General features: G+C 38.0%; 1 protein-coding gene across 10 annotated transcripts; it reads left to right on the top strand.

Moving 5' to 3' along the window:
* Positions 1 to 115,159: 115,159 nt before the first annotated feature.
* Positions 115,160 to 278,463, top strand: ELAVL2 (ELAV like RNA binding protein 2). 10 transcript variants are annotated; one of them, XM_078061316.1, is made up of 8 exons: positions 115,160 to 115,180; positions 208,887 to 208,977; positions 211,809 to 212,052; positions 238,267 to 238,370; positions 263,554 to 263,707; positions 267,188 to 267,413; positions 275,031 to 275,069; positions 275,686 to 278,463. In XM_078061316.1, exons 2-8 carry the CDS (start codon positions 208,906 to 208,908, stop codon positions 276,014 to 276,016), a joined length of 1,170 nt encoding a protein of 389 aa, XP_077917442.1. In that variant the 5' UTR covers positions 115,160 to 115,180; positions 208,887 to 208,905; the 3' UTR covers positions 276,017 to 278,463. The 10 variants fall into 10 exon arrangements, with proteins under 10 accessions (XP_077917442.1, XP_035938566.1, XP_035938574.1 ...); XM_036082673.2 differs by lacking the exon at positions 115,160 to 115,180 and adding an exon at positions 139,720 to 140,261; XM_036082676.2 differs by lacking the exon at positions 115,160 to 115,180 and adding an exon at positions 143,325 to 143,418.
* The last annotated feature ends 9,895 nt before the right edge of the window (positions 278,464 to 288,358 follow it).

Below are 288,358 nucleotides of genomic sequence, written 5' to 3'. Positions count from 1 at the left end.
TCATGAATATAGGCACACCCAACATTTTCTGTTTTTTATGAATGGATATTTATCTCAAAATGGGAATTTTCACAAATAATCAAATGCATTATTTATTAAGTCTCTACAAGATTTGAGGGGTTTTGAACACAGTTTACTGACACTATCTCTAATGTTCACAACTGACCTGTATAACAGAATAATGTAGGCATTATTATTATTACCAGTTTGTGGAGAAGGAAACTGAGGCCCAGAGAGGTTGTGACTCTCTCAGGCTTCTTCGGATATCAAGCACTCCAGGTGCATTTTAAAGTGTATTTCCATCTACACAAACAAATATTAAGACACCCGTCTATTTCATAAAGCAAGGTATACCTATAAAACCATACATGCTGTTTGGTAGACCACAAGGTTTTTTAACAGCATCCCATATTTCTGTTTTGAGTCTCTTGCCACTTGGGTAAACATTGTACTTTTCATTGGATATACTGTAAGTCATTAAAGTCAGTAAATAGCAGAAATGAATAAAACAGCAACTTAGATATTTTTAACACCTCTGAGTTAAAACCACTTTGCAGTGGGGAAGAAGAACAGATGCCCGATTCTAAATGTGAGAGCCACCAACTGGGAATTTGCTAGTTGTAACTGCTGCCATCTGTTTTCCACTGTTCTTTTTACCTGCCTCTCTTAGATTTAGTATTTGAATTCTGGGCCATGGATTCTCGGCGTAAGCAGGGGAGGAGTGGGAGGGACTCCAATTTGAAATTTTCCCAGGTGCTCTCTCCTGCATTAAATCAAAGGTAACTTCTCAGGGAAAAAAAATATCATGAGGGCGATTATTTAACAACTGCATTTTTATTGTTCTACGCATACTTTGTACTCCTATTTCCATGTGCATTTTTTTCTATTTAATCAACTTCCTGCTTTTCCTAAGGGGATTGCGGAAATGCTTCTCTGATACCAATTAGGGCACTGCTGTGTGAATTAGTTTCTTCCCTGACTGAATAAATAATTTTAGTCAAGCCATACATACATTCGGAACTCACTTAATCAGCACTTAACTAGCAGTCGGCACTAGCAGAGTGGGCTTTTCTCCCTAAAGTCAACATGTTGAGGGAGATACTATTTGTGCCAAAGGGAAGCAGATGAAATAGACAGGTTAATAGGACTATAAAGGATAATAAGAGATTGTTCCAGTTCATCCCTCTGCCTTCAAGCTGAATTGCTTCTAAACCATACTAGAAAGAGAAAATTTGCTCTTTTCTTTTAGGAACATCTTTGGGGGGGGTTTCTCAACATTTGATTATAATTCTGAATGACATATGTGCATGTGCATATAACTTCTGGCTAAAGGCCAACAAAGAACAGAAATAATCATCCAACCTGTAAATGAGCTTTCTCTTTAACTCCACACCATAAATGTGTACTTCCCGTCTCTACAGAAGAGAAATAGGTTCAGAGAAGTTATGTGTATTGGTCGGAGTAACACAGCTACTTAGTGACATAACAAGATTTAGTGCCAACTCTGCCTAATTCTTTCACCCAAAATAAGAGAGGAATGCATCAGAAGGCAGGGCCATAACATCAATTAGGATTTTCTTCTCCTACTTTCTTTTTATACCCTCAGTTTATTTGGAATTGTGGAGGAAATAGAGAAGGTGGAAGGATCTCTCAAGCTATATGCTCAATGGAAATAACATGTCAAAGGTCAGGCCTAACCAAGCCTCTCCAAACCAAAACAGGATACTAATCCCCATACTCCAGTATTATAGACAGAGAACCTATTTAGGACAAGCCACTTGTTTTAAATAGCAAACAGTCAAAAACACAACTTTGGTTTATTTGGAACATTCTTCAACAACTGTGCAATATGTGCATCAAAATACCTGTAGAAAAATAAGGGATATCAACAGTGATAAAAGGTCAGAGATCATTACCTGCTCGAGATAGTTTGGGGTTTACTGGGATGGGCCACCTGGTTCCCAAAACAGTCCAGTTAAGTTCATGTCTTAATACTGAGGATCTTCATTTAAGGTACAAGTATCACTGGGAAACGTAGGTAGGTGGCTCAGAGTAATTGTTTTCAACAAATGCTCATCGTTTTATGTGTTTGTGCTAATGTGATCTATTACGCACCACAGCATCTGTGTTACCATTCAGGACTGGATTGTCAAATCGGGCCCATACACATCAGAGATCTCACCCAGAATCAAGCTAGTAAAGCTTGATTTCAGGATACAGGACTGGATTGTCAAATCGGGCCCATACACATCAGAGATCTCACCCAGAATCAAGCTAGTAAAGCTTGATTTCAGGATACAGGACTGGATTGTCAAATTGGGCCCATGCACATCAGAGATCTCACTCAGAATCAAGCTTTACGAATGATTTCAGGATACAGATAGCCAAGGGGAGACAAAGCAGTGAAAGATCTGGGACTTTAAGGATGGTTCCTCAGGCCCTTCCTCCTTCCTTGACACGGACCTCTGCTGAGAAACAATGGTTGAGTTCTCTAAATGAGGCTTGAGGCTCGCTGATTTTCCCCACACACCAGGGAGCATTTAAGTTTGGAAGCATCTCTGTTTTATACCCTAGATCAGAGGCTGGCAAACTACAACCCGCAAGTCAGCCATCTGTTTTATAGAGTTTCACTAAGACCCTGCCAGGCCTACTTGTTACACGTTGTCTATGGCTACTTTCCCACTACAAAGCAGAACTAAGTAGTTATAACAAAGACCATGTAGCCCCCATGACTAAAATATTTACTATCTGACCCTTTAAGAAAAAGTTCATCAACCCCTGCCCTAGATTATTGTATAGCCCATGTGACATTCTCCAGGGAGCTAAGCCTCATATTTCCTGGGTTCTATATATTATAAGTAATCCTTGGACAGAGACATTCTACTGCAGGCATTCTGCAAATAATGTCTCTTCCTCCCAGAAAGTATTCTCCTATTTACCTGGAGGTCCAGTTATCAAGGAGACTAGCCCAAGATAACTGCCTTCTTTTCTTTCCCCTGAGGGCACACTCTCACCCCCTGGTAAAGGGAGTAAATGGATCTCAAGCCAGATGCTACAACTCCTTTCCCCCCATCCCTCAGTCCTGAAATGTCAATAAAACCAGGTGTGCCCTCAAGGAAAGGAAGAATAGAAACAGACAAACTACAAATGATAATAACATGAAGTAAATAACACATAAGTACTAAATATATGAAAACAAAGAAGGAATTTATCATTCTAAGTTGGGAGAGGGAAAATAATAGAGAAAGAGGAAGTAGGGATTTGGAGAGTAAAAGTAAGCTTAAAGAATAAGTAAAATTTGACAAGTAATCTAAGAAAGGAACAGCAGAGGGAAGAGCATGGGTTTAATAAAAATTTTTTTTTTCAAGGAGTGCATTTGATGGGTAAGGAGGAGAGAGTGAATCTGAAAAGCCATTTGTAGAACACAAAGTCCCTGGGCTCTGAAGTTTGGGGAGAGGGACCAAAAAGGCAAAGATAAAGAGGCAGCTGAAGTCATGAGTTCTAAGTGGAGAAGAAAATTTCCTGACTGCAAACTTAATTTGAGGAGTTTTTGCCTAAAAAAAAAAAAAAGAAAAAAGTTTCTTGCCTTACATTTACTTACTATTGGTCACTGCATGACTCCAGTGAAAACTGACATAATACTTAAAGGTTAAGCACCACAAACAAATTTGCCTCATGATGGGAGAAATGTCAGGAAAAGGAATTAATTAAAAGAGAAAATGATGTCCCTCAGTAACCAAAGTTCCCATCTGCAGTTAAATCAAGATCTTACCATTCTAAAATGTCAAATTTATCTCTTCTGACTCACTCCATGTTTTTAAAGAAAGAGTTATTACCTCAACATAAATTAATAACAAAATTTCTGTGAGAAATCATCTTTACTTTTTAAGTAAAGGATTTCTATCACCAGCTGAATATCACAGGAAATAGTTGGATTCCTTTATTTACACATATATTTATGCACATATAAAGCAAAAAATTAAACTACCAAGCCTTGTGTCTGTGAACAGAAACCAAACAACATTCATTTATTTTTTTATTCTATTTAGTTCTATAGCATCTTTCAAGAACAAAGATTTTTTTTTTTTTAAGTCCAAATTTGAAAAAAAGATTTTTTTAAGTCCAAATTCAGTTAGCATTTCTGGTGTAAAAATGACCTGCTGTGTGTCACTGAGTTCTAAAAGAATTTTTTTTCTTAATCCAAAATCATTTTTTACTCTAAGGTAGCAAAAAGTACAGTCGAGTAGTTCAATCAACAGAGAATGTATGCCAAGGACACAGACTCTATTGTCAGAAATAACTCACCAGAGGGAGATACAATGAAGTTTTGAGGCCTGTTAAGGGATTCCCTTTCTAACAAACATCATGTCCCTCTCATGAAGGTCACATGGACCCAAGTATCTGGTCTCCTCTCTATCCATCATGACTACTAGACGCCTCAGGGAGTCTCTCCTTATTCTCTACTTCCAAGAGGATCTTTGTTAGCTTTTATTTTTTTATTTTTTTAAAAGATTTTATTTATTTATTTGACAGAGAGAGACACAGCGAGAGAGAGAGCACAAGCAGGGGGAGTGGGAGAGGGAGAAGCAGGCTTCCCGCAGAGCAGGGAGCCCGATGCGGGGCTCGATCCCAGGACCCTGGGATCATGACCTGAGCCGAAGGCAGATGCTCGACAACTGAGCCACCCAGGCACCCCTCTGTTAGCTTTTATCACAGAGTTTGTTAATCCAGTCTCCTGGATCCTTATTTCAATGAGAACAGGTTGTCAAAGGCCAAAAACAAACCAACAATCTCCCTTAAGATTTTAGGACAACCATTTCAATACACATCGAACAGATACCACATGTAAGGGGGAAACCTTTTGTTGATAAGAGCAAATTATAGGACATGTTACTTCCTTTATAGTGCATGTTCTTTGGAACCCTGTGACCTAAATGACCTCTGCCCTGTCCACTAAAATGCCAGCTGGATGCAAAGGTCCAAGATGACCACATCAGAAGTAATCAAATTTCTGTGATATTTTATACGATGGCCAGGAAACCATAGAGAAGTCCTGGATAAATTCCTCCTAAACTTACAGAAAAATGGATTTCCAGATCTTCATACCGAAACAACTATAGGAGAAGGGATAGCATAGTTTCTGCAAATGGTTTTTCTCCATCCAAAGGGGAACTAAAGCAAACTTTATTTGTAATGAAAGATAGTTTAGCTGTAAGAACGAAGTCAGTAAATATAGGGTCTCCAGATAGATCATTTAGGGCCCAAGAAATGCTATCTTTGGCATAAATATTACAGGTCTGTCATTTTTCTCCTTGGCAGCAAGATTTTCTGTAGGTGGCAGGAAGTTGTTCTTGCTCACTGATTTGGAAGGTCTCTGTGTTAATCTTTTCAAGGCAAAAGATTCTTATATAACCCCAAAAGGCTTTAATAAATTGATAGAGATATTTTTATAAAACACAGAAAATCAATATTTACTAGAATAATTTGACTCTGGAAAAAGATTACATCAATGTAACATGACATCTATTTTTTTCGTGAGGCATTCTCCCTGACTTGCTCTTCTGTTACTGTTGTTATTACTGTTTGCTGGGTCGGGGAGGGTTGTTTGTTTTCCCTTGCATGGTTCTTTTATCCAGAAATAGTCATGATAAATATGACAGTACCACTTCCACCACATTCCCTTTATGAACAAAGCTCTAAAAGGGGAGTTCCAAGACCTTAAGGTAAGTGGGTAAGAAGACATTGAAGGAGCCCAAGTTTCATACCTCTGATGATACCTTCTAGCACTAAATTTACTCACCACTCTAGTAATGGCTTCATTTTCAAGACCAAGTGTACAACTTATTCTGCAGTAAGACCCAATTAGGACTCCTTTTTTTAACTTCTTTTTCTATATTTAAGTAATTATTTATTCACTCACCAAATATTGGGTTCCTCCTCTATGCCAGGCAACATGTTAAACAATGGGACCTCACAGTGATAAAAGACAAAGATTCTGCCACCAGAAGTTCATAGATGACTAGCCCCTGAGATGACCAACTTCCCTCCTATGACTCCTACTCCTTTTAGATTAGAATTGTGACATTTTAACAGACTCTTCTACTTTCTCTTTAAATTGCTACTGGGAGGGGCACGTGGCTGGATCAGTCAGTTGAGTGTCCAACTTTTGATTTCGCTCAGATCATGATCTCAGGGTGTCCTGAGATCAAGCCCTGTGTCAAGCTCTATGCTGTGTGGAATCTGCTTGAGATTCTGTCTCCCTCTGCCCCTCCCACTCTTGTGCTTTCTATCTCTCCCTCTCAAAAAAAAAAAAAAAAAAAAATTTAAATTGCTCCTAAGATGAGACTTGATCCAGAAGCTGGAAAAGAGCTGAGTTTCTTGGACATCAAGTGGTCCTCATTAAAAACAGAGCAGAGGTACAAATGGCAGCATCAGATGGATCACTGTATGTGGAAGTCACCCCAGATGCTGCCCACTGTGACCCCTGGTTTCCAAGTCATCCAGGTTCCTTCCAATTCCACTTCCCTTATGAACTCAGGTCTCTGACAGCATGAAACATTTCTGAAAAAGAAAACTAGTGAAAGGATGTGGAGAATTATGTTTTCAAAAGTCCTACTTGCTGGTTCCGAGGTCGAGGCAGGCTTACTTATAAAGCCCAGATAGCTAATGCAATCCTGACCTCCAAAGCTCCCAGCAGCACCCGGGTGGCACAAAAGTCCAGCCTAGTAGCAGCCGCTGAGGTCATGGAATATGATTTGAAAGGAGAACCTGGGAAATGAAATAAATTGAGTGCTATAAGGAACTTAGAGGAATATAGAAGTGATTGCTTTTAGTATTTAGTGGAAAACCAAATTAGAAAGATCAACTCATTTTAGTAAATCAGCCTCAAATGCCAAAAGTTTTTTTTAATTGAAAAAATTTGAATGTGTATGGGTGCATGCATTATATGAAATAATTATGTAAAGGAAAGGTGTGACCAGGATCTGAAACAAGTAAAATCACAGCTCATTTGTTCACATAGCATAACAAGTATAGAATCCCCTAAAAAAATATACCATTATTTCAAAATATTTACAATACTTCAAAATACCTAAAAAGAGGGCACACGGGTGGCTCAGTCAGTTGAGCAGCCGACTCTTGATTTTGGCTCAGGTCATGATCTCAGGGTCCTAGGATCAAGCCCAGCCTTTGGCTCCACGCTCAGCAGGGAGTCTGCTTGAGATTCTTTCTCTGCCTCTCCCTCTGCCCCTACCCCCAAACCCCACTTAAACACATGCTCTCTCTCTTTCTCTAAAATGAATAAATAAATCTCTTAAAAAAAAACCTAAAAAGTACTTTTAAATTGTTTTAAGATTTGAAATTAAAATAATTAGCAAGTCAATTCTGAAACAATCAATAAATGCATCAGAATTAGAAAGTTTTCTCTAAAATACTATTGTGTAAAAAACTTGCCCTCTATAATATAAAATGTGCCAACTCCTGATCTGTGAATGGAAGGGGCCCGAGAAGATAAAAGATTTTCCCATGGTTAATCCTCCTACCCCATCTATGCCTACTGCCAGACCCATCTCCAAAGGCGATTTTTAACAGTTCCTTTCTTTCATTCATCAGTGGTTTCTTCCATAGATGACTACTTATAATAAAAAATAAGGAATGCATCATGTTTGCACTATCTCCCTAACTCCAGAAGCAACCTTTGTTCTTATCATCTGGAGACTATCACTCCAGAAATCACCCCCGTGCAAATGCACAGACAGAAACACAGATATGCTGAGAGAGTCAGACAGAAAGAATAGCAGTCCAAATGAGATCATACTTTCTAATATCAAATTACTTCAATCTACTTGAATTTAACATAAGAGAATAAAATAAAACTAAAGAAACTATAGTTTAGACACTTGTTATTTGTCAGCATATAATTTTGGTTCCAAAAGGATTCCTTTGAAGTTATGGAAAAAAAATCATTATTTCAGGAAGAAAAACAAAACCTCATGATTTAAATTTAGGCCTGACCTCTACCATAAAACATGAGAAAAATCAGCATAAAAATACTAACTCCTATCTCTTCTCTCCCCACCTTGTAATACTTACTTGTTTGGTTTTTTTTGTTTGTTCTGTTTTTTAAAGATTTTATTTATTTATTTGACAGAGAGAGAGCACAAGTAGGCAGAGTGACAGGCAGATGGAGAGGGAGAAACAGGCTCTCCGCTGAGCAGGGAGCCGGATGTGGGGCTCGATCCCAAGACCCCAGGATCATGACCTGAGCCGAAAGCAGCCACTTAACGGACTGAGCCACCCAGGCGCCCCCTTTTTTTTTTCTTACTTGTTAATTAAAAGGTTTATGACACTTGTATTATGTTATTCTGAAAAAAACCCCACAGTTATTTAATATTATATAATTATAATATGCTTTACTATAATTATGTTTCAGTACATTCAATATATAAATAATTATATCTCAGTATATTCAATGCCAAGCATGGGTCTGCCATCCTGAGTTTTTAAATTTGCTCCATATCATTTTCACCGGGATATCACTGTCCAGTTTTTATATTTTTTCCAACCAAGATTCATGAGTACAGTATTGCTTGACTTCTTATTTACTTGAGAATGTCTGTCCATTGCTCTCATACATAAAAGAAATTTTGGTTGGGTGTTAAAATTACTGGGACATAATATCTTCCCTCAGAGTTCTGTAGACAGTAATCCTCTGTCTTCTCACTAAGACTTATGGAAAAATCTGAGGCCAACATTACTTTTCATCCATATAGGTGACTTGTGTTCTTTGCTTGGACATCCATAAATTTTTTATCTTGATGTTTGGTATCTTCATGACAGTACATCTTATTGATGCTTTACTTAAGTTTCCCCTGGGATATGACGTGCATTTTACTGGCTGTAGAACACACATTCCTTGAGAACAGTTACCTTTTCTAACTTTTCCAATACTTTGTTCCCAGTGCCTAGGATGGTACCTGACAAAAACTAGTCATTTAATGAATATTTTTTAATAAAACAATAATACAAGTATTTACTTCAGAAAAGTTTTCTTCTAGTATATCTTTAATTATTTTTAATATTTCATTTACCCTTTTTTTCTTTAGGACCAGGAATTATGCATACATATAAACTCCCTAGTATATTTTCCATATTTATCAACCTTATTATAATTTTAATATTTGCACTTATATTTTATATATTCTTATCTACCACAACCCTGATTGTATATATTTTTCAGTTCTATCTTTCTGTGTTGCTTTTAATGTAGTTCCCAACTTGAAGTATTTCAGGGATTTTTTTTTTCTTCTATATCTTTCCTGTTTAACTGCCTATTCAATCATTCCACCTAGATATCAGAAAGGAACTTAAAATTCCACATGCCCCAAACCTAGTTTATTTATAATCTTCTCCAGAATCCTAGATCTTCTCCAGTGCCCCTTTCTCAGTAAATAATACCCTCTATCCAATTTTACTAGGCTTAAACTTTCAAAGTATTTTAGGATAATCTTCTTTTATCACCCCATCTCAATCATCAGGCTAACACCTAATCCAGTAAATCCTTCCTATAAAACATGTCTTCAATTTTTCTACTTCTCTCCATCTTTCTGCCACCAAATAATCTTCACCATCAATATCTCTTCCTTGGATGTGGGAAGCAACCAGATGGTACAGAGTCTTGTGGACACTATACTACAGGGTTTACATTTCATCAAAATAAAAAATTGGGAATATCAGTGACTAAGCATTTAACAAACTTTATCTCTTTATTCCTTCCAAGCCTCTGAGGCAAGCAGGGTAAACCCATTTTGTACATGGATAAACTGAGAAGTTTCTCAAAGTCACAGAGCTAATAAATGATGGAGCTTGGATTCAAAAAGAATTGAGTTTGAGGCTAAGGTTTTAAGCTTATAAGAGGTACCTGGGTGGCTCAGTCAGTTAAGCAGCTGAGTCTTGATTTCAGTTCAGATCATGATCTCAGGGTTGTGAGAGTAGGCCCCACACTGGGCTCCGCACTGGGTTCAGAGCCCACTTAAGATTCTCCCTCTCCCTCTGCCCTGAATCCCCATCTCTCCCTCCATACCTCCCTCTCTAAAAAAAAAAAAAAATCTGTATTATGTTGCCTCTCATATAAGTGGAGTTGATCAATGAAACCATAAATACTCCTGATGAACCCAATATGCAGAAAGAAGAGGTGAAAGTCAAGGATGTTCCTTTGGTGAACAACTGTATTTGAAGGATAGGAAAAGGATTCAATGAAGTTAACAAAGGGGTGAAAAGAATCACTTTCATGATTCAGTATTTCAGTATTCAGAAAAGAGGAATGTTTCTTGAAACACATAATATGCTTAGGAAAGATGGTAAACAATGACGTCTGAAACCTATGATCTGTGATCATGCCACTGGATGTTGTATAAGGAGGACTTCTGGTGATCTGTGATAGTGCCATTCTTTCGTAGTGATAAGAATAGACTTCAGTTTGCAAAGCATTCAGGAATGGTGGATGCATAATATGAAAGCAAATATAGCACATGTATGTTCCTTTTTTCAAGAAATTTGCCCATGAAAGGATGAACATTACATCACAAATGAGGGCAAAAAAGAAGGAATTGCTAAGAGAGGAGAGACATTTATGTGTTCATGTCAGTGTAGAAAAGACTATAGGTCAGATTAACTCCTACCTCAGCCATCTCAACAAATCACTGAGTCTAAGTTCTGTTGACCTGTCTAGAAAATGACATTGAAAACACCCACCCCAACTATCTCACAATTATGATAAGAATGATGTGGATAGTATTTGTGAAAACTCAGAAGTGCTATACAAATATAAAGTATTTTTATTACAAAGCATATATAAATATCAGTATCAATAAAAGGAGCAACTTAATCTACAGGCTTCTGTGCAAGTTCTCTGTGCAAGTTCTCTGATAAGACTATGATATGTATGTGCCTATTGAAGAAAAGGGTCTTCAGTTGAATTTCTAAAGTAAATAAAGTTGATTTCTACATAGTAGACTAAATCAGTTGTGTCATGTAGCCAGTTTAATTTGGTTGGAAATACATTTAAAACCAGCAAGCAATCTGTATTTTGGTCATGTATTTTTTTTTTTGTCATAGTTATTGATGGAATGCCAGTTAATGTCTACAATGGGGACAAACAATTGACAAATTCATTAATCAGAATTCCATTAGCACATCAGTGGTTGATTCCAACAAAAAAACAGCCTTTATTAGTATCAGTCAGCAAGTAGGCTTGAATTTCCTCACATGTAATTAATTTTAACATTCATTAGTTTTGCATCAGCGATGAAACATCAGTTGTACCCAACATCTAAATATAGTATTGTGTTTTAACTTTAAAATGATGATGACTATTTTTACCTAGAAAAAAAAAGTCATTTTACCAAAAATGATGTGTCCTTACAATATAAATATGGAGCAGAATATGATTTTCAGAATCTAGTCATTAGCCTTCACAGCCACAATCCTTAAATAGTTCTCTATCTAGATATGCCCTTTTAGATATTCCATATATGTCCTAGATATTCAAGAAGTAAAATAATTGAGTCATTAAAAGTATAATCTCTGGAATACAGCAGTCATAGTTTCAAATCCTGGCTCTACCACCTAGTAGCTGTAAGACTTGGGAAAATTATGTAATTCCTCTAAGGTGAGTTTCCTCATTTATAAATAAAAATGATGATGATGATAATGATGATGATGATGATGATAATTACCACCTCATATTGTTGTGAGGATTAGGTGATTTGTTGAAACTGAAGTTCTTAGCATAATGCCTGGGAAGTAGTAAGATTTGTTTAAATATTAGCTATTTTTTTCTCTTTATTTCATAGTTACACAGTAAAATGGAACTCTGGGGGTAAGGATTATTGGTCAAGATTGGTCAAGATTAGGTAGGCAGGAATTTTATCAAAGAGTCTCTTGGGAACAATGCCTGGGGGGAACAAAGGAAGCAAGCAGCAGAAGGAGAAATTGAGCTGCGGTCACAACAAAGGCACCCCAAAGACCAAGATTTTCTACCTCCACTAGAGCAGATACTGGGTTCAGACTGCCCACAAAACTGGCATGTGATCTTAGTCACATCTTAGATATGAGTTTCTTTAGTTGAGGGCAATTCTTAGAGAGGGATATATCTGAGACCTTTCAGTCACCAATATTTCTAACAGCTTGGGAATGAGTGCCTTGGTCCTAAAGAGAAACCTGGGAGGTGCACCCCAGCATCCACTATTGTAAATTACCTAAACTTCTCACTAGTAAATAAGCTGTAGTAGAGTAAAGCACTATTCAGGTCAAGGGAAGATCATTTTAAATTATAGAACATATGCTGAAATATTCTTAAATATATTTGATTATTTGAACAGATTCTCATTTAAGGTAGAAATAAGAGTTCACAATCTTAAAGACTTTTTCAAAATTAAGGAAGTGTGGAGTATGTGTGTGTGTGTATGTTTATCTGAATATATATATACATATATATCTCCTGCAATCTTTTTTTTTTTTTTTTAAGATTTTATTTATTTATTTGACAGGATAGATAGAGGGAAAGCACATGCAGGTGGAGTGGCAGGCAGAGGGAGAGGGAGAAGCAGGCTCCCTACTGAGCAAGGAGCCCGACAGGTGGCTCAATCCCAGGACCCTGGGATCATGACCCAAGCCGAATGTAGCCACTTAACTGACTGAGCCACCCAGGCGCCCCTATCTCTTGCAATCTTAATGACTCTTATTTTCCTGGTAGATTTCTTTTTAGAGATAGCATTTACAAACTTCAGCCCAGTGCAAGTAAAATTATTATAAACTCAGCCTTACTGGAGACTATTTCAATGAAGTTCCATTGTTTTTCATTATAGACAAAGTACAAGTACTTTGCCTGCAATGAGAGAAAGAGAACATTTCCTCCCTAGCTAGTAGGAGAAACTTCCTGGAGAAGGTTACATTTCAGCAATGGGAAAAGTGGAACTTGCAGAGGTGCAAAAGTCCTTAACACAGATGTAAATTGAGTGAATTTCAAAAATTCTGAGATGGATAATCAGGCACATGGGAGAATGAGTCAGTATGCCTCAGTGGCTATTTTGGGAAAGCCTGATTAAGAGATTTAAACCAAGAGTTTGTTCTTATGCCTAAGGTAATTAGAGTTTTCAAAAGGAATGTAAAAAAATGTTATGGGGAAAGAAATGTTCAGACAAAAGAAATGTGACGATACGTTCAATATTGATAAGAGAGTACGCTGGGGCTTGGAATCTTGATGAGAGTGAGGATAGAAGCATTCCATTAAAAATGACCAATTCACAAGCTATGGATATACCCTATGAAAATCAAGAAAGACAAGATATATAAGATATAAGAAAGTGTTCTATATTTAAATTCAGGCTCACTATGAAGGATATTAAATTAAGAGAAGTCAAAATTGTTTAACTTTTCTCTGAAAAAAAAAATGTAGTTGAGAATGAAACATTCCCAAATCAAAAGTGAAATAAAGTTGAGAGAAAAGATTAGAGGAAGAAAAGCTCTCACTTTTTTTTTTTTTTTTGTCTAAATAACTGCTTTTATTTTTGCATTGAATGGAGAAGGAAAAAAACTAGGAGCCATAATTGCAGTTCAAATACTAAAAACTCTAGCAATTCAGAAGAATACACAGAATCTTAAGTCATAAAATTTTAAAACATGAAATGACTTTAAATCCATGTAGAAAAAAGGATTCTAAACTCCTTTTTTTTTTTAAAGGTTTTATTTATTTATTTATTTATCTGAGAGAGAGAGAGAGAGAGCACACGAGCAGGGAGGGAGAGAGAGAATCTCAAGCAGGTTCCACGCTGAGCTGCAACTGAGCCTAAACTACTTTTAATTGCGTAACGTTTTTTGGAAAAATGAATGAGCTCTTTTTCAGCATGTGTGTGTGTGTGTGTGTGTGTGTGTGTATAATAAATGCACAGTTATCTTGCTTGAAGTAATGAATAATGGCAGGGATTCCAAAGAACTACCAATCAGGTTTATCTTCTTATTCTTGGAATAAAATTTAATAACCCCTGTTCTAGTTCAATAGTCTACAATTTATGTATAAAGAGAGAACTAAGAAAATCACCTAACTTATCTAAAGTCGAAAAGAAAATGTATGGCAGAGCCAGGACTAGGACCAGCTATTAAACTCCTTCATACAAAATGTTCTTGCCTACATACAACTTGCCTTCATACAAAATGTTCCATATAGACAAGATTTACTGTCATTGAAGGGGAAATATTAACCATATAGAATATAATATAACATAATTTTAAAATGGTAAATATTAGTAAAATACAAAAGTCTAGAAACATTGTTTATATTTTCTAATAACATTTAAATTTGTCAGAAAATATCTACCAAAAACTTTCAAAATGCCTTTCACACAGCAATTCTTTTAGAAATGTATCCTACAAGTTTATAGTTATAAAAGTTCATAGAAATTCAAGTACAATGATGCTCACTGCATGTCATGTAAAATAGCTAATGACTAGGAATACTCTTTATGCCTCTAAGTAGGTGTATGAATTTAAAATATATTACATCCTTAAAATCGAATACTGTGTAAACACTGGAAAAATGGAGGTACATCTATGTGAGTGAATATAAAAAGATTATAAAATATATTATTGAAGACTTCTGTTCTTTGAGATTGGATGGGCTAAATATTCTGAAAGTTCCCCATGTTACCAAGAGACTAGATGTTGCATAAAACATACTGCATTGATAGACTCCCAAGATGTAAGAAATTTCCAAGGAGAAGAAATAATCCTATGAGCTGAAAACTGATGAGTGATTGGGACACAAAAGACAAGCATACCAGATGGATATATGTTATTAATACCACAATCAAGAGGCAAATGCTTAGCCTGAAGGTCATGAGTATAAATCTGAGACTGTTGGATTAAACTGGAGATCCTAGAAGGGGGTAAAGTAGAACCAGGTTAGGAATAGTTCTTGGCTTCTGAAAGAAGCAAATGCAAACCATTTATGAAGGATAAAATTTCTAAATTCAACCTTTACATTTTCCACCAATTAAAAGCAATAAAATATGGTATCACAAACATCACAAGTATATAATTTTTTAAATGTATTATAAATAACTATCAGGAAGATTTGAATAAGAAAAGAATTGAACATATTTTATAAAAGTTCTACTCATATCCTGTCTCTCAACAATTGGGTGAAGGATAGAAAAACATCCTAGACCCCACCACACCCAATTAGTTTAAGGTTGAATTATATCTAGTGTTGTGGGCTGAATTTTTGTTCCCCTCTCCCCCCACATTCATATGTTGAAGCCCTAACCTAACCCCTGTACCTCAGATATGACTATATTTAGAAATAGGGGCTTTAAAGAGATGATTATGTTACAATAATAAAGTTGTTAGTGTGGGCCCTAATTCAATCTGATGGGTGTCCTTGTACAAAGAAAAGATTAGGATATACCAAAAAAACACCAGGGATGTGTGTACCCAGAGGGACAACCAAGTGAGGGAGCAGCAATAGGGTAGCCATCTGGAAGCCAAGGAGAGAGGCATCATAAGAAACCAATCCTATTAACACCTTGACCTTGGACTTCTAGCCTCCAGAACTATGAGAAAAAGAAAACAAAACATTTTGTTGTTTAAGTCCCCCAGTCTGTGGTGTTTTGTTATAACAGCCCTAGCAAACTAACATCCCCCCCACCCCCCACAAATATATGTTGAAGTCCTAATTCCTGGTACCTGTGAATGTGACCTTATTTGGAACTAGGATCTTAGCAGATATAATCAATTTAAGATAAGGTGATCCTGGATTAAGATAGGTACTAAATCCAATCCCTGGTGTCCCTGTAAGAAGTCCATATAAAGAAACAGAAACACAAATAGAAGAATGCCATGTGAAGATGGGTGTAGAGACTGGAGTGATTAATCTATAAGCTAAAGAAGGCCAAGGATTCCTGGCTACCACCAGAAGCTAGGAGAAAGACATAGACCAGATTCTCCACTAGAGTCTCCAAAAGGAATCAAACCTGCTAACACCTTGATTTCCAATTTCTAGTGTCCAGAGCTATGAGAGAATAAATTTCTATTGTTCAAAGCAATCCGGGAGCCCTAGGAAAGTATGACACTCCCCTACAGCTGGAGGAGGATCACTGAGAAGACCATAATCAAGACCTAATAACACAACACAGGGCTATGACTGAGGCTGAAACAGACCCTGAGAAAGCACTCCATCACATCCCCCCCCCACAAACACAACTGGAAAAGCAAGAACCAAGTAAAAAATAACAGTAGTCTATTGCTGGAGGAGAGGCAAGAGCATAAACTCTCTTAGGTACAATTTTGACAGAGAATGTCAAAAGCTGAATGTAGAACAAATACATTGAGAAAAATCCTCCATCAACTCAATCCCCACCCTAAGCACAAAGTAATACAAGAAAAATTTGAAAACTTTGGAACACTATGGAAATTATATCAAGAAGAAAATGCAAACCTACCTCAACTCCTAAATAGGCTTACAAGGTCTAGCAAAAAGAAGCAGCAGAACCATTTACAAAGATTAATACTATTAACCTCAATCTCTAGTACCCTACACAATATGTCCAGTTTCAACCAAAATTACAAGACACACAAAGAAGAAGAAAAAATAAGATATACAATGTCAAGAGTAAAAACATTTAACAGTACCAGATTCAGACGTGACAGATGTTGGAACTATCAGACAGGATTTGATGTAACTATGATTAATATGTTGACCCTAAAAAAAAAGCTAGTTATTTTACCAGCAAAATAAGTTTATTCAGGAATAGGAGAATTCCCACTGGGGACAAGCAAACTATTGTGAACCATAGGCAAATCCAGAGAACAGAGGAGAGGGGTTTGCTTTTGTAGGGGAAAGAAAGACACTGAGAAGGACTCTTTTGCTGAGCTCTCATTGACTGGGCTGTTGCTGGGCAAGGAGAAATTCTTTCTTCCTCCTGCTTGGGTATGTAAAATAAGCTTCCTCCTATTGGGGAATACAAGTTATGTGCCTTACAGCAAGTGATAGGGCATGAGACCTCCTCCTTCAGGGCTTCCTGAATCCATTTTAAATAAGGTTTCCTTCATTTATTTTCACAAATATTTTAAAGATTCTGTGGAAAAAGTGGACAATTTGCATAAACAGAGAAGTTCAGCAGAGAGATGAAAACTATAAGAAAAATATCAAATTGATGGAAATGAAAAAGATAGTAATAGAAATTAATGTTTTTGACAGGCTCATAAACAGGTTTGAAGAAGCTAAGGAATTAATTGATGAATAAAAGTCAATAGAAAGTACCCAAGTTGAATAAAAAAAAAAAAGAAAGAAAGAAAGAAGAAAAGGAAGAATAGATGTAGGAAAACAAATCATTCAAGAACTATATGACAACAAAAAATGATCTAGCATGTGTATAATTGAATACAAGAAGGAAAAATGAGGAAAAAATGGGCAGAAGAAAATTGAAGAGATAATGACCAAAAAAATTCTAAAATTAATGAAGGCCAAGAAACTCAGAGAACACCAAGGAGAATACTAAATAAAATCACACCCATATCATATCCAATTCAAAGTTGAAAACCAAGATAAAGAGAAAATTTTTATTTTTTTAAAAGATGTTATTTATTTATTTATTTATTTATTTATCAGAGAGAGAGAGAGAGCACAAGCAGGGGGAGCAGCTGAGGGAGAAGCAGGCTTCCCGCTGAGCAATGAGACCGGCGCGGGACTCGATCCCAGGACCCTGGGATCATGACCTGAGCCAAAGGTAGACATTTAACTGACTGAGCCACCCTGGCATCCCGAAGAGAAAATTTTTAAAGAAACGAGGGAAAGAATACAAGTTACACACAGAGAAACAAAAGATTTAAATGTGATAACAGCCTTTTGTCAGAAATTATGCAAGCCAGGAGACAATGGAATAGTATCTTTAACTTACTCAAAAAAAGTAAACCCAGAATTATACACCTAGTAAAAAAATCTTTCCAAAATGAAGTTTTTCAAAAGTCTCATATTTTCAAAAATATAGACTTTTTCAGACAAAAGCTGAGAAAATTCATTACCAGCACTCTTGCACTACAAGAAATATCAAAGGAAGTTCCTCAGTTAGAAGAAATATAACACCAGACAGAAACATGGATCTACACAAAGAAATGAATAGTTTTGGAAATAACATTAATGAATGTAAATAAATTTTGTAATTGATCTAAAACATAGTGGACTGTCAGAGCAAAACACAGCAGTAATTTATTGTGTGTGTGTTTATAGCATATGTGAAGTTAAAATTATAACAACATCCCAAAGAATGGAAGGGAAGAAGTGGTAGAATAACATTATAAAGTCCTTGTACTACATGTGAAGCAGTATAATATGTGAACATAGAATATGATTAATTAAAGATGGAAACCCCAGGACAACTATGAAAAAATATTTTAAGAAGTAAAAAATAATAAGCCAATAGTGTAGATAAGTGGAATCATCCTACAAATAAACACACACGAAAGAAAGCAAGAGGAGAGTCAAAAACAAATGGAATAATAAAAAATAACTAGCAAGATGGTATGTTAATCCAAAAATATCTATTGCTACAGAGAATACCAAAACACACACCAATTTAAAGACTAAGATTGTCAGATTAATTTAAAAAGCAACACTCAACTGTATTGTCTATAAGAAACTTACATTAAACATAAATACATAAGTAAGTTAAAAATAATTGATGAGAAAAATAATTGATGTATATACTACACAAACACTAATCAAAAAAAAAGCTGCAGTGGCTATATAAATAGCAGAAACAGTAGACTCTAGAAAAACAAATACTATCAAAATGAAGAGGAACAACCCACTAGGAAAACTCAAGTTTGGATGTTATTTTATATGCATTTAATAATAGATTATGAAAATATATGAATCAAAAACAGAAATGAAGGGACAAATGGACAAACCCAATTATTGTTGGAGATGTTACTGTCAGGAATCCATAAAACAAGTGAACAGAAACTCAGAAACAATATAGACTTTAGGGGAACCTGGGTGGCTCAGTGGGTTAGGCGTCTGCCTTTGGCTCAGGTCATGATCCCAGGATCCTGGGATCGAGCCCTGCATCGGGCTCCCTGTGCCTGCTTCTCCTCTGCCACTCCCCCTGCTTGAGCTCTCTCTATCTGTCAAATAAATAAATAGAATCTTAAAAAAAAAAAAAAAAGAATATAGACTTTAAAAATACGATCAATCAAATTAGCTTAATTGACATTTATAAAACACGCCATCTAACAATGACAGACTACACATTCTTTTCAAGTGCATATGGAACATACACTATCAGATCGTAAAACAAAACATTAACAAATTTAAAACAATTGAAATCATACAAAGGATGTTCTCTAGCCATATTGGATATAAACTAGAAATCAATAACAGAAAGATATCTGGAAATTCCAAAATATTTAGCTAACAGCAATATACTTCTCAATAACCAAAGGTAAAAGAGGAAGTCACAAAGGAAATTAGAAAATATTTTTTTAAAGATTTTATTTCTTTATTTGAGAGAGAGAGAGCGAGCATGCAGGAGAGAAAGCATGAGCAGTGAGGGAGGGGGGTTGCGCAGAGGGAGAGGGAGAAGCAGGCTCCTCACTGAGCAGGGATCCTAACTCAGGGTTCAATCCCAGAACCCGGGGATCACCACCTGAGCTGAAGGTAGACACTCAACCAACTGAGCCACCCAGGCACCTCAATTAGAAAATATTTTTAATTTAAGGAAATTGGAAAAAACACCCTGTCAAAATTTAAGATGCACCTAAAGCAATATTTAAAGGGATACTTATTGCATTAAAATGCTTATTTTGGAAAAGAAGTTTCAAATAAATGATTCAAGAATACACCTTAAGAAAGTAGCAAAAGAAGGACAAATTATACCTAAAGCAAGCAGAAGGAGTAAAATAATAAAGACAAGAGCAGAAATCAATTAAACTGAGAACAAAAACCAACAGAGAAAAATCAATGAAACTGTAACTGTGTCTTTAGGGGAAAAAAAAGATAGTCTTTTAGCCAAATTGATCAACAAAGTAAGAGAGAAGACACAAATTACAAATATCAAGACTTCAAAAGAGGACGTGTCACGATAGATACTACAGACATTTAAAGACACAAACTGAAAACTCACTCAAGTAACAGATACTCTGAATAATCTTATATATGTTAATTAAAGTGTATTACTAGTTTACAAGTTTCCAACAAAGAACAGTCCATGCCTATATGGATACATGGGCAAATTCTCCCAAACATTTAAGAAATAATACAAATTTGCACAATCTTTTTCAGAACAAAAGAGAAGAGAGAATAGTTCCCAACTTATTTCATGAGGTCAGAAATACCCTAATATCAAAACCAGAAAAAGACAACATAAGGAGGGGGGCAGAGGCTATAGGGCAACATTCCTGTGGACAAAAATCCTCAACAAAATACCAGTAAATTGAATCAAGCAATATGTAAAAAACAAACAAAAAAAAGCATCATGACCAAGTGCAGTTTATTCAAAGAATGCCGGAGTTGTTCATCATTTAAAAAACACTCAAAGTATTCACTATATCAATGGAATAATGAAGAAAAAAAACACGTGTACATCTCAATAGATGCAGAAAAATTTGGCAGAATTCAACACTGATTCATAATTCTTAAAAACGTCCAGCAAACTACAAATAGAAGAGCATCTACAAAAAAATCTATAGCTAACATCATACTTGTTAATGAAAAACTGTAAGTTTTTTTCCCTAAGATCAGAACAAGGCAAGAATGTCAGCTTTCCTATTCATCATCCTACCAAACACTGTGTCCAAGACAGTGCAATAATGCAATTATAATAAATAAAATGAATACAGATTGGAAAGGAAGAAATAGAATTGTCTCTAGTCATAGAAAATAAGACTGCACAGATTTAAAAAAAAAAAAAACCAAATCTATTTTTAAAAAAGCTACTAAAACATATAAGTGACTTAAGGTTTCATATACAAAATCTATATACAAAATCAATAGTATTTCTATATACTAGCAATGAACAGTTGGAAATTGAAATTTCAAAAGTACCATTTATAATAGCATTAAATATTATTAAATACTTAGTTTTAAGTCTAACAAAATATGTGCAAGATCCGTATGCTGAAAACTACATAACACTAATGAAAGAAATTTAAAAAGATGTAAATAAATGAATAAATAAGCCACTTTTAATGGACTGTATGGAAGACTCCATATGGTTAACATGACATTTCTCACCATATTACTCTACAGATTCAATTTAATTTCAATCAACATCCCAACAAGTTTCTTATAGAAACAGACAAGCTAATTATATAATTTATATGGAAAGACAAAGAACTGAATAGCCAAGGTAATTTTTTAAGTGAACTACCTGATTGCACATTACCTGATTTCAAGACTCATTTTAAAGCTACAGAATGAAGACAATATGGTATTAGTAAAAGGGTAGACATGTAAATTAATGTGTTTTTTTTCTTAAATAGAGAATCCAGAAGTAGATCACATATATGTGTTCACTTGATTTCCAACAAAGATGCAAAGGCAATTCAATTGAGAAACAATAGTCTTTTCAACAAAGGTTGATGCAACAATTGGTTATCCATTGGCAAAAAATGTGAATTCTGATCCCTACCTCACACAATATAATAAAATTAATTGAAAATGGATGACTGACCTCATCGTAAAGTCTGCAACTATAAAACTCCTAGAAAAAAATGATCAAGAATCTTTGTGACTCTGGATTAGACATTAATTAGTTAGTTAGTTAATTAATTAAATTGTCAGATAAAAACCCAAAGCACGAACCATAAAAGAAAAAATTGATACAGGTCACTAGCAAAATTAAGAACTTCTGCTCTTTGAAAGGCACTATTAAGAGAATGAAAAGGTAAGTTACAGACCAAAAGAAAGTATTTACAAATTACAAATTAAAGGACTTGCATCTGTGCATAAAAATTCTCAAAGCTCAATAAGAAAATAAACAACTCATTTTTCAAAAGGGCAAAACATTCAGACACTTCACCAAAGATAGATATCTATATGACATATATATATGTGTATGTATATATATATATGTGTGTATATATATACATATATATATATGTATGTATATGGCAAATAAGCACAGGAAAGAGACTCAACATCATTCATCATTCAGGAAATGTAAAATAAAACCCAATGCAACACCACTAAGAAAAGAATGGCTAAATTTGAAAAAAATAAAAATAAATAACTGACAATATTAAGTGCTAAGGAAGATGCAGAGAATTGATAAATTCCCTGTGGAAACGCAAAATGATACAACCCCTTTTGAAATACTGGCTTAATACAAAATTTCTTACAAAGTTAAACATACACTTGCCATATGACCCAGAAATCTCAATTGTAGGTATTTACTTAGGTGAAATAAAAATCTATGTTCACGGGCGCCTGGGTGACTCAGTCAGTAAAGTGTCTGCCTTTGGCTCAGGTCATGATCCCAGGGTCCTGGGATCAAGTCCCGCTTCGGGTTCCCTGCTCGATGGGGAGTCTGCTTCTCCCTCTGCCTCTCCCCTTGGCTTGTGCTCTCTCACTCACTCACTCTCTCTCTCCCAAATAAATAAATAAAATCTTTAAAAAAATGTATGTACACACAAAAACTTTTATATACAAAGGTTTATACTTGATACATTTGTAATTGCCAAAAACGAACCATCCAAAAATGTTCTTCAGCTGGTGAATCAATAAACTATAGTAAGTACATAGCTATAATATAATGTTATTGAATCATAAGAAATGAACTACTGATACACACAAAAACGTGTATGAATCTCAAATGCATTATGTAGAGTGAAAGAAAAACTCAAAAGACCACATAATGTGTGATTCCACTTATCTGACATTCTGGAAAGGGCAAAACTATTGAGACAGAAAGCAGGTAAGTGGTTGCCAAGCGCTGGGGGTGTGGGAGAGGGATTGACTACAAAGGGGCATTTCAGCAGTGACAGAACTGTTCTATATCTTGATTGTGAGGGCATAACCGTTTGTCAAAACCCACAGAATTGTACACAACAATGGATGAAATTGACTGTATGTAAATTACACTCAATTTTGAAAAAAAAATAAAAAGAATATACACTTAGATGATTTAAAACATTTAGAAAAGGAAATGATAAAATCCAGGTTACTGGGTATCTGTAAGTGGGAGAAAATGAATAAGATAAGAAAGAAACATAATCATATAAGTAATGGTTTAGGCTTAATTGAATGGTAGATTCCCTAGTGTTCAGTTATTGCTACGCTGCCTTATTTCCATACTGGTAATACACATATTCTTTTATATTTGTCAAATGTTACATAATTTTAATAAAGAACAAAAGGACTGAAATGACAAACAACAAAAAAAGATACATTATTTGAGAAAATGAGGTGGGCATCACCCATTCCTTGATGACAAAATAGTAGGTCGAAGGGTGTGCACGTTTTAAATGTTTGGGATATACATTAGCAGATTCAGTTTATCTAACCAGTTTCTTTTCTAAAAACTTAATACATTTATGCATTTTTAAAAATGACTTAATACTTTATTCTAACTCACGAATTTAGAAAGCTTTAATTTCTGAAAACAAAATATTCTTCCCCATATCTTTATGGTTTCATCACTTCCATTTCGAATTTCAACAAATCCAGCGCAATTTCAATATCGTGTACTACTAAAGCATTCCTAAAACTTGAGTCTCCCTCTGAGGTATGTACGAGAATGGCTTATGTAACGTCGGTATCTTTACACAGTCACACCAACTCAAGAATTATGATCATTCACTCATCACATATGTATTTTAAAAGAGGAACCCTGCTCAATCATGGAAGAATTCATGGTGGGATCTCTAAACCCTCCAAGTCTCTGAGACTAAATATTTCATATACTCTTTAGTAAGGGTGATACAAATGTGAATCACTTTCTCCTTAATTGTCCATATATGACTGCTAAAGATATACATGCAATTGACATACTCCTTTGCTACTTGCTGCTCAGAGGGTTGGAAATGCAGCTGTCACCCTGATCCTAGTGAACAAATCACCCCAGCTGCAAGTTTTCCCTTAGTTCTCAGGAGCTGCCATCAGCGACACTCCACTGTGGAGTCTCATGGGACGTGCTGGTCCACAGCTTTCATCTACAGACATTAAATCAAGCAGTTGTGTTTGGTTTGGTTTTTTAAGTCTTTGCACATCTTCCCTCCCTCCCCTTCCCAACCCTCTATCCCTAATGTGACTTATTTATATTTTTAAAAGCTTTGCAGGCAGACTTTCCAGTTTTTATCATGGACTAAAAAATCCATCTGAGTTAAAATCGTTCAAGACTTTATGCACAATGGGGGGAAAGGGACTGTGCAAATTAATGTATTCATTCCAGATTGTATTTAGCTAACATCTTTCTTCACTTGAGCCTAACAGCTCAAGGGATTGCAAAATTATTGCATCAGCTTGACTGTGAAGCTTTGTTCATTTAAAAAAAATAAATCTTTACACTCCGGTATCACCCTACTTTAAAATACTATTACAGTCTCCTAGTGGCTACATAGTCAAAGGGACTGTGTAGTTTCATTTAATCTCTTTGACTCTTCAGAGATCTGCATACCCTACCCGTCTCCATTACCTCAGGAATTATGATTGGATTTAACCTTCTGCTCATTGAATTAGTGTCAGCTATCATTCTTAGTGTACATTTGTTAAATTCAATCTCTCCTATAGGGGAATGCCAGGCAGAGAAACGATAAGTGCATTAAATAGTCAGAGAGGGAAGACTGCAGAAATTGGGACTTAGAATCACTGTGCAGATAAAGAGAAGTAAGTTCATGTTGCTGCTTCGTTTCTTTCAAGGAGGATACAATCGCAGCAGGAAGTGTAAGCCTTTATAGTCAGCCTTCCAGAGTGTAAGGAATACTAAGTGACTCAGGACTTTCTTTTCCCTAAAGTGAAGAGGTGTTTTTTTTTTCAAGTCAATGTTAGTGCAACTGGGAAAGCAACCATATGGAAAACCCTAAAAATTCAGGTATTCTGTTAATCCTCAAAAAAAAAAAAAAAAATTACAACACAGGCAGTCACTGTGAACACTTCCCTCCAGCAAAGCTCAGCATCTTTGACTGCTGGGTCAGAAATGAGGCAATTATATCCTGCTTAGCCACATGGCTCACAATATGGAACCACCCTGATCTGCAAAGGTCCACAATGCAGGTTAGAGTGTGTATTCATCCTGCTTTCATAGGAAATCCCTATGTCTGTTCCAGGGCTGCACAGAAAATAAATAAATAAACAAAACACTTTAAAAATATAGCAAAACAATCCAAGCACTAATGAATCATCAAAACTTTAAAAATTGATCAACAGAAGTAAGATATCATATTATTAAAGTCAAAAAGGAGAAAGCTAAATAAGGTTTAATAGAGAAAAAATCTAAACCAACACACCTGCTAAAAAAATACCCTGTTCAACATAGCAACCCTCCCAACCATCTGACTTAACAGAAACATCCATAAGGCCCAAAGATAGGATGAAATATGAAGGAGTGACCAAACACACAGAAATGTTATCCTGCATGCCTAGGGCCTAAAAGGAATCAAGGGGCCCAGAACATAAATTAAACAATAGGCCTAAATGAAATTTAATGTAGGCTGCCTTTCATTTCATTTCCCTTTTAGCTTGGTTTTCTAAAAAATGGGTTCCTCAGGGTGAAACTGTATGTGTTTTAGCTTCAGGGAGAAAAAGAGATCTTGGCATCCTAATACAATGTTTCTCTAACATTTTCTCCCCAGCTTTCCTTAATACAGTAAAACAGCCTGAACCTTTCAAAAATAAAACAAAATAAAATTAATTAAAAAAAAAAAAAAAAACCTGGGAAGGGTTTTGAGATCAGACTGCTAGAGAAATGTAGAACCACACTGTCAACATGTAAATGTAGAAAATAAGTATCTAGAGACCACGGGGAGAATAAGAAAGGAAAGAAGCATCAGAGGTTTTATGAGGGGGAATAAGCAAAGGACAGAGGCAGGAATAAGCCAGTTCTGCTCATACCACAATGGCAAGAAGTCAATTTTTTTTTTTTTCTGACTAATTTTTATGAGGGAAGGCTGGTTAGAAAAATGAGGACATCAGTGGCGCCTGGTGGCTCAATTAGTTGAGTGACAACTCTTGATTTCGGCTCAGGTCATGCTCTCAGGGTCATGGGATCCAGGCCCAGGCCCCAAGTTGTGCTCAGAGCTCAGTGGGGAGTCTGTTTGAGATTCTCTCCCTCTACCCCTCCCCCCACTCGCTCACGCTCTCTCTCTCTCTCTCAAATATATAAATAAATCTTAAAACAAAAGGAGAGAGAGAGAGAAATGAGGACATCACAAATAATACAAGCTCTATAAAAATTTTTCAGTGTTTTTTTTCTCTTACTCTCTTGCTAGGAGGTCATGAGTATAAGAATCAGTGTCTATCAAAGGACCTGAAGGAGATACTGTATTTCATGATGGAAAAATTAGAGTTAGAAAAAAAAAAAAAAAAAAAGAAATACATATATTAAATATATATAAATACATACATAATGTATATATTAAACTAAAATATATTAAATATAAAATATATATAATACATACATTAAAAACAAAATATATTCTAACTCTATTAGTATATTTATTAAATTATATATTAATTATATATCCATCATCACTAATAAAAATAGTCTATATTTAACAAACTGCCATCGCTTTTCATTTATCAAAATAGCAAAGATTACTACAAAGAGACTGGCATTGTGATAAATCCCTGGAAGGAATAAAAACTGGTATGACTCCTTTGGAAAGTGATTTGTCAATAAGTATCAAAAGACTTAAAATGTGTGTGAGGCTCTAACCCAGTGAAGTTTTTCTGGGAATCCATCCTAAAGTCATAACCTTGAAAAACAGAAAAAGCCTTATTCAAAAAGATGTTCAGCACAGTATTTACTATGAATGAAATTGTGTCAGAAAATAAAGAAATCATGAAATAAATCCATGTTGTAGTATATTCTTCAGTTATGAAAATATTCAAGTGTTCATGCAGATTGTAATATAAAAAAGTTTACAATATAACATTTTATTAAAAAAAGCAGGATATAAAATTTTATATATGGTAGTATCCCAATGGTATTTTTACCTTCCTACATTAAGGAAAGACCAGAAGAGGAAAACACAAACTATTTACATGGATTACCTTCTATGTACACAAGTCTTTCTTTGTTCTCTTTTCTGTATTTTAAATTTTCTCTAAAAAATATAAATTTTATAATAAAAAACAATGAGCTACAAAGTAATGCAAGAGTAAAAGCTTAATTAAGATGCAGAATAAGCAGTAGTTATAAATGTAAGCTATACCAATTATATTTTTCTGCCTGATTTTTAAAATATTTACACAGCTGATGCATAAAATTTGATGGCAGATAAAGGTAAAGCTGTTTTTTTATGTCAGCATTTTACTGTGAAGCAAGCGGGCAGGCATCTGCCTTTCTACACAAAATCCACTAGCACACCTGTAATGGAAACCTTTAGGATGGGTAAGAACATATTAAGTTAAGTAAGTAAGATTAAATAATAATTACGGGAAAAATAAACTTTTGAAATTCACATAAAGATTGAGTGCCAACTGTGGCACAAATTAGGGACTTATTTCCTACATTAATTTACACTCAGAAAAGATTTAGTAGAGCACATGTACCAAAACTACTGGTAAGGCAATTTTATTATCTCATTAAATTATATCTGCAAGATAGGCCTTGTCCCCTTTTAACAGATGAGAAAACTAAGAGTCAGACAGATAAAAGAATTTGTCAAAGGTCACAATGAATTAATGGGTTAGAGAACTCTTGTCATTTTTCTCTGAATCAAAGCCCAAGAGACCAGGGGAGAGGAGTAGGGCCTGAAGGCCATCTCTCGTACCTGAGTCCAAAGTTGAAAACAGGACGACAAACTCTTAACAACCCCTCAAGCCTCAAATTAGACAAAAGCTGAAAATATTTTTGAACTCTTGCATGCAAGAGACAAGAGCCCAACACACATATGGAGGATATCCTATAACTTAAAAAACAAAAACAAAACACATGAAATTCAGTATGTACCTTAAGCCCGAACCTGAAAATTATGCTACATAGCTGCATATTTAAATACTGGAGTTTTAGAAGTAATCTTTTATCTTGGGAATTCCTTTCCCAGCCTAGCCAAGGAAGTTCTTCCTTCTCGGCTACAGACCTAAAACGAACTCAGAATCTTGCAGGATCATGTGATCAGCTATCTTTTGTGTTTTGTGTCCGGCAGAGGGGATCACAGGTATGAGCATGACAGGCAGAGAAAGTGTATGATGATCCTACCCCAGGCCCAGGTTCATGGGTGTACAGAGCTTGGTTTAATGCTCTTCTTAAGATTCTTCAGAATATAATCTTTTAAATCGTATATTGTAAGTGAAGTCCACTTACCAACAAGTATGTGCCTGAAGAGAAGAGACAAGTGTCATCTGGGTGTCTGCCATTCCTTGGCACCCCATTGACCTATGGAGTTCAGATGCCCCATGAACACAGAAATCAGGCGGATCCACAACGCATGAGAGTTCATCAAGACACAAAGTGAGTACTGAGTCTTACATCTATGACTGAGTAAGCACAGGCAGTAACAGCCTCCAGAGGCCATGCTCTCCATTCAAATCAGAACTTGATTGAAGTGCAGAGACAAGGCAAAAGTAGGCAATTGTTCTAAAAAGTATAAATGACCCAGGAACCCTATTTACCCTGTCTTGCTAGTGTTACTTCCCCATATTAGCCAGCCTTTTACATTGAAAATGATGACATAGAAGGAAAGGAAAAGTAGGGCAACCCACAATTCCTTTTCCTTTCAGTCCTTCCTGACTCATCTGTAAGGCCAAGGTTGAGAGTATTGGCAGAATGTGTGTTTATCAAGAAGTAAAATACAGAGTTAGTTTCATGCAGGGTTTCCACACTTCTTGTAAGAAAGAAATACATACGTATGTATGAGCTACAAAATACAAACTGTACAATTTGCGTTATTTCACATATGAGTTAAATGTTCTCAAATCGCATTTATTTTTTCAAGATTTATTTATTTATTTGAGAGAGAGAGAGAGAGTGTGTGTGTGAATGCAGAGGGGAGGGGCAGAGGGAGAGGGAGAGAGAGTTAAACAGACTCCACACTGAGCACAGGCCCAACATGGGGCTTGATCTCAGAACCCTGAGACTACAACCTGAGCCAAAACCGAGAGGCGGACACTCACTGACTGCACCACCCAGGTGCCCCTCAAATCGCATTTAAAACCAGTATTATGCAACATAAAGATGAACGATAAAATTTATGCCAATAATTAAAATTTTCTATTTTTCTTTTCTTAGAATGACATCAAATAGCAAATAAAAAACCACTGTGACAAATCAAGAAAGAAACCATGGGAGAATGAAAAAGCTTTACATCTTAGTACCTTTAATGGCATTTTTGTTCCTGCTTAATGAATAAAGGGCTCCACGTTTTCTTTTTTCATTTGACCTCAAAAATTATGTGACTGGCCCTTCCTTACTCCAACACAGCTTTGCCTTGAAATTCCAGTAAAGAGACACATGTAAGAAAAGAAAAAACCATTTGGGGGTGCACCTGTAAGAAATGACTGGGTCTATATAAAACAAAACTATTCCAAGTCCTGATATTCTGTGCATTAGCAAACAGGATATGCAGATTCACAGTAGCAAGATTTCACTTATTTGTTTTCTTAGACAAATAGCCTTTGAGATTTTGAATGCAAAGGACAAGTGCTTTATCATGGCAAAGATCATTTAAAATTCATACCCTGCACTACAATGTGCAAGTCACCCCTCACAGCCTAATGTCTTTCCTAAAGTTAATTAACGGGCCTGCTACTTCTCTTGCATTATCTTGGCCATTGATGAAGATGTTAAATAGATTGGTTCTTGGACTGACCCCTTGAAGATGAGTACCAGTGATGTCAACCCAAGCTAATGCAGCTTAGAAGTCCTTTTTAAGCACAACTCTAATAATCTGAGCAATTACTTAACAGGAGTGTCTCTCCATTTGTAGACAGCATGTCATGCAAAAAGGAAAAGTCTTCCTAAGTCAAGATAAATTACAACTGATGCCTTCCCTGTTACCATTCCTCCTCTTCACCCACCCCCACACTATCTATTAAGCCCACCTGCCTTGTCTCAGAATGAAATTAGATCCATTTGCCTTAGCTCAGAAAGAAAACACATGAGTCTCAATGGTCTGACTTGTTTCAGTCTTGATTATAATTTGAAAAATAAAGCCGAGGCAAGACAATATTTACTTTTACAGAAGGGAGAGTGTTAAGGAAGAGAGAGAAAGCTACATCCCTATTTCTGCACTTTTAATCCATGCTCATGCCCCTTGGATTCTTTATAGTTTCCCTATAGGGTTCTTCTGTTCTTATTCTTTATTCACATGTCCTCACCCACAGAAAGTTTAAACATTTGCATTGGCACCTAGGATAAAGGATTCTATTTCCAAGATAGTTTGGAATATCATTAGCCTTTATTCATATAAGAAAATACTCATTCTAGGACATGGTTTAAAGTATCAGGCACCTAGAACAAGGGAAATAATATATTCAGTTTCCCTTAGCTCACTTTGATTTATTTTTTATGGAAAATTAACTTTTTCAGGCAAACGTGAATTTATTGTAACTAGCATAGAACAGAATTCTCTAGAAGAAAGTAAAAGAATTCCTTTGTCCATACTCCTATAAATATGGCTGCCAATATTTATACAGCAATATCATCCTTTAACTCTTTGTAAAATCTTCCTGCTCCCTTAACACCACCCTTCCCTCCAAGCATTGTATTTTAAATAGATCTGACTTGCATTGAAAAAATTACCTAGGAAATAAAACAAGGAACTGTTGTTTAATTATAAAATTGACAGGCAAGAACAACATGGACCCACTGCTTGTTGAATTATTTTAAAATGTTTTATTTTTTCATATCAGTCATAGATGATCTTGGGTATACAGTAACAATAACTAGCCATTTCTAGACCTGACAGATGAACTACTGGACAAAAATTTAATAAAGACTTGGTTTCTGCCTTCCAAAGATTTTCAGTATAAACACAGAGATACGATCTTTCCACTGACTTATGAATAAGCTGAGAAAATGGCAGATTACTAAGATAGTTTCCACATATTCCCTGTGATAATGGCTCAAAATGAAATTAAACCTGTCAACAGTTTCAGCATACAGTGGCCCCTTTCCCATCTGCCAAAATCCCTAAACTTTTTCTTTAGTTAGGTCATCATTAATGGAACAATGTACAGGACAATAATTCAAGCTGACAAATTACACGATATGAATATCCTCTCTCTGTTCCAATATTCTGATGTGATAGTGGATTTCCCTTCTGAGATATTAAAGAGGTATTTGTATGTCCTCATCTTCTAAATAGTGTTATGGCTTTTGTGCTTGTGCAGGCATGTACAATTGCTGATTAAAAAAAAAAAGGCTGAGTGATCCCAGAACCTCATAATTGATATTTATGCCTCTTCCTATAAACTAGGATTTAAGGCATAAAAAACACCACCAAATTACCAATATCAACTTCTTTACAAAAAAATATTTTTAAAGCCATCAATTTCTTTTAACTCTTGAAAATCTAAATTCTTCAAGTATCTTAAATTGTAGAAAAGTAAAATGGATAGATTAAATACAGTAACTAATGGGAGGATTTATGGCTCAAGCCTTATAATAAGCTTATAACTCTAATGCATTTGATTTTTGTTTTTTCTTTTTCCTTAGGGTTCACTATTACTTCCTAATTATTTCTTTTCATTTTTATTACCATAGAAAAATATATTTAATATAAAAATATTAAAGTTAGGGATGAAAATGTGGCCTAAACAACCACCATTCCAATAGAGCTTTCTGCAATGGTAGAAATGTTCTATATAAGTGCTGCCCAGTGAAGTAGCCAAGGTCCACCTGTGGCTATTGAACAATTGAAATGTGGCTGGTACAGCTCAGGAACTGAATTTCTCATTTTATTTCATTTCAATTAATTTGAATTTAAATAGCCTCATGTGGCTAGGGGCTACCTAGCTAGCACAGATCTAGACCAGTCAACCTTCAGATGGTTGGGACCACTCTGCAAAATCCCTCCTAAGCTTCTGTCTCCATATGACCACTAATAACTATTCTGAATTTTATTTTGAATTTTATTATATAATTCTGCAACAAAATAAAGCCCAGATTTAATTATGCTAAAATGTCAATGGCGTGCACATGCACACGTATGTGTGTGTGTGTGTGTGTTGAAAGTTTTCTATTTGCTCAGATTTGTATTTCATGTAATGGGGGCTATAAGAAGAATAAGCAATGCCTAATCCTTGTCAAACAGTTTGAGACAAACACATACAAAAACAACCCCCCAAAAAAGCAATGTGTTATTGTGTATCTACCTCTGTAAATGCTACAAGATTCAGGAGTAAGATTGGGAAGACTTTTCTCACTAACTCCAAAATGGCTTCCTAAAGAGAATGAGACACTTAAGTTACACTATGGGTAAAATTAGTCATCTAATCTCTGAATAGGGGCTGGTTTTCATTAAAAGAATAATTGCATGGCCATTTTAACAGCAATATATTATCAAGAAAAATTATACCAATAACCAGGCAGTTAATTAACAGCAAATCATTAACTTCTGAATATAGCATTTCAAATGTTTATTGGTTAAATGGTTATAACAGTGTCATCTTTTTAATTTAACTTCAAGTATTACCATAAGGGTAAAAACATCTGAAAATGCTTTTGAAAGTAAATGTGTAATATAAGTACAATGCATTGCTTCAGAGATTGAGACCCAGCAAGAAAATGGTAAAACATACTACAAATTAAAAATATTTGTCCACTGGCTAAATTTCCAGAATTCTAGAGGAAAATAAATATAACTCAAAATAAAAAATATTTAAAGTTACCTTAGACAAGAGAGTACACAACACTTTGTATGATCTACCAGACAAACACCACTTCCTCCAAACAATAAAAAAGCAGCCCAGGTATTAATGAAGATCTGGCAACTTGTCTGCACAAGCTACTCAAAGGCAGACAACCTTCAGAAAGAAGATATAAGCTGTCAGGTTCATCCAGCTATAACTGGAGTATATATTGACTTTGGTCAGTTAGCAAAGAGAATATCAACTTACAAAGTGCTAGCTATGATGGAGATGTGATAACTGAAGATCATTGTTAAGATGTCTGCCACTTTCAGAAAGATTTGTCTTCAGAAGTTAATAAGAATTTTAAAGTGCTGCAACAATTGCATGTCAACATGAGCTATTTCTTGACTATTACACATAAATTTATAATATATTAATTTGTTTGAGCATATTCTTTCTGTCATTGAATTCAATTAAAATTGAATAATTGTAAACATATAAATCACTAGAGCCTAAAATAACTGATTTTCAAGTAAAAATAAACAGAAGATAAGAAATTATCCACATTCAATCACATTTTGCTATCAAGCTTATTTTTCTGATGAAATATTTTCAACAAATAAAAACTCAAAATGGGGTGCTGTAATAGAATCATTCATAGATCCTTAACTCCATATAAAAAGATTAACGCTTCTATTATGTATATTATATATTGTTTGGGTTAAATATATCATTGTATTCAATTGGTTTGCTTTCTCTTAAATTAAAGCAAATCGTTTCACAAAGAAATATATATTTCAGAGGTATATAGGACCATAAGTAATGGACATATTTGGAAGCATGAAACTGATAATACCTTGGTTTGATAGACCCCAAAACTGAAACAAATTATAGTCAGTCTGGATAACCTACCTATTGTTTTATATAGTTTTGTTTCAAGCTTAAAAATTAAGAGAAAGAAAAAAAACTAATAAAATTATTTTTACTGAAGCCACAAAATTTTGCACCATAACCTGAAATCTGACCTGAAATCTTGATCAGACTCACTTAGCTGAAAGAGTAATTAGACCACTAACTTTGTAACAGGAAAACTAGGTTTAAAGACTATGTTCCTTATTCTCATTGAAATACAAATAGGATTTTTTTTAAAGATATATTTATTTATTTGAGAAAGAGAGAGAGCTCATGCTGCCCATGAGGCACAGGGGGAAAGGAGCAGAGAGAGAGGGAGAGACAGCATCTCTGGGAGACTCCCCACTGAGCATGGAGCCAGAAGTGGAGACAGGGCTCAATCTTACCAAGATCATGACCTGAGCCCAAACAAGAGTCAGGGGCTTAACCAACTGAGCCACCCCAGGTGTCCCTAAATTCAAATATGATTTTTAAAAAGTAACTCAGAAAAAGGTAAAGGAAGCTCAGTTGTCCTGATCACATGAGCAAAACTATCTTTAGTCCAGCATTTAGAACCATCACTTTCCTCTCAATCTACTTTCTAGTTTACAAAATGACATTTTATATACCAGAATAAATGAGAAAATCCATTTCTGCCATACTGAATTGGACTATTGACCTCACTAGGATTTCATGAAACAATTTCAACATAATGCAATTACAATAAAATTTTTTGAATTACATTACCATGATCACCTTAGCCTCACATAGAAAATATTGAGAATGTTTACATTTTTTTTTTTAATTTTAGGCATTTTAGCTTTGTAAATCCTATCATGTTTGCCATTAAAATACTACTAATGCTAAAAGGTGCACAATACTTCTTCACTTTAGGCTCCATGTGACTAGAGACTTGGCACTTGATGGCTCCAGGGGAATCACTAATGAGCTACACAGCCTTTACACCTCTGGGTCAGGAGTTTGGATTAGACCTAGGTTGGGAGTGACAGAAAGTCGTTACCATCTCATGATAGTTCAATGGTTTATGTGAAGGGAATTCATTGTTTCAGGCCACTTTCTAATGAATAAGCATCCACCTCACAAAAAGTCACCACAGCTTTTGACAGTAACTGACAGAGACCCGGAGAATGAAAAATTCAACCAAGAATTGTGTTCCCTCCATGCTATGACGACCATATCCAAGATAGGAATCCTTTTAATGGAAAAAGACACGATGCTCTCTGCAAGTATGTCTGAAAAGTGTGTTTGGGAGAGAAAGAGTGAAGGAGAAAAACTGAAGGGAAAAGAGAGCCGTTCAGAAGAAGGGAGTAAATCAAAATGCAGTAACACCCATCATCAAAAGCTTTACCTAGTACTTATACAACAAAGGTATTTAATTCAGAAAAGACATACATCTGTTCATCTGTTTCCATCCTGGTAAGAAGGCAATAATATGTAAAAATGTTTCCTGAGGCCTCCTGATTAGGGAATCAAAAAGATGATAAAAGCCTTGAAATAGCGTTCCCTTAGCAGAAAGTTGTCACTACACTGTACTGCTCTCCTCTTTAGGAAGCCATATTGATTAGAGTTAGTGAAAGAAGCCAGGTCAATCTTTCTCCTTCTAAGTCTTTTAGCACTCACAGACATAGCTACACAATCACAATACTGTTCTGTACTGTTCAGAATTGTTTTTGTATGGGTTTGTCTCAAGCTTTGTGGCAAGGAATAGGCACATGCTTATTCTTCTTATGGTCCCCATTATGTGAAATATAAATATACATAAAATATATATAAAATTTTCCATAAACACATACACACATGCACACACACACGTGTAATCAAATCTGAGCTTTGTTTTGTTTGAGAATTATATAATAATTATATAATAAAATTCAAAATAAAATTCAGAATAGTTATTAGTGGTCATATGGAGACAGAAGCTTAGGAGGGATTTTGCAGAGTGGTCCCAACCATCTGAAGGTTGACTGGTCTAGATCTGTGCTAGCTAGGTAGCCCCTAGCCACATGAGGCTATTTAAATTCAAATTAATTGAAATGAAATAAAATGAGAAATTCAGTTCCTGAGCTGTACCAGCCACATTTCAATTGTTCAATAGCCACAGGTGGACCTTGGCTACTTCACTGGGCAGCACTTATATAGAACATTTCTACCATTGCAGAAAGCTCTATTGGATGGTGCTAGTCTAGATCACATTTTCGTCCTGAGGGAAAACATTAATTTGTAAATAGTATATCACTTTAAGATGCTTTCAGATGCACGTAACGCAAAATCTTACTCAAACAAACTTACACAATAAGGTTGACTCCCATAAGTGCAGGTCTAGAGGTAGGCTGGACTTCAGGATAGCCTTAATCTAGTATTTAAGTTCTATTTCTCTGAGTTCTCCCCTTTTCTCTTCCTTCCAGTGAATTGGTTTCATGTTCAACATACTTCCTTCATGCCAGAAAAATGGCTGTGGCAATTCCTATCTTCATATTCACACATCCTGAAATCTAAAGGAAGAGAGATCTCTCTGATCTCTTCTGGGTCAGAAAACTTTGCTCTTTGAATCTCCAAACAACCCTGTCTCCTTACATTTTATTGACCTTCCTGTGCCTTCCTGAACAAGACACTGATTTAGGCTATCTGGCTTAGGCCTAATTCCTGAACAGTGACTGCGAAAAAACGTAAGATTGATGAATTTAGACCAACCAGGACCTACTCCATGGAGTCAGGGTGTAGTCACCTGCCCCTGAAGCATTTGGACAACATGGCAGGAAATTTGAGGGTACCCTTATGAGAAAGGTAGGGTGATAATGAATGCTGGGTAGGCAAACAAGAGTGCCCACTAAAGGCAGACAAAAATGTTTGTCTGGTATTACAATTTTTATACATTTCCTAAGACTTCCTTTGAAATGTGACAATTTAGGAGTCTATATTCCCACCCACTTGCCCCAAAACACCTAGCATAAAAATAAACAGCAGAAACATCTCTATTTTTAAATTATATGAGGCTCTGACATATGAGTGGGTAGAAGGAAGTAAAGCAAGTGACAAGGGTTGTGCTACCATGGGAGACAATTAAAATATATTATAAAAAGAAAGATCTAATGTGGGGGAGAGGCTAGAAAGAAGAATCCAGATTAACATATCTAAGAAAAGTGCTCTGGCCTAAGGCAGATCTTTATCAATTTTCCCAACCATAATCTAATTTTTGTGCTCTAGGGAGTTAAAAAAGAGAAAGAGAGAGAGATTAAGCAAGTCCTTGAGATGGTCAGTGACAGAGCCAGAACTCAAAACAGATCTAACTCTAAAGCTCATTCTAGATCCCTTCACCAAAAGCCAGTGTATCTGAGGCAAAGCCTATATGCCACATATTTTCCATTAAATCCCCACGTCAAGATGTACTGAGGAGCAAGTCATAGTGAGCAAAGCACTGTGCTGGTGCTGGTCAGAGAGACAAAAGTTTAAAATATATACATCAAAGCATGAAAGCATATGCTAAGTGCTCAATCAGTAATTCAGACAAAGAACTCCACCAGAGTACAGAGATGGGGATAAAGGAAGAGGAGAAACCAGTAACTATGGTCCCAAAAATAAACTAAAGGAAAGGACATTAGACATTATGGATCCATGAGCATAGTGAAAGCTTCAGCCATATGAATCTGAGGAGGGGCAACATGAAAAGTTTTCAGAAGAAGAATCCTAATTTTTCATTTGTAAAATACCTTGTAAATTTTAAAATACTTTCACATCCATAAATTCCAATGATTCTACCATGTAATACATCAGGTATTCTACATGTACTATCTCAATCCTAGTAGCTGGTATAGACAGGTCATATGACTTCACGACAGTCACACAGTGAAAGAGCAGAGAGGGAACTCAAACCCAGATCTATTTGACTGTAAACACTGTTGTTCTCATACTTTGTGATTTCTCAATTATTTTACTTTACTTTCAAATTGATATTTAAAGATAGACAGGATGTGAAATTTTATATTTCAACTGAGTTGGATTAAGAGTCATACGAGAGAGATGGATAATTGGAGAGAACATAGTCAAAAAAATTTATATGTAGGAAATGAAAAAAAAATATTTTTATTTTTGTAACTCACAGGCAGCCAAGGTAGACTGTTATGTTCCTCGGTGATGAAGATGCCAAAAAATCAACACGGATCCCCAGTGGGAATTCTAGAATCCCTTCTGGAGTGAATGGACGACATATGTTTATGATTGCTTATGATTGATTTTCCCCCACCCGATGTGCGATTCATCCATATGAGTGGATACACTACCCAATAAGAAAACATAGATTAACAAGTTTGGAATTTTACTAGGATTCCAGAGGCACAGAATTGAATCTTAAAAGTTAGGAGAAGAAAGAGGAAGAAAATATTCAGAGACATAGAGTGCATGTGTAAGTCTGAGGTCATCTAAGATAGCCTATCAACTCTTAGTGATGGACAGAAAGCAAAGGTTTGAGTGGAGAAAGAGACTTGCCGTAAACACCAGAACTTTCTCCACTGAGATGTAGTAGCATACATCAGCCCTAGTATTGTGGCTTGCATTTCTCCTATATATGTGCCCTGATGCAAGAGGTTCTAGCAAATATGAATAAAACTAAAGGAAGACACTAATAGCAAACCCCTTTTGAACAGAGTTTTGTTGGTTATACTATCACAGTTGATGGTTCTCCCTACCCTTAAGCCCAAACGATGTACATCAATGCATGTGGGAAGGAAGTTGAAGGGAAGAAACCCAAAGAGAGGGTCAAGCTAGAATCACCACTTCAAAGAAAAGAGTAAACAAACCAAAATCTCCACAAGTAAACATGCTAATACCAAAGTCCAGCAGAGTATTATTTTAAGTATTACTTTAAATACCTTTATTGCTTCTGTTATTACAATTATTTTGCTCATAAAATCAGAAAATACACAAGAATACATAAATTACATGTATCTTATATACATATACATACATATGCATAAATATATAAAATATGATGTATGTATAATATATATGCTCATAAAATATATATACATAAAGATAACCATTGTTAATATTTTTACTGCATATGCTTCCAGAATATTTGGAAAATTCTGAGAATATATATGTGTATATATAAAATTATAGATTTGTATCATAATTTAAAATGACTGACCAAAAAAAGCTCCCCTCCTTAAATATAAGTTTGGGAATCACTGCAGTAAGTTGTCTTAACTAAAATAAAAGTCAGGGGGCACCTGGGTGGCTCAGTTGTTAAGCGTCCGCCTTTGGCTCAGGTCATGATCCCACTGTCCTGGGATCAGGTCCCAGGTTGGGGCTCGGCCAGAAGCCTGCTTCTCCCTCTCCCACTCCCCCTGCTTGTGTTCCTGCCCTCGTTATGTCTCTCTCTGTCAAATAAATAAATAAAATCTTTAAAAAATAAATAAATAAATAAAAATCAGGTACAAGTTCCATTTGTCATAAACGTTAAAAAAATTCTATATGAATGTTAGGAAAATGTAAAGGAAGAAATGGATGACAGAAAGGGCAAAAATCAAAGATCTACTAGAAAAAAGAATATAGTGAAAATGCCTTTGTATTTACAAACTAAATCTTAAAATTTTTATCACTAATCTGATTAATATATTTTTAATCTCATGACAAATCTAAAGCCTTGTAAGATAATATTCTAATTTTCAAGATTTTGTATTCAAGAACACTAATAAAATCAATTTTCTTTTAAAATGGAAAGTATAGTCCTATCTTAGCGCTGTGAGATCAAACATAAATGCTGAATAATACTTTCTCTCTTCTAGAATCCTGTGTGCTTATTTTATTTTCTATCTGGCTAGTTTTCACTTAATCACTGCGAACAATGTATCTTCAATGTCTGAATTGAAATTTTAATAAAAGTTAAATAACCACATTGTATTGAAAATATAAAACAGTACTGCTTTCTCCAAAATCCTTTTGCTTCATCTCCTCAATATATTTGCAAAGTTTTTAAAGGCATCGACATTTCTCATCCTATGTACCCAATTAGGTAAAATAAACCCAGAAAGAAGATGTCTGGGTGGCTCAGTCAGTTAAGCATCTGATTTTGGCTCAGGTCATGATCTCGGGGTCCTGGGATCAAGCTCAATGAAGGGCTCCCTGCAGGGAGTCTGCTTCTCCCTCTCTCTCTGCCCCTCCAACCCCAGCTTATTTGCTTTCTCTCTCAAGTAAATAAGTAAAATCTTAAAAAAAAAAAAACAGAAAGGACACATAGTCTCTAGCATGTACACAAGGCCATGTCATATTGTTCATCTTTCTTGTCAATTTTACTCAAAAGACTTTGGGGACCAGATAAGCATTCCTTACCTTGAATACTAGTAAGAATTTTAAAATGTATCTATATTGTTTAAAATCCAATGAAAAAAATCACATATAAAATTCTTAAAACAGAAAAACATCTTAAAAGAAATGTGCCAGGGGTACTTGGGTGGCTCAGTTGGTTAAGCAGCTGCCTTCCACTCAGGTCACGATCCCAGCATTGGGCTCCCTGCTCAGTGGGGAGACTGCTTCTCCCTCTCCGTCTGCCCCTCCCCCCACTCGTGCTCTCTCTGTCTCTCAAAAAAATAGAAACGTGCCAGTGGTTTGTTTGTGGCTGTTTCCCTAGAACCCTGAGAATAAGAGGTTTCATACTCTGCATTTGGGATTTTTGGCAGAAAGGTTTGAGAAGCAATGTCTCACCATTGGCACAATGTGTCTTGCACACAATGGAAGTTCGGCAAATAATTTTGTTGATTTGAGTTGCCATCAGATGTAACTTGGAAATATTAGAAAATTTACTTTTGACACATTAGACAACATATAAGAGGGAAGAGAGAGGAGAAAATAGAAAAATAATAATAAATTCTATTAAATAACTTCTCTGAGAAACACTGAATTCTCCAATGGCTGTGTTAATACTAACTGATCTCTCAACTGCCTATGGAATAAAATCCAAATTCCTTAGCCTGTCATGCATCCAGAATCTCACCACATCCTGAGAGTCCCACTTTGTTTCCATTTTACTACTCTGTTTCAAGCCAAACTGCAGTACTCCCAGTTTTCCATACACATCCAAAATTTTCCTATGTTTCAGCCAATCTATTCCCTCTAACTTGAATGCCTTTCCCTATCCCGCCATTATCATTTGTTGATCATGGTCCAAATGCCACCCTCTTCCAGAAAGCCTTCCATGATCTTTTACCCTGAGAAGTATGGTTCCTTGTGATCTGAATAAGAAATTTATACATGCTTCTTTCATTGAATTTATTTTCTGCCTTATGTTAGATGCACATATATGTCTTACTTTCCCTATTATAAACTCTTTAAGGAAAGGTAAAATGTGTGTGTAAATGCCTAATAAGTAAGTAATAATTAATATATTCAAATCCTTCCAAAAGCCAGGAATATCATTAATTTAGCTTATTTTAATTTTATTCAACAAACATATTTAAGGATCAATTTCCATTATCTCCTTCAACAATTGTTTCATTGACTGGAGAAAGCAGAAAGGGAGGGAAACACCCTTTAATAAAATCTGCAAAGATCCTATCTGTTCAAGTCTGTACTAGGAATACACTGCCAAGTTCCTTTTGGATTCTGTCAGCAGGATTTCAACCATTTTAATTTAAATGAATCATCCAAAAAATCTCTGGCATTTAATACACCCACTTCTCAGAGATATGAAATTCAGTTTTTCTTTATGTCATTTGATTGATGGTGACAGATAATGTCAAAAGCTTACTGATTAATAGCTGTTTTTGATTTGGTGGAAATAACCAAAACAAAAGTTGGATAAATTATTTTTTACGGAGATATTTGGTCTAAGTACAGAACCAGACTCAGTAGCTATTAGTTACATGCCCTTCTCAGGATTGCCTATAGCTATCATAGACTTTAAAATGCACTTTGAACTGGTTTAAGTGAGGGCATGATTACAGCAAAATACGCATTAGTAATTCTCTCAATCGTACACAAACATAAAAACATGTTTGTTGTTTCAAAAAGGATTGGAGGCATCTGAGAAAACAACATAAAAATAAAAAATAGCAATAACGCCACAGGACATCTTTTGAACAGAGAGATTGCCAATAGGAAAATCTTACAGGAAAAAGGTAGTTCAACTTAAGCTTTAGAAACTAACTGAATACTGAGAAATCTGGAGAACTTATGTTATGAAACCTTTTTCTTCTCTCCATTGAAGTGGGTATAATATACTATAAAAACAAATGGACCTGAATATGTGTCATTTCAATAGCTTTCTTTTTATTCTCTGCTTTACTGAGATATAACCAAGGAGCTCCTTTTGGAGTTCGAGCTCTTTGAGGTAACTCTAAAAGGAACATCTTAGTCTGATTGGTTTAGATTTACACAAAACCAGTTTTTGTGGGAGGTAGCTCTTTAAATTGCTTGTTTTCCTTAATTAGAAATCATCATTTTCAAGCACCCTTGATTCTAGTCTTTCCTTCTCTCTCAGAATTTCTCAGCTCCTTCATCCTTATCCACTATTCATGATATGCACAATTATTTCTGTTGCACAAGAGCAAATAAGTAAGATTCTTTAGCAAAAGAAATACATTCTATTAGCTTACTCTACTTTTCCAAAAACATCCAATTCAGAAGTATAAATAATCTTATATCTTTTAGAGATGGAAATTCTAAATAAGGTGAATTACACTGAAATATGCCCAATATCAAAATATACTATTAACAACTTCAGAGAGTAATTGAATATCCATCTATTATCAAGAAGTAGCTTTTGCTAAATTCTTTTTTTTCTTAAAGTCAACTTTATTGAGATATAATTATATTCAATAAAACTTACTCTTTTTATTTTTTTTAAAGATTTTATTTATTTATTTGAAAGAAAGAGACAGAGATAGCTACAGAGAGCACGAGCCAGGAGGAGATGGAGAAGCAGACTCCCTGCTGAGCAGGCAGCCCGATGTGGGGCTCAATCCCAGGACCCTGGAATCATGACCTGAGCCAAAGGCAGATGTTTAACCAATTGAGCCACCCAGGCACCCCAAAACTCACTCTTTTTAAACAGTTTGATGAGTTTTGACGAATGCACATAGTCATGTAAACACCACCACAATCAATAATCAGAATATTTCCATCATCTAGAAAAGTTCGTTTATTTCCCTTTGGGGTTGATGACCCCCATGGTCCCCAGCCCCAAGAAACCACTGATTTGTTTTCTGTCCCTAGAGGTCTGCTCTTTCTAGTATATCATATAAATGGAATCCTGTAAGTATGTGGTCATTTGTCTCTGACTTTATTTACATAGTACAATACTTTTGAGATTCATCCATGAGGTCCCAGGTATTTGTAGCTCATTCCTTTTTCCTTCTAAATAGCATTCCATTATATGAATATAACACTATTTATTTACATATTCGTCATTTGATGGACATTAGGCTTATTTTCATTTCAAAGTTATAATGAACAAAGCTTCTATGAACATTTGAGTACACATAGGCCTTTGTGTGGACTTGTTTGTATTTTTGTTGTTGTTGTTGTTGTTAAACACCTAGAAGTGGGATTGCTAAATCATATGATGCATGTTTATCTTTATTTAAAAAACTGTCAAAACTATTTTCCATAGTGGTTATATTATTTTGTATTCCTATCAGCAGTGTATGAGGATTTCCAGTTGTACCACAACCCCTTTATCACTTGTTACTGTCAATCTTTTTAATTTTTGTCATAATAGTGGGTCTATAGTGGTATCCCAATATGATTTTAACTTGTATTTCCCTACTAACTAATGATGTTGAGCATTTTTTCATATGTCTAACTGGTGAAATGTCTATTTAAAACTTCTGTCCATTTTTAAAATTGGATTGTTTGTCTTCTTATTATAAAAGTTCTTTATAGGGGAGCCTGGGTGGCTCAGTTGGTTGAGCGACTGCCTTCGGCTCAGGTCATGATCTCAGGGTCCTGGGATAGAGCCCCACATTGGGCTCCCTGCCCAGCGGGAGGCCTGCTTCTCCCTCTCCCACTCCCCCTGCTTGTGTTCCCTCTCTCGCTGTCTCTCTCTGTCAAATAAATAAATTTAAAAAAAATCTTATAGAAGTTCTTTATAAACTCTGGCTCAAGTCTTTTATCAGATATGGGTTATGACTTTGCTGAGTATTGTAGTACATATCCCATTGAACACTCATCCAATGACTATACAGATCAAATTAGATAAGGACTGTATCACCTAAAAACAAATTCCCTAGGAACTGCACCACCCAAAGGTCAATTTCCTCTAAGACTGTGTCACCCAGTGGTCAACTTCCAAAAGACTGTATCATGCAAAAGTCAAATTGCATGAAGGCATTCCATGAGAACTATACTATTCAATGTCTTCAGGACAGAGTAGCTTTCACTTATCATATTCTGAAACCTGCTTTGTGTTTATATCAAAAATGATCTAATTCTGTCATTCTCATCAGGTCATGTCTTGAGACCACTGGCTTTGAGAACAAAATTGCTTAAGATTTACACTGAGGGCAATTTTTAAAAATATTTAGCTTTACTCTACCAAACTTATACTTTTAAAGATTGAATGAACCTCACTAACCCCACTTTCTCTTTTCCATGCCCGCATCAGGCCACTTGACAATATTAATTTTCATTTGTATATTTCATTGCATAAGTTCTAATGTAATTTTTTTCTGCTTGTTAGTAGTGTCTCTTCCCTAAATTAAGAATCATTCTCTGTTCTGTCCAGAGTACATTGCTCAGTATTTAGCTATGTTTCAGTCAGACTCCCAGGAGGAAACAGATTTCACACTCAAAGGTTATAATAAAGGGTCTATTTACAAAACTGTAGGCAGGCATAAGGGAAACCAGCAAGCCATAGGTGTTATTACTTCGAGGTCTGAAGAAAAATGTAGAGGGAGAAGTTGTTCCAACCTAAATAGAGTAACTACAGCTACAGGAGCAATAATAGTCTGTTGTGGATGGATCCCAGCAACCTTATGGCAATATGGCAGGAAAGAAATCAGGAAGAAAAAATACCCCAGTCTTATTCTCCTTCAGCTGTCCAATCTCCTGATGGTGACTGCAACTGGGAAACCCCAACAGGAAGCCAGAAAGCAGGAGATCATGTTGATGCACTTCATAAAGGTCAGCCTCCCAGCACACAGAACAAGAAACAGAAGAGTGGAGGGTGGATCTGAATGGGCCACAGAAATTATTAAACATAGAAGGTAATAAATGTGTTCTACTCATTGAATAGTTACTCCAAGTAGTACTCTGGATATATATGGGAAATAAAATATAAAATAATGAGAATTATTAGTGTCCCCATGAAGAAATAAATGACTCTTATTAATTCAGATGTTCAACAGGTTCTTTATGTTTGGACACACAGCCATTCTGTGTGGCAGAAATAGGACATATATATAGGTTTTTTGTTTTGTTTTATAATCAACTAAAATATTAAATTAAGTTCACAAATTGGGGGAGTTTGGGGGAAAAAGGATGAGGGAAAGTAACATGGTCTGATTTTTTTGCCTTACCTATCAACATCTAGGAAAGATACTACTGCTACCATTCTTGAACCACCTATACTATCCTAAAAATATAATAATAATATATAATATTTTTAATTTCATAAAAATATTAGTTTACCTTTTAATCTGAGCATGACTCTTTATATGACTCTTGGAAAAGTATACTGGAAATGGCATGGAATTAGGTATTGGTAGATCTAGGTTGATATCATGGCCCTATCTCTACTAGTGGTATGACCTATGGCAAAATTATTTAACTTCTTTAAGCAAAAATTTCATCTTAAAAAAAAAGGAAGGAAAGAAATAGCAATGACTATTCATCACACTGGGTAGACTTTAAGTAAGGTGTGAAGAATTTCTCATCACTGTATCTGGAACATCACAGACCCTCTATAAATATTAGCTTTCCTCTAATTTTTACTTGGGGACAAAATCTCTGGATCCTAAAGAAAGCACTACAGATGCTGCTTACCAAATAATTCTAGACCTATTTTACCCATAAAGAAAAGGACAGCCAAATGATACAGATGACTATGAGAACACTGTGGCCTATGAAGTTTGAATTCGGTACTCTATTCCAATTATCTTTTTTCTACACATATTCTGGGTTCACATTCTACCTTTTTCAGCCTTGGGGGAAAAAAGTAACATGTTGCATTTCACAAAACTCTTCAAATCACCTATAACATGTGAGAAAATAACTACTTCCTTAAATCTCTAACTGAATGGACATGGGAAGTAAACAAAGAACACAGAGAAATCGATAATTTATGAAAATGGTCATTGAACTCAGTAAGCAAGTCACACACATGAATAGCATAGATGATCATCACCAACACCCAGCAAGAAGTACAGGACTAGACTAAGGAGATGTCCTGATGCTTGGGAAGAACAATCACATTTGGACTGACAAAATTCACACTTCCTAAAGCAACTGATATCCCCTATGTATCTACTTCCAATAAACTTCATAAAAGGGCAACTCAAAGTTACACTTAGTAACAAAAATTATAATTTTACATCAGCTTACCAAAATACTTGGACAATTATAGCTTACCAAAATACTTGGACAATTATTTATTGTGAGCCCCAAAAGCAAGATCATGTGGAACATTTTTTGTTCTATTTGAGAAAACTATTTAAATAAATGTTTGCATATACATTGACTTAATTTAAATTTGTTATTTCTGTGAGTACTAAAGAATTTAACTTTTGTTATTTATTATTTGTGCAAATAGTACTGAAAATTATAAAAGTGATATCCTTTTCATGTTATCTCACATATATTTAGTACCTACTACTGGGTAACTGCATTATCTGATATTGAAAATACAAAAGCAAGTAATATTTTGACACTTGGATGCTACTACTATCTAGAACAGGTTATATATACTTAACTAGAAAAGATAGAGAACATTCCGTGAAACATCAGTGTTTACTATTAACATGCTAGTTATATACTTAAAATTGTTATGGTACCTGGGGCGCCTGGGTGGCTCAGTTGGTTAAGCGACTGCCTTTGGCTCAGGTCATGATCCTGGAGTCCTGGGATCGAGTCCCGCATCGGGCTCCCTGCTCGGCAGGGAGTCTGCTTCTCCCTCTGACCCTCCTCCCTCTCATGCTCTCTGTCTCTCATTCTCTCTCTCTCTCTCAAATAAATAAATAAAATCTTTAAAAATAAATAAATAAATAAAATTGTTATGGTACCTGAAGTGTTAAGCCTAGGGACTGTTCAACCTACTGCTCAGTCAGGATGAAAAGTAGCCTCTGCTAGGTTTCCTGGCCCTAGGAAGGAAGCAGATCAGTGCAATTTGTGGGGACACTATCAGAGGAAGGACTCTCTGCTGTGCTTTGGAACTGAAATATATAAATAAATGATACCAAAAAATCACAGCAGAAAAATTACTATGGAAATTTCAAAGTAACCAAACGAAAGAGGTGGGAGGATGTTACATTTCCGACAATGAATAAACCACCCCACTTGTTAATTTCCCCAAATGAAATTATAACTAAATCACCAGTTTCAATTTTAAATAGTAGTAGGTGCCATTTATTGAGGAAAAAGCTTTATATACATTGTGTCATTCAATCTCCAACATAACTCTATGAGGTATATATTATGATTTCTATTTTATAAATGAAATGATTGAAAGTCAGAGACATTAACAATATTTCTAAAGCCATACACGTATAAGAAAAAAAGATTAAGCCCATGTTTTTCATAAAACAAAGCCTGCACTCCTAGCCATGAATCCAGATTGTCAATTACTTTGAGTGCTTCTTAAGGTAGAAAACTCCATAGGACAGAAACAGTCAAATAATCAAACCATGGCAATTTTGTATTATTGATAAATTCCAAAAACGTACAACACTGATAAAAAGATTATGAGAGCTAGGTATATTGTTGTCTTTTATGTTTCTTTATGGCAATCTTTGTATTACTCTGTATTTTAAATTGTTTTCAAAATTAAGAGTAAAACAAAAACACCAAATTAGAAAATAGATCCACATTCAACACATCAGAGAACTTCCAGAATGTCAGTTAGAACCTCTGAAAATCTGCCTCTCTATAAAAGCAATGAGAAAGAACACTAGCAAAAATGATAAGAATCAACTTTTTCAGAACTCTGAAATTAAAACTTGCAATAGTCCAATGAGTGTTTATTCAAGAAAAACAGCTGAAACTTGCTAAGAAAAGCAAATTTTGTGGCATTTAAATTTGCCCTCAACACACTTCCTCTTCCCAGGCTTGCAGTAGCCTTGAAAACCAAAAGCTCCACAATGATGGTAACTGTAACCGTGAAGCCTTGGAGCCTAGCAACACTGGAGAAGGCAAAATGGGTTTGGAACTTAGCCCCAAAAGCCCAGACAATGTTACTATTTGACCTGTTTAATAGCAACCTGAAAAGCACCATTCTCTAGATTTGTTTTTATTTAACCTAATGCAGAGGGCACTCTGTGCAAATTGACCTATCCCCAGGGCATTTGTTGAAAATAATCAACAATGTTTAATGTCAATTCATGTGGCAATTGTTTAATGTAGTAGTTTCCTGAGGCAGTATCAGCTAGGGATAATAAGAGGATGACCAAAAAAGTTTAAAATGAAAAAACGGTGAATGAAATGTTCAAAAGGGGCTTTGAAAAACTCTGATATATTATTGGAATCTAGAATGCCACATGCATGTGCAGGGTTGTGTGCATATTGAGGAAGACCTAAAAACATACTAATCTTACCTCTGGCTGATCTTGAGGTCATCTAAGGCAGAGTTATAAGCTGCCTACAGGAGCATTCAAGACATGCTCGAACATACAAGACATGTTCTCAGCAAAGGCTGGGAGATATATCCATATAAAGCATTTAAGGAAATCTCTGTCCAATCATGAGCTGACCACTAGGCTAACCAAGTGGAGTCATCAGTGGTCAGATACAACAAAGAACACAAACTTTACATAATTATTCCAGGAAAGTCACAAACAAACAAAAAATGGCAACAAATAGCAACAACAAGAAACCCTGAAGGTAGGGGGAATCTAATATCCAAAATTACCACTTTGTATTATTTTAAATGTCTACTTTTCAACAAAAAAGCATACGACGCTCAAAGAAACGGAAATATAGCCAACACACATTGGGGAAAAGCAATCAATAGAAACTGTCCCTGGGAAGCTGTATTATGAACTTATTAGATACAGAATTTAAATTGGCTATTAAAACTATGTTAAAAGAATTTTTAACCATATCCAAAGAATTAAAGAAAATTATTAGCCCCTACCTCACACTACATACAAAAATTAACTCAATATAGATCACAGGCCGAAATTCAAGAATTAAAACTATAAAACTCTTAGAAAAAAATGCTTAGGAGTAAATCTTTGTGATCCTGAACCAGACAATTTTTTCTTAGATATGATATCAAAAACATAAGAAACCAAAGAAAAATAGATAAGTAGACCTCATGAATATTAAAAATGCTTTGCTCAAAAGAAGACATCAAGAAGGTGAAAAGACAACCCATAGAATGGGAGAAATATTTGCAAATCATAAATAGGGGATTTCTATCTAGAATATATAAAAAACACAACTCAATGATAAAAAGACAAATACCTGATTTAAAAATGGGCAAGGATCTAGATAGACATTTCTTCAAAGGAGATATATAAATGTCCAACAGGCACATGAAAAGATATTCAATAAAATCAGTTATCAGATAAATGCAAATTAAAACCACAATGAGGCACTGCTTCATATCCACTAGAATGGCTATAATCAAAATGATGTATAATAACAAGCATCGGCAAGCATGTGTTGAAATTGGAAGCCACATGCATACCTAGTAGGAATGCATAATTGTGTAGCTACTTTGTAAAACAGTTTGGTAGTTCCTCAAAAATTAAACATAGAGTTATCCATATGAACAAACAATTCCTCTCCTAGGTATGTCACCAAGAGAATTGAAAACAGATATTATGTCCACACAATAACTTGTATATGAATATTTATAGCAACACTATTCAAGATAGTCAAAAGGTTGAAACAACTCAAATATCCATTAATTGATGAATGGATAAACAAACATGGTATACCCAGGTAACTGAATATTATTCAACCATAAAAGGAATGAAGTACTGATACATGGCACAACACAGAAGAGTCTTGAAAACATTATAGTAAGCATAAGAAGCCAGACATAAAAGACTATCTACTGTATGATTCCTTTTATATGAAATTTTCAAAATAGATTAATCTATCAAACAGAAAGTAAATTAGTTGTTGCCAGAGGCTGAGGGGAGGGAGGAATGGAAAGTGATTGCCAATATATGGGGTTTCTTTTTGAGATGATAAAATATGAAAACTCTTCTGGAGTTAAGACAGTGATGATTGTTGCACAACTTTTTGAGTATATTAAAAATCACTGAATTGTAGTTTAAATGGGTGAGTGGTGTGCTATATGAATGATATTTCCAAAACGTTTCTATTTTTTTAAGTATAAAATGCATTCTGGTTGCTGAGGCCTTGAACCCCGGCAGAAGTCAGATTGGAGCCCCAGGGTTCCAAGCCAGAAGCCGGCCTGGCCCTGGGCCCTTTGGGCTCCAAGAAGGCTATAGTTTTGGGGCCCACCTATGTGCAGTTCACCCTGGTGCACAGCATTTGGGCCAGAGCACGTTCCCCGCACCTGGCCAGGCTGCTGGAGTGAGATGCCTTTGCCCTGTGACTGACAGAGAGGGTCAAGGAGTCCAGAGAATTGGGGATTGCGTGATGTGAGCCAAACTCCTTATGGGCGCTTCTGGAAGGAAGAGCCTTTGGCACAGAGGCACCAGGTGTTTCTCATCCCGTGACTCCCCTACTGCCCTGTAGATCTCCCGAGATTCCTCCAAGGGGCTTCCTCTGGGAAGTGTGGTTGTGGCTGCCTCCCCTCCAGCCAGATTCTGCTGTTTTTTGAGCCACCCTTGACACTCAGCACATGCCAGGCCATCCTTTCCCTGCCCTCCGCCAGGACCTGCCCTTACTCCCCCACACATCCGAAGTCACATACCACACCCTGTGGGCTCCAACTGCACCCTGTTTGCCTTCCTCGGAAACCCTAGACTCCACCCACCATGACTTGGCCCCAGCCCTTCCCTGAACATCGTACACAGTGTGCAAAAGAGAGATTATTTCCTGATTGGGTAGGGAGGGGGCGGTGGGGGCGGGGCTTGGGCTCCCGAGCCAGCTCCCGGTTCCCAGGTCACAGGGTGCTGATAGACGGGTCAGAAACAGTAATTCCCTGAGGCTACTCTCCAAGGCAAATGCTGGTGGACAGAGATGGTCTCCTGGGATGAACTGCAGACTCCTCCCAGCGGCCAGGAGAAACATCTAGCCCTGAGGATGTGCGTGAGTACCTAGGGGTTTTTGTATATTTCTGTGAGAGTACGTGTGTTTCTTTCATTCCCCCTACTGCCGTGAAGTGCACTGATCTGACTGAGCATCTTGCTCTTTCTCCAGAGCAGTGCCCAGATGGGGTGCCCGAGGCGCCTGAGGACCCGCTGTAGACTGTGTGCTCGTTCGTATCGCTTGGGTTCAGGGCGTAAGGGCTGTTTTTTTCTCTTGGGTTCAACTGTGCTCAGAAGGCTTCAGTGGGATTCCATTTCATTCACTGCGGTAGCCGCCTGGGTCTAGTTGTGAGAATGTCTACTCTGCCGTATTTCGGGCATTAAGGGGTAGTGTTGGAAGGCTGGCGCGTGTCACTGAGATGTCTTTCGGCGCCCGCGAATTGCGGAGGCGTGGGGGTGGTGGGCCGCCAATGCCCTCTGGCCCTCAATCTGCGCATGCCCGGCCCATCCCAGAGCTGGGGTGCCCAGCTCCTTTAGCTATCAGAGGCCCTAGGCTGGTGCGGGTGACATGGCCTGTGGTTTGCACAGAGGTAGAGGCAAGTGGTCTTTAGACCGAACTGTACTCACATCTGCAGGAAGAGGAGAAAGAGGTAGCCAAAGCTGACAGCAGGTGGGCTCCCATTCAGGTCCTCTGCCGGCCTGACACACCTTATTTTCTGATTTCGGAATGGAATGGTGCGTTCAGGTTGCTGCGCCCTGGGATTTTAGCAGACATCAGGTGGGGGGACGGCCCCAGGGCTTCACGCCGGAAACCCCGTGGCTGCTCAGGGCGGGCACCGCTCTGGAAAGGCTAGAGATTTGCGGCTCGCGCATGCGCAGTTCATTCTCCCCGCTTAGGGCGGTTCCTCCCAAACACAGCGTTTGGGCCAGAGCCGCTGAGTGAGTGTGGGTGTGAGTGAGTGAGCGAGCAAGTGTGTGTGTGTGTGTGTGTCAAAATCCAACAGAGATAAGAAACCAAGAACCTCAAAAGGAACCAAAAATCGTATGAAAGAGTAGACCCCAAAAAGTGAGGTTTTCCTTAGAAACCCAAAACAACTTCATGATCACAGTGAGAGCTGAGAGAAAAAGTGGACCTTGGAAAGGAGGCAGATTCATTCTTTACCTAGTTCTACGCCAGGAAGAAAACAGACTAAGTCCCAAGACAAGTGAAATAAGACATTGGCCCACGTAACTTACAGCCATCACAAGGACAAAGAGCATCCTCATAAAAAAGAAAAAGAAAAATCCATCCAACAAAATGCCGACAAAATGACATCCAGTCATAAGACTCAATCCCTATTTCCACAAAACCATAAAAGTTCTAATGCCTGTTATAGAAACATGCAGTCACTGTCCTAAGACTGGAGATTCTCGGGCTAGAGACTGTAATGACAGCTACTAATTAGATTTTTATAGACCCTAACTTATAAATAGAAATGGGCGATCAAAATCACCAACAAATAAGATGGACAATGTATAAGAAAGAAAAATAAGAGAGGAATAGAACTCAGATATAAAACTAATTGCCAAAGATCAGAATTAATACAGGAAAAAGTAAAAGTTTTTAAATAACATTTAAAAATACTCTCAGGAAGTTTTGAAAATACTACCTCTATATTTAAAAAGTAAAAGAAAATAAATGATAAGCAACAATAAAAAAAGAATAATTGAAACATTCAAAATATATTTGCTAAAATAAATATGTAGTAGGGGCGCCTGAGTGGCTCAGTCGTTAAGCGTCTGCCTTTGGCTCAGGTCATGATCCCAGGCTCCTGGGATCGATCGGGACCCTCCATCAGGCTCCCTGCTCTGCGGAAAGCTTGCTTCTCCCTCTCCCACTCCCCCTGCTTGTGTTCACTCTCTCGCTGTGTCTCTCTCTGTCAAATAAATGCAGTAAAATGGCTGAATAACAGAATATTAGTGTACTTAATTATAAATATTTAAAATATAAATTACAAATTCTATTAGAAATTTGAGAAGGTAGTTTCTAGTTCAGGGACTATGAAGCAACAGATATCTTGAAGGACTTCTCACCACAAAACATTTAGATCCAGAGTAAATATTTTTTAATATTTTGTTGATCTTTCAGGAAATTAAGGAAAAAAGAAAAAGAAAGCTGTAACTGAAAAAGAAACAATAAGTTCTAGGAAAATATGAATGGTAGGAGTGCCTGGGATGAGTTTGCAGCTTGAGCTAAGCCACCAAGGTGACCACATTCCTGGTTTAAAGTCACTAGTACCCTCTAGTGACTAGTCTCTAGAAGAAGCAATAGTAAATATGTTCTAGGGAAAAGCATCATCAATTTTGGCCCCCAAGATTTCCACAAATTCAGATCAAACATAAATGAGCCTCCAGTCAAGGGAATGTAAACACTGAAGGAAAAAGGTTTCTATAAATGAAACTCAGAGTCAATAATAAATACAAATTTAAATACCCAACAACTTCATGTATTAAAATTATCAGATACACAATATAAAAGAACTTGTATAAGATAGGTTTTTTTAAATTTTTTTAATGGAAATACCAAAATGAGCAAGCAAGAGACTATCCAGAGTAACCAGATTTTAAATTAAGCAAATAGAATTTTGGAAATGTAAAATAAAATTTTTGAAATTAATGAATCCATGGATAAAGCCGTATATTAGACCTTGATAAACACAGTTAATAGAATAGAGAATAGAAAATATTAAAACGGAATCAAGAGACCCATAAAATGAGTTAAAGATCTAACATGAGATAAAATGAGAAGGTCTAACATGAACAAGTCAAATTCCCAGGAAAGAATAAAGAAAATAGAAGACAGGAACTATCTGAGGAAACAATGACAGAATTTTCTAGAACTGATGAAAGATAATGAACCCATAAAAACAAGAAACACAATGTATTCCAAACGGGATCAAAAGAAATTCACACCTTGAAAGTTATAATGCATCTGTAGTTATACCAAAGACAAAGAAAAAAGAAACTGGGGGCGCCTGGCTGGCTTGATCTGTCGGTCTGTCAGTTAAGTGTCTGCCTCCGGCTCAGGTCATGATCTCAGGGTCCTGGGGGCGGGGGTCTCTGCTCAGCGGGGAGTCTGCTTCTTCCTCTCACTCTCCCTCTCTGCTCTCCTTCTCTCTCTCTCAAATAAATAAATAAAATCTTAAAAAAAAAAAAAGAAAAAAGAAACTGACAGGTAGGTAAATCTAAAGTAGTCTATATTAAATAATATAACAAATATAATAATGATGATGCCTAATTTTTTTTAAAGATTTTATTTATTTATTTGACAGAGAGAGATATAGTGAGAGAGGGAACACAAGCAGGGGAAGTGAGAGAGGGAGAAGCAGGCTTCTCTACAAGCAGGGAGCCAGATGCCCGGCTCGATCCCAGGACCCTGGGATCATGACCTGAGCCAGAGGCAGACGACCAGTGACTGAGCCACCCAGGCACCCATGATGATGCCTAATTTTTAAGATTAAACAAAGTCAGAAGGTCAAGAGTACTAAGTTGTACAGGAAGGGTGTTTATATATGAACGTTAGATTTTTGCTTAAATATACATGGTAAAAAATATCATGGATAAATATTAAAAGAATAGAAATAAAGAATATAACTTCAAAGCACTAGAGAAAAAGTGAAATAAGATAAAAGAACTATAGCAAACTGAAAAAGTAATGAAAAGAGAAAGACGAAAGCATATGTAAGGGGGAATGAATGGAAAACAAATAGTAAAAAAAAAAGAGTAATGATATAAAAGATTTGAATGTTTAAGTTTGATTTAATAAATCTGCATAGCAATATATCATTTAATACCAAATAAACAGTAAATATGTATTATTTTCAAATAAAAATGGAACATTTAGATGTATTTGGGTATCAATCAGGGCCCAATCAAGAGATACAACCACACTAGCATTCTAGTCCTCAAGAGAAATATTAACAGAATTTAAAAATAAGATCTTAGACCACATTTCCTTTTTTTTTTTTTTTTAGATTTTATTTATTTGTCAGAGAGAGAGAGAGCACACAAGCAGGGGGAGCGGCAGGCAGACGAAGAACCAGGATCCCCACTGAGAAAGGAGCCCGATGGATCGTGACCTGGGCTGAAGGCAGACATTTAACCAACTGAGCCACCAATGCGTCCCTAGACCACATTTCCTAATCATGATTTACTAACACTATAAATAAAAAAACAAAATATTTGACCTTACTACTAATGTTGGAAGGAAAATACAAGCATTAGTATATTCATTTTTTATTTCTGCTATAACAAATTATCACAACTTAGTAGCTTAAAACAACATAAATTTATTATCTTAGTTCTATAGATTTTATAGAAACCTTTATAGAAACAATTATTGAAACATGAATCTCACAGGTTAAAATCAAGGTAATGGTGTATAACTTTCGTATCTAGAAGCTCTGTGGAACCATGTGTTCTGTTTATTCAGGTTGTTTACAGAATTCACATCTTTGTGATTATAGGACTAAGGTCCTGGTTTTCTTTCTGACTACTGAAGGTCTTCCCCACCTTCTGGAAGCTACCACATTCCTTAGCTCATGGTTTCCTACTTCCACCTTTAAAGCCAGCGACAGTGATTCAAGTCCTCATGTTGTATTTCTCTGACTCCCTCCCCGCCTTCCTCTTCCACTCTCAAGATACTGTGCAATATATTGGGCCCACCCAGATGGGATAATGAAGATAATCTCCCCATCTCAAGATCCATAACCTTAATCACATTTGCAAAGTACAACTTGCCAGGTTGTCAGAATCAGGACACGGGCATCTTTGGGGACCATTACTCTTACTAAAATCATATTGGCACCAAATATATATATTGACATCTACTGATGGTGAGGATGAAGGAAAACAGCATTACTGTGCATGTTTATTAATGAAGTTTTTTAGAGCCCAAATGGAAGATATCTATCTAATTTAAAATATAAGTTTTGGCTCTCTGATTCCAATTCTAGGATGCTCTCCTGAAGAAATACTTGCACATATGCACAGAGATACAGGATGTTTTTGTAGTACTCTTTGCAAGAGCAAAAATTCTAAAGAATCTACATTTCCACCTATATGGTAATGGTTAAATAAAGTGTGATACATCCATAAAACATAATACAGTGCAACTTTTAGGAAAATTAGACAGAACTTATTAAATGTACTGACTTGGGAGAAAGGTAGAAATTTATTATGAATCAAAAAGCAAGTTGCTTAATATGTGAGATGAAAAACAGCTAAAATAAAATCTATGTCTTTGAAATTTAAAAATACCCACCTAAATTACTTATATTAAAAAGGAAATAAAAAATGAATTTAGAGACCTTTAAGAAATTGCTGACAAAATCTATGTGATGAGCAAAGAAGCACTTAGCAAAAAAATCATAGACTTAAATGCATCTATTGGCTGTCAAGAAAGAATGGAAAATAAATGAACAAAGCATTTAATACAGGAAGCCAAATTAGAATAACAAAATCAACTTATAATAAGCAGTTGATATTTATAAAGATAATAGAATAACTAATGAGTTAAAAATAGAAAAAAAGCAGAAAGAAAAATGAGTTCTTCAGAAACCAAAACTTTAGAAAATCTTTTTTAAAAAAGATACTGATAAATAAAATCAGGAAAAAGAAAAGGAACATTGGGAGATACTTTTTAAAATAAAGCCAATAACATAAAGATTGATTCCAATAGGTTGACATTAGGGGGGAATTAGATGAAATGGACAATTACAGAAAATTTCCCAGAAAGGCTTAAGCTACCGAATTTGTATTTTAAAAGAGATAAGAAACTTAAACAATAATGAAAAAAATGTATTGAAAGCATAGTCAATACCTACCCTTCCCCCAAAATGCACAAGACCCAGTTTTACTGGTCAATTATACCAAATCTAGAAAGAATAGATAAGACCTAGGTTATTTAAATTTATTCAGAGCATAGGAATAAAGATGAAAAGCTTATACAACACTATCAAAATCATCATTGTTTACAAAGAAACTATAGATACCTTTTACTCATGAATAGAAATTTTTATGACAAGTATTGGCAAATCAGGCATAGGATTCTAACACATTAGGGTTTTTCACAAGAAAGAAAAGTTCTACATTAAAATATCTATTAATATAATTCAAATCATTAACAGATTGTCTTTAAAAAATGCCAATCTTGATAAATGCTAAAACATTTTATGTAATTTCCCCGCCTGGTAGTTCCAGTCTGAGCCGCCATCTGTCCCCACAGAGTTCAGGATGGATTCCACAGTGTCACACAACATGGGTTAAGGAATGCACTTGTGGGGAGAAGGGGGAAACAGTTATTCCAGTAGTTAGCAAGAGAAGAGATGGCATAGACAGACACCCCTAATCCTGCCAACATGTCACCAAGCCAGGGCACTGCTGACCCAGAGGATCTGTGGGCTATCCTAGCAGAGGCACCTTAACCCCCACCCCTGTACCACCCCCACATCCTCATTTCTTCCTTATAATTCAAGCAGGAGAGTCAAACTTGTGGGTGGAGAGAACACTCAGGCTACTTAGCATCAGGTTCTCTGGATTTAGAGTGAAAGCAATTTATAGGAATTACCTGGGAAGGTCAGCCCTCTGTCTTACAGAAGACTTTGGGGCAGTAGGATGCTGCAGTTCCTCTTGTGAAGCTGGGGTGGCAAGGGGGTAGAAGCTGCATTTCTTTTTTTTTTTTTTTAAGATTTTATTTACTTATTTGACAGAGAGTGAGACACAGTGAGAGAGGGAGCACAAGCAGGGGGAGTGGGAGAGGGAGAAGCAGGCTTCCTGCTGAGCAGGGATCCTGATGTGGGGCTCGATCCCAGGACCCTGGGACCATGATCTGAGCCGAAGGCAGATGCTTAACTGACTGAGCCACCCAGGCGCCCCTGGAAGCTGCATTTCAGTGAGTTTTCTCCTCCTGAAGTAGAAGCATCCTTGTCCCAACTAGTCTGATGTCCAAGCAAGCCAGGCTGAACAACGTCAGCTGTGGACGTCAGTGAACATCTGCCTGTTGCCTCACAAAAATTTAATTCCTATGTATGTCTTTTCAAATCTTCATAAACATGGAATAGAAATAAGTCTGTTACTTTATTGGGGAGAATCTACCAAGAACCTGAAGTAAGCCTCACATTAAATAATAAAAGATCAAAGGCATTCCTTATTTAAAACAGGAAAAAGATGAAGAGGTCCTTGCTTTTAACATTTCTGGAGACCTTAATACAGTAGGAGCAAAAGAAAGATGTATTTTTAAAAGACATGGTTGTCAATATTTGAAGATATGATTGACTACCTAGAAAACAGAGGTTTCTGAAACAGTGATAATTTTATTTTCTGACCTAGCTCATGGTTATATGGTGTAAGCTTTATGAAAGTCATCAAGGGACACCTGTGTGGCTCAGTAGGTTCAGCATCAGACTCTTGGTTTTAGCTCAGGTCATGATCTCAGGGTCGTGGGATCTAGCCCAGCATCAGGCTCTGTGCTCAGCGTGTAGTCCGCTGGAGATTCTCCCTCTCCCTCTGCCCATCCCTCCTCCTCTCCACACCCGCCCTCTCTCTATCAAAATAAATAAATCTTTTAAAAAAATAAAAGTCATCGGGGCACCTGGGTGGCTCAGTCGTTAAGCGTCTGCCTTCGGCCAGGTCATGATTCCAGGTCCTGGGATCGAGCCCCGCATCGAGCCCCGCATCGGGCTCCCTGCTCCGCAGGAAGCCTGCTTCTCCCTCTCCTACTCCCCCTGCTTGTGTTCCCTCTCTCGCTGTGTCTCTCTCTGTGTCAAATAAATAAATAAAATCTTTAAAAATAAAAAATTAAAAAAAATAAAAGTCATCAAGCTTTTCATTTACAATTTGTGTACTTTTTGTATAAATCCTATTCTTCAATTTTGCTTCAAAGAGAAAGAATTAAAAATCAAGAAATAACCATGCATATATATGGATATTTAGGATAAGGTAAAATTAACATTTCTAGTTAGTGGTAGAAAATTGACTACTCAGTAAATAATGTTGAGATAGATGGCTATCTACTAAGGGAAAATTTAATCTAGATCACTTATAGTTAGATAAAATTATAGATGGATGAATGATCTGAACATTAAAAATCTATAGAACTACTGGAAGAAACTAGAGGGAAATATTTTTATAATTTTTGACTGGAGAAGTTCTTCATTGACAAAACAAAATCTAAGAGCCACAAAGAAAAAATTAATAGATTTGGCTATCAGATACCACAAGCAAAGTAAAAAGATAAGTGACAAGTTGGAAATACTTACAAAATATATAAGAAGAAAAGGAATAATTTCAGAATTTTTTAAATAGTTCACAAGAATCAAAAAGAAAAAGACCATTCAATTTTTTTAAAAAGCAATGATATGAACTGGCAATTTAGAAAAACCGTACAAATGACTGATACATATAAGTAAATATGTTCAGTCTCATATTTTGAACGAAAAAATTGGAAAGGGTAATGTAATACTGTGTTTCACATATCAGACTGACCTAAATGAAAAATTCGATAATATCCAGTTAGTTAAGATATAGGGAAACGGAAAAAAAAAAAAAAAAAGATACAGGGAAACAAATTGGTATGCTATTAAGAAGCATACCAATTTGCACAACTCTTTAGCAAGCAATTTGGCAATATCTGTCAGATTTAAAACAGGCATACTTTTTGAGACAACATTCACACTTAATACTATTCTGCAGAAATACCTGCACAAATGAACAAAAGAACAAAATGTTTATTGCATCATTGCAATAATAAAATATTAGAAACATCCATCCCAATGGTAATAGTTAAATAATACATGAGTTATTAAAAGAATAAGGGTGGGGTGTCTGGGTGGCTCAGACGGTTAAGCGTCTGCCTTCTGCTCGAGTCATGATCTCAGGGTCTTGGGATGGAATCCCACATCCAGCTCCTTGCTCGGTGGGGAGCCTGCTTCTCCCTCTGCCTGCCGCTCACTCTGGTTGTGCTCTCTCTCTCTCTCTCTCTCTGTCAAATAAATAAACAAATAAAATCTTAAAAAAAAAAAATAAGTGAGCCAATATGTATAAGCAAGGTAGGATGAAGAGAAAAAGAAGGTCAACTAAGATATATAGAGTATTGTCTTCTCTTCAGGGAAAAAAAGAACTCTGTATATGTTGAAACTATATATGTTGCTAGGGATTTTGAGCAGAGTCCATCAAACCACCTCTTACCCATTTAGAATACATTACAAATTGAGAGATAGAACAGCAAATCCATGTAGATAAATATTATTTTTATACTCTATCACAAGATATCAGATCGAGATTATACTCCAAAACAGTATTCAGTCGAGTGGGAAAGAAACTGATAATAAACAGGTATAAAATAAACAAACAAGATACTTTCAGATGCTGCTGAGTACTTTTAGAAAAATAAAATATAGTAATAGAGAAGTTAAGGGGTGGGTTTGGGATGGGAGAAACTACTTTAGACTGGGTGGTAGGAAAGATCTCTTTGCAGAGTTGAAAATACAAGGGTTTAGCCTTGCAAGATTTGGGAGATAAATGCAAAGGACTTAAGGCACAACGGAGCTTTGATAAGTTGAAGGAACAAAACTAAGACAGTACACCTAAAACAAAGTGAATAAAGGGGAGAAAATCAAGAGATGAAATTTTTTAAAAACTAGGTGGGAAGCACTCTATAAGACATTTAGGCCTAGATAGGTATTTGGATTTTATTCTAAGTACAGTGATAGGGTTTTAAACTCAGGCTTGAGATGATCAGATTTAACTTTTCAAAAGGACCATTTGACTGCTGGGTGCAAAGTATAAGGTGGCAAGAAAGAAAGCCAAAGGACCAGGGACAAAAAAGCCCTTTTTACTAGCTTCTATAGTGTGGCTTCTGTATTGTTCTAAAACTGACCAAGTGAGTAAAGTAAAGGCTACCGCCTCAGAGCTTGCTGTAACAAGGGAATCAGCCATCATCACTTTCATTCTGGCAGAGACTTGAAGGCAGACAGAGGGTTAGGAAAGCTTTATTTATAACGGGGTGGGGGGAGGCCTCAGGTATGCTTTGATTGAAAGCTGTTGGCATGGGGAAGCTACGGGCAGGCTAGGGAGAAACAAGTCATCCTGTGTGATTGGTGTGTATTTGGCATTCCTGATTAGTCCTACAATGAAATCAGAAACAAAAATTAGGGAAGCTCTCAGTTGTCAACAAAGTCCTGGCCATTTGGGGCTCATTGTTACAGAAGTTATTGCTTATCTTCCGGGATTGTTTCCAGCGATAGCAATCTGGCTTCCTGCAAGACTAACTTGTAGCAGGCTATCTTCCTGGGCTGTTGATTGTACGTAAGGGGGTAAGTTCCCAGGCAGGTTGCTTTAGGTTGTAGGTCAGAGTTCTAATTTTATATGTGGTCTGACCATTGTCTGTTTGTATATTCAGTCTCTCAAGTGGTAATGGTTAAAGAGAGGAATGACTGGATTCATGACATTATCTGGCCATGGACCTGACAAAATTTGTTAGTAGGTTGGAAGTAGGAAGGTTAGCGAAAAAGAAGAATGTGGAATGATTCCTAGTCTGGAGCCCTAACAATCAGATGTGATAGCTAGTGGTTTCTAGTATCAAAAAGTTGAAATGTAGCTTGGGCCATAAAGCTGAGCACTTTTATTTGGAGCAGGGGTCAGCAAGTTTTTCTGTAAAAGGCCAGACTATAAATTTTCAGGTATGCAGGCCATATGGTCTCTGTTATAACTCCTCAACTCTGCTGTTGCAGCATGAACAGACACAGACCAAATATCAACGAATGAGAATGGTCGTGTTCCAATAAAACTTTATCTATAAGCAATAACATTTGAATTTCATATAATGCTCTTTTGATATTTTTCAACCATTTAAAACGTAACCTCCCTCCAAAAAATAAAATTAAAATAAATAATATGTAAAACCCATTCTTGGTGCATATGCCTTACAAAAATAGGCAGTAGATAAGATTTGGCCTGAGGATCATGGTTTGCTGACCGCGGATCTAGGGTCAAGGATTGTTAGGTGCCTGTGCCAAACCTTGTGTTAAGACTTAATACGGATGGGGTAACTGAGTGATGGACATTAAGGAGGGCACGTGATATAATGAGCACTGGGTATTATATAAGACTGATGAATCACTGAACTCTACCTCTGAAACTAACAATACACTATATGTTAATTAATTGAATTTAAATTTTTTAAAAAGACAATACAATTATTTTATAATTCTCACAACTCTATGAGGTCACAGCTATTATTATACCCATTTTAATTATTAGGTAACTGAGTCTTAGAGAAGATAAGTAACTTTTGCAAGGTCACTTGCCTGATAAGCACCAATAACATTTGTTACTGAAGTAACAGTATTTGACTTGGATTCAGTGTTAACACCTCATTTTACTAGACAGGTAAACAACTCACTTGGCCTCTCTCGACTTTAGTCACCACAAGATTAAGAATGCAAATAAAACATCTCTATCTTGCTTTGGTTTTTGTAGGACTCAGATAAAATAATCATAGCTTAAATTTCACCCCATGAAAGAGGTTTATTCTGACCATCCTAAGATAGCATGTCTGTGCTATGATGCTTTTTCTTCATAACACTTTTCACACTTTGATACATTATAGATTTATTTATTTGATTATTGTCTGTCTTCCAACATGAGAATACTACAGGAAGCACCATTAGAAAAACTGCTGCTTGTTTAAGCCCCTGCTTTATCCCCAAGGCCATGAACAGTGTCAGGAAGAAATAGATACTTAATAAATAATTATTGAAAAAATGAATATATACATATAAGGTATAACTTCCATGTAATATTTTTCTCTTTTTATTTTAGTAAAAACTTTTAGTAGAAAATTGATCTCACTGCACACATTCTTTTAAAAAAAAGTAGACGCGGGGCGCCTGGGTGGCTCAGTCGTTGACATCTTGTCAATTATTAATGTCACGTACCTTTTTGGTTTGACTTTCTGATCCTAATCCCTTCAAGTCACGCTACTTTGGTAAAATTCTTAGACATAACCAGTTTTTCAGGGTTTTAAAATTTTTATTCAACTAGCACTAGCTCTCCAATGTCTTCTATGAAACTTCATATATTTGTGTATGTGAGTGATTTTCCAGATATTCCTGGAAACTCTTTTTCACTCTGTTACTTCCTATTTGCTGATTTATATTTTATTAAAATTTGGTTTCATTATTTTGTTAGCTATTCTTTCACGCCTTAGAATTCTAAATTACATTTAGTTATTATACCCATTAATATTTTTAAAAATTTTGGGGCGCCTGGGTGGCTCAGTCATTAAGTGTCTGCCTTCGGCTCAGGTCATGATCCCAGGGTCCTGGGATCGAGCCCCACATCAGGATCCCTGCTCAGCAGGAAGCCTGCTTCTCCCTCTCCCACTCCCCCTGCTTGTGTTCCCGCTCTCACTGTGTCTCTCTCTGTCAAATAAATAAATAAAATCTTATATATATATATTTTTTAAATTTTACATTTTAGTGATGAAGACAGTCTTATTCATATTTTCTTGAGATAAAGATTATTAAAAAAAAAAAACTCCTAAAGATGCTTTCTCTTAGTTTAGTTACTTTTTCCTTTCAATCATACCCGAGATTCATTACATAATAATTTCTACTTTAATGTACCTGGAAGAATTTATTGTTTGAATTTATATAAATATATAATATAAATATATGAATATATACTTAGATATCTAAGAACAGAACTTATAAATGAGTGCTGTCTAAAGGAGAAACTGAATAACAGCAAATTTATCACTGTCCTGTTTGAAATTCTTGAATGGGTAATGCTATATTTTGAAATATTACTTGAGAAGCTGCATTCTGTGAAAATATTAACCAAGTTAGAACATTACTTATAAACATAATGCTCAAAGTTAAAAATGCATGAAAAACCATAACAGCTATAATAACTTTAAGAAAATCCGCTCTAATTATGGAAATAAAGAGTAACAGAAGTGTAAATATAACTCAGATTAGTAATTTTTATTTTCCTAATATCCTTTCCTTGAATATGTAAATCATCCCAAGCCATCTTTTGTGCTTCTATGTGCACTCATTTTTAAATGACAGCCACAGGGGCAAATGGGTGGCTCAGTCAGTTGAGCCTCCGACTCTTGATTTCGGCTCAGGTCATGATCTCAGGGTTGTGAGATCGAGCCCCATATTGGCCCCCCATCAGGTGTGGAGACTGCTTAAGATTCTCTCTGTCTCCCTTTGCCCCACCCCCACCTTTCTAAAAAAATAATTAAAAATTAAAAAATAAAAAATAAAATGACAGCTACAAAATGAACAGATTCCAATAGCTTCACAATTAAAGAAATTTAGCAAATGTATTAACCTTAGCCCTGTTTATAGAGTTATGTTGGGAAAGAATAATAATTTATTGACTTTAGCAAAGTCTTATGCTTGTTATCAAAATGGGACAATAGGGACACCTGGGTGGCTCAGTCAGTTGAGTGTCTGACTTCAGCTCAGGTAATGATCTCAGGGTCTTGGGATTGAGCCCCACATCAGGCTCCCTGCTCGGCAGGGTGCCTGCTTCTCCCTCTCCTGCTCTCCCTGCTTGTGCACATGTGTGCTCTCTCTCTGACAAATAAACACATAAAATCTTTAAAAAAAACCCAAAAAACTAGAACAATAATGGCAAACAAGGGATGCTTGCCCAAAATTCAAGTTTTGTTATTTTAAACATTTTATCATTTGCTGATAGACATGAAAAAGACATGAATTTCAACAGCATGCTACAGGACATAGGCAGATTAACATTTGTTTCCTGACCACTTTGTGATGCTTCTAGGGCAAAGTGAAAACTTGTAGCTTCATAATACTTGCCTTTAGGTTGACCACATTCAGTGAACTGAGACTACCATTGACCAGTATCTATCTTTAAAAAAAAATAAAGAGAAAATTAGAGGATTCTGGTTGTTTCAGCAACAGCTCACATGTGTCAGTACTTATTTTTTGTCTTATGAGCTTAGATTTTTAATTTTCAGTTCTTGCTTATGTAGTTGTATGGCTGCTTTTTGTGATCCAATTAAAATTATTCATTCACTCAGATATTCATTCAGAAAACATTTATTGAGAGGGTTTGCTAGGTCCTAAAAATATATAGATGAATTTAACTGTTCCTGCTCACAAGAATGTACAGTGAGAGTTACAACTGTGTGTGTTTGTATGTGTGTTACAATAGTAATACAGTATGGTAAATGCCATAGTAGCAGTAGGAAACAAAAGATGTTTCTAGCTCCCTTGGCAGAATTGGGGAAGGTCCTTCACAGAGAAGGTCACATTTCATATTGCCAGACAAGTAACATTTTGGAAGTTGCAGGGGAGGAAAGAAGTCCGTACAGCAGAAACAGCATGGTCAGAGGCACAGAAATGTGTAGGCAACAAAAAGAAATTCAATGAGTTTCATGGTTGGGGATGGCAGAAAATGTGACTGGTAACAAAGAGATTAAATGACCATTCATCAAGAAAGTTCAATAAAGGATTCAAAATAGGGAAGGAGGTTGAATTCTAAGATCACTTCCTACTCTGTAATTACCAGTCCATATTTATGATATTCTTGCCCCTTTGAGCTATTTATAGAGTGAGTAATCAACTTCTAATTTACTTGTTAGCAATTCATAAGTTCACATAGAATCTGCTAACAATTTAAGTGTCCCTATACTCACAATAATCATTGAAAACCTAACACTAGCTATTGATTAATCATTCTGATAAACCGTTTACCACACAACTTGGTTAACATGTGCCTTAACAAAGTGTCTCATGGGTAAATGGGCTGAAAGGTTCTACAATGACTATACTGAATACATAAAAACGGTTGACTTTATTGTTATAATCAAATAAGTGATTCAAGATAGTATTAATAGCAGATTTCTCTAGAAAAAAAGAAGTGTAATCATGATTACAAGAAGCCCAGATATTTTATGTGGACACTTCAATTTTAAATTATTTATACACAAAACCAAGTGTCCATGTGAAACCTAAATTTTCATAAACACATTGCTTAATGGTATCACAGAATTCAACATCTCTAGTTTTAAGACTTAGTGTTTGTAATATTCACCAACTATTTTTTGAAAATGATTTCATTGTATTCTGCTCAGTTCACACAAAAATTAAATTTATGACATTACGTATTTTGTTGGCAAATTGAATAGCTCAGCATTTGATCCGAATATCTTGGAAAATAAACTCTTTGTAAGTAATAGTGGTCCTGCCAGAGTTTTCCCCATCTAACCATATCTCCAAGATCTGCCAAGTTCTAAGTGTAGTAGAATAAACACAGACACACTTTCATGGAGAGAATGTGCCAGTTTTTAATCATCCCTTTAATCACCTCCAACATCTGCCAGCTTTTCTCTTTCTGAAAAGTGCTGCCACTTTGAGCATGACCCCCAAGAGGCAGGTGCAATATACAAAAAGCATGGTGTGGTGCTTTCCAACTGAGTCCCTCTTGGCTTTCAATTGAATGATGTCCCAGCCTCGTTTGGCTGAGATCAGATGGGTAACTCCCCTCCTCCACCACTCAATATGACAACACCACAGGAGTACTAAGTCCTGGGGCTTTTCTAGCAGTCCCTGAAATAAAATAGCATAAAGAAAAAGAAGTCTGAAGAGGAGGTTCAGAATTCAAAAGGATAAAAATAGTGTGAAGTAGGTAGACACTAATATATACATGAGCAAAAAAAAAAAAACAAAAAACAAACCCAAATTGCAGGAACTATGTAAGATTCATCAACAAATCAGATACCTACATTTCAAATAGCAATTCTGATTGCAAATTAACTGCGTAGGATGAAGTATTGGAGACAGTTTACAAATCAGATAGATTCAAAGAGTGCTCCTACTGGGGCTTGGCTTAGAATAAATCCTGCCTGAGTACCCTGAAATTCTGAGTTTAAATAATCAATTGCTATTGATTTTTCACTTTTGTTCTGCCAACATTTGGTTATTCCTTGGGTCACGTAGCCTTGCCATTTGAGCCAAAGTCAATAAAGAATTTATTCATTCATTCGAATCCATAGAGGTAGAATGTAATGCTGAAAAATTACATTTAAGATTTTCTACAGTAAATATCCAACATTTTGTGTGGGATTTTAATGTCCATGACAAATCTGTAGATTAAAGGATGCCAGCAAGATAAACTCATGCCTTGTGAGGGACTGGTTTTGATGACTTAAAATGCATTGCTAGAGGAGAAAAGTAACTTTAAAAGAATCTAACAATAATTCCTTGGACTTTGTAGCAGGAATATGAATATTAATTTGCTCAAAATATTAATCATGAAGTACTTGTACTATTTTCTTTATATTTCTTGGAAGCACCAGATACAAATAGAGTGTTATGGTCAGATCTCTATTGGCCAATTTCATTCCAATGGTAAGTTGTTGGTAAATGCACAGAAATAAAGGTTTATGTAGCAATATCAAAATATAATAGCTCCCAGTTTGTCTAATCATTACAACTAGTGCTTGTGAAAACATCTCAATTAACTAGAAAAAGTTTATTCAGTTCTCACTTATTACATTGACTCCAAGTATTCTCTTTAATTTTTATGCAAAGACACCAAAATGCCTTGCAATGCTTTTCAGTAAGCAGAAAGTTCTAACTCTATCCATCACTCCCAGCGATAATATCAAATTGGCTTTTTAAGTATATAAAAATAGTAACTGTTGCTCAAAATATTTTGAAAAATTAATAAGGGTCTATTTCATCATATTATTTAGCAATTATTTCTAAGATATTATAAGATATTATTTAGAACTATTGGCTTATTTTCACCTGGAAACCTCTTTGAAGGTAACCACTGGTATACAGTCTTAAGCATATTTCTACTTCTTTCCATGATTGAGTATGCAAAGCTCTCATATTTATGATTATGGAACCTTCCTGGATCTTCTATAGCTTTTCTAATATTGTGTAGCCTTTGTGTAGTGCTTTTACAATTACAGACATTTTCTCATCAGTTTTCCATTCTATCCTCAGATGAAGTATTTCCTCTCTTTTACTTCTAAGGAAACAGGTACAAAAAGATTAAGTGAAACCAAGATGTAAAAACATTACTTGGTTCAGATTAGAACTGATCACTTTGTCCACCACCTAATAGTCTCCATTTGTCCTGCTCAAATTAAACTTTAAGGATAACTGCTTCTACAAACTCATTCTTTTCAAACAGTGTTCCATAAATTCAGTGATGTTTTAGCTACACAGTCTCAACCTGGGACAATGAAGGTAAGTGCCACTATCTTTTAAAAATTAACTTATTAATTTATAAAATTAACAAAATGCTAGATCATATGAACAAGATTTCCTTCTCCCAAGTAAACTAATATATTAATGTAAAATTTGATATTCCAAAAATGACTGTCTCTCTTACATTTCCACCATAAGTTTTTATTTTATTTTATTTTTTTTTTTAAGATTTTATTTATATATTTGAGAGAGAGAATGAGAGACAGAGAGCACGAGAGGGAAGAGGGTCAGAGGGAGAAGCAGACCCCCCGCTGAGCAGGGAGCCCGATGTGGGACTCGATCCCGGGACTCCAGGATCATGACCTGAGCCAAAGGCAGTCGCTTAACCAACTGAGCCACCCAGGCGCCCATCCACCATAAGTTTTTAAAAGAATGGTAAGTGTAGGGAGGAAGGTTAAGCCTTGAAGAAAATATATAAAGCAAATATTTGCCTTAAGTTTCTTCTTATTAGCAACCATTAGAAACCCACAGGGAGACTTTCCAAATCCCGATCCCATCATCCAAAGTACATATTTTAAACAATTCTTTAGATTCTCATGGATTTTTGTTCTTTTTCATATCAAGTAATTCATTCCTATATTAAGACTGACATTTTGAATCATAAGATATTTTTACCAAATAAAAATTAAATGATTGACTATCTCAACATTTTCATTTTACAAATATAAAATGTAGATTTCAAAGATAGATTCAACAGTGGGTTTTGTGACTCTAAATGATATTTTCTTTCTGCTTTTTCAAAACAGGAAAAAAAATTAAGTGAGGGTTTGTATGGCACACAAGTGAACACAATTAAGGAAACCCTCATTGTTGTCTTCTGAATAGACTTGTCACATTACTATTCACAGCGTTGTCTAGTGACAGTGGAATATCAAAAAGATACTGAATAATATAGCAAAAATCTATTGTGCCACTGAGATCTAATCTTTGTCTGAATGTAATTGCCTTATTAAAAGATTTGCAAGCTTACTCTTTCTGTGATTCTAAAATAAGCCAAGAAAAACCATGCTGTAAAACTGCAACTGTAGTCTCTATGATATGACAACAGCATGTAAGTCAAACTGAACATTAAAACCCCATTCCATGGTTCCCTGGCAATGGCATGGATGCTTCTAGTCCTGCAATTATCCCTGGTGGTATGAATGGCATTTGGAAGACTTTCTTCCCATGAACTTAGCTAAGAGTGCCTGAGGAACTGCTTATGTAAATACGACTATCTCATTTAGATTGTAATTTATGTTCCGGGCAGTGTCTGCTTCTTAGTACCTGTTCATTATAACTAATAGATTCAGGATAAGCTCCTTTGTCTTTTTTCCCCACCCCCTTCCCCAAACACCTTGCTCTAAGCCTTCCTAGGGGAAGAACAGTTTTACTGTTCAGTGGAAATAGTTAAGTAATTGCACATACTGATGCCAATACCCTTACAAATTGTCAGCTTTAGTAAATAGTGTAAGTGGATGAATCTTCTTTTTTTTTTTTTTTTTTTTGCCCTTCAGCCTATTCCTTTTTTATATATTGTAATGTTATACTTTTATGATTTCGTGAAAGGCATTGCTTCCCACGCCCCTCACTCCCTTCACTCACATATAATAAGACATAATACAAGCTCCACGGTAATAACAGCATTAATTCACTTCGATTATGGCCTCAAGTCCTTATTCTTAATAGAGAACTGAACAACAACCAATTTCATTCTTCTATAATATAACTATCTCATTTAGGAAACAGTAGCCACTTTAACACAACCCTTTCAGTAAGAGTGGATTGGGGCAGGGAAAGGGGACAAAGGCTGTTGATAGATTCGTGTGTATTTTAGCAATGTGTAAGTCAGAAGAATCTGTTATTCATACAGCCTTAATGGGGTTTTGGTATATATTCAATACGTATAGAATATGACATCTGTAAATTAGACAGAGTTTTTCTTCAGTATTCTCTTTGCACTTCAATAGAATGGGAGTCTATTCACATAATCGTGAACTTACAACCACTTGTTTGCCAAAATGAAAGTATGAAGTTAAGTTTATTCAGAAACTATGACTCATCACTGTGACCACCCTGAAACATCAATTTAATGCCAAAAATTACATTTGAGCTCATCTTTAAAACACAAATACTTGACATAACTACATAAAATAGAATTTGTTCAGTGACAGTATTAACAAAATTCCAAGAATGGAAGCTTATTTATAATAGTAAGCTTCTCCTTACAAAATCAAAATTTTGGTTAGTTATTGTGGAAATTAGGACTACATAACTATTATTAAAAGAACACCTTTCGGGCACCTGGGTGGCTCAATTAGTTAAGCAACATGTAGATTTTTTTATTATTATTTCTTAAAAAATAAACTGCTAACTTATAAGTCCAAAAAATAGTGTATTCTTCTTTGAAATTCCTGAGATGTAATTTTTATACCACATTTGTACAATTCACAATTATATATCATATTATATATAACTTATATAATTCACATTTACTTTTTATCAGAAACAAATTTTTTAAATTATATGCTTATATTGTCTACAATACAGTAGAGATACAATCAGAGAAAACCAATATTTAACTTTAAGCTTACCTTAAGCATTAAATATTCTCTGACAGATGTTGTAATGTATGTTGGTGTTGTCATAAAAATATCTAATAACTCTTGTCTTAAGAAATCAATTTGGATTAAATATGAACATCATGTACACATTTCTTAATTAACCTCCTGACACTTTCAACAATATTTTCACCTTTATGGTATTTTAAATGAAAACTATCTAGACTTCTGCTAAAATAATTTTTACTATAACTTTTTCTTTTATTTTTTCTCATATTTTATTACAAAATTAACACATAACTATTACCTACAATTTGAAAAATAGAGCAAAATAAAAGGAACAAAGTACATCCATTATCTCAACATCTAAAGACAGTTCGTATTACCCTTTTGGTAATTTTCCTTATGGACTTTATTCCATAGAATTTTTTTTTTTTTTTTAATTTTATTTATTTGACAGAGAGAGAGATAGTGAGAGCAGGACACAAGCAGGGGGAGTGGGAGAGGGAGAAGCAGGCTCCCTGCTGAGCAAGGAGACCGATGTGGGGCTCGATCCCAGGATCCTGGGATCATGACCTGAGCCGAAGGCAGACACTTAACGATTGAGCCACCCAGGTGCCCCCAGAGAATTATTTTTTAAGTTGTTTCTAACTGTGTATCCTGAATTGTACATTTAACATCATATAATGTTTCTTATAGTAGTATAAACTATTCATGAATGTCAATTTGAAGGACATTGTGACAATTACAGGAGATAAGGCATAGAAAAGATTTAGTAGAGCTCACGATACACAGTAACTATATGTCAGCATATGTAAGCTACCATCTTCATCATTATATTTATTATCGTATAATATCCAACCATAAGGCTTTACTGTAATATATGTGACCATCTAATTTTTAAAAGATGTTTAGACTCCTTATACTTTTTAGCCTTATGAATAATGCTGGATTGGACATATTTTGTACAAAAAGCTGTTTCCACATTTTATATTATTTTCTTAGGAGAGATTTTCAGAATGGAAATTACTGAATAAAATGGGATGCCCATTGTCAAAGTCTTTTAATATAAATCACCAGATGTTTCAGAGGGTTTCCCCAACTTCTACTCCCTCTAGCAATGTGTAAGATTGGCCCTTTGGTGGCACCCTCGCTGACATTCAATATTCTTTATTTTTTTTCGTGGCACACATTCATCTACTTTAATCATCTCCATAGCTCTATCTGTCTATAATGGCATATCACGTTTTTTTTTTAATTTTTGAGAAATGACATAATTTAAGAATAACAGAAAAAACAGGGTGCCTGGGTGGCTCAGTTGGTTGGGCATATGCCTTCCGCTCGGGTGGTGATCCTGGAGTCCTGGGATCGAGTTCCCCATCGGGCTCCCTGCTCAGCAGGAAGTCTGCTTCTCCCTCTGCCCCTCCCCCTGCTCGTGATCTCTCTCTCTCTCTGCCATGTTCTCTCTCTCTCAAATAAATAAATAAAATCTTAAAAAGAGTAAGAGAAAAAACAATAATAATACAAAGAATTCTCCAATACCAGATTGGTATTTACCAGATTCCCTAAATGTTAGCATTTTATCACTTTTGCTTTATTCTTATTTCTTTCTCTATCTATAGATATTGATGGAATTATTTTCTGAAATGTGTAAGAATTAGTTGCATAAATGACGCCTATTTACCTTTAAATACTTATTTTACATGAGTACAGTACAATGATCAATATCAGTAGATTAACAAGGATACAATAATGTTGTCTAATCAACAGATTAAACTTGTAACTAAAGCATTTGTACTATCTCAGGATTGGTTTCTTTTTTCTGCATTTTTTTTTTCCTGGACTATAGGTCATATTTTCCTGTTTTTTGCACAGCTAGAAAAATCATATACTAGACATTGTGGATAACACATTGTGGACACTGACTTCTGTCATCTTCATTTGAGAAGATATTTGATTTTGTTCTAGCGTAAAAGTTAACTTGGTGGGACTCAAATTCCAAATTCTTCCTTGTGGTGAGCAGCAGCTGAAATCTCTGCTCATCTACTTAGCTTTTCAGGCTTGATATCCAACAGGCTGCTTAGAGTCTTCCTCGTGCATGCCTCGTTCAGGGATTAACCAAAGATTGGAGGAGAGATTATATACAGACTTAGGTTATATATAGACTACACACTGTGGAGTACTCTTTCAATTTTGAGCTACTTGGAGGGCCCAAACTCCATACTGTGACACCACAAGCCGATACTTCTGTGTCTGTTTATTCAAGCTACTCAGCACTGTCTAGTCTAGGAAGGGTCCTCTGGGAAAAGTCTATATCAATGTGGAATCTCACTCAGTGCAGTTCTCTTCTTTCAAGGATCAAGTTGCTTTTAGTATGTTTTCCTGCCTTTGGTGAAACCTCATGCCTTCTTTTTTTTTTTTTTTTTTTTTAAACTTAATCCACAGTTTACAATTGTTACAAGCAGGATGATTATTCCAATACCAGATCCTTGGCTATTACTGGAACCAGAATTTAATCATTTTTGTAGCCTATATCAGAATCCAACAGATTTAGGGGTGCCTGGGTGGCTCAGTCCATTAAGCGTCAGGTCATGATCCCAGGGTCCTGGGATCGAGTCCCACATCAGGCTCTTTGCTCAGTGGGGAGCCTGTTTCTCCCTCTGCCTGCCATTTCCCCTGCTTGTGTTCTCTCTCTGTCTCTTTGACAAATAAATAAATAAAATCTTTAAAAAAAAAAAAGAAAAAAAAGAATCCAACAGATTTAAAACATTTCCCAAAGGGTGTTCTGTGGAACACAATAATTCCTTGATGAACAATCAAGAGAGGAGGTTGTAAATACTAAATACTTAGGAACCCTGCCTAGTCTTTCACCCTCTATGCCTCTTAGAGATTTACAATTGCATAAGCATATTGAGGGATAGTCCAAGTCCTCAAGAGTATAAAACTATTGAACATTAACACAGGTTTCATTGGTTTAATAAATATTAAGTGACATTTTAGTGGGGGGTTTTTTTCAGACATATTTCATTGCAAAACTTTTTTTTTTTTTTTTCCCAAAACTATCCCATAACCTAGGGCTCTATGTAACAAACTTTAAAAATGCCACATTAAAAGTATGGTCTTCACCTAGAATTTTAATTTTTCTCTCTTAGAACTTCATTTCAAAAATTTTCTATTCTAGAAAACCGGTGTATTACTCCATAAACACATCTCAATTGTCTTCTACCTGCATGATTTTATTTAGGGCAATTATTTTATCAATATATTTCCTCCCTAACTAGTAAATGTATATTTCTCAATTATTTTACTATGAAGGTCGATACAGTTTTACTGCTTTATTCAAACCAGTTTTTATTCAAACCAGAATGTCACTACAGACCTAGGACAGTCCATAAAATTTCTCTCAAAGATGCAGCACATATCAGAGAATGCAGATTAAAAATGACAACAGAATTACGACACATAAAGCAAAATGTCTTTTGTTGTTTGGTTATCTATTACTGTGAAACAAACTACCCCCAAAACTTAGTGCCTAAACAGTAACCATTTTATTATATCTCACAATTTAGTGGGTCAGAAATTCAGGCAGGATTTGGCTGGCACCCTCTTCTTCTCCACGTGGAATCAGCAAGAATTACTCAGAGACATTCAGTGAGCTTCTAGGCTGCTTGGTAAGTTTTAGATGGCTTCACTCATTTCCCTAGCACTTTGATGGGGATGGCTGGAAGGCTGGGCTCAACGGAAACCTTCTGCATCTCTCATACCCTCAGAGCCTCTCCATGTGATGTCTTCTGATGAGGAGTCAGATTTTTTTCTACAGTGGCTCAGGGTAGAAACTATAATTCCTTTTAAAAGCAAGGCCCAGAACTGGCCAAAGGACCCCTTCTCTCATATCTTACATACTTTTTGTTGATGTTATCATTGGCCATCCCAGATTCAAAGCAAAGAGAACTAGACCCCACTCTTGATAGGAGGGATTTCAGTGAATTTGTGTTCATCTTTATTTAATCCACCATGGTATTCTCATGGTAAAAGGCAGTAGACATTTTACAGAAAGTGATATGAAAGAAAGGGAATTCTGTTCTATTCAAGAATTATATCTTAGATAGGGACAATAAGCTAGTAGAAATTGCTGGTGTTAAGATACATAACAGGAAATTATCAGGGACACTGCAGACCTCAAAAATATACAAGTACATCATGAACAACCTCATGCCAAAACATTTGAAAATCTAGACAAAAATAAAAAAATTTCTAGAAAAATATAACTTATAAAACTGATTTAGGCAGAAATAGAATTATCTCAATAGTCATCTACTATTGAAGAAATTGAATCCAAATCAAAAATCTTGCCACATTGAAAACCCCAAGCCCAAATGATATCACTAATGAAGACTTCCAAACATTCAAGGAATAAATGTTCCAATAATACTCAGGTCTTCCAAAGAATAGGAATACAGGTTATAATCCCTAAATCATTTTATGAGCTAGCATAATCTCATGTATGATATGTTTATTAGGAAGATCAGCCTATAATTGCCTTTTCTTGTGCTGTCCTTCCTAGCATGTCAGTGACTCTAGTTTGTCATTATGTAAATGTGTAAAACATGTAAAATATAGCTCACAGTATACATTCAGTATTAACTTACATTATCAAAAATTAAACATTAACATGTGTTAATGGATGATGATCAGTCCCTCTCAAGAAAAGAGACACAGAAGATTGGATTCTACAGGGTCTTTTTTTGTTTCTTTCAGATTTCCTGGATATAGTAGGGGAAAAAAGGTTTCTAATGTTAGTTTTCTGTTTTCCTCTCTTTTTCCCTATCGCTACTAAAGACAAATTTGTCACTGCCCATTTAGTTTCTCTTCCTTCCTACTTTCTGATGAGATCCCTTTCTTTGTCAGACCTGTTCTTTTGTGATGCAAAAATATAAGAATGAGAATGGGAGAGGGAAGGAGAGTCCTTAGCTACATTTATTCATATAACAAAGAACTGGGAGAGAGGGGACAAAGGGATTAAAAGACCTGGATATCTGGGGGAGCTTAGGGGAGGTTCCTAGGTAAGATCCCTCAAAGAAATTACAGGATGAGTAAGGTGTATTTTAGACAGCATAGTTTGGGAATATAAATTTGATCCCCTTTTTTGTTCTACAGGTGCAAGTAAAGATTGAAATTACTTTTTCACTAAAAAGTAACTGACATGACAGTGTTAGTCTTTGCATACATATGACCCCCTTCAAAGAATAAGCAATGTAGAACACTACAGTGAACATCTTCCATTTTTCCAAAAAATAGGAAAAGAAAAAATTACTCATTTAACCCAGATATCAGCTAGGGATTTCCCATGCTTTTTACCTGAGCAAACTTTGTCTTGATCTGGTTTACAAAACATAAAACTTCCAGAAATTCCAACAAATTGGTGAGGGGCTCAGGTTCTCAGAATCTTTGCCACCTTGGTTCTTGCTGTCATGTATACTATCTCTATAATGCATAACTTTAACCAGGACATAAAACTCTACCCCATCTCCGATGTACACACACACTAATGGTGTGGCAGATTCGTGACTTTAGTAGACTTTACTGACTTTGAAAAGGAGGAAGGGAAATAGGCTTATATCTCAGCAATTCAAATAATTTCCTGTGGAATATTATTTTTTTAAAAGATTTCTGTAAATTTATTTATTTGAGAGAGAGAGCAGAGAGAGCGGGAGAGAACGTGAGTGGGGGTGAGGGGAAGAGGGAGAGGGAGAAGTAGACGCCACGCTGAACAGGAAGCCCAATGTGGGGCTCCATCTCACTGAGATCATGACCTGAGCCAGAGGCAGATGCTTAACCAACTGAGCCACCCAGGCGCCCCAATTTCCTATGGAATATTAAATCGGAACTATTTTTAAATGCCTTTCTGCCCTCTTACTGTTGTAATACAGTCCCAGGTTTGCCCCAACTTTCTTGAGCCCCTGCCCTCCTCTCCCTTTCTCTTTCTCCATGTCCCATGCAGGGGAGCTTTCCCTCTTCTGACAATGAAAATAGTAACAGCTAACATTTATTGAGGACTTCATATATTTCAGACACTGTGCAATGTGTTTTACATGTATTACTACAGTTATTCCTCACAAAAATCCTAGGAAGTAACTATTAATATCATCATCCTTTTTATAGATGAGGAACCAAAAGGTATAGTAATTTTTCCAATTGCGCACAGCTAATAAGTAGTAGGGCTGATACAGTCTGATTCTAGAACCTCTCCACTATAGCATACTACCTCCAACTCTAATACATGGCCTTGGCAACTGCCACACTCTTGCAACAAAAAAAATTTATTGCATGCGAGCTTTTTACTCAAAAACCCTTCTCACCATGAGAGAAATTCTGAGGCTAATTGCTAAGATGGTAAAATGTTTTCTCATCTCCTTACATTTACACTTTTCAAGCTTGACACAAAAATTTGGCAGAGAGCAAGATAACAAAGCATTATTTTTGTGACACGCTAATGATATTTATGTTGCCAAATCGATATGTAGACACAAGGCATGATGATCTGCTTGGACAATTAGGAAAAGGCAAGAGGAAAGGGCAGAGGGACAAAGAGGATCCAAAATGATACCTATACTCTAAAACAAGTTGGGTCCTAGGGACACTGCTCTGATTGCAAAGACAGGGCCATGTAAATAATGCTGTATCCTACATGTATAGCTTTGGTATTCATAGTCCACTAAATGGAGTTCAGAATCAGGAAATGCAAGAAGCAAACAATAATTAGGAATTCGATGAGCTGAATGGTAGAGAAGTAGGATTTAGTTGTTCAGTATAAGGCCTTATCCTAGAGACCAGGTATGGAGAGGCAACCAGTAACATAAGATGGAAGACAGACGTTAGTACTATTGACTACATAAACACACAGTGGGGGAGCTACTAAGGACGTCCTGAGAATGTTAGCCCCTGAACGTGAGAGTCACGTAGCATCTGGAGCTACTTGTACCTGTCTGGGTTCTTTAAAGAAACAGAACTGAGGGCGCCTGGGTGGCTCAGATGGTTAAGCGTCTGCCTTCGGCTCAGGTCATGATCCCAGAGTCCTGGGATCGAGTCCCACATCGGGCTCCCTGCTCGGAAGGGAGCCTGCTTCTCCCTCTGCCTCTGCGTCTGTCTCTCTCTCTCTGACTCTCATGAATAAATAAATAAAACATTAAAAAAAAAAAAAAAAAGAAACAGAACTGATAAGAGAGGATGATAGATAGATGATAGATAGATAGATAGATAGATATTAATAGAGATTATTTATAGACTTTATAGAAGGAGATTTTAAGGGATTGCCTTACACATTTGTGAGAGTTAGCTACTCTGAAATTTGAAATCTGAAGGACAGACCAGCAGGCTGGAAACTCAGGTAAGATTTCTATATCATAGTCTTGCAACAGAATTCCTTCTTCCCTGGGAAATGTCAGTTTGGGGTTTTAAGGCAGCTGACTGGAGGAAGTCCACTCACATTATCAAGAGCAATCTCCTTTACTTAAAGTCAATGATTATAGATGTTAATTACATCTACAAAATACCTTCAGAGCAACATCTAGACTAATGTTTAACCAAACAACTGGGCACCATAGCCTAGCCAAATCAATATATAAAATTTAGCCACCACAGTATTCTTTTGAGATGTTTGGTTTCTACATCTGGTTACGAGGGGAAAAATTCATGGATCAACAAGGGAATTTGCCTCAGTTTGAGAAAGACTCATGGATCAACAAGGGAATTTGCCTCAGTTTGAGAAAGACTCAGGACTCAGAGAAGGGACCCAGACTGGTGTAAGAATGGTGCCCTTCTCTTTGAGAAGCTAGTGAAACGGGAGAGGCAATACAGAATAACTCAGATGATCATGATTTTTAAATGTTAGGTTAAATAAGAATCACCCATTTGTTTGGAAATGTGTTTAAAATTCAGATCCCTATGTTTTTGATTGGGTAAATTTGTGCTAGAATCTAATAATCATCCCAAGTGATGCTGATGCAAGTCACACACAGATAACACTCGAGGAAGTATTGAAGTGAATAACAATATTCATCCCATGGCTAAAGAGAAAGTGAATTCCTAAACATAATACAATCTCAGTGAGGACAAGCTTCACCCACTGAAATGATAGAGTGACCAGCTAGACCTGAATCCTATCATCCCAAAGAATGAAGATAGCTCCATGAAACAAAAGCAAATGATAGCCTAGATATGCCAAGCAAATTTAATTTCAAAATAGCCATTTTTGAATGTACAAATGGAATCAGAACAAGTCACAATTGAAAGCCAGTTCAGAATATGGCCTGTACCCTACTTCGCATCTCTACGCCTTTCATTTGTTTGTGGTAATAAAATTAGAGCATATCACAGAGGAAAAGAACAAAGTAACTGCAATGCTAAGTGAACAGTTTGTTCTCTACCCAGTTTTCCAAACTGCTGTTTATGAAAAAAACAACTGCATTCTTTTTGCCAAATGAGATGCTCACCAGTTTGAATGACTTACATAGGGTATATCAGAATGCAAGCATACCAAAGACAAAGCTTCTGACAGAAGATGAGCTTGAAATAAAAATTTAATTGAATTATTGTTGGTAATAGAGAACGAAAAGTGGAGTCAAACTTTCATCTTTTAAGACAAAGCACTATTATTATCATGTGTTTGAAACTGTTCTTGTAGCCATGCAAATAGAAAAACAGAAACCTCTCCTCCTTTGAACTTGATCTAATTCATAATTGCCATCCAAAGACCTCTAACCAGTTTCCTATCATTTAGAATTATGGATTTCTAGAATCTTTGATGTACAAGTGGACCTGATATTAGATCCAAATATCCAAACCCCCTACACTACATATTGGCCAAACAGCATTATCTCTGAAGTAATACCCCTCTATACTCAGCAACCTTAATTTTAAAATTTCTCTTTGATGTGTTCTCTTTTCCTCTTCCTACTTTCCTGCATCACCCCTTACCCCTCTCTGTCTTACTTCTTACCTCCCTGCAAACAGAAATAGTCACACACACACACACACACACACACACGCACATATATATATCTATATCAATCACTCTAATCCCCTGGGACCTTTAAAAAAAGGTTTTTACATTTCAAGGTCCTTTCCCTCCTGTTGGCTCATTTTAATCTCATGCAAAGGTAGGAGGCTTGTGAGTCCGGCATCATCAGGCCCGCTGCATAGCTAAGTCAGCAGGCCAGCATAGAAGAAGCAGGAGGCTGAGCTTCTGAAAATCCCAGTTCACATCTAGCTTTACCTCTTCCCATTGGAAAGCCTTGGGCAAGTCACTCTTCTTCAAACCACCATCATCTCATCTAAAAAAAAGTGGGGGCGCCTGGGTGGCTCAGTCGTTAAGCGTCTGCCTTCTGCTCAGGTCATGATCCCAGGGTCCTGGGATCGAGCCCCGCATCGGGCTCCCTGCTCAGCGGGAAGCCTGCTTCTCCCTCTCCCACTCCCCCTGCTTGTGTTCCCTCTCTCGCTGTGTCTTTCTCTGTCAAATAAATAAATAAAATCATAAATAAATAAAAATAAAAATAAAAAAAAGTGGATAATAAGTCTGTCTTTGGGGCAGCTCTAGGCATTTAGGGAGTGCGACTGCCCGGATGAGGTACTCAGTAAATGATACTGTGCCCATCATCATCATTATTATTAGGAGACTGCATCCCATAAAAGTGACTGAAACTCCTAAGGTCACACATCTGACTTTCGCAGGACAAAAACCCAGGCACATGTCCTACCTCCCATTCTAGTGTTGTCTCCCCTGGAACAGATTGTCCCAGTGCCTCAGTGACTGACCCAGTTATGCCTGGCACTCTCAGCCAACTATGATCCTTTATGGGGCAAGTGACTTCATTTAAGGGCTCAAAAGTCTGTAGCTCATTAGAAAAAAGTGCTGATGGCAGACAACAAAAAGCTGTGACTCATAAGGGATATGGAATGTATCACGTGACAAGACTAGGTTCCTCATATCGGCACGCAGGCTAGCTTCAGAGGGTCAGATGCGGGGGGGATGCTCCCCAGCTTAACCAATCTCTGCAACTCTGGAAGGCTCCACAGCATCCAGTCTGGGCTCCATGCTTAGGAAGAGGGCTTCTCCACTGGCGTTGATGGCACGACCAGAAGGCCTCACCGCCACGGAGAGCTGGTGCATTCCAACAGGTAGCAGGTCTGTCTGACTGACCACGTTCGTTTGGTTTGAGAAAAGAACTTTGCAAATCGTGTTGTTCACCATAACCTCCAGGGCCTGGGGGTCACCAGAGAAACTAGTTCTGAAAATATAAACTAGTAGGTCGATGTCACTATCTTAAAGGAGGAAAAAAAAAATAAAAGAACAAAGTCATCTCTCAGTGATATAGCTCCATTTAAGAGAACTCTGTCTGACATCAAATGTTCATTCCCTCTCACCTTCCCCTCCCAAAATTCAAGGAGTGGAATGCTGACTCAAATATTGGACATCTGTACTCATTATGGCAGTACACAGCCCCCATCTGAAGTTTTCTCAAGCTAGGAATAAGAGATCACTAGTCAACTTTAAAAAAATGAAAAAAAAAAAAAATCAAAACAAACGTTTCAGAAAAGAGAAAAGAGAATAAACATTTTAGGTCATCAAAACTCCACCTGTCTCAGGGCACCTGGGTGGCTCAGTTGGTTAAGTGTCTGACTCTTGGTTCTGGCTCAGGTCATGATCTCAAGGTTGTGAGATTGAGTCCCGCATCGGGCTCCACACTCAGCGTGGAGCCTGCTTGGGATTCTCTCTCTTCCTCTCCCTCTGCCCTTCCCCGCTCAGGTGTGCACTCTCTCTGTCTCTCTCTCTTTCTCTCTCTCTCTCAAAAAACAAAAAACAAAAAAACAAAAAAAACCCTCCACCTGTCTCCATTTCAAACCATAACCATATCATTTAGATTGAACAAAAAATACACTTTCTGCTGCATCACTTAACATCCACACCATGAATTGATGCACCTTCTGTCCACCCACCACCAGGTACATGGCCTCTAACAAATCACTCTGACTATCTCAATGCCAACTCACAAATCATACCAAGGGAATACCACACAGAGTTGACCTGGGGAGTTGACCCTTCAAGGTACTGGAACGAACAGGAACCTGAGCAATGGGCTGGTATGTCATTCACTTGCACAACCACCTGAAAAAAGGGTAGAAGAATTAAAGGCAGATGTATGCATTTCATAGCTTAACCAAGAGAGCCACCCGGGCACCCCCCAAAATTCATTATATTGAAGGCTTCTAAGACAGTGGGAAGGATGAAATATAATTTGAAATTAGACTGACAAGGATGTAGATAAATAATTAGGAATGTGATTTCTTTTTTTTTTTTTTAAGATTTTATTTATTTATTTGACAGAGAGAGAGATAGCGAGAGAGGGAACACAAGCAGGGGGAGTGGGAGAGGGAGAAGCAGGCTTTCTGGCAAGCAGGGATCCTGATGTGGGGCTTGATCCCAGGACCCTGGGACCATGACCTGAGCCAAAGGCAGTCACTTAACGACTGAGCCACCCAGGCGCCCCGTAATTAAGAATGTGATTTCTGAATAGCCACATTACATGGCTCCTTATTACTGAAGAGAATATTTTGCAACAGAACTTTTGCAAGCAGGGGGAGTGGCAGAGGGAGAAGCAGGCTTCCCGCGGAGCAGGGAGCCCGATGCAGGGCTCGATGCCAGGACGTTGGGATCATGACCTGAGCCGAAGGCAGACGCTTAACGACGGAGCCACCCAGGCGCCCCTGCAACAGAACTTTTAATGATACTTTTTAAGGAGGGCACTTGATGTGATGAGCACTGGGGGTTATATGCAACTGATGAATCACTAGATTCTACCCCTGAAACTAATAATACACTATTTTTAACTAAATTGAATTTAAATTAAAAAATAATAAATAAATAAATAAAGTGAATGCTTAGATCCTGTACATTGTTAGTCCCACAAAACACAATGTGGCCTGGCAGTTAGTCAAGGTGCTTAGTGCCTTCTGTGCATCCAGTTAATGTCTTAACACATCACAATAGATGAGTAAATGTTAGGTAAGATTTAATTAATTATTTTAAAAATTTCATATCTATATTTAAAAGTTACCAACTTGTAAAAATGAGTTTCCAAGATATGCTAATTTTGTATATAATATGGAAAATTCACTACATTGTTTAAGGCTCTATTTACAAACATTAAAGGAAAGAATATTAATATTTAATTTTTTTACAACCTGACACCCCATGAGATTGGTAAAATAGCATTATTTACTGACATTTCTTTAGAAATTTACTGAAAGTAAACATAACTACATGATAGTGCTCACAATTCCATTTGTACAGATGCCATTGCAGAGTAAAGTGACTTTACATTGTATAAAGGAAATCTTAACCCAACCGAAGAAAAGAAAAATGAGTTGGAATTCTGTCTCTACTACTTACCAGCTCTGCGGCAATGAAAAACTTATTTAACTTCTCTGAACATCAATCTCTTCATTTGCAAAACAGGCATAAATTATTGTTATTTGTATTAAACTATCTTACAGCATTGTTGTAAAGATTACAAACATTTTATGTGAAATAATAAACACAGTACTTGGTACATAGTAAGGCTCAGTAAATCATAGCTGTTGTCTGATATTGTTGCTTTTACTGTTTTAGGTGACCAAAAGTCAAAGATAAACAAGATTCAAAACAAAAGCAGAAAGCTTAAATCATATTTTGTTTATGCCAGTCTTTCGATTTTAGAACTTATAACTATTGAAATAGCATATTAATATAAGAATATTTATATATAGTGTGAGTTTCTAAAAGAATCTTCATGATAAACATTATAATTATTTTTTGTGTGTGTTCATATGATTTATTGAGGAATGTTCTTACAGAAAAATCTGTAAGAGAATTATAGACAAAAACATTGCTCCCCAAAGATGGCAATGTTAACATGTGACTGAAGGCCTATGGGTCAGCAGGCATTTCACAGATGAGAACACAAAAGGTAGCTGACAGTGATCTTAATGAAACATAGATACTTTCAATGAATTTCTTTTTTTTATAAGCAAAATAACGTTTTATTTTTATTATTCTTTCTCCAACCCTCTTTATTTATGTAGATCTCTCTTTAAATAGAACTTTTTTTTAATGTAGAACTTCTTTCAACATCTCTTTCGCAGTTGGTCTGTTGGAGATGAATTCCCTCAGTTCTTATTTTTCTGAGAAATTATTCCTCTTTCAATTCTGAAGGATGATTTTGCTAGACAGAATTCTAGACTGGTGATGTTTTTTTCTTTCAACACTCAAAATATTTAGCTCCACTCTCCTCTTTCATGCATGGTTTCTGATCTTATAAGCAGTCTGCTGCAATCCTTACCCTTGTTCCTCTTCAGGTTAGCTGTTTTATTCTTTAGCATCTTTCAAGATTTTGTCTTCTGTTTCTCTAGTTTGAATATAATGTCTTTGAGAGTGTGTGTGTGTATATTGGCATTTTTCCTGCTTGGTGTTCTCTGGGCTTTTAGAGAAATGTGAAACACAAAGAGGTAGGAATTACCACCATATGATTTAGACAAGAAAACTGGACCTCAGAGAAGTCATTGCTTGATCAGGATCACACAGCTAATGCATTGGAAAATCAGAATTTGAGGCAAGCTCTGAAACAAGTTTTAATGTTTGGAGTGATAAAATAATAAGGAAAATCAGAGCAAAAAAAATTCATCTATAAAATAGGAGTGGTCCAACCTGAAAACATGAACCAAGATTATATAAATAAAGGTATTCCAAATTATTTGATCATTATCATATATCCCAAGTGAAAAAGATCACCTCTTTCCATGACATTATGTTCATAAAATAATGAAATCAGATGTAGGAAATGTTTGTTAAGATATCTCTTTGAGGGGTGCCTGGGTGGCTTAGTCAGTTAAATGTCTGCCTTTGGCTTAGGTCATGATCTCAGGGTTCTGGGATCGATCCCTGAGTTGGGCTCTGTGCTCAGCTGGGAGTCTGCTTGTCCCTCTCCCTCTGCTCCTCCCCACCACTCATGATCTCTCTCTCTCTCTCTCTCAAAAAAAAAAAAAAAAAGTATCTCTTTGAATATCTTAATTAAGTACTGATTATTTTAACTCTAATAATTATATATTAATATAATTTTAATTAATATATAATACTATCTATTCTTAAATATATTTATATAATATACACAACATCATGTATTTTCTATAAAATATTATATATTATTATTATGGTATATATAATTTATTGATTACTATTCTAATTATTCTAAACATTTGTTAGAAATCCTGTAGAAGTAACATTTACTACACTTGGAAAAAGTCACTTAAGTCAGTATTCATTAAAGTATGCTCCCCAGTCCATTTTGTTTGTGAGTTGAACTGTTATTTTATGATACCTAATGTAAACAGTTCCATTGCTAGCAATTTATCAAAAGGAATTATTTTCTCCCCTTAAATTCCAGTCAGTAAGTGAGTGTACGAATGAGAATACTGCCAAACAGACGAGTTAGATGATCCAGCAAAAAGGAGTTTAATAAATGCTTGTTGGTTATTTGATCTGTCCATCAAAACTAAAGAAAACTACTATCAACTTTAGTATATTTCAACTTCAATATTTTCATCTCATTATCTTCCAAAGCTATCCTGAAAAAAGGGATTTCTCATTTTAAAATGTACTGAAAATGCATTTTAATTAGTAAAGGGCAAGGCATCAGTATGCTGAAATATGTAAAGGTGAAATGACAATTTCTGAGATTTGCTTATAATACTTCGGCACATGTATACATAAAAGAAATGCATGCATATATTCAGCAAAAGGCACATTAAAGAATTTTAATGGTAGCACTATTTTTAATGCCAAAGACTAGAAACAATCCAAATGTTCAATAGTAAAATGGGTAAATAATGGCCTATCCATACAACTTAATATCATACAATGACAAGAATAGGCCAACCCCAACAAGCTGCTACAGCATGGGTGAATCTCATAAAAATAATATTGAGCACATAAAGACAGACATAAAAGAGTCCATACTATATTATTTCATTTATATAAAATTTCAAGAATAGGCAAAACTAATCTATGATGATAGAAGTCCTAATACCGGTTTCCCTTGAAGTTGAGAGTAGCGATTGGAAGGGGGCAGAAGAAGACTTTCGGGGTTCTGTTGTTCTGCTTCTTGATACGGATGCTCATAGGGTTATGTTCTTATGGTTTGTGTACTTTTCTGTAGTTTGTTATTCTTCAAAAAAAAAGTTTATATAAAACACTCCTGCAAAGTAAAAATTATGAAGCCATCATGGTAGTCTTGATAACTGTTGAATTTGGATGATTCATACACAGAGATTCATTTTACTTTTCTTCCTACTTTTGTGTCTGTTTGAAAATTTGTATTTTAAAAATTAAATGTAATCTAAAAAAAAACACTATATCATTGGGGGCACCTGAGAATTAAAAATTTATGAACCGTTCAACAATGCAGATTCAAGAAGAATTTGGTTTATACATATATAGTACATTGAATCTTGTGTGAAAACTGATCAAGATTCTGCCCAAAATGTCCTTCCCCATACACATAACAGCTTATTGTTGAATTAAATTGTCACCCACCCCAGAGAAATTACCTAGCTAATACAAGAATAATCACATTGGACATCAACGTTTATTTAATTAAAGAGCCTGAAGAAATTAAACCAATTGGCAACCCTAAGAAAGATGGACATCTTTCCTAATATCCAAAGAAAATAGCTATGGTTAAGTGATTCTTATTAATGTTTATTATATATATTCTAAAGACTAGTTCTAAAAGATTTGGAGAGAAGATTTGAAAGGGAAATAAAAAGAAAGGGTGAGTACCTTGAGAGCAGTATGCCTACAGTTTTCAGCAAAGCAACTTCAAATTTAGATGCAGTCAGAGTTGGACAAAATATTATTAGGCTATTGATTTAAGGAGGTAAAGAAAAATTTAGCCTACAAGGAATAGTACAATATTTCATTATGTCAACATGAAACCTCAGGAGTTTGCTGAATAGAACCTACTGGGTATGCATGGCCAATACTTTGTGTTTCAAATTAGGCCATTTTTATACCCACTATGAAGAGTGCTCTTTCTGAGTGTGTTATTAGTTAAGCTTTGCAAGCCTAAAAAGGTATTCTCATGGTATATGAAAAAATAATTGATTTCCCCTCTTCTTTGTTTTCCTTCTATGAATATGCTTTTTATATTATATAATCAGAAAACTTGATGTCTGAGGTGAGGCTGGAAATTAACAATTCTAAGTATTGATTGATTTGTTTTTCATTTTGTAACCATTTGCTAAATAATTTCTACTTTTTTTTTTTTAACCTAACTTGGAAAAGTGTTTTACAGCAGCCAGTTACAACAGAAGTCAGTTTCTTTTCAAGCAAACTAGCACTGCTTGTTGCTTTTTTATGTTAAAGCTCAAAAGAATTCACACCTAGTCACAGGGTATATGAATTGTACTTAATAAACCATTACTCTCTGTGAACATTATGATTCTGGATTCCTACTATTATATATTCCTTGAATTAAAATTTTAAAAAATCTCTCTCCATTCAGTACAAGTAAAATAGGCTTAATAGTAAGTAATTGCTGATCATTTTTGCCAGATACTTTTATTAGAATTGCATGGTAACCATTAAAATGGGTTTGCATTTTCTTCAGGAACATTAATTTTCGGATTAAATAAAATACATGGTCTTATTTTAAAGCAGGCTCATTTTATACAATAGAACAATTTTTTTAAATGAGCTACCCTACACTTAATGTCATTAGTAAACAATGCATTTAGTCACACAGGAATACCAGGCTCATACATTTAAAACACTTCAGCATCTTGTTATGCCAGCTGAACCCCTACACAGTGATATAACCTAACAATAGCTACTTACATAACCAAATGAATATAGAAGGCCAGATTTTCTAGCACAGGTGCTGCTTCTTATCTACCCTCTCTAGGACAATGTCAAAATAGTGATCATTATCTCTATATGTTGACTCTCTATGTGGTATTTTTCTGAGATGAATGAGAAGTTGATTGTTATTCATATTCTTTCATAGAATCCCACGGAACATCTACCAACTGAGATTTTCCAGATTGTTCTGAGATCTAGGGCTTACTATGGTATGTCATAGGAGTTACCTTAGGTTATATCTATTATGCATGGGGGCAACAGTCTATAATGTTAACATCATTCTATCATTAATAGCTAATGATTATTAAGCATTTGCAAGGCCATGTGCTAAATCCTTCACATGCTTAATCTCATTAAATACTCACAAAAGCCCTATGCTAGATGCTATTTCCACCTTTTTATTTCCCCATTTTATAGGTAAAGAAACTAAGGCTCCGAAGGGATAAACAATGTGCTAACCATTAATACAGCTAGAAAATGTCAAATTCAGGATTCAAATTAAGTCCATGTGACTCTAGACAGAAAATCACCTCAGCCAACTTTATAGCTTTTTAAAATAGTGACTTCTATTTTTTTCTTACTTTATGCCTCCTATTTTTCTCTAAAACTAAAGCCCCAGGATTTGCAGATAAACTGTAATTTTGGCACTGACTAACACAATTCAAGCATTTATACAAGTTATTTGCAAATAAATTATTTTCTCTATTTGAAACAATCATCAAATTGGGAGGTTTCTCCAAGAGGTAAAGTAATAAGTAAAAATTTGTAATACTCAAACATTTTGTAAAATTCAAGTTTTTCATTGCTGTTAACATAAGGATAACAGTTCAGATTTTAAAAATAATGACATAGAGATATCATAGGCTTATAAATAAGGAAGGAATTGTATAATATTTGAATCACAGATATTCTATGGGATAAAAATCTGCAGGAATCACTTGGTCTCCTTCTGCCACATCATCCCCAGTTCCAGTACACTGTCCATAACATATACACACAAACACACATACCCATCAAATGCTTTAGTACCCTCAAATAGCATTACTATAATTGGAGATCGCACCTCTGCTTAACTCCCAACAATGATGAGAAACTCTCTATTTTATGAGGAAACTGATTCCATTTTTCAAGTAGTTCCAGTTGCTGAAGTTCTTCCAAAAATAGTGCTTGCCCCCCAGTCTCACTAAGTTAGGTAACTGAATTCAAAATAATTCGTCAGAATAACAATTGCAACATTAACAAAAGTTGCCACTCTTTTCATTCTATTTGTCCTTGTGAATTATATCTCTAGCTCCTTGACTGTGGTTTTAATGTCATTTTAGGGGAGAATACAGACAAATACATCTTTTCAATGAGTATATTTAAGTGGAAGCTCTTTAAAATTTTTCACCTCTATAGTGGTCTCAAGAAAGGTTTCTTGTGATTTATCCACTCTCAGAATTTTTTTTTTTTTTTTTTAAGAGAGAGTGTGCATGCTTGCGCATGACAGCCTGTGGGGATAGGGGGCAGAGAGAGAGGGAGAGAGAAAATCTTAAGCAGGCTCCACGCTCCGCACAGAGCCTAATATGGGGCTTGATCTCATGACCCCGGGATGATGACCTGAGCCCTGAAATCAAGAGTCGGAGGCTTAACCGACTGAGCCACCGAGGCAGCCCCAGAACTCTCATTTTTAAAGCAAAAGTGAGCAATACTTAGTTGAATCAGGAGGTCAATAAAGATGCTTGTTATGGATAATATAACCTTAATATTTAAATTTAGATTAACACTTTGAATTATTCTTGCTGTTAAAAGATAGCAATATCAAAATTTGTCAAAAAATTTAAGAGAATACTTGAAGTAAATGCCAGTCATATGGAAATCAAAGTATTTTAAATTACTTATTTTTAGTTTGAGTTTCAATGAAAAGATAATGTGAGATACCCCCCTAAGGGAATAATTTAATTTATGTGAATCATGTATTTAAATATCTAAATATATTTATGTACATGAAATACATTTATTTTCTAAGTTGCTTTAATTCTGTTACATTATCAGAAATAATTTTTTAAAATATCAGAACTTTGAAGAATTAAGCTAAAAAGAACTAATCCATGTCTCTTAAACATAAACTCATAGAAAAAGAAACATCAGGGGCGCGCCTGGGTGGCTCAGTCATTAGGCATCTGCCTTCAGCTCAGGTCATGATCCCAGGGTCCTGGGATCGAGCCCCACATCGGGCTCCCTGCTCTGCAGGAAGCCTGCTTCTCCCTCTCCCCCTGCTTGTGTTCCCTCTCTCACTGTGTCTCTCTCTGTCAAATAAATAAATAAATAAAATCTTTAAAAAAAAAAAAATAATTCCAAATCCAAGGTATTTTTGTGAAGAGTATATTTTCAACAAATTAAAAAATTAAAATTCCCAGTTCATTTGTATAGTGCTTTTAGCTTGTTATTGCTGTATTTTTTTCTTTATCACAATATTCTGCATTAGATGGTCAGGGAAAGGGGGAGGCGAGAGTGGGCTCCTGGAGGGGAAAAAAAATGGAACAAGGACATTGTGATTAAGAGCAGAAAGGCTAAGGAAAAATAGAGGCCTTGGAAAATCAAGAAGAAAAGGAAAATAAGAGGCAGTAATTGTGTTTAGTGATGGAAAAGGAGCCAGAAAACTCTCTATGGGGAAGGAAAAAAGGAGCAAACAGCATATTACAATTATCCCTGTTTGGGGTGCAGGGAGAGGGGATTAGGCACTCTAGAAGTAGTGGGGCACTGGGGTGGCTCAGTTGGTTAAGGAAGGGACTTTTGATTTCAGCTCAGGTCATGATCTTAGGGTTGTAAGATGGAGCTCCATGTCAGGCTTTACATTCAGTGGGGAGTATGCTTGTCCCTCTTCCTCTGCTCCCCCAACCCACTCTCAAATAAATAAATAAAATTTTTTCAAGAAAAAGGAATTCTGGAAGTAGTAGTGTATTCCCACAATGAACTATCGTAATACAACAATAAAAATGGACAGACTGCATCTATAAGTAACAACATGGATACATTTTATAATGCTGAACAAAAGAATACAGGCAGAAGAATACTTATTGTATGATTTCATTCATATAAATAAAAAGCATACAGAACTATAGTACTACAAGTCAGAGCAGGGCCAATAGTGATTGAGAGAGGGGTATAATCCATACTTCTGGAGTTTGGGCAATGTTCCATTTTTTGACCTAGATAGTGCTTTCAGGGGTTTAACTTTGTGTGAAGTCATTGAGCTATCCATTTGTATTTTGTGCACTTCTCTGTGAAGGTGTTACATTCAAAGTGGAACAAAACAAAAAAGTATTGAGAAAAAGAAAAAAGCAATGAGATGGTGACAAGACACAAAGCCAGACACTAAACTTCAGTCATACAATTTTTGAGGCTCAAATGCTAATACTATTCCATCCACTGAGGCCTAACTGCCTCTCCAAAAAATAATTAAAATAAATTAAACCAGTGAACTAAACATTTTTTTTAAAGTTCAATTTTTAAAAATCCTTTTATTAAGTTAAACAAGACAGATTTTGGGGTCCCTGCCTGACTCAGTCAGTAAAGCATGAGACTCTTGATCTTGGGGTTGTAAATTCAAGCCCCATGTTGGGAGTAGAGATTACTCAAAATCAAATCTTTTTAAAATAAATAAAAATAAATAAGGCAGATTTTATATAAACTTCAAATACCAATTACACAGCATTGGGCTTAATGGGGAAACCATCAAAGCATTCCCATTAACTCAGAGATAAATAAAAGATATTCTTAGATAGTCTAGGCAGCCAGGGTAAATCTTTGTACAGAAGAGCTGAATACCCTGCCTTCATAGAGATTACAGTATTAGGGAAAAAACAATAAATAAGCAAACAAATATCATAGAGGGATAAGTGCCATGGACAAAGACCAAAGCAGGGTAAGAGAGACAGTGAGGTAAATTGTAATGATGGGTGAGGCATTGCTATTTTTTTTTTAAGGTTTTATTTATTTATTTGACAGAGAGAGAGAAGGAGGGAGTGAGAGTGCACACACAAGCAGGGGGAGCAGCAGAGGGAGAGGAAGAAGCAGGCTCCCCACTGAGCAGGGAGCCCAATGCTAACCGGAGCCAAAGGCAGATGCCTAACCAACTGAGACACGCAGGTGCTCCGGAATTGCTATTTTACATAGAGTGGTCAGGGACATCTTCTCTGTTAAGATGACATTTGAGCAGAGGAAGGAAGTGAGAGCAAATCATGACAACATGCAGAGGGGAATCATTGTTGTGGAGGCATTAGTCAATGCAAGTAGATATCAGAAAGAGTAAGAGGTATAAAAATTGAAATGGAAGAAGTGAATTATCATTATTACTAGGGTAGTAAAATCATGTACCTAGAAAACCCAAGAGAATGAGCTAAAAGCCTCTCCCAAATATCAGTAAGATGAGCAGGTAAAATATTAACATTTAATCAATAGCCTTCATACATTCAAACAACAACTTAGAAGATATAATGAAGAAAAAGATCCAAATAAAAATAGCAACAAAAAAGATAAAACACCAGGAATAAAATTAACAAGTAATGTATTAGCTCTATATGAGAAAAATATTAAAATGCCACTAATGGATGCAAAAGAGGAGGTAAATATATAGAAAGGCATACCATGTTCTGAGTAAAACTGAAGTTCATAAATACTTTAATACCCTTTAATTTAATTTTTAAGCTTTAATTTTATCCCAATAAAAATAGTTAGACAATATTTTTGGAACTTGACACGCTGCTTCTAAAGCTCATATGGAAAATAATCAAGCAAGAACTGCTAGAAAATTCTGAAAAATAAAGGTACTGAAGACTTCTACTCACTTCAAGTACTAAGGTGTATGAGGTAAAGAGCCTAGGTATTAAGAGCCCTAGGTATTAAGACAGGTATTGAAAAACTACATTAATTAAAAGATTATAGGGGCACCTGGGTGTCTCAGTAGGTTAAGCGGCTGCCTTTGGCTCAGGTCATATGATCCTGGGGTCCTGGGATTGCCCCACATCTGGCTCCTTTTCGGCAGGGAGCCTGCTTCTCCCTCCCTCCTGTCTGCCTCTACCTTACTCATGTCCTCTCTCTCTCTCTCTCTCCCTCTTTCTCTCTCTCTCTCTCATATAAGTAAAATCTTTAAAAAAAAGATTATAGAATGAATATGTGTGTGTGTGGGGGTGTGTGTGTCATGAAACAATAATAGACCCAAATACATATGGAAATATAATAAATGATAAAGGAGGCAACATAGGTGAGAATAAAGATTGGATTATACAGGAAATAGTGTGGAAATAAATACCTGGGAAACACAACATTGGATCCGTACTACAAAGGTAAATTTGAGGTGCATCAAAAAGTACTGTGAAAAAGGAAGCCATAAAAGTTCTGAGTGAAAAAAACCTTTTAAAGAATGAGTTTTTTAAAAAGGTACATAAAAATGTAAATTAACTATATATATATATATATATATATATATATATATATATATATATTCTATTTTTGCATACTAAAAGATATCATAAACCAAGTCTAAGAGATGCAAATTCAGGAAAAATATTTGCCACTCATATTACATACAATCATTTGATTTCTTTAATACATTGATTTAAAATGCTAAGAATCTTTAATTCCTATCATTTAATTAAAAAAAAAGCCAGTCTCCCAAATTGTGCAAAAGACCTAGATATTTCACAGAAAAGGAAAAACAAATGGCCCTTAAATTATAAAATTATTTTACTTTTCCTTATAGTAAAATACATGCAAATTAAAATGACAATAATATACTTTTTTTCTTTATTAGATTGACAAACCAGGAAATTTGATTACACACTGTGTTGTATTGTCCTGTGTGTCAGAAAATAAATACTTTCATAAGTTGCTGGTAGGAGTATAAATTGATATGTTATCAAAAAGTTTAAATCATTTTTTCCACAATTCTACTTCTAGACATTTTCACTACAGATATTCTTAAACAAATGAAAGATGGCACATGTAAAAAGAAGTACAGAATTGTTGGTAGTAAAATATTGGAAAAAATCTTAAATGTTCATTGATAATGAGCCAGCCAAATAAATATTATAGGATGTGAAAATTGAAGTTTCCCCCAAGACATATATGAAGTTGCAAACACAGAGTGTTACATGTAGGATTTATGAAGCGCATTTTTTTTTAAGATTTTTAAGATTTATTTATTTGACAGAGAGATAGAGAGAGAGCACAAGTAGGCAGAGAAACAGGCAGAGGGAGAGGGAGAAGCAGACTCCCCACCGAGCAGGGAGCCCGACGCAGTGCTCGATCTCAGGACCCTGAGATCATGACCCAAGCCGAAGGCAGCCGCCTAACCGACTGAGCCACCCAGGCGCCCCAATGAAGCGCATTAAAAAAAAAAAAAAATCACTGTGTCAAACTGAAAAAGTTCTGTTAATCAAGAATAGAGAGCCCAGAAATGGACCCTCAACTCTATGGTCAACTAATCTTTGACAAAGCAGGAAAGAATGTCCAATGGAAAAAAGACAGTCTCTTCAACAAATGGTGTTGGGAAAATTGGACAGCCACATGCAGAAGAATGAAACTGGACCATTTCCTTACACCACACACAAAAATAGACTCCAAATGGTTGAAAGACCTCAATGTGAGACAGGAGTCCATCAAAATCCTAAAGGAGAACACAGGCAGCAACCTCTTCGACCTCAGCCGCAGCAACTTCTTCCTAGAAACATCGCCAAAGGCAAGGGAAGCAAGGGCAAAAATGAACTATTGGGACTTCATCAAGATAAAAAGCTTTTGCACAGCAAAAGAAACAGTCAACAAAACCAAAAGACAACCGACAGAATGGGAGAAGATATTTGCAAATGACATATCAGATAAATGGCTAGTATCCAAAATCTATAAAGAACTTATCAAACTCAACACCCAAAGAACAAAGAATCCAATCAAGAAATGGGCAGGAGACATAACAGACATTTTTCCAAAGAAGACATCCAAATGGCCAACAGACACATGAAAAAGTGTTCAATATCGCTCGGCATCAGGGAAATCCAAATCAAAACCTCAATGAGATACCACCTCACGCCAGTCAGAATGGCTAAAATTAACGAGTCAGGAAACAACAGATGTTGGCGGGGATGCAGAGAAAGGGGAACCCTCCTACACTGTTGGTGGGAATGCAAGTACAATCACTCTGGAAAACAGTATGGAAGTTCCTCAAAAAGTTGAAAATAGAGCTACCATACAATCCAGCAATTGCACTCCTGGGTATTTACCCCAAAGATACAAATGTAGGGATCCAAAGGGGTATGTGCACCCTGATGTTTATAGCAGCAATGTCCACAATAGCCAAACTGTGGAAAGAGCCAAGATGTCCATCGACAGATGAATGGATAAAGAAGAGGTGGTATATATATACAATGGAATATTATGCAGCCATCAAAAGGAATGAGATCTTGCCATTTGCAATGACGTGGATGGAACTCGAGGGTGTTATGCTGAGCGAAATAAGTCAATCAGAGAAAGACATGTATCATATGATCTCACTGATATGAGGAATTCTTAATCTCAAGAAACAAACTGAGGGTTGGAGTGGGGGGTGGGGTGGGAAGGATGGGGTGGCTGGGTGATAGACACTGGGGAGGGTATGTGCTATGGTGAGCGCTGGGAATTGTGCAAGACTGTTGAATCACAGATCTGTACCTCTGAAACAAATAATGCAATATATGTTAAGAAAAAAAAAAAGAAAAGAAGATAGCAGGAGGGGAAGAATGAAGGGGGGGAAATCGGAGGGGGAGACGAACCATGAGAGACAATGGACTCTGAAAAACAAACTGAGGGTTCTAGAGGGGAGGGGGGTGGGAGGATGGGTTAGCCTGGTGATGGGTATTAAAGAGGGCACGTTCTGCATGGAGCACTGGGTGTTATGCACAAACAATGAATCATGGAACACTACATCAAAAACTAATGATGTAATGTATGGTGATTATTAACAATAAAAATTTTTTTAAAAAGTTCTGTTAATCAAAAAACACAATCAACATGGCAAAAAAGCTACTTACAGAACAAGAGGTAATATTTGCAAATGATCAGAAAAGGGGTAAATATCCAGAATATATGAATAACTCCTAAAACCCAGCAACAAAAAAAATCAAATAACCCAATTAAAAAATTGGCAAAGGACTTGAATAGACATTTCCCTAAAGATGATATACAAATGGACAACAGCCATATGAAAAGATGTTCAACATCAATAATCATCAGAGAAAGGCAAATCAAAACCACAATAAGATATCTCACACTCATTAGGAAAAACAGACAATAGCAAGTATGGTGGAGATTTGGAGATGTTGGAGCCCTTATGCTCTGTTGTTGGGATTGTGAAACAGTACGAGTATGAAAAACTGTGGGGGTTCCTCAAAAAATTAAAAATAGAACTACCTTATGATCCAGCATTTTCACGTCTGAGTATATAGCCAAAAGAATTGGAAGCAGGGTCTCAGACAGATATCTGCACCCTCATGTTTATAGCAGCACTACTCACAATAATAGCCAAGTGATGGAAGCAACCCAAAGGTCCCACAATGGGTGAATGGATAAACAAAATGTGCTTTACATATACAGTGGAAACTATGCACCCTTAAAAAGGAAGGGATTCCTGTCACATGCTACAACATGGATGAGCCCTGAGGATATTATGCTAAGTGAAATAAACCAATACCCAAATAATAAATACTGTATGATTCCAGTTCTATGAGATATCTAAAGTAGTCAAATAGTAGACTGATGGTTATTAAGGATTAGTGGCAGGAGGCAAAGGACAGTTGTTTAGTAGGTACAGAGTTTCAGTTCTGCAAGGTGAAAAAGTTCTGGAGATCTGTTCCACAACAATGTAAATAAACACTGAACTGTACACTTAAAAATAGTTGAGATGCTAAATTTTATGGTTTTTGTCACAATAAAATTTTTTAAAATAACCACTGACATTTAATTTTTTTAATGTTTGGCATTCCTATAAGTACTTTATAGGAATTGATTCACTTAAACCTTACAGGAACTCCATGAAGAACATAATGCTATTATCTCAATTTTATAGATGAGGAAATTGAAGTTCAGAGAGTTTAAGTAATTCCCTTGTCATTGGCAAGGGCAAGATGTGAACCCAACTGTCTCGTTTATGGAATCTATTTCTCAAAGTGCTAACCATACTACTTCTTCATTACCTACTCAGAGACTATTTCAAGACCAGTGGATGTCTCAGCTGGATCAAGCTATAAAAATAACTCAAAGTATGGAAATAGGATTTTGTGAAGCAATTTTCTTGGAAAGAAGTATTGTACTGATGTGAAAAGGAAAGAAGAAGGAGGGATTTTCCCTCTTTTAGCTCAAAGAGGGAACAAGGCCAAATACAAAACTTGAGGGAGCTATCTTTTAGATAGTATGAATAATGCTGCAGTGAACATTTTTTGGTGGACATATGTTTTCATTTCTCTTGGATATATCAATAGAGACAGAAAATAGATTACTGGCTGCCTACGGCTGGGGAGAAATGGAGGATGACTGCTAATGTTTTGTTGTTGTTGTTGTTGTTTTCCAGGGAACTAATTAAAATGTTCTAAAATAGTCATGGTTGAAAACTGAGAATATACTAAAAACTAATTGTATACTTTAAATATACAAATTCTATAATATGTGAATTATATCTCAATAAAACTGTTATTAAAAAAAGTTAAGGGGATGCCAAAAACACAGTCATCAAGATAAATAATTGTTTAATACAAGATTGTTTAAAATAAAAATTAATGCAAAACCAATCCACATTGAACAAAGTAACAAAATTCTAAATTAAGATAGGCTGTGGTTTGTTTTATGACTTTGCATTATTGTACAACAGAAGAGTCATTTGGGCAGCACAGATATCGTGTCCTCCCAACTGGGCATGTTCATGTGGGTTGACAAAACATGTGCAGACACACTGGACAGCAGTGAGGCTTTCTATGTATAGTAGTCACTGGGTGGGTGGCAAGGGGAAAGAGTTTTTAACTTCCTTCCACTTGGCTCAAAATATGGGAAGGTATTTTGATCAAGGATATAGGGGTACACATTTTCTTTTTGCCTCTGATGTCATTGTAGCTCAGCAGAGTACTAGAAAGGAGCTTTCATGGGCCCAATGAGAAAGCTTGAGGTGTGTTCCCTGCAGGGCACCCCACAGGAGTTAGCAGTTCAAAGGGTAAATAAAAGGTTAACTAACCACTGATGGTAAAGCCAAGAAAGTTCTGCTGTGTTAAGAGTAACCCACGGTCCTACGATTGTCAGGGGGAAAAGATGTGATTCCCTATTGACAGGCTATGGACAGAAGAGAAGGAGCCAGGCTGGGGCCATCTTTAGTTTGGCCTAAGAGGACTTCTGGAAACTGGCAGAGGTGAGAGGACCTGTCATTGAATGACTATGGAGGGTGAACTACCAGAAAAATGTAAGTTGAGGCAGGATAGGAAGGGGCCTTCTGAAGGGAAAAGGTACCTACCCCATGTCAAAAGGATCTCATATTTGGTGGGACCCAGCAGAGAACCTCTGAAAAGCCTACCAGGGGTGGTCGACTTTACATGTATGCCCAGTCTAGAGGACATGAATAAATGCAGCTTAAAAGGGATGAAACTAAACTTCTTGCCCTTCCCCATCCTCCCAGAAGATTTGAATAATCTCTGAGACAATGCCTTCCATGTTTGTAGCAAAGGAAACTATCGTTTTCTAAGAGGGAGCAAAACTCCTGGGAATCTGCCCACATTTCCACCGGGGTGGAGGGTGGTTGGTTACACTTACTAAATAAATTTTAAAGGAACTGACGGTGAAACAAAAGCTTTCTGTTATTACATCTCATGAGTCTGAGTTACATAATTATGTATGGATACAAAATTAAATATTATGCACAATTAAAAATAATGCAGCAGTTGTATATTTTTATATGGAACTACCTTCAAGATATAATGTTTTTTAAAAGTATAAAGTTGCATATGCTGTATGATATTACTTTTATTAAAAAACTAAAAAGTATACACAAATATCACTTTTGGAGAGTTACACTAGAAATTGATGACAGTGATTTCCCCTGGGGAAAGGATCTACACAGATAGGAGTAGGAATAGGTAGGATACTTACTTTACACTGTACGCACATTTGTGTCTTTTGCATTTTGTACTGTATGTTGCCTATTCAAAAAAGTAATTAAATTAATTAAAAGGAAAAAATGACTTCAAACTTACACATAAAGATGACAAAATGAAAGTGAATTACAGAATAATAGTAGTAAAATTGAGCCCCACCCCCAAAAAATCACATATACAAAGGAAGGGATATAACCCAAGATCATTAAAAACAGTGGGGTGGCAAATGAAGTAAGTATAGGATTCTGGAAAACAACATGCATGATGAGTCTGCCAACATCAATTTCTAACCTGCCCCACCCCCACCCAGGCTGAACTGTTGAGGTCTCTGAGGGGGCCTTTCTGGCCTATCTGTGTTCTGAAGGGGAAAAAATCAGAACACAAGGTATTGGCAGAAGGGAGACATATATATTATATTTATAATACAAAGAGGCTAAGTTGATCACATAGCTTAGGGTAAGAGCAAAATGCACAACCAGCCAACACCCAGAATTAGATAGATTTATCCACCAAATCAGAGACATCATTACCTATCAGAGAAGTCATTCCATCTCCTTTGGCACTCCTTTGATTAAGGAAAGACCAGAATACAGTGCTAATGGATCTTGTCCAACAGGAAAAATACCATCAGGAGTAGGCAACTTTATTTTTTTCTTCTTCTGACTTGGGAGTAGTTAGAAATGATCGCCAAGGAGGAGATGAAACAAGGAAGTGAACAATGGTGTGGGCTCTCTCTTTGAAAGAAGTGAGGTCTACACTCAGAATTAAGGGACCCAACCAAAATCCAAGTATATTCTTCAATGAAAATAAGATATCTCACCACTCCCAAGTAGAAACAGTGAACCCTGGTAGAAGACCTTTCACAATGTGTGCAAAGTAGTAACGGAGCCCAGATGTTCATACAATCTTGAGTTGTCCCCCTTTGCCTTCATGGTCCGGGGAGCCGGGGGGAGAATCTAGAACAATAAATGCTCAGCCATCAAACTATAAGAGGAGAAAACAAACTGGTCTTAGTTAAGGTGACATTGTTGTCAAAACATTCCTTTAATTATAAGAAAAGAAATGCGGGTCTGGATAGATCCGCATGAACATGCACCATGAAAAGAAATAGCAAGGCAACAGTGCAAACAAATTAGGAAGGCAGGAAGAATGTATGAAAGACCAATATTGAACCAAGCCTAGAAAAAACATGATGCAAGAAAATGAATTAATTCTCCGCAAGTGCTTTGCTATTTATAATAACTTCAGAAGAATAAAACAAAAATTCAAAAATGAGTTTAAAAACAGCAGAATGAAGAAAAGAGGGATTGCAAACCTAAGGAAATACAGAAGACTGAAACAGAATCATTAAATAACAACAAATTTCTTTTTTTTTTTTTTTAATATTTGTTTGAAAGAGAGGGGCACGAGCAGGAGGGGCAGGGGAGCAGGAGAGAGAATCCCAAGCAGACTCCATGCTGAGTACGGAGCCCGATACCTGGCTCAACCTCATGACCCTGATATCACAACTTGAGGCAAAACCAAGAGTCTGACACCCAACCAACTGCGCCACCGAGGCGCCCCAATAATAATAAATGTCAAAAGCAAGAAGGAAAGACCTGAGATGATCATAGTAAATACAGATAAAAGAAGAAGAAATTAAGGAATTAGAACGAAGCTCATCGAAGTGGAGGACAGACAAATTCTGTGCAACGCTCCTATGTCTCTTAGGTAGAAAACCCAGAGGAACACAGCAATAATGTACCCAGAGATACCATTTTTTAAATGAAGAAGGAACTTCTCTGAAATGAAGCAACAGTTTGATCTACAGGTTGAAAAGTAACATATTCCAAGGTAATTTGGGAACACTCGTCACTAAAGCATGAAATGCTCTTAGCACTCCAAAAAGCAAAGCAAATCACTATCAAAGGAAAATATGCACGCTGGTCTCATGATTTCACAGTAACATTCACTGGAAGAAGTCACTGGAAGATATATAAGAAATTTGGAAGGAAAGAAATAGAATCAAACAATAATATAAACATCCAAGATATACGAAGTATACTTCCACTTGGTATACAACAGCAGTAGGTAGAACAGACAGATGTTTTCAAACATGAAAGAAGTCTGAGGAATAGAACACCCATGCACCCTTCACCAAAATGAAAACAAAACCCAAAAAACACGGGGCACCTGGGTGGCTCAGTTGTTAAGCATCTGCCTTCGGCTCAGGTCATGATCCCAGAGTCCTGGGATCCAGCCCCGCATCGGGCTCCCAGCTCTGCGGGAGGCCTGCTTCTCCCTCTCCCACTCCCCCTGCTTGTGTTCCCTCTCCCGCTGTGTCTCTCTCTGTCAAATAAATAAATAAAATCTTTAAAAACAAAAACAAAAAACACAAACATGTTACTTGATAATAAAATCCAGCTACTTACACGTGGACTAAAAAATAAAGAGGAAAGGATAAAAGGTCCTGGGTGAGCGTAGAAACAATTTAAAATATATCTAAATCATTTAAGAATACAGTGCAAATATATAAACCTTGGCAATGTATACATAATAATATAAATAACAAGATCAAGGAGTGGGAGAAGGGAAAAGAAGCTAATGTCTTCATCCTTCAGAGCAGGGAAACAATTGATGCCATTTACAGTTGAAATGTGCAGGCTTTAAAGCTATCATTTCAACATTTTAGTGTTTTTGATAATTTCTTCGTAACTTTAGAGGGATCTCTTAAGAATTAACATGGGCTGTACTGGATACAACATTTATTTGAAGTTTAGCAATCCATTCTAATTCATTTCAACTTCATTCCAATTCTACTTACAAAAATAGCAAGTATTATATTTTAATAATGGTAAAAAGGGATTTGGGGTGATTTTTTAAAAACCTCTCTACTTTTCTGCTTAACTTGAACTCATTATAATGAGCAAGTGTTACATTTACAAAATCAATAATTTTTCTTTTAAAAATGAACAGGAAAGATAAAAACAGAGAAACATTTAATTTTTTTTAACAAACTGATGTTGAACTCAATAAAAACAGTGTTGTAATTTAGTTATTTCTCAGATTTAAGATTTTCTGTGCACTTGGATAGACGTCATCTCCAAATTCCAGATAAGCACTTCCATTTGAAAATCTTTTGATTCTGTAAACAGAATTTAGCATGCAGAATAAGTCCTAGCACTTAAATCACTGACTTGGCTGCTAAATCAACAGCATAGATGGCATCCAGGGTTGGAGCCAAAGGAAATGATGAAGGTTTGAGGCTGCAATTATTACATTATAATAAGAATGCAAAAAATTGCTTCTACTTTTACAAAGCCATCATTTGTTCTATTCCTTCTGCTTATACCTGTACCTATTTCAGTTGAATTGATCTCCATTACTTTGGTGGGGGTTTGGGTTTTACAAATGTTTTCCTTATGTACATAGGTGTGATGCTTTCAGGTTAAAAACAATACTTACGGGGGCTCTTGGGTGGCACAGTGGGTTAAGCGTCTGCCTTGGGTTCAGGTCATGATCCCAGGGTCCTGGGATGGAGCCCCATGTCTGGCTCCCTGTTCAGCAGGGAGCCTGCTTCTCCCTCTGCCCCTCCCCCTGCTCACTCTCTCTCCCCCTCTCTCTCTCATAAATAAATAAATAAATAAATAAATAAATAAATAAACAATACTTAACAGAAGATGAACTATAGAACCAGATATGCTTTTAAAAAGATACATTCAGGGATGCCTGGGTGGTTCAGTCAGTTAAGCATTCAACTCTTGGTTTCAGCTCCCTTCATGATCTCAGGGTCATGAGATCGAGCCCCCTGTCGGGAGTCTGCTTGAGATTCTCTCTCTCCCTCTCCATCTCCTTCTGCCCCCCCTCAAATAAATAAATCTTTTTTAAAAAATTAAAAAATAAAAAGATACATTCATACAGGTTACTGTATAACAATTTTCTTCTCAATCTCCTTAGAAGTTTCAGTACATTACATAAATTCCCTAAGGTCAAAGACCCCGGCACAATTTTTTTTTGCATTTTGTCTTTATGAATCCTAGAGAATAGATGTCATTAGATACTTGTTTGCCATGAGAAACTTTTTTCTTCACTATGTAGACATGGTAGTCAGAATAATGCTCCCCCACCCAAGATATCGATGACCTAACTCCCAGGATTTGTAAATATATGCCAAAGGGGAATTAAGGTTACAGATGGAATTGAGGTTGCTAATCAGATGATCTCGAGATAGGGAGAGGGTCCTGAACTATCCAGGTGGGCCCAATGTAATCATAACAATCCTTATAAGTGAAAGAAGGAGCCAGGAGAGTCAGTGTCATAGTGATATAATATGAGAAGGACTTCACTCATCGTGGCGGGCTTTGAAGATGGAAAGGGGTCATCAGCCAAGGAAATAAGTTTTTCCCTAGAGCCTCCAGAAGGAACACAGCCCTCCCAACACCGTGATTTTAGTCCAGTGAGACCCACTTCAGACTTGTGACCCGCAAAGTTTTGTGTTGTTGTAAGGCACTAAGTTAGTGATAATTTGTTACAAAAGCAATACATGATTAACACAGTAAATAAAAGGTAAAAACATGGCATAACTTTTCTTCCTGCACCATGTTTCTGAATGTCCATGGATACTGGGCTGTCCTTAGACAAATAAAGCAGTTGTTTTAGGCAATGTGCTCCATGTCAGCATCTTTTTTTTTATTGTTATGTTAATCACCATACATTACATCATCAGTTTTTGATGTAGTGTTCCATGATTCATTGTTTGTTTGTGCATAACACCCAGTGCTCCATGCAGAACGTGCCCTCTTTAATACCCATCAGCAGGCTGACCCATCCTCCCACCCCCCTCCCCTCTGGAACCCTCAGTTTGTTTTTCAGAGTCCATGTCAGCATCTTACTGCTCCTTTTGGGTAACTGTGCCTCATAGAAACCATAGAATTTTAAAAATGGAAAAACTTGGGGGCACCTGGGTAGCTCAGTCGTTTAGGCGTCCGTCTCTTGATTTGCGCTCAGGTTATGATCTCAGGGTCAAGAGATTGAACCCCATTCAGGCTCCTCCCTACTTGGGAGTCTGCTTGAGGTTCTCTCTCTCTCCCTCTCTCCTGCATGCTCTTAATTTCTCTCTAAAATAATAAATAAATCTGTAAAAATGAAAAACTCACTGTCCTCTGGAGGCCTATCCTACACTGCCTTTCCAGGACCCGGCAAGTAACTCCTGTTTCACCTTCTTCCTCCTGCAGTCCATTTCTAAGACCTGGGACACTGCTGCAGTTGACAGGACCTATAGTACATCTCTAAAAAAATAGACTGGGTGTCCGAATGTAGAAACAAGGCAAGAGGTTCCTTTTCCTAGCATAGGCATTTCATCCATGTCTTGGAGAGAATGTAAGGGGGTAAAGGGACAGAGCAGAGAGGACACAAGCACAGTTTGCAGAAAATCCTGTAGCAAATAAACGAACAGATACCCAGGCAGGTAGATGGTGGTTTCAGGGAAGTTGAAAGGCAGGTAGCGAGCGCTAGGACAGGTGATGAACAAGACCTGTGAAAAGGGCATGCCAGCCAGTTAATCGTATAAGGATCTAATAATACCCTTGACAAAGAAAATGGAGAAGCAGATTTGTTAACTAGAAAATTATAGTCAAAGTAGTAAAACCTTTAGACTGAGTCTAAACACTTCAAACATAGAGATCCATATATTGCTCTTACCCTGAGGTTAGTGTCACCTGAATGTGGGGTTGAAGTTAATGCCCCCATCAGGGAATGGTATAAAACTATAGGAGCAGGACCCAAGCTTGCCATTATATACTTACTGTGTTCAAAATATAATACTTCTGGTGTTATACGCAAAATATAGATAGATAGATAATACTTCTGGTTCCCATTCTCACTGAAGCCTTTATTCATTAGATTTTTTTTTTAAAGATTTTATTTATTTATTTGACAGAGAGGGACACAGCGAGAGAGGGAACACAAGCAGGGGGAGTGGGAGAGAGAGAAGCAGGCTTTCTGCGGAGCAGGGAGCCTGATGCGGGGCTCGATCCCAGGATCCTGGGATCATGACTGGAGCCGAAGGCAGACGCCCAACGACTGAGCCACCCAGGTGCCCCTATTCATTAAATTTCATTGTGTGGGAGTAAATTTAACCCTATATAATAATTGAGGCAGCATAACCCAGTACAGTGGAACTTCTCAACCTTTATTGTTATTGTTAACCCCCATACACCTGGGGGCAGGAGAAGATAACATAAATCCACCGATAACAATAATTTACTATAGCAAGCTTTCCCATTTGGGGAGAGGGAGAGAGGACTTGTTTGACCTTGAAGGGGTGGTCTGAAAAAGCCCCGTAGGGTGATTCTGTTATATACCACCTCCTGCCCACCCTGCAACACCAGGCGGAATCCTTCTCCCTACTCTCTTGAAAATCACTGGTGTGGTTTAAAACTGACCTTACTGGGAATCACACCAGGATTTGAGTCCTGGCTCCATGACTAATTTGACTCAGCCTTTCTCAAACAATGCACGGCCCACTTACAGATTCGCCTATTCAGCTCATTTAAAAATGATGCCTCTGCCCAGGTCAAAACAACTCTGAGGTTGTTGCTTAGTGTCACCATTTTTGCAATCAGGGGTGAATATTTGGCATCATAAAGATTGAAAGGTTTATATTGTGAATCACTTTAGCCAAGGGATTGCACTTCTTTAGTTTTTTTTACCTGCAAAATAAGAGGTTTGGCCTGGAAGGTATTTATAGTCCTTCCAGTTCCTACAGTGTGCCAGAGTGGAGAGATAGGGTCTTTGGTGCTAAAAAGACATGAGCCCCAGTATCAACTCCACCACTTACTGTGTGACAGTGAATTATTCAATCCGTATTCTCAATTTCTTCATCGGCAAAATGGGATTAATAATAATACCGACTTTAGCAATGGTATACATAAATTACTTGGCAATCTTTAAAATGATCTTTATAAATATCACCTCACAAATAACAGGATGCCTTAACCTCATTAAAATGTTATCATTGAAAGGTTCTCAAGGAAGGACTGGAAAAGTATGTATTTTACACAATTGGTAGGATGTATCAATTCACAGACTGCTGCATAACAAAGCACCTAAAAACTCAGCAGCTTAAGACAATAAGCATTTATTATTGCTCATGGGTCTCTGGTTCAGCTGGGCAGTTCTTCCACTCTTGACTGGCATTACTCACGCATCAGCTGTGGGTCCTGGAGGCAGTTCTCCTGATTTTGGCCAGGCTCTCTGACGTGTCTAATTGCTGATGACTGCAGGCTGGTCTGGATGGCCTCAGCTGGGACACCTGGGCTCTCCTCCATGTGCTCTCTCATGTTTTAATAGGCTACTTTGCTACTGTTTACATGGCAGTGCCCGGGTATCAGGAAAAGTGCGAGGATTCTTGAGGCCAAGGTACAGAATCAGTACAGTATCACAGCCGCCACATTCTGTTGGTCAAAGCACTTCTCAAAACTAACCCAGATTCCAAGGATGTGGACAGAGACTCCTCTTGATAGGGGGACTGCAAAGTCATGTCACAAAGGACATATTCCTTTGCTTGAGCCTATAGCTGTGGTTGCCAAATTTTAGCATGCATCAGAATCTCGTGGAAGCCTTGTGAAAACAAACTCCTAGGTCCCCCTGAGTTTCTGATTCAGTAGGTCTGGATGAGGCCCAATAATTTGCTTTTTTTTTTTAAGATTTTATTTATTTATTTGATAGAGAGAGACAGCGAGAGAGGGAACACAAGCAGGGGGAGTGGGAGAGGGAGAAGCAGGCTTCCTGCTAAGCAGGGAACCCCGATGCGGGGCTCGATCCCAGGACCCTGGGATCATAACCTGAACCGAAGGCAGAGGCTTAACGACTGAGCCACCCAGGTGCCCCTAATTTGCATTTCTAACAATTTCCCAGGTGATGATGATGATGATGCTGTCGGAAGATCACACCGTGAGAACCATTGGTTTACAGTGGAGTCTTTTCTGTTAGAGAAAACCTAAAATTTTACATGTCTAATTTTATTTTTAAATAAACAATTTTCTGCATAGCATAACATATTATTCATGATTTATTTCTCTTCCCATAAAATATGAAATTTTTTAAACCTAAGTACTTTTTTAGACGACTTTGATTTTTCCCTTTTCTCTGAAAAATATAATTTCCTTTTTGAGATTGTATCCTAACATAATAAGCTGTAGTCAGTCAAAACCTACTGAAAGATTTCCAGGGCTCCTGGGTGGCTCAATTGGTTGGGCGTCCGACTCTTGGTTTCAGCTCGGGTCATGATAACCAGGGTCCTGGTATCCAGTCCCGCACCCCCCGCATCAGGCCCTGGGTAGGGTTCCCTGCTGGGCAGGGAGTGGCTTGAGGATTCTCTCTCTCCCTCTCCCTCTGGCCTGCACATGTGCATGCTCTCTATCTCCAAAATAAATAAATCTTAAAAAAACACTATTGAAAGATTTTATTTCATCTCTCCCCTTGTATCTATTTACCCCTTCTACATTCTGTCCTCCTCCATGCCAAATGCAATTAGGTCAGTGGGGGGAAAGTCTTGTTTAGTCAGACAATTGTATTTTATATTTTGTTAAAATTAGCTACAAGCAAATAATTGAATAACTGAAAAGTACATTCAAATTCCACTTTCTCATTTAATAGTTGAAGGACAGACAGAGGAGTTGACTGACTTGCACCCAGACACCAATTTTTGTTTAGTCACCTGGCTTGATATGTCATAAACACACATGATCTAAATCAATAGTCATCTGCCTTCTACTGTCATCTTATTTCTCTGAGTAATGAAATGCCTCTGGAGATCTTATAAACTCCAAGTTAATTGTGCTTTCCTGGTTCTTAGAAAATGCATCCAGTTTTTTATTCTTTATTAAGGGGGAAAGAAGTATTTACCAGATTCTTACCTATTTTTGAGAACATTTCCCTGGGAAGACAGGCATTAGCTATATTACACTGAGAAAAATGAGACTTAGGTAGGTTAAAAGATTTATCTAGAATCATATACGGGAGCCAGGACTGGTTTGTTTCTACTGCATCAGATGTCTTTCCACTGCCTCAAACAAAATAAGTATCCAGATTATTCCATGTTAACTATCCATGATTAACTCATAATTCACTCAAAATAAATTCATTGTTCATTTCTTTTGTTTTTCAAAGTGTTATGGAAAACACCTTTATTCCATTAGCTGCATTCCCATTCCTTACATTTTTCCTCTCCTAATAGATATAATTCTAGGTTGGGGAGGAGAAAGGGAGATCAGAGAAAAGTGAACTTAATAAAATGTATATTTTCCAGAATTCCTTCAAAATTGTTGAAAAGTAGAGTTGCGGTTCTTGGTAGCAACTCCCACAGACACCCTGATATTCTTTACATTTTAAGTATTTCAAAGGCTTCACTATTTGCCTAACATGGTATTATCCTAAATGATACTTGTTAATCACTCTCTATATGGCAAACATTACATGCAAAACCCATATTTATTATCCTATTTAATCTTCACAACACCTAAGACAGGTACTATTTTTATCTTCATTTTACAGATTAAAAAAATGGGCCTAAATGATTAAATAATCACTCAAATCACGCAACTAGTAAGTAGTAAGGTTGGAGCTCAAATGAAATTCTGTTGGATTTGCAATCTTACTCCTTATTGGTGACACTATTTTGTCTTGCAACTTGTACTTTAAAAAAAAAAATCAACTATAGTTAAGTGATAGTACTACAAAAAAAAATGCTTTGAATCAATTGAACAGTGAGTGTTTCAGAATAAGAAATTTATGACAGAATGGAAGGGGAAAGGTGAAAAGGAAACATCTGGTTTATTCAAAGAAATTGCAACTGAACATAGCTATGAGATTGACAAGTTTAGCTAACACATGTGACCAAGTGTGTGGATCTCCAAAAGAGTCACCTTGGGAAAACATGTTTATTTAAACAATGTCATCATTGCTACAACCCATTTTTAGGCCCATTTTAGGTCTGATTATTTTGTATACACACCTGTTTTTTAACAATAACAACAAAAATATGTATTATCCAGTTTGTAAGTGATTGCATACTTAATTTATCAGATTTGATTGTGAACAACTTTTTGGATATTTTCCTTTTTTTTTGACAACACAGAAAGCTTTATTCATCCACACCATTCCAGAGAAAGGCAGGCTCACTTTAGTATGCTGTCATCTTGGGGTTAGTCACCATACAGTACTTCATTAGTTTTTTGTTTTTTTTTTCAATTTTTTAAAAATTTTATTATGTTATAGTACTTCATTAGTTTTTGATGTAGTGTTCCACGATTCGTTGTTTTTGTATAACACCCAGTGCTCCATGCAATACATGCCCTCCTTAATACCCATCACAGGGCTCACCCATCCCCCCACCCCCCTCCCCTCTAAAACCCTCAGTTTGTTTCCCGGAGTCAAGTCTCTCATGGTTCATCTCCCCCTCTGATTTCCCCCCCTTCATTTTTCCCTTCCTTCTCCTAATGTCCTCCATGCTATTCCTTATGTTCCACATATCAAATCCAATCTTTAGAGGAAAAAAATTGTCAACATTGCTGACATTCCCTAAAACTGTGATTCAGATTCTGAACATAATTCCTAAATAAAGGCATCTAAATTTTTTTGGCTATGGCAGCAAACTAGGATCATCAATTACAAATAAGTGTTTATAGTATTCCAAGGTGAATATTCTAAATAGTTCAATATTGATACATTCCAAGGTGACTATGCCTATATGTTTGTTTGAAAACAACAGCAAAAAAAAAAAAAATCATAAAAGAAAAGAGGAAAGATGTTTGGACTAGATAAACTTTAAGTTCAACCTATTATAGCTCAATTATGCAGCTTCTTCAAACAGAATTTTAGTGTGAAACTTCCTCAAATCAGTGATTCTTACAAACCCACTCCTTGTTCAATAATTTGAGCAGATTATCCCATCCAATACCAGTGACCTGGTTACAGGTGGAGTCTCAGAAACCTTTTACCTGGAACTCAAAATGACTGTCATGCAGGGTCATAAGAATCAAGGCAGATTGAGTTTAGAAGCAGGAAACCACAACAGGAGCCAATATATCAGCTGGGAAAGCTTCAAGATACAGAATATTCAGTGACAGACAGCTTACATAGAGCTTTTTTCCATATAAAATGAGAAGTCTAAAAGTAGCCAGTCCAGGACTAATTGAACAGCTCAAGCATGTCATCAGGAACCCAGGTTTTCCCATCTTTCTTCACCAGGTTTCAGGGATTGGCCTTCAACTTACTGCTTCATAATTGCAAGATGGTTGCTTTACCTCCAGACAACATACAATATCCAGGTAAGAAGAAGGCAGTGGGGCAATGGGCAAAAGGTGGTAGCAGCTGTGTCTAGTCCTCTGTCATCAAGAAAGCAAAAGTTTTTCCAGGCAATCCTTCAGTAAATATGTATTTATATTAAATTTGCCAGAACTGTGTAACAGCCACTAATAGTTGTGAGGGAAATTGGGAAATCAAATATTCATATTTTCAGGCTCTAAATTAAAGACAAGGAGGGAGGAGGTTGGGAATTTGTGTTGAGTGAGCCCCATTACATTATCTGTTTCAATAGGGCTTACATTTTACTAGGCAGTGTGTTTTCACACTTTGTATCATTAAATCAGCACAACAGTAGGAGCTGGTCCTTGTTCTTATAATTTTACTAAAGAGGGAAGTGTGGCCTACAGTGGTTAAGAGAATTGCCCAAGTTATCCAGCTTATAAGCACTGGAACCAATTTCTTTTTTTTTTTTTTTAAGATTTTATTTATTTATTTGACAGAACGAGAGAGCAGGAGAGCACTAGCAGTGGAAGGGGCAGAGGGAGAGGGAGAAGAAGGCCCCCTGCCGAGCAGGGAGCCCGATGTGGGGCTCCATCCCAGGACTCTGGGATCATGACCTGAGCTGAAGGCAGACGCTTAACCAACTGAGCCACCCAGGCGCCCCTGGAACCAATATCGATATGACTCCAGAAATCCTGCTGACATGGGCAAAGACATCATAAGAGCACAACAACAATGCTTTCCCAAAGACTGAACCTCCTCTTAAAAGGTAGCATGAAGGAGAATCTTTAGAATCCATACTGGATTCTTACACAGTGATCTTGTTTTTACTTGTCACAAAACTTGTTGAGAAGTTCCTAAAAGGAGAAAGTCAAGGTCATTTAGGATTAAGCACTGTATTCCATTAGTCACTGAAGCCTTTAGCATGACTCAACATTCACCCACTGGTGGGAGATTTACAGGTGGTGAATTGCTTATTTAATACCTCGCTTATATATTTTCCAGACTTAGTTTGCTTTTATTGATTATAATGTATTCCTTGATGTATGCCAAAGAAACTGTTTTGTCCTCTATTTTCTCCTGCCACATAGAGCAGGGCCTGAAATAAATCAAGCCTATAATCGTATTAATAAAAATAGAAAATAGAACATATTACCTTTGTCAGGTATTAATCTCTTTTCAGAATGTACTAATACTATCATATAGGTTATTGTGGAATGTGCTAGGAAATTTTGGTAGGATAAATATTTTGCAGGATGGTAGATTTAAAAAAATATATATCTACACTTTTTCTTTGGGCTTGATATATCCTTCCCTCCTAGAAAAATTTCAGTTTACATTTAGGTATATGACTCTTGCCAATTTGGTACAACTGTGTTCCACACGAGGCTCAAGTTCTCATTAATGCTGAGTGCGTTGATGTGTCTTAATAATCTCCAACTGTGCTAACTTCTCCCAGGTGCAATCTTATGTTTCACAGGGTTAATACGTTTAATGTACACACTTACTGGAGCTGTTTTTATCCCATCTTAAAAGTTTCATTTAGTAAAAGACCCACTTTCCAAATTTATCGTTCATTTCTTTTGTCTACTTTTCAAAGTGTCAAGGAAAACACCTTTATTCCATGAGTTAGCATTCCCATCCCTTCCGTTATTCCTCTCCTAATGATGTAGTTCTAGGTTGGAGAAGAAAAGTGAATTTAGTAAAGTGTGTATTTTCCAGAATGCCTTCAAAACTCTTGAAAAGTTCATGAGGATAGAGAGGGAAATTACCCAGCCAGCTAATGAGCTATTATTTAAAAAAAGGTCATAGTTTTCAATCAGGATAATATGTTCAGAGGAAAGTATTTAGTATCTTGCCCATCTAGGTCTTGAGGAATGGAGAGCTTTAATAGCAACATAAACTTTTATTGTTTATTATTATACTTACAATTGATAACTTACTACAAAACCATTTGCTATCTTCACTATTTTTAGCTATTACATTATGCAAATTATTAGTAAAACAATGTAAGTGCAACTGTTTTAAGTTTTCATGCTCAAATGAGGTATTTATGTAGAAACAATTATTTTGTTTATTATATATAATTCTTATTCTTCCTCATTAAGGTATATCTCTAGGGATTTCTTCTAAGCATGCTTTATTAAATCAGTATTGCTGTCAGTCAATATATTACTTAATAAGTCAATTTATTTAGATTTTTCACTAATTCTAACTGTTCTTCCTTCCTCCCCAATCTTCCCCCTTTACTTAATTATGGAAAAAACGTGAACATAAATCTGGTACTACCTTCAAATCATAGAATTGTAAAAAGTTGTGAAAAGTTACTGGTTAAAAAATGAGGACGTTTTCTGTGACATTGAAGGTTTATAAAACCTGAGGGAACCCTGCAAAATCAACACCACACCCTTCTTTTCCTATGCTCAAAGTCTTCTGACAAGATCTTTCCTTCCCATCTACTCCGAGTGGTTTCTTATTAGAAGCAATTAAGAGCCTCCGATTCTTTTACCTTCCCCAGATAGCAGAAGCTTTTTGAGGAGGGTCATAAAAGTCTTTCTGAAGGAACTCCCATAGCCTAGAACAGGCTGCACAACCTATATACACAAATTTTAAGTGATTAATAAATAATTTATTTAATTTAATAAATAGCTGACATAAAAAGAGATGTTTCATTAGACATAAATGTCCTGTTTTTTCTCTGCTTATTGCTTCTTCTAGCTGCTAAAAGGCATCAGTGATGAAAAGAGAGTAGTTGATTACATAGTGTCAGAGACATGGTGCTCCCTAAACTCTAATCAACGTAAATAAATATCCACGCGGTTCTGGAGACATCGCTCACGTTGTTTGGAACAGGTGCTTTGTAGGCACATCAAGAGTATACAGCCTCACAGTAAGTTTGGAAATAGAAAGTTGACTTGTAAAATAATAGCCTATTTGTCCACGTAGGGAAATTAAAGCCCTGTGAGACTTTCCTGTACTTGAAAAATCAGTGCCCGTGAACTGGATTCTTCTGACCATTAACAAAATTGAAAGGAAAAAAAAGAAAGGTATCCGTGGATGTTTTCAAAAGGACAAGAGGGAGTCAGGGAAGCAAAGATCCAAGACTCCACAAAGTGGGCAAAAGGAGAGTCATTTTTAGTGCTTTCTGCCTTCCCGGGGGGAGGGGGGGGGCAGCCGGGGCGAGACGGAGAAAGGAGTGAGGCGGAAAGGGGTGTCAGGTCTGTAGGCGGGCGTGAGGAAGAAGTCGGGGGTCGAGTCCCGGAGACAGTGACTTCGCTGCGCACCTGCAGGGCGGTGCTCCCCGGCACAGGAGGAGCCCGGACCTGTGAAGGGGAAGGGGGGTCGTTGGCTCTAGGAATACCCACCAGCCCGGGACAGAACCCCTCGCCCGACCCGGCCGTGTCGGACCCCGCAATTCATTCCAGCACCCTGGCAGCCCCTCCCCGTCCGGCTGGGCTTTCGGTCTGGGTGCCGGATTCTTCCCCCACAGGCTGCGCGCGGTCAGAGTGCAAGACCCTTCCTGCAGTCTCCTCCCCAGCCCGGGGGCCTCTCGGGTTGGTTTTATTTCCCTCTCCTCGCCCTGCTGCCCGCCCCCTAGACAGTCCCTGGCCTCGAGAGCAACGCGGTGCGCGCGGAAGCGCTGTCCCGCGCCGCCCGGAGCCGGGCGGAGTTGGTGCGAGTTGACTCAGTTACAAACTATCCGCCAGTTAATATCCCGCTCGCTCCCGCACCCACGCCGCCCGCTCTTCTCGTCCTTCTCGCACCCGTATTCTCGACTTTAGGATCTTCTGTTTCCTTTAAGTGTTTGGATAAAATCGCTGTCACCAAGATAGAAATGACCCGATGGTTTTCATACTTTTTTTGAACGCTGACTGCAGAAAATGCTATAGGGAGGTGGGGAAAGAGGAAGGGGAGAGAGAGAGAGAGAGAGAGAGAGAGAGACCTAGGGGGGAGGGCAGGGGGCTTCCCTCTCCTGGAGGACAGACAGAATGATACATACTGTCATTAACAGTTTTGACCCACCCAGACCCCACCCTTCGGTTGCATCCATCACACAGTCATTACAAAGGGGCAGCGCTGTCACACGGCTTGCCCTGCTCCTGGGGCTCTCGGGCTGGCTTAATGAGGTGCACCCAGCCGGGACTATTGTGCAGCGCGAATGAGGCAGGAACGCGACGGCAACGATCCTAGCAGCTGCTCTCAGCAACCCCGCAGCAGCAGCCAAACCCAGACCTCAAGTGGATGGATGCCTCTGGAAGTGTTCTCCTGAACGAACCCATCAGGCAGTGGAAGACTGTGACAGGGCTAGTGAACTTAGATGGGGCATTCCTCTCCTGCACTTGAGCTGGCTGGAGGCAAGTCCAAGTCACTCGGGTAATCGCTGGGGTGCTGGGAGCGGGGGGTGATGGTGGTGGTGGTTTTAAGCCAGTCCTTACTCCAAAGACGGCTTGGATCAATTTGCCCTCCAACCACTCAACTCTCCCCCTTACCTTTTGTTTTGTTAGCTTGGCTTTGCCCACCCCCACCTTCTCCCTCCTGTGGTGTGAACCGTGCGTCTTGCTCTGAGGTTTGTGCATTTAAATGTCATTCTGATTGGTGAATGTTCTCTCCTTTTTGTTGTGATTACTAGAGATACTTTAGTCCTGCCTTCCCAGTTCTGCGCCCTGCACAAGCAGTTTTGAAAAATTAAGTGCAAAAAGCATGACAAAGCAATATGAGGTTGCCGTGGTAAGTGAACTTTTAAACCAAAAATTACCATTTCTTCTCGTATGCTCGGTCTGTGGGTGGTTTGAAAGGGAATCATCACACACAAAGGGCTGGGGGCTGGGAAGAAGGGGCGGTGAAACAAACAAAAAACAGTAGTTCTAATTTTGTTTTTCTTTTAACTGTGGTCAGTAGACATGTTCCGCATTTATCTGGTTGATACTCTTGGGATGGTAATGGGCTTGATGCATTTAAAGTGGGTGAGAGTTGGCAGTCTGCAGGGTCGAGGTGCAGGAGAGGGAGGCAAGGGAACAAGGTTATTGTCTGGTTTCTAAAAGAACCTGCAGCTCTGATTTCCTGAACTCAGCACAGTAGCCGGGTCATTACTGATCCAAATCCTTAAGGAGAAAAAGAACAATGGGGTTATCCTCAGTCACTACAACTATCTCTGTGCCCTCACCTGTACTGATAGACCTCCTCCTTTGATCCTCACACTTGTCAGGTAGCAACATTAGAAGCCATTATTCTTAGACAAATTCTAAATACTTACAGATGACAATACATTCGGAAAGTTGTAGTCTTAAAAAGAGGTTTGAGGCTGGAGAAAAGAATTGCTTACCACCCTACTTCCCACTTCTACCTTCTCTTCTCCTTGCTCTCTCTCCTTTTAAAGACTACAGATTTATTTAAGGGTCCTTCCCCAACCTCCTCTCCTAATCCCTTTTTCTTGTTTTAAAATGGGAAGTGTGTTCCAGAGAAGGATTTCTGAGTTTTGCCCCTTTATCTCATTCACTTTCTGAGAATAGCTATCCAACTTAATATTTGTGGTATACTTAACCATTTCAAGTTTGGTAAAAGATTCAACCTTTCCTCTGGAAAACTCTATAAATTGTTTGGCCAGCTCTGACTTAAACCAACAAATAAAAAAACATTAACAGTGCTCGGTACTCTTGACTTTTTCTGTTTGTGAATCTGGTTCCCTTCTAATTTGTCAAGGGCTGTTGTCATGGAGATGACTGGGATGCCCTATATTGGAATGGACCTGAACATTCTCTGGTGAGGCAAGGCCATCTAAGTTTTCTCATTTGAAGGATGGAATGGAAACAAAAATGCCCCTTGAGAGGAACTGTATTCATGTTTTGTTGAAACCGTTCTTAATTATCATTATTTTTGATAATTATGTGTGCAGATATAATTGCATATGCTTACAGTTTTCAAGACCTATTCTAAAATATCTTTAAGTTATTAGAAACTTCCTCTGATCATAAAAAAACACAGGAAATAACTTTTTAAACTGATTACATTGCAATAAAATTCATGAATTTTACTGGGCATATAGTTTAATAACTTATTTTAACAACTGACTTATTTTTGGTCTCTTCTTCATGAAGTTGATGTAATTTACCAGTAACTATCAAAGGAAAGTGACACCTTATGCAGTTGGCTTCCCAAATCACCACTGTTGCTTTTAGTCTTGCTATTTGTGATCACCTTCTTTAAAACAGTTTTCTGTTTGAGAGTTTAAACACCAAATGGCTAACTAAACTACTCATCTGTTGGTACAAGCAGAATCAATTCAGTGAAACTTTGAAAAAAATGTTAGAAGAGTTTAAATTAGAATATAGTATTTTATATATTTGTAGTAGCAAGAGTTTCAATTGGGAAGTTTTCTTTTGTACTGATATTCTTGGACTATAGATAGTCAACCAACAATATTTCTAACTCTATAATTTATTTTGGATCATTCTACTCAACTGTCATACCTATTTAATTTTGTAATTAATCTTGATCTATACTGGTACTGCCTGGGTTTTTGTTTTTGTTTTTTTTTTTTTAATGAACATCTAAAACTGTATTTATGTAAGGAATATAAACAAAGTAAGAATTCACTACTACTGCTGTACAGATATTTGCAGGTAAGTTTATGGCCTGTATATATGCAAAGTTAGATTACTTGGATACTTGGGGAAAAACACCTTTAATCGGAATTATTTTATAATACTCATAATCTCAACTAAGCCCTCAACTTTACTATAACTTTCTATCTACATATTGAAAATACTGTTTCATTTGAAGACATTCATAAAAATTATTATTTAAAATAAGTTGGGTAATTTAAAGTTGTCTAAGTGATAATAATGGTGCATATCTTATAAACTTAGATTTTATATCTTATAAACTTAGATTACTTAATGTTTAATATCTTATAAACTTAGATTATTTAATGCCATATATTCCTGGCACTTTCCCTCACTAATACCACAATTCTGTGGCCATTTTAGATTTACTAAATTTTCTCAATATGGAAATTTCTTTATATCAGAATGTAATACTATAATCATTTCTTTCCTCCATGTTCTAATTATATGTCATTAGCACATTGGAAATACAGTGGCCATGTTCTGATATTTTCCCTAAACCTCAGTTCATTAGAATAAATTTTACAAAAACAGAAAGCTTGTAATGTTCATAAGAACAAAATTCTAAGTGTTTTCAACTAAGCGATATTCTCATAGAAATATCCATCACTTCCCGTAACATTGACTCACTTTATGTAAATAGGTGTCATACATAAAGGAGCAAAATAGATGAGATAGATGTAGGGAGTGCAGGTGGGTGGCAGCCAGGGTCATCTAATGTTATATTGAACATTTTACCCCTTGTACCATATTTAGGACATGAAATGTGCTTGCAAGCAAACAAGCAAAAGACGAATTGCTGAAGTGATATTATGATTTTAACAATTCAAAAATAACCTTCATTTCTTACTTCTGATTAGTATTAAACGTAATATATATTTTTTTATCAAGTACACAATCTAAAACAGCTAAGAAGTTAACTTTAATAGTTAACATATGTTGTCTACCTGCCATGATCCAGGCATGAATCCACTCGTATGTGAGTGCTTTCCATATATTATCTCAGTTAATCTTCAAAACACTCTAGGAGGTAGGTTTTATTATGCTAGCAACTAAGTAGAGTAAGGTTAGACAGCTTAATGAGCATTTGCATCAGATCTATCGAAACTTGATCTAAAATCAAACAAAATGAAAATCAAATAATAGAAAATGTGAGATAGTTTTCCAAATTTAAAGAGACCCTCCATGTAAAACCCACATGACCTCACAAATTCCCAAGATAGGAATGATTACCCTGAATCTTGGCACTTTCTTTGATAAAACATTTTTGAAGAAATAAAGCTTAGTGAAATATTCCTAATTATAACTCCCAAATTGGGCTTAGATACATTAGGCTAATCTTGCTGGTTGTTTCTCTCTTGGGACAGTAATTATGGAGAATTTACTGCATTCTCCATCCCATCCCAAAAACAAACAAAAGGAGAGGAAGATTAAATCAATTATAATGACAAAAATATTTTCAAATAAGTACCAACAATGCCTACTTACTAAAAGGAAAACCTAACTGCAAACCTAGTTTTCCTTAAAAGGGGACTTAAAATCAAATAAGCAGAGTGATTTTTTTTTAATTTTATCAACTTAAAATGCTATTTAATTTTTCATTTTAAAGACTTTAAAATTTTGATTATAATGATATTTGCCTAAGTAGTGAAATGTTATATGATTTGATAGGTGACAAATCATTTAATGATTTTTTGCCATACTATGTATTTTTTAAGTTAGTTTACCTTGATATACCTATAATCAATTAACTTCCACTGTAATTATTTTGTGAATTTTTAAACTGCCCTCATTTAGTTAACTAAAGAGACATAGAGAAAGTGATGTAGAAAATAGAATTTTCAAATGAGATCCCATTATTTGATTCCTTTTTAAATATGGAAGATTTTAGACTCTCAAATATTAGAAAAAGATTCCATCCCTTTAAAAAGCTCTAATTGTGCTCTTTTTTTATTTATGAAATCCTTGAACCTGAGAGATTGGGACAACATGGATATTGCATCTGCTCTGGTTTGCTTATTTATTAACTTGAATCTGCAAAAATGGAGATGTTAAGATTTTATGGAGATAATCCATTCAGGTTCCCTTAAGTACCAATGAAAAAATGTTTAAGGACATCATTTCCATTCAACAGAAAATTGCTCGATTTTTCACTTTCACCTGAGAAGAAATGAAGGCACTCAGAATAATTCTGTCTGCATGTTATGCAATAAATGGTCTCCTGAGTTGTTTTGTGTAAACATTTTTTTTAATTGGGTTACTTTTTTAAAATGCACAGAGCTCACATGTTAAAAGAGCATTTGAATTTATGTTCTTGTCAAGTGCAGAACTTTTTAGAAATTGATCTGTTTTGTGTCAGCTTTTTATAAAATGAAATCATCCAGATCTGTTTATTTTTATTTTCATTAAAGATTTTAGTTTTAAGTAATCTCCGCACCCAATATGGGACTCAAACTCACAACTCCGAGATCAAGAGTAACATACCCTATTGACTGAGCTTGCCGGGCACCCCATAGATCTATCATGTTTAAACCCCAATTACTATGAGAGTGCCAGTAGCTTTTTTAAAAGTCTGATAACTTTCGATTTTTAAGAACCATGTTACAATCAGAGAACTGTGGGGCTTGAGTGTTTCAACCTGGCAATATTCTAGCTGTTGGTCACATATAACTCAGCTCAACTTCACTTTGACCTTGGAGACCACGCCTTGACAGACTCTTGGATTTTCACCCTCTAAAAACTAATTCTGGTTACTTGCCTCATTTTAAAATAAAATTCAATCTCAGTTTTTATCATAGTTAATAAAATATTTGTATAACTTTGTTTTATCCTTGATTTGAAAATTTACATTACATTACTATGTACTAAAATCATAGAACTGATCAAGACAATTTTCTTTCCCTTCAAATTCATCAAAGTACATAGGTCTATATATAAATAGTAAATAAGTGTAAATATACACATGTGCTTTTGTTAGTATGAAGCAAAAGAGAAAACTTATTAAAGCAGTTTTTCAGTTTTAAACTTATGGGATAATAAATGCCACAAAACTGACTTTTATCTAATGAAGGGTACATTAACTATATTTATTATTAACTAAAAATCTAAGAGTATTTTAGGATAGACCTGTGGAGTCTGTTCTCTTCTATATCTCCACTATTACTTTCCCATAACTTCATACAAAATGTTAATTTCACTTGAAAAATTAGGAGGTGTGGACTATGTTTAAATTAGGAAAAGAATGGAAGTACCTTAAGATTGTTCCTACATAGATTCTGGAATCCTTCAAGCTTTGTACCTCAATAATCCCTTTAAATTCTTTTAAACATGAAATTATTACATTTTGTGTTTAAAGTAAAGTTGTATGTTATGGGTTTTCAAAGCCTCTCAGAGCATGAAGGGTTTACAGGAAAGGGCAAAATAATACAAGCTAGATACAACCACACCTGACAGACACTGACAGAGGTTGAGAAGACAGTGTTTTAATGGATTTTTTTTTAAAATAGAAATATACAGTTAATGAAATCTGAGGTCATTACTGTTAAGAACTGAGAACTCAGCTTTTTGAGTGTTTCCAATAAAAATAATTAACCACGGGACACATTATAAATATTTAATAAAATCTAAAAAATCACCACTCTCCTTTGTTAAGGATAATGAGAGCGAAGATTGCTATAGAAATCTAGACTTCTGATTTTCTAATTTCTCAGTGCTTAATTTATCACTGTTAAATTTGGTGTTATGGCAGAGATGGTATTTAATATGTTTAGTTCTTATCATAGACACCATAACATTTTGGTGTGTCTTAGAATACAAATTAGTGGTATATATTACTCAACAAACATTATCGCATGCTTACTAGGTTTTAGGCAGAGTGCTGGAGCCGGGGAATACCCCACTGGGAGAGATGGCTTTGCTCTCAAGCAATGCACAGCCAGTGTCGGAGACAGACATGTCAACAAATGATTATAATGGAGTGAGATCATTGCTATCCGAGCTATGTACAAAGTGCTTTTAGCAGTGCAGAGGAAACTAGCACCAATTTGCCTGCAGTTGGCTTTAGGGAGGGTATTCAGGAAGTGCTTCTCAATGGAGGTGAAGTTTGCACACTGACTTTTTTTTTTTTCATTAAAAAAATGAAATACTGGACCTCCAAATAGTATAAAGAAAGATGCAGTATATATTTTTCTAGATTTTACATTTTGATATGTACTTAAGGGAGAGCAAGTTTTCTGTGTAGGATGCTGAATTTTTTAAGATTCATTAGTGTAATTTCTCAGATACACTGCCTTTGACAAATGTGCACAGCCAGGCAAGCCTTTAATATATTGATTATGTTAGTGTTTTGTTGCTAGTAGCATAATGGATAAAGCACAGGCTCCATTTTTATTCTTCTATGCTCTACCAAAGCGGGGGGAAAAAAGAAGTATATTGCAAACCGTGAAAGGCACACAAAAGCAAAAGTAATTAAATAACATAAATGGTGAGGGAGATTGCCTGTGATCTGGGCTAGAATTAGAAAAGGAGGTGTAAGAAAGAGGTTATTTGAGAGGAAATGATATGAAAATGTTTTAAAATAGAAAAAAGAGTTCTGCTTTGTAACAATAGGGCATCAACTTAAGCGATTTCACTTTTCTTTGCTTTCACATTTACAACAGAGGAGGGAAGTACTATTAATCTGAAATTTTCTTAGGATTAAGTTTCATCATTGATCAGACTGAAACCACCCTATTTTTCTTTCTTAAACTCCCAATTGCATGAAAAATCTTCACTTCAGAGTGATTAGTACTTCATGTGAATATCATTATGCATTTTGCTTTCTGATATCTTGACAATGCAGTTTATCCCACTCTCGCTGGGATTCTCTCCTGGCAACAATTTATTTCCTTGTGTTCATTTTTAGGAAAATCCTCTCAACATTGTTATATGTATTATTTTATAGGAAGGAAGCATGTAAAATACTCTTGAACTCATTTTACTTGTGAGTTTGAATAGCATTCAGATTAGAACGATTTCCCCAGAATTTTATAGGCTTGCCCAATCCAGCTGTATATTTTATATGCTAATGTAAATTCTATTTTTGTTCCCCTTGGGGGTTTAAGTGATTATAATTGTTGCTCTTCAAAAGCCAAACAGATGATGATTGCTGCTTCAGGAGTATACCAAAAGAAACTGGCTTTCATTAAACCTGCTCATCCACTTCATAATTATCTCCATTTTATCTAGCTAAGAAGCAGGAAAAAATGGCAAGTACAGTTCACTGAAGCCAGTTCAGTTATTTAAACATCACTTTATTGAACTAGCAGGAGGTGTAAAGTAGGGGGAATGTTTTCATTCTAACACTGATATGTAGCCAGTGGCCCAACTCAAGAGTTAGTTGAGCATCAAATGCCAGAGGCCACAGGGAATGAGAGGGGAGATATTTTGAGCCATTCTGAGAGGAGTCCTCTAGTGGATACAATAAATAGTACCGCAGTGACAGCTATGCTGAATTATCTTTTTGCTTGTTCTTCCTGTAAGTTAAAAATGAAGTTAGCTGTGTAGCTTTCTACTAAGAAAGACTCAGAAATGCATCCAAAATGAAAGCGAAATTTCCTATATAATGTAAAAAAAAAAAGGGAGGGGGGATATTGATAAGTTCTAAATACCAAATCCTGAGACTGACATCAGAAGTCCTTCAAAGAATCCTTATGGTCATATAAGCCTTGTGATCTGATCACGGGTCAGAAAGCAGATTCTTATGAAGGCTGATTTTCCTCAACAGATAGAGTATCTTCCCATTCAGGTGACATGGGGCTCTGAGTTATCTGTTCCCTAGTCTTAGCGGGTATGTGGAGGGGTGGTTTTGAAATTGACTTGTATTGGAACATGTTCCTGACCACATACATGCTGGCTGTCCTGATGGCACAGTGAGGGTCCTTGAACTGTTACCCAGGGGAATAGAAAAGTATCCAGAGTCACCAGCTGTTTAAGCTTCCAGCTGTGAGAAAGCAGTTCTCTGCTGGTTAAATGAAAAATTCTGAAAGAGCTCTTTCCTCTAGAGTTTTAGAAACCAATTGTCTAAGGGTAGACTTAGATAAAACATTATTTTCATAAATAAAATGGAAGGTTTTATTTTTATTTTTATTTTTTATAGATTTTCATTTTCATGTTCCATAATAGTTCTGCAAGTTTCAGGCAATTTCACTTCTTGAAGTTTTAACATAGAGTTGTTATTTTACAACCTGATTTTGAAACTTTGTGGAATCATATTGAAAAAAGGGGGAAAGGGGCACCTGGGTGGCTCAGTCACTGGGCGGCTGCCTTCGGCTCAGGTCATGATCCCGGGGTCCTGGGATCAAGCCCCACATCGGGCTCCCTGCTCAGCGGGGAGTCTGCTTCTCCCTCTCCCACTCCCCCTGCTTGTGTTCCCTCTCTCGCTGTCTCTCTCTCTCTGTCAAATAAATAAATAAAATCTTTAAAAAAAGAAAAAGAAAAAGGGGGGAAAACAGTTTCCTTAATAAGAAAAAGGAAATATGTTCCTTAAAGGATTTCCAATAATTTGCTAGAAAGTTCTATACATTAATATTTTCTTCTCAATTCTTATGCCTTAACAATAAAAAATGTTCCAGTTTTCATTTATGTAATTTTATTTTGGCTTCACAATAACCTCATAAAGGAAGAATACTAAAAAGTATCATTTCATTTTATATAGAGAAACAGAGATTCATAGTTTTAAAACTGGAATCTGGGGTATACCAACTCCTTGATCAATACTTTAACACCTGGATCTACCAATAGCTTGCCAATACATGATGTTGGAATTACATCTAGACTGTAAGAGTCCCTTCTAAACCCTGGGGTTGGGCTAAAAATGTTCCCAGAGAATGAGTATTTTCTCAATCTTAGGTCAACTATGCAATTTGCATTCTTAGATCCAGGGAGAGGGTATATCAATGGCATCCTCTCAAAAAACTCTCTAAATTAAAAACTCTATCTGGTAGTGGGACAGTATTAGAATTTTCTTGGATTCCTGTGTAGAAATATGCCAGGGTTTACATAACTCTGATTTCCTACCAACAAGGCCTATAAAAGCCGTAAGTCTGAGAATATACCAGCTGCACCTAGAGCTGCTCTAGGCAAAAATGGTGAAAACTCTGTGATTGGTTTCTCACCTCTCCATCACCTTCTCGTGATACCTCTAGGACCTGGCCATCCTTTGTTTCCCTAGGGTTGTGCTGTCCCTTTACTCATATTGTTAAAACCCAGGGTCTTCTAGGACAATATCTCTTTCCCTTCCAAGGTGACCAGTTGTTAATCTAATAAATTATTCTTCACTAATGGGAAAATATTAAGGAGAGTCCCTTTTTTTTGCCCCCAGTTAATATTTAAAAGTCACTCCCAGGGAAAATGTCCTCATTTTTGTTAAACAATCATGGTGAATAACTTGTAGGGTGGTCATGTCAGGCCAATATGAATATTTTTCTGGTAGCTGCTTTTCTTAACCGTGTGGCGCTCCTTGATCTCTATCACTGAGGAAACTGCTTACTTATCTTGAAATAGGACAGTTAGAAATGAACTCACTCAATGGGAAAATATAACTGGAAAAAAAAAAAAAAACCCTGCCTTATCTCTCTCTGTTTATTAAATAGAAGTAAAAGCTACAAGCTATAGTAAACACTAAAAACATACCCCTACCAATGGAATGCCTGTAATTTCCCAGGGCCATCTTACACGTCTGTTCTTCAATATGACAGGAAATTGCGGAAAATCATGCTTACTCTGTGACCTCACAGACATATGAATGTAAATCAAATCTTTTAAAAGTCTCCCAGTTAAATCTCTTCCAGCATAACACAAAGTACAAATTTGGCAATTATTCTAATTAATCTGCTCAACAGAGAGCCACACTAAAATAGTTTAAGCCACACTTTAACTCCAAGTTAACTGAGCAACTAAAAAATTTGTACTATTTTTTTGTTTTGTTTTGTTTTAAATCACTGGTTCATCAGAATCATCCGTGGTGGTTTTTATAAATATCTAGGCTTAGACTTCACCTCAGAATTACTGAGCAGATGTCCTGGGATGCAGACCAGGCCTCTGTACTTTAAAAGAAAAAGGCCTCCCCGGTAGGTTGAGGCTTTGATCTACAGCTATGTGAGGCTTTCCTCTCACCCGTTCTAAGGATCGCTGAAGATTCACTCTGTGTCAGGCATTCTCCTAAGCCCTTGACAAATACTTTTTCACTTAGTGCTTACAATAACCCTAAAAGGTGGCTCTTATTCATATAGTACTCATTTTACCAATGAGAAATCTGAGGCTTGGAGAGGTCGGGGGAATGTGCCTAAAGTCATATCCCAAGGATATGGGAGAGACAGAACCAAAATCCACATCTGCTTGAATACTATGAACCGCTACAACCCTGAGAAGGCCTTTTAACTATACAGATTGAAAATGCATGGATGTATTTTATAGCTGTAATTTCCAACCTAGAAGCTCCCATTTTGCTGCTTTGATTATCCTAAGATTATCCAGAGTGTACAGGGATTGTTTCATTTTATGGCCTTAAAAGAGAGCTACTATATTCATGCGAGAGGAGACATGGTCTAATAGGTAAAAGATTCTTTAAAATTATAGGTGAACTGTTTTGCTTTCTTTGTATAAAAGTCACAGACGATTGTCTACTTTAGGTCTTTTTTTTTTAAGGTTTTATTTATTTATTTATTTGACAGAGAGAGGGAACACAAGCAGGGGGAGCGGGAGAGGGAGAAGCAGGCTTCCCGCTGAGCAGGGAGCCCGATGCGGGGCTCGATCCCAGGACCCTGGGACCATGACCCGAGCCGAAGGCAGACGCTTAATGACTGAGCCACCCAGGCGCCCCTACTTTAGGTCTTAATTCAGAAACTCAGGAGCTGCTGTAAACTACCTTTTAATTTCATGGCTAAAAAATATTCAGAAATGACACAATGTTAGAAGAGCATACTTTTTCCTTCCAGGTTAATTTCTTATTAAAAAATATTAAAAATTATATAAAACCATTGCTGAGAAATGCGGTTTCCAGTGTGGAATATGCAATTTTAGGATTTGTTCTTTCTGATTTGGGACTGACACCATTATTTAGAATAGTGATGACTCATGTCTAGGACTGAAATCTGTTTTTCATGGGTTTATACATTTTCCCCTTGAATTGCACCAAAAATGGTTTTTTAATTGGCTTTAACTCATGCCCAATAAATTGGATGAAAATTGATTGCCGCAGTCATGTTTGGTTTAAAATTATTCAAGACTGCGCCATGAGTCAAATGAGTGCATGATCGAGGGCAGCAGTGCTTTATGTCCTCTGTTTATGACAAATAATGCTTTTTCAAAATGGTCATAATTCATATCTAAAAGTTAATATATGTTTACAACTTATAAAGCTTAAAAGACAGTAGCAGAGCCACGTTAAAAAAGAAATTTCTCTTATTTTCATATTATTTCTTAATATATTCTTTTTCTAGTTCTCCCAAGACTACAGGTTTGGTCATTATATTCCTTTAAAATTAAATAATTCTGCATGTAGTTCTTGATAGATTCTTGGTCATGATATTAGAATATTTTTCAATGCAAAATTAAATAAATGAGAATATTCAGACTGTACCATCCTATAGAGTTGAGACTGGGAGCCAGTTTCCCATTCTCTGCAGAGTGATTTTAAAGACAAATATTAAACAATATGAAAATTGAATTAACTCAGGTGACTGTTTAGGGCATTGAAATAGCAATTCACTAAATGGTACCTGTCAGGAAGCCAGTTTTTGTTCAATCTCATTATAATTATTTACTGTGTTATGGTTTTCATTTATGTATATGCCATAGAAATATAAGCAAATCACTTTAAGGGCTTTGCTAGTTGGGAATAAAGGTGCATTTTATGAGATTCTCTAGCAACTGCAGGAAAGGGTATAATAGGGTAAAAGAAACGATTAATTAAATGAAAAGAACATCGCTTGGCCATAATATAGATAGGCATTAAGTGAAGGAAATAGTTGATGTTGTTGAGTATAGTGAATATTAGGCAATTCTAAATGGGCAGGATAGTTATTATCTTATATTGTATTCTTCTAAGAAACTGGTGGAGCAATTTCTGAAAATTTTGTCAATTTGCTCTATTATAAATGTATTTTTCATATGTGTTAAATCTCAAGATTTGTTTTTGTAAGTCAATATTATTTTGTTTATGAACTCCAGGGCTGTTCATCTGTCCTCTCTATGAATCTAAGTTGTCTTTTAAGCAGTCCCTGGTCCTCACCATGCAGTATCTATCACCAGCTTCCACCTGCTGACTACAGGGCTGAAGCTTGAGCTCTTCAGCCATAGTTTTTGTGTGTTTTTTTGACCCGAAACACAAAACTACCTGTTTTTTGGATTTATAAAAAAGAATGCATGCTCAGAATTTTTACAAACCCACTAATGCAGAAAACAAAGAAAAAAGGACTTAAAGGTCCAATTCCTATTACTCAAAATAGCCACTGTTTAATGTTCTAATGACTATTCTTTATGCAATGTTGAATACTCTCAACAATATTTCATGGAAATCACTAAATTACAAACATATACTCTTCTTTTCAGTGGCTTATAACTGTTTACTATGGTTATAGAGTAAACTTCTAAAAATTAAAATCTACAAAAACTAAATAATGAAAATTTCCTCAAAACCTAATATGACTGGTGGCTTGGACCTCCTAGGACATCATATATTATGTTTCTCAAAATCCTGTTGATTTGACCTGAATCATTTTATTTTATTTTATTTTATTTTATTTTGTTTATTTATTTGACAGAGAGAGACACAGCAAGAGAGGGAACACAAGCAGGGGGAGTGGGAGAGGGAGAAGCAGACCTCCCGCCGAGCAGGGAGCCCGATGAGGAGGCTTGATCCCAGGACCCCGGGATCACGACCTGAGCCGAAGGCAGATGCTTAACGACTGAGCCATCCAGGCGCCCCAGACCTGAATCATTTTATTTATTTACTTCATTTATTTATTTATTTAAAGATTTTATTTATTTGACAGAGAGAGATAGTGAGAGCAGGAACACAAGCAGGGGGAGGAGGAGAGGGAGAAGCAGGCCTCCCGCTGAGCAGGGAGCCCGCTGCGGGGCTCGATCCTAGGACCCTGGGATCATGACCTGAGCTGAAGGCAGACGCTTAACGACTGAGCCACCCAGGCGCCCCCCGAATCATTTTAAAGAAGTAAATCATCTAAGTATCTTTTATTTCTCTTCCATTTGTCAGCAATAGATGGCATGTCAAGACTTGAGTATGATTATTTCCATTTTAAAAAATAGAGTTTTGTCTGTTTGTGGTAATTGTAATCTCTGTTTTCCCTGTACTCTTGTTTTCTTGCAAGTGTTACGTCATTTTTAATTTCTGCTATATATTTTTTAAAATTTCTGCTATACTTCTTTGGAACTACTAGATTTTACACCTGGACAGTACCACAGAGTTCATCTGATAAGTGGTTGGTAAGGACTTAGGCCATACAAATGAACTACTTGGGGTCAAATCACACCTCTGTCAGTTTCTAGTTGTGTGATCTTGGGCAGATTACTCAACTTCTTCAGTCTCCTAGTCTTTAAAATGATAGGGTTATTGTGAGGATTAAATGATTTAATGCGTGTAGAACATTAGAATGCTGTCTGGCCTGTAGCACATACTCAACACTTGTTACCCGTGATCATTATTTTCACTAATCCAATCTTCTGGGAATCGTGGCATTCAGTCAGAGTGCCTTGCTGATAGGGAATCAGCTAGTCAGTGGGGGAAATAATACTCAGACTCATGTCTCCTTTCTCCAAGCCTAGGAATCTGAGCTCAATGCATCCTTCCTAGTAGTGTTTTTAAAGCCCCCTCTGGGGCACAGAGGTGTCTTAGAGGCATGCATAGCTAATCAGGATGCAGGGCTCTGCTGCCTGGTTTCTCACCTTCATAGCTGTCTTGGGCTTTTTGGCACAAAAGTATTATTTGTTAAGAACCCTATCACTTTCCCAGGGCCTTCTATAAATATTTTGGCCATCAAAACATTTTCATTATTATCAGTGAGCCCCTCTTCTATACCTATCAGTCTTCCCCCATCTCTTTATCCCCTGACCTTGCCACCTCATTCCAAGGGGTTTTAGGTTTTTTTGTTTTTGTTTTGTTTTGTTTTAACTTTTTAGCTTCTTAACCCTCCTTCTGTCTTGATTCTGATTCCTATACATTTGAATCTCTTCCCGCTTGGCAGGTCCAAAATTTACACTTATCAATAGATATATCCTATATCCAGTAGTTTTATGTCAGAATCACTTCTCGGTCGTTTGGCTAAGATCAAGTGTGGTAGTTCTTTGTCAGTATTTTCCTCTGCTGGCTTTCAAATCCTTCCATGATGTGACCCTGGAAGACCTAACCAACCTGATATCTTTGCTCTCCAGCCCACTTCCTCCCCTAGAGTCAGCCTGGTCTCCTCTACCCAAGTCTTGCAGTTTTTTCCTCTGAACCTCATATCATTTGCTCCAAACATACACATACACACGCACACACGCACACACACACACACACACACACACACACACCCCAGTAAAGTAGATTTATATAAATATCTCTTAAAACTCAGGACTAAAACACCACAACATATATTTATATTTTCCTCTTTTATAACACCTTGTAAAGAGGCTCAAATCTTCATGTCTCCTTTTGATGTGGCTAATATGGAAACATACCTCTCGTTTAGCATTCATTTCATATCTAGGAAAATATTAGTATTCTAGAAAACATCAGTGCCGTATGAGTTAAATAATGAGCACCGACATAAAAGAAAGGCCTTTCTTTTTATTGTCTTGCACAAGGAATCTAGAAACATCAGCAAAAGAAAGAAAAAGAAATTTCACAGTAAACTGTGTCAAAATAATTCAAGGAAATGTCTATTTGTTACTCAAACAGCTTAAACAGTCTGTAACACCGTTCATCTACATTACATCCTCCAACACATGTTGACAAAAACTGACATTTCAAACAACCATATTCTCTAATTTCTTATACCAGAATGACAGTGACCAAAGGAAGAGAACATCATTTTTTTTACAATAGTATTCTCAGTATTCCCTTAAAATGCACATACATATGCTCAGTCGGAGAAATAGATTTCCCATTTAGCCACATCAACATGAAGGATTAAAAGGGGTTGGTGTGATGGCCGTAAAGAGCAGTTCTGGCTGTTCTGTGTGTTTCTTCTCTGTGCTAATTACACTTCCTCATCGAAGCCTGGCAGTCTTATGACTGGACTGGACTTTGTGTGATTCAATCTTATCAAATTATAAAGTGCATTTAGGACACAGAGAGATGCTCATTGAAGTTTAAAATGAAAATACCACCTGCTTTTTTTTTTTCATTGTAATCTATGAACTTAGAAAGTTTAAGATTCATTCTTTGATCAGGCTGCAAAGTTTTGTTTCCTTCCATTCTACTTATTCACTGAAAGTCCACATCCGCAGCTGCATCTCCATCAATCCACGGCAATGCTAGCCCAGAAGGGAACTGTGAAAGTATAAACCATAAGCAAATTTTAGTATTCTTTTGATATTATATGTTTTCGAATGTCAAGTGGACATTATTTCCCCATTTTGTTTCATTCAAAGCAAACAAAATCTAGTATGAAAAGCATATTCTCTTGTGCCCTTTATACACTTTACCTCCATATTCCTTTGGATATTTATTTTGATAAATTTATCAAGCACAGACAACCTAAGAAATAGAAAACTAGAGCAGAACATACTGTTAGCCTATGTAAATGGAATAAATATAATAGCCCATAAAAATGTGGAGAGAGGGAATGAGCCTAGGGAAAGGCCAGTGATAAGGAGATTGAAACTGATTTCTTCCAAGGCCATAAATGACTAGTAACTTTTAAATTCTTGCCTTAGAGTTAACACAGAATGGTAAATAAGAATGGATAATATATGCATATATATAATTGAATAATAAAAGTATCTCGGCATAAAATAAAAATATTTTAATTTGATTAGACTGTGATATGTATTTCATTCAACTTGATTTCAGTGAGTAATTAACTGAATTATAACTTATAGTTAATACCAAACACCAACATTTTGAACCTAATTTAAGTAACAATGGTCATAGTTAATGCCAAAGAGAGTAACACAATGTAGAAAGACTGACATCCAGGAAAGCTGCTCCTTATTCCTATTAATCTTAAAAATGTAACCCGTATTCCTAATGCCTCTGTTATGCTCCTGAAAATGAGAAATAATTTATGTCCTTCCCTACCTTCTGGGTTACAATGATAAATATGTAAAAATGCATTGAGCTTTTTGTGATAAAAGGTACTATGAAAATCTAAGGTGTTTTTATTATTATATCAATCAAATGGGATCTCAGACTAAGTTCCTTTTTGAAGACCCACAACTTTTTATGGGCAAATCATGAAATTGTATTGGGAAATATATTGAAGCCACATAAGAGGGCAGGCAGAAGATTTTATGCCTTTTGAGGCCTTTTAAACTTGGTTACAATTAGAAATGGGAGAAGATATTTATCATAGGATATATCAGTTGGGATATTAATTGAGAGCAAATGACTATATTTAAGAGACACTATGTAAAAGCAGGAACTCTAATTCTTGCTTCATCAAATAAATGTGCTAAGTCACCGTTTTTTGTTTCCATCATCATAGTTACTGTGTATCAACTGTTTCCTCTGTTCCAGGAAGTTTGAATATTTTACACTGATGGTTACATTTAACCTCACAGGAATCCTACATTAAGCATTATTATCACCATTGTATAGATCAGGAAATCAAGGTTTAGAAGAGATTAAGTAACTTGTCCAAGGCCCCACAGTGATGGAGTCAGGTTCAGATCAGGATATGCCTGAAGTATAAACCCAAACTCTTAACAATTTGCAAAATTATAGCTCATGGTAGAGTAACATTATAATATCTATTTAAAGGACTAGTTTTTGACAAGCTATACTATTAAAAACTTATGAGGAGATATTGTACAAATATAGGCACTCAAAAGATGCTTGAATCAAACTGAAATGAGTCTTTTGTCATAGATCAGGAATAAATACTTAGAAATAGGAACTGATTATCGGTCATTTGACCTTCACCTGAAGATACGTATTATAAGGACACTATCAGTTGTCTGATTTTTTTCCTTGGTAATAGATTTATAATCAGTTTTAAACAAAAATATTACAAAATTAGGTATTTCTAAAGCTCCTGATATTTTTGCCTTTATACATCATAGAATGTTTTCCTTAAAAATCTATTACCCATTTCCCACAGAAAGGAGTTAATAATGGGGAATCCCCCTAAAAATAAAATTGGACTTTTTGGATTTTTATTTTTCATCATTCATAATGCCATACATATCATTTATTTGTGACAGAAATTAGGAGTGGTTTTTATAATTCATGCTAAAACATTTTTCTGTTCAATAGTGTAATTTTCTCTTTTAAAAATTATCTTTTAGTTTTGAAACATTATAATGTACATTTATACAATATCTTTTTCTCACATTTCAGACTTGGTGAGAGTACATCTTTTAACCCTTATGTAAATTCTCATCTTTTAAAAAGTCCTACCTGTCTTGGCAAAGAATAGTTTAAGCTGTCCATTGTATGCATATTTTCAATTTAATTAAGAAAAACAAAAATAAACATGGCCTAAAGCTGGCAGTTCAAACTTAAGAGTATTTGTAACTAGCAGAAAAATATCTTATTGTCTGATAATTTGAAGAAAGGCTGGAATTTAAAAGAATACTTCTTAAAATGCTTATATAGCAGCCATTATTTAAACCAATATAACATTATGGAAAATGGTGATATGGAAGGGAAAAGCTTGCACAAACATAAATTTCTCTCTCGTTTAAGAATACATACAGCACTCATTCATCCATACACTTGAAATAAAAAAAAAAAGACTCACCTGTTTTCTGGGTTAGAAGATATGAAGGATTTTTGCATAAAGAATTGAAAAGAAATGTGTTTGAGATTCCTTGACTTGTATTTATTGACTCATCTCCCTATGAGTAATCAGATAAGTGCAAAGTTTAAAATAATAGTTTTTAAATGTATCTGAATAGTTTAGTAAATACTAAAATGTATACCTGCACCTTAAATTTTTTCTCACTACTTTTCCTGACAAATTCATTTTTAATTCTTCCACTCCCCACTGTGATTTAAGCAGCCTTAATAGTATCAATTAAGTGTACCCTGGTGTTGATCAAAGTTTTGGGGTTAACGTAAAAACTGATTTTCTAAAGCTGCATTAACTATGTGTTATCACCAGAAGGTATCTTTTTAGAAATGTTGCTAAAACTTAAGATATAATATGCTGTTGTGGAAAATGAAATGCATCCTGTCATGCACTCTCATAAATGCACACCAGTGAATTTACAATCCACTCAATGACAAAAAGAACAAGGTACAGTGCAAAGTCATTAGTGAATCAAGGCACCAAGGTCACTGGTTATATTCTGGTCATTATACATTTTAAACTTTTGTGAAACACTTAGTCAAATAATGCATAGAATTTCACGCTTCCTATCCATAAAAGCAGACCTAAGAGTATAGATATAAAGTGTGCTGTAAGAACCATGTGGTGTCAAAATACACACATGGAATTTTTTTAGTTCCCTGAATTACCCCCTAGTAATTATCGGGGTAAAGAGGAAGGGGGGTGAAATATAACTCTTATTCCTGGAAGTAGGTAAGCTGATTCTCTTCTGTGGTCCATAATTTCTTAGGCTATTCTAAAAATTACCCTAGAATCTCTGGTGGCTCTATCACATCAACAAAAAGGTCAAGTTAACCTCAGTTTATGGTAACTCCTCTGTATCCAGTTGATCTGCTTTTCTCACAATAAAAGGAAAACTTTAGATTGCATTTAAAATCAGTTTCTAATGCTGTAGCCAGAAAACTTCCTTTGCCCCGTGTTCTGATAAAGACAGAATTTTATTTTTCATCAGATTGCTTTAAATTGTTCCTTACTCTTTATTTCACCAAACTTCCCACAACTTTATACTTTTCAGATTGTTTATGCAGGGTAGCTACGACTAGGAATCATGATCAAGATGCTGTGTCCCTTTGCTAGTCCTCCTCAGTTTATCCTCCCCAGATAATTTTTAAAACTAGTGGGCTTATTCTCTCATGGCTCCCATCCCCCCCCCCCTTAAAAAATAAAACAAAACTATCCCATTCCAGGCGCCCCCTCTCTGCCTGCCGCAAGCATTTTAATGACAGTTTACTTTAGCGGTCTATCAGCAGACTGCTGCCTCTGCCACCTGAATTTCAATTTCTTAATTTACAGCTCAGATAAAACAGAATGGAGCAGGATCCGGGCTGCTCTCTACATTGGGTTGGCCTTATCAAGCGTGAAGTTTGGCGCATTGCAAACCTATTCAAGTGATTATCTGTTGAGGACCTCTCGAGCCATCTCCATCTCTGCAGCGGGCTGATAAGACAGCTGTTTCTCTAGCCGCCGTGTCTCCCCGGGCCTCAGTCTTCTTCTGATACAAACTCCGCCTTTGTCACTGTGCCCCGGTGCGGTCACTTGCTCTATGGGGCAAGGGTTTGATCTGAACACACGTGGGGGGAAAGTGCGACTGTGTGAGAGAGCAGAGGAGGGAGGAAAAAGGAGGGGGAGGGTAGGAGGGGAGGAAGTAAGGGAGGGAAAGAGGGTTAGAGACCGGTGGGTGGTGGGGGCAGGGCTGCCTACCGTGAGCAGTTGATAGCTCTGATTGACTGGTCGCTCAGCCCGGCTTTATTATTTCAAATTAGACGTGCATCGCACACAAGTGGAAACATAAATCTTCAATATAAGGAAGAGCCTCCGAGCATCGGAAGCAGAAAAACCGTTTCTTCCCAGGTCCCGGTAAAGGGGCCGGCCAAAAGACTGATTGCCACCAGCTGAGACAGATGGTTTCCTTTAACTTTGGAAACTGCTATTTTTAATTACTTGTATTAATTTTGCATGAGATGTATCGGCTCCAGGAGGAAGCTTAAGAAAGCTATTAGCATCCCTGAAAGAAACGGACACAAAGCTCTGATTTGCCTTTTCTCACCTCCAGTTTTTCTTACTTCACCCTTGCCTGGTCGCCTAGACCTCCCTTTGCATGCTCAGCAAAGACATGAGTTTATCCTGCTAAAAGTTGCTACTGTGTAAAAGAGGGGAGGAAAAGAAATCTGAGGACATTTGTGGGAAGCTTTACATAAATGATCGTCGATCCGAAGCTGCAAATATATTTTCCGAGACACTCTGGGGCACGTGCAACAGATCTTAGTCTGAATCTGAATATCTGCAGTCAAATCACTTAAAGGAGAATGAACTTCATACAAATTTTGCTCGGGGAGGGGGGAAGGTGGGGGTAGGGGAAGAACACTCTAAGCTGGTCTCAAAAGATTTACCACGACACTAGATTACATTTAAAAAATGTTAAACACTTAAATAAACAATTCACATGGCTTTAAGTGTGAGCAGTAACCTAAGGTTTTAGGGGAATTCTCCCTGAGTCTACTCTCTTTACAGTTTTTTTTTTTCTCTCGAACAGGAGTTTAAAGACAAAATATAAAGAGAAAGTGAAGGATGTTTGTGATCCTGCTCACTGCTGCTTCTGGCACTGTCCCTGATGGAAAGTGTTTGCAATATAAAGGGTCCTTTGCAAAATAGTCTAGGAGGTAACTTATCTTCGGATAAAAGACTTTGCCCCTTTGCCAGAGGTGGATGGAGCTGGGGAGGAACTGGGGTTGGGGGAAGCGAGGGGGACTGGGTAAGCGTTTTTTGTTGTTGTTGCGATTCCCGCTGGGAATTTTGAGGATTAAGAACTCTGGAGTAGGTTTAGCAGACTTTCCGATACTACCTGGATTTGCATTTATTTTGCATGAACACTTTGATGAAAGGCAGGCTCACCAGGGCAAGGGAGTGTGTGAAAAGAGAAGTTCAGTGGAGGGTGCACCCAGAGTTCGGGGCTCTAACCCTCCTGACGGTTTGTCACCAAGGCCGAGTCCTAGCAAAAGCCAGCCTAATTCAAAATAAACGTGTTTCTGTGAAGTAGGACAGCCTTTTCCTTAAAGTCTGTGGAATGAAACGTTCCCAAGAATTGCAGTTTCCGTGTCTTACTTGGGAGGGACAGAAAACAACTGTGAGGCTTTGCAAACCTTTATCGGCTCGTCTCTGTCCATGGTGCTAATTCCTGCCTCATTCTCTTGCCCGGTTGCCTCGCTCTAAACTTAACCTTGGTGTCAATTTTCTCGACAACTTTTTTTCTGTTTTCTAAACTGTAGAAGGAAAGTTGACATGCTCCTTTAGGTAGAACAAATAAAAGAGTAATCATCAAGCTATATAATATCTATATTTCTCATGTAGGCATTAAACTGTCACATTTCCAACATTTTGAACGACAGACTCCACCCCCACCCCAAACTGCCCAACAAACTAACACAGAATATTTTTATTCTTCTGAGAGGGTATAATGTTTGGAACTATTGCCCTAAGCCACACATTGTAAACTCACCTAAATAGCTTAACTACTTTACTTTTTTTAAAAAAAGTCACAATAGTAGTTTATAGCATCCTTTATCATAAAATGCTAAAATCATACCCCCCTCAACTAGTGTAAGGGAGTTATTTATCCTAAAAGATATTGCCCACAATTGCTTATGAGTATTCCTGTGAATGAGTGTTGTTCCTTTATAAACTTTAGCAAAATAATCTATTGAATTCATTATTTTTCAGCTTTGAGAACTATTCTTTTTGCAACTTTCTCCACATCAAACTTTTTCTCCAAACTTTCAGTGAGTGACCCCCCCAAATCTATCCATTCTCTGCTGCAGTTTAAAATAATGATAAGGACTTTGAAAATATATCAGAGCTAAGATGACAGTCATAACTCAGATGTCTTTTAAATGCTTTTCTAATGCAAGTTCAAATGCTGTGGATAATTCTTAACCTAACTATGGATGAAGAGGGGTTGATTACAGTTCCTTAATGTGGAGTGTGATGTTTACATATAGTCTTTATTAATTGCAAGATAGAATATGTTAGTATTTCAGGCTATGACAACATGAATTTCAAAGTGAAATCTATATCCAGATATCACTTATTTTAAATAGGCTGTATTCAGATTTATTTTTAAAAGTTGGGAAAATACATGTTACTTAAGGTATACGTATCCATTTAAATGTTTTTAAATTTAGAAACATCTGTTTTATTGAGGAAGGGAACTAGTATTTTAAGATATTTTCAATATCTTAAATAATTTAACTCCATTTTACCTATATAGAAAAAACAACATGTTGAAGATGACAACATTTTGAAAAACATTTGCTTCTCTGCCCAAACTAAAGAAAGCATATATACCCAATCCACAGAATTTAGCGTTTTGCATTTGAATGGACAAGTTTACTATTTTCCAAGTAATTTCTTTAACTACATAACACACAAGCTAGATTTTCATCACTCCATACCACACCCAGCTTTCTTTATCCACCTTCCCCCTTTTGGAAAATATACCACCTTAATCTGCAAATTCTTGTGGAAACAAACACACATCAAAAAATAAAATGAAGTATTATTTTCCATCCAGTTAGAAGATACTTATATAATTGTAAGTTAATGGTAAAGATTTTCTACAGAGTGCTGAGAATATTATATGAATACATGCAACTAATTCAATATTATGAGCATGTTAACAAGGAGAAAAGACAATTCACTTCATAAATAAGTCTGCATAAACAGTATTATATTTTTATTTAAGTTGTATTTATTACTTTAAGAGTTACTTCTTTGTACTGACCTGGGGGTGAGGGGAGGGGTTGAAGGAAGATGATAACAAACACAGTCTTCCAACTGTTTATTCATACAGTGTTTAATCTATTTTAGGTGAAGTGGAGTCTTTCTGTCTTTTCCCTTGACTTGTCCTTCCCTCAGCCCCTTCACTCCATTTCCTCAAACTGCTTTTCTTTCTTCCCATGAGTTCCACCCAGGTCTAGAGAATAGCTTTAAGTTGAAATTAGGACCCCAGTCTTGTTATATAAAAAGTGTGGCTCGGGATTAGGACATGGTAATTATAAATGATAAGATAACAATGCTAATTATAAGCTAACATATAGATTCAGGCCTCCTTTTCCAACCCCCTGTTATTGTCATGCAAAGTAATAGAACTTAAACATATTATATGGGCTATACGGGGAGATAAACAGGTCTTCTGTTCTTTGTCATTAATCATTTATCCACACTCAAGGACATTCTCAAGGAACTCTGAATTACTTCACCCCTCACTTTGTAGTCACTTTGCTTTGTGACTATCTGTCCCTTTCCTTCCATCCCATTCTGACCTCCTCCAATCTCTAACTCTTAACCTGTGCCTCCTTTTTCTGAATTTTCAAAGATAGCCACTAGTAGTAAACAGGTAAAGGAATTCCTTTTAGAAAGGCATGAGCATCTAGAGAAGATATGTTACACTGTGTAAGAAACATAAGTACTATCTAGGAAGTTGGCACTGTCAAGATTAAAAGAAGAAATTCAGGCTGAAAAAGAACCTAGGTCAAGCTGATTGTCTCTATTTATACATCAAGTCGATCCTGAGGACCCCGCTCTCACTTGGAGGAAGAAATAAATACCATGCACAAAACTATACTTCAGTCTCTTGAATGTTATTAAAATATGGTATTTAATAAAGTAGTCTTCATCTATAAAGCAGAAGCATTGACAGCACTTGGTCTTCTGGTTAAACTTTCTAAATCCTCAGAGAAAGAACCCAGATAAAGGTTCGACTGATCTTTACTGTCAGCAATACATGTGTGGTCCAAGAACTGTACCGCCAGCAAATACAGAGGAGTGGCTTGTTCTAATTTTATATACAGATGCTCTTTTTGAGTCACCATATACCTCAAAGTGAAGGACCTTAGCTCTGTGCAGTACCTCCTTTCCTGACAGGATGTTTATCCTACACTTTTCTAATATGAAATGAAAGCTAATTCAAACCGTGCAGCTTTATTTGAAAGCATTTCTGAATTCATTCTTATCCTAAAAGGATGCTTTAAAAAATAAACAAGAGAGCTGCAATATGCATATATTAAAATAGAGAAAGACATAAAATTGCTTAATATCTAATACAGAATACTGGAACACAAATCGAAAAAGGCATGCGGGCAAGTAATGGATGTACATTCATCCCTTTCACTCAGATCAAAGAGAGGGAGCTCTCAATGACTCATACATACCGGACAGAGTTTAATGTTATAAAGAAACGTGCCTTAGATGCGGCAGTGATGGCAAGGAAAATGAATCTTTCGGAAGCAGAAAGATTTAAAAGGAAAGAAGATCATGCCATATCGCAAACTCTGATACTACAGTTCCAACCCTCCCACGTTGCTCTTTCCATCTCTTTTTGCTTCTTGCATTTCCCTTCGCCGCCTGTGTTAAGTGTGTACCTCCCCGCACAACTTACCTTGAAACGGGACTCCATTGAGCTCTTGAGAGTGACACAAGCATCTAGCCAATCGTATCAAGCGTGCTCGCCCGGGCGGCCTCAATGGAAGCATCTAGACCAATCCGGGTCCCGGGGAGATGAGCATGTTACGTTGTGGCGCCACTCGGCGTATACTTCCGCGCGTGCTGCCCGGGATAGGAGCCTGGCAGAGCAGCTGCACACACGGCAGTGCGGAGGCAGAGAAGGGGTTGGTGATACGGTGCTATAAATCTGTGGTCCAGTCCACCTCCCTTTTAAGACGTCCTCCCCCCCTTATTTCTGTTCTCAGTTAGAGATGCAGCAGCTTACTCCTGTAGCGACCTACTAAAAAGCAACAAGGAGAAAGACATCGTCTTTTTGAAAAAACGTTCTTTCGTCTCTTTTCTTTGTTCCTTCGTTTGTTTTTCTTGCCCCTTTTTGTTTAGTTGAACGGCAATAGGAGGGTAGTCTCTCCGTCTTTTTAAACTCTCTTTTTTAAGTTCCCCCTCCCCTTTCATATTTTTTTTTTTCGCCATTTCTTTTAGCGTTGGACTTTGGGGTCGAAAACATTTCTTTTTATTTGCTTCTTTTAAGCCGAGCACAGTTTAGGTTTCGTGTTGTCTTAAGAGAACTATCCAGCAGCTTCTTGCTCATCCTTATTGGGAGAACTGCACCGTTACTTTAAAAACACACATACACAAAAACCTTAAGGGAGAAAGGTAAGTTTCGGTTTGGTTTCTTTAATCATTAGTTGCAGCGATGCGCTGGCAAACCCAGAAAACCTGTAAGTGAGCGGAATACAGAATATGAAGTTAATTGCACATGTTTGTCTCATTTCAAAGCTACTGCTCTGCTTTTTAATTCTAGAGAGCTAGACTAAAAGACAGTGGACGCATGCTTGTCGTACTCAATTTTCGCAAATGTCAATGGCAGAAACTTAAGTGGTAAATGTGGCTAGAGTAGAGCAGGGGTACAATGGGAGTCTAGGTGTTGAGTGAGCTACGGGATTGAGGTTGGAAGTTCATTTCGTGGGAAGAGAGGGATAACTTGGGTTTTGGGGGATGCATGCCTCTACTTTCGCACAGTAACCAAAGGATTGGAGAGGCTTTAATACCACTGAGGAGAATCAGAAGCCTGGACTTGGAGATTAGACCAGCGAAAACCCCACACTTAATTGCATTAACCAGATAACATGTGCTGGGGAGATGGGATTGCCAGATGGAATTTAGATGCTGCACCAGGCTGCTAGTTGTAGTTGACTGAAAAAGTACATGCCGCCTGAGGGCTAGGGCTGGGCTGGGGCTAGGGTGGGTAGAAGCTGTCAAAACTCATCATTGCTAGGTGTGCGGGCTCTAATTCATGGGCGCCAATTACCGTGATTCTTTTTTAAAAGAAGGTAGCCAATTTAGGGCCGAATTCTTAAGCCTGTACCGGATATGAGATTCCCTTTGTTCAGAAAAGCGTAAATAAGATCCTTGGAGCTGTGTCTGTGGAGTGGCGGCTGCCTGGGAGCCTTGCTGTGCTGGGCGCTGGGAAGTGGATTGCAAGCCCTGTCCTTGGTCCTACGCGGCTGACTTCGCCTTCGGGGCGAGGGGGAACCCCTTCGCAGCCGTGAGGATTCACAGCCACCCCAAGGAGCCAACTCCGCTACGTTGCCCTCACCCCTTTTCTTACCCCCCCCCCGAATAGCTATTGTTAAACTGACGCCGGGAGAAAGATGGTTGGGGGTGAGACGCTGGGCAGACACATGCTTCATTTTAACTTTTGTGATTTCTCGGGGTTTGGGAGAAACCAGCTGGCTTTCTGCTGCGGAAAAAGAGAAATCAGGGTAGATATGGGAAAGGGGGGAGGATGTTCGCTGGGCGGGGAGGACTGAGAGGGTGGTGGTGGCGGTGAACGAGGTGCTGCCTTTGCCTAAGAGAAGTTTAAATTATTGGCACGAGGGGGTGTGGGTGAGTGTGCGTGAGAGCGCCGGTGTGGTGCTTGACACGGAGAGAATGGGGAAAAGGTACAAAACCGGCCGGGGGTTGTTAATTTCACCCTGCTCTCCACCCCACCCACCCTCCCCGGTCTAAAAGCCAACTTGCGGCCAGCCTCCAGACTCGACTCTGCCATCTCTGGGGCGGTGGGGTCTGGGGATAGCAAGGTGGCAGTGCCCTGTACGGGAGCTCCGCGGCGAATAGGACCTCGCGTGGCCATTGTTGCTTAATTTATGCCCAGCACGTTGCTACGTACCCACCTATTTCACGTCTCTAAAGAATTAATATGAGAGCTATACAACTGTGGCAAATTGGAGGTTGGATACGTTCCCCGTTTGCCATTTTCAAGTACGGGTTAGCGAAACTGATGTCGAGACTGGGTATTTTCTCTTGTAATTGCCAGCTGCAGATCTGGCTTTATTGTGGCCAGAGTGAGAGCAATAGTCAACCATTTAGTATTTACTTTTAACACTCTTGGGATGGGATGAATGTCTCTTACTTCCTCCCCGAAATGCACGGGTTCTTTCCCCGCCCCCACTCATAAACACTCTTGTTGGTTAAGAGTGTTTATTGGTTAAGATTTTAAACCTTTAGCCCTTCCCCACATCTCTATTTATATATATACATATACATGTCGAGACTGGGTATTTTCTTTATACATGTATATATACATATACATGTATATATGTATATGTATATATATAAATACCCATCCTCTGGATGTTGGGAATAGGAGGGAGATGGAGATGGTTTATTTCTTAGGCCTACACTGCAACCTATAAAATGCAAGCTTAAAGTTAGGGGGGGGGAGTAGAGTACAGAGCAGACAATAGTAACCGAATAAATTATTTTCCTAATTGGAAATAAGTTCCTAAAGGTCAAGAAAAAAGTGCATGTTTTAGGGGTGGTAGAGTAGAAAAGCTGTTTGGGCCTGTAAGACTTCCTTCGTAAAATGGCTTCTTAAATGGGACATCTGAAAGGTTGGTCAGAATCTGAACAAATAAGTCTGCAAACCCAGAAAATGTTGACTGTTTAAAAGTCGCTTTTTGGAGGATTTAAAAAAGTAACTATCTCTCAGTTATTATTGTCATTCCCTGAGTCTGTCTGTCTTACACCAATCACTCCTGGGTTCTTCTTCCCTCTTTTAACCAAGTGCTTAGGCACCCCATTTTAACCTGTTCTGGAGTTCTCCAAGAAAAACTACGTTTGCAGGTCGAAGTGGATTGGAAGACTTGGGGAACTCTGTAGAGAGGTCTCCCGTAACTTGAAGAAGTCAGCTTCAGGAAGTAGGGCGTAGGGCATTCTAGGAGTTTTAGGCTTGGATTGGCAAATGTGGTAGGCCCATTTTTGCCTAACGTTTGGAAACAGGCATTTTTAGCAATCCCGCCTGCCTGGGATGGGAATATTATAATTAACTGTTTAGAGGGAGTTCAGAGAGGCGCAGGCGCTTTGAGCAGTTTTCCCAGTAACCCCGTACAAAGTCAATTAAGGTCATTTAATTGCTAATCGGATTTGGGGTGACAACAGAAATGCTGATATAGAATCAATTAGCTATTTCTGGTGTCCCCAGTCTGGGTCCCCCAAATTGAGGGGCGGATTGTCTCCATTTCGATTATGGTTAAACCGCTTACTTTACCACGCCTGATTTGACTTCGCCCAAGAGGGCAATTTTGCCTCCTCCACCCCCGCCCTGGGGTAAAGGAGTCCTTCCTCCATTCTCTCCTCACCCCAACCCCGCCCCGCCTATCGCGTGGGGGCGGGGAGCGCTGGGCGCCCTTAGCGGACCTTGCTGCATCAAACCCGCATCATGCCCTTGAAGCTGTAACCTCGGTCACGTTTTTGCGGCGACTCAGTCGCCCACTGCTCAGTTCCTTTCTCTTACCTCCTGCGATTTCAGGTAGGTATGACAGGTGATATTTTAAGTGCAGTTTTTAAGGGGGAAGGGTTAAAACAGAAGCCTTTGCAATGAAAACAACCACAACAACACGACAGGTGCTCTCGTAATTAAGCGGCTGAGCAGGTGTAAAAACGTGCTCCCACCGCGTGGCTCGGGGTCGATTTTGACTCCCAGTCGCGGGGCTGAGTCTGAGGACAGGCACAGGTTTTTCTGGGGAAAGGCGATTGAGCTGGGCGTGGGGGCGGGCCAAGGCTAAGCAGCGATGTGACGCCCCCCTCGGTGAAGAGTTGGCCATTTCGGGGCTAACGTGGGGGGCGTTGGAGGGGATGCGGCGAGCGGCAGGCTCTTGTATAGTCGAGTGCAGGATTTCCTACTTTGCGTTTGAAGCAGAGTATAGCACCCCGCACAGGTACTCGGGCTTATTTGAACGTCAGATTCCATCGAGAGAGGCAGAGAGGGGCAGCCAGGGCTAAGCCTTTAGTTTTCCGCCAAGGGACAGGACCCTTCGGCTGTGAAGTAGGGGGGAAAAGAGCCTTTTAACTGCTTGCAATATATATGTATGTACGTATGTGTATATATTTGATACACATATACATCAAAGTAACCCCGGCGCGAGTCGCTCTGGCTCCCAGTTAGCGCCCGGAACCTCGGGCTTTGCAAACTTGCACCTGGAATCTACCGCCTCTGGGCGCGCGACGCTCTCCGCACTGCCAGGGGATCCTGGTCCCAGAGCTTGCTCGGAATCGGAAGACGGGAGGGACCGAGCCGAGCGGCCGCAGCCAGACGTCCTCTCGCAGGCACCGACCCGCGGGCGGCCGGGCAGGGCACGCGCCGGCGGCAGCAGTCGCGGCGCCGCTAACTCGCCGCCGGCCCCGCCTCCTGGCGCTCTTCCAAGCAAGCCCCTCCTCCCCGCCCCGCTACAAACGGCGGGACCGCGGCGCCTGGGCGTCACTGAGGCAGCTGCCGGCCGGGTGAGGAGGCCGGTCGCCGGCGCGACGCGGGTAAGGCGGGGGTTTCGCCGGGTTCCAGTCCGCCTTCCCGCCTCCGGCAGGACTGGGAACGCCGCCGCCGCCACCGCCTCTACGCGGAGCCCGCCCGGAGCGACTCCTCCGCGGCCGTGCTGACGGCTGGCGGCGCGAGCCGTAGTAGCTGCAGCTCCGAGTCGTAGCAGGCAAGTGCGGGGGGTGTGGGAGTGGGGGCGGGGAGGGCGGGCACGCGGCGCCTGGCCTCGGGTCTGTTTTGGACGCCGAGGTGAGGGTTGTGCGCGGCGCCGCGGCGCCGAGCGGAGTCCGGCCTCCGCTCGGTGGGAGCCCTAGTCCGGCCTCGGGCGGGAACGCCGGTGGGGGTGGCGGAGGTTGTGCACGCGAAGTTCCTAGAGCTCGGCCCCTTGCGGCGGGAGTAGAGGGAATTGGGCGCCTCGGGAGGTGGCACCGCCCCTCCTGTGGGCACAAGCTGGTTGGGGGCGGCGGGAGCCGAGCGGGGCCAGTCGCGCCAGGCAGCGTGCTCAGGCCTGGACGTGCCCGGGTACGGCCGCGTGAAGCGCGAGAACTGCGCCGAGACGCAGGTGAGTGCTTTGAAGGGAAAGTGGGGGGAGGGGGTTTTTCTAGAAAAAGGGCAGGATTCTTGTGGCGGACTGGCAACCCCGCCTGTGGGAGGCTGTGTGCACTGGGTTCTCCAGTCGGATGGTGTCTGGTGGCGTGCCCACTTGGTAAGGCGCCGCCTCGCGCGTGGTCCTTGGAGCTCCTGGGGCGTCTGGAGACTTGGAGCGGCCACGCAGCGTGCGGAGGTGGCATGGGACTGGGAGCGGCCAGGGCAGAGCAAAGAGGATCCCCGGGGCCGCTCGCTCTCTTGCGCGGTATTAGGTGAGGCCGGGCGCAGCCGCGCGAGGTCGCAGCTCGCGGTGGCATCCTGGGTTTGCGCGCGAGCAGTGCGCTGGGCGGGAATCGCCGGGCGGGCCGGGCCGCCGGGCGAGGCGGACTCGGGGCTTTTGGCTTGCTCCGGTAGGTTGCGGCAGCTGCGCCTCCAGCTCGGCCGGGAGGGCCGGCCAGTTGCGGCCCCCGTGCACGGACGAGTGTGCGTGCACTGGTGCGATTGGTGGTCTCGCGGGGACCAACATCGGTTCACCAGCAGGTGCTCCTCCAGTGGTCTTGACAATGACCAGCAGGCAGTCTTTCCACAGCGTTGCCTTAAAAGCCTACTTGTTATCCTGGAGGGCCAGGGTGCAAAACCTTGTCTCTAGATGTGAGCTATGAGCAAGGAGTTGTAGCTGTCCAGATGGTCATTTAAAATAGTGTGCATTTAAAAAGATCATCTTTATGATAAAAATTTCATCTCCTGTCTTTATATTTTCTGAGAATGTGAGAAAGGAGGACTTGTTCCCGGATATCTCTTCTCTTTCATTCCCTCCCCAAAGAATGGTGCTTAGCAATGCTACATGAATATACCCCCGTCAAGGACAGAGTTTTTTGAAACTTAATTTTTTGGTGGATCCACCCATAATAATTCTGTCTTCATTAAAATGTCCCTCAGCCCCAAACTTAGGACAAGTAAGTCCATTTAAAACCACTCGAATACCAGTTGGGGTGTAATTTTTCCTTAAAAAATCAGTTTGAATTACTGGTTAGTTGCCCTTGAAGAGAATCTTCTCAAAAACGGTTTCCCCGGAGTCCTTTGAATTTTTCATTTGTGCTAAGCTCGCTCGCTCTTTGGAAGCTGACCTGGAGTCTCCATTTTGGTGAGCGGGTAGAAAAGCTTTCCTGGATCTACTTTCTCATCTAGATCTTTGGGTCTAGAAATGGTGACTGCTTGGCTGGATGGACTGGAACATCACTGCATTTGTTTTTGGGTTATTCTTTATGAGAGGTTTGTAGGAATATTGATTTAATATTGCTCAGGTGGGGTGTGTGTGCATACTTAGAGAAAGTTCCTTTGGAAATGGGGGAGGAAAGGGAAAGAAGGGACAAGAAGAAAACTTGTGTCTGGAAAGTAATGGCTGGGGTGAGGTAGGAAAAATTATGAAGAAACATTACATCCAATTTGATGTGATTCTTCTGCTCCCCCCCCCCCCCCCTTGAGAGAATGTTTTTGTGTTTGTGTGATCAAACTGGCCCCTTATTGCCTATTTGGGTAACTTGGTGCTGCCACCTTTCGGGGAATTAGGTTTTTTATTTACCCTTCAAAGACAGCCTGAGGCATTTAAGGCCCCCCATTTTCTCTGTCTTTAAGTGTTTCCTTCACTGTATAGCATTTGCTCTTAGGAATCAGGTCAGCTCTTTTAAGCTGTAGACACTGTTCCTATGGATGAAGAGAATTTTAGTTATAGGGTATGCGCCTGGAATAGCACAGGTAACCCCAAACTGGTAAGTGTAGGCCAGGCCTGTTATTTACTACTGAACCTTATTTTCTAGGCTAAGAATGCATGAGTTGTTAAGAGTTCCTTTTTTGGTTTTTGTTTTTTTGGGGGTTGGTTGGTTCTGGTTAATGCGTCTTCACCGGAGAAGCAAGGTCCTTCTTTGCCTGGGTTTTGCACTTTTAGTTACGACCTATCTCCTGGTGAGATATGGAACAACAAGGCTCTAAGTGACGTTTCTACTACCCCATTTCTTAATTCACCCTTTTGGATCTTTGTATACAGACAGATATTCCTGGCTGAATCCTTGTTACCGCTTCCAGCCCTTCTAGCCTTCTATGCTTTTCTGGTTGACTATAATTTTTAAAAATATTGCTTTTCATCCCCCCCCCCTTTTATTCTAGAAGCAAGTCCCAAGTTTTCTTTAAGGATACAACAAAGCCACCCAGAATACCCCGACTTCTAAACTGGGATCAACCTTTCTTTGATGGGGGGAAATGTTTTTTAAACCTGGGATACTTTTCAGACGGTAGCATGGCGCAAGAACACCACAGTGGCACATTACTCTTCGTGTTTTTTTTTTTCCCAAAGGACTGGATATTCCAAAATAGCATCTTAAGACTGACTTTACTGTTAACCTTTTTGATAGATTGGTCTGCATGGTTGGGTCAGTTCTTTTGCTCTCATTTGAAGTCTTACTAAAGCTACCATAACACATTCTTTTAATCACCTTTGTCACCAATAATGTTTGGAAATAAGGGAGACTAGAGACCCGTGGTACTTAGCCTGGTCAGGTTGTTGTTATTTTTTTGATGGCGTTGGGAAGGCTGTGTAGATGAGGTGGTATGGGGCCTGGGTGGTATGCCACCCTGTGGAAAACCAGCCCATAGCTGTCTACTGCAGCTCTTTCTTATTGTTTGGATATTCAGCTGGAAGGCCAATAATCACAGTAAGCTACCACATTTAAAGTTCAGTTTTGTTTTTAAGCATGAATACTTGGTTGGAAGCAGAACTGCTTTATGGGCATATAACCTATGCAGTCTTAACCGCTCCCCCTTGAAATTCTTAAATTTTTGAACAAGGAGACCCTCTACTTTCATTTTGCACCGGGATCCACAGATTATGTAATTTATCCTGGTTAGAGTCTTAATCGTTTGTTAATATTTTTAACTGCCAGTACTGCTGTTTTATGCTAATATATTGTAGAACCGTTTGAAGGCCTCATGCACTGGTGATGCCACACCCAACTCTTGAATTAACTCTATAGAGAACATTAGCCACACAGAATGTTCACTTGCTTTGGCCAGTTTTATTTTACAGATGTGGAAGTTTTCACTGGTTCTGGTTACTCACCGAACGCACGTGTTGTGTACTTTAATGCCAAACTCATTGTTTTATATGTTTCTAATTTGGTAAGAACATTTAAGTTCTATTTGATTTTTAGATACTAATTGGTTTGCAATCTTAGTTGATTTTTCTTCTTGATTTTAAGTAATATAAATCTGCTAAGCAGAAACAGAAGGTGCTTAAGCTTGAAAGGCAATACTTTAAGGCTTTTGTGTAATTAAAAGATACACAACATTTTATTATGGTTTAAATAGCGTTGGTAACTTTTGGAATCTGAACTAAAAATAGGAATTAGTATAGTAAAATCCTATGGCAGTTTTATGGAATATGTAGGGAACTTTTCACTAACAAGAAATAAACAGGTTTGGCTTTCAGCATGCATGATGCCTATCATAGTTTTAATTTTAGTAAGATCACAGGAGAATATTTTTTAAGAGAATATGACTTTCTATATCTCTAGCCTTCTATTTTGTATAAGACAAAAATGAAAGGCGACTCTTCCGTAACACTGTAGAAGGTGCATTCCTATAGACATCTTCCCCTTTAATACCAGTGCTACCTGTCCAGAGATTGGACTACATTAAAATACCTATTTCTGGTAAAGGTATTATTTTCTCACAGTTATAGGTTAGGTTTTGAATGCATCAATTTCATTGATACTCTTAACTGTATATTTCCCCTTTGAGTGTTGCTGAGTAGTTTTGAGTGATGACATACGGGTTTTCCTTGTAATAAATCTTCATACAGAAAAGGATGGGTACTTCGGGAAGGAGTGGGATAGGTAAAATAACCAAGGTCATAGGAATAGGTGGCAGGAGATTAAAACTGAACCAATTTGGAGGTTGCATTATTAATTGCAAGTAACTTTTTTTCTTTTTTTGAACTTGGACTTTTATAGAATTTGTGTGTTATTTCCATATCTGATTTCCACTATGTCGGTTTGACTGAAAATGTATGGCAAATAAGGTTTGACAGGCAAGACCCCCTTTCCTACTTTCAGAGATCATTTATTTGGGAAAAAAAAAAAAATTGACAGTTTTTCTCAATAGGCTTATTTATTGTGAGACAGTAAAATGATAGTTTTTGTTTTGTTTTAACATGTTGAGGGTTTTGCTTTAGATCAGATAAGTTTTGAACTCCTGGGTTGAGTATCTGTGTATTTTTTACCTTGTCTGTCTAATAGTGATAGATTCATAACACCTTTTCCTTTGATTTAAAGGAGTCAGTCTCCTAAAAAAGAAACGTATATTCTACATGACTAACTTTTCTTTTCCTACAGAATTTTTGTTGTAGGCTCTTCATTACCGGAGATGATTTCAGCAACTTTAAAGGTTGCATTAATAGAATATCACAAAAATCTGTATTTTCATAAATATCAAGCAGGTTAACATTTCAGTATGGGTTTTTATTTTATTTTGCTTTTAGTTAGCAGTAGTCGAACTCACTTCAAGCTTTATTAGACATTTTCTTGACTAGTTTTATTTCTTTGTGAGAATAGGGATTCTCAGCTTTCCTGTATCTTTGTTACGGAATTCCTGTAAAATTGAATATTCTTGTTAATATCAAGTTCTGAGTCTCTTTGAGCATCTGAAGAAAGCTGTGGGCCCTCTCTCCCTAGAGAAATGTACGTACACCGAAATTTCCATAGTTTACCATCTAGCCCTCAGGTTTCAAGAGGGTTAAAATAAGGTTCTGTTTGGGAAATAGGACTTCGAGTATTGGAGTTGTCCTCTATACTGGTGAGGGCAGGGGGAAGTCATTCAGATCAGTTCTTGTCTGCAGTAGCCTTAGCAATGTGGGCTTTTCATCGAAGGCAGACTCTAAGCTTCCTTGTCTCAGTTTGTTTTAAAATCCATTCTGATTTTGTAAACAAATATTACACATGTAAGGTCTTGTGAACACAGTGCTGCCAGTTTAGCTACTGAGTTGTCTTGCTTCGGTAAGTTTTGTCACTTTAGTTGAAATTCTTAATTTAGCAGAGCCAGGTGGAATATGCTATAGGCTGGAAGCCTGAAGTTTCCATTGTCTGGTCTTTGACTCAATTACTTATGTCCTTGGTTTCTTTTTTTTTTTTTTTTTTTAAGATTTTATTTATTTGACAGGGAGAGACACAGCGAGAGAGGGAACACAGCAGAGGGAGTGGGAGAGGGAGAAGCAGGCTTCCCGCCGAGCAGGGAGCCCGATGCGGAGCTCGATCCCAGGATCCTGGGAGACACTTAACGACTGAGCCACCCAGGCGCCCCTGTCCTTGGTTTCTTAACCTTTTTGAGTATAAAACCTTACCCTCCATATCTCAAGGATGAGGAGACGATGAGCATACTGAAGTATGAGATTTTTTTGGCAGTGGATTGACAATGTGTACTGAATTGGAAAAGTGGTAATCGGTGGTTCCCATTGATTAGTTTTATATATTTGGCCTTCATTGCGTTATTATGAACCATAATTTTTAGTGATTCTTTATAACATACCATCATATGCATATTTCTGCCATGGAGAAAGCGAAAATTCCCAAACTGCAGGGAGGTTTTGAGAGAATTGTGCCTTTGAACATTTCAGTATGGAAATAGGTATAAATATATCTATGATGGTGGGATTTGGAAGGGAAGTTTAAAATGCATTTTTTTCTGGAAAATATAAATAATGTTAAAAAATTACATGTGAAATTACGAGACTTTAGTCAGCTAACATTCCAGGAATATAAATGTCTTAATTTAAATATTCCATCTTTTTTTCAATGAGAAATCAGATTTTTAAATTTAAGCATTTAAATTAAAATAATCAGTCCGTATTTTCCTGATTTGAATTTTGTTTAATTTCTTATCAAGAATCTATTCCTGTACATCACAAGATGGAGTTTATATAGAAATACATTTTTTTTTCCTGCTTGTTTCAATACCCTCTCACCACCCTAAGTGAAAAGTTATTGATGGATGCCCTGTCAAGTAAGTTATTGGAAATTGTTCACTTGTTCAATATTTAAAGGATGTTTAACACTTTTTTATTCTTTGGGCGTTACGTGTGTATCAGAAGTACACGAGGTATTTCTCAAAGCAAATAAATCACCGTGTATTTGAAAATAAATTCAGTGAATTGGGTAAGGTTAGGAAAATATTCCTGGAACTGACTATACTTGGTCTTGAGTTCACTCTGAGCTACTTTTGAAAGTCAGTTTTTAAAAATCTCACAGATGTTGCTTCCCTACTGGAGGCACCTCTGGTGATAGGAGGATGGCCCACCATTATTGCAGAGCTAGCTAAGCTGTTTTACGTATACAAAGTTTATTATAGAGTGAGCAAGTTTTTATAACCCATCCCCGGGTAAGGTCTGTTTCCGTAGGAGTTTACTGAACACCGCTTTCTTTCCCTGAGGTGCTACTTACTGGTTGCTGGCTTATTTTGTTTAAACCCCTGGGGCCCTTTGTGGCCTATGGCTGTGGATGACTCATGGACCTTTCCCAAATACTAGGTCATCAGTGCTTTTGACTTTCATCATTCCCCACCATTGTCTCTGCAAGGAACTTGATCTACCCACAGCCTTCATCTTTTCTCTTCGACACCTCTGCGCTAGCCCTCTGTCCTTTAGTCAGCTGTCTATGCTTCTGAGCCCTGCAGTAGTTCTACCCCTAGCCTGGCGGTTCTGGGTCAGGTGCAGCCTAGGCACTTGTCCCTTCATTTTTTCATTTGGCTTGCACCTTTTCATTGGCTCTTAAGCATTTTGTTACATTTTACTCACTGAAGAATATCTTCTCATGCTGCTATTAGAGGGCAAAAAGGAGAAATGGGTATCCATGGACAAATAGTTTCTGCCGTTGGTCCCAAATGATGGCCAGAGGTTGCATATGGTCTGTAGTTGTTTCATTTGGCCTGAACCACTTTTTTTTTTTTTAAAGAATTTATTTGAGAGAGAGTGTGCGTGGGGGGGGGGTGGGGGCAAAGGGAGAGAATCTCCAGCTGACTCTGTGCTGAGCATAGAGCCTGACATGGGCCCAGTCCCACAACCCTGAGATCATGACCCCAGCAGAAAGCAATAGGCAGACGCCCAACCGACTGAGCCACCAGGTGCCACTGGCCTAAAACATATTTTTTTTAAAAAGTAGTGAAGTGTTGATTTAGGTGCTGGGAAATATCATATAAAGATCTAGAACCATATTTCATGGCTCTTGAAAAGTTGGAAGGGTGGAGCAACACGGGGCCCATATCTGTCAACTGCATCCTTCATATGGAGCGTGATTTGTTTCACTTCTGAATAAATTACTGCCTGGCCTTTGTTGGGTATTCGAGTTATGACTTTGTGACGGTTCCTAAGGCTATGGGAATTAAAAAGTTTACTCAAATATAAAGACAAAGGCAGGAGGGCTTAAGATTTCATATTCTTTTATGATTGTGTTTGTAAATATTTGAATTATGTTAGATCACTCCATATAATTTTAGATTTCTGTGGTCTCCTTTACCTCATTTAGAGAAGTCTCCTTTAATCTCTGGTCTAAAGAGACTTTATCCTTCCTTTACAAGATGTACTTCTAGCAGTTTATCTTACCTTTTCCCTCTCTTCCTGGGATTTTAGACCTGCCCCTACTGGGAGTGGGAATTTCTTCCTGCTGGTCACCTGCTTGTATTCATTCACATGCTTCGGGGTCAGCAGAAGTTGCCTTGGTACTGTGAAAACTAATAGGATGTTATGAGCTGTTTAAAAGAGGCCTGCGGCCCACCTGCTAACTGCATTGCTGATGGTGTCAGCTTAGAAAAGACATTCTCCCTTCAGATTGCTGGAAAAAAGAGCTGATAGTAGAGGTTACCAGGTGTGAGGTTTATGTGTGTTTGTCTCTCCTCTTTCCCCTGTTATTTTTTTCAGCCTTCAGCCTTTTCTGCCCTTCTCTAGAAACAGCAGGACAGCTTCAGCAAAGCTTTCTCCCATGTGTGCAGTACAGCAAGCTAATGCACCAGCAGAAGTGGAAAGAGGCTCCACGTATCATGTTTGGACCAATGCTGTAATTTTTTTTTTTTTTTTTTTTTAAACAATGAGGAAGGTGGATATTATTAATCTACTCCTGAGCATAATAGCACAACTTGAATAGCAGAGAGCAGCTTTAGCGTGTGTTAATGTCTAGTGAGATGAATGCAGATGAATGATAAGTAGGTAGAAAATGTCAGTGTAGAGCCTTCCTTTTGGTGACTTGATGCACTTAAATTTCTAGTTAACTTTTTGTTCAGCCTGGCAAACAGATACAAAGATCTGTTTGATCAACCTAGCACTGATGTGGCATGTGAGGAAAGAACAATGCCTATAAAGCCCTGCTTTCCTGGCAGCCACTTGAGGTAGGCCAGTCATAACGAGGAATTAGAATATGTCCCTGTATTGAACATCTTAGCAAAACCCTTCTGAAAAATAGGAGTGTAATGCTGGCAGTTTTAAAAATTGGTGCAGTCTCCAGCCCAGCCACTTTTTTTTTTTTCTATACTTGGGATGTGAGTAAAAGTATATGCTTATTTTAAAAACCTAATTTTGAAATAACTGTGTATATTGTTTTGAAAAAATTATAGGTGTATTCTGAACTTTTGTTTTTAAATGTCTTTTTTTTTTTCTTTTAAAGATTTTATTTATTTATTTGAGGGAGGGAGAGAGAGTGCGGGAGAGGGAGCTCGGGCAGGGGGAGGGGCAAAGGGAGAGGGAGAAGCAGACTCCCCGCTGAGCAGGGAGCACAATGTGGGGGTGGGAGGGATGTTCAATCCTGGGACCCTGGGATCATGACCTGAGCCAAAGGCAGACGCTTAACCGACTGAGCCACCCAAGCGCCCCTCTGAACTTATCTTTGAGAAGCACTTAAAGAGAAATCTTGGTACCAAGATTACCAGTCCTCTTCCTTGATTATATGATTCCTTTTAGATGAATATGTTGCTTATTTTAATGTGCCCTGGATCATCTAGTTGAGGGGCTCTTAGGGTGTCTTGGTTGTTGGTTTGGGTGAGGAATTAAGAATTGGGGGGAAAAAAGTATGTTTTATCTCCCTAAAGGTTGAAAATCATTGCGATGGAGCTTACTCCTATTTGGTAAGAAAGGCTTTGGTATAGGTGGGCTGTGGTTGACTTGGCATCTAGATTTTATCCAAATTCATCTAAAGTTTTTTTTACTTAAAGGATTTTAAAAAGTTTTCAAGTTTTTTGTGTTGGGACTGTGTTCAGAAGCCAGGAAGTTGTATAGTATTTATTATTTTGTCACATGTTATTACTAAGTGCTAGATACTGAGAGGGCTTTAGAGAAGGTTTATAAAGCATCCTTGTTCTCATATTTGGTCTGTCTGCTTAAGGAGTTGAGGCAGAAAATGATAGAAAATGGTAATTTAAAAGATCCCCCCCCCCCCCCCAGCAGTTTAATAGTGTTTGAGAGATTGAGAAAAGGGACAGATCTCTGTAGTCTGGGCATTCGGGATATGGCCAGGTTGCTGCATATTGCTTTGGGGACAGGAAATGTGTAGCTTTTCTTGGTCTGTTTTGTGTGTATATTCATTTACTTAGTTTTGGATCTCCCTCTTCTCCCCACTTCCTCCCATGTCATTTTTGTTTCTTTTGATTCTCTTTTGTGGTATGAGTATTTCCTGGCTTGCCAGGAGCCCAGTCACTGGTGAAGAATATTTATGCACTGCAGAACCTGCCAAGTTTTAGGTTGTGGCTGGACAGAGATGCTGCGGTGACTATCTTAATTCTGCTATTGTCCCAGAAGAACAATCCCAGGCACATGTGTGTGTGGGGGGGCGCTACATGAAGCCCCCAACCTGTCCCCCCATAGTCTTCTCTCCACAGCATGATGTGCCAACATCAAAAAAAACACGTTTTTTTTTTTGAAAACACCTAGGAAAAATTCATAAGGTTAAGATGTTTCTTTGACTCTTTCCTCTTAGTATAGTTCCAGTAGTAGAAAGCAAGTAATAGGTCAGAAGCTGAAATGCTTTTAGCCACACTGATCTGCACCTTTTCCTTGAGTCTTCCTCATGCCTAAGACCATATCTGCTGGGATCATGGGTTCTCAGGACTACTGATTGTAGCTTTCTCTTGCCAGTTCTTGGTATTCCCAGGTCTCTCTGTTGCTTTTCTGCATTAGTGGCATTTATGTTACTTTTTTTCTTCTGAAAGGTGTCTGAACAGCCTTTTACGTGGTGCTTCATCTCCTTGGTTTTCTGGAGAGGTTCAGTCCCTCAGTTGGAACTAGCTGTTTGGGTATAATACGTATTATTCCTTCTTGGACTTTAAAAAAAATAGAGTGGCTAACTTATGGGTATTATTTTGTGGACAGTAGGGGGCAAAGTTTGATTTGAGGGTGAACAACATAGTTTATGATCTCCAGAAAAATGGCAAGGTGTTTTCCCCCTTTTGTACAACTTCTTCTTTTTTTTCTTTTTTTTTTTTAAGTAGGCTCCAAGCCCAGTATGGAGCCCAGTATGGGGCTTGAACTCTGACGCCGAGATCAAGACCTGAGCTGAGATCAAGAATGGGACACTTAACTCACTGGGCCACCCAGGCATCCCCACCCGCTTTTGTACAACTTCTAAAGTAACTTCTAAATTATTGCTTCTTAAGAATGCAATTAGAGTAAGCAGCCTTGTATTAGACAGTCAATTTGGCAGTGTATTGGGAGGGGGCAGCAGGAGCTGCCTGCTTTTAGTTGCTGACAGACCTATTAGGACAGAAAAACAGTAATTGAATGTGGTGCACCATCCAAAATGATGGAACCAGGAGATGAGAGCATTTCCTCTAGTAACAGTGACGGTGCCCAACCTGTCTGTTCTTCCAGAACCTTACCATAGCTCCCTGGGGATATTCAGTTTGTAGATGAAGAAAATGAGGCTCAGAGGTTAGGTGGTTTGCCTAAGGACTCAACCTACCCAGGGGGGGAAGTAGAACCTAGGTCTGTGACTCTTAGTTTGGTACCTTTTCCATAAACTCCAAAATGTTTTTTCTACCTTTCAGAGTTCTGCTGGTTGTAGCTTAAGATGGCTGCGGCCAGGGAGTCAGATCCAAGAGGCAGCTCAGTGACTGTATCTCATCTCCAGGCTTTATTGTGTTTAGTTCCTTAATAGCGGAGCTGTTACCTCTTTTTGTTTTAACAGCTTCACTCTGGTCCCTGTAGCACTCCCAGCAAAATGCCCACCCTTATTTCCCCAGAGCCAGGTTTCTGACCTTGCATTATTTTAGGTCTGTGGCTAGGTGACTTTTGGAAGGATTCCATCACAGGCTGGTGTCTTCCTGATGCCAGCTGGCAGTCTTGACTTGGAGGATTACTTTTTGGAAGCGTATGAGGTATGGATTGGTTATTTTCTATAAGCAAGGGAATGAAGACACTGTCTCCAACTTATTTTTGGATGCTGCTAAAATCAAGAAAAAAGATTGAAATACTGTATGTTTTATTCCCAGTGAAAGTGACATTCATATAACCCTGGCTCATTGTAGTAGAGAATCTGTAAGGACTGTTCCTTAAACTTGTTAAGTTTCTGAAACTAATACTTTCCAAGTCTGGTGGCTTTTAGAAACACCACTATTTTTGTTCTGAGAGAAATAGTTGAAGGTCAGGTGTTCAATAGGATGTTTAATGTCCAAACTTGAATCAAGAAAATATCCACCCAGTAAAGATTGCTCTTGATTCACCTTGTTTCTCCAACTTAACTGTCGGAAAAATTGGTTGGAGGGAGGATGGGGAAGAATATAGGTTCAAGATAATCCTTTTGGTCTTCCCTGGAAAAGGGATTATTTTATTTTATTTTTACTTTATTTCTTGCATCACGTGTGCTACTTGTTTGTAGTAGAAAATTAGCAAACATTTGTTTAATTCACTTGAATTCAAAGTTTGGAATAGAGAAGATAATTTACAATAAAAGTGAGATAATACAGTACTTGAAACTTACTGTCAATTGAGAAAATCTTATTTGAATCTCTAGCTAAGCCTCAAATGACAGGTGATCTTATTAAAGTTTTTTTTTTTAATTTTTTTTTTTTTTTATTCATGTGACAGAGAGAGAGAGAGAATATGAGCAGGGGAGAGAGGCAGAGGGAGAGGGAGAAGCAAACTCCTCACTGAACCAGGAGCCTGATATGGGGTTCGATCCCAGGACCCTGAGATCATGCCCTGAGCTGAAGGCAGACGCTTAACCATCCGAGCCACCCAGGCACCTCTAAAGTTTTAATTACTACAAGAAAATATTAGTAAAAACTATCGCTTTAACAAATGCCATATTTCTTCAAATCTTAGATGTAAAGTTTTTTTACACTGTTTTTGAGTGTCAAATATCTGCTTAACGTAGTGGGTTTTATTTCTCTCAAAGCTGTGAAGTTAGTGGTGCATCTTTCTATGATGTCTTAGAATTGAGAAGCTGATGTAGCTGCGCGTTAACATGTTCTTTGGTTTCTTGTCCCTGTGCGTATTTTAGTCCTTGTAGATTATAAGTATTTGTGCCCTGTGAAGCTGGTGTAAGCCTAAAACAATAAAATAATCAAATTGTCTCTGCATTACAAGCAGGTGTCTCTGGTGTAAAATTGGCTTAATAGGCAATAGACACAGCAAAGAGTAGAAAGTGCAGTCCTGCCAAGGATGCTTCTTACTGTTGAGCCAGATTTAGGGCATCACAATATGAAACGAATTAAGATAAGTCTTGAGAATTCAAAGCTGAATAGCTTTTTACATCATTTTAACTTATAGGACACTACAGTCTTAAACTATGACTTTGATGAATATGTACCACTTCTCTTTAATTTCTGTGGGTTATTTTTTTTTTTTTCTCTTGGCCTAGACTATCAAAGATTTTGAGTAAGATATTTCTGTAGTTCCCCAGTTCTCTAAGAAATTCAGAAACCTACAGAGATCCAGGGACTTGTTGTCAAGTCTTGGGTGTCCTATTTTATTTCAGTTTCCCTAAGGACTTTTGTGGAGATTTCTCCATAGGAATTTTTCATTATCCTTTCTTTCTCTTTTCCATTCTCCATAATTACTTCCTGTGTTACTGTCTAACAAAAGAAGCAAATTTGGTGATGGTTTCTTAAATAGCTCAGGAATATTTGAAAATGTTCACTATATTTTTGCAAAATCTAGTTTTTATTAGTGGCTTCTTTAAAACTTAACTTTTCTCTAGACCTACACTTTCACAGGATTTACATTTTTATAATTGTATTTTGCCTAGCCTCCTGATCTTAATGGTATTTTGCTGTTTTTGATTGCTCACCCATTCACTTTTTTGAATGTTGATCAACCTTTTCTGCCCTGCAGTAGTTTAAAAACAATTATTTTTCTTTTTTTTTTTTTTTTTTTTTTAAAGATTTTATTTATTTATTTGACAGAGAGAGAGATAGCGAGAGCAGGAACACAAGCAGGGGGAGTGGGAGAGGGAGAAGCAGGCTTCCTGCCGAGCAGGGAGCCCGATGTGGGACTCGATCCCAGGACCCTGGGATCATGACTTGAGCCGAAGGCAGACGCTTAACAACTGAGCCACCCAGGCGCCCCAAAAAACAATTATTTTTCTAGCCTATGTATGTGAACATTTATTGGTTTCTATGCAAAAATTCATTTTAGTGTTTGTATTTATACTGCTCATCACACGCTTACATAGTGAGATACAGTGGTAAACATGATATAGTCCTTGTTGACATGAAACTTAGCGTTTATTCAAGGGGACACATGTTAAAGTTCTAGAAGTTACTGTTTGTAATTGTGATTTGTTCTATGAAGGAAAAGTCTCTGGGGCTCCTTAGTGTGGAGTAGTCAGGGAAGTTCATTTGTCATTTTATCTTTCCTCCTGTCTACCATCTCCTTGCGTTACTCTCACAAAGGTAGGCTTTTTAGTTTTTAATTTTATAGACCCTAGTATAGTCTAGTATATTAGTATTGTATAGTATATTAGTATAGACATTTAATTTTATAGACATTAATTTTATAGACATTAGTATATTAGAAAAGGGTTTTAAAGTTGAATCCTCTTTTCCCTGATCAATTCATGGTCAACTTTGGATCCCGGATCTGGGCCCTTCTGCCTCGCTTGTATTCCACTATAGATCTGGCAATTTTTTTTTTTTTTTTTTAACAGCTGAGACACATTTTAATGTTCTCTTTAGGACAGTAATAATTAGGCAGCTTTCACACTAAAAACTATACCATGAATGCCAGTTCCAGCAGTGAGATCTGCGTTGTCTGTATCCTTTATTTTCTTCACTCATGGCTTTGAAAAAAATGCTCTCTGATTTTTGAAGTATAATTTATCAGTATTTTTTTGGTAGTGTTTTCCCAGTATATTCATTGAGGTGGTAAAAACTAAAGAGGAATGTCCGTTAAGCTTTTTGCTTGCCTTAATGTACTGTACTAACTCAAAATTGTAGCTTGTCATTGATTTAATTGTTTGGTTAGTTTATGAATAAACTTTATAGATTCCTTCTCTGCCAGATCTTGAACTCCCCCCCCACTTTCTTCACAAAAGTGTGTTCCTCCCTGTATTCATTTATATTTAAACTAAAAACAAATGCCATAATAATTTGGAGTTGTCTTTAAAACATTTGTTGGGATGGCAGAGGCTTAGGCAGTTGCCTTCAGTGTTTCTCCAAAGAAATTTATTGAAAAACACTTTTTTGGAAATGACCTTGAGTGGCTTTTGGGCAGTCCCTTAATCTTAAAGGACTCTGTATGTAAGAGATTGGTAGAGTCTGGGAGATTGCCCTAAGCATTCAAAAAAGGACAAGGAAAAAAGAGAAAATGAAGAGGAAGTAAATTCTCCACGTGGCTCAGTTTCTCATCCGCACACAGATCAGAACGGAGCAGTACAGTGATTTATGACATGGTATTTTAAAATAGTATCTTATTAGTTTATTACCCTTATAAAATATATATTTATAACTCCTTAGTTCCTCAGAAAGGTGGACTCTGATGGCTAAAACAACTGTTTCCCCTTGTTTTTAATATTACATGATTGGAAGGCAATCAAAACTTTAAGTCCCTGGTGGTTGGTATCTTCTAGAATTGTGTAATTTGGCTCCTATAGCATTTTTTTCCTATTGAATCTTATTTTATCAAAGCTTTTAGATTTTAGTCTCTTTTTCCTGAGGTGCAGAATGAAGCCATTGAAAATAGGCACAAAAGCCTCCATCCTTGATGGAGGGAACTTGGAGAGAAGTAAAACAGTTTTAGTTCAGGAGAGGAGGATTCTAATGCTACTTGTGGTATTACTCGGATAGCCGGGTTGAGAGTTAAGGGAAGGGGGGGGTGGTTGGGGTGACAAACTCCCCTACTGCCTTGGGTGTCTGGTCTGTTCTTAATGGCTCCTTAAATTAGTTTACACACACACAAAAAGAGTTTGTACTTTTGGGACACTTCTTAAATGTTGTTTTCAACTACATTGGCAGCTCCTTGATGTCAGTGATCCTGTCTTATAACTGTATTCCTTGGCTGTAGTAGGTCCTATTCTATTAATATCAAGATTAAAATGATAGAATTACACATGTTGAAGGTAAACACTGTATACAAGATTTTGTGTGTGTGTGTGTTTTAATGGTATATTCTGCTTGGTACCCTGACTACTGTGAAGGTGCCATCTATTACATACATACTTTACCAACTGGAGTTAATAAAAATTTTTAATGTTTAAACTGAGCGTTTTGATGTTTTTACGTGAATATTATTTATTACTATACAATAGTAATTAAGTGCTAGATAATAGATAATTTAATATTTTAAGATGATTTTGGTATTAACAGCGCTGTTCCTCTTCATCCATCCCCATGATTAAGATTTCACTGTATCTATTTTCAGTCTCTGAGCCGGTGACTTTAACAGTTTACTTGGACCACACAGGAAAAGGTCTAGTGTGATGCTTCTTTAACCACGCTGGCTAGGCTGAGACTGTGCCTTCTACATGTATTTATGACCTGTTTTATACGGCTTCAAAGCATGCTATATTAAAAAGCTAGCACTGGGGCGCCTGGGTGGCTCAGTCGTTGAGCGTCTGCCTTCGGCTCAGGTCATGATCCCAGGGTCCTGGGATCGAGCCCCACATTGGGCTCCCTGCTCGGCGGGAAGCCTGCTTCTCCCTCTTCCACTCCCCCTGCTTGTGTTCCCTCTCTTGCTGTCTCTGTCAAATAAATAAATAAAATCTTAAAAAAAAAAAAAAAAAGCTAGCACTGCTTCAGGACTGGACCGAGAGGGTGTGTTTGCCAGGATCAAGGAGGCAGGCTCTAGGGATGACCGCTGGGCCCATCATTTAATAGCAGTGTGAAACCTCTGGCTCTCAGGAAGAATGGCTGCTTTCTGCTCAACACCGAGTCTTTCTGGAAGCAGACGGAGAAGTTGAGTGTAAGGTGGATGCTTTCATTGTGGAAGGCTAACCTTAAGAAGGGTTATTGCACTGGATATTTCTGTGGTTTACCCTGGCCCCTGCACACATGCACACACGGTCCAGGGTACAGCAGCTTGTACTGTTCTGTTTTAAAGCAACTCCTTTTAAAGCTGCAGTATGTTAAATGGGCAGCCCTTCGTTGAAGGCCTCCAGTGTGTTGGCAGCTTAGCAGCAGCAGGGTTGTGATCCTGTCACTTTTTGCTAATGAAGGCTTTTATTCAGCTTAGCAAATCCTGTCTCCCGTTATCATCCATTTTTTTCAGATGGTAAACTTGAAAGGGATGTTTGTGACTTTTTATTAATTAGTAGCCATCAGGTTGCTTTGGTCCTTGCTTGTAATAGCCATTTAGCTATATTTCTTCTACTGAGACACAGCTTGTCCTAAACTAGGAAAACCCTGAAATGATTAGAATCCTCTTTTTGGGGACGCCTGGGTGGCTCAGTTGGTTAAGCGGCTGCCTTCGGCCCAGGTCATGATCCCAGGGTCCTGGGATCGAGTCCCACATCGGGCTCCTTGCTCAGCGGGGAGCCTGCTTCTCCCTCTCTCTCCCTCTGCTTGTGCTCTCTCTGTCAAATAAATAAAATCTTTAAAAAAAAAAAAAAAAAAAAAGTTTAAAAAAAAAAAAAAAAAGAATCCTCTTTTTGTTTGTTGTTTTTGAAATGGTTATCTTTCCTCTCAGGTAGCCATTTCCTCCAGTCTCCATTTCAGTTCCATTTTTAAATTCCTAGCAGGGGTTTTATCAGAGCATTTACTTTCCCAGTGCGGCAGTTTGACTTCCCAGCACTTGTTTGTTTAGTTCTGGGCTGCACCAGAGAAGAAGGATTTTGTCTTCGTATTTAATGTTTCTTGTATATAGCAAATTCAAGGACGCCAGAGAATGTTAGAGCTGGAGGGGCCCTTACGCACAATAGCGACTGATACCCTGATTTTATACAAGCGGAGCTAATGCTAAAGATGCGTTCCTTAATGTCTTATGAACAGTGACAGTGGTTGGAGGCTCTGGACCCATGGCTGGTTCTTGGCTTTTCTTTCCTTCTCCCAACCCCTTTCTTCTACATTGCTACATTATTTCGGTTTCATTTTTAAAATGCAGGCGATGCCTTGGAGGGATTACAAATTGATTAAGTTTTTAGAGGGCTTTTTGGCAGCAATTAGTATAATTAAAAATGCAAATAGACTGTGAACCAGCAATTGCTATCTTTAAATTTATATTTTTGCTCTCTCGTATAAGTTATTTGTTGCAAGCATTGTTTGAAATCGCACAACCCTGGAATGTTTATCAGTAGGGAATTGGTTAAATTAAAACCATTAATTGGTTAATTAAATAACAGGTTTCTGTTAATAGTCATCTATGAAGAAAGAATTCTCTATGTGCTGGTATTTAAGTGTAAAAAGCAAGGTGCAAAGAATGCTCTATCTCTATGTATTAGAGTATCTGCTTTCCTTGTCTGTGCTGGTATACATTTGTTTTCATTTTGACAGTGTTCAAATTGCTAATAAACTGTTAATCTCTGGGGTATGGGTTGCAAGAATTAAAGACTTCTTTCATTTTATATGGTTTAGCCATTATGATCTTTTTGCATCACCCATATATTTTTTAATTCGTAAAAATATTGACACATAATTACTAATTCAAAAGATAACCCCCTTGTATTTTTCAGAGCATTTTAATAAATTTTTAATATCTACATCTAAACTGTTGAGCAGTGTTCAGTGCCTGTGTTGTGCCAGGACTCTGGGAGTTCAGAAGTAGTAGGATATGAATGCTGTCCTCCAGTTGTTTAAGTCTGGCTGACAGCCCCCAGGCAGGAAACGTTGAGGCGTTGAGTATGTAAATGTGGGTTTGGTGAGGGCTGCTGCCGGAGGTAGTTGGGAAAGTAGGTAAATGTCAGTGGCACTTGAAGGGAGATTTTATACAGGAGAAAGAAGACTTTTTCTAGGATGAAAAGAGGGGGTTACCCATGATGTACTCCTAGCATACTGAGGAGATCGTTTTTTGACTGTTGGAGGATGGTTGGGTTTTCTAGAGGGTCTTGAAACCCAGGCCAAAACGTTTCCATTTGTATGGTGAAGGGCATTATGAAACCTTCGTAGTAAGGGGGTGGTAGAGAGAAGCCTTGAGAGAAATCAGACTGGGGACAATTTTGTAGGATTGGCTTGGTGAGAGGAAAGCTGAAGTAAAGGACAGGGGCCGACAGGATGGAAGCAGGAGGAAAAGAGAACATGGTTTTCTGCCTTGTGATGGAATTGACCAAATGAAAAACCACTTCTTAGCATCCTAGGTACTCTTTTTTAGGAGATCATCATTAACATTCACAAGCATTTTCTAAACCAACCTAAGTAGGCAACACTTAACATCATCTATGTTGCTTTATAAAGAGTCTTTCCTGAGAACCGGAATATAAAGGTATATTCATGGCTTCTGTATTGTGGGTTTATAAAAATTCCCTATCAAAGGAAGTTGATGTGATTTAAAAAAGTACTGGGCATAAGAAGTAGTTTATGTCGCCCCAGGGCCGGAGGAACATCCCTTTGAAGGTGGGAAGAGGAATAGGAAGCTTTTCTGAAGTTCATCCATACATGCTAAAGGAATTCACTATAAATTCCTTTAAAAAAAGAAAGCTTATTTAGCAGTGAGTTAGACCAGTGTTTCTCAAACTTTCTTGTCTTAGGACTCCTTTATAGACTAAATTATTGGGAACTCAAAAGACCTTTTGTTTGTTTAGGTTATGTCTGTCAATATTTGTTAGAAACTGAGAAGGTTTAAAACCATCTTTTAGTTCAAAAAATAATAAACCTATAACATATTAACAAAAATAACCTTTTAAAGGAACTCCTGGGTGGTGTACTCTGTGAGTATCTGACTTTTGGCATCTGACTTTTGGTTTCAGCTCCAGTCTGATCTCTGTGTTGTGGGATTAAGCCCTGCATTAGGCTCCATGCTCAGCATGGCTTGGGATTCTCTCTCTCTCCCTCCACCCCTCTCACTCTTTCTCTCTCTCTCTCAAATAAATAAATCTTTAAAAAAATAATGTTTTAAAGATGAAGGATATGTATATTTTTCTAAAAAAAATAGTGGTAAGAGTGGCATGGTTTTACATTCTTTCGTCTCTAATGTGTGGCTTAGTAGAAGTTAGCTGTCTTGTCATATTGCACCAGACTGAATCAGAAGCAGATGCCACACATCATATATAACCTTTGGAAAGCTCTATTGTACGTTTATGAGAGAATGAGAAAAAGGTATTGTTTTCTCCTCCTGGATCTGTGAAAAGGTCTTAGGGACCCTTAGGGTTCCCAGGCCACAATTTGAGAACCACTGGGTTGTATTAATGGCCTGCCTGGAAGAAATAGGGCAAGGCTCATTTGAGCCCTAAAGGACAATTTAGAATCTGTATTATAGGGAGGAAGTAGACAGTCATCTTTCCAGGGGAAGTGTAAATTTAAGAATAAAGGCATGGAATTAGAGAATAATTAAATTTGAGATTTTGCTGAGATTGAAGACCTCAGTGTTGTGAAGTTTTAAAAACTTGGTCCAAGTCTTGGTTCTTATTTTCCTTACCTAAAAATTGAGGCGTGGACTAGTTGTTAGAAGTCCCCTTGCAGGACTAACATTTTATGATTTAGTCATGTGTTGCCTTTGTTGTTGTTTTTATAGTGCTCTCAACACTTTTTATAAATATGCACATGCCAACACATCTGTGTAACTCACAATTTGGAGCACTTTGGAAGGTCACATGAGCTGAAAATGCACCTTAGAGTAGTTCACCTAAGGCATCTTCTTTTTCGTACATTGGAATCATTGTCCCAGTTTGTTTGTTAAATAGAAATTGACTAAATGGTACCGTGGGTGTATATAGAATCTTAACCTCTTTTGTCAGCTGTTGAATACACCTGCACTATTTTTTTTTTAAACCTTCCACTGCATTTATCCCACCCCCCCCAAAAAAAATTAAGCCCCCAAGTAGTCATAGGATTAGATGGGTAAGGAGGAGGCAGGGGTCCGTTCCAGGTTGCTGGAATGCCCCAGGAATCCTTTCCCTCTTAAATTGCAAAATGGGGTTGTTGGTGAGGAGGTGCCCGTTCATTTTTCTGTGTATGATTCCACATTTGTTTAATATTCCGATAGCACTAACTTCTAAGTTTCAAATTGGCCTGTTTAGTCCTTTTCTGCATTTTAATTTGGATAACAAATTCCCGAACATTATGTTGTCAACTATTGAGACCTTTATAGCGCCGTACCTAATCAAGAAATACTCAAAGCAGTGGCATCTAGCATTCTTAATGATGTTGATTTCTATTTAAAACAAATGTTTCTTCGTTAGGATACCTCTGCTGGGTGGTGGTGAGAATTCTTGGTATTTTGGAGTTTCAGGTTGTAAGAAATTTATTTCTGTGGAAACTCTGAAGTCTTTGATGACAAAGAAGACACTTTTATATTCTTTTGTTTAAAAGATTTTATTTATTTATTTGACAGAGAGAGACACAGGGAGAGAGGGAACACAAGCAGGGGGAGTGGGAGAGGGAGAAGCAGGCTCCCCGCCGAGCAGGGAGCCCGATGCGGGGCTCGATCCCAGGACCCTGGGATCATGACCTGAGCCGAAGGCAGACGCTTAACGACTGAGCCACCCAGGCGCCTCTAAGACACGTTTATATTCTGATAGTTCCTTGTACACAGAATTTAATATTGAATGACAGTAAAACTTTTATTTCCTTTGAACACAAAATTCAAGATTAAGAACATTAATCACTTTTTTCATTTTGGAAATCACTTGTGGCTGTAAAAAATGAAATCTTCGATCTGAGAAAATTTCTGCCTAGTTTAAAAGAAATAAGGCAGCAGTCAGTTAAAAAATAAACAAATAAAATTTGAGCCTCTTTCCACTAGTGCTTCTTTTATATCTCTTTTGGGCTTTTATACTTTATACTTTGAAGTGTCTCTGGGTAAAGGTGTCTCTAAAGGCAAAGGGCTGTTTTGAGATATAAAGTCTGTAGGGCAACTGCATCAGTGTTATACAGCTCCAAACCGAAGTGGAAAGTAAAAATGGAAGGAAGAAAAGATTGCTATACAGTTCACAATATTTAGGCTTGAAACTGGGTCCAGCTGTAAGGTTTGTTGGTATGTAATGCGTTATTGATCTGAAAAGCCCAAATGAGGTGTTCTTGTTTTAGAAGAGCAGGAGGAAGAGGATGTTAATGCCAGTTTTCCTGTGGCTTCTGTTTAATAAATGAGGATGAGATCCTCTGAGGAGATTTAAAAAGCATATTCCTTGTCCTTGAAGGCACCCATATTGAGAGAAGATAGATCTAAATTAGTATTTGAATAAGAATGTCAAACATCATATGCTTCGCAAACTAAATTTTAAAATTTAGTTTTAAATTTTTACGGTAACTTATTTTAAATAAGTTTGAGTTTTTCTAATTTTGTAGGATCATTTGCTGGGAGGGATTCTGTACTGATTCTGCACTCAGAGAAAGCAGTACGGAATCTCAAGTGGCTTTCCACTCTCACACTACTTAGACTACCAGTTAACATTAGTAAAGATTACATCCTTTGAACAGCTCTTAAAATTTCATTTTAGTTTTTTAAGAAAGCCTATGAGGCTGCAGTCTACTTCACTTTTCCTTGGATGAAAGGAGAGGCAGGGGGAGAACTTGTACTAGAGGTTACAGATTGATGTTGCTGAAGCATGCAGACCTTTGCTCTTTCTGGTTTAGCAGAGCTGCTCTCTGGCTGCACCATCTCTGGTTGTGAAGTGGCCCCTAGGAGCTGACAACCTGGTGACACCTGCCAGTGTTAGGTAAGTTGAGAGGAAGAAACAGGAACCTCTTCTGGTTTAGAACTTGATTGTTACACTGGAGATTAGGAATTCAGGGTCCTTATTCAAGTCCCTCAGCCTCTCTAAGCCTTACAGTTTCTGATCTACAAAATGAGTGATACCCAGGACAAAAGGTTGATTGGGGTGCTGTAGTAAACTCAGAAACAGTAGCTATTTTCTTTTCTCTGTCCTGAATTGGAATTTTTGGAAGACTGAAAATACTCCCTAATGTTATTGAGATTATTTTGGGAGAAATTATTTGACTTTAAGTCTCTGTTTCTACAATATTTAGAATCCTTTGAATCTTGCATAAAGATCACATCTGTCCTCTGAACCATAGAGCCTTTGGACAACTAAGTCAAAGGCAAGGGCTAGATAGATTTGTGGGGAGATGTCTCACAGCTTTTGGGAATGGAAATAGAATGAAACACCAAAGAGCTTAGATTTCTCTTTTCAGTGATAAATAGAGCCCTTTCAGGATTTTCTAATTCTTTAATAGATTTCTTGCCCAACTGTGTGTCTCCTGTTTTGTGTATTAGGTCTGTAAAGAAGCTTAGTCTAGCCAGAAGGGACTTGGGTGTGGTAAGGCAATTACAGGCTCTCAATAGATAATGCATTAATTAGTGATCTACATCCCTTTCAAACTAGGGTGTTGGCTGCTGGGAGTAGCAGGGGTTACTATTAAGCATCAGTGACTAAGAATTAATCTTATTTAACTGGAAATGGGGATAGATACTGTAATTAGATGTGCGAGGCACAGGGATCAGACTTGAAAATGTAGGCCCTCAAAAAATACTTGTTTTCCCCACTCCCATATTGTAGGGTGAAGGTAGAGTACAAAATCTTGTTTTGTACTGCGGAAGACCTGGGTCCTAGTGGCGGTTTGACCCTGAGTGTCTTAGGAAAGCTTGTCACTTCTCAAAGCCCGTGGTTTTTTTATATACAAAATGTGGGATGGGATAAAGCGTAGGGTTGCTTTTCTCCTTTAGCATCTGATTTGCTAATGTTAGAACCAGGGAAAGGGCTGGATGCTGTTACTAATGACTTTTTTTTCTTTCTAGAAGCAGTCGGTGAGAGTTAAATACAGCTGTTAAGTTTTGGGCTTTTTGTGGGCAGTTGTTTGGAGACGTAGGTGAACAAATTTAAATAAAAATGCTATGAGATTGTGTTAGGTTGTGTTAGGGTCTTTACTTTCAGATTATGCCTGTCATAATTGGATAATAATTAGCACTTCAGAAGGCCATTATGATAAAGGTTTTAATAGTTCTTCTGCCTTTCACTTTACATGACCACCACCTAGGAGAAAATTTTGTGCACCTTTCAAGGAAGAAAATAATCAAGTTTTGGATTTAAGAACCTAATTGTTAAGTCTTGATTAAATGATGCCTATTAGGTTGTAATTATATCTATCCATAAAAAAGGGATGATAGCAGATTTCATTACGGGGTTTCCTAAAGCAGTCTTTTAAGATAATGAATTTTAATTACATACATGTGCCTGGGAACCATTTTAAGCCATTGTGAGGGGAAAAATGGACAAGGCATATTGGAAAAAAAAAAAAGTGTTCACCTAGGTTTGTAGCTTTTAGCTTGTTCTTTGGAAGGATCCATCAGAACAGAAAAAAATCAGACTCCCCCCCCCCCCCGCCCCGCCCCCCATCTCCCTCTCCCCACACATATATCTCTACAAAGGCTCCTGAATCAACATTCCTTCTTTTATATGAAATGTAACAATAACATTATCAGATGTCAAAAGAACAGGGCATAGAAGTGGTTGTATCAGCCTCACCTGGTGGTGCAGGGCACTGTTCTAAGCAATCTGCATTCTTTCTCTCAAGTTCTCAGAACTCTGAGGTTGTAGGTGAGTCAAATTTCCCCCATTTTACAGACAAGAAACTGCAGCCCAGGGGAGTTTAATTAGTGGCCCAAAGATCCAGTAAATGGCAGAGCTAGAGTCAGAAGGCATGCAGTGTGCCTCCAGAGTACACGATATTAACTATACTAGAATTCTCTGTGCCCATGCATTAGACCTCAATTGTGGATCAGTTGGCTTTTGTAACCTTTATAGCATTGATTTTTAGGAAAGGTCTCCATGGATAAAAATAGACCCGTAAGATTTAGACACATTTGAGTTAGAACCTTGTACAGAAGAGACAACAGGTAGAGGACTGCCTTGGCTCTGCCACTCCTGCCTGAGACCTTCAGCATCTCCCTGTGGCCTACAGAACAGATTTCAAGCACTTTTGGGTACTCAGGATTCTCTATTCTTTCCCAAATGTAATGTCCACTTTATGAACTAGTCAGAGATTTTTTTTTTTTCCCTTGAGCGTGGTCAGTGAATTCTTAGCCCATACTTTTTGTTCATTCACACATATCATGGCAACCTTGAATCTTACACATGCTGTCCTTTTCCATCTTCTCTCATCTTATCTTTGATGAGTTCTGTCATTATCCCCTCCTCCCGGCAGCATCCTGATTTTTCAGTTTTCAGTTCCCAACGCCTGGCATTCAGGGCTCATTTAAGTGTGTACTACATGAGACTTACCTTATAACATGAAGATGACTTACACATTTGTTAGTTTTTGTTTGTATTTATACTGCTCCTGCAGTGCCTTAGGGACTTACTCACAGATCATGTGTTTACTTTGGGCTGCTTATGTTTTAAGATTGAATTTAATGATTTTTAGAAAATAGTTCTTTTGAAGTGCTTTTGTTGGCTATATTTTTGAAAAAAACTTTTAACAGAATGAAGGTTCACTCTTAGGTTTAAAAAAAGTAGGATTCATTCTGAATTTTGTTTCATTTTTTTTCCCCCCTCAGATCTTAAAACTGTTCAAATCCTATTGTTAACAGCTCAGGCCTCAGCTGGGCAGATAGTATTCATTGTACAAATCAGGACATGGAAGCATAAAGGTTAGGTTAATTCAACCTTTGTCCACTTAGCTAAATTAGCTGCCATGTCCTTCTTGTGAGTTGGACTCCATGTCAACCAGTTTTGCTTTCCATCCCATTTCTCATCTTTCAGGGTTTGCTCTCTGTCAAATTGCAACCTTATTATGGGCCATAAGGAAAATGGGGTTTGATGAATTCATTCCATATTGTATTCCATAATGATATTGAATCAGTAGAGCGACCTATACAAAGGACATAGGGAAGTGCAGTTCTCATAATGTTTTTTTTTTTTAAGATTGTAATTATTTATTTGATAGAGACACAGCGAGAGAGGGAACACAAGCAGGGGGAGTGGGACAGGGAGAAGCAGGCTTCCCGCTGAGCAGGGAGCCCGATGCGGGGCTCGATCCCAGGACCCTGGGATCATGACCTGAGCCGAAGGCAGATGTTTAACGACTGCACCACCCAGGTGCCCCTCATAATATGTTTCTAATATTTGGGATATTATTTTTTGTTTTAAAGAGACTGAATTATAGAACTTTGATTAAATACCTTCTTGTCCAGGGAACCAAATCTGTACATAGATTTGACAGTGATAGTGTCATGGCTCCCTGTAAAGATGGTAAACTCTGAATAACTTTTTATAGGAAAACCATTGCCTTACTGGGGTAAATTACAGATCTTTGGACCATAATAACTATATAGCGGAATTATAATCTGGCAACTTTGTGGGTTTACTGTTAGAGTGTGAAACTGTTTTTGCCTTTTGGCAGTATTTTGCTTTCATCAAGATGATCCCAGCTTTCATTAAGTTTTCATCTAATTGAAAAGATTGATTTTTGAGTAGGTGAGAGTCCTTTCATGTAATGTCTCAAAGGACAGAGTATGGGTCAAATCACTCTTCAAATGGATGGTAATTGTGAGGAAGAGGCTTTTAAAATGGAGATAGCAAGTTACCCAGAGCTTATTGGAACTAAGAGCTTTTATATGTAATAAGCTTCCACATTTGTAAATCACCGGAACTGTAGTAACCCAGTGAAATCCTGAGACCAAGGCTGGAACCAGAGTTAGGCTTTCACTTTTATCACCCTTCTAACACCACAGTCTTGTTTTGAGCACTCCTTCTGTGGTGGGACCTAGAAAGTTCATCTTTCTTCCTTAGGTTGCTGAAGTATTTTACTCTTCATTGTTGTAAAATTAAGACTCAGTAGAAAATCCAAGGACCAAAATGAGTATACTTCCTTTGTATGATATTCCACAATCTGGTGGGAAAATATATCGAGATGAAGTAAGTCATTTCAGCATCCATGTAGGCCTTTTTCTCAATTTGTAAAGAGCTGCTAGTGCCACAGAGCAGGTTGTGAAGAGGAGTCAGTATTAAGAACTATTGCTTGGCTCTTGGAAATACTTTCCTGGGAATGCTCAATAATAATAAATCAGCTTGCAGGGAGGAGACACGTTCCCATTAAACAGCTCTTGCTTTTCTGTCAGCTGTGTAATGAACAAAGGAATGTTCTTTCCTAAATACATGGAAACTTGAGATTTAAAAATTTTTTTGAGTATAGTTGACGCACAATGTTACATTAGTTATAGGTGTACCACATAGTGATTCAACATCCCTATCCCTTATGCTATGCTCACCAGAAGTGTAGCGACCATCTGCCACCATACAATGCCATTACAGTATCACTGACGCTATTCCCTATGCTGTGCCTTTTATTCCCAAGACTTCTTCATTCCATAACTGGAAGCCTGTATCTCCCGCTCCCCTTCACCATTTTGTCCATCCCCCTCTACCCCTGGCAGCCATCTGTTTGTTCTCTGCCCGATTCTGCTTTTCGCTTATGCATTTATTTTGTTTTTCAGATTCCACATATGAGTGAAATCATATGATACTTGTCTTTCTCAGTCTGATTTATTTCACTTAGCATAAATACTCTAAGTCCATCCATGTTTTCACAAGTGGCGAGATCTCTTTTTTTTTTTTATGGCTGTGCAATGTGCAGTCTTGAGATTTTAAAGTCCATTTTAATATAGGCAATTTAAAATTTCTGTGTAAAATGTTCTGTATTTTGTAAGTGTCCCATTCTTTTTGGGGTTATTTCATAGGCTGTTAATGACTATGGACATATTGTCCAGTACTTAAAATTCGGTCTTCTCAATGTCTTACATAGTCACTGGTGGGATCTTGGACTCTTTCAGAATCTTTATATAAAATATAAACAAATTACCCTCCTTAATTATGAGCTTCTTACTCCTCTATCCGTGAAGGTAGAGGATTAATTTGTTTTTTAAGTTAAGGCTTTGAAAATATTGCCTAGAAATGTGTTTTTAGACAAAAGCAATAATGCCATTTTATTCCTTTAGTTTATTTTGATAGTTGTTGATTTGTAGGGTGTGTATGCAGATGTTTTCTGTGTGTGTGTGTGAATTTTGGTTAAGAGAAGTATTAATCTTTTTAGTTTTAGTTTTCTAGGAGCTACATATACCTACCATATATAGTCCTGGCTCCCTGCTTATCAGTGTAATGCAGAGGGTGGAAACATTAATACTTACTTTGCCCTATTTTATTTTTATTCCATTGGTCAGGAAATCTTCCCAGGTTTTAGAGAACACCAAGTGTTTGGTGTACTGACTGAAAAGATTAGGTTGCATTTTTAACCACATGAATTTTAGAAAGATTTTCCTAACACTAGGGATTGATTGTACAAACCTTATGTAATTTTAACCATTAGTCTGGTTTGACTAATGTAATTATTTGATCTGAAGAGGGTTGGTATTTTGGAATTAATCAAATTATAGGTATTTTTAAAACTGAAAAAGTTTCTCATTAAGTGTTGAATTTGGGAAAGATGGCTATCTATCCAGTATGGGTTAGAATATATCTTTTCATCTCTTAAAAAAAAATGTTGTCCTCAGAAGCTTTTAAGAACTCTGGTAGGACAGCTTGCCTTTTCTCCTGCAAGGGGCCTGCTGTACATGTGTTTAACAGTCAATCTGTTTTAGAAAGTGGGTGGTTCTTTTCCCCTTTTGATGGGAAGCTGATGGCCCAGCCCTCTTGGGCACTTGGTGTTCCAAGAAACAAGAAAACGTGAAACAGTCACTGAAGTCCTTGAATGTTATACTATCAGTTTCCTTCTGATTCCTGGACTTGATTGTAGATATGCTTGGTATTATTTCCCTGTCTTTTCGCCCTTAAGTTAGAATGGGAAAGATAAGCTCATCAAGGGGTCTGTGTGCTCTTAGGTGTGCTAGTCAGTGACGCTGGAGTATCTTGGAGTGCTACTGACTACAGTGCATCTTGATTTAGGTTGGAGCAATAGTGCTAAGGCTGTATTTAAGTCTCTACTTGGGTTAGGTCTTCACATAAAAATGACCACATACAGGTGAAGTCGTTATTGGTGGGGTCTTAAAGGTGTCTGTATGATATAGTGCATGCTAAGTTGCTGGGAAAGAACTCTTGGAGTACTGTTTTTAAAGGAAAGGAGGGCTTTGAAGGTGAGGGAAGTTTTTATAGGTGATGAGCGAGTGTGTGAATTGGAACTAGGGGAGAGAGGATGTCAAGTGGAGAAAATACCAGATATGAAGTATGGAGGTGAAAGTCCCTTGAGTGGGACAGAATTTGTTCTGGGGACATAATTAAGAGCCAGGCATTCAATTTGTGGAAACCTTTGTATATTACTATTTTTTGGTCACCTACATGATGAAAATCAGTAAGGATCTAATGTAGGTTATAAAGTCAGTCATGTCCTCAAAAAAAGGGTTGAAAAGGCTTGTGAAATTCTTTGGGGTACTGCTATGGGATCCCTGGGAATTTGGAAAATCTGAAAGTCTCCATTAGTTACAAGTTTTGTTGTTGGAATATAGGTGGTGGCTTTAGAGATAAAGTGGGTTTGAGGAGAGAACTGGTTGAACTCTGAGATCAGGTCTTTTGGTGTCATGGTCTCTAGACCTTATGCAATGCTTAGGATAAGATTTAGGGGGAGGTGAGAGTCTGAAAACTTTCTGTCTGAATTTCATTTATGTATGATCTCTCCCATTTCCTATTTATGTGGATCTGAAATTTTCCTGTGCTGTGTAAGTTAAACATCATTGACTCTTAGTAGAGCATACCTGTCTGTACCTGTTTTCTGGGGCCAGTTGAAGCCCTCATGGATTTTTCTCCTCCCTTCTCTCAAGCCAGAAATAGTCTGGACGTGTTATGGAATTTGTGACTTTCTGTTTCCTATTTTTCTTTTTGTAGATGGTACCATCTTTCAGCTCTCACGTAAGAACTTGGCATGATGCCTTGGTGTGGGGCTAAAAGCTTATTTGAACAAAATGTACAGCAGAGCAGCATCGCGAGGTACAAGGTTTTGCCATGGCCCCTTGTGATTGTACAATGTGTTTCAGTAACTTTTGTCTTCCAGCCATCATTTAGGAAGAGGAAATAGAGCATAGAGGACATTCTAAGTTGTTGCAACAGTGAGAATAAAAAGAAGGAAATGGAAAAATGCAAGAGAGAGTCACGGGATGGCTATGGGTCATCTTGACCTTGTACAGGATTTTGCCTGAGAAGGTGGGAGGGCACATTATGGTAAGTAGTTAGAAAATGGAAAAGACACTTGAATGTAGCTATGTATGGATGTGATTGGTGGTATTTGAGCAGGTGATAGAATGAGATTCTTTTTGGAAGTTAAAGCTAGCCAGATTGAAATGAAGCATAAGTGATTGGGAGAAGACAGGAAGCAACGTGTATGGTGCTAAAGGCTTGCCCGAGTGTCACGGGATTTGGAAGATGGAAGGGTGGATGTTGGTAGTAGTCAAGGAAAAATGAATGGTTGTGGATTCAAAAATAAGGATGTATGGTTCAATGGATCTCTACCCAAGGTTTGGATCCCAGAAGTCTCTGAAGGGTGGATGGTAGCATCAGGAAGGAAACAGTAACTAAGAGAATTGGCTTGGGTTACCATAACAATATTGCAGACTGGGTTGCTTAAACTAAAGAAATGTGTTTTCTCACAGTTGTGGGGGCTGGAAGTCCAGAGTCAGGGTGCTGGCAGGGTTGGTTTCTGGTAAGGCCTCTCTCCAGCCTGTATCTCCATTCCCACTGTGTCCTCAGTTGGCCTTTATGTGTGCATGCTCCTGGTGAACCTTCCTCCTCATATTTGGGCACCAGTCCTATTCAATTAGGGACTTATCCTTATAACCTCATTAAACAAAATTACCTCCTTAAAGGCCCTGTCCCCATATACAGTCACATTGGGGGTTAGAACTTTAATCTATGGATTTTGGGAAACACATCCATCCCACAACAGGGGTAAAGGTATTTAATTCCTCCAGGGATGAAGAGAAATTAGTCTTTTCCCTGCATTCTGGTGTATAGTTTTTCCTTTTTTCAGTGCAGAACAGAAAAGCTGTGTGATTTTTACAACTGGTCAAAAGGCTCCTTGCTCCTACCCCAGGGATTAGGCATTTCCAGTGTGGTGATTTTTTTTTTTTTCTTCCCCTTTTACCCCGTACAACAGCTTCTGACCAACTCTGCCTTTGCAAGTTGGGTTTTGACAATTGATATACAATTGATTTCTTCTCTCAGCTCTTCAATTTTATAGTCTGACCTTTTGTTACAAACTGCTTTTAAAGGCACTGTGCTTATGCTTTGAAAGCCACTTAAACAGAACATATATTTAAAAGACACGATGCTTTTTGCCATGGGTGTCAAGAGGGTCTTGGCAGTGTTTTCCCTGAATGTCTGCTGAAGTGTCTGTGCAACTCTGAGACCCTGTTGGCCCCCTTTACTTGGAGAACAACAAGAAGTCAAGTGTTCATCATGGAACCTGTGTTGTGTTGGAAATGCTAAGAGATGTAAGCTTTTTTGTTTCTTTTGCTTTGTGTACTTACCCAGAGCACATGTCTGCACGTCTCAACTTCTTAATGAGGCTCTGATTTTCAAACTCAGAAGATTAGTTGTGAAACCCTAATATAGAAAATGTAAAGTCACAACTTTGGGATAAACAGCTAGCACCTAGCTACATTAGTTAGTCAGTTTATAGTTATTGGCTCCAACTAAACTCTTGCTTTCCTGTCTCACCAGGGTAGTCGTCAGAGATTCAGACCTTTTGACTTTCCTCTTTTGGGGGAACACAGTGAGATTTTTTTTTAGCTTTCTTTAGGCTTAGGTTTATAGGTATTTGAGATGGAGTTGTGAGAATGGGATGGAGCCTAAAATGGGTATTATCCCATTTCCTTCAGTCAGGTTTTTTAGTGTTGGCCTCATTTTGTTTGAAAGTGAACTCCCAGAACAGCCATATGCCTCTAATTTATCCTAAATAGAAAGGCCATTCCAAAGCCAGAACTATATTTATGCTTTACTTGTGCAGGTCCAGAATGGGGATTGGGGAGGTGTGGGTCTCTGAGAATGTGGATTCCAGTGGTTTGGTGAAAATACCCACTGTTCTTCCATCCAAGCAAGAGTACTTCAGTGTATTTAGTGTCTTCTCCTGTCCTTTTTGCCACAAAAGTTTGTCAATTTCAGGAGTCCCTCTTTGATCTCTCCCTGTTATTCATTATATTAGTTAGATCTATTTTGTTTCTAGTACAAAGCAAGAGAACAGCTGTAGGACCCTTCACTTCTTTTAGAGTGGTTCTCTAGCCAAAGAATGATTTAGGAGAAAATTTCTCATTTGCTGAAAGGCTTTTTTATCCCTCCTTACCAGCAACTGCCATTTTATGTGTGTCTTAATGGGCTCTAAGCATTATAGTTGTTTTCCCTTTGAAAACTGGTTTTAGGAATTAGAAATTAATGTAATTACTTCACTCTAGGTACATTCCCCTTCTCCCCATCCCTTCCCCTCCCAAGCTCTGAGAGCCCTATTCTCTATACAGTCAAGAGAGGGTTAAAAGAACACAGAGCTCTTTTAAAAACAACTTCACGGGCATCCAACTCTTGATTTCTGCTCAGGTTATGATCTCAAGGTCATGGGATTGAGCTCCAAGTTTAGGACTCCATGCTCAGTGTGGAGTGGGCCTGAGCTTCTCCCCCCTCCCCCACTTCTGCCCCTCCTTACTGCTCTGTCTCTCTCTCAAATAAATAATCTTGGAAAAAAAAAAACATTCAAATATCTTTTTCTCATTTGTAAGGTATACTTAATAAAGGCTTGAAAGATATAAGAAGTTGACTCTTTTTACGACTGTACTCTACTTTTTTCCTATGTTGATCCCCTCTCCTCTAAGAATGTTTATTTTCTTGGGGAGGGAGAGAGACCCTAATCATCAACTCAGGTTTCCATCATAATGACTGGATGCAATAGCTTGTATAATACAACAAATTATTCAGGAAGCAATTTCTTGCCATTCAGAGTGTGAGTTTAAAGATTACTTAGCTAAAGGATTACCTACTTAAGTGTGTGGGAAATCATCTTAAGGCAAAATAAGGTAAGGCAAAATCTTACAGACTACCAAAGCTTTATCATTTGGCAGACTTCAGATTTTAGGTTGTGTGGTAATTTTGACTAATAATTGAAGGTTTAACCAGTCCTCTTACTAAATTTGTTTCCTACATACTACGTGGCCCCAAGAATTCAGTTGAGGACAGAGTGTTGTTTAATATAATTTTGTATATAAGTTTATATATAAATTACATAATTCTATGACTTAATATATAAATTTTTACCAACTATTTGTGAACTGAAAATCTCTTCTGGGATGGGGAGGTATATTCCATCTTACCATTTAGGAAGAATTTCCATTTTTTTTTCATGGCTGCATCTACCTCTGGATACTGGACTGGACAGATTTGGAAAGTAATTGAAAATAGAAACTAAATAGGCAGGTCAGGGTTCTATTCTACATTTACTGAAACTTTAAAACTATCAAGACCATCTACAGGTGTAGTGGTAAGAAGAGAAGAATTGGGGTACTGTTTTTCTTGTATTGCATTCTATTAAAATATAGAAACTCTGTGTCTATATTCTTTTATTTGAATTATTTCATTTATTCCTTCCGACGAATTGAGCAAGATGTGATATTTTCTCCATTCTCTAAATGAGGAAATCAAAGCGTAGAATGGGGGATGCTGGAAAGGGTCACCACAGAGCTCATGGTTGTGACCACTACACTACATCTGTGGCTCAGCAAGCCCTGCTCTTTATCTGTCATTTCCTTTATTTCATATCTCTGCCCGTTGACTTTATTTTTTAAAGATTTTATTTGAGAGAGATCAAGCATGAGCGGGGCTGGGGGAAAGGGGCAGAGGGAAGAGGGACAAGCAGACTCCCCACTAAGCAGGGATCCTGATGTGGGGCTCCATCCCAGGACCCTGGGATCATGACCTGAGCCGAAGGCAGGCACTTCACCGACTGAGCCACCCAGGCGCCCCTGCCCGTTGACTTTAGATTAGTCAACTGTTATTTCTTCCTTGGCTTCCTAAAATTCATATCCCATTTGTTTCATAAGTTATAAAAATTGTTTTGTGCCCCCCTTTTTACCTGCTGTTTTTACGGTACAAATCTCCTGGCCTGTGTGTACTTTGTGCTCTCAGCAAAAAGATTCCAGTCGACTTTCTTTTTGCCTTTTTAGTCACTGCTCTGGTGAGACTTTTCCCTGGACATGTTCTTGCCTGGCTCTGCCTCTGCAACTTCACTGATACCCCCAGTCAGTTCCCCCTAAAAGCTGGATGCCTTCCTCCATCTCTGATGATTTGACTCCTACTTGTTCTGCACGACCCAGCTGATACTCCATTTGTTTTATGAAGGTCTTTGCAGTGGCTCTCAACCTTGGCTGCGCATTAGCATCAAATGGGTGCTTTAAAAAATACCAGTGTCTGGTCTCTTACAAGAGATTCTTATTTAATTGGTCTAGGGTGAAGCCAGGCATTGGTTATTTTAACTGCTTTACTGATGTGGTACAAAGAGCATGTGATTTACAGTCTGATAGACCTGGATTTGCAAGTTTTGTAGTTCTGGGCAAGTTAATCTTTTTAAAGCTCATTTCTTCATCTGCAAAATAGGGCTAAAATGACCCATTTCTTTGTTGGTAGAATCACATGGGGATACTGCCCCTTAAAGGGTTTAGCACACTGCCTGGCACACCCTCAGTTAAACTAATAATAGCTATTGTCTTTTTCACCCCATCCAACAATGTTTTTTCTTCCTTTTCCAAATGCCCATATTCTTTCTCACATTTGCCATTTATTTATTGCCTTTCCTGTGTGTTTGAATTTTTCTTTACTGTTCACATTTGTTTGCAGGTCAATGATGTTTTATTCCATACCTTTTATGTCTTTATTAGACATGAAAAACTTCAAAGAAAAATAGATACATAGCATCACTTTTGGTTTTTTTCGGCTTCAAGGGGAGAGATTTACACAAGGCATGGATGGATGCTAAGAGACAAGAATATTGGGGCACATAGTAAAATTCTTCTGACCACAAAGATTTTATGATTTTATTTCATTATGGATTATAAACTTCCTCATTTTGTGGTGTTTTAAACGCTTTAAAGCTTATTTCAAAGACTGCAATTCAAGATTGTCTGAATTAAGATACCAACTTCTCATTTGTTACTGTTGTTTTCCTGGTATGCTCCCCCCCCCCTTTTTTTAATTTACAACCTTTTTGAGATATTTTGGCAAATATTTTATAAAATATTTTTATAATGATTTTTAGATGTTCAACATTTTTATCAATTTGACATATTTATACGTGTCTCTAAATCGTAGCATATTGCTTGGCTTTGGTTTTTTTGGGGGGGTGTGGGGGGGGGCCGAGGGAGAGAGAGAATCTTAAGCAGGCTCCATGTCCAGCATGGAGCCCAGCTGGGGCTCAGTCTCAGGACCCTGAGATCATGACCTGAGCCAAAATCAGGAGTCTGATGCTTAACGGACTGAGCCACCCAGGTGCCCACATATTGCTGGGTGTTATTTGTAAGTTAAGCAGATTTCTTACTCCTTATAAATGAGTTTAATCCATTTTGAGTTCTTTACATAACAGATTTAAGTTTTAGTTTTGTCCTATATTTTATGTTGTTTTTGGTTGCTACTTTTAAATCTTTTATTATTTGGTATTTTGTGTGTGTGCATGTGTGAGTGAGATGTGTGTTTTTGTGTTTCTTTACTATGAAAAGCTTATATTCCTATTATGATTAAGATGACTATAACTTTTTGTAATGTATTTATTCCTCGAAACTTTGGAGCAAATCTGTTGAGTCCCAGCTGTGAGAAAATATGAAATTTATTAATTTCTATTTCTTCCTATCCCTCATTTCCCATCTTTTAAAACAAAGTTTATTATTGAAGTATAGTTGACATACAATGTAATATTAGTTTCAGGTGTACAACATACGGATTCAAAAAATTTTTTGTAAAGTAAACTGGGACTTGTGGGTGTTCTAAAATTTCAATGGCTTAGTTTTTTTTTTTAAAGGCTTTGTTTTCTTTTGTTTTTCTCTTGCCACTAAAGACTGTGTTATTGAAGCCACTGCAGGTTTCCTGCTAATATATATATATATTTTTTGAACACATGTCTTAGTTTTTTGTCTTAATAGGTTGCTAGCCCTCTCCTTACCTGAAGTTTAGTTTTTTCCCCCCAAGCTTCTTTATAGCTTCAAGGTGACTTTTTGAGTGAAATACTCTATCTCCAGTGATAAAGGGCAGATCACATCAGTTGAAAGGGATAACTGTCTTTCTATTTTTAAAAGATGGGTTTTTATTGAACCACTTTTTTTTTTTTTTGAGAATAAAAGAGACCTCAAAACTCCTATTGTTCTGATGTCAGTAATCACCTTGGGTTTGTCATCATTTTAGTAGCTCAGGCCCATGTACATTTCTAAATCATTCATGTCTTTTTTTTTTTTTTTTTTTTTTCTTAAAGATTTTTATTTATTTATTTGACAGAGAGAGACACAGCGAGAGAGGGAACACAAGCAGGGGGAATGGGAGAGGGAGAAGCAGGCTTCCTGCTGAGCAGGGAGCCCGATGCGGGGCTCGATCCCAGGACCCTGGGATCATGACCTGAGCCGAAGGCAGACGCTTAACGACTGAGCCACCCAGGTGCCCCTAAATCATTCATGTCTTATAAATCTTGGTATGAAACAAGCATCCTTCTGAATTCCTTGTCTGGAATAGTCTGAACTATATAGTGTGTCTGGGTATAAATTAGATCTTTATTGCTTACATCATTTTGGTAAAACTAGGTATCAGGGTTTTAATTTTCTTAAAGTTCACCTTGACTTTCCTGGTATATAATAGAACTGTGTTTTTAAACTACTTTTCCTTTTCTATGTTACTTTTTTTTTTTATTAGCGCACATGATGTGGGCTTTCACGGCAATTCTTCTGGAAGGTGACTTTTCTTCAGTAACAGAGATAAATGCTCTGGTACGGACACAGATGTTTCTCATGTCCTTGGAAAGACTTAAAAATCTCCCAACTTCAGCTAGCTTGAGACAGTTATTGTCCAAAATTGAGCATAGCATCAGTGAAGACCAGCCAGGCTGCTTTTTCCAGATCAGTCAGCATTCTGGGAGAATTCCCCTTCACGGTGATTTCATCTAGTGACCTTCAGAACACAAAGGTCTGGAATTCTTAGTTAGGTACTATTTCTTCTTTGAGCCTATAAATTAAGTGAGAGGTTGAGCTAGGTCGTCTTCAAGTCAACCCAGTGTCTCATCAACTCTATGCAGAGTTCGTAAACTGATTTCACTGTTTTTCCCATTGTGTGTCCTCTCCAGGTTTAACCTATTATTCTGCTCAGGGTAAACCTGGTCATATGCTTTAGAAATACCTCTTAACAGATTGACCTTGAGCAGCTGCTAACTGGCAGAATAGGTTTGGGTTTTTGTGCTATAGACCATTAGTGCTTGTAGTGGGAGTTTTGGGTTAACCAGGTATGAGGCAGTGAGGGTTGAGTTATAGTGGCTCCAATTTAAAGGACATTCTCCCTGTTACATTTTTTCCCACACTGTCTATAAAAAATGATAATGTATGATTTGGAAAATATGTGATTAAAAATTAATGTTTTCCCTTTGACTACATTTGACATCTTAGGACAGCTATACTAACTTACAAGATTGTGAGTCCCTTTTTTGTCCATGACACAAAATTAAGTTCATCAAAATTCTCAGTTTCTAATATATGTTGGTCTAAGCATGGGTCCTGTTCTGCTGTTGAATTATACTCAATTGTGTGAGTGACCATTTATCTTCATGTCTTCAGCTTCCTATTTCTCTTCCTTGATAAGCACTGGCGTTGTTTCACATTTTTTGCTTTGATGAACCTTACTGCTGTGAACTCCTTAAGTGGCTCCCCACATTCCCCTTTACCCTCTCTGTAACAGTTTCTTAATGCTTGTATTTCTCAGGTAAGTACAATAAAATACAAAAGTGTAGGTGCGGGGAGGGGGGTTGATAGGTTTGCCAGCTCTGTTTTGCCAGGGGAAGTCATTTAAAAAAAACTGACAGAATCTCCATTATCAAATATCATTTCCTGGATGCTTAGACACCCAAAAGTTGGATGCATGTAATTTCAGAAGAGAAATTGAGTATGTTTCACTTTATGAAAAAACTCACTTTTTTTTTTTTTTTTTAATAATTTTGTCCGGAACCAGGGAAGATTATTCTACAATGTCTGGTGCAGTGTTTGACACTTAGGCCCGAGTCTGCTTATTTTCCTTACAGATCTTAAGTGTTCCTTATACATTTCTAACTATTGAGCTGTGGTTTCCCAATTGAATTTTCTGATTAAAAAGCGAATGGGCAGTGTGGAATAATGAGAAGCAATAGGCTGGCGCCCCACTGCAGCCCTTTCTTAAGTTCAGTGACCCTGAGCCAATCTTTGACCTTTATAGCCTTCATTTCAAAAAAGGAATGGTTGAGCTGGATGGGTTTCAAGGTTTCTCCAGGTTCTTAAGGTTCCATAATGGTACAGTTCCGCTGACGGGGCTTCCACATTCTGCATGTGACTGCTACCCTACAATGAGATTCCTCAGGGCACAGGTTATGTCTTATTCACCATCCCAACTCCCCTCTCCCCTGAGCACCTTGCATGTTGGATGGCACCATCTTCTCCTTTGAAAGACCAAGTGTTAGCCTATATCTAATGTGTTCCTTATCTCTAGGTCTCAGTTTAAATGTCACTTCTCTAAAGAGGACTTTTCTGATCACCTTTCCTATTTTACACCCATAGATTCTTACTTTCTTTTCATGGCATGCCTTGCCATTTTCAATAATAGTTTTGTCCTTTTGTTTCTTTAATATCTTCTCTCTCTCCTACTGAGTTCCTTTCTCTGAGTGCCTGTTTTGTGGACTCTCATGGCAGCATTTATAAAGTGGTAAATCCATGCTTCTTATCCCGTATTAGGACAATGGATAGCCTCTGGTGTATATGTCCTTTCTCTGTTCTTTGAACCTTTCTGATTTTTTTTCTCTGTCATCCAGATATAATCCCTCCTTCTCACATTTACCAGATTGTGTCCTGTGCTGTGGTTCTGCATGCGTTCTGTTCTTTGCTAGACACTAAATGGGAACTCCTTATCTGAGTCATCTTGAGTATCCAGCACAGTGCCCTGAATGTTATAGGATTTGCATATTAGAATGAATGTGAATGTCTTTGTCCTTCAAATGTGTTGATGTTTGAGACACATCTATTTTTTTCTGTGTCCTTTCAGTTGTGATTTAAGCCTCTTTGGAAAGCTCCATCTCAAAGGATCTCTGATGCCTTTTTTTTTTTTTTCCCCAGTAATCTCCTTGTTTTCTGGTTGGTGCATGGCCCCTTTGTAGTTGTCCTGAATTGTACAGGTTGTCATGCTGTTTGAAGTTATGTGTATTTCTTCTGTGTATCTTACTTAGTTTTGCTTGCAGTCACTCCATGGAAGTACCTCTGGATTGTAAGATGAGATCTCACTGTCTTCCGTCCTTGGTGCTTTGAGCATTTATGTTCACTTTGGTTATTTTTATTTGAGCAGTAAAGGTTAACAAATGAGGTAGGGATAATTCTGCCCAAATGGATCATCTACGAGGGGGATGATTCCATGCCCCAGAGAATACCTTTCACAAATAGTGGAACAAAATTCCAGATATTTCCTGCCCTTTTGAGGTATGAGTTTGTTGGGTGCATTAGAAAATGTGATAGGCTCTCACTCTCTCTCTCTCACTAGGCAAATATTTAGTATCTTAGGATATTGGGAGAAGGGATGAGGGCCTGATGAGAAGCTAGGAGGGTACCTTGGGGGGCTCAGTTGGTTAAGGGGCTGCCTTCAGCTCAGGTCAGGATCCCGGAGTCCTGGGATGGAGCCTGCATTGGGCTCCCTGCTCAGCAGGGGAGTCTGCTTCTCCCCCTCCCCCTGCTCATGCTCTCTCTCTCTCCCTCCCTCTTTCTCCTTCAAATAAATAAAATCTTAAAAAAAAAAAAAAAAAAAAAACTAGGAGGGAAGTAAAGGGCTGATATGATATATACAAGACTATCAAGGAAATTTGGTCTCCTTCCTGCTCTTCCTCCTAGTCCCCCACCCTGGCCCCTGCATGCCACCTTCACCTTTGGAGTTTTGGGTTTCTGTCTTCAGTTATGCTTTTCCCTTGTGTCCAAGCTGTTTGGTAGGATTGTAAGTAGTTTCTTTATCAGTAAATTCGTGTGGGATTGCTTCATCAGCGGACTACACCAGGAAGTATGGGCTGTATAAAGTGGTTTTCTTGGTGTGGTGTGGTACATACTATTCATCATCAGGCTTAATTTTAGTTCATACTTCTAGCTCTTTAAAATGGCCTAATCTCTTTTATGTTTTCAAGAATGCTAAGCATTTAATATTAATTTCAGGCTACTGTCAATTTGTTGACCATGTTAGGACCTTGTGTTAAACCCTATGTTAGGGTGCAAGCAGATGCCTACTGTGTACTTTATGATTTATCACAGGGTATCTATAGTGTGTGGTTCTTAAATTGTCACCTGAATCAGTATCTGCTTAAACTTTTTTATGTTATACTAACTACTCAAATAGTCTATTCTGTCTGCTGTGGTGGTTAAAATATTTGGTACTTGGAACGTGGTATATAAGAGTTCTTGGTCTGCTTACAGGTAAAGTTTAAGATAAAAAATGACCTTTTTTGTTTGTTTTTTTGAGTGAGTGAGTGAGTGAGTGAGGAAAGCATAGCCAGCCTGGTCCATTTGCAGGAGTGTATGTTTCTCTTAGTTGATTTGAATTTTCCAAGTTACAATGATTGTGACAGCTTGACCTTGGCATAAATTAGAAATATGCTGGTAGAAGAAAGTGGGAGCAGAAAACTGTTTTCAAGAAGGTTAGTATCTTAGTATTTTCTTAAGCCATTCTTTTACTTGTTATTTAACTTCTTATAAAAGCCCTGTTTAATAGGCAGAGTGGGAAAAATGTATATTTCATAGATAAGGGAAGTTACTGAGGTTAAAATATGTCAAAGATCAATAAGACTACTAAGAAAAAAACAATGAAGACTGGCAACCAACTTCTTTACTTCATGTAGGCTTTTACTTTTATTCTCCTGCTTCCATATCCTCTTATCCTGTCTATAAGACGAGCACCCGAGAAGGACATAGTTGTCCCTGAGGTCACTTCCCAGCCCTTACTCTGGTTGATGTGAAAGTGTAAACTCCACATCTCCCCCACATGCGATGTAGTACTGAGGTTGTCTTTTCTTGACCTTGATTTTTACCTGGCCATCTCTTAACTCTTCTGAAGAATTGAACCGACGCCTTCATTTTAATACAGATGGATGCATTTCGTTCTGATATTTTGGATATGGGAAATTGTAGCTATACTTGGAAGCTGCTGTATATTATACATGATAATTTTGATTTGAATTTAGACTGATCCAGTGCATTTATTTCTGTAAACTTGGTTCTTAATTAAGAATATAATAAGGGGCGCCTGGGTGGCTCAGTTGGTTGAGCATCAGACTCTTGGTTTTGGCTCAGATTCTGATCTCATGGGTCATGTGGGATCAAGCCCCACATCAGGCTCCCCAATAAGTGGGAGTCTGCTTGGATATTCTCTTCCTCTGCCCCTTCCTCCCCTCCTCCCTCAAATAAATATATAAATCTTAAAAAAATATAATTAGAATCTTGGTGTGGGCCAGCATAACTAATGATCTGAGCTAAGAGGTATACCATACCTCTTATCTGATACTCATGTATTCTAGAGTGTAACTCTTCCAAGGTCATAGTAAATTGACCAAAAATACAATGGGATAGTGATTATACAAAGACCCATAATACTCAGTACTTATAAACTGTTGTAAAATTGGAGTGATTTAGTATGTGGAAAGCCATTTTCCCAAGTTTATTAGGCTGAAAAACCTATCACGAGGGTTAATAACAATTAGGTATCAAGGGGAGAACTAAATACTTGTCACTGTTTATACTTAAATGAGAATTTCAGGTTCCATGTTTAGTTAGGTCTCTGTTTTTGGACCACTTTGTTTTGGAAACTCATACACTAGATCAGTAAACAAATATAAAATAATTATTTTAACGCACTACTGTTTAATGCCAAATATTGGTCTGTTCGCAGTTCATATTTGGTAATACAGCCCTTGAAGAAGAAAATCGACCTAAATTTCATCTGCAAAACAGGCAGTATGCTCTGCACAGTTAGGGACTCCTACCTCCTTTCCTCACAATAGAGTTTAGACTGGAAGTGCATGAGGATTTTTTTTTTTTTTTTTAAAGGAAAATTACCATGGATTCTGGCCGGGGGGGAGAAAATCAATAGCATTAAAGTAATACTCTGCAACCTTAAAGATTTGCAGTTGATAGAGAATAATGTAATGTGCCCTATAAAACCCTCAATTTTGGAGTTCTTCTGGCTTTTTATTTTTAGCTGTGGCTTTTAGTTAACAAGAAGAGGTGAAAAGTATAGCTTTCTCGTGGTCTTTGCCTGAAATTACTGAAACTTACAACGCTCAAAGATTTCTCAGTTCAGGAGATATTTGGGAGACCATTATTCTATCATTGGGTGGTGGTGTCCCTTGCTCTTTGTTTAGACCTCCATTTCTAGAGAATTGAAAAGAATGGTGAGTTAATTACCTCAGGATTTTAACCAAATTGTAATTGCTCTGATATTGCCAAATGGACCTAGGGACAGTTTTGCAGTGCTTTGAAAACTTATACCAGAAACAAAATAGCTGCTTCAGGAGCATGGAAGAATGCTTTCAGCCCACCCTCTAGTGGTTGATTCCATCAGCCACCTCCTGATTTTGCATGTTCACCCTGCAGTAAAGTGGCCAGTCTTCAGGCTCTCTACTCTTCCTTGCTCTCAACGACTTCCTGCAGGCTCAGGGATCTCCTTTGTCCCGTGGCCTGACTGCTCTCTTGGTTTGAAGCAGGTTTTTACAGCAGTGTGTTTGGGTAAGCTGAGGGCCGCCGGAAAAGTTTCAAGGAAGACCTTTTCTTTATACTTCTGTTCTGTCCCTACCTACCCTCTGTTCTACCTTGAAAATGTAATTTGTGGTATGTCATTGATAGTTTATAGAGAGTTCGACCTTAAGGTGAATTTTTATATTTTCGTGTGTTTGCCCCCTCCGACTCCCAGTGTAAAGCACTCAGTGTGCCTCTCTTTTCTTCTTTCTGGTATTAAAATATTTATTTAGGTCTGAATTAACTTTCTCCTCAGCTTCCAGAAGGGATAGGATGTACTTACTAATTATTATTATTATTATTTTTATGGACAAGATGGCTTTCTAGTTAGTCCCAATCTAGAGTAGTGTAACATGCTAAATTGGATCTCATTTTAGAGTGTCTTGAATGTATGTGGTGGACATAGTGGGATGTATAGTAACACAGTCATGATGGGTTTTTTTGCCTCCTTTGTTACGCTTTTTCCTTTGCTATGCTTCATTCTATGTTATGCTTATTTCATAGACGATTAGGTTTGAAATGGAAGATCCTGAGTTTAGATAAACATGACATGCCAAAAGCAGTTAATATTAATTCACCCCACTCTGTACCTCTGTGCCGTATCTACAGTGAAGTTGGCAAGCATCTTGCACTAGGGATCTGGTCATTTCTGTTCTCCCACCCATGTGCCAATACTCTGGTCTTCCTGAACCTCTCTACTATCGCTGTAGAAAAGCTGTGCACCCTTCAGCATATTTGACCTTCAGGCTATGATGTTGTTTTACTTGAGGTCCAGCCTTTGCAGAAACCAGGCAAAAGAGTAAAGCCGGTGTTGGGAGAAGTGCAGAGAACATGCTCCTTTTAAAAGGTCAGCCTGTTGGCTAATAGCTCTGTGGGAATGTGGCCTCTGTTGCCAATCTCTGTCTTTTTAGGAGAAGCTAGGAATTTAAAAACAAAAACTGTGAAATAGCTAAATTGGTAAAGTTTTAAGTGTTAGACATTATCTAATGTATAACACATGTTTGCAGACTAAATCTGCCCTCTGGTTTCCAGTTGTGACTCTGGGCTGCAGATCTTGAGGATCATCATTGCCTAACGGCTTTTCCCCTTTCTCTTGGTTTTCCTCCCAAGAGGCATGTGCATGATCATATGTGGTTACTCATGACTATTTTTTGACACCTTTCCTTATTCTTCCTTTCAGGTGTGATCCTGTAACCCCTTTCCCACTTTGTGCATGGATTATTTAAGCAAAGTCCATTGTTGTCTTTGAGCTTTATTTTTTGTTTTATTAATTGTGGGCATGTATTCGAGTGTATAATACTTGAATCAGGAAGACTTTGACTCCCTCTATCCTTACGCTCTGTGGCTCCTCTTTGGTCTAGCTTTTCTTCCTTCTGGTCAGAGGCACTGTTGGGTCTTGTTCACCATGCCATTAGGTATATGATGAGCTTTATACCACGAAGGACGTCAAAAGTGGTCACCTGGCCGCTGCAGTTTCTGTTAGCTGTGTTGAGTAGGTCTTGATTAATGTGCAGGCAACCTTGATGGACAAGTAAGAGGATTTATTTGTGTGCATTTTGGTCAGTTCTTAATATAGGAAGCCAACTGTCTTTAGTCTCAGCAAGTCAAGATACGGGTTTTTCTCAGTTTAGGACAAGAAGTTACTTTAGCCAAATACCACTGTGTGTTGGCCGTTGATGCATAGTAATTGTTCTTTCTTGACCTGATGGCAGTGAAATTTGTTCTAATGAGTGTTCTAGTGCGATGTAAGTTTTCTCCAGTCTTCATTTACTACTTCTGCTTCTACCTCGATGATTGCCTTCCTGCTTCTTGATTTCCGTGTTCTTGAAATAGAAAATGAAAAATAGTATCCTGATTCCTCAGCTCAGTTCCAAGGACTGCAGTCCCCAAGCATTTGTTGTGAATCCTGGGCTTTAGCCCAACATAAGATGGTTTTAAAAAGCATGCTTGGGTGGGGCTAAGGGTATAGTAAAATCCTATTTCTAAACCATTCTACTTCCTGTATAGTGATGATTCTCAACCAGAAATTCGCAATCAAAATCAAGTTAAGGAACTCTAAAATATGTCTAAGAAAGAGTGTACTTGTGTAGATCTCTGCTTTTTTTTTTCTTCCAGAAAAAGTAAAAAACTTGGGGTCATGGCCTCAAGAATGGCTTGAGGATTCCCCTCACCCTTTTTTTTTTTTTTCAAGTTCATCTGAGATTAAAATAGTAAATGATAGTAAAACTTTCTTTGCTTGTAGGCTGATCTAAAAAGAGGTTGTAGTCTAAACTGCTTGAACTAGCATATTGCCTGTTACATAGTAGGTACTTTCTGAAAGTCTTATTAACAGTGATTTACATGTAAAAGTCTGTGCTGAGAAAGTTCTCTTAAAGAAACTTGCTCTTTGTATGGGAAAAAGTTATAGCAAGAAATGGGTAGGAAGAAGCTCTTAGCAATCCTAAAGCAGAAAAACTTCAGCTTGTGTTTCTTTGTAATTTCAAATTTTCATAATGAGGCAGAAATCCAGTTTGTTTAAATGAGGTAGCTGTGCACAATCTCCTATTACTCTCTGGCATGTTAAACATTAGTAAGGAAAATGCTTCATTTTTGCTCAAATATGTGTCTAAGTTCAGATGTTTAAGTTAGAGGTGGTAGTTTCTATGGCAATGACTTTCCCCTTGTATCTTTTTCTTAGATAGCACAGTATTTAGCATAGGTCATTCAGAGAGACTATTATTCCTGGCTGTGGATTCTTAAAGACTGCCTTGCAAGTCTTTGACTCCTCTGGGTGCAGGTGTGTTTTGGAGAAGCTCCATGAGGGGTGGGATATGAGTAGATTTTGTGCACCTTGTTTTTCCAGGCTAGCACAGTGTGCCTGTCATGCCCTGTAAATCAGGGATGTTGCTTTTCTGCCCCTGGGTGTCTTCTCTACTCTCCCCTTATACTATTCTATATACCAGACCTTGGCTGGGCTGGGGGAGAGAGGTATTATCTTGTGTTATGCTCTTGGTTTTCCACAATGGTGGTAAGGTTTGCTTATTTTAAACTGTGATGTGTTGACAGTCCCTGTCTCTACCCCTCTCACTTACTCCTTGAGGCTTAGGTTCTTCTAACAAAGGTTCGTACTTCGAATTAAAAAAAAAAAAAAAATGCAGATTCCACTTGAAGCTTTAGCTTATAAGAGCTAGTAGGTGTATCTGGAAAGGGATATGTATATGTGTGTTGGTGGTGTGGGCCATGACAGCCTTCTATGTCTATCGTCCTCTTTATTAACAGTCTGTAGTGACCTTGACTGGCTCCTCAAGGTATATAGAGTTGCATTGGAAAGTTCTGCTTGGCAGGGAATGTAAAACCACATGAAAAGTCACATACAAATTCGCGGGAATTTTTCTTACCATCTTGAATTGCACTTGATGACATTGGTGTTCTGTCTCTTTATGGATCTCTGTTCACGTTTATTGCTGAGGAGGTAAAGGTGAGTATATGGGCTAAAAGAAGCACACAGTATTTGGCCCAACTCGGTGGTTTACAGAAGGCTTCCTGGAGACCTTATGCCTCCTTTTTGTGTGCTGAGGATGTTTCCATTACCAAGAGAAGAAAGGTAATGAGGCTGTGGGCAGCAGCCTGGGCATGGGAGCAACTGCCGGGAGTTTGCTGGAGCCTCCTGTGTGTGAGGTGGAGCGGTGGGCATGCCATGGAGAGCTAGGTGGGAACCTGGTCAGGTTGGGGGTCTCACTGCTGAGCTGAGATGTTGCTTTGGGGCAGTGGGGAGTCGCTGAAGACCTGGAAAAGAGAAATGGTTATGGGATTCTGTGACCCTTTTAGGTAGACCATTGTAGCTGTGGAATGGAGGATGGATTGGAGAAGGGGTAAGCCTGGAAGCAGAGACCTCAGTGAGGATTCTTCAGATGGAGTCTCAGCACTGCTTTCAAATCCCAGTTTCTCTACTTAATAGCTGTATGGACTCCTGAAGTTTTGAAATCTTCATTTGTAAATTAAAGATAATGTATATAGCTCATAGTATACAAGAAGATTGAGATTTTGTTTGTAAAATATCTAGCTTGAGGCCTTGCCTGGAATAAGGAATCAATAAATGGCTACTTTCTTTTCCTTTCCTACTTTTCCCTACCTTCTGTTGGTAGTAGGATTTATTAAATTCTACTATAAGAGGCACTCATAATCTGAACTTCTTTCCTATAGTAAAAGATAACCAGATCCTGGGAGAGTTTAGGAGGATGCCTTGGTTAATTTTATTATTATATTTTAAATTAAATATCTTCTTAAAATCGAAGTTAGGGCAGGCCTAGAAAAAGAATGTTCAAATTCAGGTCATTTTGAAAATCATGATAGGAGGCAGATGGTAGGAGACAGTACAGTTGTATGTGGATCATTTCCTTGATCTGTGGATTGTAGAAACTGTGGCACCATGTGACCCATCTCAGTGTGCACATATTCAGTTTAAATTCTAGAGTACATTCATGGCTGAGACTCCTGCATGCCCATTCTCTCTTGTGTTGAAGTGGAAGATGCTTGTGTCATCCTTAGAGTTCTTAGTCAAAGGAACAATGAGGTAGCAGTTTCTTATTTTAAATATTAAAATTCCAAGAGGCTGAGCAGCTGAGCATGAGAAGATGGAGTTGGGGAGGATGGAAGGCATGTGCACTCGCGCGCACGCATGTTTGTGTGTGTGTACACTTTTTAAGGTAAATTAAAATAGACAAGGCTGTAACTCTGATGCGAAACATTTAGGCTATTGGCACTCTGTATATTTAAATGTAGCGTTTAGAGGTCTGGGGTTAAAAATTGCAGCAAGTCAAGTAAAAATTCTTATCCTCCTTAGTCACCATTTGTGGCTGTGTGCTAAATGTAGTTTAACACAGCATCTGCTTCAGAGTCCCTGCACAGGAGCTGGCAGTCATGGTTGGGCAAAGTCTGCATATTGCACTTTTTGTCCACTGTTCTCTTTTCATGTTAAGAAGCTCCCAACAAAACTATGTTGCCCATAGACATGGGGGGAGGGGAGCCTAAACGGTAACCTTAAGAGATGGGTAAGCACATTCTCTATGGTAACATTTTAAAAGAGGCATCTTCTTTGTCTAACAATAATGATACTAGCCCTTAGTATTCATTTGGCATCTCAGAATTTGTAAAGTGCTTTGCCATACTCTGTGACTAAATAATATGTATATAATTAAAGATTTAAAAGAAAACAGACCCTTATAACCCCTCCCCCCCTTACTAGAGTGGAAATAATTTAAAGGCTAACTGTCTTTGTAGTTTGAGTCTTCAGAATTTTTCTATGTTAAAATGTAGCCTGTGGTATCCTATGCACCTCCTTTCAACCTATAGGAGATCAATATTGCTTCTCATTAACTTTTTTTTTCAAATATATTTTTTTAAGATTTTATTTATCAGAGAGAGAGAGAGAGAGAAAGAGACAGAGGCAGGCAGAGGGAGAAGCAAGGCTCCTTGCTGAGCAAGAAGCCGGATGTGGGACTCGATCCCAGGACCCTGGGATCATGACCTGAGCCGAAGGCAGATGCTTAACCGACTGAGCCACCCAGGCGTCCCAACTTCTCATTAACTTTTGGCAGTATATACATACATACATAAGTAGGTTCTGTATGCACATATATGCTTGCACACCTGCCTCATTGTTCATTTATGCAGTGGGGGGACTTGCCTCAATGTACTTTTAGAAATCCTTAAGCATTTATTTAAGATGTGCTTTATTTTGGTGATAGTAAGATAACTTGTGAAAGGGAAATCTAAAGTTGAAGTGACAGTCACTGACAGGGAACTTAAGCACTTTGACTCCTTTCTTTGTTAGAGAGGTATCTGAGATCTAGGATTGGGTGTATGTGCCCACTATGGATATAATAAGCAGACAACGTCTAAGGTTAAGAAAGAGGCCTTACCTGATCTGTAGTGTGTAGTATTAATTTTTTCTTTCTTTTCTCTTTTTCTTTCTTAAAGCATTAGCTCTTACATCTTAAGCAGGAGATTAACCAGAAATTTCCTTGGCGATTAACTGAACGTCAGTTCTTGCTCTCCCCTTCCGCCTCCCCTTTATATCCCCTCTAGAAGTGTTGCAAATAACTAGGAGTTTAATTACCATAAGAAGCCACAGATGTCCCTAGGTGGGTTTTTTTGTGTTATTGTTTTTTTTGTTTTTTTTTCCAGCTGGGATGTAGCTTTTAAAGAAAACTGTCTTTTAGGGAGGAAGGGGAAGAGGTGGACCAAAGGAAATAAAGTATCTTTCTTAGTGTGAGTCTTGTTTTTTAAGATGCTCCAACTTTCCATACTAAATAATTCATAGTCCTGTTTCTAAATCAAAAGTGTACATCTCTTGGGAATGTCAGTACTTTAAACATCAGCTGAAAAGAAAAATACATTTCATAGGCGAATACCAGTGAGATGATCTACATTTCAGAGAGGAAGGAAGCTTGGCTGTGTGTATTGATCAAGGTTTAGACTCCTACAGTCCTGCAGGGGGCAGGGTGAGAGTCCATTGCTAGTCTTCACAGCACAGTAACGAATTATAAGATTTTCTGTGTCCAAAGGTAGCTGCTCTTTGTTTTCAGTTTCTCTGAAGTTGGAAAAATATTTGTAGCCTCGCAACATTATTAAGGAAATATACCTTGTTTTGTTGACATTTTGGTATTAGCCACTAGGGATTAAACACTACAGTTTTTGGCTTTCTGTCCTAAGTCTGGCTAAATGACAGTGAAGAGTAAAATGCTAACCTTAGTGGCCAGATGGAGTATTGTGGCCCTTAATAACACTTGTGAGATAAAAATGTTTGTGACCATAAACCTTCCTTGTCTTATAGTCCCTTTAAGACTAGGCATAGTTTCTCTTTTGGAGCTTGAATATGACTGTATTTTAGTGTCTGTATCCTACAGTGGAGCTATGTTTTTAACCTGCCTAATGAAAACCCTCAACTACTGGGATTAATTTGAGGATTTCCAATCAGCCTTTCACAATTTGTTACTACCCTGAGGGGGTTCCCTTTAGCTGTGACTTTAGTGGAAGAATGTGAAGTTAATCCAATTTCTATGTTGATTACTATGTTAACTGTCCTAATTTAGCAATTCAAATTTATCTGCCTATACTAAACAAGAACTCTGCTACAAAACTGTGGGAGTAGTTGATTTTATTCTTATTATGATCATAACTCTTTTTAGGTTCTATAGCCAAATAATGGCATGGAAATTAATTAGTCCCACTGAGGTTAGAATGAAAGAATGAGGTTGGAATGATTCATCACTAGAAGGTAGTGTATTCCAGCCTATAACCAGGACTGAGTTAATCCCTGGCTTAACTTTCACTGTTTTGGAGGTGTATAAATGGCTCTTTTGAAGAATATAGACTGAAAAACTTACTTCCATTGCACAAAACGTAATTTATTCTCATTACCTTCATGTATTTTTGTTTTTTAACTTTTGGGAGGAACATTGAGATATTATTTTGAATTCTGATAGCTTTAAGTAGGTTCTCAAAGGTTACAAATCAATTTCTGATCTACTGACTGTTTAGTAAAAGCATCTTTTAAGTTACTCTGATTTTTAAAAATTTTACATTTACTGTTTGCCAAAAAAAAAAAAAAATCAACCAAGTAAACTTTAAAGACCTTCTTGGCTTTATTCAGTGATTTATGAATTGGGCAGCATCCTGTCTAGCAGGTAGAAAGGAACTCCGAAGAACTGAACAAAATGGGAGACTTTTATAGGCGGAAGGTATAAGGATAAGGAAAGAGTGAATTACTCCATCTTTCTTTGGGGGACAGACTAGGTCGATTAGGCAGATTACCTCACTAGTGCTGACCAGGAAATTCCAGATTTACTAGTTCAAGCTTACATTCCCGGGAGGGGTTGAAACTATAATTTAGGTTAGATAATAAGTCTTGGTTTGCTGACGTGGAGCTTACTTAGCACAAGTAATTCCATTTTGGACCTGTTTTTTCTCTTTTAACAATGCGCCCCTTTTGATCAGACTCTCAGTTTAAATGAAAGATGTGATAAAAATTCAAGGCATTATCACCACTCCTAGCTACTACTCTGAAGTTCTCTAAGTTTTTGTTGATCCTCTGTGTGGTATTCATAGGCCGTAATGATATTTTCTTAATCTCTGTGATGTTAGAGATCATTACTTCAGATTCACAATTTTTAAGTTCATTCTCTTGGTTACTTTTTTGACCGTTCAGTCTTAGGGAGATCATTTACTTGATGCTTAGCAGCTGTGGACATGCATTTATAGCTTTTTGGAGAATATAGCCTGCTGGGGAGACAACTATGATTATTATAAGCAGGATAATTCCCATGTTTGGAATGTACTTTGGAGCCATGGTCTCCAAGACGCAAAGCAATCAAACTCAAGTAAGTCAGACCACATTGAAGGATTCACCTTTCTAAGTCAAGGGACTCACTCATACGATGATCTTATGTCACTGAGTTTGAACTTCCCAAGAGGTGTTAATCCAAGGTTAGTAGGTGGTTTTGGTCACAGCACAGACATCTCCTTGTTGAGCTGAAAGAGAATTAAAGGCTGTCTTAGTATCAAGAATGTCTTTGTCCAGAGAGTCTAATTGTTGGGTACTTAATTGTTTTAGCAGCAGATTCTGCAGTACTTTCAAGAGTTAAGGGAAGGGTCCTGACCATATATCCTCATTTTCATTTACTTCTAGCCAGGGGAGCATTGATCTGCCAGTGGAAGCTAGTTTTGAATCATGAATGCTTCCTGATAATTTCCATTTGAGTCTGGCCTTGGATAGGAAAAGTGACAGTCATGGAGGCCTATAAATTTTTAGAGTCTGCAGACCACATAGGTGGTTTTATTCTGATTAGCCTTGCCTTATGTCCCTTTCTTCATATAGAGCCTGGACGCAAGGTTCTCTGCGTTTGGGGTAGCTAACCAGAGACTGGGAAATGGACCTGGGGGGTCTCCAGAACCATGGGCAGATTGGCGTTTTTGATGATAAATCCAGCAGTCTGAGAGGTTACCCCTCTTAGCAGTGGCCTGGGACATACAGATGATGGTGTTATCTTTCCAGCCCAATGCTATGGTGAAGCAAAGAAAGAGAAGACGAAAGGGTTTCATGTTTATTTAAAGTATGAAGTCTTGATTCAGTGTCTTGGGAGGAAGCAGTCTGCATTGATGTCAGCTACTTCTCTTCCTCAGCAATTTGATTTGAAGGTCTCCAGCGTTTGTACAGGACCACAGATGTCAGGCGAAGCCTTTAGCTGTGAAATGTGTACCTGAGGTTTTAGTCTCTGAAGTTTGGCAGCTATCTGGGTAGTGAGGAGGATCTGGTACAGTTCCTTCAAGGAGATTTTAGGGGCAGACTTTGTCTTAGTAATTCCAAATCAGAAAGGTGGGAGAAAATTTGAAACATTGGTTTGGGGAGTCATAGCCAAATATTGTAGGAAACTAGAATAACTTAGGACCCAGTCCCTTCTACAGGTATGTAACCTCAAAGACGATGGGATTAGAATTTAATATCAACAAAGGTGTAAACAAAATTTCTCTGTAGTTACCCCCATTTTTTCCCCCAAAGGTAATCACAGTAAAACTCATTTGTTTGTGTTAAAATTTGGTTGGACATAAGTGCAGCAAGAAGAGTGGTTGACCATATAAACTCTTTAAGATGCCTTTGCTGGAACTTTTCATAAGGAATCTTACATTGAACTCTGAAAAACCTGGAGACCAGGAAGCCAAGCTAAGGACTTCTCATCACATCTTAACCCTACTAATACCATTCCACTCAAAGCTTTGGTAATTTGGTTAGTGTTTCCCGTTGTGTCCTGGTGCAAGAAGAACAGATTCTTATTGAATTTATGTAAATATCTATATTGCCATGAAACAAATACTTAGGAGTTTCTGGATTTTGGAGGGATTTGGTAGGGAGAAAAACTAAATGTTTGCTCCGTGTTTGCAAAGGTATGCTTTACCAAATTGCTATAAGTCATAAAACAGTAACTCTGCAAAGGACAAAAGGCTTAAAAATGATTTCATGTTTAAAAGATCTGCTGAGTGTTCATCATAATGGAATTGTCAAGGAAGTTTGGTTATTTTTGTAATATACAACATGTTAAGATAACAACTGGAATTATGACTGATAACAATATACCAGCATATATCAGATTTCTTGTGGTTTCATACAATTTCTGGAGTCCTTCTAACATATATCTATCTATACAAATACAATGTAAAAAAGCTTAGTATTTGGGACTCCTGGGTGGCTCAGTCGGTTGAGTGTCTGCCTTTGGCTCAGGTCATTATCCCAGGACCCTGGGATAGAGCTCCCCATCAGGCTCCTTGCTCAGTGGGGAGCCTGCTTCTCCCTCTGCCTGCCCCTCCCCCTGCTTGTGCTCTCTCTCTCTCTCTCTCTGACAAATAAACAAAATCTTAAAAAAAAAAAAGGCTTAGTATTCTTGACAGTGCTTCCCATGTAATTTTATCACGTAAGTCTAACATCTCCCTTTTTGTAAGGAGAAGAAGTCATATCTTTTGAGATGTTTCAGGGACCCTCTGAAAAATTCCAAGTTAGTTTGAGGTCAAAAAGACATCATTTAGAATTTGATTTTGTGAAGTTTATCAAAACTATCAAGAAGGTTAATTGAAAACACTTGGTCAAGTAGATCATAGGTCACTTTGAAACAATACTTACTTATCCATTTAACCATAGTAACGATTAAAGATTTTTTTTTTTTTTTAAAGATTTTATTTATTTGACAGAGAGAGACATAGCCAGAGAGGGAACACAAGCAGGGGGAGTGGGAGAGGGAGAAGCAGGCTTCCCGCGGAGCAAGGAGCCTGATGGGAGACTCGATCCAGGACTGTGGGATCATGACCTGAGCCAAAGGCAGATGCTTAACGACTGAGCCACCCAAGGTGCCCATGATTAAAGATTTTAATGCAAATGCAGAAAGTTAAATAGTTGTAAAAAAAAAAAAAAAAAACCTTAGCTCTTTTAATATGGAAGACAGATTTCAAAAATAATCAAAGACCTGATAAAAATGACATGAAACACAGAGAATTATTCTGATAAGACACAAAATCTTTGTTTTCCAGGGAGAGTGCTTAAAAGGTAAAGAAAAACATCACAATTTCTTATCAGGAGCAGACTAGTAGTCCCAAGAAAACTTTGTCTTTTTAGCAGATGAAGGAAATTTGAGTACTAATTTTACATAAGTACACTACTGATTTTAAAGATTACTTTTATAATCCTTATAATAAATTCATTTACTTTTAACCAACCGATCTAAACAAGGTAAGATTCTCTTTCTCTCTTCCCAACTTTCTATTTAATTTGTCCTTTATTTTCCCCTTTTCCATTTATGAAATAACCAATTTTACTTTGGGAAAATATATTTCATTTTTCCTTAACAGAAATCCATCTTCAAACCTCATGTCTTTTCTAGCCAGAACAAACAAAACCCATATTCTCCTTTCCTTGAATACATAGTTGTTTCTCTTACTATTTCTAGTCATTTTAATTATGTATGTTAGAATTCTTAATGCTTAAAAACCTTAATTTCTAGTAAAAATAAAGAAGTACACAACTGTGAATTGTCTTTTAGCATTAGCATTCTGTGGCTTGGCAAATTTATAAATACTTTTTATAATTTTTGGAAACATATGTTTCTCATAGTAAATTTCTCAGCATGGCACAAAACGTGTTTACTAATAGACCCAAAATATCTCTAGTTCCTCTGTAAAGGAAGCCAAAAGTGGATAAGCCCATTTTTAGTAATTAATGTTCTTATGTTTTATCATATTTGGAAATGATTTTGATATTTAATGACTATTCATCATTTAATTTAACTTAGCAAAACTGTAAGATTTCAGGTTACCAAGAAAATTTGGGGAGACTTAAAAAATTTACCAAAAACTTTTATCTTGCTTACCCATCTATTTAATTTACTTGTTCTCAGTAATTATGTTTAGATTACTTTATGAAAATTTCATCATACCAAGTTATTTTTCTTGCTGACAAGTTTTATAACAGAAAACACGAACTTATTTGACTGATAAATCCAGGTAGAATAAAAGTTGTATATCTGCATTATATTCAGTGTTGATAACTCTAAAGGTATGTTTATTTTAATTAGACCTACAAATTTAGAATACTGAATATTTTCCTACATCCACATGAACTAGAAAAGTATTTGGGTTAGTTTCTGTTAGGTTTCTGAGAATTTTAGGAACACTTTAATTCTTATCAGCACTTTGTTTTCTTAAAGTCAGTTACATAGAGTTCTTTTACAAATTAATTTTTGGCAATACCATCTGGAGGTAGAAAATACCACACATGTATAACATGTGTAGACACATATGAACATGTAGACACACATAAACAGATGCAAACAGAAATCATATAGCTTCTATTTTAAAATTACTGCTGTAAGTCAGATATAATAATAAAAAACTCCCTAATTATGAAAGAAGTTGGATCTAAGTTGTTCTGGTAGGTGAGATAAATTGAGATTACTTACTTAGATGGTGAAAGCTTTTTACTAATATTTGTGGAGAAGACATTTAAAAGAATTTTACATTTTGTCTAAGTTTTAATAGACTTTTCCTCTTCTGTTGTTTTGATAAGAATTATCTTCCTGAAGTTTGTCCGTTAACTTGGCAGATTTTTTTTTTTAATGGTCTCATAACCTTTTTAGAGTAGAAAGACCATTTAGGCAGGATTACTAGAATGAGTACTTGAATAATGAAGGATACAGGGGAGCAGTAGGAGTTGGAATTCATCTTATAGTCTTTTGTTTTAGGCATCTTTTATGTCTTTGTCATTAGCCTTTTACAGGGAATGAAGCTATGTTGGAATCTTGAAACCTTTTGGAGGCTTCTGCATATCAGTTAAAATAGGTATCCCTTTATGTTTGTGTAATCTGGGAGCCCTTACGTTTTTAGTGCACGTCTTAAGTGATGTTACTAATTGGAACATTTCTCATAATGGCCACTGTAATTTCCCTGATGGGACTGGCAGCAGTTTGGTAGGACCCTTAACCACAAGTGGAGTGCAACTCACATTTCTGTCCAGCCATATCTGCCTCAAATGGGGTGCACCCCGTTTTTCTGCCCTGTAGTATTTTGGGACCCCTAACCTGATGGTTACCAAGCTAAGTTCTCAGGACATAACACAATGAGCTTCTCTAATTCTAGGTTATTTTTAGTAAGATTTTGTTATTTATGTAGATATTTACAGCTTCTGGGATCTTAGTTCTTAGACCTTAAAATAAGCAGGTATGCTGGATTGTGGCTGGCTTACCTTTTTAGAATTTAAGGATTCTCTTTATTATTTAGTTTTAAATTTTTTAATTTTCTAATTTTATTTATTTATTTAATTTATTTTTTAGCTAAACCTTTGGATCTCTTGGAGCCAGACTGATAGCTGGAAGGGATGTGCATCTGAGTTGGGAATTTTGTGATGTTTTACAGTGTACCTCATTGCATGGAAAGTTTCTTGAGGTTGGCAGGTGACTTTAGTATTAATCCAACCTGTTACTTAACTTGTTACTTAGCTTATCCTAACATAAGAGTCTTTGAGTTAGGTGGTGAATGCTCTAACAGCTTTTAAATGCTTTATCTGTACCCACCAATTTTTGTGGCCCCCCCCCCCGAGATTTCCATTAACAATAGCCTTTATCTACACAAACAAGACAAATGTGCACCTTCACACACCGGCAGTAACCAAGAGAAGTTACTGCAGACTGGCCACGAGAAGGCCGTGTGTGCACAGCCAGCAGTTCCCAACCTGGAACTGGGGGACAGACTGAACCAGCAGACTTTAAGAATGAGAAGTGTGTACTGCACTGGGTTTCCAAAAAGGGAAATTGTGGACTGACCCAAGGGCAAGTGGCTTGTATTCCTGCTGGCACAAGCTGACCTGCCTTCATCTAGAAACCTAGTTAGGTCGGGGGCTTGCTGCAGGCAGAGGGTGGTGGTCGAAGGTAAAAGGAACTTAACCATGGCCGTTGGGAATGGTGGGAAAGACCTAGAACTCAAGGGTTCCCCAAGTACTACTCCTGTGTTTTTGTTGCCCTGGATGTCATCAGAAGTTCACTTCAGATCTTGTCACTGCCACCAAATCAAAACAAAAACAAAATTCAACTGAATAAACTTCAAAGATCTTACTGGCTTTATTCAGCAATTCCAGAATTGGGCAGTATCCTGTCTAGCAAACAGAAAGGAGCTCCAAAGAGTGAACAAAGTGGGAGTCATATAGGTGGAAGGGGGCAGGGACAAGGAAAAAAGTGGATTACCTCATCTTTTTGTGGGGGACAGAAGGGGTCTGTTAGATGGATTACCTTACTAGTGCTGGCCAGACAATTCCACATTTACTAGTTTTAAGGTTGTATTCCTGGGATTTGAAACTGCCATTAGGTTAAGAATTAGTCTTGGTTTGCTGATGTGGGGCATAGTACAAGTGACTCCCATTTTTTAACTTTTTTTTAAAACATATTAAATCACTGAATTCTTCTATAATGAATCCATACATAAAATGAATAACTCTTGATTTAATATTCATAAACTCAGTTTTCATGTGTTGGATTTCCTTGTGGAGAACTCCCCCCTGCTAACCCCTTAAGACAACTTTCTATAGAAGGCCATTCCTTTGCTTAATTATCTTATATTCTTAGTGCCCAGGTCTCTTTTTTTTTTTTTTTTTAAGATTTTATTTATTTATTTGACAGAGAGAGGCACAGCGAGAGAGGGAACACAAGCAGGGGGAGTGGGAGAGGGAGAAGCAGGCTTCCCGCCGAGCAGGGAGCCCAAGGTGGGGCTCAATCCCAGGACCCTGAGATCATGACCCGAGCTGAAGGCAGGCGCCTAACGACTGAGCCACCCAGGTGCCCCAGTGCCCAGGTCTTAATAAATGGCATTGATGGTTGGTGAGCCTGTGAGAAGTTAGAATCAAAACTGATTTCTTGATCATGGATTTAAACAGTTTAATGATGTAATTAAAGTAGCACATTGGTAACATCGTGTTTTCTTCTGGGTATATCCTCTTTTCTGGTGTCAACCTGGTTGGAGTCCCTAGCTTTCTATATCAGGGTTATTGCAGTTGTTTGTTGATAGGTCTTTCCTGTTTCCAAAGTTGCAGAGTCCTCCCATACAATCATATGTGATTTATTTTTACAACAGCCACATGCTGTTGTTTTGCTGAAAATCTTATGGTGGCCCCTGATGGGGTCCAGGACACACTACCTCAAAATATGGCACATTGGCATATTGAATATCTTAAGTTGAAGGAGTTTGAGAAAACAGAAGCAGAAAGGTCACCCTGCCCACCACCCCCTTTTCCCCTGAAACAGGTTCTAAAACTCTATATGTGAAAGATACCACACAGTACTGGGAAGAAGGAAGACATTCTTACCACCAGAGACAGGGAATTTGGGGCTGAGAAAAAAGTACAAACAAACCTTGTTAAACTAAACCTTCTCTTCCCAGTCACTTCTTCATCACTTAATACCCCTAGCCCCAACCCCTTTGTCTTGTCAGTTCTTCACAAATTTATTCTTAAAAGCTTCCTGCTCTGGTCACTGCTTTCGTTCTTCATTTTCTTGTGAAGGCTCCCGGGTATATATAAAAGTTTAATAAGATTTGTATGTTTTTCTCCTGTTAATCTGTCTGTGCTAGTCTAATTTTCAGACCCAGCCAGGGACCCTAAGAGGGTCAAAGAAATGTTTCTTTTCCCCTACACCTCCAAGGCCCAATATGGTCTGGCCTTATTACAACTCTTTGACTCCTCTCCCTCTTACTTCTAGCTTCATCCTGGATGGTCTCTGCCTGGAATGTGCCTCTTCTGGATATCCCCCTGGGGACGTATTTGTTTACTACTACATCTGTAACAAATAACCATAATCTTGGTGCTTAAAACAATGTGAATTTATTATTTTCCAATTTTGAAGGTCAGAGCCCCCTGAAGTGTGGGTCTCACTGGACTTTGATCAAGGTGTTGGCAGGACTGCATTCCTTTTGGAGTCTGTAGGGGAGAATGTTTTCCTTGCCTTTTCCAGCTTTTTGAGGCTGCACACACTTTGGTTGGTGACTGTCCGCCATCTTCAAAGCCAGTTGAGTCTTTTTCATGCTGCGTTACTCTGACACTCTCCAGCCTTCCTCTTAAAATTAAAACAACTCTTCTGCTTACACTGGCCCTACCTCGGTAATTAGAATAATCTCCCCATCTTGGAGTCATTTGATTAGCAGCCTTAATTCTCTGTGCAATTTAAATCCCCCTTGTCATGTAACAACATACTCACAGATTGCAGAGATTAGGATTTGGACATCCAGGTGAACTATTACCCCCCCACAGTGGCTAGTTTATATCTCCTCCAAACCTTGCTCAGAGTTGACCTTCTTAAGAATGCCTACTTTTTAATATTGGAAACTGCCCCTCTCTACATTCTCAACCCCACCTCGGCTCTACATTTTCTTTTTTTCCAAAGCTCACTTCTTTATAACTGTTACACTATTTTCTTATGTATGTTCATGTGTGGTCTGCTGCACACAGCCCCCATTGCAAATGTACATTCCAGGATTCATCTTTATTACTGTATCTCAAGTACTTAGGACAGTCCTTAGGTTATGGGAGTTGCGTATGAGTGTTTGATGGATGAATGAATGACCGAATGAATGAACAATGTGTGAAGCTTAAGCAAATCTTTCTCACCAGAGCTTTGCTTTTCTCTTGCCCAGCATGGATGCCTGAAACGGACGTAGATTGAAGGGAAGGACTTGGGACTCCTAAATTCATTAGCTTTACTCTCTAACCTCAAAGGTTTTAATCCTCCCAGCTCTTAGAACTACAAAACCTCAGAAAGTGGCGTCGGAAAGACTCTGTAGTTTGTCTGTAGGAGTCATAAAGGGCCAAGAGACAGAGAAATGTTGGTGTTCACTGCCAAAGAACATTCTCCCTGTGACTCCTACAGCTGTCCATTGTATTGTCTCTGGCAGCTCTTGGACCCTTTGTTAGCCCCAAGGCCAAAATTCTGAGCTTGACAAGGCTGAGGAATCCATAGAGCCTGTGAGGCAGCTAAAATGGTTATGGGGGTGGGGTGGGGAATTGACAGGGATTCTAGGATTGAGGAAATCACATGAAGTTTAAAACCATAAACCTTTATTATTTTAGGAAGGACAAAGGAAAGTGAAGAGAAGAGGTTTAAAGAAAACAAACTGATGGCTGTAGTTGACACATCAGCCCCGTGATTTTAGTGCTTGGTTGAGTTCCTCTGTTGCTTAATTCAGTAAAGCTGAAATACATCCTGAAAATGCCATTTTAGTGAAAAGATAAATTATTATGTGGGAATGGTGTCTGCTAGGTAGATAGCCCCATCAGCTGCTTACCCAACTCTCATCTGTAAGTTCTCATTACTCTGCTGATTATTTTCAGTGCTTTAGTTCCCTGCCTTGCATTCCCCAAAGGAAAATGCTTTTGGGCCAAAGTTTGTCTTTATTTTGGTAGTTTCTCCTCTTAAACTTTAGAGACAAATGCCTTCTGTTCACCTTGTAACTTGGTTTTTAGAGAGGTTTGTGGTCAGAGGAAAGACTTTGCACTGTCCTGATTCTGTCCTGGTGCTCCGCTCCTCAAGGTATTGAGAGCCCACTAGCTGGCAGGAAGTGTCCAGACCAAAGTCACTTTCAAAGTGTGAGAGAAATGCTTGCCCTTGACCTGGCCAAGGTTCTTTTTAGAGATGTTGCCTTTTATATTTGCTTAAACTTTCTAGTCTGTATTCCTTTTATATTTGCTTAAACTCTGTATCAAAATTAAAACTGCTTGAGATCCATAACTTAGTTATGATGCATTTTTAAACATCTTTGTGTTATAAAATCTGTTTAATTTTTTTTTCTACATCTACCTGTGCTTCTGCCATCTTCCTCAAATTAGACCCAAATTCCAGAAGCAACAACCCTGTAACCTTGCTGGCCAGAGGTTGGAGCACATTTATACCATGTTTTTGTCTCGGCATCCAGCTTTTTTGTAGTTGGCAATTTAGCATGATAGCCTCTTGAAATACTTGAAAGTACACAAGGGATCAGTCAAGATAGTTTCTCTTTGTTATGCTGTTTAACAAGAATTTGGATTTTAGTGGGTAAGGGTGGCTTACGGAGTGCGCCAAAAATTGAAAATATGCTTTCATAATTATCTCTGGTTTGAAATACTTGAGGTGGGATAGAAAAAATCTAAGTTTGCATGCATTTAGGGAGGTCACTGCCCTTTCATGCCCAGCTTTTTAAAAAAGAAACTGTTTTTGTCCTTAGGTGTGTTTTCAAATGCTTAGTTTATACAACCAGGGATGTAGATACGTGGTGGGTATGGCTGGGGGCCTTCCAGGCAGATGGAATTGCATGAGCAAAGCCAGAGAATGTATGGCCTTGCAAGTACTGCAACTGTTTGAGGGACAAGGAGTGGTTCAGATTTTTTAGGTGCTTGAATATGTGGGCTGGTAAAAGAAGTTGTAGAGGGTCCCAGATGCTTATACTGTTTATACCAAGTAGTTTGTACTTAATTTGGTAGACAGCAGGGAGCTATTGTGTGTTTAGGAAAATCCATTAGGGAGTAGTAGTATTAGTGTGGATTAGGATGAAAGGGGGCCTTTGGGAAGGCTATAGTTCAGTGGTTCCGATGATGAAACATGAGGGTCCAGATTGGGATGGTGACCATGACAATGGAGAAGTCCATGCAGATGGACAGGCCTCACCAGGGGTTATGCAGTGGTCTCTCAGTGGTCCTACTATGACTTTAACCTGCAAAGGTCTGTTCCCCAGATCAGGTTGGATCTAGGTCTTGGAGACCTCCCCCCCCCCCCCCCCCCCGCCACCCCTTGCAGACATTGTACTTAATGAGAATTCTCAGAATATATTTAGGATGTTTTTGATGAGCAGTCTGTCTTGTTTGGTGGCTGTCTGTAAGAGGTTGAAAATAGGAAGGAAACTGATGAACCTTAGTTTTCAGAACCTGTATTAGGAGGTTTGAAAAATAGGGACTTTGTTTTTCTCTCATGTGACCAGAAAATTGTCAGTCCTAGATAGGAGAAATCAAACAATAGCGTTGGTTTCCTAAAATCCACTACTGTAAGAAACTTTAGAAGTTAAAGTACACAGTGGGCCATTTAAGTAAAAAAGGAAAAAAAAAAGTCAACTTAAAAAGCCTTTATGGAGTTTTGGAAGTAAACTGTGTGAGTGTGAAGACACAGAGGGCGTGTGTCCTGTGTGTGTGTGTGTGTGTGTGTGTGTGTGTTTCTCCCCGGTAAAATCATGGTTCCACCAAACTAACACTTCATCATTACCCCTTGTATCTCTTGGAGCCCAGGGAAAGTTTAGCATATTCTAGATTGATCTATGCCGAAGTGCCTTTCATAAATTACTACATGGAGAATAACAGGAGAAAAAGCAGTCTTAATTGGCACAATTGATGTCTAAATTAAGATGTGAACATATATTGAAACATTATTTTTTAAGCTTTAAAATGAATGGTTCTGTGTTGCTGGAATGTGGCCTTCCCCCAACCCCCGCCCCGCCAAAGAGTTTCAGAGCCAATAGAATGTATAAATAGTGCAGGCCGGTTGTCCGTGGTAGATTGAGGAGAGCAGAATCGCCTGTCCTTAAGTGAAGGGGAAGTAGCTTTTTACATTTTTAGTAACTGAATTGTTGGCCAGCATAAAGGTAAGGGCCATGTGAGCAACTTATTTATAACTTTCCATAAAGGTATGTGTCTGCCTCAAGCAGAGAAACTGTCTGGGGTGCTTGAAATGTAAAAGTGCAGTAGAATCATTTTCCATACAAAGCCTTTCTAGCTAGTTGGTGCAATAAAGTGATTGTTCACATCCCTGGGGCTTTCAGAAAGAGGGGTGTCGATAGATTAGCTTATTAGCGTCGCCTCCTATGGAATAGAAGGGACTGAGGCCATTAAATGTGAATCTGTGGTTTTATGTAGTGAAAAATGTTCAGATCCAATTCCCGAGGGTATTCAGGACATAGAGTTAAGCTTGGTTTAACCTCTTGGGTGTGGTTCTACCTGTTCTACCCATGTGGTCTAACCACAATTAGGTTCTTGTCAAAATATTTCATGGATATAAAAGCACTTTATTTTTTCACAGGTTTAGTTCAACTATAAGTAGTTCTTTTTTTAAAAAAAAATAAAAAACATAGACTCAGGCTGAATTATCTGATAACAGTGGGAGAAGGGAAGAAGTATAAAACATTTTCATGGCATCCTGTAAAGAGTATGTTAAACCCTTTTGGTAGATGCCAGAAAATGGAATCCATTGTTACGTGTTAATTAATGTCATCACTCACATCAAGAGTATATCACTTAGAGCCAGGTTTAACTCTAAGGATGAAATTTTTATAATCATAAATACCCAAGTAAAAGATGTTTTTGGCCCTCTTTTGTTACTCATTGTCTATTTTCAGAGACTTGAGTTTTTCTGAATATTCTTTTGACCATTTAAAGGATCTGCATATATGGCTAAAATGTAAACTTTGGCTTTTGTGCCAATATTGTGGCTCTGTTTAGTATTTGGGCAAGTTGTAATAAGTGGTAAATGGCTCATTAACTATATTGGAGGCCTCATCGCAGCACTAATTTCAAATCGTGCTGCGTTTACAATTTACATATTAAAAAACATTCACTTGATTTCGTTCAGGGACAAAGCTGACATCCTATATAAGCATTACTCCACACAATCCTATTTATTGGTCCAATTATTTCAATTGAAAGATGCTGGTTTACTGCCTCTTAGTCTATGTGAACAATTCTCAGTGAAACTGTTAGAGATCAGTTGGACGGTAGTGGCAGAATAACCTCACAGGGTTTCGATTCACTTGTAATTTTAAGTCCCAGGATTAAGGATCATTTATAGTAGAATGTAACAGTGTGGGCAAATATAGTTTCCCTTAATGCCTTTCTGATATTTTGGGGAAAGAATGCTTTTATGTAAAGCATTCACTTATGAATTGCATGACTGCCTTTTCTCACTATAAATTTCATTCACATTTCCTTCCTTCTCCCACATCCTTAAGAGACAGGACAGCATGCAGTGTTTTTGCTTCGTTTTATTATTTAAAAATTTTTTTGAGATGTGGTTTAAGGTAGTTCTTCAGGATAGATGTCAAGGTAACTAGTTAATACTGTTTGAAAATCAGGCTCTTACTTAAAAATGCTTAATTTGTGCAAGAAAACTACATGTTAAAATGAATTTGGAAAGATTAGATTGGAATTGCCTCAAATTCAATTAAGCCACACTGCATGGACGTGCTGGGAATATCAATACAATCACTGTAAATTTTGTACAAACTGATTTGTTGCATTATCTTGCTCATCTAACATACGGTACTTTTTGTGTCCATATTGCAGACGGCAACTCCAAACTAACATGGCAGTCAGACTGTGTGATGTGGCTTCTCTGCTTAGAAGTGGTTCGTGGGCAGCAGAGCCTTGGACTGGGGTCTGTGGGATTTTTCTTAAATTCTGTAGGCTACTTTTTTTAGCATGTTGCAGGAGTGCTGAGGCCATACCAAACACTTGAACTTTTCATTGGGCATACTAATTATTCTTACATTTAACCTATTGCGGTATGGCCATCATTAGGACTTAAAGCACATTGCAATTTTAACCATAGTGGTCTATGTAGCATCAGAACCATGGTTTTGTATGTAATTTTTTATAATCTAAATTAGGATTTAGTGCAGACTCAAAAGAGTGACAAGCTTTTTTAAAAAAAAAACAAAAAAGTTTTGGTATGGTCTGAATACTAAGTTACCGTAATTCTTTACATTCTGTTTACTATGTATTTTTTTGGTTACTAAATTTTGAAGTTATTTACAATTCCTGATGCTCAAAAAAAAAAAATTGTTGAAATTGTGAAACTGGCTGAAAATTATTTGCCCAGTAACTGTTGAAAGAGTTTGCATTCTGTGAACAGTTGTGTTGAGCCTATCAATGGAATATGCATTATTTGTAAAATATAGCACATTAGTATCATTTTATTCTGAGCAGATGGTCCTATAGCTGAGAGATGCTGTAATTTTCAGCGCACACAGCTTACTGCAGCTGTTCACTTGAATGTTGGCTTAGGAGCTCATTCTTGCCACCTGAACATGGAAATAAATGTGCAATTAAGTGAGGAGTGTTTGTTGTCCTTGCTAAATCCTGCTAATTTCAGTCAATGAACACTTTATATTTCACATGCCATCCCAATGAGTTAAATCCATATCTCCGATTTGGGGTTCATATAGTTTCTACACATACCCTAACTTTTGAATAGTGATTTGTTTTAATTGGCCTTGGCCACTCTCATCTTGCCACTCATTGTTTTCATAAATGCCGGGCAAAGGTTAATTCCATAAGAGTTTTGCTGTGGAAAATGACCCACAGCTAATATTCTACAGACTGGAACAGTTATGCTTTATTAGGAAATTTGAAAACTTTCTCAGTTTCAGATAAATTTGTTAATTATAATAAAATGCATATCTTGAATTGTTTCAATTTTTTTCCTTGCAGATTTCTAAAGATTTCTTTATTTTACCTTGCTCCTTTAAGTGTTCTCTAAGAACACTTACCCAAGAGAGGTAGCATGCAGCTTGTAGGAAAAAAAATACCCATTTCTTTGAAATGCAGTCATGGAGGGTTATAGGTTGTTTGATATTTGATGAGTAGTCTGGATTTTGTCTATTTTTTTAATCACGATAGCACGATAGCATTCTTGCCAGTCTGACCAGTCTTAATCTGGTCAGTTGACCAGTCTCAATCTATCCTATGCTGCCGCCTTTTATAAACATCTCTTGGCAGTAGAGATTTCTTCCTGTATGCTTATCCACTGTTGTGCCCTTTTATTTTTCTTAGGCAATATGCTTTTTAAAAGACTTTTTTCTCTTGTAACACTCTTTCCCTCTACTTTGCTTTTTAAAAATTTTGCCTCAAATTCTTTGCCTTTTATATGTTAGAGAACTTCCCTAAAACTAGCATTCCATCAATTGAGAATTGTCAGTTTTGAGAAGTAGTTCTTTATGGAGATGAGAGCTGTATTGAATGAAATAGGAAGGATAATTCGTTCAGTGATGCTTTGATTTTTGGATTCCCCCACAATCTTGGCTGTCCAAAGTATATAGCTATCGGAAGATGGTTTTTCGAAAATTTGGGGCTGTGGTTTGTGACTCTTTTGCTCAAAGGGCATAGCACTGATTTTTAGGAAACTAGATCCAAATTTGCTTAATAAGTAGATTTTTAGAGTAGCCTGAACAGTTTGAGGCCATTTTCCCCAAAACTGCTATTTATCCTGTATTTGGAGTTTATAGGTACCTTATTACTTGCATTTCAACAGGCTTATGTGCTCAAATGAAAATTCCTTGGGCTGGTCTGTTTGCAAAAGTTGAAATATTTATGTAGTTGTTTTGGTGAACTGGATAAGTTTTTGTTTTGGGTTTGTTTTTGTTTTTTTTTTCCCATTTAAAGTTAGAATCAAGGCAAAATGCCATTTTGAATTGTTTGGGGATTCTATTTTGATGCTGTAGATCAGTCGCCTTGTTGGTGATCTTTACTGCCAAGGTTGACAAGAATGGCTTGTAGATTCTACAAGGTACACTAAGTACTCATAGCTTCTTTTCCAAGTTATCCTACAAATCCTTTTCATGCCCTAACATTTGACATCTGATATTTTTCTTATTTCTTACTAACAGAAGAGGTATAAGATATTGTCAATCAAAAACACTTCCAATATGTAACCAAAACAGTACATGTTGACAAATTTATATTTTTTAAAGTACTCTTGCTCCTTGATTTTAAGTTAATGGATGTCTGTCAGTTTTAGAATATTGAAACTCTTAGGCTAACTGAAAATCTCTTCAGAGTTAGGAAGACCATTTTTTGGTTTGTCCTTTTGGTAGCATGTTAAGCACTTCTGTTTTGTAGTATGATTTTAGTCAGGGTTTAATTCCGTGCCCTTTGGTACTAGATTTCCTCAAGTCTTTGGACACTGCAGGTGAGTAAGGGTATGTGAATAGACCCCAAAATGCGGTTCTAGAGAATGTTTAACATTTACAGTGTGCTTTTTTATGTGCATGTATGGAATATGTATGTGAAAGTATAATTGTGAACTTAAATTGACTAGCTTAATGTATGAAGTACAAATTAACGTAGGTGTTATACTTTTTGTTGAAGCTTTATTGTAATTTCAGCAGAACGACTCGTATTTAGTGACAAGTATTTACATTCTTGGTTGGAATCTCTAATAGTTTGTGAAATATGAATTCTGACATTTCTTGTTTTCTCTGTTTTTAGCAGGTAATTGCTGCCATGGAAACACAACTGTCTAATGGGCCAACTTGCAATAACACAGCCAATGGTCCAACCACCATAAACAACAACTGCTCTTCGCCAGTTGACTCTGGGAACACAGAGGACAGCAAGACCAACTTAATAGTCAACTACCTTCCTCAGAACATGACACAGGAGGAACTAAAGAGTCTCTTTGGGAGCATCGGTGAGATAGAGTCCTGTAAGCTTGTAAGGGACAAAATAACAGGTATGCAGTTTTATACAGGTTACTCACCTTTAAAGGATTGTGTTTCACGGTGTGAGAAAATAGTAAGTTTACTGCTTGTAGATCATTCAGTGCTGCAGTTTTACCCACCTGGGTATTCTCTCTGTTACTGAATACATCAGCATCACGAAACTTAGTTTTAAGAGTTTTGTTTTCCTTTTAAAGCATAAAATATTTTTATGGGCAGTATATGTTATAACTAGACTTTTATATACCCTGTACTGTACAATAACATCTCTGAAAATGGTTTTAGAAGTCTGTGTATGTCTGGGACAGAAAGTGTCATGTTGACCTTTAGTTTTTAGTTCCCTGTGCTTATGTGACTTAGCATTTTAACAATGAGATATAAGAAGCATATTCTGTTTGGGAGAAGAAGAAACCTCTTAAAATGTCTTTTCCTTGAAGTCTGTATAGTTCTGCTTATAATATATCTGACAGAGTAAATAGTAATATTCACATTGTCAATGTATAAATACTTGCACTGGTATCATTTGAATGTAGCAAGATCTTACGTTCTGTTCCTTGACAAGGAAAGGAAAAAGTGGTGTATGAGTGTTCCTCTTATCATAAAGATAAAAAAGGATGGGTAATTTGACCTTTGATACTACATTTTGAATATTGGGTAGTGGAAAATATCCTTAGTATTTTGTAAGATTCAACTAAATATTTAGAATAAGCCAAAACCTAATTGAGCATGTTCTTGGGATACAAGGGTTAATATTTCCCGTAGGAGTTGTTCTCAAACACTGAAAATGTATGAAGTTAAGTGTAGGAAGACTAACTTTCTCATGTTACTGTTAAATTTGAGTGATATATAATATTAAATTGCTTTACATGGCTTATAACTCAAACTATAAAAACTAAATATTTGAAATGGGCAAATAATACCTAAAGGCAGTGAGAAGAGTTTGACCAAGAATCTGAACTTTAGTCCTATGACCTTGGACGAGTCAGCTCTTGGCTTCAGGTCTCCCTTGGTAAAATGGTAGAGGGCAAAGAAAAGGGTCACACTAGGTGATTTCTGCAATCATTTTTACTTTGTTTGAGATAGTACCTTTAGCTGTTCTTTTATCAAGACAGCAGGGTTTACTGCCTCCAAGGTGAGTGAGTGCATTCTTAGAGCTATCACCTCAGCTTGGCCTCACAATCCTGTTTCCTTGAGCTACAAATTGAAGCTCACAGAGAGAACATACTTAAATCAAGTAAAAACTAAGTAAAATATAGTTGTCATCAATCCATACTGAATAATTACATTTTAACTAGTTATGTTACTTAGATATTCGCCACAGTATCATCAGGAAGATTTTTTTTGATACTGATAATCAAATGGAGAATATTTTTCCATTTCTTTTTCCAAAATCAGTGTCAGCAGCATACGTGAAATTTATAGACAGTTTTTGAGAAGTTGAAAAATGTAGAGAACAGATGGCTCTTAATACATTTGTCCTGACACTAAAATTTTATTACTATCTTTTTAGCAAAACTGCCTCTTCATTTGTGAATTTTGCAACCTCTTTGACATAAATGACTGTGTGATAAATGGTATAAAGGCCATGACATCAGTGATGTGATTTCTGGTTTGATTGCTTAGTAACTGTCTCTACCATTAAACAAAAAAAAAACAAAAAAAAAAACTTGAACTAGGTATATAAATGTTGAATTTTTTTGTTATGATACTGTGAGTACGTAAAAATACAAAGCAAATCTTACATCCTTTGTATTAAGCATCTTCCGCAGAAAACATTTCAAAGATTTTTATCTTTCATCTCTGGTTGATCTTGAATTATCTTATTCTTTCATAAGTCTTTTACTAGAGCTGTTTTATGGTGCAATAAATTTGAATTCTGTGTCTTCATACCCCTTGTCTCCCTGTCTTTAGTGTGATAAACAGTGGTAATGGAACCACAGTGCATGGTAATCTGAAGTATATGGTTAGATACTGGCAAAGTGCATTAATATTTGCTGTCCATTTCCTTTATCCCCCACCATTGTCTTTTCAGTGAGAGGGAGCCCATGAAGTTTCCCACCATGGTAAAATTTCTGTTTAAAACCTCTGGTAAGCAAGTGGAGTACCAAGAAAATCCACAGTGGGCAGGAGGGTCAAAAGATGTTTTCTAAGCTTCATTCCAAGAGACACAGTCATACTTGTTCTTCAGAGTAAATGTTCCATTGACAGGCAAGTTTGAGAAATGCTGCCCTTCATAGTTTCCTATTTAAGAGCCAAACTGCAGATCATTAGCATATTAGAAACCATACATTAAAATCCTGCAGTAAAGAAATCAGTTTTCTGGCCTTATTTGACCACAGAACTCATTTTGGGGGATATCTCCCCAATACTAGATTTCTTTTTTTTTTTTTTTTTTTTAAGATTTTTTTTATTTATTTGACAGAGAGAGACAGCGAGAGAGGAAACACAAGCAGGGGGAGTGGGAGAGGGAGAAGCAGGCTCCCCACTGAGCAGGGAGCCTGATGTGGGGCTTGATCCCAGGACCCTGGGATCATGACCTGAGCCGAAGGCAGACACCTAACGACTGAGCCACCCAGGTGCCCCTCCAATACTAGATTGCCATCGAGCATATAAAAGCTTTTGCTATGAAAGCTTTTGAAATCATTTAACAGATTATCAGACACTCTGAAACTCTTCTGTAACCTGTTTATATCAAAGTATGAGCATGTTTCATAAATGAACATCCATGATAATGAACTATGTATTATAAAAAAGTGAGTAGGTAAATAAGAATACAGAGGCTAGTAACCTTGTTTTGACATAGTCCGCTGACATCTTATTCTTAGTATGGGTTAAAATGGTGTTCACAGGGTCTGACTTAGTTTCAGAGCATAAATTTAAATACATATTTTTTTAAATTCTGAGTTTCTTAGTGAATATTTGTATTGAACAAAATAGTATAGTAAATGGTAGATTTCTAAAACTGGATTTTGAATGGTTGTACTTTGCCAAGTGGGCATATCTTCCTAAAAGCTACTATTAACATATCTAGAAAGATTGAATTTGTGAGGATTTGGACCCTGCCCTGTGGTGGTTAGCATTAGCCAGTTTATGTGGTTTCTCAGTTCACATTTGTAGGGTCAAGTCTGAGTTCCTTGGTCTAATTATCCAATTTTTCCTACCTCCTGGGGAGTTACCAGGCCAGCTCTTTGTATTCTGATTTTGTAGGAAGTGAGCATTAATTTTCTCGGTTGTAAGAAAACTATGAGATTACTCTTTGGGAAGAACATTTAAATTGCTCTTTTTCATTTTTCTTAATCTTTCCCTGCTTAAATAATGCTGAATTAGGAAACTGTATCTCAGGTTAAAAAAAAAAAAAATCTAGTTAGGAAAGTATGTGCCTCTTTACTAAGTCCTAAAAGAGAGTATATAATTTTTAGATTGTGTTGTTGTTGGCAAATTAATGTCACTTATTTTGATAGAATGAAGATTAGAGAAATGCATTAAGACACCTCTTCAGTAGTAAATATAGTAACCTTCTCTTTGGCCTAAATTCTATTTATTATGTTGTTTTTCAGGCCCTTTCTTTGGGCTCATGCCCAGCTTTATGCTTCATCCCATTTCCTGTCTATAGACATTCATCATGAGAAGCTACTGCTGCTTGTACAGTTCAGCTGATGTCGGTCCATCTCTTTGAGGTTATGCATTTTAGAGTCCTTGACACCTGCTGATGCTGCATTCTAGAGGAGTGAAACAGATTTTATGATGCAAGGAATGAGTAATAGAATGTTAGAATCAGAAACGTCCTTGAGGTGACCTTAGCCAACTCTCTCACTTAACAGGTGATCTGAAGCCCAGGTTTGTTTAAATGACTGAATAGTCCAAGACCACATAGCTGTTAAGTGGTAGAGCAGGGACCAGAATTCTGGTTTTCTGCTTCTTTCCTGGGATATTTCCTCCTTGCCTTTTGTTAGAGGCCAGAGCTCTTTAAAAATTAACCCAGGACCGGGCGCCTGGGTGGCTCAGTCGTGAAGCGTCTGCCTTTGGCTCGGGTCATGATCCCGGGGTCCTGGGATCGAGCCCCACATCGGGCTCCCTGCTCAGCGGGGAGCCTGCTTTTCCCTCTCCCACTCCCCCTGCTTGTGTTCCCTCTCTCACTGTCTCTCTCTCCCTCTTTCTAAAAAAAAAAAAAAAAAAAATTAACCCAGGACCAATTGATGAATTTATAGTGAGACACATAACTTGTACAGATCCACCGAGGGGCAGTTTTTGGTGGGTGTGTCTTCAGAAGGGGAATGAGAGTTTTGAGAGTCAAGGACCGATGGATACATAAAATGAAGGAGAACATCCATGCCTCTCTACAAACTTTGTAGTCTATAGTTGTGAATTTGGATATTCTAGCTCAGTGATTGCTAAATCTGGCTGCCCATCCTCATGTGAAGGAGTTTTTAAAAATATAGATTCTGAAGGCTTTGGGAATCTGTTGTCAGCTCCCCAGGTGATTTTGATGGGCAAGCAAGCAGTTTTGGGAATCAGCCTTTTGAGGTATATAGTCAGTGGAGTTACTTGCATTGGAATCACTTGGGATGACTACCAGAAATGCAGCTCTCTGGGCCTTGCCCAGACCTACTGAATCAGAATCTTTGAAGTAGGGCCCAGAATGTTCCATTTACCTGGGAGTTATCCCCTACTTTTCCTGAACACTTTGCAGGGAGATAGAACCAGGATATTCCAGGTTTACCTGAACTCTGGCTGGAATTAGGTGGGAGAGTTGTTATAACTTCAGTGCCTGATCTATGGTAAACTGCGTTTCAGGGGCTGTCCCCTCCCTAGCGGTGTTTTCTGATGCGTTAACTCCTGGGGTGCAGGACTAGAGATGTTTAGTCATTAGGCTCTGTCTTTACTGAACACCTGACCTGTCCCTGAAAGGGTGTGTGTGTGTGTGCACATGTGTAACTGTTTTTCAAAACTCCAAGATAGCTTGTTCTGTCATTGTTACTTTTCCTTTCTTTTAATAGAAGAGCTAGGTAAGTATAGTTAGTTGAAGACCTCAGGTAATGAGTGATGCTCTTTTTTATCTTGGTGTGATGTCTTCACTATTATTCTAGGAATTGTTGGAGGTGGGTCCTTTGCTGACCCCATCAGCTGCCAACTGGACTCTTTCAGACAAAAGGGAAAAACAAAGACCCAAACAAATACAAACTGTAGTGAACCCAAGGAGGGACTTTGCCAGTGTCCCTCCTTGGATGATTACCTCTGAACACACAATGCCACCTATGGTAACAGAGACTTTCTCCCCCCCCCTTTTTTAAATAGGTTTCTTAGCTTTTCAGGATTTAAGCAGTAAGTGGTATTTTATTTTTCTAATCCATACCTTCAAATTTAATAGCATTTATTTACTGTGATGAAGTCAATCCAGTGAGCCTCAGGCTGTTTTGATGAACATTAATTTGAGAAGGTGGTTGTGTGTGTCCGTTAAAATCCTGAAGTCAAGCTGTTGGGTGTCCATACTATCAAGAGATTAAGAATTCTGATTCTTTCAGACATGTAGTTGAAGATGGCAGAGTGGGTGGGTGTTTGGTGGTAGCTTAATAAACACCTCACATTGCAGACTCTGAGTGCTGCTTAATTAGAGATTTAGCAGAAAGGCTGGTGTGTGCTCAGGTCTTCACAAAACCAGGGCACCTTGGTTCTACTAGTAAATGCTTTAGTGGTCCCTAATGTATTAACTGTGAAATACAATACATTTGAATATGGCTATCTTTAGATTTTATTTTATTTTATTTTATTTTTTAAAGATTTTATTTATTTATTTGACAGAGATAGTGAGAGCAGGAACACAAGCAGGGGGAGTGGATGAGGGAGAAGCAGGCTTCCCGCCGAGCAGGGAGCCCAATGTAGGGCTCGATCCCAGGACCCTGGGATCATGACCTGAGCCGAAGGCAGATGCTTAACGACTGAGCCACCCAGGCGCCCCTATCTTTAGATTTTAGTGACTAAATTTGCATAAAGTGATATTTGTATAAAATGAATTTTTTTTTTTTTGTGGTGGTACTGAAGAAACTTTTTTAATTGCACCTTTGTCCATTTTCAAAGGTCATGACTAGTCAGTCATTTAAAAAATTTGTTACCAGTATAGAAGCTTTTTATAAAGTTTTGGGGGAAAAACTTTAAAATTCTATGTTCATTTTTCCACTCAAACCTTGAACTCTGGGTGTTTTAAAGAACAAATTTTAATGTCAGCATTGAGTAATTTAGATGAACTTCAGGATGATGAAATTAAAATTTATCAGAAACTAAATACAGTTCTTTATCTTATCAGGGAGGGAAATCTTTTCCTTAATTCTCTTAGTTTAATTCACAGGCCCCCAGGGACTGAACCTAACAAAAGATAGATTAGACAGTGTTTTATGTCAACTCTATCTCAAATAAAACTGGGCGGGGGCGGGGGGGATTAACAGGAGAGGCACACAATTTTTATTAGTATTTTATGTGCACTGGAGCTCAAAAAAGAGAATTGAAACTCAAAGAAGTGGTTAGACTTGGTGGCTTAAACCATTTTACCAAAGGAAAAGGGGTTTGGATTCTGAGGCTTGATAAATTGTGGGGAAGTGACCAGGACTTACATGGGGGAAACTAATGGAAGGTATTGAGCTATTTTAGCAAGATTTGTTTGTACATTTTGGTGCCAGCTCTCCATCACTGGTGGTGAGAGTTGCTCTCCTCTTTCTGGCACAAGGGCAGGGTACCTCTTCACAAGGGAAATTTGTGACTTTTTTTGTAGGCAGAAAAGGGTAGGGAAGAGAACTCTCTGTGTCTATTGATTATTAATTGCCTTCAGCTCAAAGTAATTGTAGGCCAAAATGGCATTATTTGGGGTGGTATCTTCTTTAGGACCCCTTTACCATGAAATAAATTAACTTTCAGTTAGCAAACCTAAACAGAAAAGGTTCTTCTTTGGATATCCAATGGTAATGCATCCTGAAATGGCTAGTTGCTGGGAAGAAAAGACAGCTATCTTGAGGATATAGAAAAGTTTGGAGCAAAACCACTGCTGATTAATTTGTCAATCATCTGGATTTTAGTTTCTCTGATTTCTTGATGTTGATATTTGTGTTACTTTATGCTTTATTCCATTAGAAGGAAATGAAGAAAAGTATTGCAGCTCCCTAGAGCTGGTTACACATTTTTCCAGCAGCTTTTTAAGAATATCTACTGGGAAAATGAGGGTGAACCTATTGTGTAAATGAGGTTTATGAGTTTTGATTCTGTGCTTTGTTGACCCATATCGTCACTGGGGCTTCTAGAATGATCATGGTTGTCTTGTCAGTAGATTAAGAGCATGCATTGAGTGCCTTTGACTTGATTCCTTTATTAATTTGGTACAAAACATAAACTTTGTTAATGTATTCCAGTTCATAGAAAACACAGTTGAAGTTCTTCTGTAAGGAGTCCTCCTCTTAAAATTTAGCCAAGTGTGAGTGCATGTGTGCTCTTTGCTATTCCAGATCTTTTCACACTGTTTTTTTTTCTAGTTTTTGTTTACTTCTGCACCAGGAGATTGGTAGCATAGAGTAAAAACCACTTTCAATTTATTATTTCGTGGCTGTCCTAGTAATGATGGAAAAACGTAGAAGAGAAAGAAGATGGTGAACTAAATGGGAGAAGATAAAGAGCAATTAAATTCTGATACAGGATTTCTTCTTCCTTCTGTAATCCATAGAATGTTCAAATACTGTTTCTCCTCACCTATGAAACTGACTCTCCCCCCTCCCTTTTCCATTATGTAATACAAAATCAACCTGCTTTTCTTTTGATGGTTTTTTTTCACTATCTTATCTATTACGCTACCTTAGCATCAGCCTTTGTTTTTTAACTTTCAAAATTATGAATAGAGCAAAGCATTTTGATTTTGTACCTGTTGGAACATTTCCTTTTAAATATTTCCTGAACAGAAGAGTTGATCATTGAAGCTAAAACCGTGCTTCACAATTCACCAGCTTCTTCCAAGCTTGTTCTAAGTTAATTGACTTTCAGTGGAGTGCATTGCTACTACTGAATTTTGAGAGCTGTGGAAACCCTCAGAGGTTGCCTTTTCAACTGAAAAGGTCAGCTTTAAAAAATATTTCCTGGCATTTTACTTGTGAGTGTCGTTTGATTTGTGAGGCCTATGCAGTGGCTTTAGTTAGCATGTTTTACTCCTTAAAACATGGTTTCGCTTTTTAAAGTTTTACAATGTCAATATTTTGACACCATTGAATGTCCTTTTATTGGTGATGGTATCTGTCATCAACTATATTCTGAGAAGCTTTAAAGCTGTAAAGCTGCATTGGCAGCTCTTCCAAGTATTGTGAAGAAACAGATCCTCAGTTAAAACTATCTTTTTGTGATCTAACGTACTCAGCCTTACATCATATATCGTATTTAACTAATGGAGGATCATTCTACATTGTTCTAAATAAGAAGAAAGATTCTTACTCTGTATACCTCCTTCACGGAAACAAATGCAAGATGGAGCTATTCGATTTAAACTGTGTTCATAGCACTCCTTTGTATCTTTCCATGTGAGATGGGCTTGAATGCAGTGGTAATAGGATTTACCAAACCCCTATGTACACTAGGGTTGTTATTTGCTTAGCTTGGGATCAAGTTCTTAGGATTAACATTGAAACAAAACCGCCTGCTACCTGCTACTCCCCAGCTAGGGAGGTGGCCTAATGAGGCTATTTTAGAGGTTTTAGCCTAGAAAGAATGTGTGACATTTGGGTTCATATCCCGGTCTAGCCACTTCCTTGTAATGTAGCCTTATATGAGCTATTTGACTCCAAAGGGAGTTTCTTTTATCAAGTGGGTAGCACACAGGCATCTCTCTCTATCCTATCCCCTTCTTACCTATCCCCTTCTTACCAGTTAATACACATTCAGTTATGACAATTGCAGACTTTCTTCCTTAGGTGAACCAATTTTGAAAAGATCTTCAAATAGATCTGTTGCTTTAGAATTCTTAGTTTCTCAGGCACGATATGGGAACAACCCGAAGCTAATGTTCTGTTTTCTGCTTTCTAGGTGATTTGACCAAGATAATTGATTTTCTAGAAGTGGGACAAAGTGGGATAGGAAGTTCAAGGCAGGACTTGGGAGCCCAGAAAGATGATTACTGATAATACTTCAGTCTCTGTGAACTAGAGTGCTGGAGTGTGGAGTTACTGCTCTGTGTGGTATTGTGTGCGTGTTATTCAGAAGGAATGAGCTTGACTTAAAATATGAAGGTACTCTCAGCTGAGCTTCCCCAGTGGACTCTTACTGGCCTGGAAGGTCAGCAGGTTGTTAAATTGAGTCATGAGGTATTGGTTAGATAAAAACGGAGGCTTGTTTTCACTTTTATGGACCTCTTCTTCCTTAAAAGTAGGCTGAATTTACATGGGTGTGGGAAACCAAAGTCGTTTCTTCTTGTAATTGTCTTCAAACACATTTTGTAAGATTTCTGTCCTTACTTGCCTACGGATAATGAGAAAATCCTCTAACTTTTTTGGTACTTGCAGATGTTGAAAGTCTGATACTGTGATATTAAAAAGTCCAAACTAAAAAAAAAAAAAAAAAAGGTAGTACCCCTTTAATATAAATTGTAAATACTATTACCAAATAGTCTGATTTCATAAAATCAGACATTCAGGTAGGGAAATGCAGAGGCCTGTGTGTTTGGATGTTAAGAGGCCCAGTATTCCTATAGTGTTAGCAGATCAGAGACTTCCAAAAAAAATTGCTATCCCTTTGTTTTCTTTCTGTTGGAATATTCATTGAAAACATTTAAAGCCTTGCTTTTATTCAGTCATCACAGACTTTACAGATTTGTGTAAGGGGGGGTGGCGATTTCCACGAGGGCATGGTTAACTTAGCAGATGCAATTTTACATCTTGTTTTCCTTTTTTTGTTAAATCCGTATGCATATTGTGAATTAGAGATTATTTTTAGCTCTTAATGAGTTCTTTTCTCATCATTGTACTTTTTGTTGGAACTCTGTTTTCTACATAATGCTTTGATTTTGAAGGGGGAGTGTATATGGCTCACAAATCCACCCCCAACCTCCTGTCCAGCTCCACAGAAATTTGCATTTCTGCATTTGAGGTGACAGATCTGGTTATTTTTTTACTTTGTAGGGTAGATGTGGTCTTGTCCTTGACTCTTCACAACCTGTTTGACCTTCCGGCTTTATCCTGAGAAAGTTAAATTCTCCTTTTGAAGTAAGGTTTAAAGGAGGCAGAGCAGCATGTAAACAGGCAAACCAGAGTCCTTTCATTGTATTCAAGGTCACTGGAGCCTGAGGGAACAATTTTATTTCCTCACATTTTGATGCTTTAAATCCAGTCTTAAGGTGCCACTGGGTCAATAACACAGTGGCCTCCAAGGCACTGTTCTTCGAGTCCTCTTTCCTAACCCTGGTACTAGTCCCTGAGAGCTTTTTTCATACCACTGAAATGAATTATTTAGTTTGTTCTTAGTCCACTTTAAATGGATCTGAGTAGGTTGGTTATGGTGTGTCAAATCAGTTGTCCCACTGAGTCAGTGGTTTACATTGTCAGTATCAGTGATTTTGGACAGTTTTCAGGTTTATTGTTTTTTGGGTTTTTTTTAAATCAAATTCTAGTTTTAGCTTTCTCCTTTTTAGAGTACTTTTATCTTTAACTAGTCCCCGATGCAGAATTGTAACTGTAATTGTTTGAAAGAATATCCAGTTGGTTTTATGTTCTCACCTTGCAACCTGTTAAGATATTTATGTAAGCTTAAAGGATTAGAATGGGATATCTGTTCAAGTAGCTTTTAGTGGAAATATGGCATGGGGGTCCGGAGGGGCCTGGCCTGGCCAGGGTATCAAATAGGTTTTAGGAAATGATACAGAAAGTCTTTGAATAACACCTTCATTAGCCTGTAGATTCTGCATTCAGAAGAAACAAAATTCCTTCGGGGATTGTAATAGTCTAGTATGGCTCCTGGTCATTTTGTGTTTCCGTAGAAATTTTGCTTCCCTTCTTTTTTTTATTTTATTTATTTTATTTATTTTTTATTTATTTGACAGAGAGACAGCGAGAGAGGGAACACAAGCAGGGGGAGTGTTGCTTCCCTTCTTTTAACTTATATGAGAATTACAGAGAGTGAAAGTGAAGGGGTAAGTTAGCTCTGTGAGCAATAATGGAATCCAGGGTCTTGGGGTAACAGGCAAGATTGGGAAGTCATTATGTCTGATGGCAAGATTTTAAATTTGACTGAGGACTGTCATTTGATAAGATATGATAGCTCATGTAGTTATCACTATGATTAACCTTCAGTTTTTTTTTGTTTCTGGATATTCAATCAAAAGTCTTGAGAATTGCTGGGAATAAGAAGAAATACTGGGTTAATTTCCATGTTTCAAGAGTGCAAGGACTAAAATGAAGATGTTCCAGTAGCACAGAAGAGCATAATTGAATTGTTTAATTGATGTTTAATGTAATCTTTCATAGTCTGGAGGCTTAAGAAAAAGAATTTGTCCCTCTCCCTTTCTTCAGAAGAATGCTGCTTAGAGCCAGTCAATCTTTATCTCAATCTCAACTAATCTTAGAGGTATCTGAAGTTTTTACACCTTTACAATTTACAACTGTCTATAGGAGAAAAAACTTTTTAAACACAGTATAAGTTCTACTTCCTTTAGTCTCAGATGTAATTTTTTGAGAGAGGAGTGGAGTTCAAGAACCCAAGTACAGTATGGAAGGCTTTGGGTTAAAGAGATGCATTTCAGTGAATATATATGTTTTCTTGCTAGGGAAAATATTCTTGTTTGAGGAAAATGAGATTGATAATCTAGGTATAAATGAACTACCTTAATAATGTTGGTGTTTATGAGGACAGCTAGAATAAGCCCTTATTTTAAACATTGCATTATGTTTGGGGATAAGGCTTGACTGGTAAGTGATCTGGCACCATACATAAGATTTTTCAAGTTTTCCCAAAATAAAGGAGATTAGTTTGTAATATATACTATTTAGGCCCCAGCTCCTTTATAAATAAATAGCAAGGAAAAAATTGTCAGCAACAACATAAGAAAACTCCTTGACACTAAAGGTTATTGAATATTGGAATGAGCTGAAAGACTTGTGTTTAGTGAAATCGTCATCTGAGTGGTGTACTTGTACTTGAATACCTACCATTTTGTATAGCACTCTACAGCCTAGGAGGCTCTTTAACATGACTGACTGCAATGTTCTGGTAAGAATTGATTTGTGTAACTTACTTGACAAGGGCAAGGTAGATGGTGGAGTCACAGGGATGACTATGAGAGAGTGCATATAGCCCAGCTTTTTTCCACAGATGAGGTATCCTTTCACACATGTGCATCTTAGGGCTGAGTTAGCAGGAGGTCTTACACTCCCAGCCCCCTTTTCTATAAGGGACACTTTTGGCAAAAAGATGGATATTCTGAATGAGATGCCTTATGTCACCTTTCTTTGCCCTAATCTTGAAATTTGTTTGCGGAGTTGCCATGTGATGTGACCCAAATAGCTTAGGAGTTCTGTCTGTAGAAGTTGCTTCTCACATCAGACGTCCTTATTAAAAACACAGCATCTTCCACAAGAGTGAGCCTCAGATATGTAATCAGGTAACTTCAGTAATAGCAGATGAAAGCAAGCATCATTTTAAAAGTCCTTAAGATAGGGGCACCTGGGTGGCTCAGTCAGTTAAGCATCTGTCTTCAGCTCAGGTCATGATCCCGGGGTCCTGGGACTGAGCCTGGTGTCGGACTCCCTGCTCAGCGGGGAGCCTGCTTCTCCCTCTCTGAGCCTCGCTTGCTCTTGCTTGTGCTCACTCACTCTAGCTCTGTCTCAAATTAAAAAAAAAAACTTTAAAAAAAGTCCTTAAGATAAATTAAAAGTGTAGGTACCTAGTACTTCTTTTATTTATTTATTTTGGAATCTCTGTACCCAATGTAGGGCTCAAACTCACAACCCCGAGATCGAGTTGCATGCTCTGCCAGCTGAGCCAGCCAGGCACCCTAGGTGCACTTGTTGAATAAGATTCTTTTTCCCACCATCTTGCTTTAGGTTCGTGGGTACTTGAGATGATAAAATGGTAGTAAGTTAAAAAGATTATTTTTGTGTTTAGGTTTTTCCTGTTTCATGGGGGAAATTGTGTCCAGAGTTAGCAGCAGTGGTCAGATGGACTAAGTTGTGGAGTATATGATTTGCATATTACCTTTTTAATATACTTTTTAGTCAGTGGTAAGAGAGCAGCCTCTGTGCTTCTCGAGGTCATTGTGATGGTGCATTTACTGTGATGCTGATGAGGACAGGGACACATCACTTTTGTGTGCTAATGAGTCATTGAGCAAAATCTTTTAAGCATTTGCTTCTTAATTAAAGTGTTTGTGTGAATTTTAAATTTGGAGGATCACAATAGTTAATCTTTTCAACTTTCAAACTAGGTTATTTTGTCAGAGATGTTTATGTGTGATATGAATGTGCCAATCATGGGAGCCAGACCATTTTGTATTTCTTTTTAGAAGCCATCTGTTAATTGGCAGGCAAATTGCCCTGTGGTCTCAGAGTGGTTTGCTGTAACATAGCTGTCCCTCAGCAAAAACAAAATGGATATTTATTTCTGTCTGGGTACCTCTTGGACTTAATTTGTAGCCATGGTTCCCATGTGACCTGCAGCTTTTATTTTTTTTTTTTTATTTTTTTTTTATTTTTATTTTTTTATTTATTCATGAGAGACAGAGAGAGAGAGAGAGAAAGAGAGGCAGAGGGAGAAGCAGGCTCCCAAGGAGCAGGGAGCCCGATGCGGGACTCGATCCCAGGACCCTGAGATCATGACCTGAGCCGAAGGCAGATGCTTAACCATCTGAGCCACCCAGGCGCCCGACCTGCAGCTTTTAAACTTTCACCTTGTACTACTGGCTTCCTCTATAGGATGTTTTCTCCTCACTGGTTCAGAGAGGGCTTTCTTGAGGTCCTTGAAGCTGTGTCTGTAGTATTTAAATAAGTTTCCTTTATAGTCAGCATTTATACCCTAACCTGACCAAACACAATTGGTCTGTTTGGGGATTTCTCCTAAGTATAAAAATCAGTCCTTTTATGTGACTATTGCCGGGGGTGGGGGTGGGGGGTGGGGAACAACCGTGTTCCTCATATCCTCTTGAAAAGATAATGCCTTTCTTTATTAAATGTAAACTAAACAAAATGTGCTGTACAAAAGGAAAATCACATGTTATTTATACGTAAATCTTTGTGTCAGTTGGGGACAGTGGATGTCCTTTGGAATTTTACTTCCTTTGTCTTTGCTAAAAATATCTCTAATTTAATTATGGTCTTTTTTTTTTTTTTTTTTTTTTTTTTGAAATAAAATGAACTAAAGTGAAAAGTTGTCCCCAAGTGAAAGCCTTGTTACATATATTGAGTATACTTTATCAATGATACAGATAAGAAGGTGAAATGATACATGGTTTGCTTTATTTGAAACTTTTTTTTTTTTTCCAGATGATGATGTGATGCTATCCATGGTCTCCCCCCGCCCCCCCCCCGCTTTTTTTAAGTAGGCCCCACACCCAGTGTGGAGCCCAACACGGGGTTCGAACTCATGACCCTGAGATCAAGACCTGAGCTAAGATCAAGAGTCCGACGCTTAACTGACTAAGCCAGCCACATGCCCCCCAGGGTCCCCTTCTTAAATGACCCAGCCTTCCCCTCTTACTCTTTTTCTTTTTTGACTTGGTATCACCATTTGTATGTGTAGGACTAAGGCATGTGGGTGCATTCAGAAATCATGTATAACCTTGTGTTAGCTGCACAAAATGTCAAAATAAGATTTAACACTTTGTGTTTGTTTATGGTACTATTAACACTTTCCACCCATAAGAGCAACTTAACTGGGGGTGGGTGGTGGGGAGGATTCAGGTATATTAATTTTTACAGCTTTGTAAAGGAGGTTTTGGAAAATCATAAGTCTTCCCTGGGTAGTCAAGTTGGGTTTTGCTGTTTGATGGCTGGAGTTATCCATATCTGTTAGCTGCATAATGAATGAATGTTAGAGAGGCTGTTGGGTTGGTGCTCTATGTTAATTGCTGAGTATTAAGGTTCAGAAGGTTCTTTGTCTTTTGTTAGTGTTAGGAAGGTGAGAAGGTACATGGAAGTACAGAGCTACTGGGGTAGGAGGGTTTGCCTTTGATTCCATTCCTGGCCCTTATTATGGAAGGCCCACCGAAGGAAAAGAATAGTGGTCCAAAAGTTCAATTTTGGGTGTAGTAGTTGGTCCAAAAGTTCAATTTTGGGTCCAGTTAATCATGCTTATTCTAAGGTCAGAGTAGAGGCTCAGAGAAGGGTAGCATGAGCAAAAGGTTTTGTGGACTAGGAGAATAAGGAATAGATAGGAAGGTTAGCCATTTCAGATTTGTAGGGACTTGTGAAAGAGGTCATGGGTTTTTATCCTGTAATTTTTGTTTTTTAGAGATCTCTGGGGACTTGAATGAAAGGCATTTGGGTCAGATCCCCTTTCTGGCTTATCAAAATTTCTTCCTCAATGGTCTTCTTGGTCTTAGATCTGTATGTCCTGATTGTTCTAGGCTTCCAAAGTTAACCTCCCTAGAGTTCTCTCTCATCTTTTCTTCATTGTCCCTCCCTGCTTGGTGCATGCTGCAGTATGACCACTACTGACCTTCATGTGGGGCACCCCTGTTCTTACGGTCGGCTTCCTTCTACACAGACCACGTGCTGTTCATTCAGCATTCAGCATGCCTTTGGTCCAACCATCTCCTCTGTCTTTCTCTACACATTAGCTCTTCTCCGTATGCCTATTTCCTTATTTCTCTGTCAAGAAACTCCTAAGTTTCTTCTGTGTTTCAGCCAACTAAATATATCTTTTGCAAGTTTGTGCTGGTTGAGCATGAAACTCCAGTGATTAACTATAGATGTTCCACATTCATTAGGTGCCTGCATCTCCCTATTTACTGTCATGCTTTAAATTTTTGAGCAAAGATCTAAAGAGGGCAGAGAGCATGTGGTATTGATCCCACCTGCTTTTCTTCAGCTAGGAAACCACACTGTGCGTATAAAAGCATTTCAATGCAATCTGCTGACGAGAGAAGTGTCTTGTGTGGGAGACAATTTTGGCAGTAGCAAACATGTTTGGCTTTAGCCATAAGAATTGCTTTCTGAGTTTCTGGAAAAAGAGTATGCAAATCAAGTCCTGTTTTAAATGAATCTTTTTATAATGTGGATATCTCTAATCTGTTTTGTAATGATGGATTTGTTTTGAGGATTTAAATGGTTTGTGCACCTGCAGCATGCCATTCCTTTTTTTTTTTCTAGTTTTTTTTTTTCTTTTGTACATAGTGTCTTGATGGATTAGGAAAGAGTGGTGAAGTTCCAGTCAATCGATTACATGACAACAAGGAAATAATTGCAGGTGTGTTTGGAGATTATGAATATCCTGGTTGAAAACATGTGACCTTTGGATATACGGGACTCTGCTTCAGTGTAATTCCCAAACTTGGCCAAAGGCAGTGAAGTATATACCGGGAAGACCAACTTTGGAAAGGTCAACCCTGGCTTTGGAGAAACCTAACTACCATTAACCAGCTAACTGTGCCTTTGAGCAAGTTAATTAGCATGTCTGGGCCTCCAAATTTATAAATGTGAAATTGGTACAGATCTATCTACACAGAGCTTTATCGTGAGAATTAAATATGAGTATGTGTATTGGAAGACTTATAAGTTGCTTGATGCCAGTTTATAATTAGGCAGTGGTACTGTTTGTTTCTAGAAAGCTTAGATAAAAGCAGTCATGGACCAGTAGGAACAGACTTCTCCCATAGACTTACTGAGCTTTTTGTATTGGAAGGCTTTGGCTGGTGAGCTTTTAACTTTTGGATGAGTTGTTTTCTTTTTTTTTTTTTTTTAACACAAACTGTTATGTGTTCAAGAAGAAAATTTATCTCTTACAAGATTTCTTTTTTAATCAGGTGGAAGTGGTGGGATTTGTAGACTAATATTTCCCATTGTTCTGGACAAAACAGGGAGCTCATCATAGTGGTTTGTGAGATTCTTTGACACAGTTTCAAAGGGCACTGAGCTAATTCTAGTGTTTAAGGATATTTAAATTTTTTTTCTTGCAATATCTAAATAAAAAATAATGTCTTACAAAGAGAGAAAAACACATTAAGAAGCTGTATTGGTTTTTGATGGACTGCTCACCAGTGTGCGTGTATATGAGTGTGTGTGCACATGTGTGCATAGATTGACACCAGTTGGTAGTGCAAGCAACAGCAGATGCCCTTTTTACTACTGCAGTTGTTAACTGATTTCTCTCTTTACCACAACAATATTTTGAGATACACAGTTCTTTTGCCCTCATCTCAAATGATATTTACATGAACAACTCCATTGCCTTTTAGGAAAGCACAAGATAAAGCAAATAACTCGTGTGTGTGCGTGTGCGTGTGTGTGTGTGTGTGTGTGTGTGTGTGTAGAATTATAAGAAATTTGTATAGAGGCACCTGGGTGGCTCAGTCGGTTAAGCATCTGACTCTTGATCTCAGCTCCGGTCTTGATCTCAGGGTCATGAGTTCAAGCCCTGTGTTGGGCTCCATGCTTGATGTGGGCCTACTTAAAAAAACAAGCAAACAAAAAAACATGAAAAAAAGAAATTTGTATAGAGTTAATAAAGAAATGAGAATGTGGAGGCGGACCTAGATCTGCTGAAAGTACTTTCGCCTTAGCTCAGAGTTGTTGATTTTTTTTTTTTTTAACAAAGAAAGTTGCTAGGTGTTTTTTTGTTTTGGTTTTTGTTTTTGTTTTTTTGAGCTGTAGTGTCTGGCTTTCTAGCCACCTGCCAGTTTTTTAGCTTTTGCTCTCATTATGGGGGCAGGTCCAGTATTTAAGGTAGCACTGCTGATTTTTCTTTGAGGGCAACTACCTAAATTAGTAAGTAATGAGAGCTGGCTTTTATTTTAACTGTGGTGTTGAGATGCTACAATAGCTCACTGTCTCTGGCTAGAGAACCTCCAACGTGAAGTCTTATTCTAAGATGTATTTGCTGGAACAATTGGTTTATTTTCCTCACTTTGGATAAAGATCATATTTCCTAATTTTCCTGGTCTTGGATGCAAGACATCTTAGTACCCATGTGCAATACTCACGAATTTAATATGCTGTTGCTGTTCTCCATAGCCTAAGACCGAATTGTGTGGGAGTTCTTAATGTTGTCTGAAATTGTGATGTATTAAGAATCCACAGTTTCACCAACTTAAGCAAGGTCACACGGCATTGCCAGCAGATTCATAATTACTGGGATCGGAACCATAGGAAAATAGAGCTCTACCAGTTCCATAATCAGAGGACAGATATGGCCATTAAAATTAACTTGAAAGGAAAGTGCCTTGGTGCTGAGGATGTTAACAGCTCCCTTTAGAATTAGGCTGCTTAGGTAATATTTACCAAATGATCACTATTTACAACTTTGATTTCAGCAGAAAAGTTACAATTTAAACTCTTCTCTATTATCTCAGTATATCTGTGAAGTCCTAAAACCTTTTTAAAATATTGGGGCATTTTAGTCTTAGGCCAGCTTTATTAACATTTGAGTGGAAGATAAGTCTTCGAGTGAGCCATCTGTTTTCTGTATTATGTGAGCGTTAAGGTTGAATTCTCCTTCCTTGTGCTAATCCCTGGTAATGTCCTTTGGGAAGCTGGTAAAAATGCTCTGAGCTTTCAGGGAGGCTGGCTTGTTTTGTGGTAATAGGATCTCACTAGTCCTCTGCCTCACAATTTGATCTTCCTCATTAGAGGGCAGCTAGGAGGACCTGTTTAATTTGACCTGAGTTAGTTGAGTGTTTAAATGAAAGGTCTTGCTGCAACTGGCGTGCTGCATCTGAGGAGACTCAGGCTAAGTCAGTATTTAAAATTTGGAGAGAAAACGTGACTGGAGAGGATTGCATCCCTCTATTCTGAGATTCTCTCAAACCTTTCCCCTGATGTGTGTGGTATCCACACGGTTTTGTTACACATCAGATACGAGATATTAAGAGAGCTCCTTTGGAAAGTCTGGTGCTCCCCGCTTTGGTGCCAGAGTTGCAGTGCACAGCCTGTCTGAACAGACACACATAACCAATGCCCAAGAACAGAAAGTCCATCTGAAGAAGCACAACACATTTGGAACTCTATCGTGTTTGGGGGAGGAGGAAAGAAGGGTGTTAACAATGAGAGAAAGGGATAGGTCTGTCTTTAAAAACAAAAGTTGCACCCCCGCCCCTACCCCCGGAGTAAACTTGTTTTCTTAATTCACATTATTTGCTTTTTTTGTTAGGGGATGAAGTTTTATATCGGGCCACGTTTGGAGACAGTGAATCTTTTAAATTTTTTTTTTTTTTTTTTAAGTATTACAGTATTAGACCTGAGATTGCAAATAGTCTTGCTTGTCAGAGAGGACCATAGTGACCTGTTTCTGCTGTGGGATTTAGAAAAGATTCATGCTGCTTTTGTCCTTTTTTATTTCATAAAACATTGCTACTGCTCTAAATGAAATAATAGATACACATCAATCAGCATAGTCACCTTTTATTGTTGATTCAACTACCAGGTTTTTACAGAATTCACTCTGCATTTTATTTGACTTGTACATGAATAGTCTCGGCAGACTTAATTATATTAGTGAAAAAGCACTTTCAACAAAATTATATGCTGACATCCTATAATTCATACTTACAGATTTGTGAAACAGATTTATGTAAATCTATCAAATTACTCTAGGTGACATTATTTTTTAAAATTGAGATTTCATTTAAATGGTATTTGTCGAAATTTTTCATGAAAAATTTTACATGAACTATTTTAAAAAATACATCTCACATCACTCCCTTATAAGGACAGAACACTGTAACATTTGAACACCTTTGTTCTGTAATCCTTCTGGAACAATGTAGGGACGTGGGGAGCAGGGTATCTCTCCTCTAAACCGTAATTTCTTGAAAGGCAGATGGCTGTTCCTTTGTTCATTAGCTCGTTTGTTCATTCAATGAACGTGTAGTTAATAATCTGCTAGGGTTTTCTATGCCAGGAACTAGGCTCAGCTTGCCCTTGCTCAACAGTTTTAAAGTGGAGTGGGGAGATGGTAATCCAAGTTGACTCACTACCCATGTGTAGTAAGATAAAGGTATATAATATAAGGGCCGTGGAAGGACTGAGGCGCATTGAACAGTGTATACTGGGAGTGGGACAAGTTGTGTCAGGGAAAGGGTCTTAGAGAAAGTCTCAAAGGGTATGTGGGAATTGGCCGGTTGGAGATGTGTATTCCAGGCCCAGGGAACTGAATGTGCATTTTAGGGTATGTGTGGAGGAATAGTGGAAGTAAGCAGGAAGCCGATGACCACCTTGGAAACCAGAACTTAACCTTGGAAACCAGAGCATAACTAGAAGATCATCTGGGCAACATCATGATGGAGGACAGCTGGTTTAGGAGTTCACAGGAGTCTAGGGAAAGGGTGATTGATGGTTTAGGGTATTGTAGCAATAATCCAGTTTAGAATAATACATGAGGATCTGTGCTAATGCAAAGGGGGGTGGGGAGGAGGGGCAGATTTAGCTGTTAGAACTGGCAGGATAGGATACCCCTATGGGATACCCCTTGCACTGAAGTCCGTCTTACAAAGCTTTCCTGTTAGACTGTGAGTTACTCCTTCAAGTCTTGGATCACGTGTTACCTTCTGGATGAGGCCCATCCTATATAAATAGCAGCCCTGACCCCTCTCCCCCACGCTCTCCTCTCTGCTTCTTTTATCTCCTTAGTCCTTATATTCTTCTAATACACTGTGGAGCTTGTTCTTTTGTCTCCTTCTAGCTGATGTAGGGGTTTTTGTTTTTGTTTTCAAAGATTTTATTTATTTTAAAGAGAGAGCATGAGCGAGCATGCCAGCAAGTGGGGGGGGAGGGGCAGAGGGAGAGGGAGAAAGAACCTCAAGCTGTCTCCCTGCTGAGCGTAGAGCCTGCCGAGGGGCTTGCTCTCAGGACTCTGAGATCACCCCGAGATCATGACCTGAGCAGAAACCCAAGAGTTCAATGCTTAACCGACAGCCACCCCAGAGCCCTAGAATTTCGGTTTTTATGAAGAGGAACGTTTTGTCCTTGGGGACTAGCAGAAAGTAGACTTTCTACAATTGCTGAACAAATGAATGCTAAATGTTGGTGAGAAATACGTGGGATGGCTTTTTGTAATACAGAATTTTACTTTCCACAGTTCCATGTTGAGAAGGGTCTCACTTAATATTAGTTGGATAAAATTAACGTACCAGCTTTATGATCAAGAATTATGGAGGTCTATTACCTTTACCTTTAAACCTGAGGGGGTAATTTGATATTCTGCACATTGGTAGTAATTTGAAATAGAAAAGACTAAATAAAGTGACCTTTGAATTAAATGGGTCCAGAAGATTGTGTATTTTTAATTAAAATATGCAATTAAATTTTTAATTAAAGTATGCTAATAAAAGCAATGTAGATGGCAGGGGAATGGCTGCTGCTTTGAATTACGCACAGTTTGGGATAAACTGGAGTTTACTGTGTGTCCCACCAGCCCTTTGTTACTGTAAGGACTCTTCCTGCTTTCCTCTTCCCTGACCCCCGCCTGTGGAGTGCTTCAGCTCTGTGCTTTAGATCACTTGACTGTGGTTCTAAGTAGCCTGCTCCTCACTGTTCTTCTCATGCCAGGAGCAGTCTGTACGTGATTTTTCTACCTCTTGTGAAGAAGGAATCTTCTGTGGCATATATATTAGATTAAACAGGATGATGCAAAACAGAAGGCATTACCACACGCAGAGTATAGAATACATGTGCTGAAGTTTGGCGTTGACCTGGAGTCTTCAGTGCCTGTGTGGAGGTCTTAGGCCATATGACTGTTCATGTGGTTTTCTCCTGGTGGGATTCTAGAATCCTTGCCATGGCCGTTTGGACCGAGGCTTGGATTAATGGTTCCAAAAATCCCTACGAGCCTTGAGACCACAGGTTGCTTGTAAGGATAGCTGGGTCAGGTGATGTTGACGTTATTCTTGATGTCCAGTTACCAGAAGGAATCTTTTGGCTTTTAAAGATAGGATTTATTTGTCTTGAAGGTTTTTTTTGGAAGGGGCTTAGCTTTGTCGTTTTGTTCAGTTTTCTTTTAATCACGCTGGGCTTTTTTATACTTGGAATTTAAATGTAGAGCTTTATAAATTTTTTTTAAAGAAAGGATTCTTGGTTTTGAGATTATCAATATGCACATTCTAAATTCAGAATGATTTGAAAACTAGATTTGGATGGTATGGATGGATGATGCTTGGTTTCCAAGCCTTCCCTGGTGGTTTATGACTGTTACTAGCTGATGAATACAAGAGTGGGAAACAGCGGATCCTGGCTAAATAATCTGCACTCAGGATAACCTGAAGTGAAGTGGTCACTATATAAGATACAATTTACTTTGTCATAGGAATGAATAATAACATTGAAATTCATATATACTGAAACTGATATTTGCACATGAAGTACAGGAATTTGAGACAGTGGACAACTGTCTCAAAACAGTTTGTGGTAGAACCCTCTTTGAAAATACCTGGTTACATTATACTTCAAGCATATTGAAGATGGTCTGGGTTCATATATTAACTAGCTGTGAATTGAGTGTAGAAGAGCTTAGCATTTGAGAGTCCTGGATTCAAATCTTGTCTACTACTTCCTACCTGCTTTTTTGATTTGAGGATGCTGATTGACCTTGCCCAGCTTCAAAAATCATTATCTCCCTTTCAGGAGAGGAAAATGAGTATCTCACATGATACATGTGAGGCTAAAATTAAACAGTGAAACACCACACAGCTGGAAGGTGAGAATGGTGGGGAGAGCCTTGCCTATCTTGGTATCCTCTGGGAAACCTTTATATATTGTAAGTATTCAATAACACCTTAAAGTGAAAATCGCTCAAGTTCCTAACTCCCTTGTACTTCCAGTGCCAACATGCTAATTCATCTATAGTGGATTTAGAAATGCAACCCTTTTGCAGCAAATATCTCCTTTTGTATTATCTTCCTTAGATTAATAGTAAAATTTTGCTTACCTCAAACACATTCTAATTGATGGGTGGTGATTTTCCTAATAATGCCACTAAGCAAATTAGAAACTTTGTGGAGGAGAGGTCATTTAGGGATAAAATGTTGTCTGAGTGTAGTCAATTTACAGGTAGTAGAAACGTGGCTGACTCATTACAGCTAGCCATGCTTGCTATGGGGGAGGGTCAAGTCAAAGACCCATTTAGTAGATGGACCATCTGATGTGATGTTGATGATAATGCCTTTGGTTAAATACATAACACCACTATGTTTCTCATTCATTCATTTAGCAAGCTTTTGAGTGCCTACTGTGTGCTTAAGCCCTCAGAGGCCAGCCTGGCAGACAGTTAAGCAGGGACTGACAGGGCAGGCTTTCTCCTTTACCTGGTGACCCAACTCCAGCAGGCACTGCTGTGCCTGAGAGTGACCTCCTCAGGCCAGTAAACAGTTTCTCTGAAGTGCTGGGTAACTTGAAGGTTTTGGAGGGAAGACATCACTTGTATCTGAAAATGCATCTGTAAAAAAGACAGTCTTCCTGCAGGATGTCTTCACATGCCTAGACCCTTAGCACGTGGCCCCTCTCAAGGGTCCCAGATGCCAGATTTGCAGCCCCAGATTATCTCTCACCATTGAAACTGTGATTTTCAACCTTGGCTGCATGTTAGAATCAGCATAATTTGAAAAACCTGGTACAAGTGCTTCATAATAGACCAATAAAATAAAAATCTTTGGGACTAGGACTCAGGCAATAGTTTTTTTGTTTTTTTTTTAAAGTTTTGTAGATAATTCCAGTGTATGACCGAGGTTGAAAAAGCACCTTGATTAATTAGAAGCTGCTAAAATGCAGGTGTGAGGATAGTGCCATATAGGAGAAATAGACTCTTAATGTGGTTATAATTGATGATTTGATATATTTTATTATAGAATAGCAGTGTGACAAAACTACACAATGTTCGGCTTGCCTTTCCTTTCCCCATTATATTTGTAGCATCTTCCTGATTTTATTTATTAAAAGATTTTATTGAGAGAACGAGCGAGCATGGGGGTGGGTGTTGGAAGGGCTGAGGGAGAAAGAGAATTTGGAGCAGAGCCCAACGAGGGGCTTGATCCCACAACCCTGAGATCACTACCGCAGCCGAAATCAAGAGTCGGATGCTTAACCGATTAATGGACTGAGCCATCCAAGGGCCTCATGATTTAATTTTAAATGAATACATGGAACCTCATTAACATATAGTGGATATGTTAATTTTTTTATTTTATCTTTTGACTAAAATGGTTTACTTTATCAGTAGTGAATGTTCTCATCACTGCCTCAGCAACCTTGTTGGGTAGAAATTACTCTCATTTTAGAAATAAGGAAGATAGGGCTCAGAGAAGTTGAGCAGCTTCTTCAAAGTCAGAGTTGGTAAACAGCAGAGGCAGGATTAGAACTCTTGTGTGTCCATCGTAAACTGCTGCCTTGAGCAGCTTTTACGTTTAGCCCATATGAATCCTGCTCAAAGACAATAGAACTGCAGCACATTTTGTAAGAGGGCACTATGCGTGCGATAGACCCATGGTAAATGTCGAATTAGTAAAAAGCTGAATGCTTAAAATACAGTGGCTTCCCATGGAACTTTTTAAAAATAGAACCATGAGTAAAACAAAATTTCTGATTAGTGTGAGAAAAAATAATGAACCGAATTAGTTTTAGCTCTTCTGTCACCCTCTTTTTTTAAAAACAGGAAAAAAAAAATACAATTTGATAAGAGGGCATAAGTTGGCAATGATTACCCAATTTTTTTTTTTTTAAATTGAGGTAAATTGACATATTAGTTTTGGGTGTTGTACAAACACCCAAATTCTGATAATGGTCCCAAAATACAACCACAAGTTTTCATGGTTATTTGGTGCTGCATTTAGTGTTCTCTCTCTCTCTCTCTCTTCTTGTGTAGTTAATAGGGAACCACATTAGGGTAACCAGTGTGGCCTATCCTAAATACCTGTATTCATAACCACATGCACCTTCTCTCATCAAGGAAAAAAATCCCTCAGTTTGCTATGAAATTGATGAAAAAATATATTTAATAAAAAGTATTTGGACCTTTACTGAGCATCTCCTGGGAAACCCTTAATTAGTTTGGTTTGACTTTTAGTAGACTAAACCTGTCTTATGTCCATTTTTGTTACTTATTCTCCTTTAGTGTTTCTTACCTTCTGAAACTGAGAAACTTCCTCTTAGTTGAAAAATTGACCTTTCGGATTGGCTTTACTTATGTGTGCATTCCATTGATTACAATCACTTGAATACCTTCCATTTTGTTTGAGAGCTGGGATATCATTGAGCCAGGGGTTAGAGCGCTCAGATGATAGGGAAAAAACAACACAATACTCCTTGTTAAGCAACTCTTCAGAAATTCTGTTTTATTATTTTTGTTTATACTCTTTCTTCCTTTCCTGCATGTTCTCATTGGCTTGGATGTTCTCGGTGTAAATCTTTGTGTTCACATTTCCCTGTATCCTTATGTAGGTCATCAAACCTTTTTTAGAAAATTGGATTCAATTTATTTGAAGAGGCTCTCCTATAAAATAAATGTACATGTATACATATACGTGCACATGTGAACACACAGTTCTTCACCTTTTAAATGGAAATAATTGTACTTGGTAAAGGCTATAAGTTTGTCAGGTTACAATGTACAGAATGCTGACAGATTCTTGGTTGATGCTTGATGCCTTCCCCTTTTATGGGTAAAGAAAATGAAACTGAAAAAGTCGTGCCCGTGAAGCCCACTCAGCAGCTTGGCGGAGACTTGCACCCACAGTTTCTGAAGCTGAACCTTGCATTTGCTGCTGGGTGCTCTGGCTCAGGCAGGACATGTTTGATGGAATGCTGTGGAGATGTGGGGGTGAGAGTGGGGTTGTTGTTGTTGTTTTGTTTTTAAATGCACAGCTTGCTGAGTTCTAACTGATGTTTAAACTTGCAAATGTAGTAGACAGAAGCTGGAAAAAAAGACCACATGAATATTTCTAGGAGAATTAATGTAGACTTCTTTTTACTATTGAGAAAACGTGCTGGTGTTAATGACCTGACCATATGCCAAAATGAGAGTGGATCTCTGTCATCAGTGGTGTAGAACTAATATATGCCTTTTTTCTCCTTCCCTTTCATTAGGGCAGAGCTTGGGATATGGCTTTGTGAACTACATTGACCCTAAGGATGCAGAGAAAGCTATCAATACCCTGAATGGATTGAGACTTCAAACCAAAACAATCAAAGTATGTTTAAAATTTTTTTATATCTACTTGCAGAACAGAGATTAAAAACAATTCAAGTCGTCTTGTAGTTCTCTTCCTTTGTTTCATGCCCACATAGACACTTCTCTGGGAGGCATAGCACAATTTTTTGTTTGTTGCATGATGGGGGAAACTGTTCACGAGTATTTTATGTAATCCTATATTAAGGGGAGGGGTAAACAGCAGCAACTTTCTTTGCTAAGTACTCTGTGAAGCCTGCTGAACTACATCTCCTTCCTTTGGAGAAGTATAGCTTGAGGAAACCTTTGACCAGTTCTTTGAGCCTAGGGCTTGGCAGACTTGTTCTATAAAGGGCCGAGTAGTAAATGTGTTAGGCTTTGTGGGCCGTGCGGTCTCTGTCATGACTTCTTAGCTCTGCCCTTGTAGCTTGAAGCAGCCATAGCCAATAACTACGGGAATGAATGGATGCGACTGTGATCTTAGAAGACTTTATTTATGGAAGCTGAAACTTGAATTTCATGTCCTATTCATGTGTCACAAAACAGTCTTTTTCTTTCGTCCCAGTCATTTAAAAATGTAAAAATCATTCTTAGCTCCTGGATCATAAAAAACAGCTGGGAAGCTGGATGTGGTCCTTCGGCTCTGTTCTGACTCTGCTCTAACTTTGAGGAGACTGACTGGACCTGCTTACATGCCACACAGGTTATTTTTCCTGTTACGTTTTTCAAGACAATTGGTCGGTAATTTGTGGGTATTTTCCAGCTTTTTTGAATTTTTGGAATGCGGACATAGATTGTGTCTGGATAAGAAGTAAATGCAATTTGCAGTATAGATTTCTTTTAGAAAATAAAAGGGATGTTGCTTCTGGCAAATCCTTAGTGCACATGCCATCAATTTTGCCTCTCCTGCCCAGTGCAGACATTGCCGATCAATCATGGCAGTCTTTCTCACTGAGTCTAGATGTGGCTCCCAAATATTTTTCAAAATAGTGTTCCAGACAACCTCTATCAATTGACTCAAGTTGGAACCTATTTTCCACCCTTGATTTAAGAAGTCAGGTCAGACTACAGCCTAAAGTGATGAGGGGAAGTTAGTCAAGGCTGATTGTGGCATCCATCTTGCTTAGAGACTTGTCTAGAAGATTTCTGCTCATTTTTTCAGAAATCTGGAAATGCAGTGTCATCTTTGTGCTTAAAAGTTGCTTCTCTCAGAATTGTCAGCTAAGGTAATTCATTAGCTCTGGATAGTTTTGACATCTCATTCTTTGTATTTATTGGTCCATAGGAAAAATGCCTCCTAGCTCTGTCTCATCTAAAGGGAACTATATGGGGGGGCTCCCAAATATATTTGGATGTAAGGTGTCCAAGGATTCTACATGTTTGTTGATTAAGAAAATGTCCTTTGAAAAAATTCACTCTTTAGCCAGAAAATGAGCTGGTTATTGTGCTACCAAAATTTGAGGGGAAAAAATTAGATTTCTAATACAGTCTATGATCACAAGGACTTGGTTTTTTAATATGAATTCCTTTTTCTAATTTCTGTACTTCTCTGCACATTTTTTGTGTCACAAAGGTTAACCTTTTACTAGTACTATTTTTTTTTTTTAAAGATTTTATTTATTTATTTGACAGAGAGAGTGAGAGCAGGAACACAAGCAGGGGGAGTAGGAGAGGGAGAAGCTGGCTTCCCGCTGAGCAGAGAGCCCGATGCGGGGTTTGATCCCAGGACCCTGGGATCATGACCTGAGCCGAAGGCAGATGCTTAATGACTGAGCCACCCAGGCACCCTATTTTACTAGTACTATTAAGCACTGTTACTATTAAGTAATAACAAATGCTGTCAAAAAAGACCTCTAATATCCAGTTATCTTCAAATTGTTTTCTGTGCTCTCTGTCCTCCTGAGGACTTTTGCAGGCCTCCCCATGTTAAATTGAAAACCAGAATTGCTGCTAATTTATCTTAGTGTTGAGGTCCTGAGTTGTGGTTAAGAAGAAATTGGAATAGATGGTTGGGATGGCTCACACCAGAACATACCCTTTTCTCCATTCCAGAAATAGCTACCCTTATTTCATTCTAGTGAGTCAGTTCTTTTGCTGTAAGTTCTTTTGCAATAATGTCCACAAGAAGGCAGAAATGCAGGGGAAACGGGTCGCCAGAGAGTAAATTTCCATGGCCTGCAAGGAGTCCATTGATGACAGCTGCTTCCTCCCTGCCCATTGCCCGGCTTTCTCTTCAGGGCCCAGCTGCTTGTGCAGAGTATGTGGAAGAAAGGACAGTAATGCCTTGTGGCTTTTAAACTGTGACATCTGCTACTTCTCTTCTGATTTTCTGAAATGGGGGTGGGAGTGGTGGGGAAGCAGCAGGCTACTTCTTTCCCCGCCCCCATTCAGTTCCTGTAAAAATATCAGATAACAGCTGGTATCCTCAATTTGGCCCAGATTTCTCTGAGAGGCAAAGCAGACCATTTTCCAAAACTACAGAGCACCATTTTTGTCTGTCTGTTCTTTGTATGTTTTTTTTCCTCTTATTTTCACTGAGACATGTTTTGTGTTCTTAGGCAACATCTTGAGCCAGTTTTTTCCTCATGTTTGCTGCTTCAAGTACCTTTTGGAAGCTCCATTTAAACCATTCCATTCTCTGGGATACCATTCCATAAATTAGCCTTTTTATCCTTCTTGCAGTCCGTCCCGGTGGTGGCTGTTGGGCTAAACTTACACAAACACTACTCTCCTCATGTTGCTTCTCACTCAAACTTCTCTTGTATTTCCTTACTCTTTTATCATATCATTTGAGTCAACTTTGGAGTTGACCCAGTATTATTACTACTTTCTGTGGTGGTCAGCCTGGCTCTTCCCTGGCAAGCTGATCTTCTCAGGCTCTGCACATAATGCCCCTGTAGGTCTCGCTTCCTGGCATACCTTTTCACACTGCTTTAGTTGAATAGAATTTATGGGAGCCCATCTGAAGTTCTTCCTTCAGCCACTGCCCCCAATAAGAGAGTTGAGACCTTAGTGCTCAAAGAGTTTGGCTAAGACCAGGCTCTTTTAAAACTCTTATATTTAATGTGGCAAAACTCTTTCCCTTTAGAAAGCTGCAGTAGACTAATTAGTACATACATCATATGTGAGTATTCAAATGTTTGTGTGCTCCTCAAGTTGTCTTCCAAGCCACCTAGCATTTAGTATGCATTTGGTAGATTTCCTAGGAATTGGAATATTGAAACAGTGAATGAAGTGCTGTGAAAGGTGGTTTATTTAGCAGTTTATCCTGGAGCTTCCTAATAGCATTAGCCCAGTAGGGTTTTGTGCAATAGATGGATGGTGTGTTGAATAAATGACAGATGTTCAGTATTTCTGCAGTGAGTGAAGCAAAGTCCCTCAGGTGCTGCGAAATCCTAAAGCAGTTATTCCTAAAGTTGGTTGCATCAGAATCACCAGGAGAAGTGAGTTAGAAATGCAGGTTCTTGGGCCCACTTCAGAACTACTGGATCAGTGTCCAGAGGTGAGATGTAGGAATCTGCTTTTTAATATGCTTTCCAGTTAGTTCATGATAGCAAGTCTAAGACCTAGCACATAGGAACACCAAAGTGTACCTTTTCTGAATAGGTGGGTTCTCTAACTATTTGGCATTTTTGCATGCAAAGTTCAGTTTGTTTTCATCTTTTACCTTGATAATCTTGTGGATAATTCTTAGCATGCTGAATGATAGTTCAGCATTCAGAGTAAAAACTAGTTCATATCATCTCCACTTTTTAAAAAGTATGGCTTAGAAATTAGAAAAACTTAGTATGTTCACCTTATGTTAGAAAGATATTTATTATAAATAGCATTCATAGGTTAAATTTGCAAACTGGTTATTGTCTTCTCCTAAGGATCACATTTTTTCCTGATTAGGTCGATGTTTTGGCAGCTTACCTTGCTGGTGATGTCACACCATCTCTGAGCTACACGGGAGGCAGTCATGCTAAAGCCTGCCCACATTGTCCCCGATACTGAGATGGTAAATACAGTGTGAAGAATACGAGATGTTCTTAACTTCTCATATCAGGGAGGGTAGTGAAAAGGTAGTATATGTACAATTCAGGTGTGGGCGGGGGGAGTCTCCTCAAGACAGTGTCAAAAATTGTATACTGGCAGGGGAATCTCATCAAGAGCCCGCTGGTCCCCATGGGAACCCTTCATTTTGTGGTCTTCATGTTCTTTGCTTATTTTGTTTTTAGGGGTCTCAAGTACTGATAAAATCTAAATTGGTATGGCTTCAAGCTAATACTCCTCCCCGCCCCCCAACGGAAGATATATTTTTTGCCTAGGTTAATGGTATCAGACTTAAATTCATAATTAGTGGAGTAAAATACTGAATATTTCCAAAAAATCTTACATGCTCCCTTCCCCCTTCCTCCCATCAAGTACCGTGAATAGGTGATGGAAGTCTTTACTCCCAGCATCACTCCCAGCTTCTCCCCCTCTTCTGTAAGGAGTGTAGGAATCTTTGTTATTCCCAAAAGTGGGCTTGCTTTATCTGAAAGTGGGAGGTTTTATCTCAAGGAATAGAATTTTTTTTGTTATTACTGATAGGTACCCCGAGAAATTCATGGCTTCTCTGCCCCACTGAAGAAAAAAAATCCCTATTTGGAAATACTACCAGCATGGAAAAACTGCCTAAATTTGGTTTCGATTAAACAGATTTTTTTTTTTAAATCATTCAGACATAAACCAGCCTAAATTTCACCTTTGCTTAAAAGTTACTAATTGATACATGTTGATGTGAAATTTCTCCTATTAAAGTAACCAAACCACTATTTAAGATCATCTGGAAAAACTGTTACAAAAATTGGAATACTAATTAAAAATAGTGTCTATTTCTTAAAGTGTTCAGTTTGTTAGAGACAATTAAGTAAAGCTAATAAACTGTTATTCTGAGCCGTTGTGTTGCTTTAAATTATTTGTTACGTTTATATCTTTTCCTCACTAGCCTATCCTTTTCCCAGTAACTGTCATATTCACAGACTTCTTTTGTGTGTTTAGCATGAACTATACTCATTTTTTTTTATTTGTCTTTTCATTTTATTAACAGGGATTTTTAAAGAACAAAAGTTTTAAATTTTGACCAGGTCTAATTTATGAATTTGTTCTTTTATCATGCTTTTGGTGTTGAATGTTGACACCCTTCCCTAACCCAAGGTCACAAAAATTTCTTCCTATGGAACTATATCCTTAATAATATAGGAGGAATACAGAACTACATTTCTGAAATTTTAGTCTCCCTGACATTGTGTGATCTTGGACAAGTCTTTTAATCATTTAAGTTTCCATTTTATCTGTAAAATTAATTTATTCATCACTGAGAATGCTTATTACCTGCGTCTTTTTTTTTTTTTTTAACTTTCCATGGTCGCCAAATTGCATTTTAAGAAAGGCTGTAATTATTTAATAAATATTTAATGAACTCATGGTTATCATTGAATGATTTAGTTAGTGGTGAAATGCAGCACCCCATCCTGAAGAGACAACAGTTTTAACGGTTTCTCTTTGCCATTGTTGAAAGTTTATCAGCTCTAGTAAAATTTGTGCTGGGAAACCGCTCAACCCTGTTTTCGGTACAGAATTACTGCGGAGGGCATTGGATCTCCCTACCATTGTAAACTGTTCTTTTATAAAATTCAATTCTGACCGTTAGGAAATGCTGCATAAATCATTGGCTCTTCAGTGTAGAGAAGGAAAGGGCATGGAAGCAGAAATGTAAGTGCAGTTAGGCTTGCCACCTGGTAGGTGCTCTGTTAGAATATCTGCGGCACCATTTTGGGGTGTTTGAGACAAGTGGGTTTCGTAATAGCAATAATGCTGAGAGCTTATGCTTTTGTAGGGAAGTTTGAAAGCAGATGGTATGGGAACCACATAGAATTAGCTAGAGCAGTAAGCAGGGGGAGTAATGCAGAAAGGAGCCAGAGAGCATAGGGGGATTTAAAAAGGCAGGTGTGCCATGCCCAGGTTTTATATCGTAGGTGAGGGAGAACCACCAGAGTTTTGAGCAGGGCAGTGAGGGATTGGACTTAAGTATTTGTGAGGAAGGGAAGGTCTGTTTGGTACAAACCCCATGTCTCTCTGAGAATCTCAGGCTACCCCAGTGTTCTTTTGGGTTATGTAGTTGATTTTGTTTTCTGTGCAGGTACAAAGTGTAGATGTTTGTAGAAGTGTGGGCTTCACAAACTTACAAAGCATCTCCTATGAAGTACCCCACATTTCAGCACTGCTGCATATGGATCATCATTTACCTTCTACCTTGACCAGATGTGGAAAATTTGAAAGTAATAGTCTGAAGGACAGGCCTCAAATTAACTGACAACTTCTGAGATGTTAACCAAATTGCTATTTGGCTGGCCAGACTTTCGTTTGTGGAGGGACAAAAAAAGTGGAAAAAGTACATACCAGAAGTGAAGTGAGAATGGAAGCTGAGTGAATAATTTCTTTGCCTTTTTAAAAATAAAGACTGAATGTATAGTAACTTCATTTTTAACCCGTGGTCTGGAACTTTCTAGAGCCATGTGCCAAGTTTTACCAGTATATTGCTACATCAGATTATCAGAACCTCTTCAATACATTTAAATAAAATTCTTATATCTATACTGAGTCCAGTTTACATAGTCCTCATTTGAAATGAGGAATAAGATTTTTTAAATAAGGTATTATTTGTATAATGCCCGTCATGTGTTTGCAGAATACTCCATTGTGAGCTTTTTTTTTTTTTTTTTAAACCATAAAAAGCACCATAGGTTGTTACTTACCTTGGGTGGCCTAGAGAGTGTGGGTAGGTGGTCTAGCCTAGTCCAGAACTTCACTGTCCCAGCTCAGGCCTGCTAGTGTTACTCCTGCTCCTTCCAAGCTCCCTTCATAGTGGAAATGAGGCATTTGAAAATTCCCAGAGGGCAATAACTTGGCATTATCTGAATGGCTTTTCTGTAGATATTTTTTCATGGTTGCTAGAGCAGAGGCTGAGCCTGCACAGAGGGATAGGTGAGGAGGAGGGTTCCAATAGCAGTGTCTCCGCTTGCTTCCTGCCCATCTCTGCTTGTGAACCACAGGACAGGGGGATGGTGGGAGAGTCTCAGCAGTTGACTGAACCCATCTTCCTTAGGAAGGAGTTTATAGATCATTTTATTATCCAAGCCTCTACTTTTCCTGCCTGTTTCATAGATGTGTATCAGCAAAGCCATTTCTACTAGGCACTGTTAACACTTGTCTGCTTATCTTTTCTACTGCTCTTTAAGGGTAGGTTAGGGCTTGTGGCCTTTCATTTGTGACTTGGGAGAAGTATTACCAGGTAGTTGGGTGGCTTCTGTCTGTTCTACAAAGTTAGCTTGAGAGGTTAAGATAGGTATGCTAACTTCTGAAGAAGGGTCCCTTAATTTCTTTATCTACTTTTTGTAGTAGTTGTATAGGACTTTTATCCTTTTACTTGTCTGGATTTATGCAAAAACAATAGTCTCTTGTAGGCAAATACCCTCCCCCCCCCCCCCCCTCCCCCCCGTTTTTAAAGATTTATTTATTTAGAGAGTGAGAGCATGAGTGGTGGGGTGGGGTAGGGGGGAGATGCAGAGGGAGAAACAGACTTCCCACTGAGTGGGGAGCCCACGTGGGGCTCAATCCCAGGACCCCCAGATCATGACCTGAGCCAAAGGCCAATGCTTAACCGACAGAGCCACCCAGGCGCCCCAGGCAAATACTCCCTTTGACCAATGAAATGCAGCTCAGGTTAAGGGACTTGCTCAAAACACAGTGCAGCTAACAGCACCACTAGGAACAGAAATGTAAGGTCACGCTGGCTAATGCTGGTGGCTTATATTATTTTCTTTCCATCTCATATTATTGATATTCAGGTGTTTTCCTTAGAAATAGGTTACAGATACCACTACAAACAAATGGAGTATTGGGCACCTTAATTTGGGTCTTTTACTGTCTTGAGACTTTCTGGATCAGATCTCTGTTAGGTGTGAGAAAGTGGAGCTGTTCTTGGCAGTGGAAACATTGCTCTTTTGGGCTGAGTGCTGGAGAAAGCCACACCTCCAGCTTGCGAGGAACACCGGTGTCTGGGGGTCCTTTTCAGCAGATGGGCAAGTTCACATAGATTTAAGTATTTTGATGGTAACTGGAGAGTAAAAGAATTATTATAGTAACTCTCTGGATCTCTGTTCTATAGGACACGACCCATTCAGGAATGTTTTTCTGGTAGGTTCTTGCGAGTCTTAGATGCAAGTTTAAAAGTTAAAGTGCATTTGTTACTAAGTTTGTGCAGACTCTTTACAAAAGCCCGTGTGGTCCATTTCCTTTTACTCCCACCTCTGCCACATTTTCCTGTCCTTGTCCTTAGCATCATTTCTGAGCTACAAGCATGACATCTGACTGGTGGGGGTTTTTCTTTGGGAAGTTTCTTGACCTACTATTTATAGTTAAGCAGGGAAAGAGGGCTGTGTTTTGAAAACGGTATAGGTAGTCTGCTACGTGTGTGCCCCCCACCCCAAGTGAGAAGCGCTCCTTTGAATGCTGCATCGACCTCGAGCCGTAAGTCCTGGATTTATGTCCTGCTCTCACTCTCCTGGTCTAGCTTTCTCGTTTGTAAAATGGGGGGGGGGGGTACTGACTGCACAATTGTGAAACGTGTTATTTAACATCTGGAGGTAGAAAGTATTTGGTGTTGGCCTGTGACTTTCAGCAAGAGAAGATGAAGAATATTGTTTTTCAGTCTTTTCTATATTAAAGTGGTATTTTAGAAATCTAGTTGGGGAGGAATTGAAAAGCTACTTTTACTCTGAAGAAAGTAGTCACTCTGTCTACTTCGTTGGTTTAATTTTGTTGGATATTTAAACTATTATAGGGGCGCCTGGGTGGCTCAGTCGTTAAGCGTCTGCCTTCGGCTCAGGTCATGATCCCAGGGTCCTGGGATCGAGCCCCGCATTGGGCTCCCTGCTCTGCGGGAAGTCTGCTTCTCCCTCTCCACTCCCCCTGCTTGTGTTCCCTCTCTCGCTGTGTCTCTCTCTGTCAAATAAATAAATAAAAATCTTAAAAAAACAAAAAAATAACTATTGTAGTTACCTTGTGCTATAGAGAAGTAGGTTGTGAAAAAAATCAATAAATCATGCTAATGTGCTCTATTTTTTGGTCATTAGTATAAGGTTACCTCCTCCCACAGGAATGAGAAGTGTAATCCTTCCTGCATAGGTTCTGGGGTTGCTAATGAGTCTTGAAGTGACCCTCACTGACCCTCAGGTGAGCAGTGGGAAAAGCAAGGGAAAGCAGAGCGCCTGCGTGGTCCTGGAAACCGATCATTCAGAATATGCTTTCATTTCCACAAACTTTGTTAAATGCCTATTTAGAAATTTGACTATTCCCACTTGTTCCACCCAAACGACCCTGTTCATATTCCTAGAAAGATTTCTGGAATCACTGAGAGTGGCTCTGACCTCCTAGAATTAAGCACAGCAGCCTTTTGCACAGACCAGCCAGGCTGAAGAGCTCCCTGATCCAGCTGAGCCCCAGCTAGCCAGGCTGATTTTTGGAAATACCTTGGGATGAGTTTTATGGGCTTTGTTTTACTTTTATATTTTTGTATTTGTTGGTGATTTATATTCATATATACTTTACTTTCAAGCTACCTGTGAATTTCTTACTCATTTGGAAACCAACATTGGTGGGTGACAAGGAGGAGAGCTAATTTTTAGGAATCCCGAATATGCCCCCAGAGTTTGAGGATTACCTGTTTAAAGTCCCTCTACATAAGGGACTGCCAAAACAATGTTCATCAGAATCCCTGGGGTGGGGTGGTTGATAAAATGCATATTTCTAGATCCCAGTCAAAACTTATTGCATCTGAGTGAGAACAAAGGTTGTATTTTAACCAGCCACTACAGGTGATTATTAATAGGTGGTGGTCTGACACAAGAAACATTGTTTGGTGGACCTTAATGATTTGAACTTGGATGGGTCTGTAGTGCTTGTTTCAAAACAAATCTATATGTAGATAAGATTTTCATTTGTGGGTTCTATCATAAACTATCTGGAATACTTGTGGTTAACAGGCGTACTTTTATTGAATATAATGCTGGACTTACCTAAATAATACATTCTCTCTCTCTCTCTCTCTCTCTCTCTCTCACACACACACACACACACACAGACACACAGACACAGACACACACACACACACAGAATACTCATTTTCAGAGCATTTCGGTGTCATTAAATACTTTTAGCATTACAAGTACATAAACGTCATTTAATATTTGATTCTGAGAGTAGGAAATTTGCAGCATGGTTCTTCTGGGGCCCATTCATTTAAAATGTAGATTTCATATTAGTATAGAGATTGGGAGTTGAATTATATGATTCAAGATGGTTGTGAATCCTTAGAATATGGAAGTTGCTTTTAAAATGCAATAAAAATTTATTTCCTATTTATAGGCTCCCAACCACACCCCTCTTCTCCCCCTCCCCAGTATCTGGATGTTTGAACTTTTCTAGTCATGGTTTGAATAAATGGGAATTTGCTCTATTATCATAAAAACTCCCCCACATAGCATGTTATAAATATTTAAAGAAAAAAAAACTATTTACTCTGTCACCTTCATGTAGAAACCTTTTGACCTATAAATTGAATTTTTTCCCAAAGCTATGTGAAAGCAGTGCATACTGTCACCAGAAGGCTTAGAATGTCTCTGTTCTCAGATTTGCAAAAATGGGTTAATAAGTAATTGTCACCAACTTACAGGATTTTCCATAGTGTTCTTCATTAACCAGTGTCTTGGGGGAATTGTGAAATATTCATTGTCTGCATACTGCTCTCGTGTACAAAGTCAAATGAACTGTGAAGGTGAGGGCTAAAAACACCCCTCTCACCTTTGTACTTTGTCCTTTGAGTATTAAAGAACATTGATCTACCAAGTGGCAAAGGGGGTACAATTTGGCGGTTTAATTACAGCCAGTGAATGTTATTGATGCTATCAGTCAGCGAGACCCAGGGAAAGGGCACAGTGCCAGACCATTCAGTGCTCCCGACAGTGTAATTAAATACCGAAGGACTGGATTCTCAAGGTAAAGTGAGGGGCTTCCACACGTCTGAAGCAGGAGAGCATTTTATCTTGCAACCCAGGTGAAGGTGGTTATCCTCTCCTATTGCTTCTCTTTAAATTTTCGGAGGAGTCTATGAACGGCAGTGATATGGTCTGTTCCTTGTGTACATTTAAGGTTATCGGTGTTTTCCTTAAAAACCCTCTTTTTGTAAGATCTTCACACTGTCATACAAAAGGCTTTAGGAATACAGTAATTACTTTTGTTAAAGCTGTTTGGGGGGATCTACAGCTCAGGTGTCTAATAGATATTTGGAGAATGAGGGATTGTCTTTGAACAAGACTATTAGTCCTGCAAATCAGTTCATTTAAAAAAGCTTTCCCTGTGATTATTCTCTAATGTCTAATCATGTTGAGAGAAAAATACCTTGGTAGGTTGAAGTTATAAAACATTCAGTAATATTTCAGGGGTTATTCCTTTTAAATTATCTATTGAATAACTTACATCAGGTCCATAAAATATATTTGGTAAAACTTATTTTGGCTCAGGGGAGGATTTATAATAACATTCTTATTATCCTTTTTTTCCTTTTCTCATATGTATGTGTTTCACACACAAATTTTCATCTAGGTCTATGTGAGAGATAAATGCCATAAGCAATCCAAAATGTTTGTTACTCTTTTTTTTTTTTTTAATGGTGTATAGTTTATACTCATTAAGGTTTACCAAAGACAGGCTCTTCTTGAAAGAAAGTGAGGTGGTGTCCTAACGTTTTGTGCATATGCGTGTGTACATACATGCATATACACACTAGATTCCTGACAGTTGGGTTAAAACAGGCTCGAAAACACTTCTTGGCTGTTGTGGTTTAGTTGTAATATAGGTATGGGTTACAAACTGTTTTTACGTTTACAACAGGTGTTTGAAGGAATACTGTTAGAAATTTTCCTTTAGATGTTTGAGGAATAATTTTTAAGAACATTAAAGGTTTAGTAAAAATGAGTACTTCATCTTCAAGAGTCTCATCCCTTTAGGGGCTTTTACATTATATGGAATCATTGCAAGGTCAGTGGTTTGTTTCCAAGTTTGTATGGAAGGGCATATGCCTTAAAAGTTATTAATGGCCATCGTACATGTGCTTTTTTTCTTCTCCCCCCACCAAGGGCAAAGATATCAAATATAATACTAAAAAAATAATTGCAAATTGTTTTTTAAAGACTATACAATCTTGGATAGGAAATCTTAGATAGGGAACATCTGTGGGTAATGAAGTACTTAATTCTGCAAGCGTTTTGAGTGTCTAGTATGTACCAGTCAGCTTTGCTAAATGTTGGAGCCGTGCTAAAATATGACAAGATATCGTCTTGTCCTTGATGTCATTGTGTAGTAGGGAGAGACAGCACTTAGTTTATATGACTGTTTTTTTTTTCTGATGTATGATAAGGGAATGCAGAGCACAATGGGAATGGATATGTCACTGGCTGTCAAGAGAGGCCTCTGCAGTGGTTTCAGAGGTGATAGGGTTTTACAAAATAGGTTTTATCACGCAGAGCGAGAAGACAGGTATTATACATAAAGGAATGTCACATCCAAAGGCACAGAGGCCTTTATGTGACATGTACTTTTTGGAAGAAACTTACATCTGGAAACTATAAAGTGTGCTGATTCTGTCGAGTATTAACCATTGGGAGGAAAATTTGATTATACCTAGCCCCATAGTTTTACATTTATCCTTTTTTTAAGTGAAGACCTAATTCATAGAAGGAACTATAGAGATGAATTTTGGGCAGATTAATTCATTTGTTCATAGATACCTCTCTGCCTTGTTCTGCAAAGATCCATGGTAACCTGTGAGACTCATTTAAGATATTTAAAAATGGTACCAAGATGAAATTTCTCTGTGGAGTATTTAGTGTACACACAGAAATAGGATCATTATATTTTCATTACTGTATGTATAAGTAGGTCAGAGAAGACTTAGATATCTGAACCAACATTGCGGTGAAGCAGTTTTTCTTCTAGTTATAGAACAAAAGAGAACTTATTGTAGATGGTATTTAAATTAGCTTTTTAAATGGCCACACTGATTTTGGCTATTCTGCTCACCTAGCTTATGATGGGAAAATTACCACCATATTGTATATGTATCTGACCCACATATTGTATATGTGTATACATTTCTGTACATTGTCACTCCCCTGCTCATAGAAGCTTCACTGTGACATTTAAGGGCTCCAGAATCTGCCCCAACTTGTGATTACAGTGTTGTCTTTGTTCTGCAGAGATTCTTACCCTGCTCACTTGGGCTCCTCATCCTTGAGGATGCAAGTCAAAGTCTTATCTGCTGCCTTGGGTCATTCTCTGCCTATACTGCCCTGTACCAGTCATTACTTACTGACTTTATTTGGCTGTAAAAGCATTCTTTTTTTTTTTTTTTTTTTTTAACTGTATGTTACCTTTTTTTTCCCTTTGGTGGTCTGCTCTCAGAGGGCAGGCATCTTTGTCTTCAGAGCAATTCACAAAATACTTAAGCTTTTATTTAAAATTTCTGAAGGAGGGAATTTCTGTATATTGCTTACAAGGAATGGTGGAGATGTGCTCTGTATGCTCAAAGATAGGGAAATTCACAATTGAAGCGAAACCAAAAGTGAAACTGACACTTCCTGATAGGTGTTACTATTTATTGAAGACACAGTCGAATGAAGGATATATAAAGGACTTACCTGCTTTTTCTTTTGTACAGTTAATGAAGATTGAACTGTTGTTTTCCTTTTATGTGTGATTTTCTACATAGTGTCTATCAGCCTGTGTCTTTTTGTCCTTTGTCACTTTCATGTGTTTTTTTCCTCTCTCAAACCTTCGATAGGTTATGTTCAAGCCCTAGGATATGTAACCCACCAAAATTGGCTTGTTGAGAACCTTCTTCTTTTTCCACACATTACCAACCAGTGCTTGTTTACTTCTATCGTTAAACCTCTCCAGTTTACTTCTACCAAGTACCGTGGAGACCTTCTTTCGGTTTCACTTTCTAACTCAGCATTTTAATCTGTTGGCGGTGCTTTAGATCTACTAGATAGTCCAGAGCTACATAAATTATATTTTAAGTTTATTTTTGGAGGTAAAATTGTAATCTATACCTTTGGTAGTCTGGCTTTTGTTAGAGATTGCATCTGATCAAACTTCAGAATCTTGAAAGAACCCTTAAGCTACTACTGGAGAATGGTTTTCTAAGAATTGAATGAGTACATCCATTTTTCTGCAAGCCAGTTTAACTTGTGTTGTTTCCAGTGAAGCACAGAAAGCCAGATTGTTTGGACAAGCATCACACCTTCTAATCATCTTGCCGGAGAGGTACTTCAGAAAGAGCCCCTGCAGGAGTCCATGGAATATTCAGTCAGCAGGAATCGGACGGCCTCCTTGGTGGGTGGGGCTGTAGGATAGGCACATGGATAAGAATTAGTTTCAACGCTCTAGGAATTTACAGCCTAGTACTATAAAAGCTTTGTAAGTGAATTGCAGTACTCTTACCTGGGAGGTGGCGCTGAGGCAGTCTGCTGCTCTGGCAGTGTGGAGGAAGCCCCAGACACATCTGAGTATTGAGGACTAAGTACTGAGATTTCCCTTTTTCTTTAAGTTTCTCTAACGTCCTCCTAGTATATTTAGTGATAGTGTCCAAAATGAAAAATTCACAGTACACCCTGCTAGCGTAGCCACCGTACTATTTTTTTCTACTGTGAAATCACGTTGAGTCATTAGGCACTGGAATCCCATATTCAGAAGCATACCTGCAACCCTAATCTGAAATTAGGCACTGTTCCCCGAAGTCCACTTAATTATTTCTGCCACTGTCTCTCCGAAACGGAGAGGATTCTCTGTTTCCCCTCTGTTTCTCATTTTGCATCCAACTTTAGGCTCTAACAGATCTTTATGAGAGAGAATAAGGAGGTGGGAGGATTATTTAATATGCAGTAGTTTGATTAGAGAAATAAAATTAAATCGGTCTTTTCTATCAGCCCATTTAAAGATGCGGGATGTTCGCCCTATATATGACAGTAAGACACCCTTTTCTTCATGGTTCAGCCAGGCTTTGGGCTTTCCAACACACTCCCCTGCCATTGTCTTAAAAAATACTTGGAATATTGTATTGTACTATTGTAATAATTAGTAAGGGTTAATTTTGATAATAACTGCCATGGATTTGGGAGAAGTCTTATTTATTTACTCTTTGAGCTTTTTTTTTTCCTGTTAAAGTGCATACATCTTTCTTGTGCCAAATGGCCCCCCATGTGTCCTATCTGTGTCCTCTCAGAGATAATAGTTACATTTGAGTTTCTTCTTACATAAATTACGAATGCTAATGATAATACCCCTTCATACCCTGCTACTAGGATCAATTCACCTAATATATGTAACATACCAAGGGGCGCCTGAGTGGCTCAGTTGGTTAAGTGTCTTATCTTTATTTCGTCTCAGGTCATGATTTTGGGGTCCTGAGATCGAGCCCTGCGTCAGGACTCCACACTCAGTGGGGAGTCTGCTTAGGATCCCTCTCTCCTTCTGCCACACCTCCCCACCGCCCCATACCGTGTGCGTGCGCACACGCGCTTTCTCTCTCTCTCAAATAAATAAATCTTTAAAATATACATATATATATATTATATAAAACATAACAAGAACAGTGCCTGGCACATGGTAAGCATTTAATAAATGTTTGGGGCTATCATTATGTTGTTACGATTTTATATATACATGAAATTCTTTTTTTTTTTTTTTTAAAGATTTTATTTATTTATTTGAGAGAGAGAGTGAGAGAGAGTGAGCACAAGAGGGGGGAGTGGGAGAGGGAGAAGCAGACTCCCTGCTGAGCAGGTAGCCCGATGCGGGACTCGATCCCGGGACTCCAGGCAGGATCATGACCTGAGCCGAAGGCAGTCGCTTAACCAACTGAGCCACCCAGGCGCCCTATATACATGAAATTCTTATGGTATGATGAAACATTATTATGTTCTCCAGCTCTTTGTTAATGGTTTTATTTTTCCTTTTAATCCTTGTGAGGTAAGGACTGTCATTAACATCAGATTGCAAATGAAGAAATAGAGGCTTCAGAGAATGTACGGAAATTATATACGGTAGTTATATACCTGGTAAGGTAGCAGAGCCAGGACCTGAACTTAGCTCCGTGGGACTCCATGCCCTGTGTTCGAACTGCTGCATCTCTAGAGCGCTCTGGTAGAAGCATCAGTTTCTGGCCACTAGTTCAGAGTATGCTCTGTTGCAGCCAGAACTTCACCAGTAATAATGCATTTTCTTTTGCCTCTGTAAGTTTTTTGACTTAGTATTAAACTAATTCATGTTTGCCTCAATTCTAGCCTATTTATATTACCTTTTTTTTTTTTTTTTAAGTAGGCTCCACACCCAAGGTGGGGCCTGAACTCACGACCCTGATGAGATCAAGGCTTCCATGCTCTACCAACTGAGCCAGCCAGGCGTCCCTTACTTAATACTTCTAAAGATATGTGGCCAAATAGTCTCATTTCTCATTTTTAATGTTAAAAGTGAGGGAGTTTGCTTTTCCTGACCAGTACAGAAAACTGCTTAATGCAGAGAGGGTAGGAATGAACTCTAGTAGTTACAGCTGAAACTCCCAGTTTTTTTTTTCCTCCAAGCCACTTTAATCACTTTCTAAAATTTTAATGGGCTAAGTGAAGTGAAGGTATGGGATTGGAAATTCAATATGGAATATCAATGCCATTTGATAGATACCTGCTTAGACCTTAGGATGACTAATCCTCCGCTGCTGCAGTTTTCGATCTGATTTAATCCACCCCCCCTTCAGATGCCGCATCACTACTTGATCTGCTTGTTTTTTATTTTTTGTTAAATTCTTTACATGCAGAGATCTTTAGAAATTTGGAAGACATTTTTGGCCTAAATTGCATTTCAAGAATGCTTTACCGCGGGCTCCCTGTCTGCCTTTACCAACACGAGAGTCCTTGCTGAACCAACTGTATACTATAGCTAGGCAGAAGCGACAATGAAAGGGCAGATGTGATCTACTAACTTTGATACTTTACGAAATACTTTGATACTTTAATAAAATTTAAAAAAAACTGTACTTAATAAGATACAAAGATGTCTGTCAGGACAGTGTATTTGGACCCTAATTTAATTGATACACGTGCATGAAATGGATTTTGGGTAACTTTTTTTTTTAAGATTGTATTTATTAGAGAGCAGGAGAGAGCAAGCATGAGCAGGGGGAGCAGTAGGCTTCCCACTGAGCGGGACTCAATCCCAGGTCCCTGGGATCATGACAGACTCAATCCCAGGCCCCTGGGATCATGACAGACTCAATCCCAGGCCCCTGGGATCATGACAGAGAGAAAGGCAGACGCTTAACCTACTGAGCCACCCAGGTGTCCCTGATTTGGGTAGCATTTAATAGACTCTGCTCAGTGTAGTTTTTCAGAGTCTGAGTTTAAGATGTGTGAAAAAGGAAATCTAATTTGTCAAGTATCCAGTTTATGATGAGTTGCTTAATACAAATCTTATAACCAGCACACTTTTTTGTTTTTCTGTTGCTGTTCTGTAGTTTTAGTGTTGTTTTTAATAATGCCATATATGATCACTTTATTCCTACAACATTACTTATTCTTTGGTTTATTTTTAAGTTGGATATAAGAATCAACTGCTTTGAATTTTATTTAATGTTGTTGCACTGAAACTTGGAAATGATGTGAAGCTAGGTAGTCTCTCTAGTGTAATATACCCAGTTGCTGTTTTCCCTTTCTGTTAAATGATATGAGATTTTTTTTTTTTTTAAAGCATGTTTAATACCTAAAATACTCTGACTATTCGGGGTACATTTTAATTTACTTGGTGTAAAGCAATAGTCCCCAAATTCTTGGTTTGATTTTTCTCTCTTCAGCTGCCCTCCCTTCCCCCTGTCTCTCTTAGTTCTTTTTCAGACATTTCGTAAATGGTTCTCAGGCAATACTAGTAGAAGAAATACAGGATCTGTCCTAAGGAAAGGACCCATTTTGATGTATTTCAGATTTTCTTATGTGAATAGAAGAAAAAATTTAGCAGAGCTAAAGTTCTTACCTTCTTGCATATCTCTTCTGGTATCTCCTTGTAAATGTCTGATCATCCTCCCAGTAATTGTCATTTTGCTAGAAACTTGTATGATTTCAGACTGTTGCAGCCAGTGGTGTAGTGGAAAATCCCTTGCTCTGTGTCTTTGGACAAGTCATATCACCTTTGTGTGCCTCAGCCTCCCTCTTTCCTAAATATCAAGAAATTGGGCTAAATGATCTTTCTTTTTGCTCCAAAATTAAGACCCCCTCTCCCCCTAGCAACATTATTCTGTCAAAGATTTTATTGCCTCTGGGGATTTGAGTCCCCAATTTGTGAAATGAAACTTCATTCTTGACATGTTTAATGGCATCTGCACAGAGCCTATGCACAGAGTACCATCACATACGACGTTTGCTATATCACAAAGCAGATTATGGCCCCTCCTAACTTTTTAGACAAGATTTCAAACATGAAGTTTCCCCACTTAGTGTGTGATTATAAATCCTCTTCATTACAGTAAATGTGTGGCAGGTACCAGGGTGTGCAAAGTAGGGTAAAGACAAGGTTTCTTACTTTAAGGACGCAAGACAGGATAAAAGACAAGTTTGTCTTGGCTTGCTCCGTGTGGACAAGAACAAGATGTGTGTGATGCAGGTTGGGTACCGTACGGCAAGGGTACTAACTTGGACTGGATGAGAGTGGACGTGAGGCACTTGGTGATGCCCTTGTTGAGTCCAAAGTGACTCACATTTTGTTGAGTGGGAGGAGCAGGTTGTACTAGAACAGGGAAGTAAGAGAGGAAGGTTTGGAAAACTACTGAAGGTTGTGTGTGTTTATATAGAAAAGGGAGTCAGTGCCCCGAGCATAAAGAACTAAGAAATTTGAAATTAATCTTAAAGCATTAGGGAGCCCCGGAGGGATTCGAAGCAGAGAAGAACACAATCAAATGTGTTCCATGGTGTTGCTTGAATTAAAACAATCTTTATGAGACTTAAAGCATTTAACAGATCAAGTCTCAGTAAAATTTGAGGTCTCACATGTATTTTCCACTGATGTAGTTTTCTGAATTCTGCGTCTTGGAATACCTATTAAAGGTAACTCCCCTAATCTATAATACCCTTTTTAAGCCTTCCTGCTAGGGGTGATTATTGCTTTTAGCTCTAACACCTTTGCTAGAGCTAATCTTTAATTTCTTATGGACTTATTTCCGTATGCTTTGTTCTCTCAGGGTTACTCATTTGCAACCCTTTGTGAAACATGCATGCCCTTAAAAAACTTAATCTTAGGCTGTGATATGTATATGCCTTGATGTGTGTTTGAGACTTGTTCCTGGCAGGGTTTTGCATTTAGAAGCAGATAAAAGTACAGTCTTCCTTTTGGGTGAATTTGGGTCTGTGGCCTGAATTGTGGTTGGAGATCACATCCTTCTATGTACTTTACTTCTGAGCTCTTTTGGAGGGTCCGGTGTAGCCACCTGTCTGTAGAGGCTTAATGCTGCCACAAGACCTTTGCTACACTCTACCAGAGCTAACTTTTACTTAATGAGATTGTCATTTTTTCAGACAGCCCCATCAAGACTCCATTTTTTGATATGAACAGCAATTAATTCTCAGTTTAAATAGGCACAAGCGTGACCTTGTCCACTCCTTTCAGCTGATGAGATTGAATGGAGCTTTTCAAAAAAAGTGGGAAGTGGCAAGGATCTAATTTTTAGGTTTAATGTTTATAGTCCTGGGTCAGTAATTGACAAGTGATAGAAAAGTTGTTCGGTGGTGATCTTGCCAGTGGGAGATTTTTCAAATGTCCTTAGTTTAATAAAGAAGGAATTGCTTTGTTCATTTATAGACCTTATCTCTTTAATCTGTTGGTATTAATGTCCACTATCACTGATCTTTCCTTGATGAATCAGAGAGAAATGAGAGCAGTTGTGTTTTTGGACAGAGGCATTTCGATGGACTTCTAATGAAAGTAATGTACTGGGATTTTAAACTTTACTATGTACGTGTAATAAAGAACTAATTCTTATCCAAAAGATATTTTCCTTCCTTTTAATTCTGTGTATTTTGATTAACTTGTGTTTTGATAGCCCATTCTTAGTATATGTGTTACTTGTCCTTGAATGTTTAATGTATAATTAGTTTTAGTTGCTGATGAAGGAATGAGTTTTTAATTACAAGGAATATATTGTTTCAAACTATTCCATTTTCAAGACCTAATTACTTTGATAAATCTATTTTTATCTCTATTTTGTCCAGTGTGATCTCATTTGTGAGGAACAATTTGAGAAGCCATTGGTTAGAGCGTTTATTTGCTTGGTACTTCTGACTGCTTCCTTTCCTGCCCCTCAAGTAATCTCAGTATTGCTTGTCTTTGTTTATTATATCACTTGTAGGGTTGTGAGAAATTCCAGAATAAACCTGAGTTTTAAATTGCTGTCTTTGGAGTAGATTGGTGTTCAGTGTTGTACTCCCTGTACCATCTTTAAATATTTAAATTGCAGGCTCTCTGGCTGCCTCTTAAATTAGATCCTTCACTTAGTAGTTTTGACATTTCATAACCTTGCTCCTCAGGCATTAAATACTCACCTGTTTAAATGGCAGTGAAAATTTAAAATCCAAACCCATTCTGTTAATCCAGTGAATGTAGATTGGAGAACAGCTTGCAGTTGGTGAAGGAAGAAGCTATTTTGACCCCACTGGGACGTATGCTGGAGGTTCATTGTATTGAAGTATTTCTAATACATAATTTGCCATAAAACAAAACCATCTCTTGGGTCTTCTCCAAGAGGTTTTAACCTTGAAGAACGATAAAAATAGACTTAACACTCTGAGGTTTAAGATAGCTCAAGAGTGGTTCTCCTAGTGATTCAAGGCACCAGTACAAGCTTCACATCCACAGAAAAATCAGAATGGAGAAGGTTGCTGATAATTTCTAGATATAAAATTCTGTCTGGAAACTGATTTGAATCTCCAAGTACAAGTCCTTATCCCACTGGGGGAGTCGTCTTCCTACTTTGATCTAAGTACATTCCATTGATAATCCTATGAAATGGAAGAAGAAGAAATACTTGTCTTGGAAGGGATGATGTTATTGACAGTGATGTCTTTGATAGAGCAGGGGAGGGGCCTGTTAATCCTGAGAAACAAAGGTGTAGGGGCCAGACGTAACCCCTTGGTCTGGGAGAGGGATGGTTGCCCTTCCTTACATTTTTATTTCTTGGAAATGGATGAGGGATAGAGGGGAGATACATTGCTCATTTAATTCATTCTAAGAATTAGAAAGTAATAAAAACTAATTTAAAAATTCTAATTACCATGCAGTTTCTGCAGTAAATCTCAATTAGTGACCACTCATTCTTGGGAGAAGTTACTTTTTAGAAATATTAATGGAAAATGAAATAAAATAACTTTGACCTAACTATAATTTCTAGTGTCATCCTCTTCTGTCTTAGCTCAATTTCACTGTGTGTGTGTGTGTGTCTGTATGTTTATAAGAAACAACCAAGATTCATTTAATTTTTCCAAACTTTCAAAACAAAAGTTACTATAGTGTGGTAAATTGTAGAAAGAAAACTGGACAAGGATACAAGGACATGGGGTCAGAAGATCAGTTTGAATCCAGTGGTATGTAACATTAGGCATGTTATTTACCTTGTCTATACCTATTTGCCCAGCTATAAAATACTAATGTGCGCCTTACCTCTCACAAACAAAACACCCTATTTGAAAATGCTTTTGCACATGGTGAAGTCTCGTAAGTCCCTAAGTGTAAATTAAATGGAAATATTATTTGTTACTACCGTGAGTTTATATGCAATGTAGTCACCTCTGTCCTGCCTGTGGTGATGGGAACCAGTTCCTGACGAAGTTACTGAAAAATACTCTTGAGGAGGCTTATTATTGGTTCTTGGAGCCCTTTTAACGTGGTTGCATTCTAAAAACGTACCCAGGATTTGTTTTAATCAGGTATGGTAGGACGTGCAGACATGGAAATGATTGTTATGAAGAAAGAAGTTTATAGTTACAGATCTTTAGAAACAGGGGGTGCAACATGACATGTAGGGCCACATGGGGAAGCATCAGGGATGGTCAAGAGGCAGAGAGGAGGGCAGAGCATGGCCCAGAGCTTTTATTGGAGTTCCTAGTGGGAAGTAAAGGGCGAGGCAGAGTAGGTGTGCTGAATGGGTTTAGCATTGGTTAGTTTGAGTAATTTTGGAGGACTCTAGCCTGGTGGGGGGTAGGGGTTCCTAGTTGTCAGGCATCTGGCTCTGGGGTTAGGGCAGGGGGGATAGGCTTGGTGTGTGAGAATTTGATAAAGGAGTTATGGCTGTGGGCTCTGGATTGGTTGTTTATAAATCAAAGGCATGCTCACAGGGGAGTCATTTACTATCTCCCAGGAAGTAGCTATCCCTGGGAGGGGCAGTCTCTCCAGGATCAAGGCCCCAGATGCTAGAGCATCAAGAATACAGAAAATAAAATATTGTCAGTACAGGCTGAGAATTAAAGAAGCAATGTGAACTCAAGACCAGATGTTGAAGAAAAAAAAAAGCAGATAACATAACTGACCCAAGTATGTTTTCAAAGCTTTTATATAAGCACTAAATATAAACCCGTTTTCCTAAATATATTTTAGGATAACTTTTAAAACACTCCACCCACACTCTTCTGAAATGCACAGAGCAGTAAATGTCACTGCATGAGTAAATTATTCTGGAACACAGTAATGGACTCAGGTTACTCTCAACTTTAATGGTCTGTGTCTTTACCTATATTCTCAGATGCATGGAGAAGTAAATAATATTTATAGTCACCTAGGTTTTTAGGTTCTGTGCTAAGAATTTTATGTAGATTAGAAATTATTTTATTAAAAAAATTATTTTATTAATCCTAATAACTATACAAAGAAGGTCCAGTTATGTGATAATAGACTTACATAATTTATGCAAGTTCACCGAGCCTTTAATGACTTGCACATAGTTTTGGGCCCAGGCATACTGGTTAGAGAGCTGTCCCCTATAACTACATTATACTACTTCATGCCTTGCTTGAGCCCATGCTTCATCAGCCCTTGGAAGGGAGCCTCCCAGCTTAACTTTGAGAATATGCAGATGCTGACTCCGTTGCCTGTGGGAAGTGGCTCTTGCTAAAGGGAACTCTTCAGTCGCTGATCCGGAGCAGACCAACAGCTGACTTGCTGAGAGCTCCCTGCACTGACAGCAAGAGTTTAAGTGGTGGGATTTTTAGCTTACCCTGATAATTGAGAATTGTGCTTTAGAAAAGAAACTGGGTATTCATTTTTTCATACCGCTGAGTGCATGTGTAATTCATTTGCTTTGTTTTTTCAGTTAATAGCAGTCCCAAGACTAGATTCCACTTGAATTATTTTGGTGATCACTTGGAATTTTCCTTCATTTCTTATTTTTAACATTTAAGTTCCCCAGTCTTCATTCTTCTTAAGTGTTTAGGTGTAGAGAAAAAGCACATGTGAATAGTTATCTATGCTCTCTACCACTATTCTAAATTCCTTGTGTTTGTAGGATAAGACAGTGCTCACTTGACTTCAGATACAGTCTTTGGACCAATAGGTGTATTTTCACTAGTTAATGAGCAAATTTGTTGAATAAAAGATAAGAATATTAAATGTTAACACTAGCGGGGCAGGGATGAAAGATAGCAAGACTTTTATAAAGGAGTATAAAACCTGGCTTTTTTTCTTTCCCCCTGAAAAGCCAAAAATAAAAAGGTGATAACACTGTGGACATAATTTAAACCATGAGGAAAATATTTGAAAATACCAAAAGCTTGTTTAAATTGAAAAGATGGTGTTTTTTTGTTGTTGTTGTTTTTGTAATGAACAATGGACTAGATTAAAGGTGGATACTAATAGATAAAAGTAGCAAGCAGAAGTTATCATGTTATGGTACCTGAAAAATCAATCTGAGTTAGACCCACTGGCCATTTTTATGAATGATCTGAAAGATGGGGGCTGTATTGTGCAGTTCTTGCAGTTAGATAGTCCAGGAAAAACCAGAGAGAATGTGGTCAGGAATAGCACGTGAGACTTAGAACTATCTGAAAATTGGCAGAGATAGATGTAAGCAAAGAGCCGTTGATTATAATTTGGGCAAGCTCTTGATGACTGCATGAACTGTCCCTTAAATCCTCTGGTCTAGCAAGCTGGTATGGACCCACAGGATCAGTGGGGTATTAGATGGGTTTTACTCAGCAAATATTCAAGGATCTATCACATGCCAAGATATTGAGGATAACCATGATAAGAAAGAGAGATGTAGTTCCTTAGAGCTTACGTGAAGAATGTTGATTACAAATAAATACAGGCAGACTTATTTTGTCTTCCATCCTTCTAGAATTTTGGACACTATTTCTTAAAGAGAGGAAGCATTTTGAAAGGATACATAAAATGGTAGGTAGAGCCAATAAAGGGACTCAAGACCTTTTGGAAAAATCAATGTTACAGAGACTTGTAGACAAGAAGACAAAAAGCAAAGAATAACAAGGGATCTAGCTCTTTCACATACTTAAATTTCTGGGAGTTTAGGGATGATAGAAAGTTATTTTGGCAATGAATCTAAAAGGCATACTTATGGATAATAGGGTGACTTTTTAGAAACTTTGTACCACCACCTGCAGAGATGGGAGAGGCTCAAAAACAGGTCACAAGAATGTGTTGGATGAATTGAGAGTCCTTAAGCGTAATTATTCGATTGAGCTTACATTCCTGGTTTAGGGGGTTGGCCCCACTGAGGACAGCCTATTACCATGAGTAGTACTGTGCTCTGTGATTTGTTTTGAAAACCTGCAAACCTAGGGATAAATACTCTATCTTTTCTTCTCCCTCCCCCCCCCCCCCGCCCCTGGAGGGAGTGGCATTTCCCATTTGTTGAGCATTTTCTCCAGAAATGAGTAAAACTGTTAACACCGGACCTGCTTTAACTTCACTGTTACGTTCTCTGTATGGAAAAGCTGCTGACTAACTTTAGACAGTCCTTGAGTTTCTGAAGGGAGGGAACTGAGTGTGCGTGAATGCTTAACTTCATTTTCCTTTCCTAGGTTTCCTATGCTCGCCCAAGTTCAGCTTCTATCAGAGATGCGAATTTGTACGTCAGCGGACTTCCGAAAACAATGACCCAGAAGGAGTTGGAGCAGCTCTTTTCACAGTATGGCCGCATCATTACTTCTCGTATTCTTGTTGACCAGGTCACTGGTAAGTAGGCAGCTGCCCTACACAATCTTTTACACTTTCTGAGTGGCACATTGTGGAATAGTCTGCCTTTCCATACAGCAGTCTTGCCTCTGGTACACATCAAAGGTATATGTGGACCAGAAAATGCAATTTTCTGCTGGAATTGTTCATAAATATGCATGGATAAAAATAGATTGTGGAGTGGAGTGAGTGAGCTTGAGTCATTTCCACCCCGAAGAGGCAGGTTCGAAGTCTGTTTTATGGCATGTAATAAATTTGTAGGTGGTATAATCCTCATTTACAAGCTGCTGCGTGAAGAAAGCCCCTATCCTCCTCATAAAGTACTCCTCCTAAAAACAGTCTTGTTTTTTTGTAAAAAGCATAGTTTAATGCAGCAGTATGTACCTTGTTCTCTAAGGGAGGATGACACTGTGTCCACACTAGCGTTCGGGCTGGTTTCCAGGTCCATGCTGTATCAGATGGGCATGTGTAAGAGTTTGACATTTTGAATGTTAAAAATGTATTTTATGCCTGGTATAACTTTTGACCAAACCGAAATGAGGAGACTGATAGGTTTTTATTAAAACTTTTGTAAGGGAGCTCTTCTGCCAGAGCTTTTAAAGAAAAGCTAGCAGTAAAGATTTGATTATGGATTTTAAAGAATAAATTATAATTTTCTACTATAAAAACAATGTGTATTCTTTTTAAAAACATATTGAAAACAGAGAAACATGGTAAGGAGGGGAAAATTAAGTAGTGCCATATACTCAAGCAGTCACATTAAGATTTTGTGAGTTTTGGGGAAAACATTATGATAGAGTTTCCTCTTTAATTTTCTTTGTGTTTCTTCCTTTTCTTTCCTCTCACTTTCCCTGTTTTCTTTCTCCTTTTTCTCTGTCTCTTCTAATACCACCCGAGGAGATTGCATCATCGTGTATTACAATGTCTGTTTTCTTTCTAAGGGAAGCAGTGGATAATCTCTTACAATCCTTTGTATTTCTGTGGGCCTGTTATTTCTCTTCTTTCATTTCTGATTTTGAGTCCTCTCTCTTTTTTGTGTTGATGTATCTGGCTAGAGGTTTATCAGTTTTGTTGATCTTTTCAAAGAAGCAGCTCCTGGTCTCACTGATCTGTTGTCTTTTTAGATTCTACATCATTTTTTTCTGCTCTAATCTTAAAAAAAAAAAAAAAAAAAAAGATGCAGTAGATTAACTACAGAATAAAATCAGGCCAAGTTGTTAATTCAAGTGAAGATCTGACTTTGAACAGAAGCAGCCCGTGTTCTGCTCCCCTGTGCTGTTAATTGGCTTCATACATAAGAAGCATCCTCCTTAGAGTTCTGGGTAGAGAGATATTATATACATGCTTGGGAGAATGGCCTATAGGTTTTGCTGTATGAAGAAAATTTTGTCTAGGGAAGGAATATAAAAAATATGGTCTTTTCATCATAGCTGCATTTTATAATCTTCCTTGTACATTCTGTATCACACAGACTGCTAGTTGGTTAAATAGAAGAAATCCAGATCTAGCAATCCAGGTAAATTTGCTTTAAGCAACAGAAATGCCCTTTTTTTTGGTTCATATCATTCATGCTTTTTAATTCATAATTCTTAATGAAAACCTGGTGAGTGGAGAGTAGATTTCACTTCTGTTACCGAAGTCCCATCTCTTTAACTCTGAAGGTGGGCATTGTACCAAGCCTTTGGGTTATTCTTTTTTTTTTTTTTTTTTTTTAAGATTTATTTCAGAGAGAGAGAGAGTGAGAGTGTGCACTCACAAGTGGGTGGAGGGGCAGAGGGAGAGGATCTCAAGCAGACTCCCCACGGAGCACCAAGCCAGACTTTGGGCTCCATCTCACAACCCATGAGATCATGACCTGAGCCGAAACTTAGAGTCAGATGCTTAACCGACTGAGCCAGCCAGGTGCCCCCCATTTTGGGTTATTCTGATGCATGCTCAAGTTAGAGGACCTCAGGTTTAGGTGACTCAGTCTGTGTGGAGGCTATTGCATTGCTAATCTAATGCTTTCCTCATGGAATAGTTAAGCTCTAGGGGTTATTAATTCTTCATGTTAGTGGATAGCTAAAAGAATACATTTACTGTCATTTCACCATTTTATCTTTACTCTTTATACTTAACGACTTTCAAGGTGAAATTATTCACTTTACCTGAAATGGAAAAGAAAACCCTGCAATTTTGTTATTCAGCCATCAGGTGGTGATAGTGTACAGCTGATAAAACTTAAATAGGAAAGGAAAAGTGGTATGGGCTGAGGTAAGTGTATATGGAAGAAATGCCTCCACCTTAGAATAAAATTCTAAGCCATTGAACTTACACAGTGTTAATTATAAAGCAAGTAGAACTTCATTCCTTTTTAAAGTTCCTATAAATCATGATGGTCTAGTACATTTTCTCAGCCTGTCTTTCTCAATAACCTTTCGTTCTATTCTTAATTGACATACTCTGAATCATCTAGACTTTTCTAGCTACTAGTCCCAAGCTAGTACAGCTAGTACCAATTTGCTTGCCAAGAAAGCATTTCCCTACACCTGTTTATCTCTGGATGGCCAGCTGTGGCCACCCCACCTCAACTGGCCCAGTAGAGCTAATTAAATGGAATGGGTTGGGTTTTTCTCTGCCATTTTTCAAAAGCTGGACCAGTATTTGGCCATCCCTCTGCTTTCCTATTCTTGTCTCTCAGAGTGGGGAGAGCATGAGACAGAGAATGGCATTTCCATAGGACCAATACTGCTAAAGCCAGAAAGCTTTGAGGCTTTATTTCTATTTTCTTTATTTTAAAAATGTAGGTCCTCTTTTATCCCTTTTTCTCCATATAATATTGTTTCTCTCATAAAGTATAGCTAGTTAAAATCAGTGGGGGGAGTTTCAGGGAACTGGAAAAGCCTCTTCAGACATTTTTCTTAGCGGGCCAGTATCCTATGTAATATTACTAAGTAGAACTTTATTCAAAAATTTAGCTGAAATATCTTTCAACCACTGTGATGTGTTTTTAGCATAGCTTTTTAGCATTTTTAGCAAGTGCCTGGTTCTGTTCTCCTCGTTACAAGAGAGGAAGCTCCTGTGCCCTTCATTTCTGAGCTACTTATCCAATACTGTAATTTGAGAAATAGAAATCAAGCATGCTGTTGTTGACATTATTAAAGACAAGAGAGTATATGCGGAGAGAGAAGGCGGCAGGTAGGGAGAACATGGACATATTTGCCTGCTTTCTGTTTGTCTGGGCTTATTGGTAGGTATGTAATAATGGGTATTCAGATTGTATAGATGACTTCATGCATTAAAAAAAATACAAAATTGTGATTCTAGACTGACTTGCTACTAAGGTAAGGTAAAACTTTCCTCCTCCTGTGATTTTGTGGCAGATGTTACATGTGGGTGAAAACATGTTTTGAGAAGGAAAAATTAATTTATCCTTTCTTCTCTCCCTCCCTTCTCCTTCCGCTTCCTCTTTCCCAAATCCTTACCCAAATCTACCAATAGGCATATCAAGGGGTGTAGGGTTTATTCGATTTGACAAGCGGATTGAAGCAGAAGAAGCTATCAAAGGCCTAAATGGCCAGAAACCTCCTGGTGCCACAGAGCCAATCACTGTAAAGTTTGCTAATAATCCAAGCCAAAAAACCAATCAGGCCATCCTTTCCCAGCTGTACCAGTCTCCAAACAGAAGGTATCCAGGACCACTAGCTCAGCAGGCACAGCGTTTTAGGTAAGTATGGTCTGGTTCTTATGCCCAGCTACTACACTCAGAACTCTCAGGTTCACTGCGCAATACTTTTGTTGACAGGATTCTGGTTTGCTCTTACTGTTGGTGGTGGTCTCTTTCTTTTTCTTACGGGCACAGAGGAAACCTCTTTGGGGTGTAGTGTCTTTTGCTAATGTTGAAGGTGGTAACGAAAAAGGACAATAAGCTATAGCGGTCGTTCTTAAATGGGGAGTAATTTTGCCCCTCAGGACATTTGGCAGCATCTGGAGACATTTATGTGGGCACAACTTGGGTGCGGGTGCTCCTGGAATCTACTGGGTAGAGGTCAGGGATGCTGCTGAACATCCTACAGTGTAGTATAACCCCCAACAGCAGCAAATCATCTAACCCCAAACATCAATAGTGCGAGGCTGAGAAACCCTGACCTACGGAATGCTGGGTTCTGTTTCCAGTGCTTCTGATTTCCCCTTTCTAGTTTTTTTTCTTGGTAAGATTTTATTCTCGTATTTTAGCTTTTAGGTCAAGCTCTTTCAGTTACTTTGTTTTATAATATGTACATCACTAAGGAGATACAACCTATGTGAAAACATTAAGTTTCTACAAATGGATCCCTCTCCCCTTTTAAAATTTTTATTTCTTGTATTTTAGGGGTTGGCAAACCTCCTCTATAAAGGGCTGGATAGTAAATATTTTAGGCTTTGGGGGTCATGGTCTCTGTAGCATATAGATCCTTTTTTTAAACAGCTCTTTAAAAATATAAAAGCCAATCTTCACTCCTGGGCTATACAGAAACATGGCAGTGTGGATTTGGCCTGTGGGTGGTGGTTTTCAGACCCCTGTGTAGTCCGTAGAATGACTATGCATCTTCAGCCCAAAGAAGACATTCTATCTTGTAGACAAGCATAAATATTTCAGTTTTTCAAGTTTTAATTTAAACCTGGGGTAACAATCAAATCAAGAGTCATTTTAATCTGCATGTGAGAACAGTGACTTTAAAACATTAAACACAGCACAAAGAACTTCTGGTTTCATAAGCAAAGCCACCCAGTTTTTTTTCAAGAACATTTTTTAATATCCTTTTTGGCCATATGATATACTGCAGCCATAATTCCATCTAACCCCATACTAATATTTCTTTTTTTTTTTTTTTTTTAAATCCCAAGTGCATTATCAGTTTTCTTTCATTCCTTGCAGGGGCAGAATAGTTAATAACCAAAAATAGGATCACAAATGTAACTTAATGAGGAGTTATGTTTTTGAGCTTAAATCACATGCATTTTTTCATGGGGGTATTAATAGAGTGTTAAAGAGTGGAGATAAAATCGGTCAGATACCTGCTTTTAAAAATATACTCAACTGTGTCACCTGAGGTGTGAGAAAGAAATTCGCCATAAACACTGTGTTCAGTTCCTACTTAGGCTAGCTTTTGCCCTGGCAGAAAAGGTGGTACTGTCAGAAGGATCCATTTGAAACTGGATGACTGGGTTACCCAGTTGGTTGAGCCTGTGTTCACTCTCTGCTTTAAACTTTGCGATGTTGAAAAAAAACAAAACAAAAACAACACATTGTCAGGAAACACTGCTCCCTTTGACTATGGTGGGTGGTCGAGGCCATGGCTGTAGGGGGAGAGATGCATTGGAACAACTTGATACTTGCCCTTGTGGAGAAAAATCTTAAAAAAAACCGTTTGTTTTTGTTTGGTTTTTTAGCTCTGCCTATAGGTTTCCTGCGTGGCATCTTAAAGTGAATAATATTTTCTGCAAATTTTGCAGACTTGAACGAATTTTAGAGGTGTTTCCTGGACAGCCTCTTCAGTTAACTTCAGAACTCCTTGGGGTCTAGAAAAGAGTTTTGAGCTTACATGGAGGTTCTTTGAGACTTACTGGCTGATTTCAACCCCGTGAAAATATAAAATGTTTGATGTTAATAGAGAGCTATGTTCGTTTTGAATTATTGGTTATTTCTGGTGTTTTCCATTGTAAGCTCTGGTTTCATTTTATGGTGGTTATTAAGTAAAACTGTGTTCTGAGAGTCAAGACTGAATGATGAGGAGGATCAGACCAAAGGTCTGAGGTGGCAGGATCTGCAGGAGAATGCCTGATCATTGAAATGGTGAGGCACGCAGGGGACTCCCAGACAGGCTGGTAACCGCGGTGTCTGCACACAGCCCCACCCAGCCCACTCCCTGCATGCTCCGTGCTGCTTACTTGTGGGCTGGGAAAGCTTTCCAGGATGTTCTGATGGTCAAATTTAATATCTTTCTAAATATCTTTCTGCCCATCCTTTGCTTTTATCTTTCTGTCCCATATGTTATTAACTTGAAATTCTTCCTTTCCTTGACTCCTAGAAAAAGAAATTCTGAAAACAAGGGAATAAGAATTGTCTGTTGTAAGGGAGACTCGGTTTCAGAAAACGGAGATTTTTATTGTCCTTTCAAATTCCTGACTCTCATCTCTGCCGCCCTCTGTTCCTTCCTTTCATACTCTCTGTATAGATAATAAGTAATGAACTAGTCTTTGAGCTCAGTGAAAGTGCTTGGTCTAGACTCAGTTTTAGAAGAAATTGGGAGCCTTTATTCCTAGAGTTCAGGTTTAACCTGGTAAATGTTTGGTTGCTTTTAATACTTTAAAAACTTGGTGTCATTACCTTCTTCCTTCCTCTTCTGTTGAGTTAAGGTTGAATCTTCTTTCTCTTCATAAAGACCGTTGAATTAAGGACTTGCTTGTTTTTTTTTGGTATTTTGCTCTTCTCTCATTCAAGTCTAGATCATTACAGAAATATTACAGAAATATTTTGTCCCTAACATCTGTGTCCTAATGCTCTAGCCTTCAGTTTGTCACCTTCCAGCAGACACTTAGAACATTTCTCATTGTGTTTTTTATGTTGTCATAGTACCTTGGGAGTTGAAAGAGATTGGAGAATACAAGTTATAGGTATTATAATAATAGTAAAGGATATTTTTAATATTCATGAAATGCACCATATCTTTTAAGGTCAAAAAAAATGTAAAACCCATGCAGTAACGTTTAAGTTCAAAAGTGGGCTTGTGAAGTTTATGATTCAGTCAACCCATATGAATAGAGAATTATTTTAACATGAGCACAGCTGATCTTATATGCTTACTTAATTGACTACAGTTTTCAAAATAAAACCAACCTTATTTATTTGGATGGATAGTATAATTCAAGCCTTAAGTATATTTCTGGGACACGGTGTCAGAATTAAGCTTTTAGCCAAATTTTTCATGTCTCTTCTTGTGGAGCAGCTTTAATTTTATTGATTGTGATCTAGTCTGATGGCCTGTGTGCCTACTTCTGTAAGCCTTTATGCATTTTTAAAGGAGCCTTTTAAATCCGTGCTTATGTTGCGTTGAAGGCATGTGCTGGTTGCTAGTATCATAATTTCCTTTTGGAAGAAACTGGTATCAGTCTTCCTGAATAATTTTTTTCTCTTAGAGGTTAGATGACACCATCTAATGGGAAAAGGGGTAAGTTGATGATCTTGTGGTTTAACTTCAAAGCACATTTTGGCCAGTGCTTTGGAGAGGTTTTGAGAACCATTATTTGTAGAGTTCGAGTTGCACCTTGTTACCCATTAGTAAATCTCTCTTTATATTTTTATTTTTGACTTGAATTGACTTCACATTTCCCCTTCTACTTGTGTGTGGGCCTCCCCATAACCTGTCAGCTAAATTTCTTGGAAACTACTTGGTGTTTTCTTTTTGTAGACCTCTAACTTTGAAATGGGAATACTCTAATATATGGTTCTATTCAAAATATTGCCTAGTCTGAGTTGTATTCCTGTTGAGAAGAAAATGTTTATACACAGTATCCCCAGTATATATTTTTTCATAAATTATATGAACATGGGCTTGTACTAGTACATTTGTGAACTCATAAACCCTAATCAAACATAGAAAATACATATAAAGATGAAAGAAACAATATTTTAATGTCTTACTATCATGCTGACTGACTCTTCATTTATCCAGTATCTTAATAAATCCTTTATCTTTAAAGCGAGATTCATAAAATTATCTTTGGTAATTTTGAACTTCATGTTGGATTATCTTGTGTCTAACGGACTTTGTACTAGGAAGAGGAGAAATAATCAGAAATAGTCAGCTCTCTCCCTGTTTTTGTTTACTTGGGCTGCTTTTACTCGTGTCGTCCTGACTCTGATGATGATGATTTTTATAGAAATCTTTGTGAAGCTACCTCTTCCTGGAGGATTATTTTAATTAAAGCTAGGTTTCCCTATCTAATCCTCCATATCCACTTCATGTGTTATTTGTAAAGTGGATTATATCCAAGCTACAGAATAGGGGAAGAGTGTCACTGTCCCTTGATGGACTGCTCAGTCTTACCTCAGAAAGTAGGCAATGCATGGGGACTGAGTGAGGGTACTGGGTGCAGTGCATCCATTAAATTTGAGTAAAGAATATTTTTAAAGTTAAAAGTATCTTTTTAATGGGCTCTTTTCTTGCCACACTGTAGTACGTCATCATTCACACCCCCCTGGATCATTTTGGACACTACTAACTTGATCTCCATTAAATATTGGCTTCTATTTTTAAATGACCACATATAAAAGATGACTGTCCTAGAGCTCTGGACACACCCAGCAAAGATGTATAATTCTGGAGAATAATAGTGGTCCTATGTCTGAGCGAACTGTAAACTAAGCAGTTACAAGAGAAGATGCTTAGTTTACAGTTTTCCAGCTGCTACAAGATTGGGGGTGCATAGTGTCCATGTGGAGCACCAACTGCTCTCTTACAGCTCCCATGAGAAGCATGAGTGTGTGGCGCCAAGAGAGCAGGAAAACTGCCAGGTCCACCTGCATGCAGGCTGGAGTTTTCGGCCTTGCCTACGTCCTGTTTCTTAGGTCCCATGCTCCTCCTGGCTCTCCTTGTTAATGGGGGATGTGGGAGAGAGGAAGGAGGGTGGAAGGAGATGCTGGTGTGTGTGTGGGGGATGGTGTTTAGACAGATAACTTGGCTTAAGTTCCAGAAGACTGAATTTTTTCTGAAAATGGGTACTGAGGAAAGAAATCCATGGGCAGGATCACAGTGTATCATAGGATTTCATAGGTGGGGCACATAGGAGGCCCACTGAGAGAGTCCTCAGAGATCCTAGTATAAATGTCCTAGACCTCCTGCCTAGAGGGTCCTTGGATGAAGAATGGTGAATGAGATGTCTCTCCCCCTAACACACGTAATTCACTTCTGGGGCAGTTTTAGTTTCCTGTCTTGAAAATACTGAAAACTTGATTAGGAGATCCAATCTCTGGACTTTCGGTGGGTAGAGTAAGATGATGGTGGCAAAGTGGGACACCCCCTACCTGGGCAGAGATGGTGTAATTCTATTTTGAGTGAATCAATAACGTGTCTCTGTGTCTGGGCCCTTCAGCACTTAGGAAGGAGACTTCAGTTCCCATTCTTTTCTACAGGTATCATATGCCAAATGCATTCTTTATTGATCATTCCAGTCATTGTATAAAATTATCTGTATCAGATTATGTTATGGTTGGTGATATACTAAGTTGTATGCATCTTTATTTCTGGTGTTTGTGGCCTGCCTTTTGGCATATAGAGGCATGACATCTTTGACTTAATGCCTCTGCAGAAAACCAAGCCCTCCCACCTGTGTACTTTTTCCACATACATGCTTTCTCCTTGCATGTACAAACAGGCTCCCCAACCAGCCCTCCTGATAGTTTTCATTCTGGATTAAGTAGTTAAGGATAGTATTTGTAACCATATTGCTTTATTTGTCAACAGATAGTTATTATAAACTTGCAGTGATCCAGGCCTGTGCTTTATGCTTAGTGGCACAATGGGGAATGAACATGTCCCTGCTTCTGAGAGGGTGTTGGGACAGGACAGACACACACAGATGAGGATCCTTTGTCACTGTGATTTGTTCTGTTTCCTTGCACTTTGCATTTTATCAGCTCAGTTATTTCTTTCCATTTTTGCAAAACACACAAAATGCCCAGAGGTGATTATTGTGGATAGGAATGTGTGAAGATTCTTTTTCCAATTCTAAAAGACCAGAAAGAGATGTTTTTTGGCTTTTATAAAACTAGAAGCGATTGAAGCAATTGTTCTCTCATGTGTGCCCTAACCTCATTTGAGGCCATAGGTTAGACAGTAACATTGAGGTGTTTTTCAGACGTACCTTTCATAGGTGTTAAAGAAAAAAATTGTTCCCCCTGCCTTAGGGTCTCACTTGGAGAGTGCTGAACATTGTGGCAGTTGAGGTTGGTTCCGTCTACCATAAGCTATGCCCACCTCCTCTAAACACATGTAATTAATTGGTACACATTATGGAAATTTGGAACATCAGAATGGTCTCTTTGAAACTGACCAAGCAAGAAGAATCGAGTATTATAAAATCAACTTAATTTTTGAAATAGGAAAAGGATGGAGAGTTTTAAAGAGTACCTACGCACCCGCAACTACTTTGTTTTAAAAATTTTAAGAGAAGCTCAAGTTGGTTTGTTTCTACCTGGCTTCTTAGACCTTGAGTAGAGCTACACTTCCTGTAGCGTAGTCAAAATAAGCATCAGTCGCTGGGTCTGACCTTTTTGCCCTGTTGCTCACTGAAGCAATGAGTCTGTTGTCTTTCTCTGCACCTTAATTGAGCACACGGAGAAATGGCAGATTGAGCTAATACGGTCTGTAAGGTTCTTTCTACCTGTAATACACCATTTTGTAAGAAAAGAAAGACTTTCAGAGTTGAGAGGTTGAAGGGAAATTTATGGAATATTGGTGTCACTAGCCCTATGGTCTTTGGCAAGTCAATCGGTGTGCCTTGGTATACACAGGAGTCAATGTAGTTATAAAATTTAATGTTAAAAAACAAAATTCAGCTGAGTAAATTTGAGCATCAGATTGGCTTTATTCTACAATTCATGAATCAGGCAGCATTTCACCTAGCAAATAGAAAGGAGCTCCAAGGAGCTGTACAAAATGGAAGGCTTTTACAGGCAGAAGGGAGCAGGAAAAGGGACATTTCTAACAAAGAGTGGATTGTTTCAGGCAAGGTCACGAGGGTCACCTTCCTTTGGGGGAAAGGTGTGGGGGTCACTAGAGCTGACCAGGTAATTCCAGCTTAATTGTTAAAGTTTGTATTCTTGAACTTACTTTTAGCTTAGATATGAAGTCTTGGTTTGCTGACATGGGGCTCAGCACAGGTGACTCCATTTGAGGCCTGTTTTCTTTCTTTCTTTCTTCTTTTTTGTAACAGTAGTATAAAGTACATGTAGGTGCATGTGGAGCACTTAGAATTTACCTGGTAATAGATGAGAATCCAAAGGTGAACTGTTGCAGAGCCTCCACATTTCCTCTCTGAAAGGTGTCCTCAAATGACCACTTACATTTTGCCTGTATGGTTCTGATCACTGTAGGGATAAACTGTATCCATTGGAAGAACTAGTGTCTTAGGGAAGTGGGTACCCATTCTTTCAGGAATGTGAAAAGACCCAAAGTTTTGAGAGTTCACATAGAATTAACATACAAATACTCCCCTTGGAAGATGGCAGTAACAAACCCAGCTTTCTTGAACATCAAGGGGAAAATTAAAAACTGAAGTTTGCTAAATATATGTTTTGCAGGTTGGACAATCTGCTCAATATGGCTTATGGAGTAAAGAGGTAATGATAGAGGTTCATGATACTCATAATCCCTTCCCATAATTGATTAGTTTCTTTGATTTTGGGAGTGACACCCTTCATGAGTTTGTGTTGTTTTCTTTTGCATGTACAACCTAATGAAAAGTTGTTTTTTTGAAGCACGGTTGATTCGAGTATTTTTATACCACTGGATGCCACCTGGTCTTTAAAAACCCCATTATTTGTTTTATATTGCATTGCGACGCTATAGCATGTGTACGTATGTGTTGGTACCCCTTCCCCCCAGTCCTGCTTAATTCATGAAACCACTTCTAAATATATTCTAAATATATTTCTTTGCTATTGTGGATCATATTATTCAATACAGCATATAATGACCATTTCATAATTTATTAATACCTTGTCAGTATAGCATGTCACTGCAAGCCACATGCAGACCTTGGTTGAAACATCAGATAGTTGTATGTATCTGTTGGAGGGGAGGGGGTTACTGAAACTCTTGGGATGGGAGGGGAAAAGAAATACGTCCATTGCTGTAACCAACCTCTGTTTCTATTTGTGTGTGTGTGTGTGTGTTGTGTTTGTGTGTGTGTGTGTGTGTGTGTGTGTGTGTATGTGTGTTTCCTATTTTGTTTAGTAGGTTTTCTCCAATGACCATTGATGGAATGACCAGTTTGGCTGGAATTAATATCCCTGGGCACCCAGGAACAGGGTGGTGTATTTTTGTGTACAACCTGGCTCCTGACGCAGATGAGAGTATCCTGTGGCAAATGTTTGGGCCTTTTGGAGCTGTCACCAACGTGAAGGTCATCCGTGACTTTAACACCAATAAATGCAAAGGTTTTGGATTTGTGACTATGACAAACTATGATGAGGCTGCCATGGCGATAGCTAGCCTCAATGGATACCGTCTGGGAGACAGAGTACTGCAGGTCTCCTTTAAGACAAACAAAACGCACAAAGCCTAATGAGCTCTTGTCCTCAGTCCATTTATATATGAAAACTATACAACAAAGGCAAGTTAAGAGAAACTTTATACATTAGTAAATGTCTTTGTAAGTCAGTGTTGAGATGGGGATAAAACGACTACTTAGCATCCTAAGAAATATGTGAGATTTTTTATTGCTAGTATTTGAATTAAAACTTCTTAAATATCTTTTATGTTTGAATATGGACAAGAGGTACAGGGTTTTTACCTGTCACATTGCATTCTATTGCCTTCTTTGAAGAAGGTGGACCTTTTAAAGTGTTTCAGCTAAGGGAAGACATTTCTTTTCTTTTTACATAACTGCCTTGAACCTGTGAGTAAATATTGAGGCTTTGTGTTGTAATTCTTCAGTTGGTTGTGTCTTTTTTTCCCCCTTTTATTTCTTTTTCTGATTAGCTTTGTGTTTGGTTTACATTTAAAGCATTGCTGTTATGTCTAAGAAAAGTATTTTGAAGTTTACATTTTTATTTATGAAGTTAAAAACAGTATTTATTTTGTAATTATGATTTGGGTTGGGGAAGGGGGGGGCTACATTATAAACGCTTATTGTAAGAATACTGGAGAACTTTTCGTAAAGCAGTACCTTGCCAAAGAGATAAGAGCCTCTTTGATGTGGGTTTAAAAAAAGCATCTATTTTTATAAAAAAGAAAATTTGGAGAAACTTTTTACTGGTCCTGGAACAAATATTTTGACTTGAATACTTTGAGAAATCTCTTCATATGACACCTAGTGAGCTTTTAAAATTTACCAGGAAATTTGCAGCGGTTGGAAAATTTAGAAAGATTTATGATGTAGAAAATACTACTTTTGAGATCTTTGTATGAAAGGAGTAGAATCAATGGGGGAAACACTGCTGGTTTCGTTTTTGTAATCACCAGTGGAGTGTCTGATCATCCTGGTTATTATGTGATAGGTGGCTCACATTGATTTGTGATTTTGAAACAAATAAAAAAAATTTACAAAAGAATATATAAGAGCAGGCAAGAAATTTAAATTACCAAGAGATGGGGGAAAAAAAATCTGTTCTTCCTAAAGAAATCCCTTCAGATAGAGCTCATGGTGTTTAGTGATGTACTTGCAGTATTGTTTGAAGAATTGTTTTGTCTTAAGGAAAAAAAGATGTTGCACATGATTTGTACTGCAGCAAATCGGCAAAAGTGATCTGAGTTGGATATATTTGAAGGTATTTTGAAAGTTACGTTCAAGGCTAACACCTGAGCTTTGTGTAATGTAAATAAGACCTTGTGTTTATGAACCTTTCAGCTAATTTGATTTTTTTTTTTCCCTTACATGCCAAGTGATGTTCAGGTTTTGAATGTTTTTGTATCAGTTTTTTCCTTTGTAAATGGCATTAACATTGTTACTTGAGGTCTTGCTTAATCACTTTTGTTGTCCTGAGGACTTGAATTTACAGTGCATCAGATTTGTTGCTAATTTTGTCTGTAGATAGTCTAGCTTCAGCTGTTTATGGTGATGCTACATTTTCGTTTATAAATATGTTTGTGGTAAAAAAAAAATGAGTATAACCATAGGTTTTGAACAAATTTCCTTACATTTTTCATACAAAAATCATAAATATCTGTATGCTACTGAAATTTAACTTTGTATGATGCTTAAACCACTATTTGGGGAAATAATAAAATAAGTCTTTACCATGTATGAAAGAAATTTTAAAAAATACAAAATATTTTCTGATTAGCATCTAGCTTATAATAAATTTTCAAAAAAGCTGAAGGCAAAAATGCCTTCATCAGGATGCACTGAGAACTATATAGTTACGTCCTGCTTTTTGTATAAACTGAGATGCTCACATGCTTCCCCTTAGAACAGGCAATGTGCTATGCATAACATAGTTGTACATTATCTTTGCGGTTGCGTTGAGTTTTTTTTATTATTTAAAATTGTAGTTATAAAATTTTTCAGTATAGTACAGTACATATACTGTGAGGCGCGTGCTAAAGTGAATAAGCGAGTTTTCATGCTGACCCACTCAATGCTATTCAGAAATCAATTGGCTTAGCACTTTCTCATATCCTTAGGTGCATTTAGATTGTCAGAGTTAACCTTCTGCGTTTAAAAAAAAAAACTAAAAAAACAAAATACATGTATATACTTAAAAAAAATAAGGTTTCCCTCATGGGAAAACAGCAGCTACATGCTTCTTTCCTATACTACTGTAGCAAACCAAGGCATTGATGAGAGGGCATGCAAATTGTGCTTCACTTTACAGTGTTTATCAGAGCACTTAATAAAATGTAAGGCTGGTATTTATTTGAAGTTGTACAGTATGACTTAATTCACATCTGTTGGAATAGAAAATATATTCTGTTGAGTATTTAAGAGGCTGTACATGTTTTCTTTTGTGTTTGGATTCTTTGTACTTTTTCATGTTCAGTACATCAATAAACAAAGTTGAAGGGAAAGAACAGTGTGGTGAGTAGGTCTTTATACACATTTTGGGGGCTCCTGTGCTCAGGCTAATAAACTTACCCTCTTGAGTTAAGAGGTTCTCTCAGAGCTTTAGTTGAAAGCTGTGTTATCTAAAGTAAGAATTCCAGAAGCATGTTAATTTGAAGTAGAATGTGCAAAAAAATTTTTTTGAATGACATTTCTGATAGTTAGCTTTCAAATATTACTTAATGAGTAATTTTTATAGGAATACGTGCTTTCATCTGCTAGTTGTAAAGTTTGGGTAATTGGATGCTGACATCATTCTATTGCTCTGATTTAATAATCAACCTTTTTTTTTTATTTAAACGGGAATTGTCTTCACACATTTACTTGAGCGAAAGAAAAACCAAAGAGAAGGAAGATAACTTATTCTGCTTCTGCCAGCAAGGTTTAATTCACTCGTGGGATTAACTGCTGGTGTGTGAGATTTATTTTTGTTGCCCAAGTGCCAGATTGTCAAGAGACTCTTCTCTGAAATCAGGAACTCCGTTTTCATTCGGTTAAGGCTGATGTGGGTAGCACGTGTCCATGTCAGGAACTGTGCCAATCCTGTGTTGCATATACATGTTCAGTTCTCATTACACATCCTTACCAGATCTGTGGAGGAAGGAAAATACTTCTTGCTGATCCTTTATGCAAAGATTCTACTTCTATAGAACTTAAGAAAATTTGATATAGTGAAGTACTTTTTTTCTTTTTTTTTTTCTTACAGGGTATACTAAATGGTTTTTTAAAATTTGTATCTGTCAGTTTTTTTTTTTGTAAAAAGCCATTCTAAAAGTAATTGTCCTGAATTCACAACTTAGTAGTCAAGAGAGTAGCTGAGTGACAAGACAATTCTTTTTCTTCTAACATGCAATTAATCTCAAATCTCCATACCCCCTTCTTTATTATATGAATTTAATACTCTAATTTTGTGTTATCAGAACATCCTCCCCTCACCTCTCTCCTCTTGCACACTTACCCGTATTTTGACTGGTTTGCATGTCAGCAGTTCTTTTATATTTGAGCAGATAGTGGAAAAATTCTCAGGAAAGGAGGTTGGTGAGACTACTGGTATACTTGAGAGTTTTTTTTTTTTCCTTAGAATCCTTTCTCCCCTCACACTTGCAAATCATCCTAGAGTATTGCAATTCTGTGTTAGGGTTGCCAACGTAAATTTTTTAATCTTAACATCATTTTATGTTATTTTAATCTGATTTGAGTAGAAGTGTTAGCAATTTATCCTTTCTGTTTAAAAAAAAAAAAAAAAGACTAAGCGTCCTACCCTTACTTTATAAGAGGTTCAAAAATGTAGTGGAAGCTTATAACATCCTACTCAGAGGGTTACCTAGAAATAAGAAAATGCATATATTTTAACAGTAAGTATGTTGAAATTTTAATATACTTCCAAAACAGTATGCATATACTTTTTGTGAGGAGAAGATACATTTAAGAGGCATTGGTTTTGATCCTTTGTATCTGTTACCATATCGGAACCTCAAACAGAAGAAAACAGAAGTATTGCTAAAATTGTAACGATTATTGTTGGAAGAGCATTTATAGCTTCAGTCATTGCAGTGAATGGTTCATTTTTCTCTACTATTCTTTGTAGTCTTTCTCTGAAAATTCCCAAAAGTGGGCTCAATTCCCTTTAAGTTGGAAGGATTAAAACATCTATATCATTAATTCAGGCAGCTTGTTGAATATAGGGTCACTGAAATTAACCTCTCCAGAATTCTGGTTTATAGAAATAAACAGAAGCTATTCAGGCTGTTCAACACAGGTTTATTGGTGATCTGCGTATTGTGCATTGTGCCCCAAGCCTATAAAAATGAGCACAATGCGGCTCTTACCTTCTTGGAAACTGTCACCCAGAAGGGAGGGCAGATAAGCCATGAGGCCAGGACCACAGTGTCGTTAAGTGCTGTGAGAGCCCAGAGCAGTTTCAAGCTAACTTGGTGTAGTTTTTACAAGCCCAGTTACAACTTGCAGAAGTGAACCTGCTTTCCCCTTCTTGTGGATCTGGCTTTTCCTTTCTTGGATTTGATTATTAACTCATTTGTGTAGTTTTTAATCTGACATTAGTGTCATTTAGTGAATCTTGAAGTGCTGTCATATGCATTAAGTTGCCCATATCCTTTCTGAAGCAAAATAAATTATTATATACAATAATAATACAATAGTTGGGTTGATGGAAGAATTTGGCCAGATGTTCTTGCCTTCTGTAAACATATAATAAAGGGGTGACAATTTACAAAGCACTAATATGGTAAAGTACCCTGAATATCAAAAGTATGCCGACTGGCATTATTCTACTTTGAATTAAGACATGCCACAATCTTAGGGTCTCAAATTCAATATTAACATTACTTTTAGTTTAAGTAACTAAAGATGCAGGTTAAGATGTAGTAGTTAATACTAACCCCCAGAAATACTTAACGGATGTTATGTTTTCAAATACCTTATAGCAACCAAGCATGAACCCCCACAGCGTGTCTCGAAGGGCAGACAGTAGGGTTTGGATGAAATAAGCTACTCTGTTCTCACACAGTCTGTCTTGTGCTCAAGAAGATTTGTCCACATCTACAAGTAACTATACAGTAGAAAGAAGATCAAGAGTGGAGTGCTGTGCACAAAGTACATTAAAAAGAAAAGGAGGAAGGGAGTGGTGTGTGGATGTGTGTGTGTGTGTTGGAAGGGTAATTTGGGTGGGAATGGGAAGCCACACGGTGGTAGCAATTGAGCTGGGGCATTAAGTGGGATTTGAAAGAGATTGGGGGAGGGAAGTCAATGAGAGAACAATGATCAAAGGCATGTGGGTAAGCTTCTGTCTACTTGTAGTATTTTCTGGGCAATTAAGTGATTCGGTATAGATCTTTGAGTTCGTTAAACATTTTTATGTTTGTGACTAGTTAAATCTTAGATGAGTCAGAAATCTGAGTCCATAATGAAATACAAAGTATCTAAACATCAAAACTTTTGTTCTTGCTCCTTTGCCCATATTTCTACTGTAACACGAAAAATACCTGCTATGATAGGTAATATGTGATTTTTGGAGTTGCTAGGCAGGACAGTGCCTTCTTTTAAGGGAGATGTTTATTTGGAGCATTTGTTCAGTGTACGCAAAACAAAAGCAAAAACCCCCACAAAATCTCCCAGTAATCACCCCAGAACCCTGGACCAATCTATTTCTCAGTGTGTATACCTTTTCAGACTCCATGATTTTAGTTGGTAAAGTGATCCTTCTATAGTGTTTATACTATTTCTAGGGCCATAGTACCCATTTGACCCTTAATGTTGGACTGCAGTTTATATTTTTCTTAACCCACATTGCTCAAGGATTACATTCCTAGAAGACAAGGGGAACATTGTAAAACCCAGATGTTCCTCAGGTATTTCCAAGATGAGGTTTTAGTTTGGCAGCTTTTTACCTTTCTGGGGTTTTTTGGAAGCTCAGTTAATAGCCACACCTTCCCTTTCCATGAAGAACCACAGGAAAGAAAGGCAGACCATTGAAGTGGCCCTTCAAGGGGGGAAGGGCTTGTTTGCTCATTCTGCAGGCCCCTCGGACCTACAGATCGTGGCCAGCCATGTGGCGTCTCTAACTCTGATTTTCACTGTGCACTCCTTCCGAGAATCTTCCCTGGACAGTTTCAGAAGCCACCAGCCCCACCGTGGACTTCCTTGCAGATTTGAAGAAACTGGCAACCCCCTTCTGAGGGACCCACCCTTTGGAATGAAGTGCAGTTGGCAAGGTAGCTTTATTCTGTGGATTGCACTGCAGATGCGACAAAGGTGAAGTGACTGTGGTGAGACCGGGGAAGGGAAGGTGGTGACCCATAATACAGGCGATCAGGCTTCCAAAAGATGCAGAGCTTTTATTTGTTGGATGTGGAAGCAAAAGCAGCTAGTTGGGAAGTACCCTTAAGCACCTCGTTGAAAGTAAACCCCCCCATATGTTCCCAATCTTTTCCTTTCTCAAAAAAAAAAAAAAAGGTTTTGTGAAGTTGCCAGTTTTAATAATTGCAAGAAATAATGCAGGTTTTCACACCAAAATATTCCCTAGTTACTATCAAAAAGGATAAGTAGCTGTTGCTATAAATGTTCAAGCCACACATTGCAGTTGCTACTGTATTACTTAAATATTCCTTAGCAGAATTTCATCTTTTGAGAATGGTTGCTGTTGCGTGTTCTCCATATGTACCCAAGTATATGTTGAGAGGATTCTGGTTTTCAGAAGTTACTCTTAGAGAAGTGCCTGTTTTACACCCATAATTGTGTGAGGAAAGTCCCTTTCAAAGCTTCTTAAGTAAATGGCTCCTCATGCTCTCTGTTTTCAGATCCAATGGATTGAGTATCAGATGATAAAGACCCACATGCTGTCTTTCTTAATGAAGGGCAGTGAGAACTTTAATAAGCTGATCATGAACTTCTTCAAATAAAGATGTTTTTGTGTGTGTAATGGTAGTATACTTAAAAAGTTGTACTTCACAAACGGTTTTGTATGATGGGCTATAGTCCTGAGGAGATCAGTAGCTTGACACCCCTGTTAGCCCTTTGTGACATGGTTGGGATGCTCTGTTTTAAATATATTTTTTTAAAACTTCTCTTCTGGTAATTCTTTCATTAAATATACATTGAGCACCTGCTCTGTACCAGTAGCTATGCTATGCTTCTGGGCTTAACATTTAATTTATGTCTAGTTTTTCTCCGGTTTTGAGCCGGAAGACACTTCAGGGGTCTTGTTCAGCAGATGTGTGAGTCCGTCCCAAAGACGTTAAGGTTCTCAAAGGTTCTTTTGCTAATATGAGACCCGGCCCTTGAACCCAGCCCTCCTAACTCCTGGATCTTTGCCCTTCACAATCACTGAGTTACTAAAACACACGCTGAATTAACTTGTATAAACTGTGTCCTTTTGTGGGATCAGATTTCTTAAATCCTGCAGGATATATATATATGGCATCCAGAAGTTGAACATAGGCAAATACATGTATTTTATTATGAGGCACTCGATATTATTTTAATCCCTGTGGATAATTTCAATCAATAATAATCCAGTCCCTGTGGAAAATTTATAAAGTACAGAAAGCACAAATTAGAATTAACTCAGTCTTCTGAAAAAGATATTTGAGCCCTTTTTTTTCCTCTGACACTTTTAAAGTCATGATTATATATCTAATCTTTTAAGAAATTTTAAACATTCCAATTTGGTTTTGGTTTTCTTTTGAAAAGGATTCTTTACCCTTTTTTTGTTTTTTTTCCAGGTGTGTATGGAGAAAGTTTTGTTTTGGTTTGGTTTTTTTCAGACATAAACTAGTGCATTCTGATTTTGGTTTTGAGACCTGGCACGTGAAAGCTGTTGCCTGGTTTTTATTGTATCAGATTGCCGCTGACATTTTCTCAGGGAGGGCTAAAATCCAGGGTTTCTACATGGTTTCCCATTACAACTCCATGGCTCCAGGCTAAAGACCTATTGAGGTCCAGAAACTGGGGTGATGTTTCCAAGCGTTAAGTTGTGGAGATGCCTAAAATGCCTGCTTGCCATTGTCTACGGCAGGTATGTGGTTGTGAGCTTCACCTAAGCTGCTGGGTCCTGCATGGGGAGAGAACTATGAAGTGCCTTCTTCTCCTTCTGGACAGAAGACATGTAGATGTCCCAGAGTACTGATAAGTCAACTGCTTCTATCCTTTCTTTCCTTAGCAAAAAGAAATGCTGGGCGAGGAGTGGATGATGAGGCACCTAATTGTGGGTGAGTAATTTTTCTTTCTCCCTCCATGTGTCTCTGATTGCAGTGATCTTCCCTCTTGCAACGGTCTGAGTAAATACTAGCTCCTTATTGCTTGTGCTCAGAGAAGTAGCTGATGGTAGAAGAGCACTTTTAAAAGGATTGAGGAGGCTGAAAGACGCTTGTTAGAGTGCACCTGGATCCTGCCATGACATCACGAGCGGACCATAAACGGCTCTCCAGAAAGCACAGCAGCTTTTTTTTCACCCCTTTCTTAACAATGAGACGTAGATTGGGCTTGTTCTCTATTCAAGCATCCTTATGAGTAAATGTCTATTTTTACGGTAGAGCTGCACTTTAAAAATAGCTCCAATCAGTACGACTCTTTTCCCCCATATGTTAAAAAGTTATACATGAGTTAAAATATCTCAGATTGCTTAAATTCTTCCAGACACAAGGCACTTTTCCTTTTTCCTTTTTTTTTGGGGGGGGGGCGCAGAAGTGCGGGGGAGGATTAAATACAAAACAAGGACTTTCTGTCTGGCCCGCCTCAACCCTGTTTGTTCTTGGAGACTTTTTTTTTTTCTTAACCAGTGGCAGGGCTTTTAAACCAAGATTTGAGATTTCTGACTGTTAAAAAATTCATTAATATTTGGCGGGTACAGTCTTCTTCCTGGAGCGATTGTTTATTTTTGTTGCTGAGAGCAATTAGCTAGAACAGTCACAGTTGCAGCTGTTAGATACTGTAAGCTCCAGCGGAGATCACAAAAGGCCTTATGCCCATTTAGAGTCTGTATTTGGATTGTTTTTAATGGGTGATTCTTCTGGAGGCTACTGTGTTAGCAAATTCGATTGGGTGATCCTGAGCCAAATCAGATGTACGGTGGGATCGTCAGCATGCCGTGCTGATCAGAGTCTCTTAAACACCTTGCTCTGGGGAAGCTGGGATGGCTGTGTCTGCTGCTGCAGAAAGAACCTGCCCCATTCTTTCCTCTCTGAGTCCTCCCTGTAAAACCCAAATACAGTCCATCCGAAAGCGTCATGCTGTTTTCTCAGTAATTTGTCCTTTGCTTTTACTCCTTGTTTGTTGCTCTTGATTTGTTGGGGCTTTTGTGGGATAATCTACATGTGCAAGTGTGAGAAAGAGATTCACAGAACAGTCTGGTGCCTCAGATTTATATCTTTAGCGAAGAATGACTTCTTAGATAATTTTGGCTCTAATTTAATGCCTGACACTTCCAGAAACAGCAGCTCAAATGAAGGGATTGTGGGTTTCACGGTTTTTATCATGTCTTTTGCCTTTGAATATAGTTTTGATAGAAGGTATATGTGTGTACATATTTAATAGTCCTGTTGCTTTAGGATTCGCAATATACTTTGTATACATTTTGACATTTGAATGTCACAGTAATTTGTGAGGCAGGGAATTCTGTATTGTCTCCATTTTACAGAAGAGTAGATAGTCTCAAAGTTAGTGGGTAGCCAGCCACCTGCTTACTTTCTTTACTGTAGCCATTTACTTTTGTACAAAAAAGAAAATACATATTTCTTGTATTTTACTGCCAGAGTACTAAGCTGAAGCAGGTTGATGAACTCTGCTTTATTTTAAAGGCTGCTAGAGATTGCTTTAATGCCCAAGACTAGTATATAGTGGCTTCCCAGAAAGTTAGAGTAGAATTAGAATATGTTTTTTTCATCTTTATTTGGGGAAATAATTTGGGAATATTGGAGGGTTTTGGTAATTGTATTATAAGTGGGAATCTAAAATGTACAGTGAAAGTTTGTTTCCTGCTAGCTAGCCTAAATTAATTAGGACTCAATACATTTTGTTGAGATTTAGACACTTATATGAAGATATTTTTAGAGCAGCCTTTCAAATGGCAATTGATTGACCAGATGGCAATCTGTTTGATCCGCCGGCTTCGATCTATTATTACTAAGTCAAGTGCAGTATTTCTTCTTTAATCACACCCTCCCTCCAATAAATTTTTTCATATAGTTGGGGAGGTACAAACACTTGTAAACCAAAAATCTAGTGTTTTGTTTTGTTTTGTTTTGTTTTTTAAAGTAAGCTCTACTCCCACTGTGGGGCATGAACTCCTGATCGTGAGATTAAGTCGCATGCTCCACCAAGGCCAGCCAGGTGCCCCTAACCTAGTAACTTTAATAAATTTTCCTGTAAAAATTTTCTCTCTTTGGGTGACTTTATTTTTCAATGATACTATAGTCCCAAAGTAACATGATTTGAAATGAATGCACAAAAATTCCAGCAAAATGCAAGACATTATCCCTTTTTCCTTTCTGAATAAGATTAAATAATTGTATTATGAATTATTTGATGGCTTTCTTGTTTCTACAAACTTCTTGAGACCATTTCTTATGTTGTTAAACCTTTTGGAAACCTAACTGGTATATAAGAGGGCACTATAACCATTAAGATTGAAGTATGTTTGGGGCGCCTGGGTGGCTCAGTCGTTAAGCGTCTGCCTTCGGCTCAGGTCATGATCCCAGGGTCCTGGGATCGAGCCCGCATCGGGCTCCCTGCTCTGCGGGAAGCCTGCTTCTCCCTCTCCCACTCCCCCTGCTTGTGTTCCTGATCTTGCTGTGTCTGTCTCTGTCAAATAAATAAATAAAATCTTAAAAAAAAAAAAAAAAAAACTTTAAAAAAAAAAAAGATTGAAGTATGTTTATTGGACAAAGTTTTTTTTATACTCAGATTTGATTATGAATTTATTTGAAGGCAGTGTAGCACCATTATCTTGGATAAATTAAAGACTCAATAGAGATGCTGATAAGTGAGATAAGAAGCATGTGGAAACGTGGATAGGTGGGTTGGCCAGAATATCTGAACAGAGGAGTGAGGGTACCTCAGTGTGATGCTCTCCTTTTTGTTGCAGTGAATGCCCCAGGGAGGTGAGTTGTACTGATGAGAATCAGTGAAAACCTCATTAGGAAGATCTCTTAATGGAATTTAGTACAGGGATCCTGAGATTTTGAAGAATAGGCAACTAGCTATGTTAGCCTCAAAGTAAAGCACCAGGTCTTAGCTGAAACCTGTCTCAAATATTGCAGCACTTATCAAATGTTTTATCTTCTGCAGCGGTTCTCACGATCACTTTTGAGCTTGACACTCATTTTTGAAGCTTGTTAATTTAGGAGCATTAATATTGAGGCTCACTCCTAGATTCTGCTTCTCTGGCCCTAGGGTAAATCCCAGATGGGCTTCATAGTGCAGGGAGGTTTTTCAGCTAAGGTAGAGACATCTTGGTGTCATGGTTAATGGGCTGTAGAGGATATAGGAATACAAGGTGTTCCTACTCTATTTCCCCTTCCTTTTCTGTTTTAGTCTTTTCAGGTTCCAGGAAGCCTGTGGTTGTCTGCTCCTACTGCATTTTTCACCTAGAAAATTTACATTTGACTGTGTATTTGGGTCAAGCACCATGTTAAACACTTCATATACAGTATATATATCAATCTTAAAGTCACGAGAGAGATACTCTTTGTTCATGTTTTAGCTCACTTTCTAGACTGGGGAATTCCCTGGAGTAGGATGTTTCTGTGATTCAGCTTGGTGTTTCTTTTCCTCTGTGTCCACCATAGTACCTTGTACATTGTGAGCATTGAGCATACTTGTAGAATACATAAAAGGGAAGAATGAAGTTTGAAGAACTGCTGCCTATCCAGAATTTGAGTTGGTATGAGACGTAGTTTATTCTTTTTTTTTGTTTAAGATTTTTAAAAAATTTATTTATTTGAGAGAGAGAGAGAGAGAGCACACACATGCACAGAAGGAGAGTGAGGGAGAAGCAGACTCCTTGCTGAGTGGAGAGCCTGACGCGGGGCTTGATCCCAGGACCTGGAGATCATGACCTGAGCCGAAAACAGACAGCGCTTAACCGACTGAGCCACCCAGGCATCCCTAGACCTAGTATATTCTTAAATGCATTTTCTCTATCAGGAAATTAATGCTTATAATTTCTGTGTTTCTTAAACATTTCAGGTTTGCTTGCTTATTTTGAGGGTGAGTCAGGGTTGGAAATAATACCTAAATTGTAAAATGATGACCCCAGAGAAAGTATGGGAAAGGGATTACGGTGCTGCAGGAGGACGTGCAAGTCTGCCCTCCCAGGGACTTCTGCTACACATTCCGTTTCTGTTCTCC

The sequence above is a fragment of the Halichoerus grypus genome, chromosome 14, assembly GCF_964656455.1.
Source record: "Halichoerus grypus chromosome 14, mHalGry1.hap1.1, whole genome shotgun sequence".
Classification (NCBI taxonomy): Eukaryota; Metazoa; Chordata; class Mammalia; order Carnivora; family Phocidae; genus Halichoerus; species Halichoerus grypus.
This window is presented reverse-complemented; position numbering and strand designations above follow the sequence as displayed.

Coding starts and splice junctions, on each gene's coding strand:
- ELAVL2 (XM_036082669.2), top strand. CDS start 145,210: ATGGGACTGGGAGCGGCCAGGGCAGAGCAAAGAGGATCCCCGGGGCCG. Junction 145,281..208,886: donor GCTCTCTTGCGCGGTATTAG/GTGAGGCCGGGC, acceptor TCCATATTGCAG/ACGGCAACTCCAAACTAACA. Junction 212,053..238,266: donor TGTAAGGGACAAAATAACAG/GTATGCAGTTTT, acceptor CCCTTTCATTAG/GGCAGAGCTTGGGATATGGC.